The 243793-nt window shown below is 41.7% G+C and overlaps 9 protein-coding genes across 23 annotated transcripts; 4 read left to right on the top strand and 5 right to left on the bottom strand.

Annotated features, from left to right (window-relative positions):
* Positions 1-453: 453 nt before the first annotated feature.
* LOC135253040 (transmembrane inner ear expressed protein-like) lies at positions 454-8998 on the bottom strand. 2 transcript variants are annotated; one of them, XM_064331818.1, is made up of 4 exons: positions 8621-8998; positions 2851-2971; positions 1438-1587; positions 454-652 (listed from the first exon to the last, which is right to left on the bottom strand). In XM_064331818.1, the coding sequence occupies exons 1-4, from the start codon at positions 8726-8728 to the stop codon at positions 531-533; spliced, it is 501 nt and encodes a 166-aa protein (XP_064187888.1). In that variant the 5' UTR covers positions 8729-8998; the 3' UTR covers positions 454-530. The 2 variants fall into 2 exon arrangements, with proteins under 2 accessions (XP_064187888.1, XP_064187886.1); XM_064331816.1 differs by having other exon boundaries at positions 454-655; positions 8621-8992.
* Positions 8999-10178: 1180 nt separating this feature from the next.
* Positions 10179-22770, bottom strand: ncf2 (neutrophil cytosolic factor 2). Of its 2 annotated transcripts, none has more exons than XM_064331811.1 (15): positions 22486-22770; positions 22147-22229; positions 21833-21941; positions 20247-20381; positions 19529-19636; positions 18923-18982; positions 18664-18710; positions 15979-16120; positions 15718-15783; positions 15550-15619; positions 15064-15110; positions 14733-14881; positions 14502-14607; positions 12844-12949; positions 10179-10814 (listed from the first exon to the last, which is right to left on the bottom strand). In XM_064331811.1, the coding sequence occupies exons 1-15, from the start codon at positions 22657-22659 to the stop codon at positions 10720-10722; spliced, it is 1497 nt and encodes a 498-aa protein (XP_064187881.1). In that variant the 5' UTR covers positions 22660-22770; the 3' UTR covers positions 10179-10719. The 2 variants fall into 2 exon arrangements, with proteins under 2 accessions (XP_064187881.1, XP_064187880.1); XM_064331810.1 differs by having other exon boundaries at positions 15550-15622; positions 22486-22769.
* A 1888-nt stretch (positions 22771-24658) lies between these two features.
* Positions 24659-36327, bottom strand: dph2 (diphthamide biosynthesis 2). The gene is given in 7 exon segments (XM_064331809.1): positions 24659-25869; positions 26615-26806; positions 27740-28576; positions 29054-29115; positions 30062-30174; positions 30836-31007; positions 36171-36327. Coding segments are annotated over 6 exon segments (1470 nt in total). The 5' UTR covers positions 30977-31007; positions 36171-36327; the 3' UTR covers positions 24659-25744.
* A 3800-nt stretch (positions 36328-40127) lies between these two features.
* Positions 40128-44995, top strand: LOC135253034 (protein shisa-2). The gene is made up of 2 exons (XM_064331808.1): positions 40128-41351; positions 43016-44995. Exons 1-2 carry the CDS (start codon positions 41042-41044, stop codon positions 43576-43578), a joined length of 873 nt encoding a protein of 290 aa, XP_064187878.1. The 5' UTR covers positions 40128-41041; the 3' UTR covers positions 43579-44995.
* A 7388-nt stretch (positions 44996-52383) lies between these two features.
* atp8a2 (ATPase phospholipid transporting 8A2) lies at positions 52384-132006 on the bottom strand. 6 transcript variants are annotated; one of them, XM_064331802.1, is made up of 39 exons: positions 131383-131759; positions 129815-130047; positions 122021-122122; positions 107120-107264; positions 97717-97816; positions 92845-92943; positions 92677-92722; positions 91367-91407; positions 90344-90417; positions 88673-88742; positions 88123-88250; positions 87161-87272; positions 86874-87042; positions 86002-86129; positions 84369-84446; positions 83381-83469; positions 81581-81625; positions 81015-81090; positions 80643-80748; positions 79743-79825; positions 79553-79602; positions 79300-79369; positions 77039-77123; positions 76671-76810; positions 74189-74327; positions 72488-72552; positions 71633-71805; positions 70106-70289; positions 69871-69981; positions 66646-66720; positions 66362-66484; positions 64708-64786; positions 63326-63387; positions 62447-62503; positions 62133-62240; positions 59430-59518; positions 58744-58848; positions 53995-54086; positions 52384-53502 (listed from the first exon to the last, which is right to left on the bottom strand). In XM_064331802.1, the coding sequence occupies exons 3-39, from the start codon at positions 122064-122066 to the stop codon at positions 53408-53410; spliced, it is 3537 nt and encodes a 1178-aa protein (XP_064187872.1). In that variant the 5' UTR covers positions 122067-122122; positions 129815-130047; positions 131383-131759; the 3' UTR covers positions 52384-53407. The 6 variants fall into 6 exon arrangements, with proteins under 6 accessions (XP_064187872.1, XP_064187871.1, XP_064187875.1 ...); XM_064331801.1 differs by lacking the exons at positions 129815-130047; positions 131383-131759 and adding an exon at positions 131801-132006; XM_064331805.1 differs by lacking the exons at positions 122021-122122; positions 129815-130047; positions 131383-131759 and adding an exon at positions 131801-132004.
* Positions 132007-137373: 5367 nt separating this feature from the next.
* On the bottom strand, positions 137374-142652 carry rnf6 (ring finger protein (C3H2C3 type) 6). Of its 4 annotated transcripts, none has more exons than XM_064331792.1 (5): positions 142495-142648; positions 141294-141414; positions 140736-140897; positions 140077-140199; positions 137374-139981 (listed from the first exon to the last, which is right to left on the bottom strand). In XM_064331792.1, exons 3-5 carry the CDS (start codon positions 140875-140877, stop codon positions 138396-138398), a joined length of 1851 nt encoding a protein of 616 aa, XP_064187862.1. In that variant the 5' UTR covers positions 140878-140897; positions 141294-141414; positions 142495-142648; the 3' UTR covers positions 137374-138395. The 4 variants fall into 4 exon arrangements, with proteins under 4 accessions (XP_064187862.1, XP_064187864.1, XP_064187861.1 ...); XM_064331794.1 differs by having other exon boundaries at positions 140736-140894; XM_064331791.1 differs by lacking the exon at positions 141294-141414 and having other exon boundaries at positions 142495-142652.
* Positions 142653-146115: 3463 nt separating this feature from the next.
* LOC135253032 (zinc finger protein OZF-like) lies at positions 146116-155054 on the top strand. 4 transcript variants are annotated; one of them, XM_064331799.1, is made up of 3 exons: positions 146132-146253; positions 149081-149152; positions 152003-155054. In XM_064331799.1, the coding sequence occupies exon 3, from the start codon at positions 152143-152145 to the stop codon at positions 153772-153774; it is 1632 nt and encodes a 543-aa protein (XP_064187869.1). In that variant the 5' UTR covers positions 146132-146253; positions 149081-149152; positions 152003-152142; the 3' UTR covers positions 153775-155054. The 4 variants fall into 4 exon arrangements, with proteins under 4 accessions (XP_064187866.1, XP_064187868.1, XP_064187869.1 ...); XM_064331797.1 differs by having other exon boundaries at positions 152000-155054; XM_064331796.1 differs by lacking the exon at positions 149081-149152 and having other exon boundaries at positions 146116-146253; positions 152000-155054.
* Positions 155055-156469: 1415 nt separating this feature from the next.
* Positions 156470-164437, top strand: atp5f1d (ATP synthase F1 subunit delta). Its single transcript, XM_064331790.1, has 5 exons — positions 156470-156729; positions 159237-159390; positions 162670-162758; positions 163879-164015; positions 164325-164437. Exons 1-4 carry the CDS (start codon positions 156601-156603, stop codon positions 163999-164001), a joined length of 495 nt encoding a protein of 164 aa, XP_064187860.1. The 5' UTR covers positions 156470-156600; the 3' UTR covers positions 164002-164015; positions 164325-164437.
* Positions 164438-181112: 16675 nt separating this feature from the next.
* midn (midnolin) lies at positions 181113-214105 on the top strand. 2 transcript variants are annotated; one of them, XM_064331788.1, is made up of 8 exons: positions 181113-181480; positions 185176-185404; positions 187681-187768; positions 188200-188262; positions 199186-199704; positions 200745-200868; positions 201539-201850; positions 210063-214105. In XM_064331788.1, exons 2-8 carry the CDS (start codon positions 185184-185186, stop codon positions 210323-210325), a joined length of 1590 nt encoding a protein of 529 aa, XP_064187858.1. In that variant the 5' UTR covers positions 181113-181480; positions 185176-185183; the 3' UTR covers positions 210326-214105. The 2 variants fall into 2 exon arrangements, with proteins under 2 accessions (XP_064187858.1, XP_064187859.1); XM_064331789.1 differs by lacking the exon at positions 181113-181480 and adding an exon at positions 181500-185019.
* Positions 214106-243793: the final 29688 nt, after the last annotated feature.

The raw sequence follows: 243793 nt of genomic DNA, 5'->3' as shown, positions 1-243793 counted from the left end.
TTCCCGACTAGCGTTTGTTGAGACCCATTGTACCTGCCTGCGTTTTTTACCTGTTTGTGTTTTGTTCCTGACTTGTGTTTGTTTCCTACCTGTGTTTGCTTCCGACTTGTGCTTGTTCCTGACCCGTATGTATTTTCTGGTGTTTCTTTTATGTGTTTGCCTGTGTGTTCCACCTGCCTGTACCCTGCCTGCCTGCCTGTGTTCTGTTCTGTGTTTTGTTCTTAAGAATGTTTTGAGTTTGTTGTTTTGCCCTTTGTGGCCTTGCCTGTTCCATGTTTGTGTTTGCCTTTTTTTGTGTGAGTAAAATCTTTGTTAATTTTCCCTTTTTGAGTTTCGTGTTTTTTTCCCCCCACTCTGCGCCTGGGTCCCAGCACCCGTACTGTCACAGAATTAAGGATAAAAAAATAAAACGGCAATCATCTGAACAAAATATAGAAAAGTGAATTGGCTTCATTTTATAGTCAATAGAACAATATTTTTATTATGACAGAAGGGTAAAGTCCAAAGGATAACGAAATGGACAAGATAGACTAAGGAGTGGGACCCGACACCTCATCCTCTTCCCTCACCACAGGAAGCTGGTTGGAAGTGTGGGCCTGTATATCTCCAGACACCGTGTGTAGGGCAACAATATCCACCATGGCTGGCAGTGCTGCTAGAAGGACCAAAGCAGGAGGAAGAAGTACATGAGACAGAATGCAAAAAAGACAGGAGAATCATTCTTGTTTCATTGTCAAATGCTTTGTGCATTATATATGAAAAGCACTGTAATAAATACAGTCATTATTTAATTAGTTTTATGAGTAAGAATGTAGCTAGATAAGTAAAATTACCTAGCTGGCTGATTAGCTGACCAAGCACGTTAGCTAGTTAGGTACGGAATAGTTTCAGACACTTGAATGCATATCTTAGTACTATATTTTACATTATAAGCAAAGTTTCACATGTTCTGAGAGAACACCAAAATTCAAATGAAGAATCTGCAGCTCCGTTAATTTACTTTAGTTTATTTGCAAACAGTACACAAAATGAAATGTTAATTAGGAATATCATCTATAATTATGCCCCAAGTGAGTTTCATTCAATCCTGGGAAGTGAGTAGTTAGTCTATATACAGACAGACCTACAAAGACGCACAGATACACAGACATACACTTGAAGACGTAAGAAAATGTTTCTGACCAGGTATCCACTATTTAAATTCAAATCATTTCCTTAGTGAGCAGAAATGCATAATTTTTTACTTGTGTTTCTAGTCTATGTCCTCAGGACAGGGAACCAGTCCATTATGGCCCTATAATTACATACACCATTGATTGTTACACATACTAGGACTCCCCAGTTTTTAAACTTAATATTTTATTTTGTGTGTCAACCCATTTAAATTCATGCAAAACAATCCTGTCTTGCCATTGTAAATTACAGACAGTACCTCACCTCCTGGCACGTCAGTGAGCTCGTTGAGAGGGGGCACTGATTCCAGGGTATTGGCAAATTTTTTTGCTGCTTGTCTCTGTGCGTGACGTGCCTCAATCTCTTTTTTGGTTCTGGGAATTCGGCACTTGAAGATGCAACACAGTGTTATTACTGAATGGAAGCAGAAAAAAAGCAAGAGAAAAGTTAATCACTTCAATCAGCAAGAAATTAAAAAAAAAAAAAACAATTTAAACAGGACTTGGTTGTTTTTAACATATTTGTTGAAGGGGCTGCAGGGTGGTTCATTTGGTGAGGGAACCACACTGGTGCATGGATGAGCTCCACATCTACATCAAATATGCACAGTGCCAGTGCTCACTGGCTAGTAGGTAGGTTGACATGCAATTGCCGATTGTTTTGGCAACGGTACATGAAGGGTTCAGTTGGTTAGTGGTTTGCGTTTCATTGCTCTCAAGTGACCCCTGCTGGTTGATCAGCTGGCCATGGACCACATGTAAAAGCCACACATGAGATGTGTTCCTCCAACTCCAAACTGAAATATCACATTTACCTAAGTATTCAGACCCTTTACTCAGTACTTTGTTGAGGCACCTTTGACAGCAATTACAGCTTCCAGTCTTCTTGGGTATGACGCTACAAGCTTGGCACAACTGTATTTGGGGTATTTCTTCCATTCTTCTGTGCAAATCCTGCAAATTTGCAAAAATTTCTAAAAAGCTGTATTGGCTTTGTCATTATGAGGTATTGTGTGTAAACTGATTATAATAAAAATGAATTTAATCAATTTTATGATAAGGCTGTAACGTAACAAAATGTATAAAAAGTGAAGGGGTCTCAATACTTTCCAAAGGCACTGTATGTTGCCTCCTTCAATATCCAAAATTGCCAATATACTGTACAGAGCCCCACTATAAGAGTATGAATTTGGCTCATTGAGAGTAATTTCCTGTTCTTTGAGGCTATTGTCAAATGCAAACATTTCACTTAAAAACTTTTTTTGTGATTAATAATATTATATAATCTTCCCCATTTTTTTCCTCCAAACAACTTAATCTTGAATTTCCATAGGTAATTGCTTGGTCTTCATGCCAGCATGACTCACCCAATCTGCCGTTTTAGTTGTGAGCCCTCATAAAGTTGGTGGTATTTATACTGCAATCAAGCAATTGAATACTGGTGGGTTCTAAATAAGCATAGGCATACTGAGTATGATCTCTCAAGAAAATATAATATACCTGGCCCAATTTAGGCTGTCTATACAAATACATATGGGGTGAATACTTAGTCATAAAATCATTTTCAGGTTCTTATTTTGAATATAGTTCAGAAGACATCACAATACTTCATTTCATTTTAAAATGTATTGTATGTACCTAACACAGGCATGTAAAGCTGAAAAAATTGATAACTTACTGACTGCCAAAACAAAGACTGAAAAAACGCCAATGACTTGCCATAAGCGCAGCCCCCAAAAAACAACAGTTTCTGATGTAACTGGGTCTGGCTTCTTCCGCGGTGAGCTTGTTGTAAAGAACTGAAAAATAAAAAAGCAACAGCATTACTCCAAAATAGGAGACTTTATTGATCAACTGTATATAACAATGCTGCTAAATAATAATAATAATAATAATAATAATAGTAACTTTATTTGTATAGCACTTTTCATACAATGGTTTGCAGCCCAAAGTGTTTCACAAAATGAAAACACAAAAACAAAGAAATACAGAAATGGAAAAATAAAATTAGAGACAACAACTAAATAACAGGCAGTGTACATAAAATAGGAGAATGGAAGGTAAAAAAAAAAATTATTATTATTAATAATAATAATAATAATAATAATAATAATAATAATAATCTGTTTAAAAAAATTGTCAGTGTTCTTGCAGCTGTATTCTGAATTCTGACTTTTTTGAAAGACCAGCAAAAAGAGCACTGCAGAAATCAAGTCTGCTTGTAAAGAAAAAAAAAAGTCTTACTCTCAAAATATTTCTTAAATAAAAAAATACTGAATTAATCTGTGAATTAAAGCTCAGATCTTTACTTTTGGTTTACATTTTAGTCCAAGAGGACCTGGTTTATTTGCAAGTTTTTCCCACTGAGCATTTGGAGCTATAAGAAGAACTTTTTGGACACAGCGTGATGTCTGATAGACAGTTAACCAATGTTGTCATTATCTGGCCCTACAGACATATATAACTGTGTTTCATCGGCACAGGAATAGAATTTTACACTATGTTTCTCAATGATTTTGCCTAAGGGGAACAAACATAGAATAAAGAGCAGAACTTCACATGTAACCTCAGACTTCTTGGAAACATGGTCACTTTAGCCGCGTTTCCACCAAAATTACCCGGAACTTTTAGTCCCAGGAACTACTTTTCAAGGAACTAAAAGGTTCCTTCAGCCCATGGTTGTCTGCGTTTCCACCGCGGTCTAAAGTCCCGCGAAGATTAGGCAAATTAGCCCACTGACGTATGAAAAAGCGACGTTGTCGTCAGTCCATCTGTCCTATGATTTCTTCTGTAACCCCATACTACCACCAAAGTAGCCTACATTATTTTCTAATAACCGGGACAGCCCGGAGGGGTTTATTCCACTTATATACAACGGGCTACCAACAATGACTGTATGGTTACTTTTGTATTTATTGATTTTTATCGATTTAATCACCTGGAATTGAAATATTCTTCTGCAGCCGTTTGGGCATATTTTACCATTGTCAAGCAAAAATGTCGTTGGTAGTTGAACTTGGACCGTTGTTATGCAACAAATAGTATATAACAGGCCAATAGTCAGATTGTAACTGTTTTATATATCCTCTCAAACACATTCATTATGTTTTTATGCGAACATTCGCTTTCATGTCTTGACATCCGAAGCGACAGAATGCATTCACATTTCCAATATAACTGACAACAACAGCAGAAAACATGCACACGTTGTAAACAATTTGCTGTTTGATTACATTCTCATCATCAATTCCATAGGCTAATCGCAAAATGACAAGAATAGAACGAAAACTCGGACTTGCGTGAAAATTTAAATTAGTAGTGGTACAGCCACCGTTTGCTTTCCTTCGAAGTTACTGCTAGCCGAGCCGCGAAGTGTGCCCTCCAGATGCGAACCATGCACCATAAATTAGTCCATATTCTTCCTGGTCTTTTCGTGGAATTGAAGAATGGCAGTAAAATGGAGTAAAATTACAGCAGTCTGAAAAAGCTAAAGGGACGATTACTAGAATTAACCTGTAATTTTACCCTGACAAAAAGTGCGGAAGGTGATTTCCAGTTTGCTTTTACTGTATCACCAATGTGAAGTATGCAGAACTACCGCATACCTCACATAACTGTATCAAACGTTTTGAGTCAATTACAACGGGCTAACAAAGAAAACCCGGAAGAAAATATTCAGCAACCGAATTAATCCGTTTGAATGTTTTGGTAGCCTACGTAATATGCTGTCCCAGCACGAATGCTTAGCATTTTATAAAACGAATACTAAAGCAAGAAAAGAACAGAAGAGCACACGTTATAATTCCAAGACGTTGGAAGGCTATAACCAAAAGTAGGCTACTGCGCCGCATAACATACAAGTTTGATTTGAAGTTATTATGAAAATAAATTGGTTTGCGCCTGCATATTTTTAAACATGGCGCCTGAAAATAAACACAAAAAAAATGCTGCGAGTACTCGGCCAATCAGAAATGTTCAGCGCTGCAAGCTCCACCCAAAAGGTTCCTGTACTTTCGGAAAGTACTACCCCCCGAGCAGGAACTTTTTGGGGGGTAAAATAAAGCCCCCGGGACTAAATTTAGACCCTAGTTCCTGCGGTGGAAACGCACTGAGTTCCTCAAAAGGTTCCTAGTTCCGGGGTAAAGTTCCTGCGGTGGAAACGCGGCTTTAGACTGGCATAAAGTTACGACAGGGGTCTTATGACAAGAAAAACATGAAAAAGTTCAAGGGGAGTGAATACTTTCTGAAAGAATTGTATTAAAAGGTGGAATAATGTAAAAAAATATATAATAATATAAAAAAAAGCTGAATGTTTTATGTCAGATTTTAAAACATTTCTACAATGTAAAACAGTCAGGATCTCACACACTGCAACCATTTTGTCTCCACATCTGCTGATTTCATATGCATGATGTGAACTGTGGGTTGATACAGACTAATACTTAATTTCTGGTAGGAATATAACAAACTAATCACAGCTATAATTATGCTGATAAGACAACAATAGTACAGGACTGTTTGCCATGTGCAGTGAACTTGTGTGGGTATGAATTATTCGACAGGAAAAAGGCTTTTTACTGTTGTAGCTAAAAAAATGACCATCACAATGCACAATGCACAATCAATAGAGACCAATTTGACAATCCATCTGAGATCCATTTGCAAGCCATGGTGATTTGATTATTAAAGCAGAAAATGTTTTGCTTCAATTGAATTTGTATAATACAATATTGCCTGAAACCTAATCCAGTATATTTCCTCTCAACCAAACTCATTTTTCCAGAGACATTTGTTACTCTGCTTTTCACCCTTTGGTATTGTTATAAGATATGACAAAGATTACACAATGTAAAATTTTAAACTTATGCTAGGCCATAGGCATAAACCTCCAATCTCATTGCTAACTCAGACTGTGTAGGCATTGACACACACCACATTTGCAATAGAGAACTGTTTAAATAATTATGTTCTCACCAGCACCTTGATATAATTTGGAGTATTAATAAATATTTTTGCATTGACAAAAGGATTTTTTTAAACAATTTTTTTGCTAAATAAGAAAAAAGTAGCTAAAAACAAGCTAATGTTTTCTAACTTTTCTATTTTCTAATTTTTTTGCAGTGCAAGGTTTAAAAGTATGCTTCTTTTCACAGCAGAGCGCTTTCTGCAGAGTGGCAGTGAGGAAAGAAAGACAGGAAAAAGTTAAAACCTTTTGCTAATGTTTTGGTTTATTACTTTCACCAACCAAGGGTGAAGAGAAAAGTTTTTTTCATACTGAATCAGTGCATATTCTCTCAACATAAAAACACTGATGAAATCCGCATTTTTTGAATTTCCCTTTGAGCAGCTATTCTCTTCAATAAATTTTGTCTTTAATAGATTTTAACATTTTCCATGTTTGGCCTATTATCATTGGGCTTTTCTTTAAACTTTCCAAGTTTAGTTTCAATGACCAAAAACTTGGTATGGCCTCTGAGGCCGATAATAAATACTTAACATGCTTTTTCACTGTGCATCCTCTTTCAAGGCTGATTTGTCCCAATTTGTTCAGTGTAAAACATACAGTATACCTTTAATGTTATTTGAAAGTTTAATACAGCCTCACAGGCAGATAACCAGTCAAATATTGCCTTGCAGGCTGATGCTTTTTGAATTTAGGCCATGTATATAACAATAACCAGCCTGGAAGCGGTTGATCACTATAGACCACTAATCAACCTATAATCTGCATGTATTATTTGATGCTCTAGACATTACTGAATTGAATTTAACTAAGCTAGAGATGGTAGCTAGCCAGACAGTTAACTAGCTAGCTTGCTGACGGTTTTGTGCATCAAAAGACAGACAGCCAAAAAATAATTGCTGACCAATAAATAAGTGATTCACAGACATGCAAAACAGATTTTAAAGCAGTATTGCCTTTGTAGTGTTGTTACAATGAGCTAGCTGGCTAGTGGTTTAAAAGATTTAAAAGATGAATTATCTTTGCAGTGGTGTTAGCCTGATAGTTGGCTAGTTGACTGGGTGACTGAACTCAGTTCACTTGCTGAATTTGTGGAAGAGCCTGGTGGCATGCAGCTGCCTGAAGGGCGGTGGATGGGGAAGCCTTTCAGGCTGCCTCATCAGAGTTTACCATCAGGGCAAAAGACTACGAGGCCAGGACACCCTCAAAAGGGATTTTCACCTCAGTGGAACTTCACTGGTAAAATAAAATATAACTAAAATGAAAAACAGATTTGACACGATGTGATGACCTTTCTACATATTTTTGTTCTCAAAGTCCCAGAAGAACTCCTGCCAACCCTAGATCCAATGCCTCCTGTCCATGAGCTGGACTTCCATAATATTGGTGTACATAATCAATTTGATCTCTTGTTGAATATCGGAGATATGAGTCTTGTAGATTTGTTCCTTTTTCTTCAATTTCTTTTTATTACTATCATTAAATTTTACAATACATAATTTTTTTATATGATATTTATAAATTTGTGTGATTAGGATTGGGGGGATAGGAGTGGATAGAGTGCAGTTAAACTAGTCCCACAGTCCTGTACCAATTGTCCATGAAATACAAATACAATAAACAAAGGTTGGGAAAAAAACTGAGAGTTGAAAAAACAGAGAGTTGATCTGATTTAGTTTTCATAGGGAATATTGAATCCTAAAATTAGTATCTAATATAATGTGTCATAAATGAGTCAGTTGTGCTAGGTAAATGGTGGGAACAAAAAACAAATCTGGCCCTCCAGAATTCCTCAGTTGGCTGAGGGGAAATGCCAAACTACGTATAGCAATAACTGCAATGCATAGTTTTATTTTATATTAATTAGTAGCTTCATACAATGTCAACTATATAATGTACAACTACATGCCTCCCTTTTAGCATTTTGTATGCGGAGTATCTACATTTTTCGGACACAGAAATACACCTATTTTTTAGGAATACTCTGCTATATATTATTTTTAAAAGCCAGGACTACATATTTTTAAATTATAAATCCGAATTAAATTTTCTGTTCAATGAAGCATTGTTTCTGAAGAATTGTCTTGAACTTGCATAACAATAAATTCAATCGGTTTTCATCATTGAAGAGGATAAATTGTTCTTATTAGACACATGCAAACATTAATGATACCCCAAAACCATTACTGCTACTGAATTAAGGGAAATTACTTTGATTTTGCGTTGATAGTCCGTTGATTTTATATTCCTTATGTTAGCAGAGCTATGCACTAACATGTACACTAAGCACCAAACATGTTGTAAAACGTCCCGCAATGACTCGCCACATCAAGCAGCCCTGCTAACATTTTGTATGTTGTAACCCAGAGAGATGGCTGTACCACTTAAAAAAAACTGGGTAAAGGAGCGCTCCATTGCAGCTTTAAATTTGTTGTACACCCTATAACACATAGTTCCTGTGGAGATAGCCATGCGGTTTCCTTACCTCAGGATCCAGAACCTGAGGGATGACGGTAGACATGTAGAAGGACAGCAGCATAGTCACAAAGCTCAGCAGTGGCAAGCGTAAGAAAGGGGGCTGATCCCACGCCATCTTTATGTCTCCCTTCTATAGCTGACCGTCTCTCTCCTGCTGGCTCACAGGGAGGACCACAATAGCCAAAGCTGCTGATTGATAGCCAGGGGACCGCTGCAGCAGTCTTGCATTTGTCACAATCCTCTTCTGCTCCTTTCTGAGAGGAGGCTTTGTTCCAGTTGTTCTCTCCCTGTCTGGAGCTGGCCCATTGGTTAGAGGCTACTAATTAACTAATACATCTGATGTCACTTGCAGCCCTCTTTTCCATGAGCATTGATAGGCTACCTCAGTGAGCAGCAAAGAAAATGCAGCTGTGAACAATGGTTTGGAGAGATTTCCACTGATTTAACTGTATTTGTCTTATTAAATTAGGGGAAACTAAATTCAAGAAACCGCGATCCCTGAAATTATTTTAAATCACTGAAGGTGAAATATTTTAAAACAATTATAAACAGGTTTTATGTTGTTTCTTACCATACAAGTGAATGGGTATCATCAATGCATAAAACACTCTTTTATTTTACTAATTTTCGCTAACCTGACAAATATTTCTCTTCTCCAGTGATCCAGTGAAAATGAAAGTTAACCATTCGGTTATTTGGTAATACCAGAGCACTTGACTTACAATTGTGATTCCATTCCATTTTTATTCTTAAAAAAGTGTCTGAGCCATCTTTTTCACTAAAAATGTATTTGAAACAGTTATTTTCTTGACCACAAGTGGTAGTAACATGATGTGACCATCAGTAAATAGAAATAAAGTATACAAGTCAAAAAAATTATTTTCATGGATATTTTAATTTTAAGTTGGAAAACACTGGACAAAGACATTTTACAAAGAAAGAAGTTGAAGCTAACTATAAAATTTCCAGCAGTAAGATGCATTAGACAGCTCAATTATGTAGGAATGTACTTATACATATAGGAAGGTGTAACGATTATTACTTGTTTAACACAAATATAAATAATTTCTTCATTTTGTGTACAAATATAGTGTGTGTGTGTGTGTGTATATATATATATATATATATGTATACACACAGTATATACACACACACACACACACACACACACTACACTATCTTGCCTGTGGACACCTGATATCCAATATCTCATCTAAAAACATGGACATTAATGTTTGTCCACTTTGGTGCTATAACAGCTATAACAACCTCTACTCTTCCGGGAAGGCTTGGTGCTAGATATTGGAGCATTTCTGCAGGGATTTGCTTTCATTCAGCCAAAAGAGCATTACTTGAGGTCGGGCCCTGATTGATGGGGAGCACAAAAGGAAAAACCCCTCAAACATACATTTACAGTGCGTAAGTAAGTATTTGGACAGTGACACAATTTTTGTTGTTTTTGCTCTATACTCCAGCACATTGGATTTGAAATGAAACAATGAATATGGGGGTAAAGTTAAAGTCAGTGTTAATTTGTGGGCATTTACATCCATATTGAATAAATCATTTAGGAGACTTCAGGTGGTCATGGACTACAAAGGATTTGTAGTGAAATACAACCAAGTGCAACCAAGGTTGTGTTTGAGGTGAGTTTCCCCCTCATCACTGTGAAGTAGTTGCAGGCCAGTGAGAAAACACAATATAAACACAAGGAATTTTCAGTAAGTACTAAGTACAACAACTTTATTTAAGATTATGTTAATTTGTAATATGTTAATTTGTCACCTGAAATAAGAAGTCTATGTGTAAAAAGGGTTGTATATGGATGTGAATACCCTTAAATTAAAGCTGACATTTTGCAGTTTAAACTTATATTAATTCAAATCCAACACGCTGGAGTACAGAGCCAAAACAACAAAAACTGTGCACCGTCCAAATACTTATGGACGTTACTGTATGTGTGTGGGTGTGTGTGCATATGTGTATATGTGCTTGTGCATACTGTTTATCTATGTTCAAGTGTGACTGAAATGTTGATTTGAGTCACACTTGAATGCAACAACACAAAGAGGTTTTAAAAAAATTGTTGATTTGACAAAATCAATGTTAATTCCTCTGTTGACTCATTGATTGATCCACAAAGCATGCTGGGAATATTCCAACTTTTCCTTTGCACTGTCCTTCGAGCCACTGTTCATTAACTGAAAGAAAGATGAGTTTTGAAAGGTAATGTATTATCATGTTTCAAGACAAGAATTTTCAGCCTAAGTATGCGCATGCATTTTTGTTGTTTTCTTCCCAACTGTCTGGGTCTGTTCTCAGTTTTAAAAGTGAAAGGAATACAATTTAATGGAACTGACATCATCACTTAACCTAAATACAAAAGCAATAACTCACTTTATTTGCTAGTAATGCCAAATTTTAGTTTAACACATATTTTTCACAGTTTATTTAAAGAGTTGAATAGACAATTTCAAGTCACTTACGCTTCCTGAGAAAATTTGTATGTGTTATATTTCATAATGGAAAATGGCCAAACAGTGACGACTCAATCCCTTGTGGTGGCAAGGTTTTTCAAGGTATTGGCACTGTTCTAGTCCTGTTCAGAACTATGCACCCTTTTATTCAGAACATGTTTCGAAGAAGTAGACCTCATTGGGAATGACTGATAGTATGTCCACTGAAATAATGGCCCCAACCAAATAGGTCCATTTTTATTGATATAGCAACGTTTACATCGCAATTTAGTTATATACAAGGCTATTGGACATATGCTTCATGAGACAAATAATTTCATTATTTAAATTATTTTTTATTTTTTATTTATTATTATTTAGTATTTAAGTACGATTAAAAAAAATGAAAAAACAACTGAAAACACTGAAAATTCGATCCTTTATGAGGAGCATGTTTTTAAAGTATCAACAAAATTCAGGTTTTGTCTTGTTTGAAATGATGTTTCTTTTAATTCAGCATGTTTCAAGCATGGAATTATGGTGACTTCAACGGACCCACCAAAATGGTTCAATTTGATTGGCTTGCCATTCAGACATATTTTGACATGGCAATATTTGCTTTGCAGTTCAGTTAAAGACTGGTACCTGCCAATTTTCATAATTGGACTTATAGTTCATGAGACCATTTCTTTCGTGCCCTTTAAATGAAAATTGTGAAAAATCAGACAAAGTGTGTTTTTCTCAGTGCATGAGGAGGAGCATCAAGCTGTACTGTTTCGTGTATCTAGATTGAACAGTTCAAACATTATAACCTTTCAAATTGGTTCTATTCCTAGGTCGATGCATAACTGGCAGTGGTGTTTCCCAGAGTTCAGATAGCAGGGTTCTTTGTCTCATTGCTCTCCAGTGACCTCCACTGGTCAGTTGGGTTCCTGTGAGCTGCACATTAAGGGTTGATTGCAGCATGCCTTCCATCTTTAGTATGCAGCTGCATATTCAAGACAGGTTTCCAAAGTACATACTAACACGAGGTCAGCTGTGTATTAAATTTAGGAAGGTCTGGTGTGCGGTTTGCATAATTGTTATTTTATATCGCTTGTCATGCCACGTATTAAGAATCTGGTGGGCGTAGGAATAGACCACTACACCTTTAGCACAGAAGGTCTAAATGATCATTTTAACTGCTCATTTTAAAAATAGATTAAATTATTATGAAATCAGCAGTGACTCTATATTTACCCAATCATTTTGTGTAAGTATAAAACTGAGATGGGAAATTAATTGTTATTAATGAGCCACCCTCAGTCATTGTAGGGAGCAAGACAGTGGGGTTTCTGTTTTAAAAAGGGAGCTTCTGTCCTAAGAGGGGTGTGTTAACATCACCGTCTAAAGGAGGTAGCTCTAGTGCAGGGCATTGCTGGAAGGTAAATTTTAAATATTGTTTTTTTTCTTATTACTGTTTGATTGTAAATTACCCTCTATTGTATATATACTTGTTTACATCTTTTTGGGGCTTTTGAATGCGGCAGAGCCATTTTCAGAGCCCATCAAGGCCATATATGACAGTCATTCCACTGGTTTTCATCATGTGTTCTAGATTCTTCCAAGACGAACAAGGCAACTGTAAGCTGACACCGTCACTCTCATCATTCAACGATTGTCTTTATGAAATAGATACATTTTATCAGATCAGAGATTTTGTGAGCTCGGGCCATTCATAGTTATCAATACACCCATAATGTTGTCAAGATTTTCATGTAGTTTAAGCCCTTACCTTTTGACAGCACTGTGATGACATCACCCTGGCAGAATTCTAAGTCCTCTGGCTGTGTGGCCTCATATGTGTGACGGGCCACAAAGAAAGGCCTGTTTTCTTTGTCCTGGAAGCAAATAAGGCACAGTGCTGATCACACCAATAGCTGCATCTCGCACTACCTCACACCTACTGCTTGCTCGTTTTCACACTTCCTTATGTTCCTCATTTTGTACATCATTTTTATATCTCTGGAATATACAGGGAGCACCATAATTGTTTTCTTGATTTGGCTCTGCACTCCGCAGTTTTAGATTTGTAATCAAAAATTTCACATGTAGGTATAGTGACAAAATTAATTAAATAACCAAAATGAAATAAATGAATAAATAAATAAGCAATGAAATACATTGACAATGAAATAGATAATGAAATAAATAAATAATCAAAGAAAAAAAAGATATTAATCATTTTATGACTCATTTATTTCACAACATTTTTATTTCCCAAGGACACTTTGCACGTTGGCTTCTTTCTTAATTTCCGCCTGTATTCATTTAAATACATATTTATTGCAAAACGACTCAGTCTTTCAGTCAACATGGAAGGGGCGGGGTCAGATATGATAATAGGAAACAATGCATAAGTAGGCCACGCTCCCATGGTGGGGGGAAACAATCCATTGCGCTCCATATAACTAGTTAGTATTAGCAGTCAGTGGTTTACCAAGATTACTTTTTTTTAAATGCCAAAAAGTTATTGTATGGTGGGCTGTACAAACAACAACGCCGTTATGTCCTCCTGGGCAAAAAGACCGAGCTAGTGAGAACAAAAAAGGGGCACATTGGTACAAAAGTTAAATTAATGTGAAGTGGTGCAGAATTTCTGGTCAGTTATTGTGAAATACATTGATAAGACACTGGATATGAACCTGATTGAGAGTCCAGTGCTATGCATATTGAGTATTCTACCAGTGGAAGATAACTTTTCCCCATAAGACTATTCTTAGTGAAGCTAGCCTTGATCATACTGGATCATACTGAGAAAGTCAAGTGAGATTCCATTTTAAGGAATGCAGGGATGAGATGGCTAAGATAGCTTCTTATGAGCAACTTCTCTCTACTTTTCTGAATACATGTAGTTAATATCTGAGAATGTTAGGTAAAAATGATCACCATGGTGATTTATAGTCACCTGATCAATTTCATATTTCTTATGCATTATAGCCTTTGTCGCAGGTGTTACAATCTGTCAAGATTTTTTCTCTACAATTGTGGTTGAAATGTTTGACTATTATTATAATAACTATTAGTTTTATTGAGTGACAATGGGCCTCATTCAGAAAACTGTTCTTAAATTATTCATTCATTTGTTCTGAAAAATGTTCCTACGAAAAACCAATATGGGATTTATGACATACATGCAGAACTTTGTTTTTGTGCATATCCCAGGTGTATGAGATGAATGCTGTTTGTAAATTTTATGCACAATCCTGTTCATGTGCTTAGCATAAGGAAACAGCCATAAACATGTACAGATAAGAAAAAAATGATGAGTGCCGAAATGTTCATGGAAACGTTCTTACGAACAGTTTATGATCAAATGTGAATGTTTTATGAATGAGGCCCATTGAGTGCAGATATTTTTAATTTAAAGCCTGAAAGCACTCACGTACTTACCTTGACATCACACCACAACGTCAGACGCCCATTCTGTGCACTCCTCCAGATATTATCCATCTCCAGCTCATCTACATTTACTCTATGGCTGGCAGTTTTCTTATAGCTGGAAGGGTTTTTAAAAACATAAACATACATATATAAATATACATGATCTTATGACCCTGTTAGTGATTATATGAATGTAGAATTTATTCATAATTATCATTTCCATGATCTAGTGCACCAAACCTCAGGATTATTGTGTCCAATGGCAGATTCAGTTTCTTGCTGATTCTATCGAGAACAGTGCTGTATGAAAGTCCCATTGCTGTGTGAATTGCTACAGTGTATCCAAACTGCACTTTCAGAATACACATTTGGCTTTCTATCATGTCATCCTTGATGAGAAGACAGAGACAAGAAGTGAATGATAGCAATCAACCAAATCTGTTGTTAGACCATACTCACAGAACATTCTGGAATGAAAATTCATTGGACAGATTATGGCAACTTTTAAAATGTATTTCTGTGCCAAATTAAATTCTGACTTCTGGTATAATGCACATTTTGCATTACATACCTCATCTGAGGTCTTCACTGCATTTGCTTTCGGAGAGGGTTCCAAAGCTGTGTGAACATACATCCATCCATCAGATGATGACAATATGTTGTCAAGTTATGGGCCAGTGTTACGTTAAAATGTTATAATAAATAGTATTATGAGATGATACATTATGTCACGTTACACGTGTAAATATATTTGCAATGCGAGTTAGTAACTGCATGATAAAATAATTAATGTGGCTGACATCTGATGTGAAAAATGAATTCCAAAAAGATTAAATGTAACAAAAATACACACACCTTCAAAAACATGAATAGACAACAGGTGTTTTTTTATGCTGCCTGCCTAGTCCTTGGAAAAAGAGAAAAATCCTACTTGCTCAAAAACTGAAAGCAAATCTGTTGCGAACTTGTCATGCAAAGGGTCGGGGGCATCTAATATATTGTTTCTTGTAAAATCATGTGTAGATGACAGTATTGTGAATTCACTGTAAAGTGTTACCTGCTCTATTTCCAGGCCTGCTTGGTGGCTTTCCCCGTGGTGGGGCTGGGATGTCATTGTTTGGAGCCTCCTGCTATAACACAATCAAAAAATAATATTGTTAACACGACACTGAACAACTGAAACACTCTGTACCAGATGGAATAAAGAATGTTTAAAATCAGTTACCAGTTCTTGCTTGGATGATAATGTTATTTCAACTGGCTCCAAGAAATTATAAGGCACAAGACCTGTCTGGACATAAACATGGGAGAGGTAAAATTGCAGCAAGTTCCATTTTTTAACATTTTTTAACAAATTTTTTTTCTTCTAATTTAACAATATTTCTTCTATTCATTTACAATCACCTCGCAAGTGAATATGGGTTGCACAGAATTAGATGGACTGAAATAACTGAAATAGATCAAATGAAAAATGAAGATTGCTCACCTTCCCATTGAAGATGACAGAGGCCCAGTTATCTGCCCCCTTTTGCAGTACAAACACAATGTTTCCAGGCAACACTGTCAACTCTTCAGCTGTCTCAGCGATAAACTCATATAGTACACTGTGTGGCTCACCCTCCAGTGCCCTGAAGTGTGAAAAGAGACATTTATATTCAATTACATTGGGAAACTGTGCTTCCATATAAGACTTTATTAATAGGCTGTTGGGTACCCGGAGAAACATTGTTAGACTTTGTGGAAGTCAATGGTAGCCCATTAACCTTTAATTGACAAGTTCCACTAAATGTTCGCTTGAGCTACCAAAATCTATGCCAGGGGTCTAAGGGGCAACCACTGATTTTCATAAAATGTGGCCACTTGGGGGCACTATACCAGACAAAAAGCTTCAAACAGCAGCATCGATGATCAGTATTTATGGAGATTACTCTGCCACTTGTGAAGTTCACTATTGCTGCTGTTGCTTTTTTTTTACTATTATTTTTACACAGATACCCTGCCTTCTAAATTGTGCCAGCATCTCCCTTAATTCCATTAATATGAGATTAAGAGATTAGTCTCAATATTATTGACAAATGTGCGTATCATTAGCCATAAATAAGAGAATAGTCACAAATGTGTTTCACTATCCACAAACAGTTCTCAACTTGTCTTGTAAATTGTCATTTAAATAAATGTGCACTGATTCCTATAAACGGATACATATTTACAAACCAACTGAAAGTGGAATCTCTTCTACAGTGAATAAAAGCACTTTAATTATGTAGAACGTTCATGATTTGGGATCCTAAATGTAACATTAGTTGGCTTCTGCTGTGGTCTGAAGACACATCTCTTCAGACTGTACCTGGACTAACTATCACTACTCTGCCGAGCACTCCCAATTTAGGATCACTTCAATTTCTTTCCGTAGCACTTTCACGTTACACTTGCATCTCCATCCAGCAGTCATACTGCACTTGTTATTGTATTGTTATCTTGATGTTGTAGCATGTCGTCATGCCACCTATTTTGACCTACCAAAACTTTCTGACCTAGTCTATGCTTACTGTGTGAACTGGGCTTAATGTGTTCATGGCTATGGATAACTGTTACATAATGAGTATTGTACCTTATCGGACCTATATTTTGTAGTTGTTCCAATAACCTTCAGTATGCACTTATTGCATTTCGCTTTGGATAAAAGCGACTGTCAAAGAAATGTAATGTAATGTAATATTAGCTAATATTAGCTAGTTAGGTTAGTTAGCTTCATTCAAGATACCCCAGTATAGCAGTGAAACCACACCTGAGTTATTTACGCAATATTACATATTAAAGCTAGCTAGAGCTGTGGTTTCACTATCTTTACTAGACCAGGGTAACGTGAATGGGGCAACTACAAACTTAGGAAATGTTAGCTACCAAACGTTGCATTTCAAACTGCAAATGATGTAACTGACCTAGGTAATGTTGATCTACATTCTACATTACATTTCATAACTCAAATCATGCACATTATCCATAAAGGGACTATATAAGAAGAAAAGGGCCAACTATTTGTGTGTAGATCAGTAACTATTGTGTATGGATTGGGGTGCACAAACAGTGAGAGAAAAGTCTAAAAAAAATAAAAAATACAATAAAAAAACTTACATCACTGAATGGACGCGTGTCACTTATTTCGCAAATACATATTGAAAACGTTTACAGTTCAGAATCTTATCGCAAAAATAAAAAATAAAAAATACACAGAAATTGGAAACATATTTTTGGTTTTCATAAACAAAGTATGAGGTATTTGTGCAAAAAGGAAAACATGTATTTACAAATTTGTATGCATTTGTACAAATTTACAAGATGCAAACTGAAAGATATCTGTTTGTGAATAATAAAACACATTTGTGACTTGTGTATATTTATGGATCATGATACACACATACACTTCCCGATAATTTTGAGACTAATCTCTCTCCATACACCAACATTGAGAATCCCTAGCCTAACTATAACTGACTGATCTTCAGTAGGATGAGACTGGTACCTTTGACTGACTTTCTGTTGCATTCCTTAGCCTACCTGACTGAAGACCACAAGGGGGTATAGGTTGTGTCACTCTAGATAAGAGCATCTGCTAAATGCCTGTAATGTAATGTAATATATTGATAGACATGTAATTCACAATTTGGCCATTCTCATCCATAGGAAGCTTCAAAGTGTTCGGCCAGCATAGCCTGACAGAACTGGGGGGTTACCATATGAAGCGTGAATCTGTGTGCCTGCATGTGTGTGTGTGTTTGTGTTTGTGTGTCGGGGGGGGGGGTGTCCATGTCCTTGCCCCCTCCTCTTTGTCACCAGTTAAAATATGCTTTTCGTCAGTTTTTAGGCAACTTGGAAAGAAGAAGTTTGGTAACATTTGTAAGTGGGCATCTGAGTCCTGCATCTAGGTCTGGTGTTTTACATTTCAGCTCTGGGTCTTTTGGAATATTCTGCTGTCTTTTGGCTTCTGAATTTTGGATTACTTTGGGGCAAAAGCTGTGGTTTGGTTTCTTTGTTCATTCATTTCTTGTGTGACTGTCCATGTCTGAAATTTTAGAGAGAAAGGGTGGACCTCATGTTTATTTATCTTTATATACCACAAAACAAATTTCATTAAGGTAAATAATACACAGAAAACAACTTTTTTTTTTACCTCAGTACTTCAGGAATTTTCTGTTTGGTAGGAACTTCTTCTTCCACCTGTTTATAATCAACAGCTTTTAATAATAGCTGAGAATCTGCACTTTAACCACACGTGAATTGTTTGATTGCAAATCTGAAATGGTGGCGTAGAGAGCCAAAAATAATAATAATAATGTTTGACCCAAACAATAAGCAGCACACTGTATTTGTACAGTATACAAATCAGGGTAGCAAACACAAGAAAATTTTAAATAGCAGGATAAGCTTACCTGGGGTTGTAGGGGAGCAAACCCAGAGAAGTCATCCTCAGGAATGATAGAGGCAACCACCTGCAGAAAAATGAAAAAAAACATTACAATGCTTGCATAGCATGTTTGTTTCACATGAAAAGATGAGTTGTTTTTGGGCCCCAGGCTGGTGCATTAAGTTTAAATTCCTGTGCACAATGAACGAAAGCACCGGTAGGACCAGATTGAATGTCGGCCATCTGTGTACTAATTTTGACAGGGTGCACAGGCTGATGCATAATTCAACTATCAGATCACACCTGATCTGATAGTACTAAAATAAAGCTGTTTCAGAGATTTACATTCATTGTTTTAACAAGTGTTTTTGGTAGTTTTTCAGTTCTTGGGTAAAGGAAACATGTTAAGCCAAACTTGACTTGATCTTGTCTGTACACCATGTGATCAGTGGTCATCTCCAGCACTGCACCAAAACAGCTAATTATTTGTGACTTTTTAGGTTCATACAATACGTACTTTCTTGTTAACAAAATCACTTAATTCTTCAGACTATACACTTCACATATAGTGAATGCTGAGGTTGGTGTAAATTGAAGTTACATTATGCTACTGTACAGGATAGCAGCAAACCTTAGCCTTGCCCAGGTAGTCCTTCTTCTCCAGTTCAGCCACATAGTTCTTATTAGGCCTAAACAATACCCCTGCCCGGATTTCAACTGGCTCAAACAGCTTCTGCTTCTAAGAAAAGAAGAAAGAGGTGATGAACTATGTTGCCTACACATATAAATACATAGACAATAAGCTTAATCATGTTTGGGACAGAGTCATACTTTTTCTCTGTATACCAAAATTTTAGATTTTTAATTTTAAAAATCCATACATATGGTTATAGTGCAGATTATGTTTTTATTTAAGGGTACTTTCATACACACTGGGTTCACAATGTAGAAATGACAGCACTTTTTTATACACAGCCCCCATTTCAGGGCACCATACATTTTGTGACATATTAATATCATGTAAATAATTCATGTTGAGTAATTTGTCACGTATCCTTTGCATGCAATGACTGCTTGAAGCCTGTGACCCATAAGCATCACTAAGAGTTTATAAAATTGAGGTGACTAGCCCTATAGCTGAAGATGGTTGTTGTACAGGCCTGGCAGAACATCACCCGAGAAGATACTCAGCATCTGGTGTGTGTATATATATGCAATAATGCATTTAACAAAACAGAAAATAACTAAAGAATATTCCCTATGACACAGAAAATTCCAATTTTCCAATTTTTCACCTTTCATTGAATTTATGAGCAGGATTTAATTTAAAGGGCAGCATTGCTACTTACCAGGACAGACTCAAGAGCTTTGTCGATGTGGCCATGTTTTGACTCAGTTTTGAGGCTGAGTGCACTTAGCAGACTCTCCTGGGCTTTCTCCCACTTTCCCAGTTGGGCTTGGGCCAGGGCTATATTGTGCAAGACCTATAAGTAAAGGACATGAAGTTTTGTTTCTATGGTAATTATGACAGAGAAACTGATTTCTTTTCACATCCATTTTCATGTATCATAGTCTTAGGGTAGGATTCATCAGTCATGGTATTATTTACAATTATAATTTACACAATTATTAAAAATAATAATTTACAAATGTATAACATTTAGCCTAATGTTTGAAATATTTGAGAAATATATGAAACATTTGGTTAAAAAATTTAATTAAATGTTTAAAACATTTAGCTAAGCGTATGAAACATCCAGCTGAATATTGAACAAAATGTGTAGAACATTTAGTAAAATGTATGATGTATACACTATATGTTCAAAACATTTACATAAATATTTTTCTAAACATATGGAACATGTAGCTGAGTGTTTTGTACATTTAGCCAAGTGTTTCATACATCTAGCTAAATGTTTTATATATTTAGCTAATGGTTTATACAGTTTTACATTAAATGTGAGAAAAATTGAAATTTTGGTTAAATGATGAAAAAAATACACAGTAAAATAATATCATTAATGTCACATTTTTCTCTCCATAAACTGGTGGCCCTAATTACAAGGAGTACTTACTGTAATTCCAACTCAGTAATTTTACTTAGTTTTGTAAGTCAGCTATAACAGCCTTTCACATTTTACTTGGACCGAAATTTAAGTAATTATTGCATCGTCAGCCCCATTGCATCGTCTGAAAAATAATTTAAGAGCAATTGGCCTATTTATTTTTTTTACATTACAAGCATTTTAGCAGACGCTCTGGTCCAGAGCGACTTACACAAATTTTACATAGCATTTACATTGCATCCGTTTATACAGCTGGACATATACTGAAGCAATGCAAGTTAAGTACATTGCTCAAGCGTACAATGACAGTGTTCTGCCTGGGAATCGAACCTGTGACCTTTAGTTTACAAGACCAGTTCATTACCCATTATACTACACTGCCACCCTAGTAATCACATATTTTTCATATGTGATTACTTTCAGTCATCATCAGCACTATCATCATGCAAAGACTACTAATAACATTTTAATAACTGTAGGCTATTAGCAGCCATATCAAAATGACAATGTGGTCAAAATAATATGGTCGAATCTGAAACACATATGCCAGCTTCATTACTAATTTATTAGTCACGATTCATCACCATGAACAATGGACACAAGAAAGTTATGGCAGGTGACATTATTATTAGTAATATTAATAGTAGTAATATCAAAATAACAATGTAATCAATACACTAATTACAGTGGATTCATGTAATCCTAGGTCAAGTTTTATTACTCTACGTATTCTGATACATCGGTTCTGTGCGCAGTAAGCTAACATTAAATTAATACACCTACATATAACTGCATTATGATAACTGCTGGTTCCAGGTCAATGAGCCTGCTTTGCTTTAACATTAGCATTTTATTTAATGCATCATTACCTCACAGGCATACAGCTTGTACCTCAGACCGAGAGGTTTGTAGTCAATTAGCTGGTTTCCTCGCAACTCTGTGAAGGTCTTCTGGAAATCACCTAAAGATTCCTCAAACCTGAATGTACAGAGACACACATAAGAAACCCATTCTAAGAAAAAGGGTCTGTTAGGATGAAACATATCATATTATATCTGACTTATTGTGTATAGTTAAAATATTGTTTGCATTGGATCATTTACATTTCTTATGGTTTTTAAGCTTAACATACCAGATTTAGAGTTTAAACTAAAATACTAAATTAATTTTAATTCAGGCTCACTTCAGTTTTTTGTAAAATGTTATTCCTCTCTGAAAGAAGGCAACAGCCAAGTGCTCGTCTTTGCAAATGCTGTTGTCAAAAGCCTAAAAGAAAAAAACAAACTTCCTTAAGCACAGTGAAAAGCCATTTTCACACATTTAACTTCCCTTTTTAGTATGACTTGCACTTCACGTGCGCTAGTGATCGAAGACTTGAGCACAACTGAAACACAATTAAATGTTTGTGAGATTGTTAGTTGTTAAAGCTCTCAGACAAAACTTATAGTTCTAAAATTACGCTCATAAAAATGAAAAACACGATTTACTGAAAAAGAAAAAAAACCAATATGCATTACAATACCTTTTCAGCATCATCCAGTTCTTTGTTGATTAGGCGAATGCAACCAATGTTGAAATAAATTTTTGAATTCATTTCCTCGATATCCAGAAGTACCCTAAGGGCAGTTGCCCAGTCCCTCGTATCAGCAAAAGCCACCCCTTCATCCCACTGTCGGATGGTGTTCACAAAAGACATAGTCTCAGATTAACAATGTTAATAGGTCCTCAGTACTGGCAGCACTCTGTTCAGTCTATGAGTAGAAAAGCAGACAGATGGTTGCTTATATCAATCACTTCCTCCTCAACCACAACAGGAAGTTTGTCAGGTTACCGTGTGTGTGTGTGTGTGTGTGTCAGGTCTTATTTCTTCCCCAATTAAACGGTTTTGTCCTCCCAGGACTCTTTACTTGATTTACCCTCAGTGTAGATACAGTATCAATAAATCTAACCAACAGCAAAAGACATGCAAAGCACAGTGAGTGAAAGTAAAAACATTATCTTTCTTGAGGTTACCAGCCCAAAAATGTTAGGGCTAAAAGGGGATCTTAACCCCTTAGCGTGCATGACAAATCTGCCGAATCCTTGCCCATTTACTGGGTACCTCATTTAAAGCTTTATAACTCAACATGTGAAAATCACAGAGACTTGAATGAAGCAGGACATTTTTACCATTTATAATACTAACACTAACTTAGATTAGTTTATATTCATAATTTAGAAGAAAGTGCCACAAATGCAATTGTCTTGGAAAAAAAGCAAAAATGAATTTTCTCTTTTTTTAGTTTGCAATGAAATACTGAGAGATCCCATATATAAAACAGGTTAAACTATACATGTCCTGGATCAAAAACTCCTTGACCACAAGTGCGCAAAATCTAAGAGTGGATGTGCAGAACTACTAAAGATCTATGAAGCAAAAAGTAAGCAGTGTACCCAGGGTTTCCAAACCAAAATGTCTAAATTATTGATTGCTGTAAATCACATGCCAGATTTGGCATGTGCGCAAAGGGGTTAAGCAATTAACATTCTATCATGCTCTGTGGCATGTATAAAAATTCTGAGCAGGCCCAATTTATCTTGATTTTGGATCAACATGGCAAGATCTAAGTGACTTTGAAATAGGCTTCATTATTGGGGCATGGATGTCAGGAGCTTCAGACACAAAGTCTTCTCAATTGGCAAGTGTTTCAAAAGGAACAATGTGTGACATCTACATTTAGGAGAGACATCAGTAAATAGGGTTTCAAATTGTGGTTGAAAGTTTATTCATGTAATGGGTTAGTGACAATACTCCATATTATGTGGTTCGTTTGTTTAATCGGTCTCATATAATGAAGTTTTAATAATGTAAAACAACAAGGGAATTAGCTATTCCAGACCAGCATACACATAGCAAAACAAACAAGAAAAAACATCAGTAAAATGACTTCTTCAGGTATTACAAGTTTTACACTATCCTATGGTTTGATGTCAGTGTCAAATAAAATGTGTTTTGATACTTAACGGCAATAAAAGGTGGAGCCAGTACTTAAATCTGTTAGGTTATGCGAAAGCTTGTCAGCTGGTCCAAAGCCCGTGACAAGTGTGCAGGGACTTGAGTAACTTCTTCTTAGAAGCTGGGGGCGTGACGGGTTCCAGTCAAGATGACGTGGGATGTGCACAAATCTTCCACTTGGGTCCAGCTGTGAGGGAAGTGAAGTATGTAGATACTTGCTCCTCAAAACAACTGTTGATGGAAAATAAACCAGCATCTGGTTGGGTACACTAGAGTTTTAACTCTCGGAGCAACCCTCAGAGCCAGTTGTCTCGGTAGGTTTTTATGCTCACTAAGTCACTGACGGGACAGAATCCAATGTGTTAACTGGAACCTGGTTGGTGGATTATTTTTGCCACACAAACATTTTATTAACTTGTGGTATTGGAGTGATCAATAACACATGGATAGATAAACCATTGATTACTACTTTAATGTGTTAAGCCTGTTGAATGGGGTTCCCATTCCTCCTAAAAGCGGTTGTTCCTTGCCCCAAGCTGATGCCTAATTGATCAAGCAGTTTTTGTTGCAGGGTCACAAGAGGAATGGGACAGTTGCGTCATTATGCCTTGGTTGACCAGAAAAAGTTAATGGTGAACGTGATTCAGCAGCTGGTCAGTCCCATGGTCAGGAAACCAGAGGCAACAAACATTCCTGTGTATCGTATCAAATTACTTGAAATGCATTTTATTCCTTTAAACCACAAATGCCATTACATTTATTAGATGATCTCATCCAGTTATACAACTTTATTTATTTTTTTACATAGCATTTACATTGCATCCAATTACACAGCTGGATATATACTGAAGCAATGCAGGTTAAGTACCTTGCTCAAGGGTACAATGGCAGTGTCCTACCAGGGAGTCAAACCTGTAACCTTTAGGTTCCAAGACCAATTCCCATTTCACTACACTGCCACCTGTCAATCTGTAAAATTGCCCAAATCTGTAAATGCCCCTACACTAGCCATTGTATAAAGAGCATGTCGCAATAAATTTCAAAATATGTTTCATCACAAAAAAATTGCCTGGGCTAATCAGAAACACACAGAAAATGAAAAAAATTAAATTAAATAAAACTACTCAAATTTAAATAGTGTAAATGTTTTCTTCCAATTTTTCTTACAAATCTATTTACAGCAATTATAAGTAAAAACCCAAAGCCTTTACTCCCATTGAAATATTGTGAACATTATTCTGTCAATGAAAGCAATGAACAAAGCTATTTACATATTACAATATATTATTGTGAAGTTTTAAAAAAAAAATTTTTTTAACCATTTTAAGTAATTGAAATTATACTGGTATTCAAATTGGATAACTTAATGACTGTATCTTAATTCAATACCCTACTATAACACTTAACACAGGAACTGGCAAATTTACACCATCCGCTGTCTATGCATGTAAATCCAGACCAAAAACCTTTCAGAAACTCTAAGTTGTGCCAATGGCCTTAAGTAAGGCCTAATGTCAAGGCGGTGAGTGTATGTACAGTCATGGCTTGTGTAGTGCAATCTTTCTTTCTTTGGAGTTTGTACCTTGCACTCTTGATGAAGACATTCAGCTACACTTCATTAGAATAAACTATTCATTTTAATGTAGGATATGTATGAGCTAGGTTCGTTTACCAATTGAATCACAGTCCTTGTACACGGAAAGAAGTTCATAAGAGTAAGTCATCATATTTGTTGTTTCAAACAGTATTATTTAAAAAAATCTCATTCAGTATACCAATATCAGTATCAGTTCTTCCCTTCGTCTTCATAGACAATGGCAATCCCTCTCCTGCCCTCCACTGCTTTTACAACCGGCGTTCTTCCCAGTTCCTGTTCCAATCCCTGCCAGGTACGACCCTGCAGGAAAGAGGCTGTAGCACAAAACAGTTTTTAGTGGTGTGAATAAGACATCATTAAAGACTCAAGCACCATTAGAGGATACACTTGAAGCTTTGATTTTATGCAGGCTAATAAATCCCCTGGGCCAGAAAGTGTTCCCATAGAATTTTATACAATTTCAGCTACAGCTAAATCCCAAATCTATGTCAATAATGGAATGTGAAGGAGGGAACCCTTCCAAACTTCACGTGTATCACATTTTTAATTGAGTGGGAATTATCCATTCTATTTCACATTTCATTGGATCATTTTACTTAAATGCTAACACAGACATTGCAAGACTGATCACTTACGACTGGATTTACACATTTTGTTTTTCTTGGCTCTGTACACCAGCATGTTGGATTTGAAATGAAATAATGAAGATGATATTACAGTGCAGATTGTCAGCTTTAATATGAGAATATTGACATCCATATTGGGTGGTTTGTGAAGAAATTACAGCCCTTTTTAGTTCCCCATTTAAGGATAGGAAAAATAATAGAAAAGATTAAGGGGAAAGGACGCTCTGCTCAACTTAGCCTCAGCAACGCATGACTGAATTTGAAAATTTGTGGTCCAACTGTGATGGTTTATTTATGACATTCTTCAAGCATATTTATTAGGCTGACTTTTCAGTTGATGCCAGAAACTCTTTGACAATCTGGCTGGTGTCATCGGTGTCTTCATTGGACGACACCAGAGGGGAAAGAGTGGAATAAACCTTTGATAACAAACCTGCTGTGTTGTTGTGAGCCACGGTGAGGGTCTTGTTTCTCTGAACCACAGAAGTATCATCGCTGCAGTCAATAGGCAGAGAGGAGGAGAAATATGTGGATCTAAGAGCCCCGGTAATGAGAGAGACATCCACTTCCTCTCCATCGTTCTCATCGGCGTCTGGACTGGGCAAGTTCACACCATTGCAAGCCCCTGCAACAATTTATTCTGTTAATTCAGTGATATATGCCATGTAACATCCTTTAGAAAAATATAAATTATTACTCTATCGGTAATGTAACATTCCACCCACATGCATTCCACACACATGCACAGGGGACTTTCGATATCAACCACCAATTTTGTTGTCCCACCCTGAGATTTTGTTTGACAAATTTACTTTGAGTTTCTTCCAATTGTAAAGCATTTGTATTTCCCATTTCACTGGAAAAGAAAACCTTTGTTTAAACAATTGACATGTCTAGCCTCTGGTTTTTGCATAAGAGGACTTCTGTGGATATGAAAGTTATCAGAGTTGAATTGAGTGCCATGAGATTTTTGAGCTCCTCCTTGTTCCTCCTATTTCCTGACAACGATCTCCCTTGGTCTTATAAGTTATGCAACATTGTATTACAACATTTATAATAACTCATTCATTGGTTAAGAGAGCCCCCTGTTAGCCAACTAATCACATCCCTTATTTAATTCCCTGGATGTTTATGTGCAAGTTGTAATTCATTGTATTGTCTATATTGCCATTATTCTTTATTTCTGTTTGAAATATTTTACTGTATATGGGGGTGTATGGATGTTAGATTTCATGTATTTGTATTATTTCTGATCAAACTGAAATATTGAAGTTCCTAATTCTAACTTCCCCTATTCACAATAAATTCAATAATCCGTTAAAAAGGATGGCGTAATGTTTCCCTCTTTCACAACGAATGATGACCGACTGACCGAAGAAAGCCCATGTTGGTATAATGAGTTAGGTTAATATGATTGTCATTAAAGGAAACAGCTATTAAGTTTCATCAAATAAAATATGCTACATGTAGGTTGAGTGAAGGGGTTAAGCACACAGTAGTAGTTAATAAATATTTTTACTTAATTGCCACTTCCCTGACCAAATCAATCCCACCCTACCTGGCAGTAGATCTCTGAAGTCAGTTACATACTGGCCCGTCCACTCCTTGTGCTTGTTACAAGCCACCTCCATCTCAAAGGGTGTCACCACAGGACGGTAGAACTCACTGGAGTCCAGAAGAGAACTCTCTGAGCAAGCCACCAGGACAAAGATGTCGATCTCTAGAAAGTTGGCCAACTTGGGAACATTCAATTTTCCCATGGCAAACACGTAGCTTTTTTTTCCAGCCTTGCGAACTGTATCTTTCAGTTGATCAATAATTGTAAGGTAACTGGCTACACCAAGAGTGCCCACCAGGATTCCCACCACACCAGCGTCCTTCGCTTTCTCAATCAAGTAGTAGCGCTTCATCAGGGCACGGTTGATGTTGACGGTCTCTCGCCGCCACACTGTTGTCTCAGGGTCAAACGAACTGAAACAGCACTGGTTCCAGGTCATCATGAAGTTCGTTAGCGTTGCGCCCTCTTGCCCGATGTAGAACATACTATAGTCCTCCACCTTATACTCTTCTTTCAAGCTGAACACTCTGCCAAATTTATGAACATACTTGCATCCATCCTGGTGTGAATGTGTTGGTGAATCAATGTGCTGACCCTGTATTGATCCAAGAATGCAACACTGATTCCCATCTACATGAAGAACAGATTTCACCACATTTGGATACTCAGGGGAGAGCAGGTCCAGGAGATCATCTTAAAAGGAGAAAGCAAAATTACTGCCAGGGAAGAAAACACTTAAATGATTTGTTAATCACAATCTTCCAATCAATCTAAATCCAATTTAGGTGGTTTCAATGTCAACAAGAAAACTCATCCAAATGTTGTTGCAAATTACTCCTAATACCAGAGGGATGATTTCTGATCAAATATTACAACTGGAAAAACTGGACAGCCAACTGGCAGAATGAGAATAAACATAAAATTTTATACTGCCTGTTTTTAAAGGAAGTGGTGAAAGAATGCTTAAAGCAGCTCTTGTATCAAGCGCTTTAAAATCCTCTCATTACGAAGCCAGTAAGGTGTTTGATCAAGGACACTTAAAATGTTTTGAAGGAAAGCCACCATACAAGGTCTTACCCGAGCTTTGTCCCAAAAGAGAAGGCTTGGCAAATAATTTTAAAAATACATTTGAGAAGCTTGAAATACCTAACATCATATTACTTATAGCCAGAATTATAATAATCTAGCTTAAAAGACTGTGAAGAGAAGCACCATCAGAAGGTCCTTAAAGAATCATGAGGAAGCCTCCTTTTTTGAGGGGACAATGAGGACAAAGCTCGTCTTCCATGCGATGTAGGTAAGTTTAATACACACTTTGGGTGGGCCTTCCAAAACATTGGCCTACATGCTCTGCTGCCACCTCATCTACACAGCAGCTGAAAAACAAAAACCCGATCAGATGTACTGTCAATAAATACACTGCCACATTTTGTACCAATTAAAATTTTTTCAACAATTCTATTGACACAAATATTTAGTGAGCTTCATAATGTTTGGGACAAAATCATACTTTATATGGCTTTGTACTCTACAGTTTAAGATTTGTAATTAAACAATTCACATGTGCTTAAAGTGCAGATTCTCGGCATTTATTAAAGGGTATTTTATACACATTGGTTTCGCCATGTAAAAATGTTTTAGACATAGCCTCCTGATTTTCAGGACATCATAATGTTTGGGACAAAAAGCTTCACAGGTCTTTCTGGCTAAGGTGTGTTAAATTGCTTTATTGTTTTTTTTTAGGTTTAGCCGAAGCAAATGTTTAAATATTTCAGCAAAACTATTTGGATACTGCTCCTGGTAAGCGTGCCACCTTTATTTCATTTTTGGGTAAACCGCCTTTAAAATAACAACTATCTGGCTCTTCTTTTTCTTTTATGAGGCAACACAATATCAAAATTACATCAGATATTAAAAAAAAAAAACAGAATTTTTGATGTTAGTACACTCTTTTACCAATCTATCACCCTCCGTAGTTAGTTTGCGCTTTAAAACTAGTCATTTCGGCAAGGTCCCGGAAATGAATGGGAGTGAACTGAGAGCCTAACAGGGAGGAACGGTGATGCCGTTAATGGTTAGGATGGACAGCTGATGTTGCTAGTATTCATGCTATGCAAATAAAATTGGGTAGGCTCCAGAAAATGACTTGTGTTATACCGAAGTCAAATATCCCTTTAAACAAATGGGACAGGAAATTCTAAAATATATTTCATAATGAGCAGCTCTCTCACACAATAGTATAACAGTTATTGCATTCTTGTCACAATCTTATTTTTCAGTTGACTACCACTTTCATCTACTTGTCACAAAAAAGTATTCAACCTGCCATATGATGTGTCTCCCAGGATGTATAGTTTTGCACCCGTTTCCTTCTCAATTTGCGAAGCAATCTGTACTGAGTCCACCAGCAAGTCATCCGGGAACTGCAGGGCAACCTAAGAAACAAGAACATATTTTTATTACATTTAAAATAGCATTTTCTTGTCCTCATTGAATTTATACTGAGATAAAAGTGGGTAAAGGAGAGAGAAAAAGAAGAAAAAAAAAGTTAAGGGTGTGAACATTTTTGGGGAGTGCACATGCAGCACGCATGGAATTTGTAAACTTTTTATTCAAGTAAAACTGAAAATTGCTAAAATTTCTGATCAGTTAGGCTCCACAATTGTTATATCAGTTCCACACAAGAAATATAGTTGATGGCATGCCTTTGCAAAAACTTCCTTGAGAAAGTTTTTAGTGAAATGGTTCTGCTGAGTGTATCCCTGTTTCTTTGATTTGCCTTTCACTCTAAACAGCAGGGACAGAAACAGACTACATGCAGCAACTCATGAATGAATCCAGTAGCATTTAAATAGCTTTCTTTTAAAAAAAATGTAACTTCAGAAGAACATCAATTCATCTACATTAACAAAATGCTTCAAACATATTTCCTCCAAGGTGGTTTATCTTCATGCAACATTCACAAATGTGTTTTTGACTGCTCACCTTGACATGCCATCAAATAATATTATGTGCAAAAGGACAAAAAAACATTCCCACAGTAAGTCAATAATTTTTTCCACTTGCACAGATGTAATTACATTTCCTAGTACTCACCTTATTGAAAGAATTATTCTTTATGAAATCACAGGTTTTCTTCATCTCATACATTTCTTCAAGGATGTCCATTTTTGTGCTAATGTTTGTCCCAGTATCCACGGATCCTTGGGGGGCCTGGTAACCACTGCTGCTGAACATGGTTTGGAAAACTATTTTGAAAAGGGAACATGTAGGAAAAAAAACATAAGATAACCTGAAGTTGGAAAAATCTCTCTTGGAATTTATTCTCGATTTTGTCTACATAGTACTGAAGTGGAAGAATACATCACTCAATGAAGGGCAGCAACAGGCATGCAGAGGAATGTTTCATTATTAGGGCCTGTACTGACATCTCAATAAAAGAAGAAACCACAAAGCAACTGCCTAAGATAAATTTCAATAACATAATCAAAAATACTGTGCCCACTTCACTAAACAAGACAACATACGTACCATTAATGAAACATGTTTTTTTCGATTTGTAAATTTGCATGCAGCTGTACTAAAAAGACTTTCAGTTTGCGTCATGTTGTTTTGATATTTTTAAACTGCAGTATTTTTTTAAAAATCAGCCCATTCCTTTTTGCATTTTAATTCATATTTTTCTTTTGGTTACAGAACAGGAATTACAGAACTTATAGGCTAAATCAAACCACATGTTTAATAGACCACTGTCAGGTTTGTGATATTTCAGTTTCAATGCTTCAAACTGTCCCAATTGACAGTTTTTGTGCAATGAAAGATGTTTGATATTTACAAATGTTTCTCACAACTTGCTGGCTTTACAAGGCACAGGCCCTGTTTCTAAAATGAAGGTCCTTGAGGGCTGAGAACTACTGGTTTTCCATCCTCCCTTTACCTGGGATTCAGGTGTGACGACATTCTGGCCAATCAGTAGCATTCATTGTTCAGTTAATTACCTGGGAGAAAAAAAAACCAGGGCCAAATTTGGATTCAAGGGCCAGATTTGAGTAATAATGGGTGTAGGGAATGAGAACAAGGTGCACAAACTATTTAGTCAATGACTTTAATTAATCACTTGTGCTAAAAAGCATTTCTAAAAACAGGACACTTTAATTCCATTAAAGATGATGTGTCATCATCTTACAGTACACTTAAATAATCTGAAATGAAGTTCATATTGGCTGTTTTCTGACGTACTGACTAAATAAATTAGCTATGGCCTACTCCAAAGTCATATACTTACATGAGGGAAAAAAGACCAATATAACGTAATATATGTCTGGCTGTAGTTTGTGAAGCGACTATTGTTATTTCAGTGATTATGCCTATATGAGGTGTTGCAGTGGGGCATATCACAAAGCACAAGTATTACACAATTATCTACCCTGATGGGGAAGTTAAACACAAAGTTTGCAGAATGTGTAACTTGCATAAGTGAAAAGAGAAAGAAGAGGAAGTACTGTCCTTCAGATGAACTAGGCTGTATGTGACTGAGGACACGTTGAATACATTGCTTTTTCCCCAATAACCGAAACATCCCGTTTATACACCTGCACCAATTACAAGTGCCCTTGAAGCATCTGTAACTCCCTTTGCTTTTCTACTATCCCCATTTTTTACATGCAGAAATATTATTTTTAGAAAGCTTGTATTGCCTCCCTCAGAGATGTTTTGCACTCTCCATGCTGTCTGTAATAAAGAAGCTTTACAGCCCTAAACAGACAGCAGTAATTTCTTGAATCTACAGATTGTAAAACTGAAGAATTGACTGACAGAACTGAATGGAAATTTGTCAAATCACACAATTTGCATTAAATAATGGTACTGAAAAACTGAAGCAAATAATAAATTGTCTAAATCTGTTCAAAAGAAGAAGAAGACAATGTCTCAGTTCCCAAAAAGAAGATGCTAGTCCAAACTGCAGAACAATTAGACCAACCAAAAGGGTTGCCAAAGTGAACAAAAAATTTTTGTCTAGGAAAGCCTCATGGCACAAAGATGCATGCAAACCATAAAAGGTGAATCGCCAGCAGATTGCATGGAAAGACTGAAACAAGTGTTTGAACAAGACACAGGCATTCAAGATGTAGAGGGACAAACCACAGGTGCCACGGCCTCTAGTTTTGAAGGTGGGCTTCTGTCCAGTTAGAGTCAATACTGATCAACAACTTTTTGAACAATTTGCTTCAACTGGAAATTAAAACAAGTTGTTCAAAATGCAGGACATTGTACGCTGTGCGTTAGGACTGTGAGCACAAAAAGGAGCCAGAAGAAGTAAAGCTTCTTTTTCTGAATGCACCACAAGGAAAGCCAACAAGTTGCAACAACTGCTGTTTTTCCTCTCGTTTTCGCTTCACCCTTTTCCCAGTTAGACCCTGCATAACAGGAAGTGCTTGCATCTCGATGGTGCACCGATCCAAATGAAGTAGGACTCATGCACATTGCAGAATCTGCGGTCATCACTACTGAACTTTCAAAGCCTCTTCCTCGGAAGCCTCAGTACCCGCTAAAGCAAGAAGAGGAACAGCTCCTGTGGTTTCCGCTACGTTACAAAGAGGTATAAGCACTCCTCCTGCGCCACCCCCAAGCGGCTCACGATGTAAAGATGCTCATTTCCGAAAGCAAAGTGCCAGCCCTGCAACTGGGAGCGCAAGCCTCAGTCGCACCATTGCCTTCTCCATTCCCACAAGGAAGGAGGATTTTCTCTTTCTGTGCTCACAGGCTCACGGTGGTAAGCAGCACCCACATTAATTAGATGGACTGAATTGGCTTTGGATTCAGTTGACTCGGCTAGGATTGAATTCAATTCTAAACCTTACATTATTATCTAAATTGGACAGCTGAACAAACAAGTTTTTTTCAATCGCAAAATGTCAGGCAAATAATCATCTTACTCACGTAAAGATGGTGCAAGATTGTGGATCATATGCCAAAATGAAATGCCACTAAGTGGCCAGCCCCTTAGAGCACCGGTGGCTGCGCCACTACAGTCACCTGTTAATTTTTGCTCATGGTGAAATTACGGATTGAATGTCAGATCTAAAAACTAAGTATGCACACACCGCCATAGTATGTATAGGAACCGTTCGCTTTCCAACTTCCAATTAAACAATACAAGCCTTAATGTCATGTGGTGTCCTTTTTCTTCTTTTTGAGTGTGCGGTTCATGTTGATTGTAACTTGCCGGAGCAGCATAACTCCATAAGTGGTTGCTTCAGCACAGCGTTGTGCATTCAACCACAATTTACAAATTTTGCCAACTCACCAACATGGCAAAAGCAGATTCTCAGTGAGTGAGTTAGAACAACATGAAGCATGAAGTCTAGCTAGGATATATAGGATCATGATCGTATTACTGCTTGTAACGCATTTCAGTTATTTACGTAGCATCATATAATTAATATTGTTATATTTGCATTAGTCATAAGAGACATTGGTTAGCCTTAGCCAATAACTAACAATCCGAGCTGTTAGTATGGAATTGAGATGGCATGGAAAATACTCATTCAGATTTACCGTGTGCTGATATGATAATTTCCCTTGGAGTGATCATAACAGTAACAAATCAACCCATCCCTTTACAACAAGACTACATACTGTAGAGTAGGCCTACTTAAAAAAAATACAAGTATGAAAGATTACATATTAGAGTATGTTTACCACAGTTTCTCACAGCATTTTTGCATTATTTTTCAATATGATATTAATGCCTCAACTTAAACCATCATAAACAGGCAAATTTATATTATTTATAATGAACAAAAAGCATTTTATTCATTTTTGGAAAGGTTTCGGATAGGTTTTTGTACCCAAAGATATCTTATAGGCTACCCCTATTCTGATGACAAAATTATAATTATCACTTGAAAATTGTGCAAAAGTGAGTTTCATGTGTCAAAAGTTACTTGTTTACATTTGACAGATTTGACGACAAAGTAAATCTATCGTTTCTGTCACAGCACTTTAGACACAAGCAATATCGGAAGAGATATCCTAAAATTTACTTCTTACGGAGAAGAGTGCCTGACCCGCAACCGTAGAAATGTGTTAACACGGTGGCACAATTACCATTCTTGAAAAAAAGGCTATATGCTGTAAATGCATTTAAATAAAACCTACTATGCATAAAAAAGCATTTGTCAATCATGCTCAATCTGTTTATAGTACCACCATAGTGAGGACTGTTTTAAATCATATAGCGCTGCACCCTCAAAAAGGGAAAAGAAAAACTGTAGGCTACATGTGAACTTTAAATATAGAACCACTAGCCTGACTTTGACAACTTTGAAGAAGACGATATACTTTATTGAACCCCGTGGGGTAATTTGTCCTCTGCATGTGACGCATCCTAGTTACTTAGGAGCAGTGGGCAGCTGCCTCTCTTGTGCTGCGCCCAGGGGCCAACTCCAGTTCTGAGGCAAGTGCCGTGGTCAAGGGCACCTGCAGGAGTGCACATAACATGCATGTTTGGGTGTGGGAGGAAACCGGAGTACCCGGAGTAAACCCACACGAACACGGGGAGAACATGCAAACTCTGCACAGAAAGGCCCCAAGCCGAGATTCGAACCCACAACCTTCTTGCTGTGAGGCGACAGTGCTAACCACTATGCCCTTTTTTTTTTTTTTTAACTGGCTCAAGTATTTTGTTAAAACTCAAAAGTAATTTAAACATCCAATCAGAACCAGTGGCTTAATAGCCTACTATGTCAGTAATTAAGTATCATTTTCTACATGAGTATACTTGATGTACTAAAAGTTGTGAAGAAATTCAAGCATAATTCAGGGGAGTATCCAGCTAGTACATAAGAAATCTTCATCATCAGGCAATCTTCACGGCAAAAAAAACTTTTAAAAAAAAATAGCGCTTCCGATATTGCTTGTGTCTAAAGTGCTGCGACGGAAACAACGATAGATTTACCTTACCGTCACATCTGTCCAGAATGTAAACAAGTAAAGCATTCGTCACGGTCGGGAGAAATTTTATGACAGCGTCACTGCTACGGAGGAAAATAAAAGCAATTTAATTAACGTTAGCTGGCCTGGTTTTTATCTGACATGCAGCCTAAATTGAGCCAAGGTACAATATTCTCGAAGAACATTTTAAGCGTTAGGAGTTGGTTAGAAAAGCTCTCAATGTAAGAACATATGTTGAACACTCCACGGCTACCGTGACTAATTGCAAGGGGACAGCTACAACGTCAGTCTACGTAGTATGAATGTAGCAATCGTTGCTACCCACGACCACGTGTCGAATAACACCGGTGCTAAACTATCTAACGTGACAAACTGAGATTGAAACAGAAATAAGAGCTGTATAACGATTATACTGTGGTATCATATCTTAGATACTGAAGACATAGCTCTTGTAAAATAAACTCACCCGTGCTAGTAGTTGTGGAGTAACCCTAGAGACCGAAACTCCAAAGCGTGTATCAAAAAGAAAAAAGAAAAAAAGGCAATTGTAACCTACTAGAAACACTGTCCCGAGCAACGAACAGTTTAGTAATGCCGAGGCTTGAGCGTTCTTATTCTTCTTCTGAGGTTTAATGGCGGTTTAAACCAGCTTTTGTGCATTATCGCCACCAACTGGACTGGAGTGTGGAGGAGTAGATTTGGCAGGAAATAAATAAATAAATAAATAATTTTTTTAACTAAACCAGTTTTCCTTAGAAAGCTACGGAGCCCCTAAAGGGACGTGGGTGAGAATTTAAAAAATATATATTACTGCGTTCCCTCGCTAAGGGAACGCAATAATATATATTTTTTAATTCTCACCCATGTCCCTTTAGAGGTTACGTAGAAAGCTGATGATGTAACTGAATATTTTTTGATGACTTTCCTAGAAGATCCTCCAAACGACATACTGTGTTTTCCATTCCTCAATGATATAAATAAACTGTTCCGTTCTTAACTGCATTACATTGAAACAATATGTGTTCTACAGATTCTGGTTCATTACAGTGTATGCATTTCCCTGTCGGATGCTTATCTATTTTACACAATGTATCATTTAGTCCTGTATGACCAGTGCTTAAGCGCGTTATGGTGGTTTCTTCCTTCCAATTCCAGCCCCACATTCTCCCAGCACCAGCGTATTTCTCTATTCTGCACAAGTGTCCACCTTTTTCATCATTGTCCGAGTGTTCCTGCCAGATTTTGTGCATATGAAATTTGATATAAACCTTGGTCTCAGCTTTACTAAGTAAAGTGCGTAATGTTTTGGAGTCTTAGGGTCTGCTTGGCCAGAATATCTACTTCTTCATTTCCCTCTATACCTACAAGGGCAGGTACCCAGAGAAAAAGAATGCAAGCGTCAGTCATTTTTAACCTATATAATATATGGCTAATGTCAAGCAAAATATCCTGTCTGCATGAGGCTTTGCCAGATCTAAGACTAAAAAATGCTGAGAAGCTGTCAGAGCAAATTACCACTTTGTTTATTTTGTGTGGCTTTATTCACTGTAGATCTATGGTTATTCCCAATAGCTCAGCCATATACACAGCCAGATGATCTGACACCCACTTCTTTATGGCTAAATCAAATTTGGGAATAAACACAGCAGCGCCTGCATGACCAGAAACAGGATCCTTAGATCCATCTGTGAATACAGTTAACATATCTGCAAAGTGTTGTTCAATGTGTCCCTGAACTATATCGCAAATAGGTGGATTTTTAATTCAGTTTCTGTTGTAAACTCAAGTTTGCGCTTGGCATTGGGAATAACCAGGGAGGAAATTGGAACTGTAGGGCTATATGATAGATTGTGCAATCCTATAATTCCTACTTTAGCATCCCCTACCCACCCAAAACCTCTGAAGTTGGACTTGTGTGTTCCCAGCATTCTGTTAAAACAGCCTTAGTGGGGTGTGAATGTCTGTGCCCCTGTAAATTCACCAAATATGCAAGCATTAATTTGCTTCTCCTAATTCCCAGAGGCATTTCTCCCATTTCAACCTGCATTGCAGATACCAGGGATGTTTTAAATGAACCATTACAGATTCTAAGTACTTGAGCTTGTAAAACATAAAATTTCTTGAGGTTAGTTTCTGCTGCTGACATATACGCTATACATATGTAGTCTAAAACTGATCTACAGAGTGCCCAGTATATATTTATCAGAGATGTTCATTTTCCTCCCCATTCCAGTCCTGATAAGCACCGCAGGATATTAATAACATTCTTACATTTATTTCTGGTTTTATTTATATTTTCACTCCAGGTGAGCTTTTCATCAAACAAGTCTCCAATGGATTTAACCACTTTCCCTTGCTCTAATGGTTGCCCATACATTTTTAAGGATATAGGTCTGTGGCATCTCGAAAAACATAGTACTTGTGTTTTGCCTATTGATAATCCAAATCCCCAATTGTTTGCCCATTTCTCTACCTCATTAATTGCATCTTGCATTTTCTTTATCACATATTTCATTCTTTTATCCAGAAGGCCCCATAATCAGCATACAGAGATTTTCCTATATCTTGTTTTATGTGAGAGAATATATAATTTATCATTATATTGAAAAATAGTGGACTGCACACACTGCCGTGTGGAGTTCCATTCTCCACTACATGCACAATTGAATAGTCTTCGCCCACCCTTATTTGTATTTTCCTTTCAAACAAGAAGTCCAATACCCAATTATATATTTTGCCATCAATGTTTAATGATTTTAGTTTAATAAGGAGTCCCTCTTTCCAAAGCATATCATATTCTTTTTCTACATTGAAAAAGACTGCTACCACTACTTCACTGTTGGTCTGAGCTTTCCTGATGTCTGACTCTAAACACAAAGTGTTTAGACATAATGTTTTTCCCCTCACGGAATCCACTCTGATAAGGGGAAAATAAATCTCTGCTTTCAAGGAAGTATCTTAGTCTTTCAATTATCATTCATTACATAATTTTACCTAAGTGGGATGTTAAAGCAATAGGTCTATAACTGACAGGATTTGATGGGTCTTGACCAGGTTTTAAGATCGCACAATTATTGCCTGTTTCCATACTGCTGGAAGTTGGCCAGTATCTCAGACTGTATTAAAAACCTTCAAAACTACTGCAAGTGTTTTGTCATTCATGTGCTCTATCATGTTATAGCAAACCCCATCTTTCCCAGGTGAAGTCATACATGCATTACTGATGGCTCTTTTTAATTCATATAAATTAAACAGTGAGTCTAATTAATTTTCTGATGGTGCCCTTTTCTCCAATATTCCTGGATTTCCTGCCATGATTTTTCATCTGCACTGTCTGGCTTCTAAGGTAAGATTTTCAGAACTATGGATCTTCCTGAACGTTTCAGCCAGCAGTTCATCATTTACTGATTGCGGTTTTGCCCGCACTGCTTAGTACAGGCAGCTCATAATTTCTCCTTATGCCCCCATGTACAACTTTTGGAAACATTATAAAATTTAGGAGTTGTCATTGAATATTCCCACACCAGCAACTGTAATGCTGGCTTGTTATCAGAAATTTATGTAAGTAAACATCCTGCATTGCATATGAAAACTGTCTTGGCCACTCAAAACTATACACTAAATCTGAAAATAAATAAATAAATGAACAAATAAATAAAAACTCAGAAAATAAACTTTCTTAAAATGATCATTTATTACACATTTTAAAGTAAAAATATTATCATTGTATGATAACAGCCATCTGTAATATAGTGTCTCCAACTGAACAGTATTTTAATTATTAACAATATTTTATTAAATTGTTTTCTTAAAACCTTTTTAATTCCCCAAAGGCTTGTCAGTGCACATTATAACATGCACCAAAAAACCTTTGTTAAAAATGACTTTAAAACCCCAAACTGTATTTCACTGGCAAACCAAATTTTAAAATGGTAATAGATCCGATAACTCTTTAAAAGCAAGAATAAAGTGGAAACGTAAGAACGGGACCAGTAAATTGCTGGACAGTTAATTTATGGGCAATTTCCCCCCGGCGTGCAGGAACTGCCACCGTGGGCTATGCATGGCGAATTGTGGTCATTCACTCACTCACAACCTTTGAGGGACGTTTTGTGGGACACATGCGCAGATGATGCTTTGTTTAGTATGACGCATGCCCAGGTGGTGCCAGCTAAAATGTGTCTGCGGAAGTGAGTTGCGCCATGGGTCTGGACGGTTCGTGCTTGTTTGTATGACAACGCGTCAATGACAACACTGAAGCAACATACTCGTTTTTAAAAAATGGTCTAAAACACATAACCAGTGACTTTGGTTCTAGGGACATTAGCTGCATCTCAGTAGAGCCTATTTGCGTTGTGGTATAGTTAAAACTGCGCGCACTAACTAACTTGCTGGGTATAAGTGCTAATATATGTGTTGCCGCTTGCAAACAGCAGCGCGCACAATGGGGGGAGTCGGCTCCTTTGTCCGCAGGGGTCCCAAGGGGCAACACTTAACGCGGAGGGGGTTCCCTCAAGTTGCTGAGCAGTTTAAAGAACTCACTCAGCACAATGAGGCTCGTTAGCATGGATATGGCTGGATAGAGCGTCTCGCATTGCGCAAGCGCAAAGTTGGACAAGAAGTTCTTTTAAAAAGAGGAACATTTGTCGAAGCACTCTCACCCGTATACCGCAAGCGGACCGAGCATTAGCCAGGAGCGGAAGGAGTCATTTGAAGATCAAACTTTGCTAACAGGAGTTCTGATTTAAGGAGCACTTCCCTTGCGGGTCCTGAATGATTACAGGCAAAAATACTTACTTTGCTGCTCAACGGCACAGGAAGGATTACATGAAAACTTCTACAACTCCTGGGGAAATTGTTGTTGGTTTCATTGTATGTCCTGAGAAGAGTTCCATGTAAAGTGTTATCTGAGCTCGTTTAAAGACGGCATGACAAGCAGCCTGCTTCAAGTGGAGATTCTGATTTCGGGTGTCATTCCGCATGACGTAATTTCTCACAGGATATACATTTGATCAAAACAATATCAAACAACTTAATAGTAGACTTTTTGGCATCTCAACATGGTTCATTTTTTAAACAAAAGTTTATGCGGTTCAGAATCATGTAATTATTTGGAAAACACATTTTGAAAACATTTTGGTGGCACGAATGTTGATCCATTGAGTTACAAGGTGGAATTATTTTTCCAAATGAAATTTGCACATTTTTATTTTTTTACATTTTCTTCCTTCTTGGTCTTTGTTCCATTACATCAATTCGCCTTAACATTCAAGTAACGCGGCATACACGCATGGAGAGAATTTTTTTAATTGCTTAACTAGCCAGTCTCGTGTGTCTCTCGTTGGAATGCGAGGGGGAAATTCCCAAATGTCTGCTACCGTGATTATGATACTGCTCTACACGATTATCAGCGTGAAGGCCAGTGGGGAGTACTGTCATGGTTGGCATGACACACAAGGCTCCTGGAGAGAGGGCTTTCAGTGTCCGGAGCGCTTTGACAGCGACGATGCCATCATCTGCTGTGGACAGTGCGAGCTTCGTTATTGCTGCACGAGCAGCGACGCCCGCTTGGATCAGGGGACTTGTGAGAACGACAATCAGAACCGCGAGCCAGGCACAGGCAACGGCAACAAGGAAAACAAAGGCGACGGTGCAGGTAAACGTTTCAGCTGTGGACGTTTCGTGTCAATGAAATTCATTTTTTGTATTGACCTTGGTGTAAGTATAAAAGTTTTCGTGTTTTAACTGGTTTGGGTAATTAGATCCGGTGGTGTGGGGGTATGAATGTATCGTTCTCTTTAAATGTATAGTTTGTCCGAGGCGTGTAGTTTTATTTATTTTTTTATTCCTTATAGCGAAGGTTAGTGTTGCCGTTGTCGGAAACCATACGTTTCAACACTTCAACATTAGTCTATCTGAGTTTCAAAACTTTAAAATGCGCTAAGGTACCCAGATGGTGTTGGCAGTGACAGCTGCAGAAGAGAATGTAGACGTCCCTGAAAGCCAGCTAGCCCATGGCTTTCTGGGACGCAAATGGCAAATTGCGTTGTGGAGTTATAAATAGCCATATTTGTTCTAGCAGTAATACACCCGCACCTTAATGACTGCAGTGCTTGCCTGGGCTGAAGTATGTGTGTCCCCATGAGGATGAGTTGGACCTGATGTTCGTCGTGCTTTGTGTCCGCTTCTGTAGGTTTTCACTCATGTTCAAATTAATTATGTTGCTGGTTATTAACCCCTTATGTATCGCCCCCTTTTAAACACAAGCATTAAAATGGCATATCCAAAATAAAATGGTTACTATTCTTCAACCCTTTTGGCTACAGGCATAATCCTGGCCTCTTCTGAAAGGTAACCATTGGGAGTTTGTTTTCCAAGAGTTTCCAGATTACTCTAAATATTACTGAAACAAAATAACTGAAGCTCAAACACAGTGGTAGAGGAAGTTTTTTCTCAACTATATACATATGTATATGCATATACATACACACACACACACACACACACATATATATATATATATATATATATATATATATATATATTTTTTTTTTTTTTTTTTTTTTGAGTGGATAGAGATGCTTGAGGTTGTGTCTGGTGGGCTTAGAAACACAGTGCAGACCCAGCTACAATGCTGAACTAATCCTGGTCTTATTTGATGACAAAAAAGAGCATTCTGTATTGTTTTTTTTTTTCAGCTCTGTCTTGGCATTTAAAAAAAGGCATTTGGAGATTCCAAAAGGACACTTGGTAACCAAATGATACTATGAGTTATGAGGTATACAATTCCATATACTGCTCATGGAAGATGTACAATGGTGGCTTGCTTTACCCCTGTCATTCACCCCGCATTTTCAGGCTTGTGTTAAAATAGGTGGTGCTACGTAAGGGGTTAAAAAGAAGCTGAGAATGTGCACTTTATCCACAAGTGTTATGTTTGATTACAAATCAAAAATGGTGGAGTACAGGGCCAAAAAAAAGCCCCAAACATCACAGAACTCACTGTGTGTGTGTGTGTGTGTGTGTTCTTTCATGTTGCTTTTCTAAGACTATTTTGCAAGTTTCAGCGATGAGATGGGGTGGGCTAGTAAAGTCTGGAAGCAGTGTTAGCTAATGTTATTAGTGCTACTATTCTGTACAGTAGCTCTGAAGCATGATACTTCCGATCTCTCTGTAAAGGCCGATCGTGGAGAAATTTTCATGTTTCATGATCAAAGATCGTCATACCGCACACTCCTATATATATTTTGCTGCATTGCAAGAAGGATTTTTCTCATTCCCCACTCTCTTACTTCTTTGTTTCTCTGTCTCTCTCTGCAGTGCCTATATATGTGCCTTTCCTGGTCGTAGGCGCTGTGTTTGTCTGTTTTGTGCTGCTGGGCTCTGTGGTGGCCGTGTGCTGCTGCCGCTGTCTCCGCCCCAAGCAAGAGCAATCCCCAGTGTGCGTTGGGGGTGCGGCTGGGGGCGCGGCTGGGGGTGAGTCCAGAGCCGAGGCAGGGGGTCTGCTCGAGGCCATCCCCATGATGGCGAGTGCTGGGGTGTCCTGCGGCTCGTCCTCACAGCAGTCCAGCAAGTTCACCAGCTCCAGCTCCTCCGGCCAGTCCTCAGTCCAGCCCCCGCCTCTCCTGCGCACACAGGCAGGGTGCTACCTGTCCCACGATGCCGGCGTCTACTTCAACATGCCGGCCAGTTTCTCTGTGCTTAGCCGCCAGCAGGCCACGCAGCTCCTGCACCCCCAGTATATTGGGTACACTATACCGCATGAGGCAATCGCCCCCAGCCCTGCCCCCTTCCTCTACCACTCACAAGGCAGCTACCGGCCACTCCAGGCCCCTTTCCTACCCCCCGCCAGCACGGCCAGTGAACCCAAGCACCCCCTATAACTATGTGACCCTCCCACCACCTTGGATTGACACTGGACCGGAGGAGCACTTGTTGGATATTCTGGTTTGATGGATCCTACATAGTGTTGGAAGATCACAGGTGCGACAAGACACCCACCTGTCACCCACTCCTCATTGGGGTTCCCAGACTTTACACAGCATATAGGTCCTATGCCTGTATATACTTATACCTGTACACTGTACAATACATAACAATAACACTACATGGCCAAAAGTATGTGGACACTTGACATCGAACATCTCGTTCAAAATTATGAGCATGAATATGGAGTTGGTCCATATTTTTCTGCTATAACAGCCTGCACTCTTCTGGGAAGGCTTTATGCTAGATGTTGGAGCATTGCTGCAGGGATTTGATTCCATTCAGCCAGAAGTGCCTCAGTGAGGTGGAACGATTAGGCCTGGCTCGCAATTGGCTTTCCAATTGATCCAAAAGGTGTTGGATGGGGTTGAGGTCAGGGTTCAGTGCAGGCCAGTCAAGTTCTTCACACCATTCTCAAAAAAACTATGTCTATATGGACCTCACTGTGTGCTCGGGGGGATTGTCATGCTGTTGGGGAAACACAAAAACGTCTAAAATGTGATTGTATACTGTAGCATTAAGATTTGCCTTCACTGGAACTGAGGGGCCTAGCACAAACCAAAAACAACATCCCCAGCTCAAGGGGTGTCCAGATACCTTTGGTCATATAGTGTATGTTTGGAATATCTCAGACTGAAACTATCTGAGTGCCTATGTCTCTTTCACTGTATGAATGTGTGTAGACAGCAAAAGTACTGTGTTATGCAGTGTGCCTGTGTGCACACATGCAGCATCAATGTTAAATGCAGTTGTGTATGTGTGTGTGTGTTTGTGTGTGTGTGTGTGCGCGCACATCATTTAGTCGCAGTAATGTGTAATGCAGGTGTGGTAATGGGAAAAACAGCAGTACTATGGTCCCTGCTGGCCTGTTAAACTCTAATAAAGTGAACACAGGACACAGGCTGTCCCCCACCACTCCATATTCCCCTGAGCTGCAGTGTCTGCTGTGCTGACCCATCTCACTCACACACACATATACACACACACACGCATACAAACTGAATGAATGTATGTTAAGGTTTGTTAGAGTACAGCTCCCATATATTGAGGTAGAGTATGCCATCTATAAAGAATGTCTGGCAGCTATTGTTCTTTAGGGAGTTTTTTTTCTAGAAGAAACCCAAAAAAGTGTGAGTATTAGTAAAAGATGAAGGGTGTGTGTGTGTCTGTGTGTGTCTGTGAGAGAGTGTGAGTATGAGAGAAAGTGCACAGTGTGATGATGACACTATATACTACACACTATATCCCATATAAATACTTAACTGTGGCTAGTAAACTGTATTCTGTGTTTTGAGTAAATGATTTTCAGAATCATTCAGGCCTCTCATTTATGAATGTTTTAACCACCATTTGGGCAGTCTTTTCACTTACTCCCATTAAACAGAAGAGAAATGCACTCAACAGGTTTTTAACACTAAGTAAGCCTATATGCCCTCTCAAAGGACCTGTATAGTGAGTGCATAACACGTTGTGTGTATCTGCTGGATGAGAGTGTAATGCTTTTTATATGGCCCCATTTATACCTGATTGTATTGTGGATAAGCAGCAGTGTAGTATAATGGGTAAGGAACTGGTCTTGTAAGCACTCACAGGCTTGATTCCCAGGTAGGACACTTGCATTGTATCCTTGAGCAAGGAACTTAACCTTCAGTATATATCCAGCTGTATAAATGGATGCAGTGTAAATGCTGTGTGAAAAGTTGTGAGAAAAGTGACTGCTAAATGCCTGTAATGTAACGTAACCACAGTGCATTTACACTTAATAGTCAGATGCGTCTTCGGTTAGCAATCTGATTTAAATCCAGTGTAAAATGCAAAACCCTTGTCTGTTTTGTTCTGCCTTTTGGAGAGCAAAGATGGTAGCTTCTTCCAAAATATCAAGTTTGTATGGCATTTTTCAGCCTCTTAGTTTAGGGAAGATGCCACAGAAGATGCCCGATGAGATTATTTAATACAGCAGTTACCCTGGTTGCAGTTTGATTTCTCTAACTACTCTAGTTTGTTCTGAATCTGTCCATATCGCTAGAAATCATTTAGTTTCTCTGAAACTCCAACCATGCATGTCATTCATGATTATTGTGATTGTGAAGCTACGTGTGTTCCACTTTGGGGGATGGCTACGTCACGTGACGTTATACTTTTGGAGGAGTTTTGGTTGTCACTTGTCTTGGAGAGATGGATGCATTTAGACTGGTATAACATCTGTCTTGGATGCATCTCAGACCACCTCCTGACGTAGTTTAGGCAATCAAATGTGAATCTGTTCCTAATGCATCTTCAATGCATTTATGCCAGCATTTTCATGCCGATAATCCCTATCCAGATATAATCCAGATGCTCAAGATCCATGAAACAACCAGGTGTAAATTGGGCCTAATTGCTTTTGTACCTGATCTCTGTACCCCACCTTTCTGTCCAGTCAGCTAACTTGGCTACACATAGCCTGGTGGTGCATCCATCACACTGATACATCAAAACCACACAACTTATCTCCATGAACATAACAGTTATAGGACACCTATTTTTAAGATTCCTTCCATCAATCTATATAATTTATTTAGGCTTTTTTGTGTAGACCTGTCTGTACAGTAAACAGAGCAGCAAAGCCCCTGCATAGTGAATTCTCAGCAGTGAATTGTTTGTCTGAGCAGTAGAATTTATGTATGCGGTTAAATATCTGTGTGAATGTTTCATGACTTATTTGGAGTTGTTTTTTCATAATACTGATGGTGAATGGAGTATCAGTGTGTATCAGTCTGATGATCTCTCCAGTGGAAGTGAATGCAGTGTGTGTCCACCTTGATTGAGCTCAATGTGTGGGTTCAAACATGGGGTTAATCATTTCCTTTCTCTGGGGTTCACGTACACACACACACACACACATTTTTTCCTTATTACAGATGTAGTTGTGACAGCTGAGTAGTGCTTTACAGTCATTATAATAAGGACAATGCTTGTAAAAATAACTAATGATGAAGGGAATTTTCCTGCCAGTTGGTGAGAAGTTTCAGCCAATTTCCCAAGGAAATTCTGGGTGCAGAGCTGCAGAAGAGGCAGGCTTGGGAGTTTCTAGAAGTAGCTGAAATGGATTGGTGGCCCTGCAGGAGTGGGGGGATGGATTCCCCACATCAGGGGCCATTAATCCAGGAAGGAGAGCAGTGATACAGGTCAACACAGGGAACACTGGCAGTCAGAATCCCCCTGTGGGCCAGGAAAGATCAGGGCTTGTACGTAGCTAAGGATGGGAGAGACAGACCTGGCATCTTGCTTATAACCATAACTCAACCCCCTGCTTCTTTTCTTAATCGCCCTTCTGATGTTCTGCCAAGTTGCAGAAATGAGCGACTTGCCATCCCCGCTTTCTGTTCCATGCATTAACTCTCTCACAGGAAGTCTCACATTTACTCACACACAGTAACTTTCAGTGACCCGCTTACATAGCAATTCCGCTGAAGAAACATGCTCTCATATTATATTTCGCACACAGCAATTCTCTCAGCTCTCTTGCAGTAACAGCCACATGGTAATGGTCTCTTGCAATCACTGTCCTAATAACATTCCTTCAGTAACTTCCTCACAAAGTAACTCAAACACAGTAACAATTATACAGGCAAACTCTGACAAAGTACAGAGTTACAGTAATACCCACTCAATAACTCTCGCAGTAACTCTTACACAGAAATTCCAAAGTAATTTGCTTACAGTTACCTTTTAACACAATAATACTCCTATAGAGTATCTCTCTTTCAGCAACACCCACACAGTCTCATTGGAACTCTTTCTCCGAAAGGAATGAACTCTACATCACCATTATCCTACCAAAGCTACTCCTACCATAACTCTCCAATGCAGTAACTCTTACAGTAACATCCCCATGCAATAACTCTTAGTAGCTCCACCCTCTGTCGGTGTCTTCCAGTTTTAATGACTGAATTGTTGTCACCATGTCTAGTCAATGTTTGTCTTATTTCAGTCTTTCATAGTGGACAGGCAGTCAGCCACAGTATAGTCTCTTTTTAGGGTGACAGTATTATACTTTGTCTGAATATGTGATTTAATTTTATTTTTGTAATTTTGTTTGTATTCTGCTCTCTAACCCTCTAACTTTGCGTTAGGGGGTTAGAGAGCAGAACCCGGTATCACTAAGTATTGTGACTAGCTGAAGGACAGGACTTCTTTGGGCTCCTTTTTTTGGTGTTTCAGGGCCTTGTAAGAATATAACTCTGCATTTTGAAAAATTGTTGAGGTTTTTTATAAATTTAAATATGTGTGACTGATCAAATGTTTTTTTACCCGATACAAATCAGTATTTGTTTCTCTGAGATCTTGGGCCCCATTTATAAATGTTCATATGCACATATTTGACCCTAAATTCAATAGATATGATCTTACTGTACATGAAAACCTGTACACAAATTAAGATTATAATATTTTTTTATGGATACGCAAACTCCAGAGTATGCTTACAAAGCTTTCCTTGTGGCTATGCAGCTGTACTGCAGGCTAAACAAATTTTTTTCAGACATGAGAATATTTTGCCCATCTCCTCACATATGGTAAATGGTAAATGGACTGCATTTATATAGCGCTTTTATCCAAAGCGCTTTACAATTGATGCCTCTCACTCACCAGAGCAGTTCGGGGTTAGGTGTCTTGCTCAGGGACACTTCGAAACGCCCAGGGCGGGGATCGAACCGGCAACCCTCCGACTACTAGACAACCGTTCTTACGTCCTGAGCTATGTCGCCCCGGAGATGCATAGACTATTAGACTACACGTGTGTCAAATTTTATGATTATGTGTGATTCATAAACTGATCTTGTGTAGGATTTAGGGACATTTATTCATGCATATGGACATTATAATTCAGATGTACGAACATATTAGCAAACGATCATACGCTCACGTTTAGGATGGATTACAAGATAACAAATGAGGCCTGCATACCTTATTTGCATATCATGATTTTGGTTTTATTCAGATTTACTGTTAGTGCCCAGGCTTGAAAGTGTTTCTCTCCCAGATCTAGGCTCTGATGCTGTCTTGTTCTGTGGGCAACAGCAGAACTAGGTCATCTGCATAGGAATTTAAGGAGAAGGAATTTGTTTATCATGAAGGGTCAGCACAGGTACTCTGCTGTCCCTAGAATGTCTTGCTCTGGTCGATTCCTTGATGTGAATGTTGATGAGTTGGACTCAAGCAGCAGCCATGCCTCACTTCTCACTCTGTGTGAAAGTGTTCTTTTGTTCCCATTTGTTTTCTGTGTAAATTGGTTTGATGATGTCATATACACCCCCATATCATTATACGCTTCCTTTGTTCTGTAAAGCATATGTGTCAGCACCTCTGTAAAAAGCGTTGCGTATGCAAATAAAATCTAATTGGCATAAATAAAATAAGCAATTGTGTCAAATTCAATCAGACCTTCCTGAAATCAATAAAACTGGCAAAATATCAATGTTGATTTGACTGATATAGTTCTCTACCTGTGTGGAAGGTGGGAATATTTTCATATGTTTGGAATTTTGGCAGAAATCTAAAGAGACTTTTACTCAAGACAGCAAGCTCTACTTGCTCTCTAAGTCTATAAAGTCTTGTGTTTATTATACAACATAGAACATTCCCAAGATTACTCTTGACGTTAATGCCTCAAAACCAATTAAATATTAAATATAGGGAAAATCCATTCTTGATTCCAATTGTCATGGAACGTTCAACTTACCAAATTTAAAATTTAAAATAACATTTTATAGATTTTGGTATCTTTATGTTCGCATTTATTTTATGTAGGCAGCAATCCCAATGGCCTTTCAGTTTGCTTGCAGTTTAACAAGCAGTACTTGGTTAGTGGTTGCAATGATTGTTTTTAATGCTTTGTTTAAGTTTATTTAACTTGTTCACTCAAGCCCCCTCACTGGCACAGACGCTGGCACCTACATCACAAACATCCTACTGAACCATGTCAGAAGGGCTGGTATCAGGAAAAACTGAATATCAGCTTCATCAACACTTGTTGGACTATTACCAAATATAAAATTTCTACATGCCATCATTGTTCCATATTTCATAAAACTGTCTTGGCCACTCTACATTGTGATCTACATGAGAGCAAACCAAGCTGAAGATACTGGACATTTAAATATACAGTTCCCTCCATAATGTTTGGGACAAACTTTTTTTTTCTCTTGACTTTGCTCTATACTCCATAATTTTAGATTTGTAATCAAACAATTCACATGTGATTAAAATGCAAATTCACAGATTTATTAAAGGGCAGTTTTTATACATTTTAGTTTCACCATGTATAAATGACAGCATATTTTATATGTAGCTCCCAGAGTTCAAGGCACCACAATGTCTCTGACATTAATCGTATGTAAATGAAAGTAGTCATGTAACCATCTTCAGCTCCTGCTTATTTCGGGGGCTAGTTGAGTTTTTTCTTTAGCATATGAAGAAAAAACTTAAGGCAACTAGCCCCCTGAGATAAACTGGAGCAGAAGATGAGATGGCTGCATGAAGCACAAGACCAACTGGATGCAGATCAGGTGACTGACTTGGCCAATCAAGAATTTTCCAGTTTTTAGCTTTGAAAAAGTCTTTTGTTGCTTTGGCAGTATGCTTGGGATGATTGTCTTGCTGTAGGATGAAGTACCATCCAGTGAGTTTGGAGGCATTTACCTGAACTTCAGTAGATAAGATTCTTATGTACGCTTCAGAAATCATTCTGCTGTCAGCAGTTACATCATCCGTGGAAACTGGTGAGCCAGTACATGCGGGAGCCATACATGCCCAGACCTTAACGGGGGTGAGCACCATGTTTCACAGATGAGGTGGTGAGCTTCAGATCTCGGGCAGTTCAATGTACGTCTATAATCTTGCTCTGATACAAGTGAATCTTGGTCTCATCCCTCCTCAAGACCTTTTTCCAGAACTCTGCAGGCTCGGTTAGGTACTGCATAGCAAACTGTTACCGGGTCATCTTGGTTTTGGGGCTAAGTAGTGGTTTGCATTTTGCAATGCCTCCATAGTTCTGTTCATAAAGTCTTCTGTGGACAGTAGTCACTGACACATCCATGCCTGCCTCCTGAAAAGTGTGTCTGATCCATCAGACAGGTTGGGTTTTTTCCCAAACGGTTGATTTACGTAAGCCTAAAGTTTGATCTATGTCTGTTTTTTCTTATTTCTCAGATTCCTAGTGGCGTCCTTGGCTTTCATTCCTACAATCCTGGTCTTTATGTTTACAAATGCCAATAACAGACTCCAAAGACACTCAAAAGCCAAGAATCAAGACTAGATACTGAAAGATCTCTTATACATGCACTAAGGAAGCAACTGGGCACTCCTGACTAATAGTACCTTTGAAATCATTTGTTCCAAACATTATGGTGCCCTGAGGGGGGGCTATGCATAAAAAGTCCTATAATATCTACATGCTAAAATCTAAATATATAAAAAATACCCTTCAATAAAAGCTGAGAATCTGCACTTGAATTACATGTGAATTGCTTGATTACAAATCTAAAATTGGAGTACATAGCCAAATAAAGAAAAAATGTATTTGTCCCAGACATTACCGAGGGCACTGGTAACAGTCTTTCATTAACCACAAAAAGAATCATATACTGTTACATCAACAAGAAAAGAACCAAAGGTCCTGAATATAGGTCAATAACAGTACGCAATTTAAAATGGACAGTAGTAGTATCTTGAAACTGCAATTCACATACTGATTGATTGATTCTCATTTGAAGCTTTCCAAAGAAGTATAAGATGGGTGATTGGATAGTTGGGAGCTTGACGCAGTGCCCTGCGTATCACAAGCCTATATCTGAACAATGCTATCAACAAGCATCTTTATGCACAATGCTGTGTAGTTGTTTTGAGCTTTGGTGAGAAATCTCTTTTTAAAATGGCAAAACCACAGCATAGACTTTCCATGCTTGAGGCAGCTGAACTGTGTTGTCATCTGCTGGATTCAGTCTCAGGGTTTTCAACTTCAAAGAGATATATATGAGTGAGTTCCTGCTGCTGCTGTAGTGGCAAAAAATGGTACAAAATAACTAACAGTGGTTACTTAACTGTCAGTTGCAAGTGCTCTCTAGCAACCCCAGAAATAGGCTGTTTATGCATTAATTCTGATATAGTAACCCTGCCATGGTATCTTTTACAGCTTTTAAAAAGTACAGAGTGAGACTGACAAAACACCTATGCTAACACATATAACCTTCTCGTCCTAAAACTACACCTTTCTTAATACAGCATCCAGCACTACTTGTCCCATTTTGCTCTCCAAACACTACAGCTTGCATTGCCTGATCAAACGTTGGTAAGGGATCAGGACAGTATAATGAGCAAAACTGCTGACTGTTCAAAAATAAATAAACAAATAAACATAGTTGTGTATTATAGCTAGTGTTAAGCTAGGGACAATGAACTGAGTGATAATTATGGAATATTTTGAGAGCAGTAGCAATCTTTGCCAATATGAATCTTTTTTCCTATAATAATAATTGATGTTTCTTGGGTAAAAACATTGAAAAAATAGAAAAAGAATAAAAGACTGAAAAAAAGCCAGAAAATTAAATGGTGGTGATGACTGTTATTGCACAAAAATATTCAATATTTATTGTTATGGTTTTTTGCTCAGCCCTACATTTTTTATGTGTTGGAAAGGGAAACAAAGTCATTAAGCAAAAAAAGAGAATACAAGTATTTTATTGAACCTTCCCAACAGACTGAGAAAAAGCAGTACAAGCACAGCAGGTACACACATGGGGTCCTACAGCCGGGCTTTCAGGGGGGAGGGGGTGTCACAGGACAGAGGCGGGAGGGAGCGTGCAATGGGGAGATGGCCCAGAGCAAGCATGGAGCACGGAGATGCAGGTTAGTTTCCTGTCCGAGTCAGGACGTCCTGTGCGCTAGAGCTCAGACTTGGTTATAGGCCTGCACTTCATCTTTGGCAGGGTGCTGGGGGCGGGGAAGGGAGAGGGGAGGCTGGAGCGGGAGTCGGTGTGTTCGCTGACTGAGAGAGCCAGACTGGAAAACTGCAGTGCGTCTGCACTCTCACTGCCCTGACTGCCTTAAAGAAATTCCTCAAGCCCAGAATGTTTTATTTAACAGTGACCCCCCCCCCCCCCCGATCACCATGTTGATGAGTGATGTGTTAAACCCAGGTGGAGGAGTTGGGGGGAACACACGCACACACACACGCACACACACACCACACTTAGACATACACAGGCACGCAGATACATTCACCCGTGCCCACACAGAATGCATAAAACGTGCACATGCACGCACACTTGCCAACAAGTCTACACACACTGATGGACACTCACATTAACACTTGTGCTTGCTCTCTCAAACACACTAACGCACGCACAATTGCAGACAGACTCACAGAAAAACAAAAGCAAAACAAACCCCAATTAGAGTGATGCAGCCAGCTGGGCTTCGTGTGTGAGAGTGCTGGATCGCCCATGATGTTCAGGGCTAAATGAGGGCCGACAGCAGCTGCACCCCCGGTACCCCAGCACCCCGCCCCCCCAAGGTCCTGTACTCATTAGATCAGAGTTCCAGTAAGGCCACAGTGGGGAGGGTCACAGTGTCCCTCTCGACCCTCACCTTGGCCCCTCCCAAAACTCCCCAGCAGCTGCAAAGCAGTCCAGTGGGCCATTAGCAGGTGGGGTGGGGAGGGGTGGGGCAGGAGGGGATTGGGCAGTGCTACACACTTGGACGCTGACGGGTGGTGTCGTAGGAGCGCACCACCTGGGACTGAGACACTGCGCCATGCTCCTCCTGTGAGAAGGCGTAGCCATCTGCCGGAGAGAGAGAGAGAGAGATTCATTCATCCGTACAACACCCAACACACCTGTACGATTCACACATCTCTACAAATCCCAACACATCTGTACGATTCACATATCTCTACAATTCCCAACACATCTGTACGATTCACACATCTCTACAAATCCCAACACATCTGTACGATTCACACATCTCTACAAATCCCAACACATCTGTACGATTCACATATCTCTACAACTCCCAACACATCTGTACGATTCACACACCTCTACAACAACCAACAATCCACATACAGAAACAACACTTTACACACAAGTATATCACACACACACCTGTAAAACTTTTCAGATATTTGCACAACTCACACATTTATACAGCTATGCGGCATATGCTATGCACTTGCGCTTGGCCTAAACATTTAACCCCTGCACACAAACCTGTGCAGTCAACACAAAAGCACAACAGACTGTGCAGTGATGAAGAGGAGAGGTGTGCAGACTCACGTGAGACAGTCTGCTGAATGGAGTTGGAGCGGCCCAGGCTGGAGGGTGCTTTCCTGAAGACACGGGTCAGCAAATGGGCACGCTCATTCAGACTGGGGGGAGAGAGGACAGAGAAGCAGGCTTCAACACAGAACACCAACCAGTATAACTGTTTCTGAAACTCAGATTTTAACCACAAATCTCTAGGACCTCATTTATAAAACTGTCACGGAATTAAAACGTGAGCGCATTATCATTTCCTAAAATGTTCCTAATGTGTATATCCATAAATAAATGTCTGTTTGATCTGTTTTCGAATCAGAAATCATCGCAAAATTGTGTGTAAGGGAATGAGCTTCCAAATATCAAAAAACACGCAATCCTAAATATTGAGGTGCTGAGCAAAGGGGTTTATGATAAAGGAAAGTAAAGCTTGAAACACATGTGAGCCCCGACACGTTTACTGTGCAAAACAGACAATGTTTCAATTCCTCATGACATTCATCTAATTTGAAATGGTACCCCCACACGCATATAGATTATCAACTCCTATCATCTGCCTGTGTGTTATATGTAGGTGGTTTAGAGTAAGAGCTCTTTTTCAGGGATACTGGGTGGAAACTATCACCCACTAAGTAGGAATTTCTGTCCATAGGTTTCCTGTGTAGATCAGTCACAAACCCTTTGTCCTCTTTAATTAATGCATATGACAAAAACAACATTAATACTGCTGCTGTACTGCTGCATTAATACTGCTATCAAAACATAAAGAAAAAGAAAGATGTAAAATACCTATATATCAATTTTATATCATGTACAATTTGTCAGGGAGTAAATAGCAGAAAACAAATCTCCAAACATATAAGGATATTTAAGGATGTTCACAGGGTGTGCAGCGTTGCTTAGCTAAATATTTGTATTTTATTTCAATGGAGTTGTCATTGACAGCCATGAATACAAGCCTTCTGTTGTTTGCTCGCTATATAGCTCTCAACTTGTGTTTCTGTCTGTAAATCATTCTGACATGTAATGTATATTTAAATTGTGCACAGATTGAAAGTTTCGAAAACCATAAGGTATCAATTATTATTCATATAATTACTATTATTATTGTTATTATTTGGCTGTTATATGTTTTGTTATATGTATTATGATAATGTTAACAGAAAGTGTGAAGCCGTTGGTGTAGGTTTCATTTCAACTTTGGGGGAGACACACAGCTGGACCATCTAATCTCGCATAGTAACATCAAATCTGACAAACTGACATGTCACTCTGTCTGCCCCCAAACCTATGCGTATGGCTGCAATAGCCTACTTAATGCCCCACAACATTGTGTCTCACAGTGCTTCTCACAAAACTAAATCAGACATGTGTGGTCTAATAGTATATATAGTATTTGGATATGTGAAGGAATTGGCAAAATATATAGGTGTCTGAAAAAATCTATCAAGCCAGCATTATAGCTGCAGAGCCGCAAGGAAACATTTGTACCATCCTCTGGAGTTTGCGCATGCAGAAGAACGCTTTCATGTAGGTTGCAAGATTTATAAATCACCATTTGTGTGTCAATTCTCCCATAAAATCAAATCTGTTGAATTAAGGATCAAATCTGCGCATTCAAAAGTTTTATAAATAAGGCCCCTGGACTGCTACCACTGGACAGATACCACCGGACACAGCTACTGTTTACTACACTCACAGCTTCCCCCCTTCACCCTCCCCCCCTCCTTATCTCTTCCCTTTGATGTGAAACATAGCACTGGTGCAGCAGAGCACAGCACTCCGGGGTAAACCAATAAACATATTTCAGATCACATGGTTTCTGTGCAGCAAACTGAATTTTCTTCAACTTATCAAATTACATTAGTCAGAGTCAGGCCACAGTCATTGCTGACTCTAAACTCAAACCCCTCACAACACAACAAAACGAACTGAGCACCAGTGCCACACACATCTATCACAACATTCCACATTAGACTGCTCTTACAAGCTATGGACATGTCGCAACACTCTGAAGACAAAGCAGATCTGTTTAAACCACCACAACCCCACTCACATTTCCTCTTCCTCTTCATTGCCCATAATCTCCCAAAACCATCATTTCTCCTTCATTTCAATACACATCATCCTCTCACCCTGCCTACTCTTCCCTACACCCACACACTATGCTGAGCAGCAGAACAAAGAGAGTGTATGATGTAATTGTTGGCTCTGTCTGCCATTTTATTTTGGTAAATTTACACAATTGATAATTTTGCCAAAGAATCTGCTGGGTTGTCAGTTTGGTAGAAGGAGAGAATTAAGTGAAAGGTCCATGTGTCAATCCCTCTTATATTTCATTCCTAGAGATATTTCTCCATCTACTTCCTCAGCCTAAAATGGAGGATTACTCTCGAAACAGAATCCTAGACTAGCACATACTGTTACATGACATCCCCCTGACAGGCCTGTGGCTCCACACTGCGGTGTAATTCCAGACCACTTTCATGGAGACAGAAACTGGATAGCAATATGTCACATGTACCAGGACCAATGCACACGGAGTTATGATCTCCAGAGACATGCAGCCAAGTAAGGTTGATCCAGCATAAATCAAACAGGGTTTCTTCTGCTGCACTCCCCAAAAAACAAAATAAAATACTAAAATTAATATATATTCCCTCTTTTATAAGCTGCTCTTCCCTATTAAATGTTTTTTTTCTCTGTTATAAGCTATCCTTCTCTATGTTACAGGCCTCTTTGTTATAAGCAATTCCTCTATCTTTTACAAGCTGTTTCTCTGTTAAAGTTTTTTATTCCTGTATTTAATGTTTTTTTCCAGCTATAATCTATCCCTCTATGTTATAAACTGTTCATCTCAGTAACCAGCTGTCCCTTACTATGTTACAGGCGGTTTCTCCCTGTCATAAGCTGATCATCTCTATACTACAGGTTGTACTGTTCCTCTATATACAGGCTGTTCCCCTCTGTTGTAAATTGTTCTACTCTATGTCACAAGCTCTCCCTCTCTATTGTAAGCTGCTCTTGGTTACAGGTGATTTATTTCAGTTTTCTCTTTCTTTTGGGTTTTTTTTCTTATCTATTACAGTAGTTCTCAACCTTGGTCCTGGGTACTGACTGTGTATGCAAGGTTTTGTCAAAGCCAATCTCTTGGTCAATTATGGTTGTTGAAAATGGGTTTACAGTAATTTCTATCATATGCGGTATCATATGCGGTGAAACCTATTTTAACACAATGCAGATTTGACTGGTTGCCATTTGCTGTCAGTAAGTGCCATTAATTTTGCTCAGATGACTTGAGGTTTCCACACTCTCAGCAAATGGGAACCAACTGATTTAATCCGTCAGTTTTTAATTGAATCAATTAAAACAGGAAAATCTTTCAATTGGATTTCTTTTCCATATAGTACTGTGATGGAGAGGTTGGGGTTGGCCACAATTTGCGTGCTCAACAGACAGAACAAAACCCAGAAGAGGGTCCATTCACTGCTTTTTATTTGCTATTTGAGAAAAGCTAACAACAAAACTCAATAGAAAAAGGCAGACAAACATCCACAACAGAAAACAAAGAACCACACTTGTAGCCCTCAAAGAAACAGTCATCCCCTAGGCCTAAGAATCAAGCCTTTTTATAAGGCACTATGATTAGTTAATAAACCAACATGATTACAATGATTCACAGCTGCTGCCATACCCATGATTAGGGCCAGCTCTGTCCCCTGGTGGACACTGTCCCTAATTCCCTTCCTGGCATCACAGTACATATAAAGAATAAGTTAGTCTGCCCAGTAGCGATTCCTGAAATACAGGACATTTTTTAGTGCATACATAGCCATTTCCAGCACCATGGTGCTTTAAGAGGGCCAGTCATCTTTGCCTAATTAAAAGCAATTTGCAGCTCATTACAAAACAGTTTGTTGTTATGGTTGGAATAAAAATCAGCATACACAGGGGGTCCCAAGGATCAGGGTTGAGAAACACTGCTCTATTATATACTATTTATCTCTGTTCCAAACAAACTCCAGGCACTATTTCCATATTTTCATATGAAGGGCATTTTTTTAGTTTGCCCTAAAAAAAATAGGGAGTTTTGATTTTAGTTTACCACAGTAGAAAGAAAAAAAAAATGTTTAGATGCCCCACCCCTCTGGAGGAAGTAAAGCTGGGGGGGGGGGGGCAGCACACACACACACACACTCTTCTCTATATACTCTACAGCACTCTGAAGATACAGCACAGACCACAAGTCTTACAGATGTGCAAACCTGCCTGCACTCAAGGATATCTGAAAGAGGAGTGCAGAGATTGAGAGAGAATGAGAAAAGAGAGGAAGATGACATACGACAATATAACAAGGATTGAAAACAAGAAGATAAAGAGAAGCAGAAGCATGCATGGAAGTAATGAGTGGGAGAGAAATATCACTGCAAACTCCCACACTGGTGCAAGCCCTGGGTACCTTTGTAACTCTTTATCTCTAACAGTAGCAGACTCTGCCGTTGCCCCTGTGAAGCATTCAGCCAAACATTACAGCATTTATTATTCATGCCAGCTTATTCACACCACAGTCCGGAGTAGTCAATGTCAGACTTTCAGGTCAAATACACATCTCAGTTTGGAAAGGCTTTCACACATACATACATGCACGTAAGCACACACATGTACACATAAACACATGTATAAATGGCTGCATGCACTCACACACTCAAACCAACCCACACGCTCAAGTGCCTGATTGAAAAGGCCAATGTTGTGTGAACAACTGACCTGCGGCCGCTGGCATCTCTCAGCACGGCTGCTCCTGGATCCACCGCCCGCGCCTCCAGCTCCTGCACCTCCTCCAGCAGAGACTTCCTAAAAGTACGGCGCCCTCTACAAAAAGACATACAGCTCAGATTAATGTGTGTCAGTGAACGCATCAGGCAGGTGTGCACCAGATTAATGTACGTGTGTATAAATACACACTGAATGAGCACATATAAATGCAAGTACATGTGTACATCAATTTGTGCAGTATGCACTAAATACTTAGAATTTTAATGTGTGCAACCTCATATTTATACCAAAGTGAAACCGGAAATGGTGAAAAGCAGCAAAACACTTTCTGGATATTGTGACCAATTTTTAAAAAAAGCAAAAAAAAAACATTTTATCAGAATTTTATCAGACACCAGTGTTTGTTTTTATATCAGGTGCCAATAATTTTGCCCCCTGTGTTTAAAAAAAAGAAAAGAAGTGAAAGCAGTTTCCCCAAATGTTTGAGCATAAAATTAGGATCATTATGTAAATTGTTTATTTTATACAACCATTTTTCCTCATTTTCATGAAGGGTGCCAATAATTCTGGAGTTGAGTGTATATGTAAGTACAGTATATGTGTGTGTGTTTGTGTGTGTGAGGTCATATAAGTGTGTATGCAAGTCTGCACGCTGCGCAAATTAGTGAGACACTCACGCATTCCATGCTACATCCTTCAGCAGACATGCGGTTGGCACCAAAATCAGACCAAGCCAAAAACTCCAACACTGCATTACTCTGCCCGCCTGCAACACAACAGCAATGTCATCATCATCATCATTATCATCAGTATTATCCTCTCACTCTGCTCCAACACAAACTGCTGGCATGTTCTTTGGGTATTCAGAAGGAACTGAAGGTGAGTTACCTTACTTTGATCTGAAATGGGAGACAACTTATTAGTTAGATAGGTTTCCATTGAAAAACAAGTTGTTCATGTGATACTTTGTCAGTCTTTCTGAATTGACCCTCTGCTTTGCCTCATTAATCCTTATGTGAGGTGAATACAAATGGAGAGTAGCCTATTTAATAACAATGAAAATTTCAATTCATAAAATTAAGGTATTTTCAAGTCACTTTCAAAGAACTTTCAACAAACAACCTCCAGGAGTTCCAAACAACTTCCATTCTCAATGCATTCAGTTCTCAGGTTTTATTGTATATCATCTCAAAACAGTACGACTGCCGGAAATATCACTTATTTATGCTGTTCTTTTTCAGTTTTATGTTAATTTGTTGCACTCTTGAGCAAAAATCACAGCTACATGCAGCACAATACATCAGAAGTAGAAACTCATACTCCATATAAGATTGCTTGTAATAAAGCACTTTGTAGTGAAGGTACTGTACCACAAAATATTTTCATATTCTTCTCACTCAGATTTTTTTTAAAAGTTCCTTTTTTCATTTCTATTAGCTCTCAAGTTTATTATTATTTTTAAGGCATTGATTCAGTTTTAATGTGATCACCCTTATTCATGTTGTGGGGGAATTTCCCTCAGAGTTGTCATCTCCTGTAAGCTCCTCCCCATCATTAAAAAAACTTTAAGCTTTTTTCCTGTATTATGCAGGCTATCGCAGTAGCCAACTGCGGATATAAAACCAGACAATGTTACTCCACAAGTATCAGATGCAAAGAAAGGAAAACGAGTTCCAAAACAAAAAAAAATTCAGAAAAACAGGGCAGTCAAATATCCATCCATCCATGTGTGGGAGAAAACAGGAGTACCCGAAAGAAACCCAGGCAACACAGGAAGAACATGAAAACTCCACGCAGAAAATCCCAGGTGGGAATTCGAACCCAGGGCCTTCTAGCTGTGAGGCAATAGTGCTACCCACTGCATCACCATTCCGCCTGGCAATCAAATATTTAGTTAATTAACCTCTTTGCGCACATGCCAAATCGGCCCAATCCTTGCCAATTTAGGGGGTACACCTTATTTAAAAACTCCTTGACCACAAGTGTGTAAAATCTAAGGATGGATATGCAGAACTACGAAAGATCTATGAAGCAAAAAGTAAGCAAGTGTACCCAGTGTCTTCAAATCTATCCAAAATAAATTATGCATTGCTGTAAATCACAACATAATCATGTATTTCACTACAAATCAACTGTTTTGACTCAATAAACTCACTTTCGCACCATTTTCCAGTGTGAATTACAAGCTTTCCACCTGTACAGTGAACTAAAATATCTAGGGGTCCAGACACATATCAAAAATATCTCCAAAAATGAATAAAATGCCTTTTGTCCATCATAAAGCATATAAATGTGCCTCCTATTAAGGTTTAAGATGAAACATTGATATCAGATTTAAAAATAATGCAAAAACATTATCACAATGTGGTACAGTACCTACATGTGTAATCAATAACTCCTGTATGTTTTTCTGTACATACAAACAGTATGTATTGTTTTCTTGTATGTGGATGGGACGACATTAAGACAATACTGAACCGTCTACCACGTTTTGTCAATGTTCCAGCTCACATCACATCCGGTGCATGAAACACAAACCCTGCTGAAGCTATCAACAAATGCTTACGTTACAGTATGAAATATCCTCATTATAAAATACCACTAACCTATTTAGTCACTCAATTTCAAAAAATAACATACATAACCAAAACATTTTCAGCAGTAATACTTACATAGCAACGATGAAGAGATAGAGATAGAGAATCAATGATGTTGTTCTCCTGTTCTGAATTACTCCAGAAAACTATGTCAGCTAGGTCTATCAGCAAACATATGGCTTAGCTATGCTCAGAAGTCCTCAATAATAATATTTTCCAAAATAAGACGAAACTGATTGATAACGTTTTGCTGGGTGCAGTGTCTTTTACTGCAGTGGCGATGATGATTCACAACTTTTGGTTAAGCAGGTTTATAAAACGCTATTCCAAAAGTTAAATTAGACATGTTAGACATCGTTAGAAAGCATATTCTGTCATCTATTGGATAAATTAATTGGCCAGACTATACTACAAAGGGCAACAACACTGCAAACAACATGTGTGATATTACACACAGCTATTTTGGAAGGTACCCAGGTGTCACAAATGAGTGTATATTTCACAAACAGATTGTCCAAGACAATACATGACCACTCAGTTTCGAAAGTGGTCATATATTGTCTATGCGTAAAACCAATGGTAAGGTGGTATATTTGGCACAGTACAAGTCATGAAAATACCAAAGGACTCAGGCGTGTCAAAATCCATGACGAAAATACCACTTTGCCAACGCTACGGCTTGCAACGATCCACGTGCCAGCCGGAATATAGAGCCACAGTGTTTACATTAGTCCAGTGGGAAAACACACAAGTAGACATTACACACACAAACACTAGACTAACCTGTCCCAACATGTCAGGTGCGATGGGGATGGAGGGCCAGATAGCAGAGTACACAGCGAAAAACACCATCCACAGCAGCATACTGCCCCACACTGCCAGGTGACTGAACTGCAGGAAGCACACAGTTATCAGGTAACAGTGGTGTGCAGAGGTATGTACCCTGTTTCACCATGTTTGGGAGCTATTCACCCACATGCATGACAGATGGACTACAGTTCAATAAGGGTAGTCAGGTACTGTCAGTGGTCCAGGGTTGGGGTTGGGGTTATTTACCATGGCAGGGGGGGAGGGGGGGGAGTTGGGGGGTAAATTACCCTGGTCCAAGCTGTGGTTGCCATCGCAGCCTTCAAACACACAGTAATCACCACGTACTGCAAAAATATGAGATGTGAATCAGTAAATTGAACACATCGCCAAAGGAAACTCTCAACCCCTGCATTCTTAAGCACACTGATTCATCTGGTCACATTGACACATTTATGCCTTACATACATTTTTAAAGGTTACATACAGGTCCAGTAATTAGTATATAACTTGGCAACATTTTTTAACACTATAACAGGCAGGAAGTTGTGATGGCAGAGAGGAGTAGTCGTGAGTAGGTGACTACTGGAATAAAACAAAACGGCCTTGCTTTAGAAATATTTACTATGAAAGAGCAGTTTTTCTAAATTATTATTCAGAATTCATTCAAGCTTATCTTTTAAAAGCTATTTTAGGCTTAAAGAAAAAGGTAGAATCACTTGCAAAATGACATCTCTCACATCCCCATTAATGTGTCTGTGAGTTGTATCACAATGTAGGATGAAGTCACCCAGCAAGGCACTTCAATCTGTGCTCACTGAGATTAATGGGTATCAAATTTGTAGATTCACCAAAATGTGGAGGGGACAGGGTTCCCTACAAAGGGAAGCATATTCGATCAGCTGTTTCGATACAATGCCTCAAAAAAGAGTTGATGTTGGCGTGCTTTTTGTAATTTACAAACATCTTTTTGTAATTAACACTGAACTATTGATTTATTGCGATCATGTATTTTGGTCCTGATGTAGTTCTACTCATTCTATTATTTTAAATGTATCCTATATTAAGTCAAGACCCTTCTAATCATGCATGAGTGCAGCTTTCATTTCTTAAATTTTACAATATGCTGCCTTTGATATACTTCAATTATGGTTTAGAAGGATACTTACAGTGTAGACAATGTTCCCCACAAACAAGTAGTCAGTGCCATGGCCATTATCAAAAACAGAGTCTGAAAAACATGAATAAATGTATTCAATAATTTACTTGCTTACTTCTCCTGTAGCCCACTATGTGTCAGTTCTCCTGTAGCCCACTATGTGTCAGTTCTCCTGTAGCCCACTATGTGTCAGTTCTCCTGTAGCACACTATGAGTTAGTTCTCCTGTAGCACACTATGTGTCAGTTCTCCTGTAGCACACTATGTGTCAGTTCTCCTGTAGCACACTATGTGTCAGTTCTCCTGTACCACACTAGGAGTCAGTTCTTCTGCAGCACACTATGAGTCAGTTCTCCTGTAGCACACTATGTGTCAGTTCTCCTGTAGCCCACTATGTGTCAGTTCTCCTGTAGCCCACTATGTGTCAGTTCTCCTGTAGCACACTATGAGTTAGTTCTCCTGTAGCCCACTATGTGTCAGTTCTCCTGTAGCCCACTATGTGTCAGTTCTCCTGTAGCACACTGAGTTAGTTCTCCTGTAGCACACTATGTGTCAGTTCTCCTGTAGCCCACTATGAGTCAGTTCTCCTGTAACACTATCCGAGTCAACTCTCAGGACCGGAATCAGAGATGAATCAGAGATTGATCACAGCATACAATTGGGATCAGTCCAATATCTGGTAGTACCAGTTAGAGCGATATCTACAAATATCAATAATCATTATTTTCAATGTCTAAAAGCATTAGCTCACATTTCTGAAGTGTGTGCATTAATTAATGTTCTTTTAAATTGCATCACTTCACACATGGTTTACAAAAGTGGCAGGAACAGCTTTATCACACATGCCTGAATTAATTCCAACATTCAACACAGATTCTATAATTCAGCATTATACACATATTGAAATTTCTCATGGAAATGCATTTTATATATAAAAGTGTACAGGCATAATAATAATAATAATAATAATAATAATAATAATAATAATAATAATAATAATTAGTGCATAATATGTCCAAGCACTGACAACGTAAGCCGTTTCAAATTTGTTATTGGTTAACTACAGTTACATGTAATTTTATTAATTGATTTTTAATTAACCTTTATTTATAAAGGGTAGGTTGACCGAGCATGCATGCACTTTTTTTCAGCAACGGGCTGTTAATCAAAGGTGATTTAATTTTAAAAAGATAAACCTATTCATATTTGCTTGGCAGTAAACTACAAATATCTATGGGCAAAAATTATATAAATTAAGTTTCCTATTATTTTAGTTGCAATGTTGTACAAACTTGTTAACAAACAGCAAACGATAGACATATCCAACTAGAAACATGCATCAAAAAGTAAATTTAAAAATGTGACTGAATATTAGGATGATTGGAGTGATTACCATGTTCTAGAATTTTAAGTGGAAACCAGAAGAGAATGATGGAGTGGACCAGAGCATTGATGCAGTAACCCCAGAACACCTAATAAGGAGAAAGAGAAAGAGCAAAGAATTATTAAATGACAGATAAAATGCTAAAAAGGGGAAAGAGAAGAGAAGGAGAGATATGTATATGTTTCTGCCAAAATGTAGAGGCCACACAAATAGTGTTCTCCCAGTCCACAGCTCCTGCATTGCCCCCATCCCCCATCCCTGTTAATGAAAGACTTCCTTATACTCCCCCTCTGCATCACATTCCTGTCACTACGGTAAGAGCCCACTCCCTGTTCCCTTGTTTATCATACGGACTGGAGGACTTCCAAACAACATCCCCAGACATCACTCATCAATCACATGAGTCTTGAGTGTGTACAGGCATATGTGTGTGTGTGTGTGTGTGTGTGTGTGCGTATTGCACAGTATAGCAGTACCAAAAAAGCTTTTAAATGTTATAGCATTTTACAATTTTTTAATTTTGATACTTTATGAAAATGCACTTGACATTGCTTTCTATTGCAGCGAAATGACTGCCATCCATTGGAAAATAAATACTGTGCCTTTAAAAACTGAAGGGAACTGGCTGTGTAGCACTGTATTCTCACAAGGAAGAAAAGTTAGATATAATGGCAGCAGTATATCCCACTGACTGTTCCTAATTTGTTGAAAAACAGGGTGCAGAGTGAAATATGGCAATATTTGTCATTTGCCTACAAAGTCAATGATAAAGGTGAACCTAACAACGTTATAGCAGCGATTTGCAAAGAATGCCTAAAAGTTTGTCTTGCCAAGGGAAGGAACCAGTCCACCCGGCATGTTGTGGTGCTTGGATTAACTGGTGGCATATGATGAATGAGCCTAAACCAGCGTGGTTATCTACACGCCATCAATACTGGTATTTTCTAATTACCATATAAAAATAAAATGAAAGTAAAAAATAAATACAACTGCATTAGCAGGGCTGCAACATTGATCTTATTAAATGGATATAACCACAGTATATTGTAGCAAGCACTTCCAAAGAGGTCAGGCGGACCTTGAAGAATACTAGAATTCTTCAGAGCCAGGACAGGAAGCCTTTATTATACCAAACTGAGTGCCAACTTCTGACTTCTGTGACATCACATAACATAAACATATGAACTAGCTAGCCCATCTGTGGCCTTCTAGCTACCTGAAACGTAATATAAACATGTAAACAAAAAAAAAAGAGAAAAAAGAAAGAGACATCTTTTTTAAGATGGAACCAGCAAGAGATAGAGGAGGCATAGGAGGTGGAGTGGAGTGGTCTGGAGAGGGAAAGGAGTGTGCATGCACAGTGGAAGACAACAGAGAGGAATACCAAGAGCACAGGCTCAGATGAGATTAGGGCTATTATAATTGATCATGTGGAAAATCATGAGAGAGGCTGGTCTGAGAGTGCAGCCAAATCTGGACCGCTCAACAGTGCTATCATTTTTATCAATAGCAGAGAACCAAAGCGGTCTCTCCAAATTAGAAAAGGTAATCGGACATCCACACTCTGGGAACAAAAAAAAAAAAAAATGAAATAAAGTTTTTTCTATAAGGTCACAGGAGGTTACGTCTGTGTGTATGAATGCATGAGATGTGACGAGCTCACCTTGGTGTTGAAACCATCTGCGTTCTGTGTGATGCGGTAGAGCTGTGGGAAGCGTAACATGTTCTGTTGACTGCAGGGCCGATCAAATATGCCCAGCGTAAAGGGAGGCAGTGCTGTGAAGATCTGACCCACGCGCACACACAAACAAGCACACACACACACACACATACACAGACAGCAGCAGACTTAAATACAGACTCATTCCACATAAATCTGTACTGAATCAGAAAAATGACAGACATAAGGAGGAGGGCATGCAAAAGGGAGGACTAATGTATACTCACCACATTATACAAGCCAATGCACCAACGCTCAAACAGGATCTGTCCCGAGAAGCCATTCACAAAGGCAAACCAGAGCTGCAACACAAGAAACAGTAAATACTGTAACAGGATCTCTTCTCCTGTATGACACCTTACTAGCACATTTTTTTCCAGTAGGACACTGTAACAGGTCTTCCCTAATAGGACACTATAACAGCACATCCTCACCTAAAGGACACAAACAGATTTTCTCCTATATGACACTATAACAGTCTTCTTATTGTGGTGTCTAATTGTGGCAGGGAGAGGGAATGGGTAAGGATATGCGCCAAAAGGAACTTGTGTCATTTCCAATGGGCCTCATTTATCAATATTTTTGTTCAGCCGTGTGTATGCTTACACATAATCGGAAACAAACAAAAAAATTCCACCAGATTCAAATCAAGCATGTGTCTCTTTCGTATCCACGTGCATATGTTGACAAATACCAATCAATCGATGTCGGAGGTACTATGGGGCTGATATGGTGAAATCACTTTCATATCTTCTGGGCATCTCCCATTCTGACCCCATTTTGGCAAGTGATACAAGAAACTCGGGAGGAGGTGTTTGGGGTAAGGTTCCCTTATAGATTTAATGTGTTTTAATTGGGTAACGTCTCAGAGGTACTTAGAGATCTTGATGATAGTACACTTATGGTAATTCATTTAGCTGCAAGCATGCAGGCCATTATAGGAAAATGGCTAAAACCATTCTCTTTGTTCTCTAGTGTGAGGATTGGGTGGAGGTAACCCACCAGATCAATCCATGGGCATTTGGAGGAAATGGATTGAGTTTATAACACCCAAGAGACAAGATTTTGCGAAAGAGAAACAAATCCTGCACGTGTGCATCATCGGGTTAGAGGCCAGCAGACAGCCAATGGAAATCGGAGAAACAGATTTATGGGTGGGGATATTTTTATCTTGTGGAATTCTGCAGCTCTGTATGAAAGGTAAACCTATTTTTCCAATAAAAACAAAATAAAATAACAATAAATAAGGCGTTTCAAAGAGAGAAAAAAAGGATTTCACCTTTTTATATAGGCCATTTTATAATCAGACCATTACATAAAGACCCCCCCCGACACAAACACACACACACACACACACACACATCAGAGACACAGACCTTCAGTAGGGCAGTAAAACTCTACTGGCATACACCTGCTGTCAGCCTTCATTGAGGGGAATGTGGGGGCAGGCACACAGTTGACAAATACTTCACATTACAGACGGGTCACCCTTTCCACCAAGTGACAGAAGCCTGACTGTGAGTCTGAGTCTGTGTGTGTGTTGGGGGAGATTGGCAGGGAGGGGGGAGGTGGGTATGGGGCAACGACACAGTCACATCTCAATTACAGAGTTATTTCAGCTACTCAGTCCTTGTAGACCAGGGGCTGTGTGTGTGCATGTGCGTGAGTTTATCTTATTTGGTTTGTGATACAGTTAAATGCAAAAGTACTGGGACAGTGACAATTTTTTTTTTGGTTTTGACTGTGTACTCCAGCACTTTGGATTTGAAACAAAGCAATGAATATAAGGTTAAAGTTCCCTCCATTTTAGGGGAGCAGAAGTAATGGGGCCACTGGCTGCTCAGAAATTTCCTGGCCAGCTGTGTCTTTATTGCATTATTAGTTCATGCACTAGAAAATGAACAAAACAACTAGATTAGATTCTGGGTGTGGAATTTGTGTTTTAAGTCTGTTGCTGTTGTCGGGCCAGATAAGTGGCAATGCCAGTAAAGCAGGCCATCATGAGGCTGAAATGTCAATATGTAATGAATATGGAAATGTCAGTTTTGTTGTTTCGATGTATTCCGGGGTCAGGGATGAAACAATCTGCAGGGCCATTATACCAGTAGAAAACAGAATATAGCTATATATTAAGGCTAAGGAACTGCACATTGCAGCTGTGCGTGTGGGGGAGGTGGGAGGGTTTTATGGCCTGCTTGCAGCTGTCATCGGAGTGTCAATGTGGGGCAGGGGAGGGGGCTAACAGAGAATGGATGCAGTCTGTGTATTTGAACTAAGTTCTATCAAAAAAAACGTTGTTCAGCCAAAATGTATTGTAATAACTTATGCTTTGTCATGGACTGCAAATATCATGCATACCAAATTAGGTGTTTATTGGATGTAAGGCCATGAGCAATAATGCTTAGAATATTGCAATTTTGAAGTGGTGCTGTAGCGCCACCTTGGGTGGTAGGTGCACAGAATGTGCCATACATGATCTATATGGGTCCCTTTACAATTTGTATTATTCCAAAATTGGCACACTGGCTGGACTTAAATGAAGTGGGGTCAAATATCTTTTGTACAATTTGTGCATATTCATATTCGATTATCTTTAAGAACATTGCATTGAGGGAGACGTATTTCCTAGGACTGTTGGAGGGAAGCCTTCCGAGGGTTCCGGTCAAATTTCATACAATCTGGCCTTATGGAACCTATACAAATGACTACTGTATTTTGCCAAATGTGCCCTCTACATGCCATAATGCACTATAACACTACAAGGCTGTGTGTGGTCATTCACAATATTGCTGTCTATCATCCCCTGAAGTATCGTCAAAATCAGCATGAGTTTACAGCCAAACACATATTTTGGCCATGGTCGGCCATTTTTGTCTAAATTGAAATTACTATCTTTTGGAAGTCATTGGAATTTAACATGGGAACATCTTGTAGATTAAACATGCCAAATGTGGTGAGAATTGGGGAAACCTTCTCAGGGAGGTAGGAAAAAGTTTGTTTTTACAAGAATTCGAAATGGCGGAAAAGTGATAAGGCAAACAGCAGTTCTATTATATTATTTGTTCAAAATGAGGTGGTTGATGAAAAAACAGCCCCCTTTCTGGTACATTGGTGTTATATTACCTTGTTTCCAGTCATCCGGTATTTCCCCAGTTTTTAAAGACTGTCTAAAAATACCTGTTTTATAGATACCACCGAACTCTTTGAGTACCCTTTGGGTCTATGCCATAAGGGCCTGCTGCCTTATTTGTCTTCAGTTTATGTAATGTATCTAGTACTTTTTTCCCCCTACTTCTCTATCTGCTAAGACGTTCTGAGTACTGAATATGCCTTCCACCATATTAGTAATATCTTCTCTAGTACAACTCTCAGAAAAGTAACGAAATAGTAAATAAGTAAATAATGGAGGGAGGCTGGCAACAATGATGTCAGAAAAAGGGCAGGGCTCTCACCTCAATGATGTACAGAACCACATTCTTGTAGAAGCAGTACAGAATGCACTTGGTGACACGGGTATAACTCCATGCTCCATGGACCAGTAGCAACTTCTCCAAGTAGGAAAACTACAGGCAACAAATAAGCACAGTTACACTCAAAAGAGAGGAGAAAAAGCACACAGTCCCACAGCTGAATGAGTAACAGACATCTGATGTACTGATACTGATTATTAGCAACTGTTAATAAGACCTGGGCAATAGAGTAGTCAGAGGAGTTGGTAGCCTGCATGCCCTCGTTGCCACTGATTCCCACACCCACATGGGCAGTTTGGATCATGCCCACATCATTTGCGCCATCGCCAATGGCCAGTGTGATGGCCTTGACATGCTTCTTTACCATGTCCACAATCTCTGATTTCTGCAAGGGTGATACCCTGAGGAGAGAGGGAGAGACAGAGAGAGGGAATGTTATCCTGCTAACATCCACAACTATCAGGAAAAATTGATTGATGTTTTTGATGCACCTGCACATTCATACCCCTTCACAACACTGGAACAAGGTCCAGCAGTACAACACTGGCTATTTTATGCCATAAACAGAACAATACCATAGTTATTATTTAAAATCCACACCAAGAATACAACCACATTCATTCTTTATATGGAATAAGGAGGTTCAACATAATAAGAAATCATTAGAATTAGCAAATAATAAAAAATATTCTGCTCGCAGAGGTTCAGGTAGCTTAATGTATGACTTACAAACGAAGCAGATCTGAATGGCATGCTTTGGAGAAGTGTATTTTTGTACTGCCATGAACCCCCGGAATACCCAATATTTGTGTGTTATGTGTTCTGTCATTGCACACAAAAACTGGGCCAATCAAAAACACACATTAAAACTGCATCAATACTGCAACGTTTGGGACAAAGACATGGCGTTTGGGAATGGCATCACAGGTGTTTCCGATTAGTCAGGTGTGTTCAATTGCTTCTTTAGAGCATAAATAAGACAGCATTTAGTATGTAGTCTTGATTTTAGCCTTTTGATTTGTTTATCAACATCAGGACCTGGGTTGTGCCACTGAAAGTCAAGGAAGCCATTATGAGGCTGAGAAATAAAAAAACAGTCAGGGACATAGGCCAAACCTTAGGCTAACCAAAATCAACTGTTCGGAACATCATTAAGAAGAAAGAGAGCACTAGTGAATTCAGTAATCACAAAGGGCCTGGTAGGTCAAGGAAGACTTCTACAGTTGATGACTGAATAATCTAACCATAATTTAGAAAAACCCCAAACTACCTGTCTGACAGATCAGAACCACACTTCAGGAGGCAGGTGGCGATATGTCGGTGAAAAATGTTAGCAGGAACATTTATAAACAGAACTACAGAGGCTGCAAGATGCAAACCACTAAGAAATGCCTAAAAGTGCCTGCAGAGTAGTGGAAAAGGTCTTGTGGACAGATGACATCAAGATTCACTTGTATCAAGAGTGATGGCGAGAGCAAAGAAAAGTGGCCCAAAGAAGCTGCCCATGTCCAATGTGTGGGAATCCCTCCTTTTCTGTGTAATACTGCAACGAACTACGCGTCAGAATGGGGTAGAAGCAGGTGCAGAGAAGACGGAACGGAAATGAGGTAGGTACAGGTGAGATAGAATCGGGGAGAGGTGGACACAGTTAAGAAGAGAATGGAGAGGAGGTAGGTAGAGGTGACAGAATGGTGCAGGGGTGGGTACAGGTGAGAAAATAGGGTGTACAAGTGAGACAGTGTACCTGCAGCAGATGACAGCCTTGCAGGACAGTGCCAGATCGAGGAAGGACTGTCGCACCTCAAAGGATAGTGCGTATTTCAGAGTCTGTCCATCAATGATCAGTGCCAGCTCATTCTCCTTACCCAGGGAATCTCCCAGTGACGCGCAATGTGCGGTCAGAGTAGCTCTCACAGCCTGCAGGGGGCGACAGTGAGTGTTACCACATACACACAGACACACACACAAACCCTAAACAAAAGCAGGTGATTGAATCACTGTGAGGCAGCAGAGGTTGAGTCATTGATGTATGGTACCAAATGCGCTCAAACTCAGCGCTTTGTGATAATTATGATGATGATAAAAATAATAATAATAATAATAATAATAATAATAATAATGTTTTATTTATATAGCACCTTTCAAACATAGACCACAAAGTGTTTTCCAAAGCAGATAAAAATAAGGTATAAAATTACAACACGGGGTACAATACAACCAACATAAAAGGGAAGAACGTACAACAAACATCAATATAGAATTCAGAAGAATAAAAAACTATATTAAAACACATATAATAAAATAAAGAAGAACTAAGCATAGTAAACAGAAATGATAAAACAGGAAATAAATGAAAAGGAAATGATTAAACAGTTGTGTTAAGAGCCACCAATTAAAAAGGAAAACGCACAGCAAATAGCTATCAGTCATTACAGAAGGCTGTTTAGTAAAAAATTTTTAAAAAGGTTTTTAGGCTATTTTTAAAAGCAGAGACTGTATCAGTAGACCTAATATTGTATGGACATCACAGTGACATCCTATTCTGCCCTAACTGTGAACTGAAGTCAAGAGGGAGACTTGGATGAAGATGTGTACTCACGTCCAGTGAGTCCTCATTGACGATGAGGAGGGACATGCCATGTGTTACCAGCCGACAGGAGTAACCTTGGAGACACAGCATCCACAGTTACACACATTTACTCACATACACACACACACACAATTACTGTTTTTACCATTGTGCCTGTGTATGTTTGAATATGTAGGCATGAATGAGCATGAGTGTGTATACAATCTGTAACTCCGTAGGGCAATGCGCAATTGGCGATTGCGTTGCCTAAGGTGTGGGAGGGTTCAGTCATTAAGGAGTACATGTTTCATTGCTCTTCAGTGACCCCCGCAGGTCAATCAGCTTGTCAAAGCCACTTATGAAACGGCTTCCTCTGACTTCATTCTGTGTAAGATATGCAAAAGTCTGCAGTGTGGAAAGAAGCAGTTGGTGATGCTACGTGTTTTGGAGGAGAATACTCTCCCGAATAAGCAATGTGTTTCCTACATGAACATTCCAAATTAGGGTGGGAACTGGACATGTTCAGCAACATGTTGGGCTTCAAGTGTAATAATGTCCACTGCTGTGAGCATTTTTTTATTAGTTATCTTACAGAAATGAAGTCAAAGTTGCCAACTTGTTCTCAATTAATGCAGCTTCTGAACTTCAGATATGTTGTGATGAGATGGAGCCTGATTTAGACCATTTACAGAGAAATTCAAAAAGTTTTGAAGGAATTGATAAATGAAAGGCAAGTGAAATATAAGATGCGGCTGCTCAATGAGCAAAGCAGCAACAGCTAGCCAGCATATGCCAGGGCAAGTCCTCCCCCTTCCAGATTGTGCCTCTGTCTCACAGGGAGGGCCATTGTGGCATACACTGTCTGCCTGGCAGTGGCTGCTCACTAGGTGGCTGCAGCTCTCACTTCCTCCTTTCTATCCATTCACAGCACTAATCTCATTGGTTACAATGTCTCTGACAGCCTGGAAAAGTAGCAAGATTTCAATACAACTTGCAGCAGTGCTAAGGGAGACACAGAGCAGGGAGGGCAGTTTGGGAATCTTTACATTCCCATGCAGACAACGTCATTTATGGACACCAATGTTTCAGTTTGATCATTGGTATGTGTAGGGACAAGAAAACAATGGCAGCATCCATCCATCTATCCATCCATCCATTATCTATACCCGCTTATCCTGAGCAGGGTTGTGGGGACAATGGCAGCATGTTCATGTTAAACTGTTAAGTGAAATAATAACATAAAATATATTCTTATGGTGAACTGAACTCTCTCTGGACTTTATACTCTACATCATTTATTTGGATGTTTGGTGTTTCATCAATTCACCAGAATGGCACAAAAAGGTACTCAGGAGGATGGAACAGGTGTAGAGACAGCTGTATCTAAATAATAAAATGAAATTTAATTAATTTGATTATACAAATTGTAATTCTGGTTTCAAAATCATTACACCCTTAGCATATAGTGTGTATGCGGCATGTACATATTGTGTCTATATAGTGTGTATGCTGTGTTGTGTGTACAGATAGGTCATAGATGGGGGGGGACAACTGGGACACTGTCCTAGGCCCAGGCACGGGCCCAAGGGGAGCCCAGGATATAGGGTATAACTATTTTTAATTTGTTATGTAATCTATTGGGGGGCCCTCCCAATATATTTTGTCCTGAGCCAGAGAATTCATAGCTGCGGCCCGGAGCATGTATGTAGTGTGCCGATGTCTGCTCCTCACCAATGTTGATGGCGGTCTCTTGCTTGTCTCCCGTCAGAACCCAGATCTTGATGTGAGCCTTCATCAAGGTAGCAATGGTCTCAGGTACCCCATTCTGCAGCCTGTCCTCTATCGCTGTGGCCCCTAACAGGATCAGATTCTATAAAGAGAACCAGAATAAACACCATATACTTCGCACAGCGCTCCATGACACACAAACCACCTTTGCTGACACATCAATTGTCCAAAACATTAAACACACAATGAAGATCTGACCAAGAGATACACCACTGTGCTGGAAGAGGATATTTTCCACACTGGCTTAGGAGCTGATAGGGAAAGTGTCGATAGGGAAAAAATGATAACAAGGGTTTCAACACCTTGTGCTTGGCCTAATGGTCAGAACAAAAAACAAGAGGGTTCCAGCACTTAATTCTTGGACCCCTAATAAACAGAAAAAAACCAGAGGGTTCCAGAAATTTGTGCCTGGACCCCTAATAATAATCAGAATAAAAACAATAGGGTTCCAGCACATTGTGCTTGGACCCATAATAACACCTATAAATAGATTCGCTGTGGCTCGTGCAATTATGTATCTCCTGCACAATAAGCAGTCTTTTTCGTGAATGATTGTTGTGTGGTATTTTTGAAACAACTGCCTTGCAAAATGTTACCCCTGGTGTTTCTGGTTTTGCTAGCTAAACTGTTCGAGAATAAAGCTGAGCTGGGTGTTAAATTAGCAATCAGAACAAGAAGAATAAAACAAAAACAAAGGAGATTTCATCAAAAAGGGCATAAAGGCTGAAGGAACATATGTAATAAGCGTAATAAAATAATAACAATGCTAATCCATACTGCCGTATTCTTTCATTTAGTTTTCTCCTGCATGACGTCTTCAGAAATCAGACCAGGCTCTGCTCCACATACCCCGGCTTTATTCCGATCATAATAATATATTGATGAACTCGATGGCAATGTAAATAACGGTAACGTTAAGGCCAGTTCAGATAGCAGCAGTGTGAACTGGCTAGTAGCAGAGCCGTTGCCTGCCCTGAGGTTTTAAAAGACCGTCCTTGTCAAATTGCCAAGTGCAGTTTTAGAACGTTTACAATCAGACGTCTTGGAATTTTGCAAGTTGCACCCAGTCTCGTTGCGAATCATTGATCTGAACTGGCCTTAAGTTAGCTACACTGCAACGTTGCAACAAGGTCGCATTGCATTGGAGAGACGGTTTGCGAGGTCAGTACCGGTCGGTAGCGTTAGCTAGCGTTTTTTTCTAATTGTTAGCCGACATTAGATTGTGTTAATTACATTAGCTAGCTAGCTAACGCAACGTTACCTGATATGAGAGATGGATACTGCGCGCAACGTTGTCTAAACTAGTGTTGTCTTTTTTGACATGGTCCGGTAGCTAGCGTTAGCTGTGCAAATAGCTATGTAATTTAGTAAAGTTACATTGTCATTAAATGTAATACGAAATCTACATCAACAAATAATATGATCGCTCATGTTACACAAAAACTTTTTAGGGTTCCATAACTCCCCCAACCCCCCCTTTCTCTGTTATTGTAACGCATGCAGCCACCGGAAAAAACAGTACGCCGCTCACACACAAGTGAGTTGAAGAGCGAGCCTGTTGCGTTAGTTCCGCCTACCCTCTCTGGCGGACCAACCACTGATGGGTGATGAAAAATGCGCCACTAACTCTGCGCCGCTTGTGATTTTTTCCCAGGAATGTCGCCACAGACACCAAGTTTTTAAATCATTATTATTATCATAAAAATGCAAAACTCTCCCGCTGGGGGGTATATTGCACTAACTCTGCAAGTCCTTACATGCTAGTCCACAATTTGGCTATCTATCATACCCTGAAGTTTTGTTGCAATCAACGCAATCCAATATGGCATATGTTTTGGTTATTCTGGTATAATTAAAGAGAAAAAGACAAATCAATCCAGATATGGAGTACCACAAGGATCTCTGTTTGGACCTTGGCTCTTCTGCAGATGATACCCAGTTGTATTTATCAGTTAAAACTGAGGAAGTCATACTTTTGTCAGAATTCAGCAAGAGAAAGTTGTGGGTCATCCATTCCGTTATGTCTACGCGGCAGGCTTCCATCTTTGACAGTTGAACAAGCACTGTTTCTCACTCTACTTAATACATCCACACCACATACACACAAATTAGGCTCCCTGCTTTCACCCTTGCTACAGAAATAGCCATCACAGTATATCTGGGCATAATACGTAACCTTGACCTTGCATGTCCAATTCACCGAAGATAAAGAATTTCAGGTTACAGAGAGTAGACATACTGTACGAATAATAGGTTACTACACACCTAATAACCATGTATGTATGATTCCAACATGCAAACTTATACCTGCCTTATTGATCAATGATTTTTTTAAATGACTAGACAACTGGGCTGACTAAAAGCTATACATGCATGCACATTAAATAATTAACTTTAATATATGAAAGTAAATGTGTGATGACACCTTCTCCAGCAGTTCATAGCATTCCTCCAGCAGGATGGCCCGGTCCTTTAGTACTGTGCTAATCCGATTGTACTCTTTCAGCCATTCCTGGTACTCCCCTTCTGACAGGTCCACATATGCAAAGCATAGAGTCCGCAATCCTTGGATGAGACAGACATTGTGCATGCTCACACAGCGAAACTGAACATGATAACTGGGAGAGACACTGAACATGATCACTGAGAGACACTGAACATTATAACTGGGAGAGGCTCAACATGATCATCAGGAGAGATAGACTGAGCATGCTCAGTGAGAGGTATTCATCGTGCTCACTAGGACAGAAACACTGAGAGAGGCAGAAGAAACATTGATTGAGTCTGGTTTACCTTCAGTGGCAAACTGTTCCAGGTGTGACACAGTTAACTCTGTGTGCTGGGAATCAGCTGAGATTCGCTCAAAGACCACATTATCCTGAAAATTACATAATTCGTAACATCAATGACATTGTCACAGAAAGATCAAGCATCCATGAAAATCATCAGGTGGGGCACTGCCATTGTATTCTTGAGCATGGTATCTGAATTTCTCCAGTAAGCATTCAGCTGTATAAACTAAGTATAAATAATGTAAGCTGTATAAGTCACTCAGACAGAGCAGTCAGATGAAACAGTCTGTGCTTTAAATGGCTGAAATATAAATGTGCATTATCACCAAACGTCCAAATGACATCACTAAAAATCACACAACTATAGACGGTTTCATCAGTGGCACGCGCGTTGCCAAGGTTGTGCGCTTGGCCCTAAGTTAACTTCCGGTCTGTGTTTGTTTATTATTGGATTTGTGTTTACTGGCTAATATGGCACCGATTACAAATGGAGTGAAAGTTAAACTGATGAACAGACTGATGTTGGGCTCAGGTTGTTGTGCTGTGGGGTGCAACCTGACCTCAGGAACAAACTATATTTCGAAAATTAGTAAAAATACATAATTTAACTTTGTAACCTCACTAGGAAATTGTGAAACGAATTGATGAATCCCTGCGATTATCATAGCTGGTGCTTGCCCGTTGTTACTTCGTATTTTTGAGAAATAACTGGACATTGTTACCTATTAAAATGTAAGTCCTGTAAAAATACACATAATAAACTGTATTTTAAAAAATCAACTTCATACATACACATTTAGTAATACTAATACAGCCTTATTTACTATATCAACTTAAGACAATGAATTATGTCATCGCGACCCATTAAAGTCAATGGCGCAGACTTTGCTTCATAATTTCAAACTGCTTTCCTAACGGCTATTTTGCGTCCTGCGACTTAGGTTACAACAGTGAATATGTACGGATTCCTAGACGTGCTGATGAGAGACCACCCTTTCTCATATTAACCTCCAATATGCAAGACAGGATACTAGCAAATTTCCATTCATTTATATGGGGTGGTCGATACACGTCCCCTTAGCAACCAAATGCTAGCGCTGGACCACGTCTGACTTATTTGCTGGCACACAAAAAAACGTGAAAGTACTGAAAAAGTAACCACAGGAGGATAACAAGGATATTTTTCCTACATAACTAGGTACAGGTTGTTACCGATATTTCGCCTATTTCATATATAGTTGCGAATCAGTTTACGCTTTCCTGTCTGTCGAACGAAGGTGGTCGAATAGGTGCTCTCACTCTAGCACTTTGTTTCAGGTAACAAACTCATAATAAGCGATAACTAAGCTGACCAGTAACACGCCTGAAATAGTTATGAATTAGCTAACTAAATTGATTGTAGCTTAATTAATTCATTCTAGTTAGCTAGCCAACTAGCTAGCTAGCTAAACCTAGCTACCATTTTATAAATTATGCACAGTAACGTTAGCTCAATGCTAGTAGTTCATACGCTTTAGCTACGTTTTTACTAACGTTATGATACCTGTTTCCAATGACTTGACAGCGTTACATTGCCTGATCATTTTTGTTGTGGTAACCTAGCAAGATGACCCAAACTATAAGAGCCACGATGTTTTCCCATAAAACATCTAGGTTAAATAAATAACCTACAGTAATTGCATTGGCTACACATGCTGCCCACTAGCCCCAGTTTGTGCTTCTAATCATCGTTTTTAAGCAACATCATAGAAAGAGTGCACTTTTTATACAGGAATGAATGTGCATGTAACCCAGAACAGTTATGGATTATGTAAGGAATGTATGATGCTCAGCAAGGTGCAATACTGTGAACAGTTATCTGTCACTTGATTTTCTGGTAATGTAACATTATCGCATTTCAGTTTGGCCAAGTAACGGTTCTTTTCTTCGACTGGTAACCCCAAATAATACGGGCTAGACATAGTTTTAACTAGCTAGCTAACGTAATTTACTTGTTATTTACTTTGCTTGTTATCAGAAATAGTCTAGAGGGACTCTGTTGTTATTGATTGTTTGCGGAAGTCTGCCGGAAGTCAAGTTAGGGCCAGAACAACGCACATGCGCAGTAACGTTTGTTTATGTTGTTACCGTTGAAACCGTCTATACCATACATCATCAATGAATACTCATACAGCTATGACAGTGTTGAGCCACAAAGCTAAGCACTTTATATGTGTTCAGCTCAGTATTCAGTGTTAAATATAGGCTGACAGATACACTTACGGCTCCCTTGCAGTAGAGACGAAGCTTCCCGCTTGGTGTTCTAACGATCACAGACATGCGTTTTCTGTTACTGTGGGGACAATGGATTACAGACTCAATACACAAATACCATAAAACAGACAGCCTCACATACAGCCACAACCTTAAATGCCATCCCAAGAATGTACTCCCAAAATACCTTTCCACTCACATTCCCAAGAAATTCTGTGTGTGCTTCTGCAAGTGTGTGAGTGCGTGTGCACAAATGTCTCACCTGGAGAATTCCAGAACATTGAGCAGCTCATAGGTCTGTTCCTTCCCCCTCTGAAATTCAGAGTCAGAGTAAGAGTTGAATGTCTATACTGAGTAAGCCCAGCAGGGGTTGACATATATATGGAGTGGAAAGAGCAGTGGGGGGTGGAAAAACAGGTAGAGGAGGCATTTATGAAGGAGAGGGAACTGACCGCTTCAATGATAACGGAGTGGGGCGTCCTGCCTGTGAAGACAAACCCCAGACCCTTCGCCCCCTTGACAAGAGCTCCTTCATCTACAGAGAGAGAGAGAGAGAGAGGCAGAAAGAGAAAGAAAGAGAGCAATCACACACACACCCCTGCAAAGACATGGCCACGGCCAGTGTTTGTTATAATGAATAAAATCAAAATGTACAGAGAGCTCCATAATGTTTGGGACAAAGGCCTATTTTTGACAATTTTTTTCGCGGGGGGTGCTGGAGCCTATCCCCGTGTGCATTGGGCGAGACGTCATTTATGTGTTTCATGGAATTTACATTCAATTGCAATTAAGCATCAAGATTAAACAGGATAATGAAAAATTAAGCATTACCTGTTTTAATGTTAAATACAATTGTGATTTTTATATAATAATTTGAAAAATTATAATACACTACATGGCCAAAAGTATTTGGACACCTGAACATCAGACCCATATGTGTTTGTTGAACATCTTATTCCAAAACCGTGGCCATTAATATGGCGTTGGTCCTTTTGCTGCTATAACAGCCTCCACTTCTCTGGGAAGGCATTCCTCTAGATTTAAGAACATGGCAGCAGAGATATACTTCCATTAAGCCATAAAAAACATTAGTGAGGTCAGGCACTGAAGTTTGGCAATAAGGCCTGGCCTATCATTTATCTATGGACTTCACATAACCCTGTCAACTGGTCCCACTGTCCCACATTCTTTGACAAAATGTTTAGAAAATACTTCAAGCACAAGTATTTGGTTTCTTGAGGAAGCATATATGTCAAGTGTTATAACCACTGCATTTAGAAATATACAGAAATAAAAATTAATATTTAAAAAAACCAAATATTTCAGCACATATTTGAACCAAACAAGCTTGCCTGGGGAGGAGGCCTGGTAGATGATCTGGTCTCCTTCTCGCTCTGGGACAACAGTGTGACATACAGCCATCATTGTTAGAAACTCACAGATCTGGGGTGAGGTAGCCTAGGAGGGAGAGAATAAAAGGGGAGAGAGAGGGGACATAGTTGAGGTGAAAAAGAACACAGAGAGAAAGATTATGAGGAATAGGGATGGGAGGTAGTGTAGGAGAAATGTGTTTTCTTTTTCTTGCTTTAGCATCACTGCATATGTACTGTGATGCTCAAAAGCTTAAGTGAATCTGAGCATGGAAAATGGTCACTGTGAGGTGTCCAACTGAATTGTGTTTACATTGCATATATGCTTTAATAATCAGGCAATTAGAAACATACATGGTTTTTCTCAATGTTCTGAATCAGCGCAGGGTCATCAAACTCAGTGGAGTTATGACTGCTGGACGGAAGATGACTGAGAGGTAAGAAAAGAGAGAAAGAGAGAGCAGAATTGGTTATTACATCTCCTTAGAAACAGTAAACTGAATTAAACAGGACAATTATCTGTTAATATGGTCTTGTAATCTACAAACACCCCATTAGGTAATCTACTCTGATTACTTGGAGCAGAAGTGTAAGAACACACACAACAGCACATATGTGTTCACCATTTATAAAAATGTGATATACAGTCACAGCATTCAAATATGATAACCCAACACCAAAGTGTTGGAACACAGTTTGTAAATTTTATAACATTTTGCGAGGATGAAATCAGAGCTGTAAAACAATGTCTTAAATGTTAAAACAGTGTGTGATAACACAACGTGTAACCGTGAAATGACTGCGTTAGTGTGAAAAGTGTGAAAACAGTGCACAAGAGCTATTATGTGGAATGTGATCCAACAACGCAATCTGGAGCATGCAGATGCGATGCTGTGTGTAAGATCAGATCAGAGGCACACCTGAAATCCTCCATGGAGCGATCACAGTCCAGGTCTGGAAAGTGCCTATAGGCAAAACGCAAATCAAAGTATCACAACATCACATAGCCACCAGGATTGGGTGGATGTAACTGCAGGGTGAAGGAATGTGACAGGAAGTAATGTTTGAATAGGTTAACTACTTCTTACTGTGGAAAATTCCAGCTGGTAACAGGAATTACCAGTGAATTACCAGAAATTACTAACTTTACGTGCCTAACCAAGCCTGTGTGTCTTAAATAAATATCCACATACTCTGACAAGGGAGACCATGCCTTGTCATAATGGAATGTAAGTGTTGAGAGATGCCGATACCATAGAGAACTGCTTATTTTAGTGCAGTTAGTAAGCCACCAGGGTACTACAAACTTATCATATGTAAATGATGCTATACTTATATTTATATTCACATACTTTAAAATACTATAAATATGTCTGAGGACGTTTTATTTTGTTGCCAATGTAGCTTAATTTTACACTGGCTGCAATGGACAGCATTATTCCCTCAGCATGCACAGCAGACAATGGGCCTCATTCACCAACCATTCTTAAGAAGAATTTGCTTCTTAAAACCCACTTACGCAGCTTTCACATAGATTCTGACATTCACCAATGTTCTTATTTGGGATTTGGTCTTAGGTAAGAGCACACTTACGCACATTTGAGTGCTGACATGTTTGTGCAAAGTAATTGGTTATTGCGTTTTCTTCAATTCTACAGTTGTATAATATTATATGATTTAAATTACAATAATATTTTATCATCTATAATATTTTTAAATAATTATTTTCATTATTTTACAAAGCATTAAGGTGCCAGGTTCCACCTCAGCGGGAGTAAATGATAAAAATCAAACCATTGTAGTGACCTTTTATTTTTGGGGGTTTCAATTATGCAATGTTTGGTCTATACTGCAAAAGCAAATGTTTAAATTTTGAATACAAACTAAGCACTTAGGTAACACTTTTTAAACACATGCACATGTTAAAGAAGAGAACGTCACTAGGGGGGTGACACCAAAATGACTGACAATACATTTTTTGTGCAGTGTTTTGTGCAGCGACGGGTTTACTCCGATGCAGTTTACTGCCGGTTGATTTAATTAGCGGTGTTAATATGACGAGAAGCGCTTTGTCGTTTGAATGCATAACACGCAATTCCTTGCGCCCACTCCCACCAGTATTTTTTATTATTTTTTTGCCTCAGATTTGACATCAAACCATTTTTTTACTTCATCAGTTGTGCGCCCTTCTCTGGATACAGCGTTCACGGAACAAGTAATATCATCCCATGCACCTTTTTTTGTGTTATTTTATATCCACTACTGACGCTACTAAATATGACAGGTCGTTTGCTGTTCACTTCCCGCAGCAAAACCTCCACTTCAGAACTACTGAAGTTTTCCTTACGTTTGGAGTCCGGTGCTCCACCGTCTTTAGATTTTCGTTTGGGCATTATTGACTTTGTTCGCTCTCAACTTTTCTTTTCGATTTCTGTGTGTGCACATGGCCCTGCAGTCTCATGCCCTTTTATGGGGATTGGCGGGGCGTTTACCTATGCTAATTAAGCGCTTTACACTTAGGAGGACAATGGGATTCATCATTTTAAGAACACACGTGCGAACAATTCTGCAGTTTAAGAACACGTCGTGAATCTGACGTAGACTTTTCTTCGGAATTTTCTCAAGAACAAATTTAAGAAAAAACTTAGGAAGATATTGGTGAATGAGGCCCACTGTTCCCAGTTCTTCCTGGGCTTCACCTCCCCACATCTCCCACTCACCCGTATGTGATGCCAGCGATGGTGCACTTTCTGAAGTTCATGATATTACAAGTGAGTGTCCCCGTCTTGTCAGAGAACAGATACTTCACCTGCAATATGCACATAACACCAGTATAACTGTTTCTGCACACAGCATTAACCAGGGGGACAGACCTGTGGATCTGCACTGAAGCGCAGAAAGCCTTCAGTCCCTAGTGGAATTAGATCAGATTACAGCCATCCAACCTGCGTAAACTGTGTGTGTGATTTTTGAATTCTCCAATTCTCCAAGAATTACTTGAACAGTTTCAACCAAAGAAAACTTTGCGGAGAAGTAAAAGCGAGAGGGCGCAGTGCATGGCCAATGGGACACACACACAGTGTGCACACAGTGCTCATGAGAGCTGTAGTATTATTCAGTATCATCACAAATTGATTTGACTATATCAGATGCCTTTCATAAACTACAATATTTTTTTTATCCTACCAAAGGTCACCTGCCACTCATCTTGCTACTCTGTAACGTGTGGTTGTGACAGTTCTCTGTAAAAGGCAGAGACACTACAAACACTCTCACAACATCAAAGAGTTTACTTTGGCTTAACAGCAACTCTTATTCACAAAAATGCATACAGATATAGAAAAATTGTTTGTTAATAGTGTTACATTCTGTTCACAATCTGATAGGACAGATGTATTTTGCCAGTGAATTATTTTCTATTAACTACAACAGAGCAAAATTACACAGTAATTTTAGCCAGAGGAGATACACTTCCTGTGCATCAGGGCTGGCTCTAGGCATAGTTGAAAAGGGCGGGGGCTTAGGGCAGCATCCATATGAGCGGCCCCAAGTGAAGAAATGCACAGGCAACTAGAGCCATCCCTGCTGTGCATAAAACCACACCTTTGGCAAGATATGGATGACATGGCCTATTAAACACTGTATGTTGCCTAACCATCACAGACAGCGGAGCGGATGGACTACATTTCTAGATTGGTCGCTTCTCACCTGTCCAAGTTCCTCATTCAGGTTTGATGTCCGTGCCATGGCTGGTGTGTCTGTCTCCTCATAGTACATCTCCACATCCTAATAGACAGACAGATTGAAAAACATAAACATAGAAACTGATAAACAAGTACATACTGACAGTAGTATTTATGTTAATTATATGAACCACAAACTATTTTTGTATAATTTTGGGGCTGTACTGAGGCTCTATTTTGACAATCCAAAACAGACAGAAATGTAAGGCAAACCCTGACACAGATCAAAAATAAGCATGATCCAGTAAGTTCTGGCATTTTAATTACACTGACACACTGCATTTGGTGCATCGAGGCAGCAGCTGAAGCAGGCCAGTTAGATTGCGCTCCACATTCAGTAGTGATTTTCAATTGTATTCACCTGCTTGCCTTTGTTTCAAATCAAATCAGAAATTGTGACACGCTGGTTCACTGTGCATCCTCCTTCAAAGCTGATTTGTCCTGTTTTGAGGCCCAGGTCCAACCTTCAAGGCCAGTTGTAAAACATACACCTTTAATGTTATTTGAAGGTTTACTGCAAATATTGCCTTGAGGAGGATGAATTTCGGATTTAGGCCACGTATATGACTACAAACAGCCTGGTAGGAGGTTAGAATAGTAGTTGATCACTACAGACCACTAATCAGCCTATAATCTGTGTGCATTATGCGGTGCACTGATGTTACTGGATTTAGTAAAAACCAAGCTAGCTATCCAGCCAGGTAACTAGCTAACTTGCTTGTTAGCTATTGGGGTTTGAGCTTCGCATCAAAGCTAAATAGCCAAGAAATAATTGCTGACCAATAACTGAGTGGTTCACAGACATGCAAAACAGATTTAAAAACAGAATTGCGTTTGCAGTGGCATTACAATGAGCTAGCTGGCTAGTGGTTCACAGGCATACAAAACAGATTAAAAATTACACAACATGGCCAAAAGTATGTGGACACCTGACATCCAACATCTCATCCAAAATTCTTCTGGGAAGGCTTATACAAGATGTTGGACCATTGCTGCCAAGATTTGATTCTATTCAGCCAGAAGAGCATTGGCGAGGTTGGGCATTGATTGGGCTATTAGTTGGCCCGCAGTTGGCTTTCCAATTGATCCCAAAGGTGCTGGTTGGGCTTGCGGTCAGGGCTCTGTGCAGGCCAGTCAAGTTCTTCCACACTGTTTCTCAACAAAACTATTTCTATATAAACCTCACTATGTGCCCAGGGGCACTGTCAATGCTAAAACAAGAAAGGGCCTTCCCCAAATTGTGGGGATGCACAGAATCGCCTATAATGTCGCTGTATGCTGTAGCATTAAGATTCGCCTTCAATGGAACAAAAAACAGCCCCAGACGAAGAGGTGTCCAGATACCTTTGGTCATATGTAATTGCTGAATCTTGGTTTATAATTGAACTGCAGTGCCTTGTTTGACAGTTTGATCCAAGTTTCATGTGCCTATGCTGTACAGATGATTTACATTTAGCACACTTTATGCAAATAGAATGGACACACCTACTCCATCCACCCCAGGACACATTTTTCAGAACTGTTTAGTAGGCCAGGCTAAAACAGTGAGTGCAATTACTCTTCAAAAAAAGCGCCCTCCCATTCTCTCTTACACTCACCCAGTTGATGAAGAGGGCCTGTGTGAACCGGACCACTTCTAGTGTGACCAGCAGGCTGATGGGAATCAAGTTATTGTAGAGGATGATGAAGGTCAATAAATTATACCAGAAGTTCATGGAAATATCCCCTAGAGACAGGCACAGCAACAGGTTGCATCACAACAGTGTGTTTGTACATGCAGAGACAGACGCACACACACACAGATGCACACACACAAAAGATCACCACTGGAATCTATTTGGCGTTGTCATGGCTGTCACGCCAACACCAAATTGATAGGAGTGATGTTTTTCCTGGCAGCATTTCACATGGCCTCTGAAGTTAGGGTGTTCAGTACTGCAGCAGGTATGATTAAAGAAAAATATACAGAAAGAAAGCAAGTAAGCTGCGTGCTCAAAATATTCAAGAATTATTTTATGGGTATTAGCTCAGTCACCTGAGAAAGAATTGCTCTTCTGTTTTTCCTAACATATTACGCTAATACACGAGAATCACGGTCATTGAATGTGCGCATTCGCCCACAATTTCTGACCCTATTTGTTGATGTCTTTAGTCACTATTTAAACACTAGCCAGTCAAGCAGTCTTTGTGACTGAATCCTCTACCATCTGTGCTCCAATAATGAACCTTGCCCTCCTGATCCAAAATCGAGGTCAAATGGGCCTGTTCAGCATTTTTTTACATGCCACAGAGCATGATAGGATGTTAATTGCTTAGTTATATCATGCAGTACACCTGTATGGAAGCATCTGCATTCGTTATGTTTCTCCACTCATTTATTCAGGTTTTTCCTTTATCACCTGTCTGTATACTGTATAACAATGTACATGGACAAATCGTGAATGTCTGTGTGTAGTACAGGTAGACTCACCTGTGCGAGACAGGTACCAGCAGGTGTCTTCAGGATGTTGTATATTCCAGATGGCTGCTCCAACTGAGCTCACCAGTGCCATGACCAGCAGAATACAGAACAGCACCAGGATCTGCATGTTGGTGACACGCTCTACATTGGACCGCTTCAGTGGAGCCTTCGTGGAGTTCTGGTGAGGTCCATAGCCACAGTTACACTCAGCACACATCCTACAACAGACTGCCATTTCTGTCCAACTCACTCTTAAGAAAGAGAAAATTTAAGCATTAAAACATTTTATGATAAACCTGCATGAGCTTGGAGTCGTGTCCAGTGTAGACTACAATCCCCACAACCCACTGTGTGTTCCTCAGCTGGGCACCTCGCAGCAGCACTTGATCTGGACCCAGAGGAACTGGGCTGGAACACAGAATCTTACAGTGACTTACAGTCACATGACCTCACACACACATGGCAACATTGGGGTCAGCAAAGTAACACAAGGTCTCTTCAGAGGGAGTGACCTTTGTAAACATGTTACTGCACAGGTAAAACCTTTAATGTAATGAAACCAGTATACACAAAAAGTGAACATTTACACATATTCAACAGTTACATGTAGGATTGCGCAATGCTGGATCAATCGACAGCCCCCAGTCTCACTTTCTGGTTTTTGCCGGTGATCTTTTCTGTCACCTATTAAATTCTACAAGACCAGGGCCCTTGCTGCAAACATGATACAAGAAAAAAAGGATTTCCCAGGAAACGTTGCAATAGGTGCAACAAATATAAAATACACAACTAATAAAATGGATTATGAGATAAACAGGTTGTGTTCTGACAGTAGAACAAGAGGACCTGGTAGAAATTAAGCAGAAATCTGCTCTCATTCTCTCATTTCATTTTTCATTTTCTGCTGTAACTCCTGTTTTCCCAAATTTTCTTTTCTGTTTTGAACCATCATATTTTCCTATTTGTATTGCGACCTCTTCATCCTTTTTCTATGCTTTCTAATTTCTCTTTTCTCTTTTCCCTCCTTCCTGCAGAACAGCAAATCTGTGAATCAGTAGCTATCCTGATTTACATTTCCCATTTTGAGCACCCACACGTGTGTACTTTTAATCTTATTCCTGTATAATAAATGAGCGACTAGTTTTCTTTTTTTAACTGTTAATTAATCATTATTCTTAGACAAGATATATTTCAAAATTCCATGCTAAAAAACCATTTAGAATTGAAACTGCACGGGGAGGGAAAGAGGGCCAGTTACTTGGTGTTGTCCAGGCGCAGAGTCCCAGTAAAGTCATAGAGGTGACGGTTGGGTGCCTCACACTCCAGGCGTCCAGACAGAGTCACCAGGTCCTCCTGAGACTGCATGCATGCAGTAATGGAGAGTCCCTGCAACACACAGACACATACACACACACACACACACACACATATGCAGGGTGTTGGAGCCATTTAAGTTAGGAGAAAATAACCGTTTATTCATATCGGTGGAAATGGAACCAGGCTAAGGGCTCATCAGGAAACACCTGTGTCAAAAACCTGATGAACCAAGATGCCAAGACAGATATAGTTTTCAACCTTATTTATTAGATTCTAAAGTTGTCACATTTAAGTAAGATTTACCTCTTTGAAAACTTCAAATTTATTTTCATCTTTTTATTGATGTAAATAGGCCCGTTTTCATTTATTTTTGAGGCTATTATTATTTATTTGATTTAAAACCTTAATGCAACAGGTTTATGGCAGGTGTTAGAGATGGAGTAGTGCAAGACATGGAGTAGGTGTGAGACATGGTGCAAGGTGTGACTTACCTGTCGGATTTTCAGGTTGGTCTCTCCATCCAGATTGGACGTCTCAGTGTAGCACATGGCCTGGGGCTCACTGCAGTTAGAACATGAGCCACACTACACTGAAGCAACATTTGCATAAGTCAAAGCAAAACACTTTTTTGTTTGCAACACAAAGTGCACCTCAATATTTAATAAAAAGAAAGATAATTAAAAATGTAATAAATCACAGTGCTGGTAGATCTAAAAGTATAACAACAACAACAAAAATAATAAATTAATTAATTAATAGAAAGTAAAATTTAAAAAACACCCTAACAACTCTCAACCTGCTGGTAGAATACAGCCTAAAATATTGTATCTTCAGTATCCTCCTTCTTTAACCCTTTTAATAAATATGAAATACATCTATCATAGACCATGAGTATTTTTTTTTCTGAGACTGACAAAAAAGTTTCCTACAACTTTCTCTGTAATGTTTACAAGTCATATATGGAACCAGGTTTTTGACCTTCTTTGTAATTTTTCAGAGGTTGTGAGCTCTATTATAGTGAAAGTGTAAATGCTTTTTTGTGATCAATTTTTAAAATTCATTATTCATGAGACAGGGGGTAAGGGAGTATAAAGTGCAAGAGAACAAATGTAAATACAATAATTGTCTCCCTAGCCCCTGTCCCATACATGGCGATACTTCGCTCCCATCCCTCCCCATGGATCACAGAGAAAACTCTCTTATAAATAAATAAGAGAGTTAAATGAGTGTGGTTAAAGTGGATGCAGCTGCTTCCCAGGAGGGTAATGTCCTCTGTCTTGCATTGTGGATCTACACATTGGAAAGCTCCACATAAATATTATCAAGAAAAGTGTGAATCCAATGAATCTTAGAGGGTGAATGTGGTGGCTTCCGCCATACAGCAAAAATCTTCTTGACTGCTGTGAGTCCAGCCAACCATACATACTTCTGATGCACAACGTCTTCAACCTGTCCGAGGAGAAGTGCAGATAGAGGCCTCATTTCTCCTGGCTGGTGGTGGCTAATATCTACCAGTTAATTCCTCCAGGTATAAAGAGCAGCTGGTCCCTGTGCCCTCCAAGTCACTGTGAAAGCCACAGCAGCCCTTCTCATCATGGGACATTCCAGAATATCTAGGGCTCTGTAGCAGCCCATTTTCAGACTGCTGTCAGTTCAGCTGTACACACATCATCTTCTTCAGCCCGGGCTGATGTGCTTATTTCAGGTGCAAATGTGTTTCTTTCGTGTTCCGCAATGCCTGACACAGAGTACCCAGTACTTAAACATAAGCCATTTGCCAGAGGAGGCTTGTTTGAGGTGCTTTATATACAATTCTGGACCCTCTCAGATGAATACATCAGTTTCCTTCTAATGGAGCATCTCATACTTTGGTGCATTCTCTTCTTTTGACATGATGGACTTAATACACTGCAGTTAAAGGGAAAAAGGTGACTGATTTGATTGGCCATACAGAAACCCAACCCCCAATAATTTTCTTAACCCTCAGGTAATCTGACAACGCAAATGTAACAACCTTGCTGCTAGCAAACTAATCCTAAAATGAATACACAAGCACACACATTCCCCATTCACACAAGCACTCACTCACTCACCTACTCTCTCTCACTCTCTCTCTCTCTCTCTCTCTCACACACACACACACACACAAAGTGGTGTCTGACCTGGAGGACACAATGACCATGTCAGCAGGGAGGTGCTGACCATTGGTGACCTTCACAAAGTCTCCAACCGCCACCTGGTGGACAAGGCACAACATTGTAATAGGAGGGATAAGGGGAGAGACAGAAAGGTGGGGGGGGGGGCACTGTGAGATAGTTGATGAAAAAGTCTCCTGAACTTGCTGTGAAGGTGGGTTAGACACAAAGGTAATATGATTATAAATTATTAGCTCAGACAAACACTGACAAAATACAAATCAGACCGTGGCATTGTCACCTTGCTTAAGTGACCATGTTTCTCACATGTTAAGTATGGATGGAGGCTCCACATTTAAAATCCACCCCATCATTATTAGCGTTAGTATATATGACAGCCAAATGCATCCATCCCTCAGGGTCTTCCTCCCTTCTTCTCCCTTTCCTCTTTTCCTCAACCTTTCCCCTTTTCTCATTCCCTTCCCCCTCTCCTCCTCCCAGGCTTTGGGATGAATCTGTGTACATGTATATTTATGCAACTTCAACTTACTCAACTCACCATGCAACAGGATATTTTCTGACCACTGCTCCATACTGCTGTAACAAAAAACTGCTATATCGAGACTGGCCACTCACAAGGCTTATTTGGAGCTGTGTAGTGTTCCCATAAACCTGCTTTTAAAAAGCTCCATGTTCACACAATCAAACCCAGCACAATAGCATATTTGCTGCTTATGGATTACTTGGCTAACCATGCCTTGAGAGTAGATATGTTTGCGGAGAGCAATGAAAGGCCTATGCTTGTAAACAACCCGCAAGTCTACATGCCTTTTATGGGATTGTTGGCTGTTTCCTTATGCTAATCATATGAACAGACACACATAAAATTTATGAATGATTGGTATTCATCATGCGATACACTTGGGATACAAACAAAAAGGAAGCTCATGTCTCATGAATCCCATGTTGGTTTTTCATAGGAACTTTTCTTAAGAACAAAACTAAGAATATAAGAAAAGTTTTGTGATTGAGGTCCAGAAAGTGTATTACCTGTTTCCAGATTATTGTCTGCCATATCCCATTCCGTAGCACTGAAACAGAAGGATATTACAATGACATCATTATTCATGATAACAGATCAAAGTGAATCTGGATCTCTTGAAACAACTTGTTAGCAACTTACTTTTTTAAAGCACGTAACGGCTTCTAAATTTACAGTTGAGATATTAATGGGTGTAATTTATCTCGTAGAACAAAACGTGAACCTCTCTTTGACATACGTTAACCACGGACCTTGTTTTAGACAGAAAATGAAATGCCTACGGGAAAAATGAATTGGAAATTCACAGGGAACTCATGGCACAACTCCCGAGTTAGCCCACAAAAAGACAGTAATCACTGTAACACTCTATTGTGGAATGTGGTATCCTTATATGTTTTTTACTTGTAATCAGCTTGGAAAGGTCAACAGCCATTCCTCTTGTTTCTTCAGAAAGTTCTTTGCCTATCCACATAGTGATGTATGACACTTTAAAAACATTTAAAAGTGATTTTCTTAAAAGTGAGTTTCTTTATACTCATTTTCATACCCCAGCAAAACAGGATGCCCTGAGAGGTCTCAGGACAGTGTCCTAAAATTGAGATAAACTTAGACAGTATTTTAATGCAAATTTATTTATGTTAGATTTTATTTTGAACTAGAAATACCGCCTTGTATGCCTCCGCCATCACTTCATCATTTTATCCTATTAGACATTTGTGTGAAACTTTGTCATAATTAGTGTATGAATTCTTGAGTTATGGGCAAAACATGTTTTGTGAGGTCACAGTGACGTTGACCACCAAAATCTAATCAGTTCATTCTTGAGTCCAAGCGGACGTTTGTGCCAAATTTGAAGAAAATCCCTCAAGGCATTCCTGAGATATCGCGTTCATAAGAGAATGGGACGGACGTAAGGTCACAGTGACCTTGACCTTTGAACTTTGACCACCAAAATCTAATCAGTTCATCCTTGAGTCCAAGTGGATGTTTGTGCCAAATTTGAAGAAATTCCCTAAAGGCAAAAACGGGATTTGTGAGGTCACAGTGACCTTGACCTTTGACCTTTGACCATCAAAATCTAATTACTTCATCCTTGAGTCCAAGTGGACGTTTGTGCCAAATTTGAAGAAATTCCCTCAAGGCGTTCCTGAGACATCGCGTTCACAAGAATGGGACGGACGGTCGGACAACCCGAAAACATAATGCCTCCGGCCACGGCTGTGCCGTCTCGGAGGCATAAAAATTAGGGGTGTGAATAAATTATCTCTCTCCCTCCCTCCCTCCCTCTCTCACACACACATATTCACACAGACTATACCTGTTGTCTTCTTTTTATTGACTGTGTTGTCTGCCTTGTGTCGCTTCTGTTGGGGACAGATAAGGAGTGAGTTAGCTGTTTGCTGTTGTGCAGATCTACATTTAACTGTAAATTGTCGTTGTGGCACAGTTCAGGCCCCGGCATTGCAGGGGGCAGCAGTGAACTCACATAGTCCTCAATAATCTCCTTAATCCCAGCCACAGTCAGGATGAAGATAAGTGGCACCAGTGTTGTGTAGCGGCCCGTGGGAGAAACATCAGGGATTTGCTGGGGAGACAAACAGAAATAGGAATTTGTATGACACAGTTTGACACATATTGGAAGTTTATGATAACTGCCTCAGATCGATGCAGGAGTGTGTGAGTTTAGGTGTGCACAGTATATGCATGTTTGAGTATATGTGGGTGTGTTTATGTGTGGTTTCTGTGTTCCGAAGGGCTAACGTTTTTATTCATATTTATTATTACATCTTATTTTGCAGGTTATATAAACTGATGTATTCTGTCCCATTCATCATTGCTTATTATCTTCCATCTGATAAGGCTTGGCTGAGTAACCAGACACCAATATAGCACAGACCAGAATCTTCAAATCCTACAAGCCTTCAACAAAAAGCAAAAAGGGAGTATGCAGCTAGATGGTGGGAAACTATGTTTTACTTTTCTATCTAAAGAGGGCATTGTCTTTAGTACTGACACACACACACAATTTCACAGCCTCTCTTAAAGGGTATAAAGGATTGCTTATTTTAAATAAAGATTTTTTTTTTAGTACAGTATTGACTTTGTCAGTAGGTGTGCTTTTCTGCGGAATAAAGGTAATTGGATCAAGTGAGAAGTATTTTCCTGACTGGATGGCCGGCCTATAACAAGGATGGATTTTTCCTACTAAACCCATTAGTTTTAGAATTTTCCAGCCATGTAAGCACTTTTTCTAGCCTTGAACTCTCTGCTCCATTTGACACTGCTGAAATCAACAACTGACAACTATTCTCCTGTCTTTGTGCAGTGGTGCTCTCGCACTACCTAGAGCATGAGAGTCTAGCTTCCGATAACCAATCATGTAGCTGAGTTCCATTTTTTCTTCCATTTCTTTCCAATCACGTGCTATGCCCCATCCAGTTTCCTTAACAATCAAATTCTTCCATGTCTGCTGATTTATTTAGTGGCAATCATTTTTTTTCACCCATTCACACACTTTCTCCAGATGTTTATTTAGCAATTCTGACAAATTATTGGCCTTATCTGCTGCACAGTACAAGGTTGAATTATCAGCATACACAACAACCATTGTATCTATTTAATATGCAAGCTAAATTATTAGTAAAAATAGAATATAAAAGCAGACCTAGGCAGCTTCCCTGAAGAATACATTGAGTACTAGTGCTATCAGAATAGCTGCCATTAAAAAAAATACTGCTTTCTTGCAGATAAGTAGCTGCCCATCCATGAGAGAGCGGACAGTGAGAAGCCATAGCAATTTAGTTTGCTCAGCAATATTTCATGGTCTATCAGGCAGTGCTGGAATCCAACATCACCATGCCTACTAACTTGTGGGCATCCATTTTTCTCAATGGGCAGTGTGACAAAGGCCAATTTATGTGAAGGTCACCCAGCATAAATATTTCTCTGTTTTCATCACGAACTGCGTCAAGCATGTCAAGCAGGTAATTTCATCCAGGTATTTTATGTTGGCACTTGGAGTATTAAACTTTTTTCTCCTATGCTCATAATGTGCTAATATTTTCAAAGGACAGAAGATCTTAACATTAAAGCACATTAAAGTGCATAAAACCTTGGTACACCTACAAAGTAATGGCAGGTGTGTCCCCATTTTTTCCTCCGTTAGCAATGCTTCAGACCCAACAACTCCCTGGCACTTTAATTTAATCTAATGGAAATGAATTTGATCTAAAGTATTTACTGAATGTTCTTTAAAATATTGTTACAAGTTTGTAACATTGTTAAAGATGCTCTGAATGCAATTGTTGAGTATTTATAATGTGGTAGAGGTTACACAGCTTATTTTAATGCGATAAATACAGTGTATTAAGTTGTCTTCATGCTAATATGCCACCCTGTGAGCCGTGTCTGTTTAGGGTTTTTTTCAGAAAGAAAATCATATTACAATGTAGGGGCATATTGCTCCAACCATCCCTCCCTCGGTCCCCATCCAAACCCCCTCACTCTCCCAGCATACCCCAACACATTCATTCACACACACATATCCATCATTGTGGCCTACACACGCATGAGATAGAGAGCATGAAAGGAATATAGAGAGAGAAAAACGTTTGCCCTGTCTAAAAACAAAATGAAACTGAACAGTGAACACCGAGTTTGACATCCGCCAACTGTAGCCTATACGCCTGTTTCCACATAACTTTACCGTTACTCAATCACCATGTTCAATTTGATAAGTTCTGCCTACCTCATGAGATGAAATTTGTTTCCTAGCCTCTGATCAATCCTTTGTAGTAGTTTATTAATGTCCCTGTTAATGTCTGGCCTCCTTTTCTTCTGCATCTTTGAATGTCGCTGAACAGTTGGAAGCCTGAGTGTTTGTACAAATGTACAGCCCTTGCTCCTCCAACGCCTTAGTCACTACCTGTGGGTTTCTATACATTGTTGCTGACCCATCTTTGGTTAAAACTTTAAGCTCTGCTGGGGCAACTACGTGTGACCTTATGTCTTTTTCCTTCAACAGCTCACTCATTGGTCTGCATAAGCTGCTAAGTTTCTGTGTTTTGGTCATAAAGGTATGATTAATGTAAATACGAGTTCCATTAAAAAATGTCCATGCTGCGTTCATTATGCTTTGTTGGGTGTCATGACAGGAAAGCAACAATAAGTGGCCTAGCTCTATTTTAACTTTCCTTAAATATTTAAAGTGCCATGAGGATATAAAAATCCCCAAGTATGTTCAGAACTTCATGGATAAGTTTTTGAAAAAAGGTACACATATTTTGACCTTCACTATGCCCTGGGACATTAAAAATCCTCACATTATTCTATCTAGATTTATTTTCAAAGCATTCTATCATCTCTTCCATCTCGAACATTCTACGGTCCAATGCTTAATAGTCTTACGCTGCAATATTTCCGTGTTGTAGGACTCACTGACTTTGTTTTCTATTTCTTCCACTTGCGTGTCCATTTTCTCCAAATATTGATGTTGTCTGTTGCATTATTTTCTTAATGTCCCGTTTGGTTTCTGCAAGAAATTCTAAGCTCCATACTTAAGTCTTTCATTTCTTTCGTAATTGAATCCTTGAGATCAGTTATTTATTTGTTTAATTTCACTACCCTCCACCATTTCAGATAGAAGCGATTCTAATAATGTGTATATCTGTCTACTTCTCTTTATTAACTTTTCAGTCCCTGAATTTAAATTCCTCCCCTACCAAATAATCTCCTTTTAGTAAAGCCACAATTGTATGGCCTATTTAAACCAAAAGCTATGACATTTTGGGGCCAGGAAGACACGGTTTTCTAAGATGCCGCAACTACCCACTTACCGAAAACCTCGTCAAAAGACAAAGATGATGTTAAATTGAGGTAAATACATTTACAAAGGTCAGGTCTGATTTGAAAAAATCCAATCAATTGGTTAACCAATAGTCTATCAACAACAAGCTATTTTAAAAAAATTTATTTCCAACATACCAAAGACCTCCCTGGAGACCCCTCAGTAGTTCTCTTTCTAGTTCTCATTTCCTTCAGACAAATACAGAACACTGTTTTTTGTGAGCTATCTACACTACATTTCCAAAGGTATGTGGACACCTGAACTTCACACCCATATGCACTTGTTGAACATCTCATTCCAAAACCATGGGCATTAATATGGAGCTGGAGCCCCTTTGCTGCTGTGACAGCCTACACTCTTCTTGGAAGGCTGTCCAGTAGATTTTGGAACACGGCTGGGGGAATTCGCTTTCATTCAGCCACAAGAGCAGTAGTGAGGTCGGGTACTGATGTTGGGCGTAAGGCCTGGCTCGCAGTCAGCATTCCAATTCATCCCCAAGGCATTGGATGGGGTAGAGGTCAGGGCTCAGTGCAAGCCAGTCATGGTCTTCCCCAGAACTCAGCAAACCATATGTTTATGGACCTTGCTTTGTGCATGGGGGCACTGTCATGCTGAAACAAGAAATGGCCTTCCCCAAACTGTTGCCACAAAGTTTGAAGTGCACAATTCTCTAAAATGTCATTGTATGATGTAGCATTAAGATTTCCCTTCACTGGAACTAAGGGGCCCAGCCAAAACCATCAAAAGTAGCCCCAGACTCATCACTCCAAAGAACACGTTTCCACAGCTCCAGAGCCCAATGTTGATGGTGCTTTACTCCACTCAAACTGATGCTTGGCATTGCACATGGTGATCTTAGGCTTGTGTACGGCTACTCAACCATGAAAACCCATTTCATGAAGCTCTTGATGAACAGGTCTTGTGCTGATGTTGTTTCCAGTGGCAGTTTGAACCTCTGTAGTAAGTGTTGCAACAGAGAGCATACGATTTTAATGTGCTACACGGCGGTCCTGTTCTGAGAGCTGTGTGGCCTACCACTTTTTACAGCTGAGCTGTGGTGGCTCCTGTACATTTCCACTTCACAATAACAGCACTTACAGTTAACTGGGCAGCTCTAGCAGGGTGACAGAGCCACGTTGAAAGTCACAAACTCTTCAGTACAACCCATTCTACTGCCAATGGTTATCCATGAAGATTGCATGGCTGTCTGCTTAACTTTATGTACCTGTTAGCAATGGGTGTGGCTGAAATAGCTGAAACCACCAATTACAAGGAGTGTCCACATACTTTTGGAAATGTAGTGTATTCTGCGTTGTGTAGCTACATGTTTGTCTTTCACTGTGTATCTTTAGTGCTATTATGTGTAATATAGTGTAAGCAGATGCTTAAGAGATATCATGAAGGAGTGTAATAAAAACACACTAGCTGGCCTACTATATACTATAATAGTCATTGGCAGCATACAATTTACCAGTAGCACACTCTGCTACGTCTAGTACTTTATGAACGAACCTGCATCAGTGCGATGAACAGGAAGAAGGCGTTGGCCGCACGGCGAATCTGCTCATACAGGAAGCGTGGCAGGAATGTCAGGACCCCATACTTCGCTGTGCTGAGGAACAAACATAAGGGGACAATATCCACAGTCACACAACTGAGGATTAAAAACACAAGAGCATTATCAAGGTATCACATTTCAGCTCATTATCATGTCACAAGGTATCCCAAAAAGCACGCACCACACATAGCCAGAGAACAAACCAAGCGCCTCAGAAAGTCAGAACACAAAAGTCAAGACAAAGTGAACCCAACCTCTCTGACTTTGCCCTCATGGATGGTAGTTAAAATGACTGGCCCAACAACTTGTAACGTTAGCTAGGTGGGCTACATTTGAGAAAATTCCGAATCGCAAAAAACTGGAGAGACTGACTTATGTTAATGACAACATCCAGATTAATACATCGTATACGAATGTGAAGTTAGCTAGTTAGACTGTGTCTAGTTATTTATCATTTTATAGCAGTAGCTAGAGTGATTGACAAGCTGAACAAGGTGATTGACAAAATTGACAAGGTGTAGGCTACTTGTCAATTTTGCAAAACCAGGTATGTGAGTGTATAATCTAATGTTGCAACTGTAATATTCAGCAGTTCAAGTGACGTTTGTTAAAATGAGTAAGCAAGATATTTAGCTAACTAGCTAACATTAATTAGAATTATATAATATCTTCCCTTTGCTTTTAATCATCACACAAAAGATATTGTTATAGGGAGTTCAAGGAGTGATCATGTTAAAATGTTTCCAAGAAGCTTATATTAACTAACATTATGTAGAAAGTAGTCCACATATCTAACAGCTTCAGAAAGTTACCTAGATAAGTTACTGTACTGTAATCACTGTCTTACTGAAACACACTGTTGTAGATAGCAAAAACTAGCTAACTTGTGTTGCGTTAATATTTCCACTTAAAATATGTGATGTATTGTTGACTGGCCTGAACCAATAATTATATAGGGGAGAAATCAGTACCCCCTGGATCCTCTTTGATCATTAATTAAGTATGCACAGGTCAGGAGAAGAGGGAGTGTCCATCCCCATCCCCCCTCCTCTCTTTCACTAGATAAAATATTCAGCTTTCTTTTAGTCAGCAGCACTGTAATTACGGAGCATACCACCAACATAAAAATATTTCTCCAATAGCCCACATAGTGGCGCTATAATTAAAAAAACATTTCATCCCATTTCAAATGCAATAACTCCCACACCCTTTGTCCAATTCATACAAAACGTTTAACTAATAATCTCTTGAGTAACATGTACAACACTGCACCTTTCAATTTAAAGTCCACCATATTGGACTTTGTACAACTTTGCATATTATGCAAAAACAGTTTTTCCCAAAGGCTTTTTTGTTTCTGCACCAATTTGCAGAACCATAACACCTATGAAACAATGATTATGAGATCGGCCTCGTGGCCTCAAACAAAAATGACCATATCGCCATCAGTTTAGTTCAGTACAATAAAACAGATTGCATAATACAAATTGGTCAATAGGGGGGCGCTACAAATGCCAAAAACTGTTTCTCAGTAATGGACCAACAGATTTTCATGAAATTGAAAACTCTTGATCCATGTACTGTCTCAAAACAGACATTTGGTCATGATTTATGAATGTGGGCTTGGCTTATTACATAACTTGTTTGCCATAGGCATTCATTTTACTAAATACAGTAGAAACTCCACTAAAAGATTATGGGCTGGGATGTTGCTTAAGTAGCCACCATATGCAAATTTGGTCGCAAATGCGTATCTTTGCCCTGACTGGTCATCCAGATGGCATTAGTGATGGGCAAAGCAGTTCTTTTCAGTGTACTGAATCATTAGAATCAGTTTATTAAAAAGATTCATTCAAAAGATTCATTCACCGAATCATTCAGTGCTTGACCGGAGCTCCGACTGTGTAGTCCCACTCACTGAACTGAAACACAGCCGAACGTTCAGTTCAGCTAACTAACTAGTGAACTGAGAACGGTCGATCGTGAAGGATAAGCCAGTGAGCTGAGAATTTAGTTGGATAACTACGTTCAGTGAACAAATCACTGAACTGATAGTCGGTCAGTGAATGACCAGTTCATGTTTGCTCGCAACTGACTGAGAGCTCAACTGAACTGGCTGAGAAATTAACGGATCGTTTCAGGAAGTGATTCAGTTCAGTTCGTTCACCCAAACGATTCGTTCTTTTGAATGAATCGTTCGCAAACGACACAACACTAGATGGCATTGCGTAGATCTTTTTCAGTCTTGAGACTGGATGAAATCCAATTCCCATATGCAGTATTTCTTCCATTCTATTTTAAGCTAACAACGATTTCATTCACATTTTTGTTAATGATTTCAGGGCCTCATTAAATACTATTGTACATCAGGCAGATTATAGCCGATAGTATAATCTGTCTTAAACTATAAAAACACCCAGAATGACCTGCTATGCATGCTCTGTCCAACCTCTCAATGAAAACACAATGTATGATAACAAAATTGCAAAACCACCAAATCACTGCTTGCAGATATATATTTTACATGTGGTTTTTTCATTTATTTGTACGTTTTAGTTTCAGCTTTTGTTATTAATAATCACCTTGGTTAGGACACATTGTCCAAACAAAATAGTCCAAACATTAACGGGCCATTTCAAAGACGTGGAAACGTGATCAAAACGGGCAACGGGAAAAGTATTTTTCCACTTCCTTTTCAGAAAATGGAGGGACCATGCAAATTTGTCAACCAAAAGAAGTCTGCACAAGCTGTATCCACAGATCAAAATGTGTGGCCAAAACTTCGGCAGAACTGCATAATTCTACTGAGTCAACATGGACCAAAATCCCAAACAAATTATTTCCAGCACCTTGTGGAATCCATGCCTCAAAGAACTCAAAGCCTGTACTGGAGGCAAAAGTGGGTCCTACCCGCTACTAGATAGGTGTACCCAATACAGCGGCTGATAAGTGTTTAGTGTGTTGTGAACCAGCATGAAACAGGTAGATATCGCTGCACTCACAGTAATTATTCTCTTCAACTGCTCATAAATATGAATTTGTGCTGACTTAGTTTCTTCTAATTAATCCTTAGCATAACACTGTGGTTCCCAGTGCTAGTTCTAGAATACCCCCAGTTATGCTGTTTTTCCTTAAAGCCTTAATTGCTCCCAAAAGCATACATAGCTGTTAAAGGCATTTAATTCTCACTGACCGAGGTGAAACAGAACAACCAACAGACACACATTCTTACACGCCAACTCACACACACTCTATGGTACACAGAGTATCCAGACTCTACATTGATATTTTTTGTCAGCAAATTCAAAAAGTGCAAAAAAACAATGCCCTGTTGCCTTGAAAGGAAGAGAGCCCAAGTATAAAAAGGGGGCGGGGGTGTCTATATTTACACACTCAGGACCATCTCTGTTCAAAGATTCCAGTTAGCCCAGTGCCTTGGGATCCTGGACTGACTGACCTCATCAGCCTGTCAACCAGCAGTATAGATTTAAAAGGCTGAAAATAAACCACATGAATGCCATCTCAGGATTTTACAAACATTGAAACTGTAATTTACTGAAATAACAGTGTGTGAGTATGCTTATGTATGAATATGTATGTCTATGTACTTCCATGTACAGCCTTTCTAGTGTGTGTACATATACAGAAACACAAACAAGATCTCTATATGCATTCATATATATATATATATATATACACAAACAGGTTACAAATTAAAGGGAAAACCTGAGTAAATCAGTACACACGTAACAAATGCAGATTCCATACAGGTGTACTGCTTGATACATTTAACATCCTGTCATGCTCTGTGGCATGTATAAAAATTCTAAACAGGCCCAGTTGACCTTGATTTTGGATCAAGACAGTAAGAGGAAAAGATCTAAGTGACTTTGAGGGGTCGCAGTGCATAAACCCTTCATTACAAAGATGAATGCACATTTAAGAGTTCAGTGGTGCAAAAGCTGTAGACACTGGTCTACTGAGATGTGGAAAAAAGTTATATGGTCAGATGAGTCATCCTTCACCACATTCTCGACAAGAGTACAGGTCTGAATGTTTGACCCCTACAGTGAGGGGGTCCGGTGGTTCTATTATGCTCTGGGGGACATTTTCCTGGCATGGTTTGGGTTCACTTGTTACTGCAAATCAATACGAACTTATTCTGAGTGATCAATTTATCCTATGATAAAACATTTCTATCCTGATGAAAGTGGTCTCTTCCAGGAAGACAATGCCCCCATCCACAGGGCACGAGGGGTCACTGAATGGTTTGATGAGTATGAAAATGATGTGCATCATATGCTATGGCCTTCACAGTCACCAAATGTCAACCCGTTTGAACACCTATGGGAGATTTTGGACCTTCTTTTAGACCGCAGTCGCTGTTTCACTGTAGTCAGTTTCTCGCTAGATGCTAGAGAATGCACTTTTGTCTGCATTCTTCCAAACTGGTGAAGATGTTACGGTATGATGAGATGGTCCCACAGATTTTACTGCCATTTGAAACTGGGAGGCAAAAAATGGGGAATGAAAAGGTATGAGACCAAGCAGTAAGACTGTAGGTTGTTAATAATTTATGTTATATGGGGGGGGGGACTTTTTTTGCTTCGTAATTGAAATAGTTACTTTAATCTCAGCTCTGAATCAATAATACCTTTGCCCCTAATAGATTTCCTGGAGCTGTAGAGAAAACTATAATATGCGACAGAGAGCCAGGGGAAAACATGGCTAATGGTCTGATGGGCAAGACCTTTTTCATACTGTCCAATCAGGATCACACTGCGAAACAACCTGTCCAACCACACTTTGAGCACAGTCACAATTCCAGCCTTAATGGTATTACTGGAACTAAAATAGATCCTTTTAGGACACAATCAAATCTTCTGGCAGCATAAGCAGATCGATTCTCCTTTCTTGCTCCCAAACAAGAGAAGCTGACTTATGGAACCCAACAAAGTGAACCATCTGTATACTCCAAGTACAAATTTATCATGCATGTATCAATTTTCAAAAAAATACAGGTTAAATTAAAGAAGAGAACAAAACTTCACTGACACTATTTTTATAATTTTATCATTTAATTACTATTATCATTTATTATTAAAGTGCAATCGACAACTTTATAAACCATAAAGTGAACTTTCTCACTTCATTCATCTCAGGAATATTGCAAATGTTGCAAGTATCTGAGTGAAAGTCAAAAACACACTTTGCAACCATTTCAGGTATCATCCTATAAATGTTTTATGCTGAAAGGAACTATATAGCAACTCCAAAACAAGCAAGCTTCACTGTGGCTAGAATTGGCAAAGAGTTCACATTGGTTAATGTTAGTTTGTGGCAAGCTATTTTTTCCAAACATTCTTGCAGCCTTATACCAGGGCCTAAGTACGATCAACACTGGGACGGCAGTGTAGCACAGTGGGTAAGGAACTGGGCTCGTAACCGAAAAGGTCATAGGTTTGATTCCTGGGTAGGACACTGCCGTTGTACCCTTGAGCAAGGTACTTAACCTGCATTGCTTCAGTATATATATCCAGCTGTATAAATGGATACAATGTAAAATGCGATGTAAAAAAAGTTGTGTAAGTTACTCTGGATAAGAGTGTCTGTTAAATGCCTGTAATGTAATGTAACATATACCTATTATCTATTGCTATACATACTACACTGCACCCCTAATTTGGCTTGCTTGATTATACTAACTAGCAGCTCAACAAGATCTTTAGCTCTTGAGTAAGGTGCACTTTGTTAGAGTTGGAGAGAAAACTCCACAGAATGGTAAAAATCCAGGAACAGGGTTGGGGAGCCCTGTGCTGTATTTACTATACATACATTATTCCCATATTATGTCATATATCCCATGAACATATTATTCTCATTAATAAATGATCATAATTCAGCTAGATTCAGATTTTTGTTTACTATCACTTCACACAGCCTCACTGAGAAACCCTTCGGTTTTGAGGTCTTATCAATGAGCAATGAGCAATTGTCCAATGGTGTGTCATTTACCACAGATAGATAGATGGATGGATGGGCCAATGGTGTATCATTTACAATGGACGAATAGACAGATGGACAGATGGACAGATGGACAGATAGATAGATAGATAGATAGATAGATAGATAGATAGATAGATAGATAGATAGATAGATAGATAGATAGATAGATAGATAGATAGATAGATAGATAGATAGATAGATAATTTTTTTCTTTAAACAGGCAACCGAGAGCAAAGCTCTCTTTTACAATGGAGCCCTGAGAACACAACAAATACACAACAATATTTTAAAATGTCACTGAAATGGAACAAAGAATATAAAAAATGTAAGTTTCCTGAAAAACATCATTTAAAAGAAACTTGAAACCCTTGATGCTAATCAATATGTCAAAATTGAGCTTGGAAAGCTGATGGTTCAACACTTGATACTTTATTGAATTAAGCATTATAACAAATGCATTTCTTAATGTGTGCACTTGTACCATAGTCTGTCCACGAAAAGCCAATCAACTAAAAATTCCAAGCACATTACTTACAAGCTTGGAAACTGTAGCTGGGTACAGGGCTGGGTTAACAAATCTATTGTGAATGATGTATATTAGCCACACTCGCAAACTGTACAAAGTTGCCATGTAAACTTAATTCAAACTAATTTGTCATAAAGCAGCAATGTTGTTAATATCACATAGATCATAATATCATGTGGTTCTTTAGTTACTAGTACCTTAGTCAGCATTCTGGTACAAACTTACAGACTTTTACAGGAAGGTGTCCCTTGATTAATACTTAAACATGCATTTGTGGTTGAATTTATCAAATCATTTGTTAAATAATCAATTTGCTATTTAATTCAATTGAGTGTAATTTGATCCCATAATCGTTATTGTTCTTGTTACTTTTGTCACTTTCACATAGTCTTTACTTTCACATAGACTGAATGCTTGGAAATATAAAAAATATATATAAAAAAAAGATTTTTGGAGTCAAAGGCCAGTGTGAAAGACAGGACCTATAAAGTGGCTGCACAGCGTAGTCGCTACAGTGACAATAGAATATAACTAAAAAGTTTAGAAAGAACAGATCAAACAAAAGCATGCTTAAGCATGCTTAATTGTGCGCAGGAAATTGCAATTAGTAAGCCTAGCATATGAAGTAAGAATGATCCAGTAGCTGTAATACAGGATGTTTAAAGCACAGGGAATCTTGTCGATAGTGCTGAGCAATTGCCAATTATGACTTAACTCCCATTTTTGCAAATAATCCAAATTCTTTATTTTTATTTCAATGTTTGAAATTGTTTTTTGAAAGCACATAAAGTTTCAATGAATTCAGTTGGTTATTATTTACAGTGGTGCAACTACCTTTCCAACAGCACTGAATATACACTCTGATGGTCATTATACAATGAACATATAATTCTTCATTTGTTGTTCCTAATAATAAAATCAAGAATGGTTGTTATGCCAACATAATATCTAAATAAATTCACCTAAGAATTTTGATTACTGTACAACAAAAACAAAAAGGCTGTTTGCTGAATCTGTATATATTAGTCTTTCTTTTAAATAATCAAAATTATTGGTCTTTGTATCACCATAAAAAGATCAATAAACAACTTTCAGTTTTAAAAGCAGTAGCTATGGTTTAGTACTGTCACTATTTCCATAGTACCACCCAGTCAGCTAAGATCAAAGCGTCGAGTACAGCTCCTGTCAAGAAGGGGGTGAAGTGTCAGCGCGAAGAGAGAGCACGTTTTAGAATATGCGTTGACTGAAGCATACGTCATTTCATTCGTTATTAATTGCATAATTGAAAATACATTTGACTGTTTTTTTAACAGGCAATATTTTTATGAAGGCAAAGGAAAAAAAGGATGCTTAAAAAGCCCATCACTGCAGTGATGGAAATTTAACCGTACGGCTTTACATGACCAGCGGCATGACAGCTGATTGTCACAGCCTTAGCTGGAGGCACTGCTCCTTTGTTCACAAAATGGAGAACATCCCATAAAATACAGTTCACTGACTTGCCTTCAAAATTAAGTCGCTCCATCTAACATTGTAATTTACTTACAATAAAATGGCTCACAGTAAAGTGTTGTTGCCTTCAGAGAATGCCATCACCGTAAAACACAGTGTGACTTTCATCACGTGATTTAAGTAACTAATAAATGAATGGACTGAAATAAAAATTCATATACTGATTTGTTTGTTTTTTGTTTTTTTCTCTGCTTTACAAACTACTTTACACATTTTAACATGACTAATCTTATATAAACATCAAATGGGTTTGAAGAATAAATAATAATTTTATTATTAAAGTCTGCAATGCCGTTTTGCAACTTGTTTTAACATTTTACATGTTTTACACAATGTACAGGGTTTACATAGCATCAGGCATAAACATCCCACACTGAATCCCCTGAAGTCAGGTCTCTGTCCACTCAACACCAGACAATATGTTTTTATTTCAGTTATTCATGTCCTCTTACTGGTCAATAATGGAGACAGAAATAATCAGTGTCTTTTAACGAAGAATACCTTTCTTATTTGCGCCCAATCTTAAAAGAACTGCCTTAATTAATTAGTATTATTACATTAATGCTAAAAGTATAACAGAGTAGACAGCAGTTTCACTGTAATAGTGGTAAAAACTGAAACCATTGGGTAGACTGTGTGGTGCAGACTGTAGGGCAGCCAACTCTTAACCCATACACGAAACCCACTCCAGCGCAGCCTAGGTTTTCGATTCCCTGTCACCGTCTGTACTGTGATCCCATTTTTATTTGTAATCCTCTCTGCTTTCCCTGTCTGAATAAAATGGAAAAGGCATAAGGAAGGTGGACTGTCTGCTGTACTTAAGTTTTGCTGCCGTAAATAATTAAAATCCAATATTAAACAGTATTACTTTGGTATAACTAAGAGAATTATAAAAAATATTTTGCCATTGTAGATGTTAGGGACGGTTTGCATATATGAGGCAAACCCTCACAACAGCTAAAGTTCAGTCATTTCTGTTTTCAAAAACCACTAAACGCCTTTGCCAGTGTCCCAAACAGTAACCAAGCAGGCTCATGTGGAATTACCAAAATCTGGAATGAAAGAAATTAAATCCAAGATCTTTGGAACTGCAAAATAACCCTACTTTATTTTTCCCTCCTTTAATTCTTTTAAATAAACAAGTCTGATACTAAAGTAAAAATAATAATTCCAACAATTTATATGTCAATAAATATATTAAATATATTACTTTGATCACCTCTCTTGTCAAGAAAGACATCGGTGTAAATTAAAGGTTTTAAACATGCATATTGTGTATCAGACTGAATATCACAATTTAAATAGACGCTTACCTGACATGATTGTCACAGAACTTCGTTGTCTGACACTGGTTAAGCAGGACTGTCCGAGCTGCAGCATCTATCGGGTCCGCCTGCGACGTGGTTCCCGACATTTCATCTTCTGCCTTACGGTACCCAGCGGATGAACAAGCTGGCACTATGGTGAGGAAAGGAGACAATCCAAGCGAGAATTAAAATGTGCCGTTTCAGATTGCGCGCGAGCACGCCTGTGTCCGAAGCGAGCGGAGGGGCGCACGCTTTTTTCTGTAGTACATTAGTGAAGATGCTAAGCGCGTGAGCTTGGTGGCGCTCGGTGACATTTCCCAAACACCCCTTTTCATTAAACACGAGCCGACTCCATCACCAACACTACAGCGCCCGACGTCCCCGGGGACCCCATGTAAAGAAGCTGCTGATCGAGGCACAAAAGCAGGACAAACACTGCGCGTGAGCCACGCTTTGTTGAGCGTTAGTGTACTTGTTAATTTAATTTTGAGCTTTTGAAGCGCCTCCACACAACAGGCGTCTGTATTATGAGCATCACCCCTCAAAAATAACGCGATACGTAAATAAAACAAGGCTTCACTTTATTTTATCAGACGCAGTAACAGCTACGTGATTTTATACACATTATAACCTACCTATGCAGCCACCCCAGGAACATTTTCTGAAATACCCCACGATGAATAATGGAAGACCGACAGAAAACAGCACTGGAAGTAATGGAAGTTTACACAGCTGGGAAAACGCACATGAGCGAGGACTGATTTAACAAACAAGTCACTCGTCTCTTTGCCTACCTCTCTTCTTCTGTCAGCCGGGACGGACACTCGTATTCGCTGTTGACTCCAGACCCTATCCAGTCATTAGGCCGTCGTCTATTGCAGTATCCAGCCAGTGTCTCGCGTACGGCAGCGACGGCAGTAATTGCCCAGGCTCCGGCAGACAGCAAACCCCCTGACTCGCGTCTTCCCTACGATATTCCCCGAGGAGAACGCGCCTTCGACTTTAAAGGGACAGGCGCCTTTCTCCCTTTGTCGGCCTAATTCACAGGTCGGTTTGCAGTTTTGAATTAGTTATGAGGGCAGAAATCATCTATCATCGGATTACTTTCCACAGTTTCCCACAGTTGTTTGTTTAATTTAATGCACTGCGTACAAGTAATATGGTTAACATGGAATACACTTTTGAATACTCTGTTATGCATTTTATTTGTAAAGAATGAAACATTTAAACGAAGAGCACGTATTACACCGGAATGATTATCTAGCAATAACTACAATTTAAGATTTTGCTCAAAACAAAAATCAATTGCGGAACTTCCGTGACTACTGTGTCACACGGAAGTGTGGTGCATTTGAAACATTCTTTACATCAGTTATTTCTAAAAGTTATGAAGGGAAGTACTTTGAGTTAGAGCTGCAGGTGTATAAGTAGTTAGAGCCACAGGCACACGTGCTGTTAGAGAATCAGTCAGAGCATGCAATGTTGACTGAAAGGACCCTCAGCACAGAGGAAAATGTTTGGCCCCTAATCAGTGGCGGATCTAAAACGTTTTACATGGCGGAGGGGTGGAAGGGACTTTTACTGGGACCAATGCACAAATGTGAACCAGGTACATTTATTTGTGGATCTGTTGCATTTAATTGTGCATCAGCTATATTTATTTGGGAATCAACTGCATTCATTTGAGGATCAGTTACATTTATGTATTTATTTATAAATTTAGAGATTTATTTTTGGGGGTGTTCAATTTAAGGCTTTATAACTCCAAATATGAGCATCACATAGAGAATGGAAAATGGCTTAAATGAAGCAAGACACTTGTACCATTTGAAATACTTACATATAATCAAATTAGATTAGACTAGATGGAAAATCATGGAGTGATATACTAAAGACAGATGAAACAAAAAGTAAACAGTATACCCTGGTGTCCCGTCATGTCCCAAAATGTTTAAATTGTGTATTGCTGTAATTCATAACATGATCATATATTTTGCTACAAATCAACTGTTTTGAGTCATGAAACTAAATTTTGCATTATTTTCAAGTGGGAATTTTATTATTAGTATAGGGGTTTATGATATCTGGGCTCGAGAAACCTATCCAAAATTGGTTTTTGACCATTATAAAGCATATAGATTTGCCCCTTATGATGGTTTATGATGAAACATTGATAACACATAAATAATGATAATAATGCAAAACAATGCAAACACATTGTAACACACTGTGGTACACAAACCTAAATATGTAATTATTCACTCTTGTATGTTTTTCTGTACTCTACAGTATGTAATCTTTTGTTGCATGGGGATTGGATGACATTTTATAAATGTGACAATTTATGATTGCTCCAAGGGAAATTTTACGTTCATCTAGCACATATCAGCACACAGTAAATTTGAATGAGTATTTCCCATTCCATAAGTGACAAGTATAGCCCATGTAGTTACTAATACCCCACATTATGTACGAAAAGATTACAATAAATTGATATTCCACCATCAGAAAAAATGTTTCTGATGTTCTAGCTTCACGGTAAATTGGTGCATCAAACATAACACATGACTGAGCCACCTATGAACACTTACATTACAGTATGTCCTCATTAGAGAATAGCGCTAACCTTTTGAAAGACACTCAATTTCATTGTGAGTAATATGAATTTTAACAAAGATAGCCACAACCAGCCACTACGCTAACTATGGTAGCTATGGTAGCTAAAAGCTAGGAAAATACATTTTAGTGATGTGCTGTAAATAGGGACTGGCTTCTCCCGAAGTATGCTAGTCGCATGTTAATGGTGCTCCATAGTCAAGATTGCCAGGTGCCTCTTTCATTCTCCTATCATTGAGTAAAAATCCCATATTTGACGCCATTTTCACCAATATGAATCTGACAGCAATCCATAGTTGATGATAAATTTTATATATAATGGGGCCATATTTATTAACATTAACGCTAGCTAACAATGACACTTGTCAGTATCCCTCCTGCTGAGTTACCACCAGCTATAATGACCACTTTTGGAGACAAGGATTTCTTATCTCATCCAGATGTCAACAACTTGGACTCCAGTATGCAGTTTAGGGTTATATTAATAATAAAACTAATAAGGAAAATATTAGTGCATAATGTTATTGTTCTCAGCGTAAATGAGAGAAGACTCATCTGCTGTCAGTGAATGAGCGGTGGTGTCATAATGGGGCAGAACTGTCCAAGCATTGCTGGGTAGACTAACTAGCTAACAATTTTGTTGAACATAATACCCATATTTATTCTTTACCTAATCTAAGTGACATGAAAAATTGATTTCCTAAACTTTTCTCCCTCTGAACACCAATTAAATATATTTTATTGTAGTTTTGATATGCAGATAACTAAAATGAGGAGGAGCCTCTCTCATATACCTGCTGTCCCCACACATGAGTAGCACATCATATCCTCCGGGCAAGATCATCGTCACGTGTGTGCAAAATGCCAAATTCTCAGGAAAAAATCATCCTCACACATCTTTATCATGCAATTTTTACAGGACAAGACCATTCACTCTTTAGTGTTAAGTCGCTGCTCCATCATTTGGTTAAAAAAGAACAGTTCAACACCTGTGAACATGATTTATAATATACCTGGCCTCACCTGTTCCTGTCACCAAAGCTGTCAAATGGAAGCGTATGAAAAGAGGATCTGTATCCTGCAGCCAGAAGAATGCATGCAGCTGTCGGGGTGGGCTATTAATAGAATACAATTCCCGTGTAAAGTGACCACACTCCTGCGCTGCAGGCAGCTCTGTCGCAGGGTTCCCCCAGTAAGAATACCACATTATGTCACTGGCTTCTCTCAGTAAAGAGACCACACTTGCACTGAACTGAAATTATATTACCAAAAGTCAAAATCACAATGTGATAAACTCCACCCACTTGGCAGCCTGCTTATCCACTCATAATATTTATGCTGCTGCTACTGTGATTGGCTGAATAATCAGCCAATCCTATTACAGACAGTTACTGTGCTCAGCCTGTCAGTAAAAGAAGAGGAGTCAACAAGGAAAGCAGAGAGCCGTGCAATGTGCCCATGGTAGAGATAGGTAATAGCGGTAAAACCGAGAGATATTCCCTATTAGGGGTGGAGGGAGATGCCACTATTTATATTTGTATTCGTATTTGTTCACCCAACAAAATTATTTGGATTTGGATTTGTATTCGGATAAAAAAAAACAGAAGTGGCTAAAACTGGAAATATGCAGTGTTTAACCCAAAGTTGTATAAAATGCCAAAAATCCCAGATTTGTACCATTATTATCACTGGCACTGCTATTGTTGAGATATTAATGCATTAAAATCATGGTTTTACAATGACATCAATAATAATCCAGTTTAACAAAAGGTCATTTGCTTTTTAAAGCTGTATTTAACAAAAAATAACCTATATCTTATATAGCCGTAACAGGCTTTTGTAACGCTGAGGTAAACAAAGTCAAATCTAGTATCAAATATCGGCAAATGTTTTTATTAATCAAAACCAGTTACTCATCCTAACTCTGAACTGAATATAAACTGAAAAAAATGTTTTTATAATTATAAAAATAGTTCCTCATCTTCGTTATGAACTACTGTATGTAGGAAACATTCGTTGGGGGGCAGGTCAGATATTTTAGAGCCACATGAGCCAGTGCTAGCTGTGTCATTAGCCAACAACCTTTTTTATTACCATCACGTTAATGTCTGCACCAGCAACAACCTAATTTCATAATTTCATAAAGATTACAAAGCCATATATTTCAAAATTATTTTCTTGAAATAAAGGACACAACTGAATCAATTTGAACATTTGTATATCTAAATTATAGCAGTTTTGTTATATAGGCTAAGGGAAAACGTATGTAAGCATACTACAGGAACACTGAGAGAAGCGCTAAACTGTGCATTACAAAACATAAAATGGGAAGAGTAGTTAAAGAAATACAAAGTGCAATATTTTCTAAAAAGGATTTTCTTTGGTCAAATCAAATGCAGCACATCTCTCCCTCCCTTATCCTTGGAGTGCGCTTTTACATAACCTATGCACCATCACTCTCCTCTTATCAATCCCACAGAGAATGCACAGCTTGGTGGTTTTCTGGGACCGCACGCACGCAAACTAGTTACATTTCACAGTTGTCATATAGCTGCTCTGTTCAGTTCATTTAAAGTCTCAGTTTAGGTGAAAACCTGAAAATATGCCAGTGGCGTTATCTCCGCAGAGTTCTAAGCCTAGCATTTTTATAACTACAGCATCCACAATTATTCATCCCCACCCTAAAGGCTTTATCAAGTTCATCACATGATTCCAGTGAATGAATTTAGAGTGATTATATGTGTGAAATTATTTCAGATAGCACTTAATTCTGGAAATTATATTGAAAGTGGCAGTCATTCAGTTGCTGAACAGCATGCTGGAGCAGACAGGGACATGTTGTTTGTGAAGAAATCGACACAAACTGCCTGTATTTCTCTACTGAGTCGATTTACTTCTTTATTTTCCAAATTTTAAAAAGGCAGTTATTTTAAGCCCAAATATGTAGGAAAGTCATGGAAGGAGGAGGATATAGCATTTACAGCTAACGAATTTTAAGCTTGATGGTGTTGCCCTGGCCTATCTAGTGTTAAGGGAAACTATCACTCACTGCCTCTTTTCAGGTGTGTGTATGTGTGTGTTTAATTGAGAACCTTGGTGCTGAGCAAATCACATCAAAGAGAAGGGAAAAAATATCCAAATCTGAATAACACTGGCCAAATTCTAGAGGAGAAAACATTCGGAGAGAAAGCATTATTCGAGTGCTGCTGAATATGGTATTTGTATTCAGCTCCATCCTCACTCCCTATCCACCTGCATTTGTAAATCAGGAAGTAAGACATTTCCCCTATTCTATAATGCATTCAACTGCTCTGTACTCCAAAACTCTATGCTTCACTATTCACTACAACACCACATTACATTACACTAATCTGAACTATACCACATTACAGTACATTGCACTAGCCTAATTCTCCACCACATTACAGTAATCTGAACTACACAAAACTGTACTACTCTACTCTATACAACAGTACACAATGCTACACTTCACATTCCACTACACTACTACACATTATATTCCTTTATACTTCATCACATTACACCACACATGTGCTATTATATATTACACATTATACTACACTCCTCTCTACAACACCATATTACACTAACATAACACTGTGCTATACACTACTCTATACAACACTGCCATAAACTACATTACTCTGTACTTCATGACACTACAGTATGCACTATACTATACAACATTACTCTATAGTACCCTACTCTCTATTACACTATCCTGCAGCCGGGCCCTTCCGCTTCACACAGGTACCTATTGAGCTCCGCCGGGTTCGCCTCCACCTCCAGAGTGACATAATGCTCCCGTCTGAATAACCAGTTGGCCCCGTCACCAAGGGTGTTGTGCAGTTTCTGTTGAAGAAGCGACCTATGGGTGCTATTATCGCGGCGTCTTTCTCATTGTCGACCACAGAGAGCAAAGCAGTGATCCTCTCGGTGTGTGTTGTGCACTTTACCTGCACTGCTAATCTCACACACATAGATTATCTTGCTGTGTGTGTCTCTCTGTGCAAGCCCCCCCACCCACCCACCCACACACACACACACACACACACACAGATTACCTGCTCTAATCTAATGTACAGAGATTATCCTGTAGGTGAGGCATCCACAGAGGTTGCCCTCATTCCCACATTCTGACATAGTTTATAACTCTATTGGCCACACTAAGGTAGCTCCAACCCCTTCTGGACCAACTTGCTGTTCGTTGACACATCACTTTGTGTTTCCCATCCAGACCTGGGTCAAACACATATTTAAAGTATTTTAATTACTTTTAAATACTTATTTAGAAAATATTTGAAATTCTGCATTTACAAATACTGAGTATTTAAAGTAATAATCTCAAAGATTTTCATTAAAATAAATGTCTGTTAAGTCACTATCGCCAAATTAGGTAAAACAATGGTGATTAAGCGTATTATTATATTAATTTATATTATTATTATTATAATAATTTATGATGAAAGAACTGGGTGTCTGTGGCGACATTCCCGGGAAAAAATCACAAGCGGCTCACAGTTAGTGACACGTTTTTCATCACCCATCAGTGGTTGGTCCGCCAGAGAGGGTAGGCGGAGCTAACACAACAGGCTTGCTCTTCAACTCACTTGTGTGTGCGGCGTACTGTTTTTTCCAGTGTCTGCCAGCGTTACAATAACAGAGAAGGGGGGGGGGGGGGGTTATGGAACCCTAAAAGTTTTTGTGTAACCTGAGAGGTCATATTATTTGTTGATGTAGATTTCGTATTACATTTGATGACAATGTAACGTTACTAAATTACATAGCTATTTGCACGGCTAACGCTAGCTACCGGACCATGTCAAGAAAGGCAACATTAGTTTAGACAACGTTGCGCACAGTATCCATCTCTCATATCAGGTAACGTTGCGTTAGCCAGCTAGCTAATGTAAATAACACAATAACACAACCTAATGTCAGCTAACAATTATAAAAAACGTTAGCTAACGCTACCGACCGGTACCGACCTCGCAAACCGTCTCTGTAATTAAATATTCTACCTTGTTGCAACGTTGCAGTGTAGCTAACTAAGGGCCAGTTCAGATCAATGATTCGCAACGAGACTGGATACAACTTGCAAAATTCCAAGATGTCTGATTGTAAACGTTCTAAAACTGCACTTTGACAAGGCGATTTGACAAGGTGGGTCTTTTGAGACCCCAGGCAACGGCTTCAGACGCTCTGCAACTAACCAGTTCACATTGCTGCAATTTTCTCTGCAACATTCTCTTCGTCTCGTTGCAAATCATTGATCCGAACTGGCCTTACGTTAACGTTAACGTTACCGTTATTTACATTGCCATCAAGTTTAATGATCGGAATAAAGCCCAAGTATAGGTGGAGCAGAGCCGGGTCTGATTTCTGTGTAAAGATGTCAAGCCGGAGAAAACTAAATAAAAGAATACGGCAGTATGGAGCGTTGTTATTATTTTATTACGCTTCCTCATATGTTCTTTCAGCCCGGATGCCCTTTTTTGATGAAGTCTTCTTTGTTTTTGTTTTATTCTTCTTGTTCTGATTGCTAATTTAACACCCAGCTCAGCTTTATCCTCGAACAGTTTAGCTAGCAAAACCAGAAACACCAAGGGTAACATTTTGCAAGGCAGTTGTTTCAAAAATATCACGCAACAATCATTCACCAGATACATAATTGCACGAGCCACAGCGAATCCCGCGAATTCCTCTCTGCAGTGTAAAGATGTTCATACCGGGCAAAAGGTGGATAAAGAACGTTTGTGAAAATTGATCATCACTAATTCTACCCCAGGTCTGCTACAGCATTTTAACCTGGCTCAGCAGTGTAAAGACAGCTTAAGTTAGCCTAATGTTAGACAATGAACGAGTATGTACATAACGTTACTTTTATAACAACCATTTTTTATTCAGTAAATAGTAACTGTTACAGTTCGCGTGGCCCAGGTGCCAACTGACTGACGTCACACAGGTGACACTGTTGGATCCGGTTGGATCTCTGGGAAGTGAGGTCCAAAAACACACCTGAAATTACTGCTTTTCGCCATTGGTACCGCCAAAGAGAACGAAACGGAAATCTTTGAGATTGTAACTTTAAATTACAAAATGTATTTTAAACATTTGCATGTATTTGCAATTACTTCCAAATATGCCTTAAAAAAACATTTAAAATACTAAATTTTCAAATACAGATTGTTTGATTTAATGGAATTATTTGAAAATACTTCCACAACATAAGGCCAGTGGTGCAACATGTGCAATTGTACCAAGCTGTGGACAGACTTGAAAAGCACTGGATATGTGAGAACCTATCAGCTCTGAAAGTTGAGCATTTTGTCTAATTAGAGGACAGCATTTTGATGAGAGCATGCCTGCTGACGGCCCCAGTCCAATTGTACCTATTTCCATTGTTAATTGGTAGTGAATATGCACGGCTGAATTCTATTTTATCAGTGTCTAACCTTACAAGATGTAAAAGATCGAACTGTACATGACTGTTGACAACAGAAAAAAGGAAATACAGTAAAAGGCCACTAACTTTAAAAAGATTGCATGAGCACAAATAAACTGGCAAGTAGCTTATCAAGAAGTCTGAGTTTGCCATCCTCCCCAAGCAAAGACATGTACGGGCATTTAGGCTACTGTCTGTTAGAGGCAGCGCATGAGTTGTTTGAAATTGTCAGTGTACCCTTGCCCATAATCCAAATTCAACCCATAGCCCCTAGTACTTGCCCTGGAGTGCCCTCCGTATAACTCACTGACATCACATCAAGGGCCACTCACAAAGATTGTACAAAGAACTCTGGGATACCCCCTTCAGTATGAAGCCTACATTGTTGCTGGCTCAGTCATGTCTGTTTTCTATCACAGAAATATTTCAAAATATTTTAAAATTGTATTTGTATTTTAATGTATTTTTAAAAGGCCCTAAATAATATTAGAAGTATTTGATTTCCCAGGAAAGTATTTATTTAAAGGAATGTATTTTTTTAAATACAATTTGGGAAATATTATTTGGTTTTCCATTAAAATAATTTAAATAAATCAAATACAAAGTGTAAATGTATTTGAAAATACTTCAAATATGCATTTAACTACATTTTCAAATACAAATACAAATATGTATTTGTATTTGATGCAGGTCTGTTCCCATCACAGGAGTGTTATCAGGCCACCAACAGGTGAACCCAGAACTCCTTAAGCTCCCAGTTTCCATTTTTGCTACTGTGACTTATGCAGTCTATCAACAATCAATATAGATATTTTACTTGTTGAAATTGTAATGCATGCATGTAATTTTGTAGAACTCTGAACTCTGTTGTCCACTTTATTTTATGTGTATTGCATATTTTATTTCTGACACTGATTGAAGTTCCTTCAGGAAAAATAAAGTTGTTCCATCTATCATCGCGCACCAGTGACCCCCGCTGGTCGATTAGACACCTACAAGTTAGTCAGTTGAACTGAACATGAAGTTTCCCCCACTGAATCACTTCTGAGCAATCACAGTGTGATAATAAGCAGCAGTTGACCTCCTGTACTTTGGAAGAGAGCATGTATTTTTCTTTGGTTTTTATGTGAGTAGTTCCTCAGAAACTACTCCACAGCTCAGTGCATTATGGCAAAATACTAAAGCCAGAAGTCCATCTTTAAGCAAAGTTCTGTCCATGCTTGTCCTTAATGTACAATATTTAGGCCACCAGCATTCAGGACCCACAAGTCAAAAGTAGTATTTTTTTTTTTAAAGTACGTTCATTGACCTCAGTCAGAAAATGCTTGTGCTTTGCTTACTGAAATGTATTTCACTTGCTGAAGACATGACTGAAGGAAAAAATCCCTTGAAACAAGCAGGAACTGAAGATTGCTACAGGCCTGGCAGAGCATCAACAGGGAAGATATACACCATCTGGTGATGTCTTTATGTCACAGACTTCAGGTAGTAATCGAATGCAACAGATATACAACCAAGTACTAAATATGATTAATTAAATGTTAATTTGTCCATTTACTTTTGGTCCCCTAAAATTGTGGGGCTAAATGCTGTAATTCCTACATGGATTATTTTCATGTTTCCATTTCAATACACACTGTTTTATTCTTCTATGTTTTAAACCCTTATAACTGATTATGATTGCTGTGCTTTTGCCTGTTTTTGCCTTTTGTTTTTATTTTTCCTGTTAAGCACTTTGAGCTGCAGTCTGTATTAAAGGTGCTATACAAATAGTTATTATTATTCTTATTATTATTACTATATATGGATGTAAATACCATAGAATTAAAGCTGAAAGTCAGCACTTATTCATGGTTTAGTTATTATTTCAAATTATTTCTGTCTTCCCCAGAGTATTTGGCAGTCAACAAAAAAGTTCCCCTCTCATTAATATTCATAGACAGCCTTTGGATAAAACTCTCTTAAGAACGGAACCATGTTCACGAACTGCCAAAATATTTACATGTACAAGGCAAGAAAGATCACACTAAAGTTAATACAGACAAACAACATTAAAAAAGAGGTAGGCTACTGGTCCTGTTCTGTCACACGACAGCGTGACACCACTTGGAGGGAGAAGAGGGAGTGCCGGGGACACCGTTGATTGCCGCATGGAGAGAGAGAACGCACCCACACAAACATGAAATAAAATAAACCGCCATTTTCACCCTTCCCCCTCACGGGTTCCAGGCAAAAACAATAAACTAAAACAACAAGCTAAAATAACAAAGACAAATGAAAGTAAAACGGCGTGACCACTTTCCCGTGCGCCCGCCTTCCCAGTCGGTTCCAGCTCCTCCAACAACCCAGCTGAGGATTACTTTCTTTTTCTATCTTCCTTGCACAAACTCCAAAACGAAATTAAAATCATAAACGCGCTCTCGGTGTGAGCTCCCCGTCTCGGTCCCGAGCTGCGGAGAGCAGCACACCTTTAAGCACCTGGGCTTATTAGCTATCGCAACCCAGGTGTGTGTGCTCTCTCCACCAGCCGGCGCAGTCGAGACCAATCCGCTTCTGTGGTGAACCGAATGTTACAAGTTCCAATTAGGCCTGAACGGAATTTCACATTTTTTTAAAACGTAATAAGTATAACCGCCGATATACGACGAATAGACGATCTTTTATCTTTATGTCAAATGCTTCCGGGAAAACATCGCCACTGATATCTACTAGGTGTTGCTAAGCCAATGCTGGTGATTGGCTGTTATATCAGCACCCAATAGATATCGGTGATGTTTTTTCTTTCCCCAAAAGCATTTCAAATGGTCTCAAATGTTTGGTTGTTTACTACCGCCATCAGATATAATTGAAAAACGAGGAAGGGTCGTCTGTATGCCCCATGGCGGCAGTTATTATTTTTTATTGCAGAAAAAATTTTTTTTTTAACATGAACACATGAAGAAACATTGGCAATAAATTTGCCAGAGGGTAAAAGCACACCATAAAAATAAATACCAGAGGATTATGTAAATGCGTATCACAGAAAACTGTACATATAGTAAATTAAACAGTTTTCAGACTTATTGGTTTTTGTACCCTGCAGTGAGGTGAAATAATTATTTAAATCTATCACAAAGGCCCTGTATTTAGGAGTTTGTTTTGAAAATCTCATTTTAGGAAAGAGTTTGCTAACAGAATGAATAAATTAAGCAAAAAGCAGGAGTCTACATTAAGGAGTATATATTCATACATCACTGGATCCATTTTTTTTTTCAACCTTCAACAATATCATATTTAAAATCAGACCTGAACATAGTTGTGTACAGACAGTTACAAAATAAATGTTCAATCGACTCTCTATTCATATCACAAACGCTGCATTTATCCTCCACTCCTGGAGTAGGCCTACGTCTTGAAATCGCACTTCCACATATAACATCTGTGGATGGTATTTATAAGGGTCCAAACAATATGCCAATTAATATTATATCCAAAAGACCCCTGAATGAGAGTGGCTGGAGTAACTCTTCTCTTCAGGATTTTTCTAATGAGTTTATTGATAAATAGTTTATCCAAAACACAGACACAATTTATGTGTCAATCAAATGTGTCTAGTAGCAACTTTATATTTCTGGACAAAAATCAGGGTATGTATACAATTAATATATATACTCAGCCATAATGAATGCCTCTGAATCTTGAAGTTCCATGGAACAGCTTGATAGAGCTATTGCCTCCTTTGTAAAGGGTCTTTATTGAATTTCTCCAAATTTGTAAAAATTAAGGGTCTGAAAGATACATTATGACTCACCATATCAAATGCTTTTTAAAAAACAATATCATAATAATATAAAAAATATAGAAATAATATCTAAAAATAATATCAGGGGGTTGTCATCAAGTAGCTCATTATGATCAACTCCAAGTCCAACATTAACCATATGCTGTTGGAAATATGAAGCCCTCTCAAAAAGCCCTCTGAACATCTGCCCTGATAAAACGGGAGAAATTACAAATTTGCATGTTTGGGTTAATGCATATGTAATTTATGCATATGACTTTATTTATCATGCCTGCTGGCCATTGTGGCAAAAGTGATTGCATCTGTTTTTTAGTGTCTGGGAAAAGCAGGTGTTAACTTCTTTCCAGGACAAGATCAGCACGACCATTCTTAAGAGACATCAAGTTCAAGTTCAAGTTTGTTTATTTGTCATTTCCACATACATAGTATACGAGAACGAAATGTCGTTCCTAACGGTCCAAGGTGCTAATACAAAAATACAACATAGTCACGAAACATAAAAACAGATCAAAAGCATTGTCAGCATGTTAGAGTAGGGGAGAGTCACCATAAATGTTTTCATATTTTGCTCATTCATTCAGAAAAGCCTGGCACTATGAAATTTTACACCAAACGGCTTTGACGTGTCAGTTGTCAATAGCCATTTCAATTACATTCATAACTTAATCCAGTCGGATACAATTAAAACTACGGCACACACGGTCCAGTGTTACATTCATTCTACCTAATCGGTTTGATTTGTATCAAGGGTGCCACAAAATAATCAATCAAGGAAACACATTTCTAACGTGAGTCCAGCCACATCCTCAGATTATGAAGCATGGGGCTTTGTTCATGAAAAAAGATGCACGCTGATGCACAAGCAGCTTAATAACTTACCATGAAGTGAATTGTGGTAACATCCAAGTAGATGAGGAAAGCTGCTTTTGTTTGTTTCTTAACAGAGCAAATCGTTGGCCATACAAACCAATCTGATGTGTGCTTATATATTATAAATGCCTGTAACCAGGTAGCTGTTTCTTTTAATCAGTTGGAAAATGAGGCAAGCAAATTAGCTGAGCACATTAAACATTAAGTACCAAACTAACTAAACACCACATTTTTGTTGTCATCCTACAGCATGCCACACAAACTGAGCCCCCACCATTTTATACCTCTCAGCTTCTGCTGACCTATCCTCCAAGGCTGTAATACACTTCTTTTGTTGCTCACATATTTCAGTAAAGGGATTATGCTGTCATGATGATTATGATTATGATGTCATGAATTTCATTGAATGACAAGTTAAGAGGGGTTTTCAGGTCTTCAGTACATGAATATTCTTTCTAGCCTGTCAGCTCATTGGATAGTAATCTTGCAATGGCTTTAATGATGTTAGCTTAAATTTGACCAGCGATGACTCCTCTTATTACATTTTGGTGCAGGACTTCTCATTGGTGTAACAGTGGTCAACTCCTCTAAAAGTAATACTGTGAGCGTCTACCTCAAATTCATTTTCAGGCTGTTCATCCTCCATATGTTTGGGCAATTCTAACGGAACTGAGTTGAAGTAGGTTTGGTCAAATGGCAGCTGTTTGCCTTTCTTTTACTCTCTTTGTTTGTATCACTTAATATTTACTATCTGTAGGTCCAATGCTGTAGAAGGAGACAAATTTTCATTTATTCCGTTAGAAGCCACAAAAACTGCCAGGACAATAGGACAAGCGGCTTTGTAATATGCAGCTGGCTCATCTGACACTACAGAATAGCTTGATTTAAAGATAAATTAAACCTGTACCACCATGCAGCATTCCCCTCAAAAGCTGTTTGTATGTTTGTGCGTGCGTGTGTGTGTGTGTGTGTGTGTGAATGAGAGAGAGACTGTGATTAGAAGTATATGAGAGAATGTGAATGAGTGATAGTATGTGTGTGGGTATCTGAAGGAAGTATGTGTGTGTAGTTCCTTCTTTCCCATGCAAAAAAAAAGCACATGCAGCAGAAATTAAGGGCAGCATGCAACTGTCAGATCGAGCAACAGGGGGCACCAGCCTGCATGGAGACTCACTTTTCTCAAAGCTGTCTGTGAGGTGGGAGTGCATCCTTGCCCCCATGGTGGGGTCCTCGCCATGCCCAGAGTCCTGGCTAAGAGGGGTCAACACTAACTGCTCTGGGGCCACAAGAGAGAACAACAAACAGGACAAGCAATTAATGTCAATGCTGCAACATATTACTGTCTCTCTATCAGTCTGTCAGTGAACTCAGTCTCAAAACAAACTCCTGTATTGCCAAAAGTTTATAAGAGTGTATATGAGTATGTGTGTGTGCTTATAATGTATTCGTTTATTCATTGACATGTTTCACTGTGCTTAGGAAGCTGAAAATATATACTATGGTGTCAAAATCCATCCTTGCCACCAGAGGGCAGGAAAGGATTAATCTCTGCTTGTTCTAAAATCAATTACGTTTGTTGTCACTTGCTCCTTGTTGGCTTGTGTATTTAAGTCGCCTCCTTTGATGCTCGGTCTTGGAGAATGTTGCCTAGTGTTGGTTAGTTCCAGTACTATGGTCAATTGCAGTGTGCCTTCAGTTTTCACTATACAGTTGTGTAATACCAAGGGTATCCAAAGTACCATACCGACACTGGATTTGCTGCATATTAAATTTAGGAAAGTCCTGATTGCAGTGTGCAACTGAAGTTCCATTTATCAGCTGATCTCCACAAAGTCTCCTGCTAGTCCTGAAATTCCCTGTTTATGTTTTCCCCGCTGTTGTATGCATGCTCCTGAGTGGAATTCTGTTAAAGGCGTAGGCACAACGAAAGCAGAGAATGGAACAGGCAGCCGGTCAACACAGGTCTATCGTAAGGCCCTTTTCATGTTCCCCTATGATCTTAATCCAAATATCCTCACTAGGCATGAGTTGGTCAATTTCTTGCACATTAAGATATTCTTTTACAGCTACACCTCTACCTCTCTTACTGGATCTATCCTTATGAGTTTGTATCCCTCTATATTATATTCATCCCCATCCTCCTCCTCAAGTCATGTCTCCGTAATCTCAACTATGTCATAGCCCCCACAATTCATAGCAATCTCAAGTTGGAAAATGTATTTTTTTGTATACTTCTAGCATTTAAACAAAGTCATATCAGATTATTACTTCCACACATCCTCTCCCATTCCCTCGCCCCCTGTCATCCCAGGCCACTCTTACTAAAACTTTGCTTTAAAAAGATTTAATTGGTATTGCATTGGCATAAAAATTTCATTTTCAGCAGCCATACCTCCATGCGCTCTGCTCCTGCTGAATGGCTGAACCTAAGCAGGTGTGGGCTTGGTTAGTACTTGGATGGGAGACCACCAAGGAACACTGAAGCCGCGTTTCCACCAAAATTACCCGGAACTTTCAGTCCCAGGAACTACTTTACCAGGAATTAAAAGGTTCCTTCAGCCAATGGTTGTCTGCGTTTCCACCGGGGTCTATTAGGCAAGTCCCGCGAAGATTAGGCAAATTAGCCCACTGACGTATGAAAAAGCGGCGTTGTCGTCGGTCCATCTGTCATATGATTTCTTCTGTAACCCCATACTACCACCGAAGTAGCCTACATTATTTTCTAATAACCGAGACAGCCCGGAGGGGTTTATTCCACTTATATACAACGGGTTACCAACAATGACTTTATATGGTTACTTTTGTATTTATTGATTTTTATCGATTTAATCACATGGAATTGAAATATTCTTCTGCAGCCGTTTGGGCATATTTTATCGCTGTCAAGCAAAACTGTCGTTGGTAGTTGAACTTGGACCGTTATGCAACAAATAGGATATAACAGGCCAATAGTCAGATTGTAACTGTTTTATATATCCTCTCAAACACATTCATTATGTTTTTATGCGAACATTCGTTTTCATGTCTTGACATCCGAAGCGACAGAATGCATTCACATTTCCAATATAGGCTAACTGGCAACAACAGCAGAAAACATGCACACGTTGTAAACAATTTGCTGTTTGATTACTTTCTCATCGTCAATTCCATATAGGCTAATCGCAAAATGACAAGAATAGAACGAAAACTCGGACTTGCGTGAAAATTTAAATTAGTAGTGGTACAGCCACCGTTTGTTTTCCTTCGAAGTTACTGCTAGCCGAGCAGCGAAGTGTGCCCTCCAGATGCGAACCATGCACCATAAATTAGTCCATAGTCCTCCTGGTCTTTTTGTGGAATTGAAGAATGGCAGAGTAAAATTACGGCAGTCTGAAAAAGCTAAAGGTACGATTACTAGAATTAACCTGTTATTTTACCCTGACAAAAAGTGCGGAAGGTGATTTCCAGTTTGCTTTTACTGTATCACCAATGTGAATTACGCAGAACTACCGCATACCTCACGTAACTGTATCAAACGTTTTGAGTCAATTACAACGGGCTAAGAAAATCCGGAAGAAAATATTCAGCAACCGAATTAATCCGTTTGAATGTTTTAGTACTTAATATGCTGTCCCAGCACGAATGCATTTTATAAAACGAATACTAAAGCAAGAAAAGAACAGAAGAGCACACGTTATAATTCCAAGACGTTGGCAGGCTATAACCAAAAGTAGGCTACTGCGCCGCATAGCATACAAGTTTGATTTGAAGTTATTATGAAAATAAATTGGTTTGCGCCTGCATATTTTCAAACATGGCGCCTGAAAATAGACACAGAAAAATCCCGTGAGTACTCGACCAATCAGAAATGTTCAGCGCTGCAAGCTCCACCCAAAAGGTTCCTGTACTTTCGGAAAGTACTACCCCCCGAGCAGGAACCTTTTGGGGGGTAAAACAAAGCCCCCAGAACTAAATTTAGACCCTAGTTCCTGCGGTGGAAACGCACTGAGTTCCTCAAAAGGTTCCTAGTTCCGGGGTATAGTTCCTGCGGTGGAAACGCGGCTTGAGTTGCTGCTGGAAGTGGTGTTGGTGGGCCAGGAGGGGGCAATCTTCCCTCTGCTCAAATAATCCCCAATGTCCTAGTGCAGTGACGGGGACACTGTGCTGTAGGAGATGCTGTCTTTCGGATGAGACGTTAAACCGAGGTCCTGGCTCATTGTGGTCATTAAAGATCCCATGACACTTATTGCTAAGAGTAGGGGGTTCCCCGGTGTCCTGGCTAAATCCCAGATCTGGCTCTTGCAAACTGCCACCAAAATCATCCCCAGATTTAATTGGCTAAAATATGTTCTCTCCCTCTCCACCTTCGCTAATGTGTGCTGAGCTTTCTGGCACAAAATGGCTGCCGTGCATCACCCAGGTGGGTGCTACACATTGGTGGTGGGTGAGATGAGTTCCCCCTGACTGTAAAGCACTTTGAGCATTTGGAAAGGTGCTATATAAATGTAAGGATAATAAAAAAATATTCATACTATTATAGGAAGGCTTGACAGCTTCCATCTGGGCGGTCTACACCTCCCTACCCTTTTCACTCTCTAAACTCCAAGCCCACCAAGTCCCTCCCTCATTTAAATAATCCTGTGCTACCTAAGCATATGCTGGCCCAGTGGAGCAGTACCCCTCTGGTACAGGTGCAGCCTGTCACACACTTGTACAGGTCACCCTTGTCCCAAAAAGAGTCCCAGTACACCATAAACCTTTACCCCTCTTTCCTACACCAGGTTTGTAGATATGTGGTAAACCTCAAAATAAAACTGTTTCCCTCTGCTTGCATGGGATACCTGTAGTATTCCATAAAAAACTACTATGAAGGTTCTGCCCCAAATCTTTTCTGCTAGATACACAAATTTGTTCTGCAGAACCTCAAATCTACCCTTACCTATGTTGTTGGTTCCTATGTGAACCATGACAAATGGATCCCTCCCCGCTCTGGCCAGGAGCTTGTCCGCATGCTCCAGAAAATGTCCTACCTGGGCACCGCAAAGGCAACACACCATCTACTCCTCTAATAACTGAGTCCCCCACTATCGCCAACTCCCTTTTCCAGAAAGATGCAGCCATCTGAGTGCCCAGTGGCTCATCAGTCATATAAAAACTCAAACTAATAGCAATTACACACTTGAAATCACAACACAATCCTGTGACAAACTTTTCCCAACCCAACCAGACTCATTCCATCCTCTTTCCACCACAAACAGGAAGTGCACAAACAATCGAGCAAGAACAGCCAGCAATTGTTCTCCAATCAGAGACATGTATGCAAATAGAAAGCTCATGACAGCAGTCCAAACAGAGTGAGAAAAAATTTTAATTTAATTGCTGTAGCTCCACCTATTGACTAATTCCAAGTTTTGAATATAAATGACAGTACACACTTACCAGCAGTACATAGGTACCAAATTTGAAGAAGACTGGATTGTGTTAAGACAATCTAATGAGCGCTGAATTTTTATTGGCTGATTGCAGCCATGTTTTTTGGAGATTCATGTAGCATCTGTCAGGACATGTGGCCAATATTCTGCATACAGAATTTCTATTTATTTGGTCATTTTGTTCATGTTTTATGGCCATTACATTTTACCCAGCAACAGCAAAAGCAACAGGGACCCCTAATAAATATAGCTGTAAGAAGCAATGCACAGGCTCCAAGCAGACAATCAACACCAGGGGTCATCAAATCCATTCTTGCACGGCTAGTGTATACGCAGGTTTTGTCACCAATTATACTGCACATATTAACTAATTACCTGAATTACCTTGTGGCTGTTTAAATATTGAAAATTTAATTAACAGCTATACTGCCACCAAGTGGCCAATCGTCTCGCATTACTCCACGTAACCCTCTAGAACAGTGGCAAATATCATTAAATTTGAAAAGACCAAAATACCTAAATTCAGAATGCAGAATAATAGTAATTAAACCCATCCAAAACAATTGGATTCAAGCAGGTTACCAGGTTGGACTCAAAATTGCATGTAGTTTCTACGTTTTAGCCGATTGGCACCACTCAAATTTTGTTTTCTTCATACTGATGTGCCCTACAAAACAGTACAGGTACCAAGCCAATTAGCCAAGTCTTTTGTTAATGAACCAAGAATTAATGAACATAATTAGCATAATTTATGCATGAAAACTAAAAAATGTAACACTTCAGCCATAATATTTTAGATAGAAATCTTCTTTATAGAACGTTTAGAGATAACAGTCCAATGACTAGTGCAAGTTCTATGCAATTTGGTCAGTTGCTGTAGGAGGAGAAGTTGCTGCTTTTCATTGAAATCAAACTGTAAAGTTACAAAAGACAAATTTACTCTGAATGAGAAGAAGAATCTATGGGCTCTAGAAATGTGTATGTACAGTAATGTGGTCAAGAGTTCCTGCTGTTTAAATTGTGAAAATTCAATTCAGTGCTATAGTGCCACCAAGTGACAAATCGGTAGCAAAAGAACTCTTGCACTAATCCTAGTAACCCTCTTCCATTGTGCCAAGTATCATGGAACTGGAACAGTTCATCTCAAAAATGAAGAAAACATCATAACATAGCACAATAGCAATTATACCCATTCAGAACAATAGGATTGAAGCAGGTCAAATTGAATTTCAATACGCAGCTACGCGAGTAACTGTGAACCTAGCAAAATGCTGGATTGCTACTTGACTAGTTTGAGGGTGAATGAGAGTCTATTTTCCAGGTCGTACCTTTGCTAAAATTGTGAAATATAACACTTCCATTGAATTGTAAACTAATGCTTATCACAGGACGGCAATGGTTGTCGTCCAGATATTAGTCTGACCTTCATGTGTTGCCAGGGTAACGGCACCTCTCTTGCAAAACATCTAACAAAAATAAGTGAATGGTCTTGCTTTCATTTTTTTGTAATTTCAGTATCATTAGGGACTCATTATGGATTTTCCAGCTCAAAAAGCAAGAAAAAAAAGCTTCTAAATTGGTAGGCTACCCCTCTCTTGTTTCATTAAAGCCCTGACCTGCTTGGAATGTAATGTTAATGTGCTTTTATTTTGATTATTAGGCCTATCAGACTACATTGGGACTATAGCAGGTGGTTCCTCTGCTGCATAGGCCTGTGCTTACTGCTACTGTTCATTTTCATTTGGATTTGACTCACTGTGGATTCTCATGGTGTGCAATATAATTGTGCTGCTGATTATATTGCTGAGTTGATCAGTTCTTTGTGTGTGAACTGTCTGTTGAGTAGCATTAGGCTTACATCCGGGCAGTGAGTATTGATTCTGCATTCATGCTTAGTAGGCTGTTGCTATTCTGTCATGTGCTTGACTGAGAGCAGAAATAATACAGAGCTGTGAGCTGTTTGGCTACATTTTATGTGTAAGTAGACGGCATACCTAAACCTAGCACTTATGCTTTTCTGGGCTATCAAATTAGAGACAAGCCATTAATTGATGTGTGAAATGTGCTGCTGTTATTTGCATAATTAAGTAAATAAATTTGATTCTTATAATGTGCTGTCAAAGTCTACATTTGAGTGTTATTGGTGGAAAAATGAGGCAAACCTTGGGTGTGTGTTTGAGTATGTTGTATTGGGGGGCATAGCTTTAATTTGGGGTCTGTGTAGTCTTAAATCGGCTCTGAATGCATTGTACTGAAGCTTGTGTTCGTATAATGTCATAAAATCTGCACAGAGGACATCCCTGCACAAATGCACAGTCTGCGCAAAGCTGCCCATTGACAGTGTCACCAAGTGTTTGTGGACTCATGCTTCGAGTATTTACTAACCTTACTTGGACCAGACCTCTGACCCTCCCACACTAAACTATACTTCTGACTTTCCTATACCATTTTCAAAGGCTGGATTCCATATTTACTCATGTTTCCTGAACCTCTTCTCCGGTGCAAGAGACAGGACCTGTCCCTGATTCGTTGAGCCTGTCTTACCAGTAAATACCAGTGACATAAATACATTTTGTTTCATTGAGTGCAGAATAGCACATGGTTTGCTGTTGATGGTCATGGGGCCTCCTACCACGGTAAGACTCATCTAACAATGCACCTTTCTTCTAGAATATCAAGCATGTTCCCACCAAAGTCACACAATCGCCTGATGCACACTGCATTTCTGAATCCGTGCCAAATGGAACAAATGCAGGCTGCTCTCTGCAAATCACTGCAGAAAATATTTTTACTTCTGCTGGTTCACTGCCCAAAATGGTCTGAACCCAGTCACCACAGTAATCCCCACATTCAATATTTAGCACTGCACACCATCCCCAGTGCCTTCCCTGCAGGCCCCCCTGTCGCTTAGTGCTTCTCCTCCTCACAAGTGCAATGCTACACATCAGCCTGTCAAGCGCACATCCATCTGTGAGATGCAATGCTACACAACATTCTGTCAAGCATACATCTGTCTGTGAACTGCATTGCTACACAATGGCTTGTCTGTTGTATGTCTGTCTGTTAGCTGCATTGGTATACAATGGCCTGTTAGGGGCACATTCATCTGTGAGCTGCAATGCTACATACATTGTTTGTCTGCTGGGAGCTGTAGTGCAACACAATTTTCTGTCAGGTGTTCGTATGTCTGTGAACTACAATGCTACACAGTGGCCTGTCAGGTCTTTCTGTCTTGCTATGTGTACTGTCAGTGTGAATGTGCATTCTGCATCTGCTTGCTCACACCAGGCTCGAGGGCTGTATAACATCTTTGTTTTTCTCTTTCACATGCGTAGAACCTACATGCACACACACACACATGAACAAAAATATACAGGTACCCACACATCCACTCAGACAAAAACACGCAAACCACCGAAACAATGGCAAAATACCACAGGAGCAAGATCAGTTCCACCCTGTTCCAGTGCATTCAGGGATGGCAGTCTCTGCATGATCTGATCAGGTGCAATAACAGGCTTCAAGCAAAGGGCTTAGAACATAAGAACAGGTTTTACCAGGTCACGTGATGCTAGAATCCCCGTGTTCAATATCGGTCAGTTGCCAGTAGAATCCAGATTTAGGCTTCCTGGTTCCTGTGTGCTTGCCAGCTCTGCATCAGCTTTATCTTCCCCGTGTGTACACAGCCTCGGTGTTATACACAAGAGAATGCCTAACCGTGTCTAGATCAAGCTGGCGTCCAACAAACTACAATTAGATACAGCAGGCATGAGCAGATTCACTAGAAGCCCTTGACATAAGCCGCGTTTCCACCGCAGGAACTATACCCCGGAACTAGGAACCTTTTGAGGAACTCAGTGCGTTTCCACCGCAGGAACTAGGGTCTAAATTTAGTTCTGGGGGCTTTGTTTTACCCCCCAAAACGTTCCTGCTCGGGGGGTAGTACTTTTCGAAAGTACAGGAACCTTTTGGGTGGAGCTTGCAGCGCTGAACATTTATGATTGGTCGAGTACTCGTAGCGTTTGTGTTGTATTTATTTTCAGCCACTACCCGCCATGTTTGAATATACGCAGCGGCAAACCAATTTATTTTCATAATAACTTTAAATCAAACTTGTATGTTATGCGGCGCAGTAGCCTACTTTTGGTTATAGCCTGCCAACGTCTTGGAATTATAACGTGTGCTCTTCTGTTCTTTTCTTGCTTTAGTATTCGTTTTATAAAATGCTGAGCATTCGTGCTGGGACAGCATATTACGTAGGCTACCAAAACATTCAAACGGATTAATTCGGTTGCTGAATATTTTCTTCCGGATTTTCTTTGTTAGCCCGTTGTAATTGACTCAAAACGTTTGATACAGTTATGTGAGGTATGCGGTAGTTCTGCATAATTAACATTGGTGATACAGTACAAGCAAACTGGAAATCACCTTCCGCACTTTTTATCCGGGTAAAATAACAGGTTAATTCTAGTAATCTTCCCTTGAGCTTTTTCAGACTGCTGTAATTTTACTCAATTTTACTGCCATTTTTCGATTTCCACGAAAAGACCAGGAAGACTATGGACTCATTTATGGTGCATGGTTCGCATCTGGAGGGAACACTTCGCGCTCGGCTAGCAGTAACTTCGAAGGAAAGAAAACGGTGGCTGTACCACTACTAATTTACATTTTCACGCAAGTCCGAGTTTTCGTTCTATTCTTGTCATTTTGCGATTAGCCTATATGGAATTGACGACTAGAAAGTAATAAAACAGCAAATTGTTTACAACGTGTGCATGTTTTCTGCTGTTAATGAATGTGTTTGAGAGGATATATGAAAATCAATAAATACAAAAGTAACCATATATAGTCATTGTTGGTAACCCGTTGTATATAAGTGGAATAAACCCCTCCGGGCTGCCCCGGTTATTAGAAAATAATGTAGGCTACTTCGGTGGTAGTATGGGGTTACAGAAGAAATCATATGACAGATGGACCGACGACAACGTCAGTGGGCTAATTTGCCTGATCTTCGCGGTACTTTAGACCCCGGTGGAAACGCAGACAACCATTGGCTGAAGGAACCTTTTAGTTCCTGGTAAAGTAGTTCCGGGGACTGAAAGTTCCGGGTAATTTTGGTGGAAACGCGGCTATATTTAGCCTAATGTCCTGGTCACCTGCGCTAGCGTCCTGTACCAATCCCCCCTGCACATCATATCGGTCCTGGTAATGGAAGTGCGTATGACGCGAGGCAAAGACCCGCAAGATAAACAGCAAACCGAATAAATACAAACGTAGACCATTCACAGCTATTCAACGACCGCGGCAAAAACGAAATTTGCTTAACATCCTCTGTTCCGCAACCTACATAAGAAATCAATTCGTACTATCTTCTGTATGCAGATAATTATCGTGCAAATAGGCTACTGTACAGGCATAGCCTAACATTTCTTGATTGCTTAATTATGAAAACAGTAAACGGGGAGCCTATTATAACGTCATTTTACTGTAAATCCGTTATCAATCCGTTGCGCCCCGAACAAGGTCCCAAATGTTATGCTTACCTCCTTCGCTGTGGATCTTCTTGGACCGTCTGTTAAAATACATATTGAAAGCGTCTGTATCGAACAGAGGGGACACTGCGGACAAGCTGGCATACTCCTAGCTCATGGATAGAGCTGGCTACTGCGGGGAGACGGCAAGCAACGGTCGCTGGGAAACCGCTCATCACCACCGACGCCAGGTTACACAGCCGCTAATCATGATGAGCGTAGTCACGTCGTCGACCAGTCCGAGGCAAAATAAAGCAGCAGGCCTTTGGAAAAAAGCAAGGCTGTTTTTATTGATTATATTTGACAGCGCAATGCTGTCACGTTAGTTCTATTTTTTTTTTTTTTTTTTTTTTTTTGCCAACAATAAAAAAATAAATCAGTCTAGAATTAATCAGAATCCCCACATAATTCATTACAATGACAAATGTAATAGTGACTGGGCCGAGCACCAAGGGTGAACTGTATTGGGGGTATTTTGTCATGGACTGCAAACCTAATGCAAATACCATACCGATTTGATGTGTTTGGATCTGGGGGAAAAAACACGTTTTCAATGTACAAAATGTCAAGTTACTCACACATACACACACTGTAAGTCATTAAGACTTGCAAAATCTAGGCCTGCCATTAAACGTACAAATCAAAATTAGGCCATGTAAACAATATTAGCTATCTTAGTTAACACTAATTAAACATGCTCTATTCCAAAGCAATGCTGCTACACAATGTTTCCTACATTATTTCAAGTAACTTGGCTCTGTGTTTTTTCATCTTACCACCTGCAGAGAATGTGGTCATTCAAAAAATATCTCATATCAAAGTGTCAAATGGCAATCATTTATAGCAGGAATAATGTTGCTGAATAATTTCAGCTGTTTATTTTTTTAATGAATACACAGTATGTTTGAACAATTGCCTGCATGCAGTGCCTTTGGTGTATGAGAAGCACATCTTGAATAAAATTCATGAATGAAATAGTTTTTTAAAAATATAGTTGTTTTGAAAATTATATTCAGAAATATGGTATTTTATTCTTGTACATTGTAGAAGAAATGATACTATTGTACTTACTTGGCGAAACTTCATTTTAATATCAAGCCTATAGTATATTATTGGGGCAAGCATATGCCTGGATAGGTTTGTAAGATTCAATATTAATTTCATAGGCCTAAATATTTCAAATTTGTATATGTATTAATTTATGCTGTTAGAAAAATGTTGTCATGGGGATAATTAAGTATTTAAGTAATTAAGTATGGATGGATGGATGGATGTATACAGTATGTGTTTGTATGTACAGTATTTTACAATCACAAATGTTGAAGGACTTGTACATTTTGTAAAATGAACTTGACAAGCAAGTATAAACATATGCTTTCTGGTGTGTAAGTGTTCATCAGGTGTTTAAAACATTAATTTTAATGTGTTTTTCCATGCAGGCCTTTTTTATGTGATACTTTGATGTGACAATGAAAAGTTTCTTGCTAAAGAATATATATGTGAATTTTGCATGTGTCTGTGATGATGTTTTGATTGGCTGGTGTAGGTAAATGTCCAATGGGGAGACATATTGTTTGTGGGCTTGGAAGCAGGAAAAACAAGAAGGAGAAAACGCAAACTCTCCTCTAAGTTTGGGGCTTTATTATGCGGACGTGTGTTGTTTGTGAATTCTGTCTGTTGAAATGAGGTGAAATAATGTTTTTAAGGGCTGAGGGTCTGTAGTCAATGTGGTTATTTCTGTAGGAAAAGTGGCAAACTCTCTGTGCTGTATAGGTATGGGGCATGCCGCCCCGCTAAGGCGTAATATATATATTCTGGATTTACTCCACAATTTTAGATTTGCAATCAAACAATTCACATGTGGCTAATGTACAGATTTTCAGCTTTTATTAAAGGGTATTTTATACACTTTGTTTTCACCATATAGAAATGACAGCAATTCTATACATAGCCGTCCCATTTCAGGGCACCATAATGTTTGGGACAAATGGCTTCACAGGTGTTTCTGATTAGTCAGGTATGTTCAATTGCATTCTTAGTGCAGTTATAAGAGAGCCTATAGTTTCGTGAATCTAGGCTTTTGATTGCCTTTGAAGTCTGTTATTGGTGTTTGTCAACATGAGGACCAGAGTTGTGCTAGTGTAAATCAAGGAAGCCATCACAAGGCTGAGAAATAAGAAAAACAGACAGCAACATAGGGTAAACCTTCAGCATGGGCGTACCCAAATCAACTGTTTGCAACATCATTAGGAAGGAAGAGAGCACTGTTGAGCTGAGTAATTACAAAGGGCCTAGTAAGCCAAGAAGAAACTCTACAGTTGATGACTGAAGAATCCTCACCATAATGAAGACAAAAACCCAAAAATATGTCCGACAGATCAGAAACATTATTCAGGAGGTAGGTGTTGATGTGTCAGTGCTACTGTCCGCAGAATGCTTCACAAATGGAACTACAGAGGCTACACTGTAAGATACAAATCACTAGTTAGTTCCAAAAACAGGATTCTCTGATTACAGTTTGCTAAGTACCTAAAAGAGTCTGTATAGTTCCAAAAAATTGTTTTTTGGACAGATGAGACAAAGATTCACTTGTATCAAAGTGATGGCAAGCGCAAAGTGTGGAGGCCAAAAGGAACTGTACAGGATCAAAACCACCCCTGTCATCTGTGAAACATGGTGGTAGGGATATTATAGTTTAAGCATGTATGGCTGCCACAGGCCCTGACACACATCTCCATCAATAATGTAACTGCTGATAACTGCTCAAGAAAATGCCTCCAAACTCAGTGGACAACGCATCATCCTACAGCAAGACAATGATCCCACACATATTGCAAAAGTAACAAGGAGTTTTTCAAAGCTGCTAAGTTCTTGAATGGCCAGGTCGTTTGCATGATCTGAACTCATTGAACATGAGTTTCTATATGCTGAAGAGAAAACTTCAGGCAACAAAAGAAGCAGAAGCTGAGGATGGCTGCAGTGCAGGTCTGTCAGAGCATCACCATAGAAGATATTCAGCACTTGGTTATTTCTATGGGTTACAGAGTTCAAGCAGTCATTGCATGTAAATAATGTGTGTACTAAATGACTACTTTCATTTACATAACATTTATATGTATCAAACATTATGGTGCCCTAAAATGGAGGGGGCTATGTATAAGAAGTGCTGTAATTTCTACATGTTTTGAACTTTAACCACATGTGAATTTATTGATTACAAATCTAAAATTGTGAGGAAACCAACACAAAGCATCTTAGTAAAGTGGTGGGCTACCACAAGCCGCCAAAACAGCTTCAATGTGCCTTGGCATAGATTCTACAAGTCTCTTTGATCGTGGTGGAGAGCACTATCTAACATGTCGATCCAAAAATCTCCCAACTGAGTTGAGATCTGGTGACTGCATATGAGGTCATAGCATATGAGTCGCATCATTTTCATACTCATCAAACCATTCATCAACCCCTCATGCCATGTGGATGGGGGCATTTTCATCCTAGAAGGGACCACTCCCATCACGACAGAAATGTTTCATCACAGGATAAAGGTGATCACTCAGAATAACTTCGTATTGATTTGCAATGACCCTTCACTCTGAGGACCAAAGTGGACCAAAACCATTCCAGAAAAATGCCCCTCACAGCATAGCAGAGCCACTGGACCCCCTCACTGTAAGGGTCAAGCATTCAGGCATGTAGCAATCTCTTAGACTACGCTACACGTGCACTCGCCCACTTGTCAAGCATGACTCATCTGACCATATCACTTTTTTTCACCACATCTCCGTAGACCAGTGCCTATGGTTTTTGCACCACTGAACTCTAAAATGTGCATTCATCTTTGTAATGAGGGGTTTATGTACTGCAACCCTACTATAATATCCCTCTCTTTTGCTGACACAGTTTGATCACGTCCTGCATTGACATTCTCAGTCACCCGAGGTAGATTTGCCCTTCTGTTCCTTACATATCGGACTAATCACAAGCATCATGGTCATCTTAATTTCCGACCCCATTCGCTGATGTCCTTCCCATAGATCTAAATGCAGATCTCACTTTAGTCACTCCTCCAATTCAAAGTCACTTAAATTGTTTTCCTCTTTCCATCTTAGACAAAATCGAGGTCCACTGGGCCTGCTCAGCATTTCTGTACATGCCACAGAGCACGATATTATGTTAATTACTAAACTTATGCAGTGCACCTGTATGGAAGCATCTGCATTCATTTTGTTTCTTCACTCATTTATTCAAGTTTCTCCTTTAATTTGTCACCCGTCTGTATGTTTTTGTCCCAAACATTATGTAGCTTGCTGTATTCTGAGGAGGTGAATACATTGCAATCCACTGTATGTTCCAAAAAGATTTCACAATTTACACATTTAATATTTTTAATAAAATTCAACAAAAATGAATATGCATTAACATGGTTACTACTTTTTAAATTAATCTCTGTCTTAGGGATGGCCTTCCATGACTTCCTGTTTCACTGGCACATAAAAATTAGGTAACACATAAAGTCCATGTGTCATGCATCAGCATGGAGAAAGGCAGAAAAAACAAGACAAAGGATTCTTAACTTTCAGAGGCCAGGAAATGGTTACAAGTAAATATAACTAAAGATGCCACTTTCCACTATTCAATCAATAAATAAGTTTAAATCCATTGGAACAGCGGTAAACCTGCCTGGCAGAAGATGTAAGTGCATCTTGGCCCCATGCACAGTGGGACAGATAGATTTACAGGCCAACTGTGGTCTTCTGAAGATGGGCCACATTTGGAGATCTATGAAGATCTCCACATTGACCATCAGACACAACAGGGATTTTGGAAGAGTCGCCTGAAAAAAGCCTCTACAATCAGCTAACCATCTGGAGTTAATGGAGCTTTGACTGGAACAGGGCGTTATAATCAGATGAGACCAACACACACCGGCCATGAGTTGTTTGCCATTGGAAAATGTTTTTTTTCAACATCAAGTCTCTTATGTTGAAAAGACCATCCTACCTCTTGTGAAATATGGTGGTGGATCTTTGATCTTACGGGGTTGTTTGCATCAGCTTTGCATGGGCTCTTTTTAAGATCATTGGTATCATGAGCTCCAGTAAGCAAGGAGATAATTTGGCCAAAAATGGTTCTCCCTACCCAAAAACCTGAAACTTGGCCACACATGAATCATTCAGTAAGACATTTAACCAAAGCAAACCTCAAAATTAAACCGAGGCATTAAGAACCGAGGCTTAACTGACCACAGAATTACTGTTTTGCAATGGCTTCCAGACTTAGAACCCAATCAAAAAATGTTATGTGAATGGAACAGTGCAGTTCACAAGATGGATCTGGTAAGGTTCTCTATGGAGGAATGGTCAAATATCCCACCTCAATACTTCTCTGTTCTCATAAAACACCACAAAATATGATATACTACTCATTGTGAGGGGAGGATTCACATAGCACTGAAAAGTATCAGTATTTGTGACATCTGATTTTCAGAAATAATGTCTAACTTGAGAAGTGTTATTTTGGTTGATTCCCATTAATCATTATTAAGGTATATTTTCCCTATTTTGGAGAATGAAAATATAGCACAGTATTTGTATCATAGAATTTTGTAGATCTTTATCAAGGGTGTGAATAATTGTGGAGGGCACTGTACAACACATCACTGGAGTGCCTCTTTAATGCAATGACATTCTTGGGTTTACTTACAGAAAATGATTTTATGTACCTCAGAGATGTACTAACATTGATAAAGTTCATCACATCTCAAACAAGTGCTCCCCAGCCTCCCACCCCACCCACAAAAAACCCCAAACCAAAATCAATCATTGTTTAGCACCCTTCATGCATGCATGACTTGTTAGGGGAACTAAGGGACAGAATAGTATAAATGCAGAGATGACATACACTGAGATAACGACTAAAAAGGTGTGTAGGTGCAAGTTGCAGAAGGTGGACAGTAATGTAGTGCACGTCCTTTCAGCATCAGGTCACCTCCTAATCATAAAAACAGCAACAATCAACATAAAATCCCATCCTATACACAGGGAGGTCCATGACCCCTTTGCCACACACATACACAAACAACCGGGTGAAATAACATCATTTCAACTGTTCTGATGTCTTGATGATGGACAGACAAGTGGTTTAGTTTTGCCTGTGTTCAAATGGCAAGTGTAAATAAAAACTGCAGGTTTTGGCAGTGATTTGTATTTACATGTCGCTGTCAGGGTCCCAGGCCTGGAGGTTGTTTGAGTGAAATGGGTTTGGCTTGGAACGCTTCCCCCAGTGAAAGGCAAGTATGAGGCCGTGAAGTCTACAGTTTATGAAGATGCTGCTGATGCATTCGTTTACAATCAGTTTTTCTGAAGCCATATAGAGACAAAGTGCTGCGCTGGAAACTGAAAGCATAAAGACTAAAACACAATAGCTTTACTGCTGGACAATGTTGCCATTTTTTCCTCTCCTGTCAACTAGTTTCTTGGTTTCACCTTAAATTCAATATATAGGATAAAGATAAGAGTGAATTAAAACAAAGCCATTATTTACAGAGGCCACATCCACTTTTTGGTGCAGGGAGGGGGGAGGGGTTTATCAGTCTGGGTGGGTGGGGTCAGTCCTGGGCAGTGGCCAGAATGGGCTGTCTACAGATGGGGCAGGTGTTGTTCTGGGAAAGCCAGCGGTCAATGCAATGGATGTGGAACTCATGAGCACACGGCAGCCGCCGTAGCTTGTTGCCTTGGGTGTACTCATTGATGCAGACGCTACAGGTGCGTCCTAGTTCGCCCTCCAAGCTAGCCTGGCCATAGGTGCGAGTGGACAAATTGTCAATCTGCTCTTTGGTCAGGCCATGTGGGTGCTCATCCTCCTCTTCCTCGTTTAGGAGGAAGAAGTGCGCGAGGCGCAGGATTGGCAGGGTGCCATTCTCCACCAGGTTGTTGGTGTCCCTGGTGGTGCCCCGCCCCTCACCAGTAGCCCCACCCACACGTGTCCGCTCCTCATCCCCGCTCCCCCCTGCAGTACCTTGGCCTTCTGTACTGCGCCGCTCCAGTTGCTCCTGGGGCCCAGCCTCTTCATTGCTGTGAATATGGTAAGCCTGCGGGGGGTCAGGCACAGTGGCCTCAGTGTCAGCCTCTGTCTCCATAAGGGAACTGAGTTCACCAAAGCCAGTCATGATCTGGCGCAGGATAGAGCGCAGCGCAGTGGAGCTGGGCTCGCCCAAGCCGGTCTCCGAGATGCGGCGCAGCGGGATGCGGATGGTGCTGACATAGGTGCGAATGCCGGCACGCTCTGACCGGGAGATGGTACGGCGGAATCCACCGCTGTCGCTTTCGAAGGTGACGGTGTTCTCAGCAGTGCGGACACGGGAGCGGGTGCGGCTGGCGATGCTGTCGCGGTCTCGGTTCTCCCCCGGACGAATCCGCCGCACCTGCAGATCCAGCATGATGGTGGGATGACGTCGGACGCCCGTTGCTTGAGTCTCCGCTTCCGTGGCTGTCTCTGTCAAGGGCGCCACATCTTCTGCTGGCTCCGCTGCCATCTCCATGGCAACCTGGGCTTGCCCGTGGGGCTCGGGTACGTTGGCGTGGCTAGTGTCAGGGGTTGGGGGTCTGTGCAGCGGGGAGCGACTGCGTCGTGAAGAACGGCGGTGAGCCCCACCTATCCTGTGGCCCCGACCCCGTGATCGAGTCCTACTGCTGCGGAGCGGAGCTCTCTGGACGCCGGGCTGGGCCGGCGTTGAGGGTGGGCAGCCCAGGCCCTCCTGCGTATCCTGAGGAGGGGACTGAGCGTCACTGCTCTGGCCACCATGCAGCTGGACTGCGGGATGATCCAGTGCAATCACCCGGCTCAGACTAGTGCTGTGCTGTTCGGGCTCAGCCACGGTCAGGGGTGGATTCAGAGCAGGGCCGTGACTGTTGCGGGCACGCCGCGCCTGCGTCCTCCTGCTGTGGGTGGAGCGGGTGAGCGTGGCGGAGACAGGGTCACCTGTTAAGTCACCAGGCTCTGGCTGCTCATGGTTGATGTTGATCTCCAGGCTGAAGCGGAACTCGCCGCTGTTGGGGTTGGTGCGGCTGACAGCACGCCAGGTCTGGTTCCCGCTCTGCCCGCTGCGCGTGGCGTTGCCCGTGCGCCGGAACGTGTTCAGCCACTCAAGCAGTGAGTCGCCATTGGAGGCCTCCCTGCCTGCCTCCACACCCCCTGCAACACAGTATACCCATTGTCATCATCCATTTTTCACACTCACAAATGTGCTTCACCATCAGGGCAACATTACCCAGTACCCCCCTCCTCACCACTGCCCCCGTCATCCTCTCCCATCTCACTGCTCTGTGGGCGTGGCTCAGGGTGGGGCTGTGATGATAGACGTTCCTTCGCTCCATCCAGACGCTGCCGCAGCTCTTCTGCTGTCACATCACCTGCAACGCAGAGATGGCAGCTTAGGGTGTGGTACAGAGTAGAGGATGCGGGTCTCTGAGAGGGTAGGGGTGCCAAGGCTTTAAGCTGGGTTATAGTCTGTGATACACTCTGCATAATGGAATAAATACTGGACCACATTAGCTTTATTTCCACAGTCAATCTAACTAGAATGAGCAAAAGCTTAATAAAATTCATCCCTAAAGCCTCATTATAAATGACAACTACCCATAATAACCCCACCCTTGAACATGACCATGCGCCTTTACCCGAGTGGCCCAACGAGGATCAAGGGGATTCGACAGTCAAAAGCATGGGCTAAGGGGACCGAGAAGGCAGGACTAAAGCACACCAAAGCCCACAAGCAGCTGTGATAAAGCTAGGAGGACACACAAGCTCTCCTGGCATTGGAATCGCTGTGAAATACAGCTATTGAAGGGTGAATTGATATGCTTGAAGGTCATGGTCAGACAGTTAGAGGGCAAAGAACGGATGGGGGGTAGTAATAAGCCAGAGAGAGAATGGGGTGTAGTCTGACCAGGGGTGCCCAGTAGATCGCTGTCCCTCATTAGGCGGTACTCCTCCTCGCTCAGCCCATTGATGAAGTGGTAGTAAGCCTCTTCCCGTTGCAGACGCTCCTGCTGCTGCACACGCTCGTCTCGTCCGTCAGGAGGGTCCATCACCACAGAAACCACTCCTGCTGCACATGCCATACACACATGGGGGGATATTAGCAGACAATCCTATCCAGAGTGACTTATGAAGCAGGTGTAGCTCAGCTAGTTCGCTAGTAGGCACAGTGAGGTGCAGTAAAGCAAAGGCCCCCCAGTAGGTCATCGAGACAACACTTTCTGGCAATGCAACCTTCATGTTCAAAATAGCAATGCTGCCCGTAGGGGTGATTTTGCCTTTAGCTGACTGGTAATGCATTCATCTTTGGAGCCTTTTGGCAAGTGAGGTACGGGTTCAAATCTGACCTTGGATAAGTGCTTCTCCAACTCCTTACACTTACACAGTTAACATACAATCCATTTATACATATGGACATTACTGAAGAAACTTAATTCTCATTCAATTCAATTTTATTGGTAAGTACCTTGCTCAAGCGTACATGACAGTGCCCAGACCTCTGAGTTACAAGCCCAGTTCCCTGGTCTTGCCACTCAGACCTGCAGACACATGCACCTGTGCTCACTCCCTCTCCTTGAACCTGTTTTCTGCACAAAGCAAAACACATCATCCAAGCCCCTAGTGCCATACATCACCTTCCAAATCCCCACCTGCTAGCATGATTCCAGAACCTGAACACTGGATAATGTTACAGAAATGTGCACTGATACTGACATGGACGCCAGAGCAACACTGCATGCAACTTTGTTTGGACAGCCACACATTTAGAACACTAAAGTCGATATTAACATGACCAAAGAGAAATGGCTAAGCATCAGAATCTCCTGGAGACAAATCTTTTGCATCCTCTTACACTATGAAGATTAAAAAAGGTACACGGCAGGGCTACTCAACGCCAGGTCCTGCGGGCCACAGCATCCAACCATACACTACACCACCTGATTTCATTAATGAGCTTACTTCCTGAACCAAACAGGTAAATAATTAGTGAAATCAGGTGGTAGTGCAGGGCTGGAGAAAATGTGGCCCACTGGACTTGGAAGTTGAGTAGTACAGGTATACAGCTAGTTGTACCTGGCCTTGTGTTGATGACAGTCAAAAAAACAAAGAAATACTGATAGTATGTACTTTCTTGACAAAACGCATCCTATTCAGCGACAAGAGCACGATCTGCCAAATTCCTGACAGTCCTACAAGTGATACATAATGTAGGCCACGATGAAGAACGCAGAGAAGCTAGTAGCTACAGAACTGACAGTGCCCCTAACTACCAATCACCGCCCCGAAAAACGTTACTGACACTCGGAACAACCAGCTGTCTCAGCTGAGAGGTGGGACCGACGTAAAGACTCATGTTGACTCGGTATTGGGAAGCAGACAATAAAGACGCTCACCTTTGCTAAACCAACCTGTGATAAACAGTGAAACCTTCTAAACCCAATTCGCCAGTCTTAGTTAAGGCATATCTTGATAAAGATGCGTGGATTCATTTTAAATACGCAACAAAACTGTTAGCAGGCTATCGACTGCTTACTGCAGAAACATTTTGACAAGCTATAAGGTTTGGAAGTAATAAATGAACCTTATGATCTATTTATGCAACGTCATTGCTGGTTTTAAGCGAAAATGCCCTGGCGTGACAATGCATTTTAGACATAGTTTGGTACCTGAAACAGCGGCAGTAATATGGACGGGTCTGCTCTCTTCTCGTTGCTGGCTGGATACAATGTAGCTAAGATGGGAACATCGGCGCTACATTCTCTACAGTCCGTCCTGCATCTACCGGCACGCTACTAGTAGTTCCCCTCCACCCGTTACTGTGAGGGACAACATCTCGATGTAACATACCGGTAGATCAATGTTCACAAGCATCTAGATTACACAAACGTTCTTTAGTTATACCTGAAAGACAAGAAGATTGAATGTTTAAACGTGTATTGTGATGTTTTAATAGGGATGTGAATTTGTCTAAAACTTCAATCAAGTTTTTTTTTTTAAACATTAAAAACAAAAGTAAACAAACAATGAACAGGATGTCAAAAACAGCTGTTTAGAGAACGTATACGGGTAACTCCTCCTGGCATTATGGTGCTTCATGTTTCTTGTGCCTGTGAAGATGGGGTATCACTGCTGCAACCACAATTTTTTCCATCTGAGGTGATTGACATTCCTGTAGGAGAATGTAACCAGATATACAGCCTAACGTCTATAATATGTCATAAAGGAAAATCCTCTTTAATTGGCCATTACTGGTCTGTTCTTATCACAGACACAGCAAAAATATGTGCCAATGATCTATATATACACTTAGCTAATAGTAACGAGGACACCACTGGAGTCACATTTTAATGGAAAAAGTAGTGAAGTGCAATGGCAAATATAAAAGCAGATGTCAAAATATCACCTCAATCGCAAAATGACATTATCATACATTTCCCTCTGAGTCCTGGTAGCTACATGAAAAATTAACATCCATATCCTACAGTTTCTTACACCAGCCACCAGCACTGTAAAGGAATGCCTCAGAAGATTAAAAAGATTAATTTTGGCTCATCAGCAAACAGTTTAAGTATACCATATTCAAACTGAATAAAATCTATTTGTGTCAGTTTTTATCAGGTGCATGAGAACCCTGTGAATTACAGGAATGTACTTACCATCACAAATAATTTTGTGAGCCACAATCTAAAATCAGCTTTTCTTGCAAATGATTTACTGCAATTACATATCCTGTATTCTTCTGAATTCAGCAAATGAAATACTCATTTAATGCATAGCCAAAATAAATGACTATACTTACACCAAGTGGAAGTTCTAAAAAGGCTATTGAAAAATCTATATTTTGTCACGATTCAGCTCCTAAAAAACTTGCCTGCACAATTTATAGACATCAAGGCAGCCTTGAATTGAAAAACGTGCATGAAACGCATTTGCCAAAAACTATGCTTGTGCTTGCTAAATGGTCTGAAAATGAAAATGATGAAAGATGTTTAATCAGTTTAATACCAACAATTGAATGAACTCAAAAGTATTATGCATTGTGCAAGCCAAAAGCCTTTTGTAGCTTGGTGCAAATTGAAAAATGGAAAGTGCAAAGTTGTTTAACGCTTTAAACAATGATTTATGTACATTAAAAAGATCAATTCAGACTTATCCAAATCAGTTTTTTTCTTACAGCATAAGAGGTAGAATCATGTGAAACGCTACATGCTTTCAAACTTTGCAAGATATGTCACACATGCACTGACCAATGGCATAATGAAATTCCTTTTAAGATTCATGAATTGCCACAAAATATAGAGGTTCCTCCAAACATTTCTAAAAGTTATAGAAACTGGTGGTACTTTGAAAACATTATCATTCTTTCAAATATCAGATCTACTCATTGGGCTGTGACAATCATTGAAATCCATCCAGCCATTATCTATACCCGCTTATCCTGAGCAGAGTCGCGGGGGTGCTGGAGCCTATCCCAGCGCGCATTGGGTGAGAGGCAGGAATACATCCTGCAGGCCACCAATCTATCGCAGGACACACACTCCTTTCACCCAAACACTCATACCTATGGGCAATTTAGAGTCTCCAATTAGCCTACCTGCATGTCTTAGGACTGTGGGAGGAAATCGGAGTACCCGGCGGAAACCCACGTGGACACGGGGAGAACATGCAAACTCAACACAGAAAGGCCCCAAGCCGAGATTCAAACCCACAACCTTTTTGCTGTGGGGTGACAGTGCCCCATACCCACTGTACCACTGTGCCACCTTAATCATTGAAATGAAAAACAAAAAAGACAAAGAAAATAATATTACCCTTAGAGTGAAAATTGTTGATTCATTAAAAACATATGAAAACGATATAATTACTGTGCTTATCTCTCTTCAAAAGTATTTGGATTAATTAATTTGGCACAGTTGTGAATTTACCATTAAATTATGAATTCTCTAACAACTGCCCACATTTTCACAAGCAACTACATGCAAGTAGCTGTGGATTGTGTGTGCTTTTTCACAAAAATGTTTTTGTTTGGTGAAAATATTAACAAATATTTCTACACATATATATCTGCACTATGAATTAAACCAACAAGCTTTTCTTTTGTAAGTCACACATAAAAAATGTCATTTAAAAAATTCTGTTTGCTGATTATTATTATTACGTAATGTGAAGGCCAGCAGTATTTTATATCCTGTTACAAGCCCAGGTGTCCAATACTGCCTGTTTACTGCCATGAAATATATCATGACTACTGACTATGTGCATCATATTCTGAATTCATAAAAAAAATTTAATTTATGCAAGACTGGCTCTATATGTGCACTTGTTATAAAACTGCATACATTCACCAGTACTAGCAGATAGGAATACACTGTATTTGCCTAGAAATTGCAGTTGAACCCCAGCAACATTTCTATGATGCTTATTTCATATAAGTGACACCATATCATAGAAGTGGAGGGTCCCATGTTTTCAAATCACTCCCATATCACTGAGACACTATGTCCAGGGAAGGCAGAAGAGCATGATATATGTTATGCTATCACCAAGCAATTGGGATTTCATTGAATGGTTATACAACCCCAACAACATTTTCTATGAGGCTTATTTGATATAAGTGGAACCATATCTGAAGAGTGGAGATTTTTAAAATTTTTAAAACACCCCCATATCATTGAGACACTATGTCTATGGGGAGGCAGCAGAGCCGACCTGTGTCAAATACATATTTAAAGTGTTTTTTAAAGAAATTATTTGAAAAACAGCATTTACAAATACTGAGTATTTAAATTACAAATTGTATTTGAAAATACATTTAAGGAGCAGTTGCATGTATTTGCAATAACTTTCAAATATGTCTTAAAACACATTTAAAAGCCTGAATTTTCAAACACAAAGTGTTAGTAGTTTATTTTTTGGAATTTAATGGAATTATTTAAAAATACTTTCTCAACTTAAGACCAGTGGTCCAACATGTGCAATTGCACCAAGTTTTGAAAGACTTGAAAGGACTAAATATGTTTAAATGAAATAAATAATTAAATAAATAAATGTGGAATTATATAAATGAATATACAATTAATAGTTAAATTGGTCAATAATTAAATAAATACTTTTTTTATCTTTAAATAATTAAACAATTCACAGCTCATGATTGTTCTTTTCACAATGAAGTTATCATACTTTATTTCATAATAACATGTTTTATTTCCGAATGGCGTTTTTATTTCCGAACCCCATTTTTTCATAATGACACTTTTAAAAATGGTAAGCCTTCCTGTCAATCAAAACCAGCGGGGCTGGACCTGCCCAATGAATGGGTAATCTTTTGCGATCGATTACTTGTTGGTCTTGTTCTGAGCAGCGCCTTCGCCTTGTGGAATGCGTGGAATCCCTTTTATACGGTCTATGGTGGAATCTGTGGGCTGGTAAGTTTGCTAATGCTCGTTCTAGTGCAATAATGTTAAATATTCTGATAGGAGGGGCAAGGTAATACATCTACTGACTGACTGTATGATGCAGATGTTTTCTGTACATGACAAGAAAACAATTTTCAGGGTTGTTTTGGGCAGCAGGATATTCCGTTTTGTACTGTGAATAAAAACACACAAAAAAAAAAGTTGAGCAAAAGTAATCACGCTTTCAATTCTAGTCGCTAGGTAAAACTACCTTTCCAGCTTTGTCAGTGCACCATGAAGACTATGTGCTTCCCGGGAACTGCGAGTGGGGTGGCTAGCGGCATTAGCTCCGCTAGCTTGGTAGCAAGCAATGGGCTCTCAATCGGCGGTGTTCTTAACTTACTAACGTAAGACGAATAATGAATAAAAAGTTAAGGAAACGTTTGAGTACTAGATCGAAACCACGACACTGCCATGTGCTAAGTAGCTAGTTGAAACCAGAGACTGTAAAAAATAACTTTGTAGCTTCGGTTGTGCGGAGACAGCCCAGCTAGCCATGAACCGTGAGGTGGCGTTAGCCCTGCTAGCTGGCTAGCTAGCGACCAAACAATAGGTTCTTAATCAGCGATGTTCCTTACTAGCGTTACCTACTTAACCTGCTAGTGATAATAGTTATGAAAAACATGCAAACAAACGTTTGAGTGCTGGATCTAAATAAAGGAACTTTAATTTCCTAGTCACTAGTTAAAACTAGCTTCTGTTTGTGTTCTGGGAGACAGCCGTGATGACACTTCAACCCTGAACTGCAAGTGCGAATTTAGCCCCGCTAGCTGCCTAGCAAGCAATCTGTTCTTAATCTCAGTGTGTTATCTCAGGAGTGTTAGAACCATAGACTTATGTATTTCTATGGTTAGAACTGGTTGTAATTACGTAGCGTTAGCCTTTATGAAGCATAACCTGTGCGTTTTGCGACTTCATTCCGATGATGGATTTGCACTCATTCAATACATTTTTGGATGCATTGTTTATTAATGTGCCCCCTTTGTTGGGAATGTATTTGCGTAAAGCGACTAGTACATCAATAGCTATTGCACTAGGATTTACTATCTTTAATGTTAACATGCAGATCGATATTTGCAGTGCTGCTGCTTTTGCCTGAATACGTGAGCAACCAATGATTGTGAGTGATCTCTCGCTGCTGGTGTTGAATGACAGGAGGTCTTGAATGACAAGTCTCATTATGAAATGAAAATGCGAGTTCTGAAATAAAAACGCAATTCAGAAATAAGTCATTCGGGAAAAATGTCATTATGAAATGAACAAATCCATTTGGAAATACATGTTATGAAATTAAATATAATCACGTTATTGTGAAAAGGACAATCACGGGGTGACAATTATTTTGAAATAAAAGGAAGTATTTATTTAATTATTGACCAATTGAATTATTTATTCATATAATTCCATATTTATTTAATTACTTATTTTATTTTGGCACGTTTAATCCTCCGTAGAAAAGCACTAATTATGTGAGAACCTATCAGCTCTGAAAGTTGAGCATTTTGTCTATTTAGAGGACGGTATTTTGATGAGAACGCATCGTGACTGCTGTAAAACATGGAACTGTGCGTATGGCTGTTGAATGCTCTGACTACAGAAAAGGGCGGAAATACAGTAAAAGCCCACTAACTTTAAAAAGACAAATAAACTGGCAGGTAGCTTATCAAGAAGTCTAAATTTGCCATCCTCCTCCCCATGCTAAGACATGTATGGGCATTTAGGCTACTGTCCGTTCGAGGCAGCGCATGAGTTGTTTAACATTGCCAACGTTGGCTACCCTTGCCCATAATCCAAATTCAACCCTTAGCCCCTAGTCATTCCCCTGGAGTGCCCTCAGTATTATAGCTTGCTGACATCACATCGAGGGCCACCCACAAAGATTGTACAAAGAACTGGGATATTTAAAATATTTTTAAATTGCTCTTGTATTTTCAAAAGGCTGCAAATACTATTTGAAAAATTATTTGGTTTCACAGGAAAATGTTTATGTAATGGAATGTTTTTCATTAAAATAATTTAAATAAATAAATTACAAAGTATTTCATGTGAAAATGTATTTGAAAATACTTAAAATATGTATTTACGTACATTTTCAAATGCCAATACGTATTTGTATTTTACCCAGGTCTGCCCGATATCATTGAAACACTATGTCCAGGGAAAGGAGCAGAGCATGTTATATGTTATTCTATCACCAAGCAATTGGCATTTCATTGAATGAAATTTGCCTAGGTACTATATGGTTATACCCCAGCAACATTTTCTATGACGCTTACCTGTATGAACATTATGTGTTAATATGCTCAAATTCTCCTTGCCAAAGTACATAATACCCAGCCATATTTTCATATTTATTTATTTCAAGTTGCATAGTTGATGTTATAAGAATGTTGAAGTGATGCATTTTAAATTAAGATAATTGTTCCCTCACCATTTAGGCTAGTTAATCTCATGTACAAGTGTTGAATTGGATATAGTAATAATATTTAAAAGTAATGGGATTATTTCATTTTTATTTCTCTATTTTAAAAATTTGCTTTGTTGTCATTGTTAAAAATATAGAAAAAATGGAAAAAAGGCAGACACTATTTACATGTAATTAATGTTAATGTTGTTCCAACAGAAAAATAATAGTTTTACAATGTCTATGTTTAAAATGTAACTTGTTTTAATATTTCTCAAGCTGTAAATAAATTGTTTATATTTTAGGAAAACTGTAGCTCGATTTTTCCCGAATTCCATTGTGTTGAACGTAATAGCGGTTTTGTCGTTGGGACTTTTATTTTGAAATTTTCAGACCCTTGCGAAAATCCTTACTGTTGCTAGCTTCACACTACAGACATCAAGAAACGCACAAGGTGAAAGAGATGTAAGTAAAATAATCAAAGTATCATACCGAAATCAACAATCTGAGCCTATCCTAGTATGCTCTGATTTCTGATTGATGATCAGCATGATTTCAGCGCCGGCAGTTTGTTTTATTTTCCTAGCTAGAAACACCAGTAGCACATTGGCCCCTGACTTGGGCCTGCTGTATAAAAACTGACTAGGCGATGGCGTGTTGATTTTGCTTTCACAGAAACAAATACTCACTCCTGCATTTGTGTAGTTTTACTCTGTTGCATTTTGTTAGACGACATGAAACACATTCAAGGTTCAAGGCGAATCGGCTGAGTTGCTCTTCTGGCGTTCTACTCCGTTCAATCTGCTGTATAACGAGCAGAAATTTTAGAAGTTTTTTTTTTTTAAATAGTGGGTAAAGACTTTTAGTTTTTCCGCTCTTCATATGGCGTTTATAACAATTAACGTGAATGGTATTCAAACACGAAAAATGTTGGTTCAGTGCAATGTAACGTATTGCTTTGATTTTATCATTTGATTATTGCACACCAGTTGTGTATTTAGAAGCCAAGACACATTTCTTTGAAATGTGGTCCCACCCCTTGTACCTCTTGAATAAAGGAAAAGTAGCACGCGCATTTGCTAGCTTGTCTGCTTTAGCTGTAGTTGTAACAGTAGTGCACTGTTATAGCTGATTATGAAAACTACGTGAGTTGAAGCAAGCAGTAGATCATGCTTATGACTACTACAAAGATAGGCAGTAGAGGTGGCTCGCGTCGGGTAGAAGTTGTGGTTTGTAATCAGGGCATTTAAGACAAAGAGATAATAGCGTGATTTCAAGCCATCTAGTAGGCTAATTATTTTCCAGTTTATAACCAGTTTGGAATTCTGAAGCACGCATGCAGTTTCACCAATTGGATATATTTGAGGCTTAAAAACGTATAAATAGTATAGTTTAACAGGACACTAATAACGTAATGGGGAAAGGAAAAGTATGCTAATCCAATATGATAAGTCTGTCTTAGAATTGAAGGAGTTTGGTTATCAAAATCAAATGTGTGATATCAAAAAGAACAGAGACAGTTGTTTGCCCTGACTTTGGCTGTTAACATAGGTGGAATCATTAATCCCTCAAGAACATGGGATACCTGGCACAGTTTAGGTTGTTAATGGGAGTGACTTGTCTATTACCTCATTTTCAGGTTTTTATTTCTACTGTAATTTCGAATACATCTAAATACTTTATTTCGTTTAGACATTATACAGTTACTTCTATTTGAGTAGGGGAAAAATGCCGTTTAAAATATATTTTTAATTTGACTTTAAGTGAGGAATAATCAGTGGGGCAGTAACTTTCTGAAGGCACTGTATACACACACACACACACACACAGATGTATATACCATGCCTACAGGTTATCAGTACCCTTGATAAGCATGAGCAAGAAAGGCTGTATAAAATATACAGGTAGGCTGGTCCAGAATTATTTTCAAGGTCCACAATGAGTCCGGTCCAGTATTATTGCCAGGCTTGATAACAAAAAGACAAGAAAACAAATAATGGCATTATTAGATTTAGAGTAATTTTACCTCATGTGGAAAGTAATGTACTTTATGATTCAGTGCAATCAACCTAAATAACGTTATTGATAGTTTTCCAATTATTCGCTTCCATGTATTATTTGGTGTAGCGTCACCTGGCATGGATAATGGCACATTTTCTTTAAATGATTGATAAGGTTATGCATTCAGCTCATTCCAGGGGAAAATGGACCATTGTCTTGTTGTGCAATGAAGCACCCCTTAGTGAGTTTGGAGGCATTTGGTTGATCTTGAGCAAATAAGATGCATCTGTACACTTTAGAATGTATTCTGCTGTCGTTATCAGCAGTTACATCAGCAAAGAAGACAAATAAGCCAGCACCCGTGGCAGTCATACATGCCAAAACCATAACACCCCCACCACATTGTTTCACAGATGAGGAGGGGGTCTTTGGATTTTTGGGCATTTCTTGGTTTCTTTTGTCCACAAGACCTCTTTTCAGAACTCTGCAGGTTCATTTATGCACTTTTTAACACTGTGACCTGGCCATCATGTTTTTGCGGCTCACTAGTGGTTTGCATCTTGCAGTGTAGCCTCGGTAGTTCTGTTCTAGAAGTAGTCACTGTCACACCCACGCTACCTCCTGAAGAATGTTTCTAATCTGTCGGACAGGTTTTTGGGGATTTTTCTTCATTATGGGGCAAATTTTTCAGTCATCAGCTTTAGAAGTCCTTGGCCTACCAGGCCCTTTGCAATTACCAAGCTCACCAGTGCTCTCTTTTGTTCTTTATGATGTTCCAAACAGTTGATTTTTGTAAGCCTATGTTTTGGCTATGTATCTGGCTCTTGTTTTTCTTATTTCTCAGCCTCATAATGGCTTCCTTGACTTTCAAAAGCCTAGAATCAAGACTAGATACTGAAAACACTCTTAGGCCTGCACTAAGGAGGCAGTCGAACACATCTGACTAATTGGAAACACCTCTAATAAAAGCGGAGATTCTGCACTTTAACCACATGTGAATTGTTTCATTATTTGTGGAGTACAGAGCCAAATCAAGGGCGGAGGGCTCTGTCCCAAACATTATTGGGCTCACTGTGTATAATGTATATATATGTGTATCATAAAACTACATTTTAGAAATTCCAGGATTTTTTTGTATGAAAATGGTAAACATATTGCTTTGATACTGGTTTGCAATGTCAAAATTTCCCTGGAATGTGCTGTAAAGTATATCCGCCAATGACATGTCAAGGCAGGTTTTACAGCAGTGATACATGTTTACATGCTGATGCATTAGGATCTGTTTGAGTTCATTTCCCTGTTTACCTCCAGGAGCTTCTCTTCTGCACATCTTTGTACAGTGGTATGATTCAAACAAGAATCTGAAACAGGAGGCTGAGAAAACACCACCTGAGCTTACTGAGGAGCACAGGATCAGGAAGAAAGAGGAACGCGGTTGACTACATTCTGTCCACATGGCAGACCCAGAGCCAGAGTGTGCTGCACCGGGACTTGATACACTCGAGCTGGAGTGTGTTACAGCACACATCGGGGTCAGTGATGGACTGCGTACAGATACATTGATAAAAATGGAAACTGATCTGGACTCCATCGACACTGGGGATCACATTAAGACAGAGAGCCTAAATGACACAGAAGAGGGGTATGTAACCCATCTGCATCCTGACCAAATCAAAACAGAGACTGATGGAGGCTACATTCAGGAAGGACAAGACAGTGAGTCGAAGACTTTTAATATTGTGGAAATTAATTCTGATCAAATGAAAAGTGAATCCACTGAAAGTTTAGTGAATGATATCTATACAATGATGAATGGAGCTGGTGTTCACCACAAATGCCAGGCTGAACTACGGAAACGTACGGGAGAGCTTAATCCATGCCATTTAAATGAAGCCATTCATGATAAAGTCAATCATAAAAAATCATATGAATGTATTCAGTGTGGAAAGGTTTTTAATTATAAGTCACACTTAAATGACCACCAGAGAATTCACACAGGTGAAAAGCCCTACAAATGTATTACTTGTAGGAAGTGTTTTAATCACCCATCCAGTTTACGTAGACACCAGAGCAGTCATTTGAGTGAGAAACCCTACAATGATACCCAGGATGTGACATGCTTTAATAAGCAACTTAAACTGAGACTGCACAAGGGAATGTATACCGGTGAAAAGCCATTCAAATGTTCTCTGTGTGGAAAGTGTTTTTACAGACTGTCTACTTTAAACAAACACCACAGAATTCATACAGGTGAAATGCCCCACAAATGTCCACATTGTAGGAAGCGCTTTAATCATACATCCAGTTTAAGTAGACACCTGAGAATCCATATAGAACATCTCTACAAATGTTCTCAGTGTGAGCTGGTTTTTAATAAAGAATCTCTTCTACAAAGACACCAGCGAATTCATGCCGGTGAAAAGCCATACAAATGTTTTCATTGTGGTAAGTGTTTTAACCACACATCCAGTTTATGTAGGCATCAGAAAATTCATACAGGAGAAAAATCATCCAGTGGTTCTCAGGATGTGATGCGCTTTGGTATGCCATCTGCTTTGTTACGACACAAGGAACTTCACACAGTTGAGAAGTCCTATAGATGCAATGATTGTGGGAAAGGTTTTTCCAGACAATCATCTTTATACATACACCAGAGAATTCATACAGGTGAAAAGCCCTACCCATGCATTCAATGTGGGAAGTGTTTTAATCAAAAATCCGACTTAAATAGACACCAGAGAATTCATATACGTGAAAGATCACACAATGGTACTCATAATGGTACATGCCCCAGTAAGTCATCTACTTTGATACAACACAATGGAATTCATACCGGTGAAAAGTCCTACAAATGTAGTCAGTGTGAAAAGTGTTTTTATAGACCATCTAATTTGCGTATTCACCAGAGAATTCATACAGGCGAAAAGCCCTATAAATGCACTCTATGTGGGAAGAGCTTCAATCACACATCCAGTTTAAGTAGACATCGGAGAGATCATACAATTGAAAAGCCTTTCAAATGTATTGGCTGTGAGAAGTGTTTCAGTCATTTATCTAGTTTGAATCAACACCTGAGATTTCACTGAAAGCCCTAAAAATGTGTTGTGTGTGAGTAGTGTTTTATTCAGGAAATTGTATGAACAAAACCTCTAATAATTCCTACGAGTGCAGGTGTCAATTCCCTTGGGTATATGTCCCTCCGGGAAATGTTTTATAGTTATCAAGTTTAATATAGCACAAAATGGGCTGTGTCACTGCACCGGGGACTAATGATTTAAGTGGATGCCCTAACTGAACAACAAATAAAATATGGAATAAAATATTCTGATACTGAAAGAAACATGATCAAAAGCTTTGTTTACTTGGGTTCTGAAATTCCTTCTACAATACAGCCTTGTCCAGTTCTTTTGATGGGCATTTGTTATTGTGTATCAAAGTACTGAAATACATTTTGTGATGGTAGGTTTATAGATTTTTACATCACATTTATGTGCCCTATTTACAAGAAATTGGCATGATTTTTTTTTTACATTTTAGAGTAACATATTGTGATATTCGCTTTCCAGAATGTGAAGTGGCATTTTAATCCCATTTCCAACATTTTCAGTATGGAAAAATATAAGTACAAATATAAGATTGTGGTTATTTTCTTCTGTTTTTGAAAAATGTTTCTGTTTAATAATTGTAGTCTGTCTGACGTGTCCCAGGAACTGTCGAAGAAACTGCTATTGATGCAATTAAATAGCAAATATGAAATGTTTATAGTGTGCTTGTCAAATAAGCCCTTACTTCTATTGAGAAGGATTACTGCTTTGAAATTAATCTAAAATAAATGAATAAAACTTGTGAGCTGTGGAAATGTATGGACTTTGAAATGCCATTGAAAAATGTGCTTGACCTCAAATGTCACAGAATGATTGTACACTTTTAATGAATTGAATCATCTAGATATGACATTATTAGCATGTAATAAACAGGTTTGGTATTAGTTGATCATTTTTAGTCTGTGCGCGAGAGCTAATTTCATGTGTTACAATATTATTACTAACATACTTTAATTTCAGCTGTGTTCTGTCCCTGAACAATCTTGAAAAACAAATTCAGGAAAGGTTCACACTGATGCATTTTATTTGTAGCTACACCAAAAAAATAGTTCAGCACAGACACCAGTGGTGGCTGGTGAGAATTGTCATAGGTGGGGCTGCTCACTTAGAACAGTATGGTAGAGACAGGAACAGGGGTGAAAATCTCCTTGCTGTGAGAATTTTGAACTGTTTTTAAATTGTTTTTAATGGCTTCTGAAGAGGGAATGTTTTAAGACAGATTATAATTGTTTTTTATTTTAATAAAGTAGCTCTTAAGCCAATTTGAAAGCAGACTGAGACTCATCTGTGACAAATAATCATAATTGTTTTTGGGTATTTAAGTGCCCCACATATTCCTTTCAAAATAGTCACTAATTATTTTTTGCTTTGAGCAAATATGAAAATTTAAATATGCCTGCTACTGTAGCCAATACAGGTCTGCCCTACAAATGTCTTTAAGCAAAAATCAATATACATAATATAAAAGTAAAATAAAAAAGTACCTGTAATGTAATGTTAAAGAGCACTAACATTGATGATGCACAAAAAGTTGATATTTTCAGATAAATATCGACTGATATAAAAATGCTTCTAATGCAGTGCTTGTCTGCCACCCTGTGGCAAAAAATTTATATATTTTACTGTACCTTTACAACTTTGAAATGACATTGTAGGATTTACCAATTTGTCCATGCACACACTACATTTCTATTAAGCCAAGCTAAAACTATGCAGAAATTTGGAGATCGATGACCAAATGCCATTACATTACATTACATTACATTACAGGCATTTAGCAGACGCTCTTATCCAGAGCGACTTACACAACTATTTTACATAGCATTTTACATTGTATCCATTTATACAGCTGGATATATACTGAAGCAATGCAGGTTAAGTACCTTGCTCAAGGGTACAACGGCAGTGTCCTTACCCGGGAATCGAACCTGCGACCTTTCGGTTACGAGTCTAGTTCCTTACCCACTGTGCTACACTCCGTCCTCCATAATTGGGATATATGACAAAAGCAAAGTTTGAGAGTGTATTACATTAGATTTACCTATAATTAGTCCACAATTTATCTGAATTTGCTATGACAAAGGCTAAAACTGTATGCATACTAAATAATAGTGTGCTTGTGTCGAAGATGCTTGATTGCTTGTGTCTGCCATACACCTCCTGTTTGTGGTGGAGACTGGAGAGTGGAAGGACCAGGGGACCCTTAGGGTATATAATATCTGCTGAAAAAAACATTTTCAATGTACAAAAATGCCAAGGTACTCACCCATACAAAGCACTGTCTATAAGTCATTAATTCAAACTGACAAAATATAGGCCTGCCATTAAAAGTTTTGAAGTTACTTTTATTGTTTCTGCTCTATATACACTCTATCCAGTTATGGTGGTGCCACATGTGTTACAGTTTGTAGTCCTAGTGAAACCCAGAAGTAAGTTCGGTTTTTTGAGGCATGGGTTCCCTCGTCCGATTTCCAATTAATTTTTCCCATAGGGTTTTCGTTTTTTGTCGAAAATAAGGTCTGTGGTGAACGTAAGCCTAAGAGAGCTCCACGTTTTGTTCTACGAGATAAATATCACCGCCGTGGATTTTGTGCTTTTAAAAAGTAAGTTGCTAACGAATGGCGGAAATAATTCCAGAGTTGGCCTACAAAAATACGTAATGTAACCACGTGACCACGTGGCTCTTCTAGTTCCACGTTCAGTTCAGTGGTGTGTGTCCTTGGCTGAGCAGGCGAATACCATTGGCAATAGGCTGTTGGGGTTCTAGTCTTATTGCTGTTCCCCTCGCAATCCCTCAAATTTAATTTGATGGTCATAATGTTAGCGGCCCGGTTTCTTCTCCGTCGTTCACTCCCTGCTATGCGCCAGGCCCGCTATTATGCCGACGCACCCTCTGCTTCTCCCCAGATGTCCTTCACGTTTGCGTCCCCAACACAGGTAAGGAAAATCCGAGGCGGACTACCGGGCCTTGGGCTTTTGCAAAATGTTTTTGCTTTCAGATTACTGTGTAAAACTCCACTGTAGCTTAATAGCATGCCAAATGTTTACAGGTCTTAATCGCACCTTAAATTGGTTAATATATTATGTCAAATATATAATGATTTAGCTGTCAATGGCTATAACATGCATTGTAGCACCATTAGCTAGCCTAGCGATCTCGGCACTCAAATTGAACGAGGCTAGCTAGCGATTAGCTTGGTGTTTCTACTGTCTGATAATATAGCTATTTGCGGCATATCCTGCGGATGCCAGCAAATTTTAGGACACCTCGAGAGTTAACGTTAGCTGGCTACCAGTTAATAGTAATTCGTTATAGTTGAAAAGAGTACGAATTTAGGCTGGCTTCATTTTGCTCTCATTGCACTCAAAACTGCAGTTGCCTCGCTGAGCCTTATAACGTTAGCTAATTGAAATATCATGGTCACCTTGGAAACAAAATACATTTTGAAGTTGCATGCGTTTTAAGCCTCGAATCGCTACCTACGAACTTTTCTGGAAACTGTATTCATAATGTATTAGTTAACTGAACGTGCAATTACTTATTTTAATGAAAGGACTAAGAAATCTGCCGTTTCTGTTACATGCTACATTGCTAGTCTGGCGACCTACGGCTGGGTAATACTAGTTTAGCCACGGAATTAAATGTTCCATTTCATTTTTACCAACAGGTGAGAGTAAATTCTCTTTGGGTTAAACTTCACAAGTCTGTGAAATCGCTTTGGATTAAAGTTTACAAATTTGCACCTTTAAATTACATTAGACGTATGGTTGTGCCTGCACTTAAAGGTGCACTTCGTTAAAACTGTAATATCTTCGCGAAATAATATCGATTTTTCATGCTCCTCAGGAATATCAATTACGATAAAGACTAGGTTATACGCACGGACTCACAGTTTGCATGTGTTGGACATGAAAGTTCTTCATGTATGCATTTATACTTTAACTTGATTGATAACTTGGCTCTGTGAGTTTGAAAAACCTGTAGCAGGTTGTTCAATACTTGTGTGTTCTAATTGGCGTAGAATTCAAAAATTAAAAGTGGCTAAAGTAGGCATACCTTGTTAATTGAGAGGATTCATGTTATGTGAAATTGACTTTATGCAGGATGACACCCTTTTGACAGGACACCAGTTTCTTGTAGAGGCAGTTCTTGGCAAGCTCAGGAAGGCATTGGGTACCATATACTGTACAACAGTGTTTCTTAACCATGGTCCTGAGGACCAACTATGTATGCTGGTTGTTGTTACAATCAACTCAATATTAATGCCCGTAATTTTGGATGAGATGTTGGATGTCAGGTCTCCACATACTTTTGGTAATGTAGTGTATGTATTGCAATGAGCTGCTAATTGTTAATTTGATACTATTTTTTCTTAATAAGATTTGATATCTATTGAAGCACAATTTACCCTCATAAAGCTGGACCCTAACCTTATGGCAGAAATAGCTACATCTGCCCTAAAAAGTAAATATCCCATGTTCACATCCCAGGTATTTTAGTTGGTCAGAACAACGTAAGCTTTCATTTAATTTGCTTTATGTACAGTATGACAATTAATTATAGGCTAATTGAAAGAGGTTCCGTTTTTAATTGATTCAGTTACTGACTGACAGGTGAAATCAGTTGGGTCCCGTTTGCTCGAAACCCTGAATCCATGTGTGTAAAATTGATGGACTTTACAGTCCACAAGTGACCAAACCTGTGTTGTGTTAAAATAGATTTACCCCAGGGGTGCACAACTCCGGTCCTGAAGGGCCGATCTGAATTCTGGATTTTGTTCTCCCAGTTGCCTTGGTGTTAGTTTTCCGACTGCTCTGTGAACTACACTGGTTCACTCCCGTGCTTGAGGACTGTAAAATCTAAATATTCAGAGAAGGATTTGGCACAAAGTCCTGACACAGATCGGCCCTTTTTCATACACCCCTGGTTTAATCACACAAATATGGTAGGACTTAAATGCATTTTCAACAGCCATAATTTGTCAAGATTAAGATGGGCTTTGACAAAAACCAGCATACACCGTTGGTCTCCTGGACCAGGGTTGAGAAACACTGCTGTCTAAAGTCTGTTCTCACCTGCCTGGGGATGGACTCCCCTATATTCATGGTTTTGGAAAGATTCTTTAACAGCAAGGCAATTGTATGAACTGTTTGCATGTTCTTTTTATTTTTTTAAATTTAACACAGTTTTTGCTGTTTCAGAACGAATAGTATGCAAACATTCTGCCTCCTCCGCATTGTTTGTCAAAATTAGTAGTTTGGACACTGTAAATATGTACTTGGCGTGAGTTTCAGACTTGTTTGTAAACAGCAAATTCAGCTGAGCGTGCAAACCATTTGAGCTGTGCGATTCTGGGAGTTTCCGCATGAGAGCGTGTGCTGTAATCACTGCAGCTGTTTCAAACGCTGCCACGAGAGGCTTTCATCTGTCTCGTGACCTGCAGGTGTTCTTCAACGCGGCCAGCGTGAAGCAGGTGGACGTCCCGACGCTGACCGGAGCGTTCGGCATCCTGCCCGCCCACGTCCCCACGCTGCAGGTGCTGAGGCCCGGCGTGGTCACCGTCTTCGGCGACGACGGTTCAGCCGCAAAGTACTTTGGTGAGGGTCTCGAGAGCTGTGGAGAGCGCAAAGCGCCTCCTTTGACCTGCACGGACTTTCAGAATCAGAGGAATAACAGGGCTGTTCTTCTTGGATGCAATTATTTATAAATGATCGTAAATATCTTCCAGAATAGGATTGCACCTTTTTGAATGTAGTTCTTTAGTAGGCGCATACAATAAGGGCAAATCTGTTTCCACATTTCATAATAACTTCTAATCCTAATTACTTAATTAGTTAAACCATTTACTTGATCTGGTATTTAAAAATTTTTTTTTTTTTAAATCATTAACTACAGGTGAAGGCTGTAAATGTGACATTTACAGGAGTGAACCAGCACTGATGTAAATGGCTGTTTAGAAAACTCAGCTAAGGTAATTGGTTGAACCAAAACCCAGCATGCGAACTGGCTCTCTATGAGCAGAGTTGTGCCTGTCTGACTTTTAGGGTGTGGCTAACATACTCTGTTGTAACTCATGGCAACTGAGTATGCAGCTGGCCGCTGATCTCACTGAAGACAGGTTGAGGATGAAAAATCTCCTTCTGGGTTGCTATCTAGAATTAATATGTCGCTCGCCACATGTCTATCCTGTTGGAACATGAGTTTCCACATCAGCCTACAAATGGATACAGTGTGTAGGTCTCCTGTGGGTTTTCATTTCAACCCTAATATGGCACACCTGACTCTACTAATTAGCAGCTGATCACAAGATCTCTACCTGTTGAATGAGGTGTGTGTTGTTAGGGTTGGAGTGAAAACGTACAGGATGGAAGGTCTTCAGGAACAGGGTTGCTTACCACTGATCTATCTGGTTGGAACATGATTCTCCAGATCAGTCCACAGCTGAATACACTGTAGGCCTCTTCCTTTAAACCAATATTGGTATAGCCAGCAGGATATGTTTATAAATAAAATGGCGTTCCTTTCATAACGCCGCTGGTTCCGCTCTTCTTTTCATACAAATCAAGAACATTACTGGAAACCCTCAAGCCTATGTTGAATTTGCAACGCTTTGAAAGCACTTGAATTATTTTTGGCTTGGTACTCAACAGGAGAGGAGCGTATTAGACCTTTCTTCTGGGCTCTGAGGCTGTGGCATTTTCTTTCAAATTCCTGTTGCTTTGTTCTTTATGGAGAGCAGCGTTGAGCTTCATTTTCACTTGCACAAGTCCATGACTTGCATGGATTAGATGATCAGAGCAGCTAAATATTTAAAGGCACACTATGCAGGATGTTTTAGCCTGTCTTTACAATCAAAGAAGTCTGCAATTAATTTGAAAACTGGACATTCCGGTAAAAAACGGGGCATCTGGCAACCCTAGCTGGACAGCTTGAGGTAACGTTACTTACAGGTTCAACAGAAAACAAGCCAACTCCACGTCACTTTTCATTCTTTTGGCGAACTTCAGCTGACGCCATGAAAGAAAAGCAATTCCAAGGTTAACTGTTGTTCTTATGAGCCCTGTTGACTTTGTCTTTTTCTGTTTGGCCCATTGCAGCAGCTAGCTAGCTAGCTAACATCAAACACTCTGAAATGTGGCTCTCTAGCCTAAACCACAGGCTCTGTAGCCACACCCACCCCAGAAACATCCCAGACAGGTGAAGGTGCACAAATTTGGCGAAAGTGCGTAAAAGACAGATTGCCAGTGCATCATATATATGCCTTGGTTATTTGCAAGCATGGTTATTTTAAAATAATATTTTGAAGGTAAAAATCCTGCGTAGTATATCTTTTAAGACCTTGTGTAATCACTTGGTTAGTGTTAAATAAGCCACAAGGCAAAGATCCTCCTGTACTGGATAGTATAATAACTTGGTTGCTGTCAGGGAAAATGCAATTTCACTTAAAATCTCAACTGAATTAAATGATGGTTTGGTACCATAATATTTGGTTCCCTTGGTTCTTTATGTATAATACGACTATTATAAAATGCAGGAAACGTACGATAGGAGGATGGCCTTTATTGTCGCATTATTACAATATGCTATTTTATGTTCTTTTCTTTAACGAGTTGTACCCTTAGTGCATTGCATTTTATATTGCGCATAATTAACAGCTACCAGCATGTAGCTTGCGCAGTTGATGCACGTCAGCCATTTTGCTCCATAACGATCACCATGCATGAGCTGAAGGTGTGAGGCAGGGATTTATTCGCCAATTAAACTGGGGGTGATTAGAAGGCCAGCCTGGGAATTAGGCCAGGGCCCCAGGGAACGGTCCTCCTTCCACTTAGTGTCATGGAAGCTTTAATGATCCCAGTGATTCAGGACCTCTGGTTTTAATGGCTCATCCGAAGGAAAGCATCTCCAGCAGCTGGGGGTCTCCATTCCTGTGTGGGGGTTCCTCTGCCCCCCCTTCTGTCCCACATGCACCACTTCCAGCAGCAGCCTCATTCGCTGCAGGTCATCCCCCATCTGTCACTAAATCAAGTCCAGACTCGCATGCACTACATGCCCAAAAGTATGTGGACCCCTGACATCCAACATCTCCTTCCAGAATTATGGACATTAATATGGTGTTGGTCCACTCTTTGTTGCTGTAACAACCTCCACTCTTCTGAGAAGGCTTTATACTAGATGTTGGAGCATTGCTGTAGGGATTTGTATTTATTCAGCCAGAAGAGCCTTAGTGAGCATCAGTCAAGTTCTTCTTAGCCATTCTCGACCAAACCACTTCTATAAGGACCTCGCTGTGTGCTGAGGGGCATTGTCATGCTGAAACAGGAAAGGGCCTCCCCCAAACTGTTGGGAAGCCACAGAATTATCTAGAACATGATTGTAAGCTGTAGCATTAAGCTTTGCCTTCACTAGAACTAACATGCCTTGCCCAAACCATGAAAAACAGCCCCAGACCAAGGGGTGTCCAGATACTTTTGGTCATATAGTGTAGTTTCAGCTTTTTGGTACAGAGTGGGCACAGTGGGTAAGGAACTGCGCTTGTAACCGAAAGGTCGCAGGTTCGAATCCCGGGTAAGGACACTGCCGTTGTACCCTTGAGCAAGGTACTTAACCTGCATTGCTTCGGTATATATCCAGCTGTATAAATGGATACAATGTAAAAGTGCTAAGTAAAAAAAAAAAAAAAAAGTTGTGTAAGTCGCTCTGGATAAGAGCGTCTGCTAAATGCCTGTAATGTAATGTAATGCTTACGCACTCTTGTCTACTTCGGACAGAAAAGTGAGGAGCAGCTGAAAAAATGCTGGATTACCAGCTGAAAACCTTCGAGAACAGTGGTTTCACTGCGAATGCGGTGTGATGAGTGATTTCTGTGTTCGCAGTGAGCAGCGGTTCCGTCACTGTGAATGCCGACTCCTCTGTGCAACTGCTGGCGGAAGAAGCCGTACCTCTGGACAGCCTGGACCTCACTGTGAGTACCACTCCTTCACAGAAACACGTCACCAACATGAGCAGCGCGCTATTAGCTGAAATATGTCACGAAAATGCCCAGTGTGCTATTAACTGAAACGCATCACTGACATGCCCAGTGAGCTATTAACTGAAGCGCGTCACCGACATGCCTAGTGTGCTATTAAGTGCTACAGGTCACCAACATGCCCAGCACGCTATTAACTGTGAAAGCATGTCATCAATGTGCCCAACACACTTTTAACTGAAAAGTATGTGACCATTGTGCCCAGTGTGCTATTAACTCTAGCACGTCACCAACATGCCCAGCGCCCTATCAAATGAAAGTGCATCATCAACACATGCAGCTCGTTATTCCCTGAAGGGCACATACTCTCTCACTTTGCGCGATTTAGTGGAACGTGAGTGGTCATTCTCTCTCCCTCGTCCATTTAGCGCACTTAGGTCCAATGTAGGAGAGGACCTAACCCCAACCCCTGACCAAAGCTTTGATTTTGGTCCCTGCAAGAGGACAGACCCCCCCCCCCCCCCGTGGGCACATTGCAGCATGGCCTCGTCAGCGGTAGCCTGTTCCTGGGAGCCCGTCGCACGCGCTCGTTTTTCACGTTTAGCGACCTGCGCCGCGCCGGCTTTCTGCGGCTCCCGCGGGTGAGAACGCCCGGGAGCCCGCTCGCTTAATAAGGAGGGAAAGGTTAGCGAGCTGTGAATTATAGCGGACGCGCGGGATCCCCGCTGCGAGACCTTTCGGGCCCCGGCTATTACTGCCGCCGTAACAAATGTTCGTTCCTGTGAAAGGCGGCGGCGGCGGCGCGGCGCACTTCGGCTGCGCGCCGGAGAGAGGCGTCCCGACCCCGCTGATGACACCTTCAGCGTCTGCAGGCTTCTCGCCGAATCGCTGATCGTTAGAACGCTCTCGCCCGCTTTCTCACTAAGACGGGCCTCGGGGGCCTGGGGAGAATGTAAGGAGACGGTGCATCTCTGCAGACTGTCAAGCCCTTTTCAGGATTAACTTCACAAATATGATGATGTAACAGTTACTACTGGTAATTGAAAGTGATGGAGTTCTAGAACACTGGGGGGCGAAGGGATGCGTAACGCTTTGCTTTCTTCCTCTCTCTCAGGCTGCTAAAGCGAACCTGGAGAAGGCCCAGGCCGACCTGCTCGGCACTGCAGACGAGGCAGCCAGAGCGGAGGTTCTGATCAGCATAGAGGCCAACGAGGCCATGGTTAAGGCCCTGGAGTAAAGCTCGGCCTAGCGGTACGTACCCCGGCATTTGCGAAGCCTGGACCCAGCAGTCGTCGCAGAGAGGGGCGGAGTTTTCACGGCCAAACTAGGCTATCTTCCGGTTAAGATACCTGTATGTCATTTTCTCTGTGTCAACCTGTGTAAAACGCCAGGGAAGGTGACTGGTTGTTAAAGCATTCAATCCCAGATGTGTTCAGACCAGGAATGTTCTAGACCACATATTCAGTCTTGATGAAGCCTGGGCTTTGTTGCGCTACGTTGAATATGATGGCAAAGAAGCTCCATGTACTCACTTCTGGTCTTTGTTCTCCTTTGTCCTAGGCACAGCCTCGTGTTAGTGTAATGTTACACTAAACTCCCTTTCCCTGCCCAAAAACAACTTTGTACTTTGTACAGTGGATGAAATTGCAAATAAATTTATTTGGAATAATCAACCGTTGTGTTTAATTTCTACTGGCGTTTTTTAAGCTATCATCACCCTGCAAGCTGAACTGTTGGGTATAATGGTGTGTGTAATTTCTGCATTTACTGCAGAGCGCAAGTCCATTTTGGGGACCAAACCGCTGTTCTTGTGGTAGTTGTCGTGGTGTAAACTGATTTATTGAGGTAATATTCTTAGTAATATTGAAGAGCAAACAAATTTTGGTGAAAGTCCAGTGACTCATCGCTGGAATTTGCGAGGACCGGTAAAAATTAATAGCACTGTTGCAAAGAGATGATGTTGAGGCATAACCTTCTGTGTTTTGCTTAATTTTCTCCCTCCAGTACAGTGGCAGGTCAACAGGGAATTTTTGTCATTAGCAGCAGTACCTCTTCCTTCCAGAAGATGTCAGTATATTGCTCTTAATAGTTGCTTCTGGTAATTGGCCCAGGCTAACTCCTGACTAACCTTGTGAAGAACTAAGCATGGTGTTCCCAGGTCATGTGAATTTTCTGTTTGTCTTGCATTGAAATAATGCAAATCTGTCACCTGAGTTCAGTGAATTGATACAGATTACCATTCAGGCATTGGAGGGATTATTACACAGCAAAGTCGGGTCTCATTTACAGCCGTGTTAGAATGTACCTGTTTTTTGTTTGTGATGTTGACTGGTCTGAAGTGTTTCATAATGTGAATCACATGCACCCATAAGTGTCTGTGTTTCAGGGTGTGGGCACTGCAGGGCTCGGTGCTCAGAGTTGATTTTGTGACCTCCAGTGTTTTTGTGTGTCCCCCATTTCTTTATGACAGACCAATGAATTGTGCTCATTTAAACGGCAAAGCAAGGGGGGAAGGGAGGGGAGGGGAAGGGGGGTTGGGCCAAGTCTTGGGTTCTTTTAACCATAGGTTGTGTCTTGCATGACTTTTCAAGAACCATAATCATGGGTTGACGAGAGACTGGCCGGCCAATCCCGCGGCTGTGTTTATGAGCTTCACTAGTGCCTGGTATTTGTACTAGGAAACTTCTAGTCAAGGGAGTACACCACCTGGCTGGGTATCATTTTAATTATCAAGAGTAAAGGCTGGAGGTATATTCTGAGACATTGAAAATTTACTTGAAACTAACCCCCCCCCCCAGTCAGTAACAGACAATACATTAAAGGCCACTTCCTGAATTATTTTTGTGTTTGAAAGTGTAGTGTTTTTAAAGGATTTAAAAGAGACATTAAAGCTCATAAACATGCGGTCCTGGCTAGGGTTGTGGGAGAGGAGTGTACTCTCTCGCCGGTCTGTGTGCCAACACACTCCAGGGGCGTATAGTTACTGTTTCCAGAAGAGTCGCGCCAGAATGGAAAAAAACTTTCGCTTTCTGCTGAATGAAGCAGGAAAAAAAGAGTCACGTTAATAAGCAGATACTGCATTTTATGCCTTATTTGTGCTGCAGAGCCGCGTCTGTGATTCATAATTCTGGAAAAGGGCGCTTTGGGATTTTTTTTTCCATTAATAGCACGGGATATTTTTAAAGAGCGTCCACATCCTTCCAGGCCTGTTCACTTCAGCCTCCCCGTTCTCCAAACCGTGAGGCGGAAACCGTAACGCCTCGAGACGCGCCTGAGGGACGCTGAAATGGCAGCGTGGCTCCCGGCTGCGCCCCCTGTTGGTTTCGCTCTCGGGGGTTGGTCTCCGCGTCCCCACAGATCCCAGGGCGAGGAGGGGGAGAGGCGGGGGATAGAGGATAGAGTGCGGTCTCTCTGGCAAACTTTGCCTTGTGGGAGGTCGAAACCAAACTCGAGCGGCCTGGTTCTCGTGATCGCGTGGGCTTCCCTGTTGCGCGGAAAGTTCAGTTTGTCGCCGAGCGTTCTTGAGACTCGCGAGGACACCGAGGGCGGCCGATGTAAACGGCTCCGAGCGTGACAGATTTCTCTCCGGCTTGACTGGCTTTCAGATGTCTGCGTGCCTGCCAGTTAATAACACTCCCTTTGGGAGGTTTCTGTGGTTTGAGCGCTCGCCAGCCTCGTCATTGGACCATAGTGGTAATTTGCCTTTATTCTGTGGGGGTGATGGGAACATATCTTTGCGCCTTTAGCATTTAAAAAAAACGTTTTGTGAGGAACAGAGAGCGAATTAGAGCCCGAGAGAGACTAATCCATTTTTTAAATTAAAGCCAGCACGGTAAAAGAAAAGAATTGCCCTTCTGTTCAATACCATTGCTAAATGATTTGTGTGAGTCATGTCTCCTCACTAGGCAGCCTATATGAAAACATAAAGGCGCTTAGTGTTTCACGCTTCTGCGAATGTTACAGTACATGCAGTGCTGTGTATATAGCAACCAACTACCATTGAAAATACTAACAGCATGTCATTTAAAACAAGCATGGTTTAATGGTTTAATTTGCATTGGTGCAGTCCCCTCATATAAAATGTATCGTCATTACCCCCCTTACCCATTATGTACATTGTTTTATACTTTGAGCCTGCAGTTGTCGTTTTTGTCAGTGTGTTTTGGTATAGACTGCACCTTTGCACTGGGTGACACGCCCGTTGCCATGGCTATAGTTCAGCATCGCCTCTCTCCCTCCTTGACCCTTTGCTGCTAGGCTAACACGTCAACAGAAATAGTCAAAGCAGAAAGTAAATTAATGCATTTCAAGCACCTAACTGCACCCAGTCACACAAGGCATTGTGCTGCATGTCTGGGGGTTGTTCTAAGGGTGGGAGGGGGTGCAATTATGTTCGGACTTCTGAGATTTGCAGTGACTGCATACCGAGGTCAGTTGCTCAGTTCCTTTCGAAATCAGTCAATTCAGGAAAAAGGCTGAAGTTCAATTTATGAATTAAAAAAGCCTGCTGTGTGCATTTTTCAGTTTGTTAATTGAATTTCGATGGATTTCCTGAATTGAATTGGAACGGAGTTGACCCTGGCTCCCCATGCAGACTCCCAGGCAAATGGAAGCCTGGGGGAGAATGCTTCTGCAATTTGGGGATGGGCCATTTCCCAAAAGATTCCTATTTGATTGTCTAAAACAAAACCCTGGCCTGCTAAATGTGGGCAGGCATAGCTTGTGTGCGCGTGCGTTTGAGTGTGTGTGTGTGTTTGTGCGCGTGTGTGCGTGCACATGCTTGTGTGCGTGCACATGCTTGTGTGCCCCCTATATAAGGGGACTGCACCAATGTGCAAGCGTGTGTGTGTGTGTGCATGTGTATGTGCGTGTGTGTGCACACTCGTGTGTGTGTGTGTGTGCGTGTGTGGGAGGAGGTAGCACGGTGTTTGGAGGGCTGACCTGTGTGTGGAGTAGGAGGAGGCCTGGTTCTCACGCAGCTGTCAGATACTGCGTCTAGGCTGGGAGAGGGAGTGGGAGGCTCTGCCCTGCTGGCCGCGCCTGCGACCCCCTCATTTGTGTCACCCCCGCAAACCGCAGCGAGGTGCAGCACTTCTCCGCAAACAGGAGAGCCTCCGTACGTACCCTAACTGGTGACATAGGTCACTTTAGTGTCAGAGCCTGTGGCCTTGACTCATTCTAGGTAATGATTCTCTCCTAGGTGTGCGTGTGTGTGTGTGCGCGCGCATGCATGCGCGTGTGTGTGTGTGTGTGTGTGCATGAGGTGTTCTGTACTTGTTTTCCTGTCTCCTCGTTGCCGCTTTGCTGTAGTTTTGATGTTTACAGCAGCAAACAGCGCAGTGCTGCTAATGCCAGGTCTAACAGGGCCAAGCTCAAGCCAGTTCTGGTTTGTGGTACCCAGGTGAGTTTCATTATTGCTCATCTTTCTCGCCTCGATGGGAACCCACGCGAAAAACATGCACCAAGCGTAGTTCTGGCGTGGGGAGGAAGCCTGTTTTTTTTTTTTCTTTTTTTACATAAACTCTTGTCTGTGGTTTGTCATTTCCCTTTAAAAACCTTCTCGCACTCGCTCTGCTTTTGAGAGCATTTTGCAGGCATGCATGGGAAAATGCGCCTTAATGCGTCCGTTGCAACCGCATGTTTAAAATGGCAGGCAGGACCGCTCTTTGGGAGCGGGTGCGGGTGTGCAGTGTTTGGCTGGGACCGGTGTGCAACATACCCCTGGCCTTTTCGATCGGCTGCTGACAATGGGTTTTGCAACGCGGCGGAAGAGGCATGACATTCCGAAGCGGTGAGATTCCCGGAGTTTGGCACGGGAAGGGGGCTCAGGGAAGGGCAGGAATGCCAGGGTGGGACCGTGGGTGCTGGGGGCTCCAGGAGATTACACATTCACCAGCCGTGTAGTGTGTGTGTGTCCTGTGTGTGTGTGTGTGCATGTGTGTGTGTGTCCGTGTCCGTGTCCTGTGTGCCCTGTGTGTCTGTGTGTGCGTGCATGCATGCATGCATGCATGCATGCATGCATGCATGCGTGCGTGTGTCGTGTGTGTGTATGAGTGTGTGTCCTGTGTGTGTGTGTATGTGTGTGAATGTGTGTGTGTGTGTCCTGTGTGCCCTGTGTGTCTGTGTGTGTGCATGCATGCATGCGTGTGTCCTGTGTGTGTGTATGAGTGTGTGTGTGTGTGCATGCATGCATGCGTGTGTCCTGTGTGTGTGTATGAGTGTGTGTGTGTGTGTGTCCTGTGTGTCTGTGTGCATGCATGTGTGTGTGTTTGTGTCTGTGTGTGTGTGTCCTGTGTGTGTGTGTATGTGTGTGTGTGCCTGTGTGTGTGTCCTGTGTGTCTGTGTGTGTGTGCGTGTGTGTGTCCTGTGTGTCTGTGTGTGTGTGCATGCATGCATGCATGCGTGCGTGTGTCCTATGTGTGTGTATGAGTGTGTGTGTGTGTCTGTGTGCATGCTTGCGTGCGTGCGTGTGTGTGTGTGTGTGTATGTGTGTGTGTGTGTACTGTCTGTGTGCGTGAGCGTGCGTAGGTGGACCGGACAGCCTGCAAACTGCCAGCTCGTGTCACAAGTCCCGCCGTGTCACAAGTCTGATCGCAGCCCTCCTTTCTGTTGCGGGTGTGCTGTGAACGTGCCGGCGTGAGCCAGGCGATATAACTGCCGCTTATTCGTCATAATAAGAACCGTGGGCCGCGTCCGAAAGCGGCCAAAAAAACTCAATGAAACGGCACGGCGTGAAGATGCCAGCGCCGCTTCGAGTCTCAAAATACCGGGTCAGTTGGGGATAGACGGCTCCCGTTGGCCTGAGTTAACACGCACGTTTGTGGACTGAGTGGGTACCTGGAAAGGTCAGAGATATTTCAGGCACACTCACCTTTACCATGACATACCTCCTGCAAGCTGAGAAGGAGCCATTACAAAGGTGATATCTGGAAGAAGACTATGCTTTTCGCTCCTTTGAAAATGAGCGTGTCAGCCTGGGTGCCATGAGCCAATTTTGTATGAAAAAAACATAAACTTAAGCCTGATGGGGTAATAATCATCAAGGAAGAATTCTATTATTGTGTTAATTGTTGACCCCCTCCCCCACCACCGAACCACAGTACATAGATCTGCGTGTACTTGAAAGGAGGGTAATTATTGTAATCGATACCTCTGAGAAAATGTATTACTGATTGCCTTGGTGGCCTCTGAGTGATATATGGTGTTTTGATGCATGTGTGGCTGGTTGATCCGCCCATATTTCAAATGCTCATCTTGCAGTAGGTTTGGCACCAGTGACAACTGTAAGCCTTTTGGTCCATGCAATGGACTGACTTTAGGCTACTGTTTACTGTTAGAAACACACTGACTTTTAAGTCGGGGCTGCCCAACCCTGTTCCTGGAGATCTACCGTCCTGTGGGTTTTCATTTTAACCGTAATCTGGCATACTTGATGCTACTTATTGAGCAGCTCAATAAGATCTCTAGCTGTTAAACGAGGTGTGCCTTGCTAGGGTTGGAATGAAAACCTACAGGATGGTAGATCCCCAGGAACAGTGTTGGGCAGCCCTGCTTTAAAGCTATCGTTCACCTTAAAGAAACACACAGATTTTAAGGCTATTGTTTGTCTTAACTCTGGTCTTGGAGGGCCGGTCTGCGTGCTGAGTTTTGGTCCAACCCATTACCTTTGTTTTAGTTTTCTGACAGCTCTATAAATTACAGTGGTTGGCTCCTGCACTTGAGCACAGTAAAACCTTTAGGATGCAGAACTGTGGCTGTAGCTGGCACTCATAGGCCTACAGATGCCGCATCAAGATTGAGATAATTGAATAATGAAGAGCAGAAGCTGGCACAAGATCCTGAAACAGATCAGACCTTGTTATGCACACGTGCTCTAAGGCTGCTGTTCACCTTGAAGAAACTACGGCCACTTGACGAGCCCCACCTGGCGGGGCGGGCGCCGGACCGCTGGAATGGCGGCAATGATCTGGAGCGGGACGGGGGCTGGAGTGATCTGGAGCGGGACGGGGGCTGGAGTGATCTGGAGCGGGACGGGGGCTGGAGTGATCTGGAGCGGGACGGGGGCTGGAGTGATCTGGAGCGGGACGGGGGCTGGAGTTGATGCTCAGCCTGCTGTGTCTGCACGGCCCTGTGGAACCCGAGGCACCTCCAGGACTGACTCTCCACGGCCCTGTGGAACCCAAGGCACCTCCAGGACCGACTCTCCAAACCTTTCATCTCCCGCATGCAAGAGGCTGAGAGGGTACCCTCATTTAGCCTTTAACCATTCATTTATTCATTCACCTTTATTCTGCTCATGGAGATGCATTGAGGGAGAGACCCTCATTTACAATGCCACCGAGTCACAACAGAACTACCTACCTGTGTAGTTGTTAAAACATTCAAGAACAGGCTGTTTGTTTAGACCTTTCGTTGGCTGTTGACTGTTGACTGTTGGCCATGTATGGAAAATCAGGTCAGGATACTTGAGGCCATATGAATGTGACCCGGACGAGAAGAGCTGATTTGCTGCTCAGTGCTTGAATCGCAGAAGTAGGAACGACAGAGGCACACTACAGGAACCGATAAAGCTCTCCATGCCTGTATGCTATTAATATTTTTCAAAAGGGAAAACACTTATTGCAGGAAGCCCTTCTCCCAACGCTCCCCTCCCCCAAATCTAATAACAAAAATGGCAAAGGATTTGTCCTTAAAGCTCTAATGCTTTTTTTTTGTAATTATTTTAAGTGTGAGCTGGAATAATTTGCTCCACCTGTTTATTGCATCTCTTGCAATAAATAAGGCCGTATATCTGCGTGTGAAATACGGCCTGTCATCCTACCTGTGTGTGAAAAATGTTCACGGGGGAGGATGGTGAACATGCTTAAATTTGACAGATGTAGAAGGCTGTGTGGATGTAGCCAAACTGGTCAGATGTCGCAAATCGCGTGTTTTTGTGGTTTTGTTTTGCTTAGTTTTGCTTTAAAGCAGCAGGATTATTTACCCTTTTGAGCCACATTATGTCAGAAATAGCTATGCATGTCAGGTTTCTGTTCCTGTTTTCGGTTTTTTCCTTCTGTTCCTTTTCCCTGTGTAATTGTATTATTGGGTCCAATTATTCTATTATTGTTTTTCAGTTGTGTCTAGTTGTCCCTTCCCTCTGTGGTCTTATTGTGCATTGTGCCCTCCTGTGTCTCGTTAGGGTCTGGTCTATTTAAGTTCTTGTTCTCCCTGACTCGGGTGCTGGATCCTTGTGTGTTTCTGGTGGTGTTTCTGCCCTGTGTGTTTCCGCCTGAGAGAGCTCCCTGTGTGTTTCTGCCCACGTTCTGTTTTCTACATCTTTTTGGATTTTCTTTGTTTTGCGTTTTGAAGTTTTATTTTTGTGTTTTTGAGAGTTGCCCTGCGAGGCCTTGCCTTGGTTTCCTGTTTTTTGTTACTTTCTGTGATTAAAGTCTTTTTGGATTTTCCTTTGACATTTGAGTTTTGCACACTCTGCGTTTGGGTCCTAACCCCCCGTTCCCGTGACAATGCATGTACAATGAAAGTCCCATATTCATGTTATACTGATTGTGCCATGTTGTAAACAATTGTATGAAAAACAGTTTAAAATATTCTGATCAATTTAAAGAGGTGAATTAATAGGCTCTTAATTGGTGAAATGGTTGACTCCTGGCCACTAAAACCAATCATTTAGTAGATAATAAGGGAAGAATTTGAAGACATAGCAAATGATAACCAAAACCAGCATTGTGCTAATAGGTTTAAGAGGGAAAAAATTACACTATATGACCAATGGTATCGGGACACCCCTTGATCTTGGGCTGTTTTCCATGGTTTGGGCTAGGTCCTTTAGTTTCAATGAAGGAAAATCTTAATGAAGCTACATTATAGATGATCCTGTGCTTCCAACTTGGTGATAACAGTTTGAGGAAGGCCCTTTCCTGTTTCAGCATGACAATGCCCCCAGGCACACAGTGACGTCCGTATAGAAATGGTTTTGTCGAGGTCAGTGTGGAAGAACTTGACTGGCCTGCACTGAACCCTGAGCTCAACCCCATCCAACCTATTTTGGGATCAATTGGAAAGCCAGGCCTAATTGCCCAATCAGTGCCCAACCTCACTAATGCTCTTCTGGCTGAAAGGAAGCAAATCCCTCTGGCAGTGCTCCAACATCTAGTATAAAGCCTTCCCAGAAGAGTGGAGATTGTTATAGCAGCATAGGAAAGACTAACTCCATATTAACGCCCATAATTTTGGTTGAGATGTTAGATGTCAGGTGTCCACGTACTTTTGGTCATGTAGTGTATGAAAGATCTTAAACGTGTGCTCAAAAGCCTTAATTGAGCAAGAGATTGGTTGGAACAAAAACAAGCATACACAGGGGTCCCCTGGACTGAGTTTCAGAAGCACTGCTTTAAAAATGTCGTAGGGGCCTGTAGAGCCGAGTGTAGTAATACAGAATCCTGTTTTTGCACCTGCTGCAAAATAAAGCTGTAAAACTTCCTTTGATATATGACCTGTCTTAGTCATTATTATTCGACGTGTAGGTGTTGATTTATTGGCTGTGGGATAATTATGGTGTCGTGTGAGTGAGAATACACATGGTGACCAGGAGATCCTCTTGCAAAAAAAAAAAAATCCCTATTATCTTACTGTATTATGGTCTATGGTAGGACAAGGTCATTTGCCTGTGTTTACAGGTATATTTTTGAAAGATTTTGGCCAGTTTTGCATTTGCATTTTGGTCTGGTTGTAACGGAAAATATGATAGCCTTTCAATTTTAGCCTCATTTATTACATGTTTACCACTAGTGGAAGAAGAATTTAGAAAGACTTTGTTAGGCCTTTCTCTAACTCTGAGTGTGAAGGCATTTTCCTTTACTGCAAGGTGTACTTTTGTTCTGTTATTTCTTGTCTCTCATATGTCCCTTCCTCTGCAGAACATTGCATTACATTACTGCCAATAAGCAGACGCACCCACGTATCCACACACAACTTTTGCATTTTTATATTGCATCCATTCATACAGCTAGATATTTACCGAAGCAAGTCAGGTTAAGTACTTAGCTCAAGGGTACAACAGCAGTTTCCTGGATGGGACTTAAAGGTTACGTGACCTTTAGGTTACAATCCCAGTTCCTTATCCATCATACCGCACAGCTACACTAGGCCAGCCTCTCCCCTCTAGACACTGTGTTCCTGTGGTTAACCAATCACATGTTCCTCCACTGCAGCGTTTGGAAACTATGCCATCAGGCTTGTTTCCACTGAGGATGAGCGAAGTGGGCGGAACTTCTTTAACAAGCTCGACCGCAGCCCCGGCGGGGGCCCGGATTCCAGCACCATTCTTACGAGCCGCACGCAAGCTCCCGACACCTGGCGCACCCCGCGGAGGAGGGCCGGAGCGGCCTGTCCCGAGCGTTACCTCAGGAGGCTGGGGCAGGCTCATTGATCAAACCCTGTCAGCTGGCAGAGGCCCCACAGGAGAGGCGCTATTACAGTTGTCCCCTCCCCGGCCCTGTCAGTGGCTGGCCCAACCGCGAAGCTCACTTGAGGGAGGAGGGTCATCTGCAACTCTCACGGGAGGGGGAGATTTCTGAGAGGAGGTCGCTGTAGACAATGTGACCGAAGTGGTTGCAACACACGTACTGGTTGCAGGATCTTGCGGTTTTGCGGATCCCTCCCAGGGCCTTGGCCAGGCTGGCTTTTGCCCCGTTTACTGTCAGGGCACCGAAAGTCTGTTCTGCAGGAATGCGAGTTTTGACTGCGGGTATGTTTTGCATTTGCCATGTCCCGTTCCTCTGCCTGCACCCTGGGACGTCCTGGTCAGGGACAGGCATACTCACAGTGGTGTAGATAAACATCAGAACCACACACTTAGCATGCCTCCGCAGAGCAAACAACATTTTAAAAGAAGAGTGTGTTCTCAGGGCTCAGGGGAGAGATATTCTTGGCCTTGCCTTGTAGTTTGACAACACCACCTGTGTTCTGTATCAAAGCCTTACTGGGGACTGGGGTGAACATGTGCTTAACCCTTTAAGGTGTGAGATCACAAATATGCGATAGGAATGTTCTGAACATTCTAATGCTGATGTAATGATGACTACTGGTAATTGAAAGCAATGGAGTCCTAGAACACTGACTTGTTAAAAGGTTACGTTTGACCTGTATGTGAAGGCTGGATTTGAGATAAAACTGGTTATACATGACCAGTATACATGGTTATACTGTACATGGTGAATACTGTTGAGCAGCTTGCATTTCTGAAGGTATGAGACCTGTTGGATGCATTTATAACCTGAGAGGGTTAGGTATCCCCAGAATGCTGTCGCTGGTCAGGTATTCCATGTGGGATGTGGGCTTCCTCTAAATAGAAATCCAAGGGCTCTGCATACCCCCCCCCCCCCCACACAAGCAGTTCCAAAAAGGATCTGAGAATTTATGGCTCGGAATTTTGCGAGTGGGGCAGGTCACAAATGTTGTCATTTTTAAGATGTGTCAGTCTTTGACCTTTCTGGAAAAGGTCATTCCTTGGTGGCTTACTGATTGCTCAATAACAGTTCAGAATTGTGCGTAAATGCGGTCTGACTTCTACGCTTCAGGCTTCCTAACTGTGGGTGTATTACGCTTCACAGTGACAGTGGATATAGCAGCAGTTGGGCAGGTCCAGGGTTACCTAAGGAAGATACAGGAAGTAAATAAAATTTTAAAAACTATAATAAAGAATCAGCAAGTTGTCACATGATTTTATGAGTTTAGAAGGATGGGTCTTTAGTTTTTGTATGTCCATGTTCTGAGCTTGGGATGAGGAAAACCCCTGCTTCAAATAGCGCTGCATTGAGGCTGCCCTTTGTGTGGTCAGGTCTGTCTTTTTTTGTTGAGTGTTAAAAGCAACATTCTATGGCTGATATTGTTGCTAAGCCTAATATGGTAATAAAATGTCCCTCCATTTCATCAATTTCCTCAGTCTGACATTCTCAGTATTATTGCCTCAAAGAACATTTTGTTCATTTCAATAATGGGGCTGTGGGAGTATTGATTTTGACAGAAGAAAGCTTGGACGGAGGCAGAGGGGGGAGGGGTTGCATTTGCTTAATGCTGTGAGGTTCCTGTTTTGTGAATTACGGACTGCGGGGCGATGGGCGGTGCCTGTTCTTAGATGCTGGCCAGCCATGAGAGGGCGGGACCGACTACGTGCAGCCCTCGGGGGTGAATTCACTGGCCTCCGTGGGCCGTTAACAGGAAACCGGGGAGGGGGGAGGAGCTGGCAGTGCAGGAGACGAAAGTCAGGGGGGAGGGATGAAGGGAGGTGGGAGGAGGGGAGAGCGGGAGGGGACAGGGGTGGGGGCGGGGGACAAGCTGGAGAGAGAGACGGGAATTAATGACGTAGCCGCTGAGGCTGGGAGCGCTATTTTAAGCGCCCGATACAGAGCATTTTCGGCTCTCCTGACGTCACGGATGAAATCGGCCTTTCTGCAGGCCTTGGCGGACCAGGCCATGTGACGGATAATGACCTTCTGCATCAATGATTAGATTACGGCAGCCAGTGGAAGAGCAGAGACGGGAAAAACAGCGGTGTTCCTGCCGCAGCAGCCCCCGCCGTGCGCTTACAGATAGAGGGAGAGACAGATCCAGCTGATTAAATTAGCCAGTGTGGAACACCATTAGGCTCAGGCAACGGGGGGATTAAACCGGACAGAATTCACGTTTTTTGCTTGTACCTCGGTCTCACAATGCACGGCACTGTTGAACATGTTATTCACTGCTAATGTAATTTTTGTGCACACAGATAGGCAGCTTGCATTTCATTCAGAGGGATAGGTCTCTTCCGTGTTTTCCCCCTACTGCAGTCCTCCAAGCAGATCATGCTGATTATCCTCCCATCTAGTCCCACTGGCACACTGTCAGCTAGCCGTGAACAAACACAGCTCGCTCATTCACACCACAGCGGTGCTTATAAAAAATATCTCGACAGTTGCCTTGCTTTTATTTGCTTAACCTTTTTTAGGTTAGACTAGCGTGGTCAGCGAGTGCCAGGGGTTAGCTTTTGTAGCTGTTCCCTCTCTCGAAGGCGGCAGCAGGCTATAAGGTGACGGTTATGAGGGTGTTTAGTATGTTGATTTGGCACTGCAGTCCATGGGACTGTCTGAACATTTTGTGACTTGCGACATATCTTGCATACAAGCCACACTTGGGCTGTCAAACTTGCTTCATGTGCTGTTGAACCATTTACTGTAATGCAACTCCACAACTACTTTGTAGATCCTGTGAGAACACGCTGTACAGTACAGACGACAATGACAATATTTCACAAAGATTGTCTTTTAAAATGTATTTATTTATTTTCTTTGTTATAAATTGGTCCAACATGGTTCCGAATATACACTTGAATGCATATTTTTGGACTTAACTGCTTGGGACAATTTAAAATATTCACACAGTAAAATGATCAGTGTTAATTGTTACTTTGGGACTTACAGTGTTTGTGTCCATATGGGATAAAATGTACTTTATCGGTGTAAAATGTACTCTTTCAGAGTTTATTTAACACTAACCATTTGTACACATATCCTATGTAAAATTAGTAATATTCCAATTAAGATACTTTCAATTGTCGCTAGTTTTAGGGTGGACAGTCATAGGTTTGTTGGGACTTTAAGCGGTGTGTAGTTGTACCCTCCTCTCCTCTTATAACAGACTGACTAAGCCTTACCTGTGTATTGAACCAGGTGTACTCACCCTGCACCAATAATGTGACTTTGCCAGCGTCACTCACCCGTCATTTCCTGATGACCTGGTTACAATTATAGTGCAAGGTATCCATTTATGCTGCCACCACCAATATTTAGGAATGGACAAATATATGTCTGCACTTCTGATGCAACTCCAAACACTGCATTATAAACTAAGCAAAAAGAAAAAAGTTTGTGAAAGAACTGTCTTCTAGATTGAGAAATGTTAGGCTATATTTATAAGTTTAAATCTTAAAACATAAAAAAATCTTTGTGGCATATGTGTGATGCAAGTACATGATCTATGCATCTCAAATTTCTGTGTTTGAAATTAAGAGTAGCATTTGTCCTGGTTGTATTTTCAGTAGAAAATGGCGTACCTGTGAGAATATACATGTATTCTATAGGCGAGGGCAAGCCTTTTATTAATAGAAAGTTATGGTGAGGTTGTTTTTGCTCACATATATGGTGATATGGCTTTTAATAGCTAATGACTGTGTGCAGAGATGTATTGAATTAAGACCTGGAGTGACTTTCGAAGAGCTTGGTTTGTCGTGTCAGGTTTAGGATTACGTGTGAAGTAGCTGCAAATGAAATGATCCATCTGTGCATGTGTGTGCCTGCTTGTGTATGTATGTGTTTGTGTGTGCGTGCATGCATGCGTGCGTGCGTATGTGTGTACGCACACACTCTTATCCATTTACTAGGAATGTGTGTGTGTGTGTGTGTTTGTATGTGTGTGTGTGTACACGCACACTCTTATCCATTTACTTGGAATGTGTGTGTGTGTGTGTGTGTGTACGCTCTCTGTTTACTTGGAATCTGCCTTCCTCTGCATTCCCAGGGGGAAAGCAGAGTGATTTTCTCTCAGGGCCTCTACAGGAGGTGGATGTTTCATGATAGCATCTTTAAGATTTACTGGAATATTTTCTTCATCGTGAAAAGGGGCTTTTTTTTGATGTTCCAAGAATGGATTTATGTCCCTCTCTAGCCAAGTCACACAAAAGCCCCCATCACATGAATAGCTGGTAGTGACTCAGCTGTGAGATGTGCAATATTCCCACACTTGTAAATCAAAGGCTCACCTGGCCTCCAGATCGTACTTCCTGTTTGTGCAGTGGGAGGTGCTTAGCTGATGGCATGTGTACAGGTGTGTCCGTCACCCTTAGTGATTCAGCCGGATATGAGCATTTAGAAACGCCGGGGCATCAGCCCATCTGATACTTCTCGTTCCTTCGGTGACAGTGGTGGATAGGAATGCTGTCCATCCAAACGCGTCCGCCTACACATGCCCACCCACCTGCACTCCCCCACACCACAGGTGGGACGAATCTCCTCCTCTCGCCTGCTAATCCAGCGCATGCCGTGGGCAGCTTTTCATGATTGTTTGTTTGTCTTTTTTTTCTTTTTCTTTATGTGTTTTGTATGGTCACACATACAGATATAGTGAATCATAGCCACTGTGTAACTGACATGCCGAATAAATAAAAACAATAAGTGATGGTTTTTTTGTTTTTTTAACAGTGCAAGGTATCCATCTCATAGAGAGTTAAAGAGTTGGGCTTAAAACTGTGAGGCTGTAGGTTTGATTCCCAGAGGGGCACTGCTGAGAAACTTAACCTGAATTGCTTTAGTAAATGTCCGCCTGTAAAAATGAATTGTATTTGAAGAATGTAAGCTATGTAAGTCGCTCTAGAAAAGAACATTTTTTAATTAACTGTCTGAAAAGTAGGTTTTTTGGAATGTTTTTTCAACATTCTAAGTGAGTGTTCTAGAACTCCACCGCTTTTTCTCCAGTAGTGATTGTTGCAACAGCATTTTAATCACATAATTGTGATGTTAGACCTTAAATGTCTAAAATGGAATTATTAAATGCATTACATCAATTTCTTTAAGCTACAGAATAACATTTAACAGTCAGTGAGCCTGGTGTAGAGAAGAAACAGTAGGATTTGTAGCAGCCAGAGATCTCACAATGGGTGTGGACTGTGCATTGCTCACACAAAAAGTTACGATTTAAACCCCCCACCCCCCAGTCCCCCAAAGATACTTTCAGAATGTTAAAGTATGTGTCTGCTGTGTCTCACATGAAAAGAATGTATCCTGCTGTCAGCAGATAAACCAAATTTATCTGAAATAAGCCACTGGTCATTTTTCAAGGGTCAAACGGGTCTATTTCCTGTAGATGCATGGTAGATCATACCTGCCTGAGCCTGCACCTCATTTTGATACGCAAAAGACTGATTACAATGGAGAAAAAAAAAGTCCATTGAGCAAGGGCATATTTAAGCCAAATGACATCAGATGGTCATGAAGAAATTAATGCAAGCATGAATTGCTCTGTGGTCATGTGTTTGTGTTTAAATAAAGACTTCTGAAATCAATTTTAAGAACCGTAAACCTTCGTGGAAATGTGTCATGGGCTCTTTGCGGCTCAGGCCATTTGGATGAATGGTTTGCACTGCTCTGTCATGTGTATAATACATACATTATTAGAACAACTGATTGCAGAGACTAACATGTGTATGTCACACACACTAAAACCATTCTGTGCCATTGTAAAGGGCAGAATAAATTAAGTGTTTGTCACAGCTGTGCCCAAGTGCCTGAGCACACTGGTAATATTATCTTTGGCTGACCCAAACACAACTGTGCCGTCTTGACGTAAGAGGTGGGATTCCATTTCCTAGCTTTCCACAACCAAAGTGAATGCCTTGGATATGTAGTTTGATCACTCTTTTTCTCCAATCCCTTGCACTACACTGCATCCCGTTGATTACCGGGGAATGTCACAAATATAAGGGCTTCTTGTTTGGAAGAAATATCTGGATTTTGCTAGACTAGGCTACTTTAATTGAATTATAGTCTCCGGTTTAAAAACATTTTACATCATTTATCATTGTGAACTGGAATAGACTGAATTATTTTGATAGTGAAATCAAAATAAATCTCGAAAGAAACTGCAGGTGTGGCGCAGAGTGGGTTTAATATGACTCTCCTACAGGTGTATACCAAGCATGGTAACACATAGGAATTCAACGCAATATGGAGCGGGGATGACATTACAAAGCTACTCTTAGCACGGCACGTGGCGTGTGCACGCACCCATTACATTACATTTATTTTTTTCACCTGATTCCCGAAAACCTGTTGCGCGCATGTGTTCTTATGTAGTTCATTGATGTGTATGCCTGTATCGGTGTAATGTGTTTTCCTGTGCTTGTTGCCCGGTGACACTTCTTCTTATGTCGTCACTACAGGGTTACGCTCCTGTAACCTCAACGGCGCTCACTTTTTTTACGTTCTTTTTAAGGTCGTCCTGACAAAAGCGAAACATTAAAGGTGCGCACATTTAATAGGAAATGTGGAAACGGTCAAGTCCCATAAATGATAGTCACAAACTTTGCCAACGTATTAACCAGAAATAGGCGGGCGTTCATTCATTTGTCAGGAATCATTTTCTGTTATAAAACAACAAGCTATATCAAGTAGGTTATTGACCAAGGCTATTTAAAATGAACACTGCACCCCTAAACGAAAGCCCGTCCTCCATTTTTCATTTCACCAATTTAACTATCTAGTGCTTTACGCATGCACATTCTTTCCGATAGAACAGAGAAATTCCGTGGCTACCTTAAATCACATGCTGACCTTGCATTAACAAAATTCTCCACCCATATCCGCGAGAGCGCCGTTTAAGAAGCGTCCCACTTCAGGGATTGCGTTTAGTGTGTGAAAGGCACCACGACGTAACGTCGTATTGTAGCATTCTGGAGAAAACTTGACAACAGTTCATGGTGTATGAGGAGTCACTTTCAATAAGTCCAGCCAACCTTTGAGAATCAAGTAGTTCAAACTCGTGACTACGGGTGTGTGGATTTACTGCCTGTCTTGGGAATATTTAAATTCTTAGTTTGTATTATATCTATATTATAAAACTGGGGAAACTTATAAGAGAACCCGAATCTTTGCCGAAGAGCCTTAAGGTGTTCGCTACGATAATTGGTAAGTTACCTTTAAACTTTTGGTAGGGATGTCACGAAAATTAAGCCATACGGAAGTGGAACTTGCCAGAGTTTGTTGTTAAATCATAGTTGTGCGCAATTAAATGAATGGACATTAGTTTAAATCGCGTTAGCTGGATGTAACGTGTTAACATGTCAATATTGTGCGACGTAGTAGTAACGTACAGACTCTATAATAATAATAATAATAATAATAATAATAACAATAATAATAATAATAATAATGACGATAAAAATGATAATAATAATATAAGAAGACGATAGGCTACACAACTAATATGAATTGCACTGAGATTGGAACAACCTTCCAGGGTAATGAGCCATAGTGACTCATTCAAATATTTTTGACTGTTTATGTGTGCATTGACATTCTGCACCTGGATCTCACATTTCATACCACGATTAGTTATTTATCCGCGCTGGCATATTGGTCATTGAGTGGATTAGTTTATTGACGAGAAGTTTAATCTGGGTGCGGTGTGACGCAACGCTGCCGGGAAATCTGATAGGAAAAGCGGCGCGTGAAGGGAGGTATGCTTGTGTAAGCATTGAACTGAGTGTAAGGAGTAAAACCTGCAGGGATGTCCCCTCAACACGCCGGGAGTCTGGAGTCAAGAGGCACGTTATCTAATTTTAGTTTGCTGCCACTCCAGTTTAACGTGTACGAAAACGACAGAAAACCTTTCGTTAGACGTAGTGACATGGGTTTCATCTTAACAAAAAGTAGTGGCACTGCATCAACAGTAGCTCCTCTCGTCAGTAATAGGGTCCTATAAATAAGGCATTGTTCGGGATGAAGCTGTGGGAGTTGGAGGTGGGTCTTGATTTTGGCAGTGCGAGGTGTTGCACGAATATAATTAGATTCACTTATGCAAATACTATGAAATCCTGTGCATAACTATTGATGTTCTGTACTACACTCCTTTGTCCAAAGACCATTGCTAGCAAATCAAGCCAGTCCCAGGGAAATGGGCGGCACTAACCTGAGTCCCTATTTCCAAGTATCTCTGGCGAGAATTACAATATTAGATATATCCGCTATACGTTGTAGATTACGATTGTTCAATATTTTTCTAATGGTATTGCATTTTCTACAGTGTTTCAAACGAGACAAGAACCAATCCGATCAAAACGAATATTACCTAACAGTCGTGTGACTTTTAACTAAATATTGCAGGGCCGATTTCCAGGTAGGACATTGCTGTTGTACCCTTGAGCAAGACACTTGTACATCCAGCAGTATAAATATTTACTACGTAGAAATGCAAAGGGTGTCTAAGTCGCCCTGGATCAGAGCGTCTGTTAAATGCATGCAATGTAATTTAACCTCAGCCAACCTTCTTCAGTGTATCAAGACGCCCTGTGTTGTATTATTACACAGTGCTGACAACTAGAATGCAGTTGTGGTTTTATTTTGTGTTCGTCTGCATATGTAGTCCCTAGAAAAATTGGCAGCGTTAAATACTCTGATACAGTATTTTTTCAGTTTTCTGACTCATGACTTCTGACTTTATTAGCTTAATTGAAGTAGAGCCCTGCACAGTATTAACCCCGTTCTTGGAGGGCCGAATGGATGCATGATAGTGCTATGCGTTATTTTACCGTTGGAGGGCGACAGAGGCTTATTTTTCTGTTCCATATTGGCCGTTCTCACAGTTACTGTTTTATTGCCAATACCCCGAAGTCTTGTTTATTGAAATATGAATGCCGACGTTAAGCTAGTAAAGATTTGGCATTCAAGTGTATTCACAGGCACCAAATTGTATTGTGAAGTACGAACGTTTGCATTATAAAAGTTCGTCGGAACTGAGGAAGTCTAAGCGTGCAGACATGTGGGTTTGCGAACTCCGGGCCTCATAACCAATTTATAATGCATACAGTGCAGCCTGTGAGTTTTTGTTGATTGCATAAGAATGTCACCTATTAAGCCGGGCAAAATCACGTGGCCCTGAAAGATAATGTTGCTTTTGTACATTGTCTGTCTTTCTGTATTATGGTCCGGGAAACTGAGCGAGCCTGTGTGGTTGCTAGGCAAGTCTATCATTCTGTTTTGGCTTTTGTTTTCCTGCAGCTGCGAGGCTCAACCTGCATGTGGGTAGCCCGCATCCTTTTCGTGGGTTGGCTATTGAATACACATAAAGCCTCTTACTTGTAGAGGTGTTAGGAATACCAGATGGATACGTCGGATGAGTGATGATGTTCATTCCTTTTCGGTATTTTCACCCTATTTCCCAATACTATAATATAATGCATTTTCCGTAACAGAATCAATTGGTTATGTGCTTCGTGAGGGGGCTATGTTACCATTAAACACACACAAGTTTTTCACCCTGTACATTAACCAAAATGGGCTAATGTGTATGTGCTCATATCAAAAGAGACTGCGCTGCTTTAAATAATTTGGTGCACATTTACTTTTTCCAGTTCGCAACTGAACTTAACCCATGGCCTACTGTATCGTCAAAGCTATCAATGTTCAAACGTACCTTCTTGTCAGCGGTATTGGACGTTCATGACCACGAAACAGAACGACAGCGGCACCCTAATCTTCTTAAACCAATTAAAAATACTTGAATACATTGAACTTACAGCTTCTGCAACCAGTGATTCTGTTGGTGCTCGCTGCTTTTCGTCACTGTTCCATTACATTTTCAATAATACACGTTCGGAAACATAAAAGGCCATGAGAATTTTTACTGGACTGCCTTTGTGATTCTAATACATTATGAATGGCCTGAAATTGCCCGAGTGGGCTGGAACTATCGTATTCCTTGGCGTGTTCAACCTCTCCCCCTTCCTTCTTGATTGGCTCTCTATGACAAAGCTAGTGTGGGAGAAAGAAAAGGGGCGGGATCTGATCGCCACGTGGGTGTGTGAGGCAGGTTGTCGATTGGTCGATGCAAACAAAGTCTCCGAACAGTCCTCTAGTGATAGGTTCAGAATAGACGAGGACGGTAGGCGTGCCTTGTCGTTGTGAAAGGATGATACTTTGTAACATTTTTTATTGTTAATTTTGCCTTGGAGCTGCCGTGAGCATGGGTACGCAACGGAGAGCTACACAGTACTAATTTCACGAGGCTTTGGCAGTCTGTAGTACTAGTCTCCTGCTACTAAACAGCTTACAGCTCCAAGCATTTGAGATAATAATACATTGAACAAGTAGATTGCACGCATTTCTTTTGCAGTTATTAGATCATTAAAACATTCAGTTGCATTTAACGCGAACTGGAATTGAAGAATCTTGGTAGTAGCCTGTGTTTACTTCCATCTGATACTCTCGCATGTACACACTTCTGTAGCATTTTTAAAACTGGACCATCACATCTCTGGATGTTGGACCCCAAACATCCCACCTTTATTAGTTGCAGAAGGAAGACCCTAACGACAACGACAAATAAATAAAACATCTTACTGAAACCGGAACTTCGGCACATTTTTGGGTGTACTTTCGATAATAATAGAGGAAGACAAGGACGTGAAAGACATCGGCTATTTTGGCTGTACAGATTCAGAGAAAAGGCACGCGCTATCCTTTGGAACATATGAGAGAAAGTCGTCTGTCCTTGACTTTACTCCTTCGGTTCTATTTTTTATGAAACCAACGAACGCCAGCCAAAATACCTATTATTTTTCTTCACAACCACCACACTCGCCTTGTCTCCCCCTTGAACACAGGCTATCGAATGGACCAACATCCTAGCGCCCGGAGCTGCACCAGCCGCGGAGCTCCGTCCTGCGAGGCCATCCCGAGCGAGCCCTCCATGAATTTGTACATCCACTCCACAACCGGCACGCGCTTCGAGCTCTCCCTTCCGCTGGAAGAGACAGTGGAAGGACTGAAGAGAAGACTTTCACAAAGACTCAAAGTACCAAAAGAGAGACTTGCTTTGCTACACAAGGAAACGTAAGTATTAATTCACCGCACTCTTTGTGCACGTTGTCTGTACAAATTTCACAATTTTGCATGTCAGTAGTTTAACCAACTGTAAGTGCATGCATAAGTACTGCGTGCATGGTGAAAATGAATACGTCATTTTCCATTTCATCGTTTGTACCTAAGCATGGACTTTAATAACTATCTGGAATACATCGGTGGTGTTTAAGTTCGGTGTGAAATAGCGTTCTGTGTAGACTAGTTTTCGCATCATTCATTGTTCAACTTGCAGAAGTAGCCTGTTTTGCGGACTGTTGTGTGATTATCGAAGGGGCTGGTCTACGCGGTGGTGTTAGTTGCTTTATTATAAACGTCTGGCGTTATGACTTTCGCCAGTTTGTTTTGTTGAATGTGCGGTAGTCGGTTTGAGGGGCGAAATCTCTTTCGAAGCGACGGTGCGGGGTGCGCACTTGGATTCCAGGTTGGGGGTGTGGGGGTTGATGAGAAGGTTAAGTGGGACGCTTGCATATTTCCACTTCAGTACTGGGTTGCGCTATTCTCGTGATTTCCTCGTTAACCCTGACATTCTCAGAATTATGTAAACGCCATTTTCTCAGCTTCTTCAAATGTATAGGACAGCGACATAGCATAACAACAATACATTTTATAGGCTATGTGTAGCCTGCACGAGTGTGCATTTTGATCATCGCTGTTTTCTAGTCCGAAAAAAAAATTCGTCGCCTAAACTTGTTTATTTTCAGATGGATATTGTGGGTTCAGAAATAGACTACCTTAGATAGACTACCTTTTTGAAATATACCAATGTATATACAACTGCAGAGTGCCACTAACGGTACTCGAAATGATTGGCTGTTCTAGAGGACAATGGGAACCATTCTATGTTTAAGCAACTAACACTGTACAGTTTTGTACTGCTGGTCAGTTTTTTTTCTCCTCGGTTTTTTCTCCTCAGCATTAAACCAAAACTAAATAATTGAGATCTCATAATAGGTTTCCTTATATAGAATAACAATACGACCAGAGTACGTGGGTTGTGGAACAGGGCTCCTTTGTCGCTCGTAAATGACTCTTTAACTGTCGCATTGTTTTACCTTTGAAAAAGGGGAATGACTTTAATGCCCCCTCAAGTAATCGCCTCTAAATCACATCATCCTTTAAAACCGAGAACCTTTTTGATCTTCTTTGCCCCAAATAGCTGCCCCTAGGCGAAGTGTCGAGTCCCTTTGTTCAGCTGGAGGTGACATTTAATGCACGCATTTACAGTACTCTGCGAAAGGTCCTCTGCACAGATTTGAGGGCCTTAAAATGTTACGTTTTCTGACGTTAACACCTAGAGGGAATACTGCTGAATAATGAAAAAATAATAGCGGTATTTTTAGTGCGTCATTAGATTAGTTTACCATCACAAACGCTAATAATTACACCAGCAAAACTGTCCCTTTCCGGAAAATCCTGTTGTGAATGCTTAGCTATTGGTTAAGTTCATTTTTCTTTGAACCTAGACAGTGTTTTCCTTGTTCGGTAAGCCTGTAAAAACCTTTTAATACACGACCTTGTGATGCATTTCCTGAACTGAAACTGGATCATATCTTCGAAACAACGTTTAAAATTAGACCAAAAAATTGCAATGACCAGAAACGGCTTGCTGACATCTCATCTATTTATTAAGAAAGATCAGGTTACATTGTTAATGTACGCGATAGCAGCATTCATTCTTTAATCACAGGATTATTTCACTGTATGTAATATATTACTTTAGCATTGCTTCCATGGATATTTTGTGTTTGTTGTGCATGGTGTTTACATGTGGTACACGCAAATATTTTAAAGAATGCTCTCGATTCCCCCCTGTTTTCCTTGTAATGCAACTTTAATTCCCTTAGTTGACCTACAGTTAATGTGCCACCTCTATGAAAGTTTAATGCTTTATTTTGTCCATTGTCACCTATTTTTGAGGCCAGTAAAATATTTTCAAGATATCTGGAATACTCCCCTTTGAAGTTTTTCATTTACTTTAAAATGACTTATTTACTGAGGTATCTTTTCTCTGTGTCTCATGCCCACTCAGGGCATCTTTCTCCAATCAGGAACTGCCTTTTTTAAAAATACTGTCGAGCCATAATGTGTCAATCATTGTCCTCCCACCATGTTTTCTTCTCTCTTTTGCTGTTAAGTTGAACTGAAGCTTAATTGTGCTCTCAAACCTCCCTGCACATAATGGGTTCTGTTAAGATTGTTGACTGTACTGTTGCACTTTATCTCTCTCTGTCTCATTTTGTCCTCAGGCGTCTCAGTTCAGGAAAACTCCAAGACTTTGGCATCACTGATGGGAGCAGGTTGACGCTTGTACCAACAGTAGAAGCAGGCTTAATGGTAAGCATTCTCCTCTAGACAGCAAAATGTCCATTGTTAATTAAACTCTAGCAGAGTACACATGAGTCAAATAGGGACCGTATGCACTCTTAAGAGTTGAGTTAACACTGAACATTTTACTGTGTACCCACATGTCTCACTGCAGTGTGAAGCCCCCCAGGGGTTCACTGAAATAATAATGAAAACAGGTGTTGGTCTTCAGGAGGAGGAAGGCGAGAGATTTAGCAGGTGAAGGTCTGGTGTTGAGAGGAACATCTATATTTAAACTAGGTACATATTCAAGCTACACAGTAAATGTTTGTCCTTATTTTGGCCGTAAAGCAATATGCATGACTGTGGTCTGTCGATGATTTCTGTGATCAGGTAATCTGCTGTGAGTGAGTACTTGGCAGTAAATTATGTTGTTATTGTTTTTCTCCCACCTTATGCAGTCTCAAGCATCAAGACCAGAGCAGTCTGTAATGCAAGCTTTGGAGAGTTTAACAGAAACACAGGTAAGAGCTGGTGCTTTGAAGCATTTGGGCATATTAATTTTATAAAATGTATGTAAATTTAATGCACATCTCATGAATGAAATTTTGGCTTCCTGTTGCATTTAATCTGATACTTTTTGGCATGAGGTCAGGATTTTGCATTTTACCTCCAAAATTTGAGTGTGGGGCATGTCCTTAAGAAACTGACAAAAGTGGAGGCAAGTATCAGTTGTTAAAATTTGATTCTAGTAGATTTAAGTGTCTCTGTGTTGTCTGCACTTAAATATAGGGGAAAGCTAGAAACTATATGAATATGAGAGTAGGATAATAATCAGACTGTAATGTTACAAGCGTCTTTAGCTAACCCCAGGTCTTTTGAGGGAGGTTCTGATGTGTTGACTGTAGGCATGTTCTATCTAAGTAACTCCTTTTGGTCTCCTGGCAACATCTGTGTGCAGCACGAGCTGAAGCAAGTGTGGGCAAGCCCCGCCCTGCATCTGCTTAATTCTGACAGCCTACAGCGAAGTTGACCTCAGCTCTCTGTGTGTGGTGGAGTGCTTGTGAGAGAGTCGCGTCAATTATAAAAGGTTTCCGAGAAACGCGAGCGGTACAGTGCGTGAGATGTGTTTTTTTTTTTTTTTTTGTCTCGAGACCTCTTGAGATTTTTCATAGCTTTGTGCCAGATATCTCAGCAAGTACACACTAATAAGCTGGAAATGAATCGACTAATAGATGTTTATATCAATTTTTAAACTCATTACAGCATGGGGGGAAAGCACAGCATGTATAGCTTTTTAGTACTTTCTCATATTAACATTGACATATACACTTGCCTCATAAACCAGTAAAATTTGTCATTGAGTCACAGTAATGACTCACTGCTATGATCGATATTAAGATTGTAAAATCATTTGGCGGCGGCTCGCTGCCTCGACCCCTGTGTGATTCCAAACGGTAGTGGCAGCAGCTATGACGCACACTTTTCTGGAATCGTTTCAGGCATGCCTCTGACAGCGTCTGGATTTTGCCGATATGTTCACCAGTATCTCCTTAACATAATATTCTATACTCCCTATTTCGGGTTAAAAAAAAATTTTTTTTTACTGGAGATAAAATTAGTATCTTAATTTTGGCATTGGTTCCAAATGGGGATTGTCTGTTTCAGTGGTGAAAAATTCAAATTGTGATGTGGACAAGACGCATAGGTTTCACATGAAACGATAACAGCTACTGTTCATTTTCACAGTTTTTTTTCACTCCTGCGAGTACCTGCTGAGAAACTCAGAGAGGAAGCAGCCTTCGTAAGTGCTGCTGATAAAATATAGCTTCAAACCCATAGTATGGCTTGTTTCCTGTAGATATTTTTAACCTGGAAATCCTGCCTTTATTGTGGAGCCGAGAGCGGCGCTGCAGTGACGACAGACAAGCGAGCGTGTTTGTGTGCGCGGGGGGCGGGGTGGGCCGGAAGCATGCCTTGCGCATTATGTGCCTCGCCTTTTGCTGCGTAGCTCCCCCGAGACTGCTCCATTCAGGAGAAATCGGTTCCCGAAAAATACAAAGCAAAACCCTGGGCCCCATTGTTCCGCCGACATCTCGCGGTGAGATTAGGCTAGGCTGTTCACGCGGACGGCGCGAGATAGCGCAGTGGCTAAGTCATGAGTCGATTAGAAGGTAGGACTTCCTTCGTTAGGGTGCTTATTGTCTCTAAAGAATGGGACTCTGTGGTATTGTGCCGCAGTCAAACTTCCTGATGAGTCACTCATGAATGGAGAGAGAAAAAAAGAAAGAACAAACTTCTTGAGAATTATTTCACATATTTCTGTTTAGGTGAATGAATTGCTGTGGGTTAAATGGATACCGATGCTGGCCATGTATGTCAGAATATTAAAATGACAGCTTTGAGTCACCTTGGAACATATTAATGTATCATTGATGTCTTTATATTTCATTCAGCTCAGGAAGTATCAGAAGTCAAGCAATGCCCTTGAAAGCTCTTAAGTGTATGTGCAATCTATCTCAACTGATCCCAAAGGCTTTTAACATTTAAAAAAAGAAAAAATAGCACTAAAACGTCAGGTATACGTTTGGGGACTTACTTGGTTAGCCCCCTCAATAATGTGGTTAATGTATCTGCTGTGCAAAAAAAAAAGAGGGGACCAGATCAGGTTATGCGGGTGGAGAGTCTTTACAGAATGGCATCTGATAGCTGCTCCTTATCACCGCATCAGGATGCTCAGGAGCACAGCTAGCAGCCTGCTGGAACTGCTTCCTGGGAGAGATCTATTTCAGACTTCTGTGTAGTAAGATAGAAAGTGTTTTATGGTAAGGGAACCCTGGTAATTATAATGAAGGCTTTTTTCTTTTTTTTCTTCCCCCCTCTCGTTTCCGTTTAACAGCTCTTGTGTAGCCTGTAATTTGCTGTGGTTTGCGAGCCTGGCAGTTGCTTGGCCGCAGTCTCTGCTGCTCCCGCACCGTTGCGTCGGATGGCAAATAAGAAAACATTCAGTTGTTCACAGCCCAGTGCCCCGATGGACAGACACAATGCGTGTCCTCCCAATCACTCCTGTTTGTTTTTCGGTCCTTGTGTCAATGCGTCCGTTTCCTCTAGTTAGTGCTGCATGGGAGAGATGATCAAGATCATGTGTTTTCTTTTCTTTTCTTTCCCTAAGCAGTCAAAGAGCACAGTACTCTGTCTGCTCTGTAACAATTTGGACCAGGATGCATTGTGGCATGGCTTTGATTAGCACCAGTAATGCCACAATAGTTCACTGACCAGGCTCCCATCAGTGATGCTTCTTCTTATTCTTCTTGGTATTTTGTGGCAGTTGAAATAGCGCATTGCCACAACCGACTGAAATCAGTGATACTTTAAGTTTAGGTTTTTTAGCCTTTTTTTGTCTGCTTACCAAGAAGCAGTGAACTTTCGGTGTCTGTGGGTGTGGGCCAAAGCTTCAATTTCCAAAGTCTTTGTTTTCCAAATGGCCTGTTTTTCGTGAGAGCCTAAACAGAATTCTCTTTCACTGGATCCAAAAAAATATTCTTGCTCTAGTGCTCTGTCTGCCCACTGCTCTGGTTGTCAACCTGACCATTCATTTGCCGGGCTTGTTCCAATACTATAAGAATGCCAGTAAGACTTCTGAGAAGAGAGAGAGAGGTTACCTTTCAACATACTACATGTTAAAGAGTTTGGTAATGAGGGTAACATCTGTAGAGGTTTAGCATTTATCTACTTTCCAAGATACTATGAACTTTCATTTGTCTCTATTTACCACAGCATTTCTTTTGGGGTTTTATCTGGGCAAAAAGGACTTTGGTGGCGTTCTGCTTGCTTGGAGATGTTTGTTTGCTTAATGGTGACCGTGGGCAAAGCCAGCGCCCCTCAGCCCCTCCGGCCCTGCCGCCCCCTTTTGTTCCATTGGAATCTGATCTCCAAAGCTAACCCACCCTGCGGGGGGACCGGCCCCTGGGCAAACAGCCACGGATGTGGGGACGGTAGCGTGGAGCCCCTGCTCTGGAGCTGCTCGGTCAGGCCATCCACCCCTTCCTACTTCCTGTCCCCTCGCTGTGGGCCCGTGCGATTCGTCGGTTGAACCTTGATACACCGCTGAAATGGCGTAGAAGGCGGAGCTGGACAGAATTGGGCGACACGCTTTTGCTGAAGGCGAGAAAGAAAGATTACAAATGCTGACACCATCTTAGGGCTGGCTTGTTCTCCCTCTGGTTGTTTTTTTATGGTGCCGTCACTGTCTTTGGAATTCAATTGTTTGTTCTGCCTAAACCCCCACCCCCCTTACAATACCTCCCTTGAAACCTGCCCAGCCTCTTTCGATATAGGACGAGGAGCAGGCATTGTGTCTGAAAAAGGAAAGATGCAAATGGTGGAATCTAACCCCTCAATCACCCCTCCTGTCATCTGTACCGCTCACTCCCGCTCACTCCCCCAGGAATGAATGAGGCCATGGAGACAACGAGAGAGAGAGGAGGGAGAGAGGGAGATGGAGAGAAGGGAGAGAGGGAGAGGGGAGAGGGGGAAAGGGAAAGAGATGGGGAGAGAGGGGGGGAGGGAAGATATAGGGAGAGAGAGAGGGAGAGGATAAAGATGGGGAGAGGGAGAGAGAGGGGGAGAGAGGGAGAGTGAGTGAGAGAGAGGGAGAGAGAGGGAGGGAGGCAGCTGCTGCTGGTGATGTGCAGGGATAGCTGGCCTTGGTGAGTCACTGCTATTGCAGTCGGCACAGAGCTGTACAGGTTGTTCTGTATGCCACGAGGATGCTGGGAAGGACAATAGTGAGTCAACCATGGGGAGGAGAAAAAAAAAGAGAAGGTTTGCCGCTTGAATTTAATGTTCCTCCTGCAGCGGCGAACATTGAGTCCTCGCCATCCCCAGATTAGCTGCCTGCAGAGGAACACCTCTGCCTCTCCCCGTCTGGTCTGCCCGGGTGCGAGAGAGATTCCACAGAGATGTAAGCAAGACCCGCACACATCACGCGTTTGGGTGCTGCGGTCAATAGCGTTGCCCCCCACCCCACCGTCCCCCCCCCCCCATACAGCCTTTGCTTGTTTTCACTTCATCTATTTTTTAGTTAATCTGCCACTCCAACACAATTGGAAATCATTTGTTCTTAATAGCATTGAGCAGTTGGCAAGTGGAAGGCTTCAAAAGCTATCTGTGAAGCTGATGGATCGATACCTGAGCATCGGCGAAGAAGCCTCAGTCCAGTGCGTTTCCTCCAGGACGCTCACCGTGCGTTTATGCTGTTAAGACAAATATGTCGGCTCGCACCGTTGACCGCCGTTTGTTCTGGCAAACGTTTCCAAACTGCCCGTTATTGTTTCTTCATTTTGCTTCCTGTGCAGAGATGCAAATCGGCGCTTGACTGCGAAACGTCCCCGTGAAGCAAAGCGCCCGCGTACCGCACCTCGGCCGCGACGCACGACCGATTAAGAGAGAGACGTTTCCACAAAGTCGCGGCGTTTCGTTTTTAAATGCGGCAAAAAAAAGCCAGTGTCTCCTGTCTGAGTGCTGAAGCGTCTGTGTAACGGTTCTGTGATGCACACATGCACTCGGTCAGGCTTGTCACGGTGTGTATTAACAAACGGCAGGGAAAGCGAATTTGCTGGTGGTGATGTTGTTTGGCTGGGGAGTCTTGTTGTCCTAATGCACATAAATGGGTGTGCTAATATGCGTGTGTGTGTGTGTACGTGTGTGCACGCATGTCTGTACTTACTGTATGTGCGCGTGTCCGCGTGTGCGTGTGTGCACGCATGTCTGTACTTACTGTATGTGCGCGTGTCCGTGTGTACGTGTGTGTGTGTGCATGTGCGTGTGTGCACGCGTGTCTGTACTTACTGTATGTGCGCGTGTCCGCATGTACGTGTGCGTGTGCGTGTGCGCACGCGTGTCTGTACTTACTGTATGTGCGCGTGTACGTGTACGTGCACGTCTGTCGGGAGGGGGTTGTAACCTTGATGCAGCCGCCATTCAAACTGAACAGCCAGCCACTTGTGTCGTGACCACCTCTGCTTTTCATTCGCTGGGCGCCTTTGTGATTCGAGTGCTTGGCATCGTGACTGGGCTAATCCGGGAAGGGAGGGGGGAGGGGGGGGGCGGTACGCCGAATATCTTTATCTGATGGTCCAGCGTCTGATGAAGGCAATCAGAACAACAAAACTCTCCAGTAAGGCGTGGGTGTGTTTCTATGACCCGGAGCTCAAAAGAAACAAGCTCATGGGCTATTACTAACCCCCCCCCCCCACCCACCCTAACCCCCAAAATATCCATTTAAAAGGGGATTGGGCTCAGAGCATTTGTGATGTTTATTTTTAATGTTTGCCTCACATTGTTCCTTTTCTTTGTCTGCCGCGAATATCCCTGGTGATGAATAAGCACGAATCCGAACCTTTCTGAATGGCTGTAAGTTTCCTTTTTCTAAACCCAAATTTAAATGTCGTATTCATTTGGTTAGCCCGTCTCTTCTGCAGCTGTGCAGCCCGGCTCGCGCGCGAGCTAGCCTTTTGTTCCCCTCCATTCCTCCCCCCTACACCGCCGAGGTGCGGTCAGATTTTATCAATCAGCTGGAATCAAAGGGATTGTTTGTTGGAAGCTGCTCGTCTTTTGAGGATCACACGGAGGACCCCGGACGGACGGGGAAGGCGAGGCGAGTGGCAGGTGCTGTCTTATTGAGCGCGGCCTTTCCTAAGTGGATTGCTTCGCTGCAGCCCCAGAACCTTCAAAGCCATTGTGCTGGAGTGGAGGGACCTGAAAAAGGGGGGGGGGGGGGTAAAGGAAACGTGATCGAGGCCATTGCTGCCACTTGCCTTTTCTTTTATTATCTTTTCCTTCTACCCGATTGGCCGGTTGGATTCGGTGATCCAATGTGAGCAGCCGGCTCTGTCCTCTTCCTGTTGCACCCTGTAGTTCATCCAATCACGGCGCAGGTCATGACCCATCTCTGAAGAAGTGGTGTGTCCCCAAGCTTTGAAAGATATTTGAAGGTGTGCATTTCCACGCAGCTGTTTTTTTTTAGCCAATTGCGTCTTATTTCGTTTGCGTTTATTTATTTATTTATTTGTATATTTTTTCCTAAATGGCGTATCGACAGCCTCCCATTGTGATCGGAACATCTCTGGTCGATGTTGGGGTTGATTAGGAGGGCTCTGGAACAGTCCGTCAGGAGCCTGTCGACCATGGCGTGGTTGAAAGAGCAGGATCCTCTTCCTCGACCCTTCTGTCGCTCCCCGCTCTGTTTGCTGTGGACCTGCTGCTCGGTTGTTCATGAATGTCAGGCGAATGTAGCATCCTGCCCCCCCTCCATTCACCCCCACCCCCCCCTCGCCTGCAAATGAGGTCCCTGAACCACAGGGACCCCAATAAATAAAACTGTCAGCCACAGAGTTTGGGGGGGGGGGGCGAATGCCCAAGGCACTCTCTCAATGAATATTTCATCACCGGCAAAGCTTCCTGCTCCATCTACCCCCCATACCCCGCCTCATACCCCCACCCCCACCAACACACCATCCCTGCCCCCCCCCCCTTCCAGCATCTTCGCCCCCAACCCCCCACATCCCCCTTATCGCGTTTCACCCCACACTGCATACCAACTTCTTTCTCCTGTTACAGAAAGCGCTGCCTTTTCTCCTTGCAACACAACTAAAATGGCAGAGGAGGTGGGATGTAATCTAACGTTGATTGAAGCCCGAAGGAGGCTTGTTTTCTGCTTCTTTCCGTTGGGGTCCCTTCCATCCACAGCATAGATAGTTCTGTTCTATCTTTAGGTTAGAACACTGCAGTCCAGAGAGCTGGACTTTCTGTGCCCCTAAGGAAGAGGAGGCTCGTCACGAACACTCCGCTTTGTCCAGTAGTCACGGTTTGTCCTCGCCCAACACAAGATCTGGCTCGAGGAGAACAACAGGAGGGCTTTTCTTTTTTGTCCATTGGAAATTTTTTGGTTCAACTCCTTTGGCTTTGTTGTTTTTTTTTTTTGTTCCTCTTCTTTTTGATCAGGGGGGTGCGGACTTGTCAGAATGTTCTGGCCGAATTTTGAGAGAGGTCCATATTAGGAAGGGCTTAGTGCTGGACTCTGGCGTCTGCCGCTGTAGTCCTGAAGGGTTCCGTTGGTCCTGCAGGGTGAAGTTTGACTGGCGGCCCCCCCCCCCCCCGAGCCTGCTGCAGTCTGGCCTGTTTTAGAGGCGACCGTGCGGGCCAGGCTGTGCAGACTGTCTCTGTTTGTGCCCCCCCCTTCTTCACTTAAAGCCGTCAGGAGTGAGCGATCAGACCCCCGTCTGACACTGTGGAATTCATGGCCTCAGGGCTCTCCTTTACTCTCCAGCTACTGACGAGAGGGAGGGAGAGGGAGAGAGAGAGAAAGGGAGGGGGAGAGAGAGAGAGAGGGGAGGGAAGGAAGGAGAGGGAAAGGGAGGGAGAGAAATAGAGAGAGAAAGAGAGAGCGAGAGACGGGGGATTGAGGGAGAGAGAAAGGGAGGGAGTGAGGGAAAGAGTGATTGAAAGAGGGAAAGAGCGAAAGAGAGTGGGGAGGGAGTGAGAGAGAGGGGCAGAGACAGGGAGGGAAAGAGAGATGGTCAAAGGGAGGGAGAGAGAGGGGGAGAGACAGAGAAATGATTGAAAGAGAGGGGAGAGGGGAAGAGAGAGAGGGAAAGCGAGGGAGAGCGAGAGATTCTCATCTGTGCATCAGAGAGCGGGACTGCCTCTCCAGCATTCTGTTCATTTGGAAAAAGAGCACAAGCATAAAATCAATATGCTGCTCCAGACCTTTAAAACCCCTCATTTACTAATATTACTCACTGCGCTCCGTGCTGAAGGATGTGAGAGTGAACTCTAACTTGCTCCCCCCTCCCCTCCCCCTAGGATAATGTTTATACAATAGATGAATTGACGTGACGGCTCTTGGGGACTACTAGAGGAAGACTTTTTTTTCCCAGCCGTGTGCTTTTTTTGTCTTAAATGAAGCGTGGCCTTTTCTTCGCTGGGTGTCTCTGATTTTGTTGCGGTGGGCGACGCGTAGACGGTTCTCTGGTGACTCAAGCAGACGGTTACGGTTACAGCGAGAGCGCCTCACGCAGACCCGGGCCGCATGCTGCCTGAACCGCTGTGGAGGGCGGGGGGTTTTCAAAAAGCAAAACCTCGTTATGCGGGCCGTGCCTGTGCCGGGGTGTGGGAGAGGTGTGATCTATAAATCTCGTGCGGGGTCGCCGTAGACGCCGAAGTAGCTGGGAACCCCTTATGAGCGCTCATGAATGTCATCTATGTAGGCCTGGATAATCCATGTGTGATTAAGGCAAGCCTGAAAGCTCACTGGTTAGACAAGAGACCGCCCCCTCCCTTCTCCAGCTCGTCGAGCACAACCACCGCGAGTGAACGCTGTTGTGGTTTGAATGGTAAATGGTAAATGGACTGCATTTATATAGCGCTTTTATCCAAAGCGCTTTACAATTGATGCCTCTCATTCGCCAGAGCAGTTAGGGGTTAGGGGTTAGGTGTCTTGCTCAAGGACACTTCGACATGCCCAGGGCGGGGTTTGAACCGGCAACCCTCCGACTGCCAGACAATCGGTCTTACCTCCTGAGCTATGTCGCCCCCATGACAGGCCGAAAAAAACCAAACCGTTCTGTGGCCGTGCCCAATCTGGGTGCAGTCTTCACCTGGAAACCTTTTCAGATTTCCAGCACTCATTGTGCAGGGAAACTGGTAGGAGGGGGAAGAAACATTATATTTGTCAGCATGATGCTTCAGGGGGCTCTTTGGCCCTCCCACATTCTGTGGTGAGAGGTCGATGACCCACCCCTCTGGCCCTCTTCCTCAGCCATGACAGCTGTCCTTCACAGATGTAATCACCTGCCCCCCCTTCGCGGGTGAGTCACAGGTGACCTTCTTTCGCGCGGGTCGCTAGCGAGCGCTCCCGGAACCGGAGGCTCGGAGGCGCAGGCCGTTTTTGGCCCCCGGGCCGGGCCCCGCAGTCCCGGTCGCGGTCGGTCCGGTGTTGAAACTGTCGGCGGCCGCAGGGAACGCTCGCACTGGGCTGGGCCGCTGAGGTGCTCTGACACCCTGGCCCCCCCTCGCTCTGGGTGAGAGAGAGAGAGGAGCCTGGCGTTCTGGACGTGCAAAGGTCACTCCGGCTGCAGAGAGCTCCGGGTCGATGGAAAAATAAAGGAGCCGAAGAAAGAGAGGAAGATGAAGGAGGGCAGAGCCTTTCGATTCGGGAGGTTAACTACAGGTCAGCGCTCACGCGCGCTACAAAGGCTCCCGCGCGTCGGCGGGGAGAGGACTCTGCTCGCTCTGCGCTCTTCCGGCGGCCTCTGCTGCCCCCCCCCCAACACCCCCAACGGCCTGCTCTCAGGCCCCCCCCCCCACCACTCCCAACGGCCTGCGCTCATTTCTCTCTCCAGAGTCTTCATGCTGCGCGTTATCGCGTGACTGTGCGTCTGGCCGTGGCGAGAGGGACATTGTCGGGACGGAGGCGTCGAGGCGGTGCAGCGGGCTGGGATTTTGGGATGCCGTGCCTTTTACGTGACTCATTAATCTAATGGAAATGAGAAGCAGGGTAACTCCTCTGGAGCCCAAAGGTTGCCCTCTTCCTCCTCCTCACGAGCCCCTCCAATAGCGCAGTCCAGTGATGCGCCACGGCAACAAAGGGCCAATCGGGGGAAGCCGGAACAAGAGGGGATTGTTGAGGGTGTCGTGGCATTGGGGTTTGTGTGCGTGTGTGTGTGTGTGTGTGTGTGTATGTGAAAGCAGTGGGACTTCGCCCCCAGGTCTGGCTCTGGTTTCCAGCTCTGCGACGCTCCTAAAATGGGCAGCGCTTCCATATCCGCCGCGGCCGGCAGAACAATCGGGCATTATGCGCGCTAACCGGGCGGGTCCGCTTCCTGCATCTGGGCCTGATTTTTCGGGCCCTTGGCCAGCCAGAAGGGCGTCCTTTGTGTGCCTGCTGAATAGAGGCAAAATTCGGTCTCGGTGCTCGGGGCAGCGGGAGGGAGGCGGTGCGGGGGAATGTGTGATGTGGGCGGGAGGGGGGGCTTTTTCCAGTGCTGCCCTTCTTCCTCGAAGTCGTTGAGACGGGCTGCAACTGCAGTCCATATGTCTGTATAGGATGTGTGTCATTGCGGTGAAGTATTTCCTGTGAGGGAATGTGTTCACTTAAAAAACAGATACCACTCGGCTTTGTGCTTTGTGGCGCAATGCTGTTTGCAGAAACAACGCGTGTGTCTGCATCGCGGTCTGCTCTCGACTTCGTTTCATGGTGTATCACAGTATAGAGGGAAATTGCAGGGTCATTTTTTAACATATTGTGTCCTTTGTGTCTTGGGTGTAGTCGTTTTAGGATATTCTTCATATTGTGATGAATTGACTTTTTCTTCTTCAGTTTGAAGTCACGATATTTGCAGAAAATGGATGACTTATTCTCTTTCTCTTCCTCTTCCTGTCTGCAGGTCAGCGACTTCCTGTCTGGGCGGTCTCCGCTGACCCTGGCGCTGCGCGTGGGCGATCACATGATGTTCGTTCAGCTGCAGCTGGCGGCTCAGCAGTCCGGCGGGCAGCAGCTGCAGCACCGGCACCTCATCGCCCGGGGGGGCTCGGACGGCGCCGGGGGGGCGACGGGGCCTTCTGGGACCAGCAGCGGGCACATGAGAGTCCCCCACCCCCACCCTCACCCGCACCCTCACCCTCACCCCCTTCTCGCGCATCCCGCCCCGGCCACCACCACCACCCCCACCCCCGTCCCTGCCCCCGCCCCCGTCCCCGCCCCCGCCTTCCACCAGGCCAGCGGCATCCAAACGGCGGCCCCCGCCTACCCCTCCACCTCCACGTCCCTCTGCAGTCCCCCTCCACGCCACACCGCGCTACCCAACGGCCTCTTCCAGTCGCACCAGCCCTCCTCCTCCTCCTCCTCCTCCTCCCCGGTCGCTCCCAGCGCTCAGAGCCCCGCCCCTGCGGCCCCCTGCCCTGAGGTAAACCCCCACTCTCGCCCTGCCGCCGCTGGTCAAACAGAAAACCCATTACGGCTTTTCCCCACTCAAACGCAGTCAGGCTTGAGTGGGGAAACAGGCCTTAACAGGAGCAATGAAACATTAACCTCTGAGTAGGCCAGCCTGTTGATCATTAGCATTAGCTTTATCTGCCAGCTAACTGAAGCTGACTGAAGCTTGGGGGAAGGGGGGGGAGGGTCGTGGGCTCTTTATTTGGCTTCCCTGACTCCTCAGGCTGACCTCAGATGAGGCAGACCCCCCCCCAGTAAGAAGACGTGAGAGTTTGCACTCACGTTGGGAGTCTTTGCCCTTTTGTGTTTTGCGAGGCAGCCATTCTCCTTCCTGCTCAGGGAGTGTTTAATATGGCTACCCTCCCGCGGTTCAGACTTTCGCTTTCAGTATGTGTACTGCATCAGCAGGGTGTGATGTCAGGGAGGGGAACTCTGGCCCCCAGCTCTCAGTGGTGTGACGCAGGCCACACAGCTCTGGGTAAAAGTCACATGACCCCCCACTGTCCCACTCCTAAAGTGCAGTAATGTACAGTTCCTCCCAGACTGTTTCTACTCAAAATGTCGTTTTGTTGTCGGGCTGATTCAGTAAAGAAAAGAGCGTTGACAGATTACATACAGACACTGGCCTGTGAGCCAATGAAAAGTGGTCATTCACTGTTCACTGTACTGTAGCACATAAATGCGACTCTTTTTTCCTCCAACTGCATGTAGAGCATGGACCTCCAATCTCCAGTCCTGGACAGCTGCTGTGTCTGTTGGGTTTTGGTGTGATTTAGTGCTCAATTCTACATATGAGCGGCCGTCTGGCTGAAGAGTCTCAATGCGGCTGGTTTCCCAGTCCCCCATTGGCTACTAAATGAAGAGAGCTTACAGAAACCTGCAGGCACCGCGGCCCTCCAGGGCTTTGAGATGGCTGGTGTGGAGGTGTCATGGCTGACCGTGTCTCTCTCTCTCCCTCTCTCTCCCTCTCCTCTCTCTCTCCCTCTCCTACCCCCGCCCCCGCCCCCGCAGGCGAACTGCACCGCAAAGAACCCGGGCAGCAGCCCCGCCCCCGCGGCGCGGTCTCGCAAGCCCGGCGCCATCATCGAAAGCTTTGTGAACCACGCTCCCGGAGTCTTCTCAGGGACCTTCTCAGGTGAGCGTCAGGGGAGGGACCTCCGACACCCCCGCTAGCAGGCCGCGCTAACCCCCCCCCGGGCCGGGGAGTTTCCTGCTCTTCCTGTGACACACGAGAGTGTCACGGGGACACACCTGGAGACCGTTTGCCGGGGGAGCGGGGGAGGCGTGTGAAGTGGACCACAGACCACTCCGATACCCACACGCCGTATTAAAGGCCTATTGTTATTCAGCTTCTGAACTCAACCCAGCAGCCTTGTGCTTGAAAACGAGCAGCTTCGTAATAGAGCAGTCCTCCCTGCTGTGATTGAGTTTCTGGAAGCTGCCCAAGCAGGTGTAGTTGTGTAACAGTGTTTCCACCTGCAAAACAAGTCTTGGTCAGGTGTTGTCAAACATGACAAAGGCTTTTGCCAGTTGACGTGCTGTTGGGATTACGAAACCCTTTTTTGCAGGTGGAAACCCGGGGCTGCTAATGGGGTGGATGGGGGGGGTGGGGGGGGTATTTTGACCTGGGCTGGAGATTTCGTAGCTGTGGCCCTGAATGCACCCCCAGTCTTCTCTGTACTGCTTTTGCTGAGCAGTCTCTTTGCTTTAGGCCCTCAGCAGCTCAGTTGAGTTCTGAGCCCAGGCTGTGTGTCAGACTTTGTCAGCTCTTCCTAACCCCCTCTCCCTTCCTCCCCCCTCCCCAGGCACTTTGCACCCTAACTGTCAGGACAGCAGCGGGCGCCCCCGACGGGACATTGGCACCATCCTGCAGATCCTCAACGACCTCCTGAGCGCCACCCGCCACTACCAGGGCGTGCCCTCCTCCCTCACCCAGCTCCGCTGCCAGACGCAGTGCGGCCCCGCCTCCCCGTCGCCCTCCCCGCCCCCCTCGCCCCCGGCCGCCGGGCTGGCCGCCGGCCTCTCCGCCAGAGCTACCTCAGTGCCCGCCGACGCCCCGCCCGCCCTGCACCCGCTGGTACAGTGCCAGAGCCAGATCCGCATGTGCAAGCCCTCCGGTGAGTCTCCGTGCCCTGTCCGTCTGTCTGTGTGTCTCTCCGTCTGTCTGTCAGTCTCTATATCTGTATGTCTGTCTGTGTGTCTGTCCGTCTGTCTGTCAGTCTCTATATCTGTATGTCTGTCTGTGTGTCTGCCCGTCTGTCTGTCCGTCCCCCTGCTGCTAGGCCTTTGAAGGAGAGCGCGTCCCCTTTTGAGAGAGGAGGGGCGTGGCCCCTGTGAGAGCGTGCCCAGGTGTGCTCGGCGCTCCCCGTCGCCCGTGCGGACCTTCCTGCCGCAGTGAGCTCCGCTCGGCGCGTCTCCACGGAGCGCCAGGCCGTAAAGCGCGATCCGAGCACTCGCTCGCCCGCTCGCAGGGGCACAGTGAGGATGTGCAGAGATGCCGTCAAGCTTTATTAATGACCGTGTTTTGGCTTTGCGGTCTCAGGCTGGGGAAGGGTATGTGACGCTGGCTTTCCAGTGCTCGCAGAAACAGAGAGAAAGAGAGCAATTGCAGAGGCTGGCTGGGAGATTCCTGTGGGGGTGGGGGAGGGCGGGTAGGAGAGAGGGGGAGACTGAGGGAGGGAGGGAGGGAGGGAGGGAGGGAGGAGGGGGCCCCTCCTCGGGAATGCGGCACTAGCTCCACAGGCCTGTTCTTGTCAGGCTCCAGTCGCGGTGCTGCAGCGGCCGGGCCGGGCTTTGTCTCTGCGCCGGGGGGTGTGGGCCTCCCCCCCGAGCGGCGGGGCGGGGGATTAATCCGTCACCCAGACGCAGGAGCCCGAGCGGGCCGGGCCCAGATCGCCCCGGCAGATAGCGCTCAGGAGCGCGCGTCGGGCGCTGCTTCTGTGCTCCGCAGCAGCGAGCACTCGGGGGGCGGGTCTGCGGACCCCCGCCGTCTACGGGGGGAGGGGGGAGAAAAGATTAGGGCTCGGTCAGTTCTTTAAAAAAAAGATATAACTGCAAATGACCGGCTGACGGTGAATGAAGAGGCAGAACGTGCTCTGAGGATTCGATCGTTGCATTTGTCATTCGGCTGCCTTTGTCTGTCAGGCGGCACAGAAGCGGCCTCTTCCGCGGGCCGGCCCTTGTGTGGAGATCCGGCTGCACTCCGGTCGGCCGCTCGGCCCGAAACCTCGGCCCCTCTGAAGCGCCCTTTGTTACGGCTCTGGCCCGAAACGCAGAACTGGCATCACAGCGTGCGCGGCAACATGGGTCTGCATTCAAATAAAGCATGCCCATTTTCTTAACCCCCGCCCCCGCCTATTCTTCCGTCCCCTGCAGCCCCCCCCCCCCCGGCCAACACCGGGCCCCTCCGTCTCCCGTCAATGGGCCGTCCCACTGCTTCCGCAGCGACGTTCCAAAACTCTAACCTCATCTGTGAAACACGTCCAGGCTTTCCAAGGGCCGGCCTCAATGGCCGACTGTGTTCCCCCTGCCTTTAAATAGACAGATTTATACAGAAACGGCGAGCGCTGAAAGAATGCACATTGTGTCGCAGTCGGGGGGTGGAGGGGGTGGAGGGGGTGGGGGGGGGGCACTAAGCTTCCATTCATAAAACCGTTGTTTATATCTGGTCAGCTACTACCCACAGATTAACTGGTGCTTCCCCTCTGGAAAAAAAAAAGGGAGGAAAAAAAAATAAAAAAAGGCTTTCCGGGTTGGGATCGGGATTAGCGCTGACCGAGTTTTTGAAGAATTTCTTCTTGACACAAAGGGTTTTTCTTCTTAGTTAGCAGAAACCCACAGGCATGGGTGAGGTTAGCTTTTTAGCCGAGCGCTTGATAAGCACCTAGTTTCTGTAAGAGTTCCACTCTTTGCCGAAGCCAGATCACATCTGAGCACTAGAACAAACTGTGCTTCGGGGCCTGGGTTGTGATGCTTTACCTAGAGATACAGCAGCCCCTTGAAAATGTCACATAGCTGTGCTATCTCCCCAGCGCCCTCTCCCTCCGAGCTGTTACCCCATCTGTGGGGGACGGGATACAACAGGGGGGTCACTCACCCCACCGTGGCACACACGAAATTCAAACAGAGCCGGCAGCTGGCAGCCTGTTCTGAAGTTTGGGTGGTGGCGAGCGCTGGTTCTCGTGTGGGAGGCCACGGAGAGGGGGAGAGGGGGAGACGGGGGAAAGAGGAGGAGGAGGAGGAGGGCTGTGAGCCGAATTGTTGCGCTGAATGGGAGCTCCGGGGCCCCCTGCTCGGCCCGGGCGTTTGTGTCCGCGCCCCGGCCGCGGCGTGAGGGTCCGGGACCCTGCTTTACGGGGCGGGGGGGGGGGGGGATCTTAGAGCTGAGAGGCCCTGCACCATCTGCAGCTGCTGAGAGAGAGAGGGAGAGATGGGGGAGAGAGAGGGAGAGATAGGGGGAGAGAGAGAGTGGACAGAATGCACCCTGAAAGAGAGAGCCCGGCGGGGACAGAGAGAAAGAGAGAGCGAGAGAAAGAATGAGAGTGGATAGAATGCACCCTAAAAGAGAGGGCCTGATGGGAACAGAGAGAAAGAGAGAGAGCGAGAGAAATAGAGAGAGAGGGAACAGAGTGCACCCTGAGAGAGGCAGGGGGGTTGTGCTGCTTTCTTTTTCTTCTCCTCTCCTCCCTCAGTATCTGTCAGGTCAGGTTATCTTATTTTAGGCCTGTGCTGGAACAGGCCGGGTGGAGCTGCGTGCTGAGATGGAGCAGCGTGGGGTGGGGTGGGGGTGGGGATATTTGATTTCTTTTCAGCGCTTCTCTAATCCACCTCAACGCAAACGACCTTGGGCTCTGCCAGCGTTCTCTTGGACAGGAGCAGCTTCTCCTGGCCTCACTCGGTGACGACAGCCCTCACCTTTCAATTCAAGCTCAAACATGTCGCTTCTCGCCGCGTTTTTTTTTTTTTTTTAGTTTGTTTTTTTCCCCTCCGAATCTGGTGCCTCCTTGAGAGCCGGGCGTCCCAGCGGCTGCGCTCGCCGCGTGTTCCTCGAGTGTTGCCCCGCAGTGGGCCTCGCCCGAAAGGCGCAGGGCGACGTGAATAATTTGCCTATGCGCCCTTTCACCGGCGAAAAAACATCCGAACGAACTTTTCAGCAGGAGCATTTAAGGGCACCTGTGGGAGACAGGACCCTTTTACCCGCACTGGGGGGGGGGGGGGGTGGGGGGGTGGGGGGGGGATTGTGTTACCCTTTTATTCTGTGTCAAAACAGAGACGTCAGCTTGACTGGCCTCATATCTTATCTTCTGTTTTCCTTTGTTGCCCCTTCCTGCCCTCCTGGAAGGGGGCCAGGCTGCGGAGCACAATGGCGGCCTTGTGCTGCGTGCCCATGTCCCCGCTCTCGTTACCCCTGCGGGGGGGGCGGCTGGCCCGCGGTCCGGCCCCCCGGGTACGCCGCGCCTGTCGGGTCAGGCCCCGCGGCGCTACCTAGCGACCCCCGCCGCCCGAGAACGCCGCCCCGGCGATCGGCCGGCCGCCGGCACGCCCGCGTCGACCGGGGGGGGAGAGTCGCCGCGTGCCGCCGCGGTTGAAAATCCGCCGTGTCGCTCCGACGAGATGAGAGACAGTAAAAAGGGAAAGGGGAGATGGATTTGTTTATGCTAATTGATAACATGAAGGTTCTTTTTGGCGCTACCCTGGGAGTGCTGCAGAAATAACATTAATGACATTCAGGTCAGAACACTGGAGACTAGAGCAGATCTTTCCAGAGCGTTGAGGAAGGAAAATAACTTGCACATGGTGAGCTTTTAATGGGACCTTTTTAAGAACAGGCCTGGCCACTGTATGCCGGAAGCCTAACCTTCTCCCCGAAGAACAATTCCCCGAAACCACAGCAGCCACCGAGCACCCCCTGACAGAGAAAAAAAGGCGTTTGAACAATGCAACTGCCAAACAGACCAACATAAAAACAAAACAAAAAAAAGATCCGCGCTCATTAAGCCGATCTTTAAGGGATCAATGATGGGAGAATCTCATTTAATCTCGCGTACATCTGTAGCCGGGCTGTTTCCTCTCCCCGGCAGCGTGCCGATCCTCGGCCCCGGGCCCTGGGGGTGCTGGGAACGCGAGGCCGAGCTCGCGGAACCCATCGATCCCTCATAGATCGGCCCCCGACTCTGCCGCTCGTACAAGCTGCTCTCTCCGCTGCCACGGCCGCTTTCAGGGGAGAAAAGGGCCCAGAGCTGTGGATGCACACGTCCGATTAACCGATTTCAGGATGTACTGATAGCTCTGATAGGGTAACGTTTAGCAGGATGTACTATTAGAACTGATAGCGCACACTCCTAAATGTTACCCTATTAGCACTGTTAGGGTAAGGTTTAGGAGGATGTGCTGTTAGCACTCATGGGGCAACATTTAGCACTTTGCACTGTAGCACGTAGGTAATGTTAGCATTTGCTATTAGCACTGATGGTATTAGCTTTGCGCAATAGCACTGGAGGTAAGTTTAGTGCTTTAGCCGATAGGTATGTTAGCATTTGTGCTATGCACGATAGGGTTATGTTTAGCAGTTTGCGCTGTTAGCACCGATAGGGTAATGTTTAGGAGGATGTGCTATTAGCACTGATTGGACAATGTTTAGCAGGTAATGTTTAACACTCCCTGGCCTGGGAGTTCTGTCTGGGTGGTCCGAAAGGGGAACAGTGCTGAGCTAAATGGGGATACTGTGCTCCAGGAGGCAGACTGAGAATTGAGCTCTTTATTCTTTTTAATCCATCAGTGCCCCATTTATTTTGTCCTATTTTTCCCTGTCTGTGACCTATCCCTGTGTCTCCCTGCTGATTTAATGTTTCGGCTATGACTAACTGTCCAGTCACCGGGCGGAATTTTCCACAGCCGTCCGTCTGGTCTTGTCATATTCGCCGGTACCCAGCGTGAGGTCTTTACACCGGCTGCTGCTATTCTTTCCACCGATAAACTTTGGGAAAACACATTTGTGTCTGCAAAACCAGAAAACCACGGTTTTAAAAAACGGAACATTCAGCTTTTTTTTTCCAGTGCCAAAAATAAAAGGATGAAATGTAATCGATTTAATTCCAGATCCAAACGTTACTTAATTGCGGTTCGTCAGCCGCGTGTTTAAACTGCACTTGGGAGCGAGTGTGTGGAATATAACAACTTCATGAGTAACGTAGCGTTTGGAAAGGGAATGACTAAAGAATACCGCGAGACACGGTGTGCTGCTGTAAGCAAAAAATGCTTCTGATATCACACACACACACACACACACATACACACACTCTCACACACACTCTCTCACACACACACACACTGCAGAAGAGAGGAGCGGAGCGGAGTGGAGTGGAGCGTGGAGACCAGGCCAGAGCAGCTCGCTCCCTCGCCCTCCCTCTCAGACTAATAATAGCTTCCTGGCAGTGAGCATGGCCCGGGGTCCCTGCGGGCTGCTGCAGCCACCGGAGCAGGCCGGACGGGCAGTGACGCACTAACGCCAGGGGACGGGCGCAGCGGCCGGCTCGGCTCGGCCAGACCGAGAGCGTCATCAGAGCCGGGCCTCCGGATCGCCAGAGGCCAGGGCTACTTCTGTGCGGAGGGGGAGGGGGCGGAGGAGGGGGAGGCGACGCCGCAGGCGGTACGGGCCCCAGCCCGGTCCTGCTGGACGTCACAGCCGCCGTAAGGAAACACAGGGCTGGCAGAGACCCCTGCGTTTCACTGGCAGAGACCCTTGTGCTTTACTGGCAGAGACCCCTGTGTTTAACAGGCAGAGACCCCTGTGCTTTACTGGCAGAGACCCCTGCGTTTCACTGGCAGAGACCCCTGTGTTTTACTGGCAGAGACCCCTGTGTTTAACAGGCAGAGACCCCTGTGCTTTACTGGCAGAGACCCCTGTGTTTTGCAAGGCCAGTGTGGACGTGACAGTTTCCTCAAATAACCATTTTTTCTTAAGATGCATGGGGCTGTGTGTATGTGCCCTAATGAGCCCTTCCCCCCATTCTTTTCTCTTTATTGAGGGCTGTTTTGCCTCCTCCCTGCCCCAGGTCTTTCCCATGGCTCTGCTTCTCTAATTTTTTTTTTAAAGTAGTGTTTGACTCTCAAGGACGAGTGGCCGGCCGGGCCTCCTCGTGGGGGCTGGAGGGGGCGTGGGGGGGCATTTGCATTGGTAGCCATGGTGAACCAGCCACTCCAAGGCCAGATTAAGGGGAATCCGGCTCTACAAACGAGAGGAAGAAATGACTAGGGGAAGCTGGAGTGTGCTTTTTTTTCCTGTTTTAATTGAAGGGTGCCTTGAAGAAGAAGCGAAGTCCAGCGAGCTGAACAATGCCCTTATCAGGGAAACATGAGGCCTCGTTTTCACCTGACCGGCCTGCTGTGCTACGAAATTAGACCCCTCTTGATAATCTGGAGTGACTCTGCTGTCCTACTGTTTCATTCATACGAGTAATTACTGCTGGGTCGCAGTGGACCGTGTGTGAGCTCGCTGTATTCATAATTGTCCGGTAATTATCGTAGGGAGTGCGCTGTGCGTAGATTGGGGTTTTTATTTTTGTTCCCCCCCTCCTTCCCGTGCAGGGATGTGCTGTGGAGCTCATGTTTATCAAATACTGGAAAAGGTGTACTCGGACCGAGCTATATCCGAATTTCCATTTTGTTGCCTTTGGGTGGGGGCGGGCCATTTTCGTTTTGATCAGGAAACCTCCGCCCACGTTCCGATCCTCCGCCCTTTTCCGCCCACTCCCACCTCTCACCCTGCCCCCAACCCCCCCCCTTTAACCCCACCGCCTGGGGTTGAATTCCACAGACCCCCCCCCCTCTTTTGGTGCGCCTGTCTCTTTAAGAGCTGGCTGCCCTGCCACGCTGTGGGTCAGTGCACAGGGAGGAGGAAGCTGTGGCAGTTAAAAAAAAACGGGTGAAAACGGCCGGCTCTCTTCGCTTACAATTTCCATTCGCTTGCATTTTCTATTGAAAGCCAATAGCAGTGCCCTGGCCTGGAGATGGATGGCTGCACTAGAGCTAAGGTTTAATCAATAGGTCTTTTTAATTTGCCATCGATCCCTGTTAAAAGCTGCTGCCGCTGCTGTGTGTGTGCACGCGCGTGTGTTTTTGTATGTGTGCTTGTGTGTGTGTGCGTGCGTGTGTGTGCCTCTGCCTGTGTGTATTTGTGTGTGTGTGTGTGTGCACATCTGAGAGCGGCGGGCTGCGCTTGGGATTATTGACATACTAGCCCTTATTTAATTATTTAATCCTGGGAGCGATGCTAATGGCGCTGGCTAATAGATTGCGGTTGCTTTCCCTTCCTTGCAGCCCCCTGAATATATTTCTAAATGAAATTAAGGCTGCAGTGGGCTGTGTGGCCAGGCACTCAGAGGCATATGTGAGGCCTACTCCCCGGAGCCCGTTCCCTTTATAGGGAGAAGCAGCTAACCCTTTAGCAGCTAACCCTGCAGCAGCTAACCCTGTGGCCTCTGGTGCTCACTTCCAATGGTGTTTGCAGTTGGGATGTGGCGTGTTAAGCTGATGTGCGTCTAGATGCCCACCCTGGTTTGGTAGTTTCTGATGTGGCATTTTAGTTCTTGGGGGACCTTGTTTTTCTGTGTTATTTGTCCTTCTTTGTTTTGTGTCTGTCTGTCTGTGTGTGTGTGTGTGTGTGTGTGTGTGTGTCCTTCAGCCCTTTGGGGATCTCAGCTCAAGGGCACTTCCTGCCTGAACATTAGGAACAAACAGGGCGCAGTGATAAGGCGCTGAAAGGCCAGGTGTGTGTGTGGCCCAGCTGGAGGGCTGCGTACACAGTCCAGACGGCGAGCAGAGAAGCCCGTGTGCCTGCGTTAATGGACGGCCTCGGGAGCAAAGGCGGCGCGTCCGTTAGCGGGTCTCTCCAACCCTGGCTTTATTTATGCTCCGATTGGCCGGAGATAACGGCGCAGAGGCACTGCAGCGCCCTCCACGCGCCATTTATCGCAGGGTCCTGCTGGCCTTAGTGCCCTTCTGGTCGCAGCTCATTCAAAGGCTTTACTTCCCTTTAACCCTTTAAGGTCTGAGATCACAAATATGGGGTTAGAATGTTCGTAACTGAACATTCTAACGATGATGTAACAATCACTACTGGAAATTGAATGCAGTGGAGTTCTAGAACACTGATTTAGAATTTAAAAAAAGACATTCCATAAAACCTACTCTTCTACGGGTTAATGTACAACAAAAAGGGCGTAACACTGAGCAAAGAAAATGGCGACTCCCTATTGTCTTTTCTCAAGAATGCATTTCAGCGAGTGCCGAAGAGTGACTCTGACCGCGCTTCTTCTCCCGTTTCCCCAGGCGACCGCCTGCGGCAGACGGAGAACCGCGCGACGCGCTGCAAGGTGGAGCGTCTGCAGCTGCTGATGCAGCAGAAGCGGCTGCGCAGGAAGGCCCGGCGCGACTCGCGCGCGCCCTACCAGTGGCTGCCCAACCGCAAGTCCGGCCGCAGCAACAGCAACAGCAGCGTGTCCAGCGACGGCTCCCTGGACCTGGACTTCGACGACTCGGTGTGGAAGCCCGACGTCAAGGCCGACATGAAGTCGGAGTTCGTCATGGCATAACGGTACAGAGAGAGAGAGAGAGAGAGAGCGCGAGGGAGAGATTCGGCGAAAGAGCGAGGGGAAAAGGGGACCGGGAGACGGACGAGACGCGGAAGAGAGCATGCTGAAAAGAGTGATGGAGGGATGGAGGGGGAGAAGCGAGAATCGCACCCAGCAGTGCGCGTTCGGAACAGGACCCGCCTCTCCTCACTCCCTGTGTTGGAAAAAGAGAGGAAAAACACTTTGTCACGCAAAGTTCCCTGTTGATTTTCATGTTGTCTTGTCCTCCACAGCCTTTTTTTGTTGGAAAAAAAAAGAAGAAAAAAAAATACAGATGTTGATGTTTGGACTTGAATAGAACTGTATAAAGAATACAGGTAAGCATAAAGAAACTACAAACATGTCTGCCTTATAGAACTGAAAAATGGCAGTCTTCAGTGGTGGTGGTTTTTAAAAAAATATTTACGAGGAGAACTCTGGATGTAAATCCACACTGGACTGAGTTGGGACTCTGGGAGGCAGTAGCCTCTACTGCCGACAAAAGAGGCAGGAGTTTGTCCTGCGGCCTCCCCCTAGACTCTTACAACGGGCATTCTTGGTTTCGCATTCACCAACCAGAATCAAGTCATTTATAAGAAGGTATCTTTTTTCATTTTTAAACTGTTTTTTTTTCCCTAAACAAATATGTAGCATTCTTCACAAAGCATTCAGGTTTTCTAAAGAAACTAAAACAAAAGAAAGGTGTTTTATTTGCACATTTTTCTCAGTTTTTTTTTTCTTTCAAACAGCTGGGTTACAGAGTGTGAGGGTAAGGGGGGGGAGTTGGGGGGGGGGGGAGCAGCATAAGCAGCAGCAGAGGGACATGTTTGATGAGCCTTTAACACAGATGTTTGTTTGAGATGGAAAAATGTACCTGTTAACAGCAACCTCAGCAATGTAGGTTATAAATAGGAATAATAATAAATAAACAAAATGAATAATTAATGGAAAGTGCTTTAGAAGGTTGTAAAATCATGCTTTTAAATATATATGAAAAAAAAATCTCTATTTTTTGTTTTACTTTTTTATCGGCTGTTTTCAAAAAACAGTAACCCAATATGGCTTGGGTCAAGCCATTAAGATATGAGTAGTTAACTAATGCATTCATCTAATCATCCATCAGTTCACTCATAAGTCTCCACCTTCAAGGGAGAGAGTAATGTACACCCACCCAGCACGTCAATTTGTCTTGATTTTATACCATCTGTAGAACAGATTGTGCGCGTGCGTGAGTGCGAGCGTGCGTGCGAGCGTGCACATGTGAGTGTGTGTGTGCTTGATGCAGGGAGTCTCTAGACATTGCCATCGTCACTGCCAAAACCCAGTCCCTCACTTTCAACTTCCCACTTCATTCTAAAAAAAAAAATGTTTTTAAATGGGACACATTCTCTGCTTGTAGTTCACTCTTCATGAGCTACCCCACCACCCTTCAAATGGCCTATTGATAATTATTGCTTTCCACAAGTAATGTAATATAATAGATCATGGCTGGTCGGAAGATGAAGGACCAGAGTGGGTTTTAATCCAGTGTCTGGTTTTCGTTGGAGAAAGGTTGGGGGTGGGGTTGGGGCGAGGGGGCATCAGTAGACTTCCCTGACTTTCTGTCCCATGTACCCTGCATGTCCATCACTCCACACAGGACTGCGATCACACACTCACCACCCACCCTGGTCCCGGTGTCAGGTCATTCATTTTCTAATTTGATTCGAATGGAAGAGCAGGAGAGGTCTGAAATCGCAAGTAGGAAGCTCAAATCCAATTAGATTGATCAGTGCCTCCAGACGTAGTTTTACTTACATATCAGATTGGACCTTTGACAAACGGAGAATCATGCTGCTACGTAGGATTTCATTTTACGGGGAGTAGTGAATTTCCTTTGCATGTAGGAGTGTGAATTACCCTGAACACTAGAGTCAAAAAAATAAAAATATTATAAGGTGATGTGACAGAATGGTAATGAGGGAGGAAGTTAAAGTGCATGCTTTTTTTTGGGGGGGGGGGGGGAATTGAGAAAAAAATAATAAATGTGCTGCTGTTTTTGATAAGGATTTTTAGCAGTATGTTGGTATGTATTCTTGAAATGCTCGAAAGGAACCCAACCAACCAAAAAGAGACGGAGGGAGACGGGGCTCGTACCCTGCTCGCTCTCAACATTCCTCAACTGTGAAAATAAGCAAAGCGCAACTGATTGGCTCTTTCTTTTCGGAATGCCGGTGTTTTTTTTTTTCTTTCTTTCTTTCCTCCCCCTCCCTGTTCCCCGAGGCTGAAGAGGAATCCGGTCAGCAAGCGCGGCCGCTAATGGCTGATGGACTGAAACGTTAAACAAGCTGCATGCGGAAAACCAGGAAGACTATTCTGACCAGCTTTTATTTTTTCCAACTCGAAAAGCATTTAAAAAAAAAAAAAAAAAAAAATGTGTCAACACATACCGCGATTGCACTCACAGAGTTTGCAGTGAGAGATTACCTGCTAGAAGGCAAACCTCATGTTTTGTTAAGTGGCCTTATCTTTCACAAAAAGAGACACACAGAGACTGGGGAGGGTACAAGTGGGAACCTATTTTCTTTCCATTCATTTTTTGAAGCAGGGGTTAAGTTCTAATGTTACACCACTCTCACTGAAGTTTTGGGCATCTCTTTTCGTTGTGCTTCTAGCAGGTGGAGTCAATGTATTATGTCAAGGCTACTGTGCCTTAAATGCTGCCCGTGAAGTGAGAGTGAAATATGAAATTACCTTTTACAAATCCCCAAAAGGAAAAAATATTTCCCTCCAAGTGATTTTAGGGGATCTAATGATATCAAGTGGATTTAGGAGGCGGTGATTTGGAGGCTGTGGTATTCTGTTTAACCTGGAGGTGAACTTGAGGAAGACGGTGATCTCCTGTGTCTCTTGTGTTGTATATCTTGGATCTTTGTCTTCCCGTTTTGTCATCTTGTTCCCATTTGTTTAAGGCCATTTTTGTACTTGAACCCCCCCACTCTGTCCTGCCACCAACAAGCAGAAGAGCAACAAATGTACAAAAAGATATATTAAAAAAACCTGAAGATGTTTTGACTGCAGTGCTATGGCAACAAAGTGCCCTGAATCTGAATGGAAGCGTCCTCTGAGGATCTGTGACAACACGCACTTCCTGTCTCCTTGGATACGACATGTTAAAAGGACAATATTTTCTTCCCACCCCCCCCCCCCCCCTTGAGATTTTATTTAATTTTTATATATGTATGAAATATACTCTGTGTGTGCCTCACTTAATGTGTGAAATTTCAAAGATAAAAAGATAATATGGGTTGAAGTACGGGGGGTAAAAAAAAAAAGAGGGACGGGAGGGGCGTTTCCAAACCAGTTTGTTGGTGGAGTCCATGTTCTGATCACCTCATTTAAGTTGCCTGTTATTTCTTGTAGCCAGCCATTTAAAATAATAACACGAGTCAAAATACAATTTACAATGTTCTAGCTATAGACCGGTGTAGCACATGTGTGACTGTATTAATTTATGAAACCAAAATGGTAACTGTGAATTATGTATTTCTTTGTGCATTTTTTTAAGTGGGAGAAGGTGGCTAAAGCTTAGCCAAGGCTAATGCAATGTCCTATTTTGTTCTTTGGTGGACTATATTGGAAATCATCAATTTCCAAAAAAAAGGCATAAAAATATATAAATATATTTTTTTTCTTAAGCAATACATTTCAGTGTGACTTGTGATAGAACCTTTTTCTTTTTTTAGGTAATAAATTGAAAAGAAAAAAAACTTGAAACCAGCATTTTAAATGTCCTTGCCTTTCTGTGCGCCTGTGTGATTTTATTTTTTTTATGAACGTGTTGTCAAATATCCTTAGAAGAGGGAAAGATCAAAGCCACTTAATTTTTTGCATTTTTGTTGCCTTATTATTCAAGGGAATCACCCCCTCGCTCATACAGCCTACTCACAGACCCATAATGCACTGGGACTTCAAAAGCTAGAGGAAAGGAGGGAGAGCGACAGCTTTGCAGAGAGCGGTGTGGGGTTACGGAAAAACCTCCTGTGGGCTGAAGCCCTGGTATGGCAGCATCATCCAGTGAGGCCTAAAATTCTTATGAGCAATTACAGTAACAAAAAAAATACTGAGTAGGTTATACGTAGTGTAATTGTGGTTCTCTGAACAAGTAACACTTCTTTGTGTGAGGAGATGATGGGTCATTTAAAAAAAATACAAAATTCACTGAATAAATTTGAGGCATGAACTGTATAAAGCAGGGCTTTACTGCTCCAGGGATCTCCATCCAGGCTCAAAGGCATCCATGGGAACCCCATCATGACTTAAAAAGGGTTATATGTTTTTTAAAAGAATGTTTTATATTTTTTTATGTTTTCCCCAACCTATATATAGTCATTGCATAGCAAGTCTGGCCAGGGACCCCCCTACGGTACCTTCAGGAACTCCCAGTGGTTCACGGAACCCCTGTTGAAAACACAGGGTACACAAGCAGAACAGTTGAGTGTGGTAAGCAAGTGTTTCTAAGTGCAAAGAATCAACCGGCCAAAGGGACTAGGAATCAAGGAAGGTGGAGGACACGTGCCATAGACCTCTGTAAACCACGTGTTTTTTGCATGGAGCGAGTTGAGTTTCTCATGGAGAGCTGCCTACGGTGGGTTTTTCGTACAGGGTAGAAAACCAGAACACAAAGTAACACAAAGCCATTTGGTGAAATAAGTGGAATGTTACTTCCTGACCCCAGAAAGGGATTCTTAGGGGTGGGGGGAGGGGGCAGTGTACAGAAACCTGTAGAGAACATTTGAGGGGGATAAAAATAGCTGGATTGACATGAAGGTAAATTAACTGTTGTGTAAATCCTTAGATTCTTAGGTCGCTGGAGGAAGGGTGTGAAAGTCCTCCATTTTACGTTTAGCATACCCTTTTATCCAAAGTGACCTGTGCAGCTTACATTTCGACACGCAAGCTATTTACTGAAGCAATTTGGGTTAAGTGCCTTGCTCAAGGCAGCAACAGCAACACCCCACATGGGATTCCAAACTGTAACCTCAGGAGTTACAAGCCTAGTTCTCTAACCATTAGCCCGTGGTGTGCAGAACATCATGTGAAAGAGGTGAAGAGCAAAGAAATAGCATGTAGATATGAAGGTGATCTAGAAAAGAGGCTGTCTAAAATGGAGACAGACACCCCCCTTAAGAAACGGGTGGTCTAAAATAGAGACAGACCCCCCAATAATGAGGCACCAGCAAGGACCACTCTTGCAACTTTTCAATATACAGTATCTTTGAAGGCTAGCAAAATCAGAACTGGTGAATAGTAACCAAGGGCTAGGCAAAGTTATTTAAAATACATTGACATTAACACACAATTTAGACATAGGGGAAAGCAGTAAAGCCAGACAAGGGGGCTAGGATAATCCCCAGTTATTTATAGCAAATGGCAAAGGGAGAGAGATATAGACTTGAGAGAGAGAGAGAGAGAGATCAACACAAGAGCGTGAAAGAGAAGAGAGAGGCATAAGGTCAGGGTTGAGATGGGGAGAATGGGGATGCCACCAAGATATTATATCTCATCACTTTCCGTTAAAACAGTTGCTGTGCTGTCTTCAGTTAGTGTAATCAATCTGGTAACTACCACACCTCCTTAAAATGTCCACAACGGTCAGTGCCCTTATTTTTATACTGCTCTGTGTTAAGACTTAGAGCTTTGGCTTTTCTGGCTCCCTATAATTTGTAATGCTTTGCGGAGGCTCTTAATTATCCTGTAGTTTTGTAGGAAATTCAATAATGAATCAACACATATGCAGACTTGCCGTGGGGGTATTTGTCTTAAACTTTATCTTGCGAAGAGTCTCCAGTTGTGTTTTCTCCAAGCAGGCTTCTTATTTTTACAATATTAGAAGAAGCCAAATATCTCTGTTAGACAAATTCTCCCGGAAGGTTTACCGGTTTGGGATAACCAAGATTTGACTTGAAACATGAAACGACACATCCCAGCTGTTTCAAACGGAGGAAAAACAGTATTGCATTGTTTTCTTTTGTTATGGATTGCCCCTTTTTGTTTGTGTCCAGAACACACACTGAAACACGGGGGGAGGCTTGTGAATGTGAGGATTTGTGGACAAGAGCGCATAACATGGGGAAAAAATGCACTGTGAGCTCCGTAACATTTGGGAGAAAGACATATTTTGGATTTGGCTCTGTACTCCACAATTTTAGATTTGTAATCAAACAATGAATATGTGGTTAAAGTACAGATTCTCAGAGCATTTGTATACATGTAGATATGTTTCACCATGTAGAAATGGCGGCATGTTTTGTATATAGCCACTGCATTTCAGAGCACCATAATGTTTGGGACAAATGGCTTCACAGGTGTTCCCGATTGGCCAGTTATGTTCAATTGCTTCCTTAGTACAGGAATAAGTGAGCTTTTATCTTTTAATCTAGTCTTGATTCTAGACATTTTATTGCCTTTGGAGTCTGTTGTTGGCATTTGTCAACATAAGGACCAGAGTTGTGCCAGTGAAGTCAAAAAAGCCATTACGAAGCTGTGAAATAAGGCAAAACATTCAGAGACATAGGCCAAACTTTAGGCTAACCAAAATCAACTGTTTGGAACACCATTAAGAGGAAAGAGAGCACTGATGAGCTCAGTAATTAGTATGCCAAGGAAGACCAAAGAAATCTCACTGTAATGCAGAAAACCCCCAACCATCTGTCTGACAGATCAGAAACACTCTTCAGGAGAAAAAACAGGATGGCCAGGTTACAGTCTCCAAAGAAGTACCTAAAATAGTCTGCAGAGTTCTGGGAAAAGGTCTTGTGGATAGACGAGATCACGATTCACTTGTATCAATAATGCCAAGAGCAAAGTGTGTAGGCTAAAAGGAACTGCCCAAGGTCCAAACTACACCCCCCGCCCCATATCTGTGAAATATGGTGGTGAAGGTGTTATGGTTTGGGCATGAATGGCTGCCACAGGTACTGGCTCACTTGTCTTGATAGATAATGTAACTGCTAATAGCAGCAGCCAAATTAATTCTGAAGTATACAGAAGCATCTCATCTGCTCAAGTTCAAGCAAATGCATCAAAACTCATTGGATGGCGCTTCATCCTATAGAAAGACAGAGATCCCAAACATACTGCTAAAGCAACAAAGGAGTTTTTCAAATCCAAAAAACTGGAAAGTTCTTGACTGTTCAAGTCATGCACCCGATCTGAGTACAAAGTACTAAGCGTGACTACATTCATCTACATAACATTAATATGTCCCAAACGTTATGGTGTCCTGAAATGTGGGTTCCATTTATAGAAAGTACTGTAATTTCTACAGGGTGAAACAAAAGTAATTAAATCTAAAAATGTGCACTTTATCCTCATTTATGAATCCCATTAATTATGAATCAAAAATCATGGAGTGCACTATAAATGGAAAACAAATATGCCTTTGTCTCAAACATTATGGAGTTCACTGTAAAGATTTGAAGAGTGAACGAGGAGAAGAGAACAGATGAGAGCAAACCCAGAACTGAGCCGTGGTGTACTTTTATTGAAGAATGACAACTGAAAGAAGCTTGTCAGGAGTGGGGTTAGTATGGTGCAGGAATGAGGAAACACACTGAAGTCTTTATCAGTACTGTGGAAAAAGATAAGCTTCAAAAGTAGTATAGATCTATAACAGATGTTGACCAGCACATAAACTTAAATTGAATCACAGTTTTAGGAGGTAGTAGCTAGGTCCTCAGCACAACTGTCAAAAGGTAAAAGGAGGAAAAAACACAGCATTCTAATTCTAAAATAGGTTTTTTTTTCATGTTTTGGTTAAACACATACAATGGCTTGGGTAAATGTGGCTTGAATTCCTTATTTAAGTATCACACTAATAGGCTTCAATGTTTGTGCAAAGAGTTTCGGTTCAACAGACAGAGTTCACCTGGGGATATATCAGCCAGTGTTTCTCCAAACAGGTGTGTGCACCACCACTGTAACTGCCTGTGGCTTCTGGCTTTTGCTGACATTTACAAATTGCCTGTCAGAATACCAGAGAAACCATATTTCACAAAAGGGAACAACAGCCAGGCAACTCAGATGGACCAAAAACAGCACCGACATGAACGTAAGTTAACCGTTCGCTGACTGTTTAACCAAGCTGACAGCTGGTCACAAATGTGGCCGTACCCAGCAGTTAGTCTGGCAGGAAGTGCGTAGAATAATCACCAGTAAAGAACATTTTTTTTTTTTTTTTTGCAGTGCACGTACAGTAATAGTACTACTTTAGCTCGACAAATTTCCCAGAACACAGATTGCCTCTGCCTCCACACATCTGACTGGTAAACGAGAAACACGCGTTTGCGTGTGCATGTGTATATCAGAAACGAAACTGCGAGCGAGGAACCGGAGACAGAGGCTTTGCTGACAGAGACCACGGTTAAAACCACAAACTGAAAATCCTTAGTCTGGCATGGCGAAAGATTGAAACACTTAAGCGGCCCTGCAATTGGGGTCATACGTTGGTAAAGATCTACTTAGCGCATGTGACACAACATCAACGAGAAACCAGCTCATCAGCAGATACATTATTTATATGGTACAAATAAGCACAAAGAAATCAAATGTACATTGAGAAATGTTTTTATAAATGAGCCCAATGCAGTTGCTTAAGATGCTACTTTTCCTGGTGCATATTAAGGAACAAACAGAAAACCTTGCACCTCCAGTTTATTGGTTTTTGTATTTGGTTTGTGAGCAGTAAGAGGTTAAACCCTATTTGGACAGAGACATTTGAACTCAGATCCTGTCGTGTAGACGCACCACTGCCATTCCTGTAACTGGAAACACGCCGCATGTTGTTCTTTCTTGTTTTTTTTTTGTCCTCTTCCCCTCCCTCCTGTAGATAAAAAGAATGGTGATTTGTTTCACAGATAGCATGGAGGATATTTATGCAGCTGTGTGCTGAATGGGACTTTCACACCCTCTCTCTTTCCTCACCAGTGTCACGCACTGCACAGGCTGGGACGATGGCAGCTGTCCCCTCACATCACTCAAAATGGACCCACCGCACACATCTCTTCAAACACATCCCACGTGTCGGGGCAAAAAAGCCGCCGGATTGTACCCTACAGTACAAACACAATAATCTGGGAGGAAGAGTTCAAACAGCATCCTAACACTCCGCGTGGCTTTCTAATATCACTCCACACACTGAAACACTCCAGAGATGGTCCCTGAACCAACATTTCTTTGCTCCTCTATTTCCTCAAAGTAAGCAAGACAACCAGCAATTCTGACAACGCAGAGCCAACAGAGGCAAAACGCAACCTTCAGCTGAAAACACCTTTTCAGTTGATCGTTTTGATGCCCCAGTTGTTGGGCCACCATCTCACTCTCCGTCACTGTCGCTGCGCCCGTGTCCCTTTAACCCTTTGAAGAGCATGTTTCTTCGAATGTTTCATCGAAACGTTTCATCGAGTGTTCTAGAACTCCGTTGCTCTCAGTTACCAGGAGTAATTGTTACATAAGCATTAGAATGTTCAGTTAGGAACATTCCAATCACATGTAGCTGTGCTCTTGCGCCGTGAGGGGTGAACGTGTGGTATCGCACCTTCCCACCTGTTAGGTGCCTGCGGTTGCTCACGGTTTTATAAAACGTTTGAGGCTTTAGGCTTCTGCTGCAGTGCCTCCTTATGTCTAAGCGCGTTTTCTCTTCTTCTTTCGAGTAAAAAGGGCACAGCCATTGTTCTGTTTTGCTCCGCTGGCTTTCAGCAGCTGTGATGAAGTGGAGCATGTTTCCTTAATTTGGGCAGGCCCGCCGAGCATCGTTTCCCACAGTAATCTTCCGCCCACAGAGCCACAGTCAGTCACAGGACACCTCAGAAATTAATAATCAGTGGCTGCCGGCTGATTGCTCATCTCATTTACTGGCCATGACACAGGACCTCATCTAAACACCCCTGTCATGCAACACAGTGTAGGTGGAGCACTGCTCAGATGCACTTGCCATGTTGCCTAATTAGTACCTGTCTAACCCAATTGCGTTATGCACTGCCGCGACTGAGCTGAAAACGCCTGCTGGATAAATTGCATGATTTATTATGCTCCTCTTCAAAAGGCCACAGTATAATTTTACCTCTATATTAACAGGTGTCAGTTCGGGGAGCAGGGCTTCTTTAGATTGTAGTTCCTGGAAAATCTCTTCACTGTAAATGAGCCAACGTGAGCAATGGAATGCCATTACCCTGAGGAGAAACAGCTGAGGGGGTCACTGATACTCTGAGGTGCTCTAAACGTCATGACACGAGCGCACCAGTCGCAGGACGACTACGCCTGCCGATCCCTCGCTGACCCCCGGGAATACAGGGGCAAAGCTGGCTCAGGTCCGAGGAACAGTTTCGAGGAACAATAATCAACGCTGAAATTTGTCACCCAAAAGAAATTAGCGCAGCCAATGGAACTTTTTTCGAGAGAGAATTCTGCACAGCACGATTCTCTCTGCTGGTGGCTCCATACAGCTAATTTACATCTGTTAAAGCAACCTTAAATCATTTTCTTTGTTTCTAGTAGGTAGAAGTTCTCTGCGTGTGCATCCGTATCAACAAAATACCAGACTGGATGAGCGTCGCTAGTACAGTCTGTGTCAGTGGAAAAAAAAAAAAAGCAGAAATGTCCTGCCCACGCACACTTAACTTCCGAGCTCAGCGCACATTTTAGGAGCTTGGGTGACAGCGTTTTCTGCCCGGCTTAGTGACATAACAGCTGCCTGCACTGCACAAATCAGAGGAGCAGAAGCAAATGAGATCGCTCAAAACACAGGTGTGTTTGCTGCACAAAGTCCTCTTCCAGCCCATTTCATTTTTAAGTCGTTCTGCCTCGGTTTATAGGTAACATAAACACACCACTGCTCCATTCCCTATGTTCACAGTGCTAAGCGGATCAGGTGGAACAGAAAATATGAGCAGTTGAATTGTTTTATGCGAACAAAATGCTTTGTGTCTTTGGAAAGGATTACATTCCTTGGCGATGTATTTCTATTATTCGTCATCAGTGAATAGAATAAACGTGTCTGCTCATTTAGTATATGCAAGACATTCTACTCGGGTTTTGGCACTGTATCTCCAGTCATATTCTGGTTGTCTAAAAAATGTACCGTCCGTGTGACAGTTTGGACAGTGGTAACACATTGAGTGGGTGGGTGTAAGACTGGGAAAGGGCTCAACAGGACATGTCTATCAAGATAACTTCTTGCAAACCATAACTGCCTTCTTGACTGGGTTGTATTTTGTCTGTGACAATCACTGTTCATAGGAAAAATCTTTATGGTATTGTACATGCATTTCAGTGACCGCTCTGCGCACATACTGACACTGTCACAAAAACTGAATGAACACAGGAAGCTTTACTCTGGCAGGAAGTGGGGATAGTTGCCATGGTAACAAACTGAAACCATGAGCTCTGAGCAGGGCTTGCCAATCTTGTTCGCTTGACGTCATTTGTAGTACAAAGAGATAGAGAGAGAAAGAGAGAGAGAGAGAGAAAGAGAGAGGGGGAGAGCAGCTGTTGAATAATTAAAACAAACAAAGAAAGGGGGACTGACTTTCACATGATCACAGAAAAATACACAAACGTTGCCAAATCTTTGGATCTCACAAACCTCTCCACTGTCTTTCTCACTGGCAGGTCTAAATATTATATTTGTATGCTGGTAAGGACATTGCATAATAACTATGAGCTGATTGTGCCGGCCATATTTCTGTATGTGTATGCCAGCTCTGACGTAAATGCAAATCAACTGTCTCCCACATAACAGGAGAATCTTTCTCTGGCAGCAGCTCAACTGAGGTGTTCGACTGCAACTCAACCACAAGCCACTTTGTCATCATATCTTTCACTCAGAGTCATCTGCCATTGCTGAGTGCAGGAATTCCTCTTTTATAAAGTGTTTAACCTTTAACCATCCCAGCAGATAGCTACTTTTAGGCTGGTTTGAATTTGCAAACACGAGTTAAATAAGACCATAACAGACCAAACCAAAATGATATATTTATTTTTGTCATTTGAAGGGGTTTTTTTTTTTGTTAACAGTACTAAGAACATTGCCCTTAGTGGCAGTGAAGCTAGCTAACAACAGATGCTAGCAATACAACAAACACAGCCTCAGCCTCTGTCTGGACAAAATGACCAGCATCAGAGAAGCTGACCTTGCTGGCGGTATTAACGTATAACAAAGAAGCTCCCTGTAGCTAAACCCCCTGGCCATATGAGGCATTGCAGATATAGGCCATGCACAAATTGCGCAAGCTGAATAAATCACCATTAACCCTAGACCATTTTGGATCAAAATGTTTGTAAAGCCACTCTTTGCTTACCCGCTAAACCTTCTAAAATGTTAAACACTCATTAATAAACAGAAGACTTAATTATTTTAAAAACAAAAATAGCCTGCTGTATATGACTGTAATAAAAGTATGTCCTTGGAAATAACTGATTAAGAAAATAGTGTTCATTTTACTATATGAAAAGCAGCAGCACTAATGACTGGAAAACACTATGGGTGATGCTAGCAGCTATTTTTAATAAAAAGGCTTTACTTGTACAGACTGTGATATGTTGTTGTCTCACCCACCTTAGCTGAATGCATGTACTTTAAGACGATCTGCACAAGAGCATCTGCTAAATTGTCTGCTAAGTGGTTTAAAAAAGCACAGTTTTTGCAGCCAGGTAGTAGTATTCCTCCTGGCCTATCTATTATTTCTGTTTTTAGAAAAATATCTCTGTCTATGCTACCTTATATTTTAGGTTAGATTTGGATGGAAGAGTGAACATGCTTCTTACCTTGGACCTCTGACATACTACTGATACTTGGCTATTTACAAGACAATAATAACTCTGGTAAAATTAAATTAAATATAGCATATGGGAAGATACCATACAAGATGTCTCAAACCAAGCAAAATTGTACCAAAATAAGCAGAGATATAAATGTTTTGGCCAAATCATCTTGTTTGTTTCTGTATAGCCATGGGACAATATGCTTTTATGAATAATTTTTTTATTTATGCAGATTTGAAAACTTCCTACCACATGTCATAAGATATGGCATTCTTCGCCTTTAAGATATGAATGAATTTGTCTCTTGTAATTGGTAAATGGAGAACACTCATGCTTAAATGTCCTAGCCTGCTCTATGTGTCCTGCACTGCTGTCCCAGCCCCACAGACTCTACTGATTGAGGAGCACTGCCAATCTCCATACGAAGCTTCAGAAGTCATCATTTCAGCTTCATGTCAAATATCCTGAGAGAAGCATCCTCTAAACTAGACTCCAAACTAGTTGGGTATTTTCATTTTGAAAAGAGGCGGACGTGCATGTCAAACGTTCGCTGATAAATCAAATGAACCCGACAAGTCGCGTCTTCCTCAGCATACTTTTTGTGCACGCTTAATTTGATTGATAGTTCAGCTGATTGTCCTGAGAGGAAATGTTCAGTGCTGATGTGTATTTACTTGTTTGCAAAGCTCCCGGGTGTTGCTGTTTACCCATTTGCTGTCTCAGTTGTGTTCAGCCCTTTCACCGTTGGAAAAGTGATGCTCTGATGCTCTATGAATAATGAATTCGTTAAAGTCCCAAAATAACTGGCCGCTCACTTTCCACCCCTATTCAGATGGAAACTGCACCAACTGAACCTGACTTGGACACATTGTTTTTTTCTGAACACCTATCCATATCTCAAACCCTCCCCCCCCCCCCCACAGTAATTAAAATCTTACAGACGAGCTGCTCACACAGCACCACCTGGCTGATTATAGTTTGGCAGTTGTTAATTTGTTAATTAAGTTTCAGTAACTGCTTGATGAGCGTTGGCTGGCACACTCAGAACAGGACCCTGTTCCTGGATTGGAGATCTACCATCCTGTAGGTTTTCACTCCAACCCTTCGAGCTCACCTCATTCAACAGCTAGAGGTCTCATTCAGCTGCTCATTCGTAGAATCAGGTCTGCCAGATTAGGACTGAAATGAAAGCCTACAGGGCGGCAGATATCCAGGAACAGGGCTGGGCAGCCCTGGCTAAGAGTATAGCACGTACAGCCTGTTTGTCCCTCGACGCTAAGTCCTTCCCCCTAAGCCTTCTTTGGGCTGAGCCTCTGATTGGTTATAGTGAGTACGGGGAGGTGAGGGCTGAGGCACAGCCGGTGGGGTCTTAGGACAGAACCACCCACACTTGAGCCACTTCTGAATATTCTTTCTAAATTTGTGTTTCAGGGAAGCTCCATTTGAGCTTGGGTTACCCCCCCCCCCCCCCCCCCCCCGCCCCCCGCTTATTCGCCTTCATGTTCATCTGGTTTGATTTGTTTCTGGCCCCTCCGTCTCTCGTTCACTGATTATTTCCCTCGGGACGGGTTCTGGGGAAGCACGGCTCACTCCTCCCCTCGGCGCTGACGGTGTCCAATGATGAGGAGGAGACGAGCGCACACAAAGCGCGCTCGCACCGAGGCCGTGGCGCTCACACCAGGGCCGCTCGCACCAGGGCCCCTCGCACCAGGGCCGCGATGCTCGCCCCACCAGGGCCACGCCGCTCGCACCAGGGCCACGATGCTCGCATGAGCCGTGTGGATCCTGAGGTATTCCCATCGTTGTGTTACACGTGAGAGTTTAAAGCGATAGAGCTCCTCAAAACCTTCGTCGACAAATGTTTGCAGCTGGTGGACTCTCTTTAAACATGCAGCTCCCTACTATGTTGCTTGCTTTCTCATCTCACTGGCCATCTGCCTGCCTGTCTGTCTTTCTACCTGCCTGCCTGTCTGTCTGTCTATCTACTTGCCTGCATACCAGCCTGTTTGTCTGTCCACCTGCCTGCCAGTCTGTCTGCCAGCCTGCCTGTATGTCCATCTGTCTAATTGCCTGTCTGTCTGTCCACCTGTCTGCCTATCTGTCTTTCTATCTAATTGCCTGTCTGCCTGTCTGCATGTCTGTCTGCCAGACTGTCTGTATGTCTCTCTGCCTGCCTGTCTGTCGGTCAATCTGTCTGCCTGTCTGTCTACCTATCCACCTGTCTGTGTCTGCTTGCCTGCCTGCCTGCCTGTCTCCTCTTCTTGCTCCTCTGCACTGGTCTGTTTTGTTCTCATTGGCCCCTCAGAGCTGGAATGAGCTTCCCACGCCACTCAGCTCATCTGTCGCCCACCACTTCCCGCCCATTTCTGACAACTCAACTCTTCGGGTGTCGCCTAGTTTCTGCTAACATCAGACCAGAAACTGAATGATTCAACCGAGAAACTGATCACACTTCTTGATCAGCAGTCTGTGAACTGATCTGATTCTTTTTATTAGCTGTGACGGTTCAATCGCTTTCACAGTTCAGAAATGTTCCAGAAATTGTCCATGATATTAGTTTTACTTTATTAGCACTGTCAATGCAATGTATTGTACTATAGCCTCCATTTTATTTTTTATTATGGTCTGTGCCTAAGGCCATATTTACAGCTGGACAAAAGGTAATCATTTCATTAACTACCAAAGAAATGAGGTACTGTACATATGCATAGATGCTACACAGGGATAACTAATCAGGTAAGAAGCAAGGACCAACAAACAACTTTAAAAATGCCATAATTCTTTTTTGATAAGTAGCAATTAATGTATTATTTGTAATATAAACAGGCGCTTAGAGTATAAGTGTTACCTGCCACTTCAATACAGAATAATTATAACTTCCATTAAAAGGGGTTGGCCCAGTGCACTCATTTGTTTTTCTCGTTTATTGTTAAGGTTCGTCTGGGGCATTGCTGGACAACATAAAGAGCAAGGGCTCAAGGACACGTCCGCTATCTCACAAAATGAATCCGCCTCTGTTTGAAACAATTGAGAGGGTCTTTGTCTGCGGTGGGATTAGTCGAGAGACCTTGTGCGTTCCCTTTAGTAAAATGTGGAGAGCCTCAGATATGAGGTGTTATCAATGGGACTGGTGTGAGGGGGCGGGTGGAAAACTGAGGGGGGAGGGGCCCTGAATATGGATGATGGCTGTGACTGATGAGGAGCCCGGCAGCATGCACAAGGCGCTCATGGGAATTGGTGTTTATTTTGTTGCCCTGTAAAGAGTCTTTTTGATATATTGATCTCTCTTGTCAATTAGATGGACCCCAACGAATGAGTCCTTAAACTCTCCAACATATCCACTCACACAGAACATGTAAACTACACAGGTAGGTAGACTGCACCACCGTATTTTTTTTTCAAGTCTGGAATGCGGTGAGGGTTATCGTTCTTGCGCGTATCCTCGTTTTGTGTTTCTGTGAAGCTGACCTTCCAGCTGATAGCTGCCTGAATCAGACACGCTGCAGATGCCAGTTCTGGCTGAAGCAGCTCCTTTGAAAACAAACGCGGTCATGTGCAGCTACGCAGAACGAAACTGACACTGGCGCAGTTCAGCGTCGCCTTTCCTGTGAAAGAGGGGTTCTCATTATGATTAAAGAAGAGTCCTCGCTGAGCTCAGTTCTGGTAAATAACTCCTGGGCAGCTCATAAAAATTAAAAAAAAAGCTACGAGCTCCGTCATTTCTGTAGCTCAGACAAAAAAACTGCAGCACATGAAACCGTGACTGTGATTCTTAGCTGCAGCTTCGTCTGCTTGCACGGAATCGTGCCGTTTTTCATGCAATCACACATTTGTGCGATAATTATGCAGCAGTCATGCTTTCTGCACTCCTAACGGTAACCCTGCTTTTGCCAGCGATATATTGCTTCACTTGCTGCTTCCACTGCAACATGGTGCGCGTACAGAGGATCGTTTGGTTCTGATCGACAGTGAAACAAGCTGCAGCACGACTCAGAGTGCTCTCTACAGCCAGGGGAAAAAAACAACTAAAAACAGGAAGCAGACAGGGCTTCCCTTTGAAATGATCAGACTATCAGATTCTATAAAAGAATACCTGTTTAAAGCACCGAACCATCAGCGAGATGAACGACGGGGATGCAGTGTGTCAGAGGTTATGAGAGGGGAGCCCAGACGACCCATTACACGTGATAAACCGAGCCCTTACCCACAACCCCCCACCCCCACACCTCCTCTCCTCCATACAACACCCTGTGCTGCTCCCCCACCCCCCCTCCCCACCACCACTGCCTCCCCCCCAAGCCCCCGCCCCGCCCCAATCCTAATCACCGGGATTTACTGCTCAGTCGTCCACAATTTGCGGCCAGGCGCATTCGCCCCTCGTGTCGGTCCAGGTCGAATTCAATTTGTAAGATATTATGTATTGATCCTCGGGCTCTGGCCTCCCCGACGGGACGGGGTGAACCTTGACCCCGTGTGTGCTGCTCCCCCAATCAGCAGCCCAGGCCCTTCAATCCCAAACTGTGGGTGGGTCAATTCGTGGCCATCCCACCGTGGCACCGTAGCGATGGCTGCTTAAATGTTAGAAGGTTTCAAAGCGGCACCTGACCAGGTGATGACTGGAGCTGGGTGAAATAATTATTTGAAAAAATGTAACCCTTTGGATACCAGTAATGTTTCTTGGAGATCAGGCCTACAGGTCATGTTTACAAGAAGAACAAGCTCCTTCTTTCATATAATACTACTACTACTGTTGATAATAATTTTTTATTTTTTTTATAAAGCACAGTTCATGCAAGAACCCAAGAAGCACAAAGTACTTCACATAAAAACATTAAAATTCACACAAAATAACAACAAGTAGGAATAACAACAAGTAGGAAAATCAACAATAATTTCATAAAAGCCAAATTGTCATGCATTTAGTTGAAAATGAGCAGAAAATTTAATTCAGCATACTTAGTCTAAGTATCTGAGTGACAGTAATAAAATTCCTAAAATCCAAAGTTTGAAGTTTATACATATGTCCGACCTGGTGATGATAGTGCAAAGGGTCCTACTGTGAGGAAATGAGTCCGCCACAACAATTGGACTGCGAGTTCCAAATTATTAGTCAGTTAAGAACTGAAAGTTGAAAACTGAAACTGTCACCAAACCTATCTGAGAAGTTTCGAAACTGATACGGAAAACAAATAAACGGGAAGGAAAAACAAACAAACAAAACAGATGAGAAACCCGATTATTTGCATCCAAAACAGGCACTTTCTGTCTGCGGTAATAGAGATATGGTGACCCCCCACATTTGTATTAGGTATGTCAGAATGTATCGGTGCTAACCAGCTGGCCTCCATCTGCACAATCAATGCTGTTCCCTGAGGACCTCCGTCAGGGCTGTAAGTAAATTATTTAGGTCAAAATATGAGGTGGGTCCTTTCTATGAAAATGTGAATGTGTCGTATAATAAGCTGAGGTGTTGACTGTCAGTGCCACTAATTTACAGCATGTCTTGCATTCAGTGACCGGTAACCTTTGACTGTACTTTATCTACTGTGGACTGACCAGTGGGTTTATTAAGAATGGTTAACGACTGATCATTAAGTAATTTTTAAATGGAATGTGTTTTGTACAAGTGCTTTTTTCATTCATTTGAATGGTGAAAAAATGACAGGTTGACTGGAAAACACTCATTTAATCCTTTAAGGTGTGCGATCACAAATATGTGATTAGAATGTTCTTTACTGAACATTCTAATGCTGAAGTAACAATCAGTATTGGTGACTGAAAACAACGTTCTAGAACACTGACTTAGAATCTTGAGAAACATTCCGAAAAAAACTTCTCTTAATGATCCTACCACATTATGTTAGATTTCTGTGTTAAAGACATTTCAGTTATGCAAAATACAAAATAAAACAGGAGCTGGTGATGAAGCCAAATGCACAATGTGACATTAGCCTCATGTTTTAAGAAAGGAGGTGGTTTTCACCAGTCTTTTGTTCGTCAAAATTCTCAGTAATTTCCCTTTGATTTTCAGAGAGAGAGAGAGCGAGAGAGAGAGAAATATACACCAGGCAAGCTAAGCTACATCACAGTGGATAGATGTGCCCGGTGCAATTAAAGAGCACTGGTGTGTACAAAGTCATTTATTGGGTGCATGACATACAGTCACATATGTGCGCACACATCAATGTCGATATGTCTCAAAGAAAGAAACATTAATTTCACTCAAAGTACAAAAGATTATGCAGTTAAACTGATAGCCTGTATAACAAAGTGTTATACTCCATATGACACACAGGAAATGAGAATGTCAGTGCACCCTTTGTAAGCATGGTTAAGAGGGGTATGATATGGGGATACATTACTCAGAGTGTTATGGTTTGGAACCCCACCCTTTTGTCACCTGGCAACAACAACCCATCACAAGACTGTCCTCTCTGCTATGCTTCCGTTTGACACCAACACAGCTGAGCACTTGGAAAACACTCTAGATTGCAGAAAAAGATGTGCCTGCAATGCACTGGTGCTCTCTGCAGAGAATGTTCTTTAAATCAGAAGCCTGCTGATATGATATGATGCTTCCCTCCACAAAGATATACTATGGGCTGATGAACGAATATGGAAACCGGATTCAAGTTTTTGGCAAACTGAGGGTCATCGCACTCCTGGTGGAACATAGTGGACATACTTACACAGTGGAAACAGGCCAAGAGAGCCTGCTCACTCGTAATGCGAATGGATCAATACCACAATTAGGTGAGACAGCCTGCTTTCTGAAAGAGGCTTACCCACGAGCTCAGTCACATTACAGCTAATGAGATGACCAATGCCTGACTCACAAGCTTTAGTCTGGTCCATAAGGGTGCACAGCAGGTTCATATGTTGATCCTCACCTGATGTGATGGCAGAAGGACTGGAGAAGGATTAGTCAACACGCCATAGGTATATGGTTGAGTCATATTGTATGATTTGAACCACAGAAGCGGCTCTGACCGGCCTGAGCTTCTCACTATAGCTTTGAACTGAAGCCTCCATTTAAATGAGGGTGTGTCAGCCCATTTGTAGTCAGCCAGGCCCCAGCTGAACCCTGTATCTGATGCAACCCTTTGAAAAGAGCTTGTGCTTACCCACTTGGGTCTTCCTGGTCTCCCTGTGTTGCCTCAACAAGTCAAGGGCTCTAGGACTGAATGTAAGGGAGAGAATTTGGGGATCTTCATCAGAGCTACCTCATCACCATGTGGTAGTTTGGACTGAGATAGCCAATGCTGCCTGCTTGCCCCCACCTCTACTGACACCTACAGCTACGCCATCAACAGAATCAGCTCTAAAACTCAGTCCCAGGACGTAACAGTCCTCTCCAGTATATTGTTCCAATCACCTGTATTTGCTAATGAATAAAATGATTAAGCCAGGAGGTAGAAGTAATTAGCGAAATCAGCTGGCTGAGTTCATGGATAGAAGAAACACAAAGCAGGACTTTTAATTTCTGGACCCCTGGACTTTACACCTCTGCCAGCATGGCACTGGGCAGCACACAACAAAATATATTTTTTTGGAGGAAGTTATCTGTGAGCCAGCACTTCTTATTTTGACAGAATGCCTCCTGGCTGCCTGTTGTGGTCTGCCACTAGAAGAGCAATCACACGCAATGGGCTCCAACTTCTTATACTGCCCAGCCTCAGTAGCTGCCAGGCTTTACATATCCTGCGGGTATGTCGCACAGATGTGTACAGAGGCTCACAGGATGTGTACAGAGGCTCAATTTAGTAAGACAGTGCAAAAGCTGCCATCTCTGGTTCTGACAAAAAGAACATGTGAAGAGCCAGTGGATGATCGCTAAGCTAGATGACTAGCTGTCAAGCCAGTGAACATTATTTATTTTTATTTAACCTTTATTCAACCAGGAAACCCCACACTGAGACTGAAATATCTTTTGCAAGGGGGACCTGACAAAAAACAAAACAAAAAACAAAACACAAAGTTACACAACCATAGTTGACAAACAAGTTACAAACGTCAAAGTGAGGAACGAGACAGTAGAACTAAAGCAGAGCAAAAGTACTGCAAGGTACTTCAGAGCAGTGTGAGAAGCACAATTCCCAGCTGCTGGGCCTGTTGTTCCTGTCTTCCACTGTCAGGCAGAATTTAGGCAGTTGCTGAAAGGTAGGTGGTGGCGCCCTAATATGCATACTTTATACTTTTCATGTCCTTCATCAACTTGCGGGAGCCAAGGGAACAGCTTTGAGCGTCAGCCACTTTTCTAGCACCACAAGAGATGTGCATGATTCTAGCTCTGTTAAGGAACTGGAAGCAATGAAGTAGAATGTGCAATACATAGGACCCGCCAACCCAGTTTTCATTCAAAACATTTAATAAATTAAATGCTAGTTTAAATTCAAACATTTAATAGAAACGATTGGATGTTCATTGCAACGAAAAAGAGCAATGCATAACAGGAAGTGCAAGAGTAGTGTTGTTGCTTGGCATACAGCTACAATGATTTTTCAATGGACACGGCTAAGTGAGGCTTTGGCAATGCTGATCGGCATACTGCCTCTAAACGACAGGGTAGCCAACTCAGTCTGGTCGCTGGCATTCTAGCTCAATGAAAACAGACCAGCGTGCTGTAGCCTGTAATTTATGAAAGACTGGCTAGTAAGTCGACTGCACTTTTGAACATGCACATGGTATTTAGCAAGCCATGCTGTGTATCATGTCGAGGCGGAACGTAAATTTGATTTGAATGGACAGAAAAATTGTTCTGACCGAAAAACCGCCAGTTCTGACGCCCTCCCTGGCAATATAGATTGTTAATGTGTGTGATTTTGCCGATAGGGATCGTTTGAGACTCACGAGATGAACTGTTGAAGTGGGTGACGTGCAGACGAAAGAAACAATTTGTTCAGAAATATTATGCTACTCGTTCGCTTTAAAATTTTACTTAACGAGCGACTTAACTCACTGTCTGGGTCGCTGCAAAACTATGGAAATGTGACATGTGACCGTGAGATCGGTTAAGACAATTATACAGCTTGCAGCGGATACGTCTGCTGCTTGCCTAGCTAGATGTTTAGCTAGCTACCGTTGCCGTAACAAAGATGTTGAAGTTGTCCGCCATCTGACGTCAGTATAGGAGGCCTCCTCTTGCTGAGAACGTGTGCCAGGTACCTTGAGCTACTGAGATAAACAGCTGAGTGAACGAGTGAGGAGGGCATCGGGTTTAATTTCATTTCCAAACTCCAGGGCTGTTGTCTTCTGTCAACAGGCAGTGAATATGCCCAGTGGGCTAGTAAGTCGACTCTGCTGCTACGAGGTGGCAGAGGAAAAGAGCGAACCAGCTACGAGAAGCCAGAGAGGAGAGCCAGCACGGCAGCAGATATGACGGAGCAGCCTGCTGTCACAGAGTCGGTGATTACCGCCTGAGGCTGTGAGATAGCCCCGAGGTCTGCTAACTGCTGCCAGGGAGAGGCCGCCATCTCAGTTTTATTACCGTATATATTTTCATTTTAAACAGCTAACGAGCAAAATGGTATGCCGACGTGTCCTAAGGAAACTGTCGCACCTGGGAAATTGGTGTAGGTTGCTCCTTGCTTTGGTAACGCATTTGTAATTTACAGATAACAGGCAGTAGGCTATGTGTTAAGGGGGAGAAATTAAGTTTTTTGTGTGTGTGTGTGTGTTTTGTACAGATGATAAATGTTAATGTGTCTTAAAAATGAAGAAAATACAGGAAGTCATCATATGCCTACGAGTCTTAGAGGTGGCGAGTGTCTCAGTAATCAATATGCCCCATATTTCAGCTAAAAGCATATTTTGCTGCTTTAGCTAACAACCTATCAAAAACATGTTGCCCTAAACACTTGCGCGCATGCCAGTAACTTATTTTAAAAAAATAAAAAAACAAGACTCCCCCTTACTATTCCTAGACAGTAGCTGACCGTGTCCATGATGGCCACACCCTCTTTAACAATAATACTGAATCTGGTCACCTTTGTGTGTCTCTAAATGGTCTCATGTAGCCTATTTATTTTGACATGGTAATGATAGCAATCCTACTGAATCCTAGTAACACTACACTTTAACATACAACCCCAGTGTATGTCTTTCTATGGCAGAGAACAACAACGTCAGTGACTCTATGAAGAAATTGGCAATGAAACAAACCTTAAAGTTTTATGTAATCCGTGTGCGGAATGAAGTGTTTGTTTTTGCAACACAAAGAAAGAAGTAGATGTCCTTGTTTAGTTCTTGCAGTTACATGCTGTTCTACTTACCACCTACAATCTTTACATCTTACATTCAGAAATGCATACAGTCTGTGGACAGGGCAGGACCAAGCAGAGTACTTCTTACATTAATACCTTGTACGTGGTCGGCCAAGGAACAGTTCAGTACATATCATTTCTTGAACAACATATCATATATGGACTGTATCTTATGTGTCTTGATGCTGTTGCTCTAGTGTTCTATTAAATACCTTCTATATACACCTTCTTTCTATATGACAATTTCAGAACATAAAACATTTCAAACTGCTGTACAATACAGTCCGGTGCATACAACTGTAGACCTCCATTCAAACTCTAAATGTCTGAACTAGAACAACTAGTTCAGACATTAAAAGCAAGAACTAAACTTAAAGTGTCTTTCAAGTTTAAAAATAATTGACCAATGTGCAATTTCTGATGGATCCAGTCCAGACAGATCCATGGTACAGAGCTTTAAACGGCTCTGTTGCTGTGGGAGTACTGTACTGTATAGAAGCCTATATGGGACAGCTATTTTTCTCGTGTCTAGAAAATGGAGGCTATGCTTATGGAAAGCTCTGAAGTGTGGGAGGCAGTCAGACATTAGTCAGGGACTTGGATGTAAAATGTAATTTTATTCTGAGCTGTGTTGCAGGATTCCAAGGAAAGCAGGTCAGTGATGTGAGATGATATATTTTGTCCTTGTTAAGGTCTAAGATCCATCTTCAGGTCTGAAAATTCCTAATAGCTTGAGAAGAGATTTTTTTGAAGTGCTTGTAAGCAGGCTATGAAAGACAGGGATGGATATAAGATTTTTTTGCAAGGAGAAGAAGCTTATTAGACACCCTGCTAATAAGCTGTTTGATCTTCTCAAAGGTCAGCTTTTGGTCCGAATCCACACACCCAAGTTCATCAAATATAGGCTGTGCGGGATCTCATTTGCCTCAAAGATCAAGTTAAATTTTTACATTTCCATGTACTGTTTGAGGAGCCAGCTAGGAGTTAAACAGATTCCTACCCTCTACGTTACCTGAAGGGTATTTGCTTGCTTTCAGGCCTCCATGTCATTCAAATATGCAAATGAGACGACGTGGCTAGGTTAAGGTCAGGAAAAGACTGCAAACTCAGCATCATCTGTGGAATGTATAAATAAAGTTTTTCATTTTGCAAAGTCTTCCATACCTGCTGTGTTGTTTTATTCTAATATATTCTACAGCAAATGAAGAACAGTGGGTAAAACAAACCGGATAAAGGAAATTGTAGCATTTGGGAAAAAAATAATTTGGTCTTTCAAACAGAAAACTCTCAAATCATTGATATATGTTTGAAAAGTCCTAGAAATATACGTGGACAGGCATTTAGCAATGCACCATATATGTTCTTTCAGTACTGCATTTGAAAATATTAATAGAATGCTATTTCAAATGCTAATACGTAAATTGTTAAGTATTGCGCCCCATTAATCTTTCATCATTTATAGAATAAGCAAACACCGAAACATGGTTTGATGCTGATGGAAACGCCAAAGGCCTCACATACAAGGCAAGGAATCTTCCCTCTTAATTGCATGTAAAAGATCAATAGCCCTGCAAATAGACTCCATGATTGAGAGTCGCCCTGCATATTGATGGACACCGAAGTTCCACAGATCCACTTTAAGCTATGAGTGTGTTAATGCAATCGTAGAAAAATATAGGAAAAGTTGCTCATTTTAAGAAAAATGCAAGCGCACAATCAATGGTGTAGTGAAAAATAAAGAGGTTGTTGGTTGAATTAGCGAGCTACTATGGGAGTGGGTGCTTGAGTTTAGTCCTCATTAATAATGTTATAAGAAAATGTAAGGGAAGTGTTTTGTTGCCAGCAGGTTTTGTTAATTCTTGTGAACAATTCAAAGGGTTGATTACACCTTGGCATAATTCTTGAGAATAGAAAGACATTTGTGTATTAATACAATCTTAGGTTTTTCAACAAACAAAAAAAAACGGTGTTTAAAATGACGGACAAAATGACATTACATTACAGGCATTTAGCAGACGCTCTTATCCAAAGCGAGGTACAACAAGTGCATTAGTTCACGGTGCAGAGGTGCAAAAGAAACACACTAGAGTGAAGTAAAGATCGTAGTGCCAGAAGTGACCACATAGATCAGGACTCCAACCCTGTAGAGTAACCTGTTCAGCAAACAACAATCCTGCCAAGTACAAACTAGCACTGAAATCACATTGCTAATCAGAATCAGACAAAAACAAAAACAATCCTGCCAAATAAAAACTAAGTAATCGTATTAGCCTAACTAGGTACTTGAGCTAAACTATAGGCTAGGGAGGGTGGGAAGGTGCAGCCTGAAGAGATGAGTCTTTAGTCTGCGTTTGAAGGTAGTCCAATTCACACTTTTGTTAAGGTGATTACCAAATTCGGTGGATTCAGATCTGGAAAGTCCAAGAAAGTCAGACACAGATTTCTCCATCAGCAGCTCACAATGTATGGGGTTCATCTAAAAGCCAAGACACAGAGGCAAAAAGCTAGAACTGATCAAGTTTTTACCTCTATGAACAGTGCTTGCAGAAGCAGTATGCAGCGTGGCGTTGGCTGACGGGAGTTGATGTGCCTCGCATGTTGTTGACGAGGATGACAGGCCTGTTCCTGGCTGTGGGCTTCCTTCTCTTTCCTTTCTACTTCCTGTCATGGTTGGAGATGAAGAAACATCACCACTCGTCAGGGGACACGTCTCAGCAGACAGCCGACCAATTTCCTGTCCTGTGCACTTCCCCCTCCCGATTTCCTCAGCAGTGCCAAAGGCACGAAGATCCATAATTCACTGTCTTTGTCAAAGAGGGAGCATTTGAACATTTTCTCTGGACAGTAATAAGCAGGGTGCTCTATGGGGGTTTGTCACCAAAAAACAACTGATCTGCAGCTTTCGAGTTTTGGAAATTTATTCGCCACGCCCTTATTTTCTCCCAGATCTCGACCTCGCGACAACGAAACATGTGACCTTTACTTTAACATATGCATGTGGCATGTTAGCAAAACCCACTTCCCTTGTTTGGAAAGAGTTTTTGATAAGTGAAAGAGCACTGGGAGCTCATTCAGTTCTAAGGGCAGTTCCTGTTTATAAAGAAATGCTGCTTTTTTCTTGGAGGTCAATCACCTCCATTGCCCATATTGTCTTCTGTGATGATACATGGCGAACTGTAATAATCAATTTCATTAATTTAATTCATATATTGTTTCTGCCAGGGACTTAAGCCACAGCCTCCTCCTAACTTTAATAGGAAAATGACAATCTATATTGATAAAATGTTGATATATTTGTGGATGCACTTAAGTCCATTTCTCCATTGGCTTGTTTTTCTGCCGCATGCTGTGATCTGCTTCCATTTACTGAACCTCCTGCAAAAATGCACAGAAATCAACTCCGATGGGTCAGGGGGGTCGTGTCAGGCTCGACCACAATTAATGTGCATTAAAAAAAAGTTGATGCGTTATTTATTTCGTATTGATCAGGTCAGTTAGTGATTGACAGCCCACTCATATACTGTAGATTTCTTTCAATATGCACACGGAGCATGACCAATTTGCAAAGTGGATCCCTGGCTGGTTTCACCGTTGAAATAAAGTCCACAAAATGATGCTTTATACAGCTACAGTACAAACAAAATGGAGGTAAAACCCTATCAGTTCAATTAGAAATATGCACATATTCACAACAAAAAAAACTTTTCTTCCAACATAACATTAAATGAATAAGTGTTAATAAATGATTGTACAGGTCATTTAAAATTACGAGCATTTCCCACTCCTATGAATAAAAGTACGTAAAGCAAAATTTGACCGTTGCTGGAAGTGGTATAAATTTAGCATGCGGTGTAAAATGGTGGAAGCTGGTGTCAGAGGGGAACGCGGTTTGTTTGGCCTGTACGTTTCTGCCTCCCTTAGGTGCCTCTGTCGTGTGCTAAATGTCAGCGGGGTGTCTGCGTCGTGTCTGAGCTGCCTCAGATCACATTTACCAACGCAGACCAGAGCGCGCTGCGGAAGGACCGGGGTAATACCGCGGGGGGAGAGGGAGCTGCAGGTCTTTCTTTTCACCGCCTGACCCTAAACAGCTTCTAAAAGCCTTCTGTTCCACGCAGCAAGATGAATGGTAATTTAAGCAGATTGCAGAAGCCAAATCTGTTTAATTTCAGAGAGCCAGGAACATTTCTTCTGCTTACTTTGACCTTTTGTTCAGATAAAATTAGGTTGTTCTTCCCAGAAGTGTTTAGCAGAAAGTGTATTTCGCTTCGAAAGAGGCACAAGGCTGACTGCAAATATAAATCTTTTATTACCGAAGAGTAAAAAGCACTGACTAAACTGTAATCATGATTCAGAAAATAAATAACTTTTTTTTGCTTTAAAAAAAGATCACATGACAGCAGTTGAGCCTGAGCCTTTCATTATTTATTTTGCTATTCAGACATGAACAGTAAACCACTTGTCTAAGCTTTCAGGATGTGAACTGGGTAAAGCCAGAATGAGTGCTGTTTCACAGAATTCTTTTGTTGCTGCCTCTCTCTACCCTCACATTATCGAGATATTATAACACTCCGCAATGTGTGGGCATGTGTACAAATTGCTGCCACTTTCAGATATTCCAAGGTATTGCTGTAAAAGATATTTTTTCATATTGTTCTCCGAAAGATTCACAGATTTGCAATGTATTTCACTATTTCTCTCTCTGTCTTTCTCTACTGTTTCCTGTTACTAGGACACTCACAGTGACCTGGCTTGTTCAGCACCCCCCACTCAAGCCACGAAACTACCACGCTCAGATGTCATTCACCCTACACCTTTCACCCCAGATCAGACAGTAATTATTGATCATGTGTGATTGATCTGGGGTTCGGTCCATCTGTCCGACGCCTCTGTCTATGACACGCGGGGTTGAGGGAGAGGGGAGGCGGTCTGGCTCGGCCAGCTGGCTCTGACAAGTAATCTGCTCCTCCTGCTTTTTGTAAGACATGAACCAGGCAACCCGATACCGTGAATTAATAAACCAGCAAGTTTCATGCTCATTCAGAGCCTTGTGTTCCAAAGGAGGTCTGGCAAAAAAAAAACAATGAACCCTAAACCAATAGGTCACAGACACACATGAACATGTGTGCACACGCACGTACACATGCACACACTTATGACACTCTGGGCTTACCAGCAACACAGCCTGCACAACAGAACAGTTGTGTTTTTCGTACATTTGATGCATCTAGCAGATTTGCTCTTATCCAGAGTGACTCAGTCTCTGCTCCCTGGTTAACCTTTCTAAGTTATCAGTCTGAATTGAAGGTAGGAATCAATACATAAACACACCACATAAAACGAAGAGCCGTCATAAGTGCAAAGAGGGAGACTGACAATATATTGCTTTAAGAGGCAAATGGATTTTAGGGTGTAGTGTCACGCAGCAACAGTATTAACCTGCACTCGGTGGGCACACCCTACCCCACCCTCAGTCCCCCTCACCTACCCGCACTGCATTCTACCCTGAGTATCAGATCACCAACCCCCAAAATGCTGAGGACGCCAGCGTAAGGGGAGAGAAAGAGAGAGAGAGAGAGAGAGAGAGAGAGTAAGAGGGCCTATTGTTTCAGCATTCAGGAGGTTGACAGGGCTGATCTATGTCGAGGCAGATGCAGTGGAGGCTTGTGTGAGGTAAGCAGGCAGGTTAGAGAAGCATGTGAGCAATGTGATGATTATCAGAAGGAGACACAGAGCCCATCTGTTCAACACACCTCCGGGGGCCACAGGCGCAGGGCAGGGCTCCAAACAGGTGTGTGGGGAAGGGCGGTCAAATGAATATGGGCCCCCGACACCGCTGCAGGTACTGCACTGAAAGATATGGGCGGGTGAGGGGAGAAAAGACATGCAGGCCTGCTGGCGACTTTGCTCGTTAACCCTTTAAAGCTGCAAGATCAGTAATATGGTGATTGGAATGTTCTTCACTGAACATACTAATGCTAATGTACAATCGCTACTGGTAACTGAAAGCAATGGAGTTCCTGAACCGTGACTTAGAATGTTGAAAAGAGAATCCCGAAAAACTTAACTTCAAAGGACTGAACTCTCACGAACTCCAGTGAGCAACAGTAGTGGATAGTGGGTTATTTGAGGCTGACCCTTACGGTGGCAAACACCCTATACTGATAGGACCTATGCGGCCTGAGATGTGTGAATTATGACCTTGCTGAGTGTCTTGCCCTCTCCGGAAACCTCCCCCCCCCCCCCCGCCACCCACTGGGTCACCTGTTTCCTTCCCCTGCTCAACCTTTCACCCTCACAGTCCGGTTTAAGCAGCGACGGCCCTCACATCTGCTCTCTCTGTCGTCAGGTGTGGCGGCCATTTTGGAGAGAGGTGTACACTTACACATCTGACCAATGCTGCCTGTTTTTTTTTTTTAGAGGAGCTTAATAAAATCTACACAAAAAATGTATGAAATGGGAAGTGAAGAAATAGGTTTTCCTTGGAGTGACACAGTAGTGGGCATTGTTATGAGTTGAAAAATGATGATTAACTTGCTCTGAATTAAAAGCAAAAGTGAAAGCCTGTGTTCCTCTTGCTGAAAAAAACATTGAGTCTACTGACCCCCTTTGCCTTTAACATGCATTAGCAGGTTTTGGGGTGAAGTTTCTGCCTATTTTATGATAACATGTTCTTGAGGCAAGCATGCAAAATTTAGCATCGCAATTAGTCAGAAAATGAGTATTGGCCAGATATGTGCGGTTGAAAGACAGATATTTTTTGCAGGCTGGTCAGTGATTATCAGCTGGCTTCTGGTAACACTGATGCCTTTTGAAAAGCCGTGGGTGGCAAGGGAGATTTCTTGCGAAGGGAAGTGGTTTTTGTGGTCCGACTTTAGCCTTCTGTGTTGAGAAATGGCTGCACAGCTATTGTATCAGATGTCCTGGGAGGAGAGAAACAAGCATTTGTGTCCCTGAGTGACATAGTTCTGTACAATGCCCAAAAGCTGCTGAAAAGTCTAGTCACTCCTCCTTTGTATACCCTTGCTGTTTCTTGAAATAAAAAGACAAGGATATTGCCTGAGGTTTTGCAATAGGTCTCACAAAGTCAGATTGCAATGAATGAGCTTGGTGGTTTACATTTACTCAAACCATTCCCAGTGTGCAATATACCTACATCTCATGGTCTTTTGTATTGCAGAATTGTTACTCTTGCCGGAACTGTTTATAATGTATTAGGCCTTTGTTTGGTCTGCTTGGATTACTGCTGAATGATAGAGGGTACGCATCCGAGCGCTGAGGTAAACAATAGAGGTAGCTACAATGCAACCAGCCCTCTCTGCTTTCAGTGAGCGAATGCTGCTTCATCTCTCTCTCCCCAACAACTTGTCAAGCCTGTCACTGAGTGAAAGCCATACTGCCGGATCTTCAAATGACAGAACACGACCTAGACATAATTTTTTTTCTTTTAAAACGCAGACATAGCCCTAAAGCTAGGGTGTGACTGTGGAGAGAAGCCAGGCCTGGAGAAACAGCCCACATCCACAGGCTACTTTGTGTTCGATTGCTTAAGAGAAGCATCTTAAGAAAATCACCAGGAAAATCAATCAATCCGAAAAAAACAAAACAAAAAAGTTACAAATTTCCATGAAGTTTGGCCAAAGATAGGCCATCCTGAATAGGATAGCAGTGCATTTGCTTCGTCTCAGGCTGTTTGCGAATATTCCACTTTTTTTCCTTTTTTTTAAAGGCCGGCTCCAAGTCTTTTTTTGTGTGAACGTGACACTGATGAATGGCTTGAAGGAGGAACTGAGAAGCACAATTAAGATTCCATCAGGATAAAGGTAATGGTGAATTATTTACATTAACGAGGGGCTCAGCTCATCCAAACACGGTACAAGAAATTGAAGGAGTCTCTTGATTACTGGACTGCTGGCTCCCGTAAATTGCAAGCGCTTTTTTATTAATGATGCAAGTCATGACGTTCAGCTCAAAAGTGCTGCAGTAGGCCTGCTATTGGTTTAATGGATATTTGAGCACAGGATGTATATTTAATCATTTCAAAATTGCGTTTCTCATTTTTTACTTTGGCACACAATAAAAATGTAAACTGTACGGCCTGGTTCAGATGACGTGCAATGAAATGTCAGTATTTTTGTTCATTTCCATAAATACATTGCTCATGCCATACCAGGTTGAAATGGTAAGGCATTTTATCAATCAACTTAGTCCCGCTCAAGAATTTGAACCATGACTTTGCACTGGCAGTACCAAAAATGTTATTTTCCACCTTGATGAGATGTATGCTATCCTGTTTGCCTATGTACTGGAACACTGTAAATGTAATCTGACTGAAACATCCACACTAGCCCTTCCTTGGTTGAATTATTTTGGGCCTATTCTGACTCTGGGAAATATGAGCACAAGCACTTGATTTTTGATAATTTTATTTCTCATGTTTGCAATGTTTGCAATAAAAGAGTCTTGAGAGATGTACTTTTGCAAAATGAATATACTAACCTCTCGAGTAAGAACGTGCACTTACGCTCAATTAAAATACATAGCGAACGCGGGACTTCCAAGACATAGCATTTAATTATCTCGTACCACTTCACTGCTAATGTCAGGTTTGTGTGCATTGTTTCAACAAACATTTGTAAACATCAGCTTGTTTTCTCCCATTTTGACCATGACACACAAATTCTCCCTGGTGCCATGTTCCATCTCAGTTTCCTGATATTTTTATTTGGAGAATTTTCCCATTGTTCTCTTTTATGTTTGATTTGTGCACGTATGCATTTCTTTTGGTTGCCTTCAGATTAATTATGATTAAGTCGTTACTCTTTTCACAGAACCAGAAAGGGGAACTGGGTGCAGGCTAGAACATGCACAAATAAAAATAAAAAAATCTGTTCTGAGAATTGACAAGAAAAAAATGACGTCATTCAGTCCAGTTCAGCTTCTTAGTATTTATATCAGATGTTGAGATTATGAGGCCAAGTAAGATCTTCCTTTTTTTGGTCTTTTAAAAAAAGAAGAAAAAAAAGCATTAATGGCATGATGCTCATTCAGTAAGAAATGAACTGTCTGAATCTAAATCTAATTACCAGGTCCATTCTGAGGATGCAGTTGAAGCATTGTGATGTGCTCAAATTAGCATCTCCTCAAGAGCTGTGAGGTGGAACACCTCTGGACTCTCTCTTCCTGTTTCTTCACTGTGCATTCACCACCTTTAAAGCTCCAGAGTGTGATTAGCTCTGTCATCTTCATAGGATCGCTCAGGGAGAATCACTGTCGGTTAGCATTGGAAGGGTCAGTGGGTGGGCTTGCGAGTTACTGATTGACACGTTTTTTTTTTTTGTTACGTTCTCTGTAGCTAATAGCACTTTCTTGCTCAAAGCACCATACTGTGTGACTTCGTCTGCCCCATATATGCTGGGGCCCAACCCTCATCGTCAGCGGTTAACAAGGGGGTGTTTCTCCTTGGGGGGCGGCGATGGGCAAATTATCATATTAATTAGCCTCTTCCTCTGGCCGACAAACATGGAACAGAAATGACAGAGCTTGGCGGTCAGGGGAGACACAATTAGAGGAAGTGATGATTGTTTTTTTTTTTTGTTTTTTTTTAACCATCCGCACTTCCCTCCCCACACACTCCTCTCACCATTTTCCAAGCCCTTCACCTCCCGGCCTGTCCGCGGACTTTGCCTTCGTCTTCGCCAACCGCTATATTTCTCACTCTGCTGGGAGCTGTTGCCCACGGCGAACGGGATCAGATAGACGTTTGATAGATGGGTAATTGCGTGTTGTCTTCCCAGAACAGATGAGAGTCTATCATTTGAAGATAATGGCCATCTCTAGAAATATGAAACTGATTATTTGGGTGTGCCAGTGCGCTACAGAGGAATATTTAAGGCACATTAGGGGTGCATTAGGGGAGCTTCAGGGTGGTTTGCTCATAAGGATATATTCTCAGCATCGTTTTCTGAACTAATGGGACAGTTTAGCAACTGTTGCCTGTTGAGCAGGTTCGGCAGAGGACAAAGCTGAACAGGAGACAAAATGGAAGCTTTACAGTGCCTATTCTTACCCCCGAGCGAAGTGCCGGTGTCGTCTGCTGTCAGCAGCAGATGTTTTTTGCGGTACAGAGCTTCGGCGAGCTGCGTGAAGAACGGGAGGAATCCTCCCCACTTTGAGATGTTCGTTTCTAGGCTCCCCGCTTCCTGTCTTTGCTGACGGGGGCCCTCTTACAGTGAGGGGGCGGGGGAGGGGGCGGAGGCGGCCCCTCCCAGCTGCGTGGGGACCGAGCGCTCCTCGAGCGCGTAGCCGCGAAGCCTGCAGCTGGCTGTTCTAACCGCCGCTGAGCGCGGGCGCCCTCGCCGCGGCCTGCCTCTGCGCTCCCCCGCAGCCG

The sequence above is a fragment of the Anguilla rostrata genome, chromosome 4, assembly GCF_018555375.3.
Source record: "Anguilla rostrata isolate EN2019 chromosome 4, ASM1855537v3, whole genome shotgun sequence".
Taxonomy (NCBI): domain Eukaryota; kingdom Metazoa; phylum Chordata; class Actinopteri; order Anguilliformes; family Anguillidae; genus Anguilla; species Anguilla rostrata.
Note: the sequence above shows the minus strand (reverse complement) of the source record. Positions and strands in the feature narration are given on the sequence as shown.

Excerpts from the sequence above, each read along its gene's own strand:
- rnf6 (XM_064331791.1), bottom strand. The coding sequence starts at position 140,877 with ATGGACCCTCCTGACGGACGAGACGAGCGTGTGCAGCAGCAGGAGCGT. Across the intron at positions 140,200-140,735 it reads CGATCTACTGGGCACCCCTG|GTGATGTGACAGCAGAAGAG; the intron begins GTCAGACTACAC and ends TCTGCGTTGCAG. Across the intron at positions 139,982-140,076 it reads AGAGGATGACGGGGGCAGTG|GGGGTGTGGAGGCAGGCAGG; the intron begins GTGAGGAGGGGG and ends ACTGTGTTGCAG.
- midn (XM_064331788.1), top strand. The coding sequence starts at position 185,184 with ATGGACCAACATCCTAGCGCCCGGAGCTGCACCAGCCGCGGAGCTCCG. Across the intron at positions 185,405-187,680 it reads GCTTTGCTACACAAGGAAAC|GCGTCTCAGTTCAGGAAAAC; the intron begins GTAAGTATTAAT and ends TTTTGTCCTCAG. Across the intron at positions 199,705-200,744 it reads CTGCGGCCCCCTGCCCTGAG|GCGAACTGCACCGCAAAGAA; the intron begins GTAAACCCCCAC and ends CCGCCCCCGCAG.
- LOC135253034 (XM_064331808.1), top strand. The coding sequence starts at position 41,042 with ATGCGAGGGGGAAATTCCCAAATGTCTGCTACCGTGATTATGATACTG. Across the intron at positions 41,352-43,015 it reads AAACAAAGGCGACGGTGCAG|TGCCTATATATGTGCCTTTC; the intron begins GTAAACGTTTCA and ends CTCTCTCTGCAG.
- atp5f1d (XM_064331790.1), top strand. The coding sequence starts at position 156,601 with ATGGTCATAATGTTAGCGGCCCGGTTTCTTCTCCGTCGTTCACTCCCT. Across the intron at positions 156,730-159,236 it reads CGTTTGCGTCCCCAACACAG|GTGTTCTTCAACGCGGCCAG; the intron begins GTAAGGAAAATC and ends CGTGACCTGCAG. Across the intron at positions 159,391-162,669 it reads TTCAGCCGCAAAGTACTTTG|TGAGCAGCGGTTCCGTCACT; the intron begins GTGAGGGTCTCG and ends CTGTGTTCGCAG.
- LOC135253032 (XM_064331796.1), top strand. The coding sequence starts at position 152,143 with ATGGCAGACCCAGAGCCAGAGTGTGCTGCACCGGGACTTGATACACTC.
- LOC135253040 (XM_064331816.1), bottom strand. The coding sequence starts at position 8,728 with ATGGCGTGGGATCAGCCCCCTTTCTTACGCTTGCCACTGCTGAGCTTT. Across the intron at positions 1,588-2,850 it reads AGTCTTTGTTTTGGCAGTCA|TAATAACACTGTGTTGCATC; the intron begins GTAAGTTATCAA and ends GCTTCCATTCAG. Across the intron at positions 656-1,437 it reads GCTCACTGACGTGCCAGGAG|CAGCACTGCCAGCCATGGTG; the intron begins GTGAGGTACTGT and ends TGGTCCTTCTAG.
- atp8a2 (XM_064331801.1), bottom strand. The coding sequence starts at position 131,843 with ATGTATTTTAACAGACGGTCCAAGAAGATCCACAGCGAAGGAG. Across the intron at positions 88,743-90,343 it reads ATGGTCATTGTGTCCTCCAG|TGAGCCCCAGGCCATGTGCT; the intron begins GTCAGACACCAC and ends TTCTAACTGCAG. Across the intron at positions 81,091-81,580 it reads CGCTCCATGGAGGATTTCAG|TCATCTTCCGTCCAGCAGTC; the intron begins GTGTGCCTCTGA and ends CTTACCTCTCAG.
- ncf2 (XM_064331810.1), bottom strand. The coding sequence starts at position 22,659 with ATGTCTTTTGTGAACACCATCCGACAGTGGGATGAAGGGGTGGCTTTT. Across the intron at positions 22,230-22,485 it reads AACTGGATGATGCTGAAAAG|GCTTTTGACAACAGCATTTG; the intron begins GTATTGTAATGC and ends TTTTTCTTTTAG. Across the intron at positions 18,983-19,528 it reads ACTACCTGGGCAAGGCTAAG|GTGGTTGCCTCTATCATTCC; the intron begins GTTTGCTGCTAT and ends ATTTTTCTGCAG.